The sequence below is a fragment of the Vanellus vanellus genome, assembly GCF_965231255.1.
Source record: "Vanellus vanellus genome assembly, chromosome: 2".
Classification (NCBI taxonomy): domain Eukaryota; kingdom Metazoa; phylum Chordata; class Aves; order Charadriiformes; family Charadriidae; genus Vanellus; species Vanellus vanellus.
In genome coordinates this window covers 132,639,085-132,895,054 of record NC_138906.1, presented here as the reverse complement: position 1 = coordinate 132,895,054, position 255,970 = coordinate 132,639,085, and the positions used below count along the sequence as shown (strand labels likewise).

The following is a 255,970-nucleotide window of genomic DNA, read 5'->3' as shown; positions in this document are numbered from 1 at the left end:
GTGGTATGTAATCATGATCTTGGCCTGCAAAGAGCCATGAGATCCATAAAAAGGTGAAGAGGCCAACTACTTGTGGTAAGGTTAAAATCAAGGCTAGTGCTTTCTTGAGCACACTGATGTCATCCACACCGTCGAGTAGCTGCAGTGCCGCTTGGCATACCACTCACCTTGCCTCTCTTCTCACCTGCACAGAGGCCTCTCGTGTGACACATGGTGAAACATCATGCAGTAGACACGGCCACAGGTATCCACAGCTACCAACTTCAGTTCAGCAGTAATTGCTGCCTGCTGTTGCCTCTCTTGCTCCTCCTGCTCAAGTGTCTATGCCATCTGAAGTGTATCTGGCTTTCCCTAGCCTCCAGCATTGTATAACATGAGCAATTGCTATGCAGATAGTGAACTATCTGCAAGAACTGGTGTTTGAAAACTGGCTGTGCATAGAGAAGACATTTCCATCAGCAGCTCAGGTGTTTGACACCACTCTAGCCAGGCTCCCTGTAACAAAAAGGAAGGTTGAGTCTAGAAGACCAAAACCACTTGTTGAAGACACATGGTTCAAAACTCCTGGCATGACCTGGAAGCCTGTCCAGAATTTTCAGAGGCAGACAGCAATATTTGAGAACGTGGCTCACCACATCTAGCACCTTCAGAAAGCCTGTGGAGCCTACAGGTCTTAGCTTGTACTGATTAGCTGCAACCACTCTGGGGTCAGCGTGTCTGGAGGGAACATGCTGGTGGCTGAGGCCTTCATCTAGTGGTGATTGATTCAGCAGCCAGAGTAATTTAGGTCAGAGGGAACATGAAAGCCGTGCTAACTTCAAAGTTAGATCAGATGATTGCTTAGGGCATTTTCCAGCTAAGTGTTGAAAATCCCCAAGGATGAGGATGGATTTCACAGCCTGTCTGGGGCAAACTGTGCCAGTGCTTAAGGTGATGAATATTCTTTCCCTCAACGTTGGTCATACTGCATTTCTGTTATTTTCTCTTGTGACTATCACAGCTTGTGCTTCAGCTCTGCACTTCTCAAAAGAATCTGGCTTTGTTTCTGCAACCCCCTTTTCTCCTGGCTGAACAAGCCCAGATCCTTCAGCCTCATCTTGTGTGCCATGTGCTCCAGCCCTGTCTTCCCTCTGCTGCAGTCTCTACAGTTTGTAGATGTCTCTTATACTGTGATGGGGGAAGAGTTTGAAACTTGACAGAGTGTTCCAGCTGTGGTCTCCTGAGTACCAAGTAGGTGTGATTACTTGCTTTGCTTGATCTGCTATTTGCACCCTAAGATAGCCCAGTATGTGGTTAGCTTTCATTGCAACTGCCGACTCATTGCCAGCTTCACCACTACAGTCCCCAGGCCCTTGGCTGCAGAGCTGTCACGTATCCAATTGATTAACACAGCCTGTACTGCTGCTCCAGGTAAAGGACTTTGCATTTGCTGCCACTGAACTCTATGAGGTTGCCATGGGCCCATTCATCCAGCTCATCAGGCCTCTCACAATGGCACCCCATCCTCCAGTGTCTCTACCACTCTACCACATTTTGGTGCCACCCACAGCTGTGCTGTGAAGGTACACACCATCCCATTGGTCTGTCCATCGATGACTGTGTCAGACAGCATTGGCCTCAGTGTCAACCCTAAGTAAGCAAGGTGAGGTTGCGAGGATGGTGGTTCTTCCAAAAGGAAGGCCATCGTGATAGTGTGATGGTAGGGTATGAGAGGAAACCTAATAAGTTCCCAAAAGAATTGTTAGACTTGTCCTAATGTCCCTCACCTCTTGCCCTCATGTTCCTTATAGAGATTCTCTGGTAGTCATTGCCTGTGTGGCCATTTGCTGTGCTACGGCAGCCCCATACATTCAGTAATTCTGACTGTGGATTTGCTCCAGGGTGATCTACAGTGCCCACTGGAAAACATGAGTTTCACAATCCTGGGCCTGATGTTTGGTGTGTCTCAAGCTGAAGTCTCGTCCTTTTCTTCACTTGTTCCTGCAAAAGTAAAGATACGAAGAGTGCCCATTCTTTCTTATTTCTGGGATTGCACAATATTCTGTACTACTGCAAGTGGCACTACTGCAAGTACAGTAGTACTGTAGTACTAATGCGAGTACTGCATCCAGCTCTGTAGTCCTCAACATAAGAAGGACATGGACCTGCTGGAGCGTGGCCAGAGGAGAGCCATGAGGATGATCTGAGGGCTGGAGCACCTCTCCTATGAGGAGAGGCTGAAAGAGTTGGGGCTGTTCAGCCTGGAGAAGAGAAGGCTCCGGGGAGATCTTATTGCGGCCTTCCAGTACCTAAAGGGGGCCTACAGGAGAGCTGGGGAAGGACTTTTTACTAGGGCATGTAGTGACAGGACAAGGGAGAATGGCTTTAAACTGGAAGAGGGCAGATTCAGATTGAACATTAGGAAGAAGTTTTTCACTTTGAGGGTGGTGAGGCACTGGAACAAGTTGCCCAGAGAGGTTGTTGAGGCCTTATCCCTGGATGTGTTCAAGGCCAGGCTGGATGTGGCCTTGGGCAACCTGGTCTAGTGAGAGGTGTCCCTGTCTATGGCAGGGGGGCTGGAACTCAATGATCTTCAAGGTCCTTTCCAACCTAAACCATTCTATGATTCTATGAAGTACCAGCTGGTTAAGAAACCAGTATTCTAGTTTTGCAGCTGTTATGAGCATGGCTGGGGTGGGCTTATTCCTTGGAAGATATGATTTGCATCAAAGCCTTAAGGTATGGAACTTAAAGTATAGGTTTTCAAAGCTGCCTTTGAAGACTCCCATCGCCTAACTATCATATAAAGTCAGGCAAAGTCTGAAAATACTGAGGTATTTAAAAACAAAAAACAATATCCAAAACAATGAAAAACACTTTCTAAAAAAGTTTTTCATTGGTTTTAAGTTTGGCAGAGCTAACTTTCATCCTAGTTTTATTCTGTCCCACTTTTGACCTCAAGGATATAAGGCAGCAGTTTTCTTCATGGAAGGTTTGTAGAATGCTTGGAACTAAGGTTGGCAATATATATAAAAAAAAAACATTAGGGCTGATTTTTACATGATACACTATTCTCTATAAAGCTGTCCTTTCTAGAAATCAATGCAGTAACAGCTTGTTGAGGCCTGTTCTAGAAAAATCCTATTTTGGAGGAGAGGATGAGTTTCTCTGATTGCTTGATAGCAGGCTTTTTTATTTGGATTTATTCTTCTATTGCACTTCTTTATTTTTTAAATAGTTTAATTACATCACTTTTTTAAAGCTTTTTCTGTACCAATTGAATTTTGAAGTCTCTCAATGAGCCAATAAGCCTTATTTTTTCATGTTCACCAAGATGGAACTGTCTGCCTCGGTGAATACACCGGGATCTCGGTTAAATCAGTGGAAATTCTGGTTTTCAGTACTGCTGCAAATCTGGTCATAATAAGCACGTGCGGCTGTCATGTAAGACCTCTGCAGTCTATAGAGTTGCTCCAGAAATAATAAAACCCGTAATAAAACTGCATAAGCATTCATTTTTTCTACTGCTATGTATCCTTGTTTTAGAAAAAGAAACTTCCAAGGAGCTTTTGCTTAAGTACAAAATATAAATCTTCTCTGTCTTTTCAGTGTCACGAATCTAAGAAAATACTAACAAAATATCAAAAGAAATTCTACCTCCTGTCTGGCAAAAAAGCCTTTACAGTAAGAGCTTTCAAAATGTTTTCTACATTATACATAGCAGAACACAGAAGCTAGATGTGATACTGACAGTGCCTCATTTTACCAAAAAAATCTTGTAGAAATACTTGTAGTTTGGTTTTATATTCATAGCCATCATGCTACATAAAGCCTTTCCTCAGAAGCTTTTTTGCTACAGGCCTAAACATGAAGGCTTATAGTAAGATATTTGGGCCTCCTTAAAACACAGCACTGCAGAGAGTCACCAACGCAGCTGATACGTCCTGTTTTCAAAAGTAACTTCAGCATTCAGGGGCCTAAATCTTATTATTCTTCACTCAAGGCTTAAGTAGCTTTTGATCCAGTGCTTGCTTTAGATATGCAAAACCATGTGTAGTACTTCTGCGTCCAGTAAGAGGCCGTGGACCACGCTGAAATCCAGATTCAGTTCTGTATCATAACTTCCATCCAAAAGAAACATCTTGACATTCTGTATAAGTTCCATCACCGGCATTTCAAAAAGGTGGAATAAAATTGAAGTTACTTGAGGCATTAGTGAGTCAGCCAGCGCCAAACACACCTAGTTTTAAACTAACTACCCCTTCTCCACTGTTTCAAGGCAGTAAAATAGAAACATCATTGCTAACATCTATACTGCAAACATCACGAGAGGCAGATCTGTATAAGGATGGCGTTTATGCCTCTGGAACCACTGGACCAGCAAATTTCTAGTCTATTGAGGCTCCAAATGCATTCTTTTCTTTTTCCTTTCCAAAGGCAATAACACCAATCTAATTCAGATGTATACAGCAGTCTCTACTGCAAAGAACAAAGCTCTAGTTTTCATTAACCAATGTTCACCTCTAGAAGATGCTCCCAAATGAAGTCTGAAAAAACTGGAACAATTGATGCAGTTTCCATCTTACAGCCTTCTGTAATTGCTTAGCAGGTATTCTCACCTGACAAGTCACGATGATTTTTCAGCCTTTCCACAGCTTATAAAATGCCAGTCCTGAGTTGTTTCTGAGCTAGGCAGCAAGAAATTTAAGCTAGTGCCACTTACTTATATATGGTTCTCTCCAAACTCTTCTAGGGATAAGGAGACCTGAGAACTCAGCTGCTTCCACTGGAATGACTTCTTTTTGCAAGCATTGAAATGGAAAATGGTAAGAAGTAGATTTTTATCCTTGTGTTTGTTTTAGTTTAAGCCCTGAAACATCCTTCAGAGAGTAAAATCTGTAGCAGCAGACTTCTGAGAATTTTCAAAACACTGTGCAACAATGAAAAAGCATTTTTAATGTTTTTCATAGGAGGGGTGACCCTTGATATTTTAAATGCTCCACTAAAAATACAGGAATTAATTCCAAATGATCAATGCTAGTCCTACATAAAACTTTAGAGATTTCAGTCCCAGATACTTAATAATTCAAGTCTTTCCAGTAGTCAATAGTCCTTCTCTCCTAAGGAGATTCTTAGTATCTTCTTTATCACAGAAAAAAAAAAAGCAGACATCACCTCTCCCTGGAATTAAAGTTTCACTCAGTACCTAGAAGCTCCCTGTTCTTCAACTTCCTATGGTGCTTCATTTGCTTTAGCTTACTGTAATCCAACCATACAGAATTTTCTACCTAAGTGTTGGGGAGAGGGCTTGAGGTGTTTTAATGTTTTACAAATATATTGTTTCCTCAGGCATGTGTCCTTCTACCTCACTTTTCTCATTGTAAGTGGTGAAGAACTGTTGAAAATTAATTGCCGAATTGTTCTTTCTTTGCATACCAAACGGATATATCAAGGAAATTTCAGGAAGAATTAAGTTAAACAGTCCTAAGAACATCATATTTACAGTCTCTGGATTTTTTTAAAATTCATTTTGGAAATTATGAGGTAACAAATGCATTAATGCATTGTTTTCCCAGTAAGTATTCTGCAGTGACATAAAAGCAAATGCATATTGGCAATATAGACCTTTTACGCATTCTAAATAATCTTTCTTTGGGATTCAGTATGAAACTTTTTTTCCTGTTTCACAACTTTTATACACACGCACAGTGTGTGCGTTTAAAGACCCATAAATAACTAAAAAGTACAAAGAATGTTTTGTTCCAGGTACAAGTCCTAGAGACATTTTTTCAAAAAAGAAAAAAAAATTAAAACAATCATGCACTTTAGGGCTCAGTCAAATCTAAATTTAAACTACTGTCAGTTTGGCCATCTGAGCCTGGAAGATACTTCTGCACATTAAGCATCTTTAAGGGCTCTTCAAAATACTTGCCACCAACAAAAAATGGCAGAAATTCTGAAACACATTTTCTTCTCTTATGCATGTAAGCATTAACAACACTATGGCAATCAACTACGTATGTTTAATATAGCTTCAGAGCAATATCAATGGCTAAAGCTTCCATATCCTTCTTTGTAGAATTACAAAATTACAATTTATCCAACTTAGTCCAAGTCATAACAAGATTACAAAGTTATGTCATCATCTGAGCAAATTTTGTGACCAAATCACAATCACCCTGAATGCAATCCCAAACCTATTCAAATCTACAGATATATGAAAGATGAATCTGTTGCTCTGATTCTCCAATATTTTTTTCCTCCATGTAGCAGTAATGTACATCATATATTAGAGTCTATTTTTCATGAATATACAATGCTCTGTCTACTTGCCCAGCTTCCAGCCCCCATGTAATGTGAGAACTCAACTTTGAAATGTTGCATAGTGACATGCTGATCATTCTTTTAGTTTCACCTGTAGGAGTGAGAGAGCGTTCTTTCGTCTTCTCATCCAAATGAAGGCTCCTTCAAAGCTACCTGAGGCCAAAAGAGGTTTTGCCATTAAAGTTATTGAGTTTTGAGCACGGCCTCTATCTAATGAGCTTACTCATCTTACCGGCTTACTTATCTCCCCTTCCTCCTCAGCTGCTCTTTTCTTCCTCACTGAGTTAGGTCATTTGGAGGCACTTGAGAAAAAAAAGATTCGGTATGCTTAGAGAATGAGAACCTGCTAATAATTAATATGCTGGTGTAAAACATGACTTGTCTTGCACACTATGTAGACAGAATACAGAAATATTGCTGAACATATTTTGTTGCAAACGACCCATTTGTTAGAACACGTAGGGCAAAGCAGAGCTCGTTATCACCAGCAGAATTATAGTCTTGGCAAATTGCATATCTTCTCTTCTGATAGCTTCAGAATAAATACCATCCTAATAGTTAGCCTGAAGAGTATTGACAAGGGCCTGACTTGGCATGTCTGGCCTATGTAAGCCCTTATTATGGGAATCATCTATAGTTATGTGGTGAAATAATTAGGGTTCAGCTGTTCCTGGAAGACTCTGCCAGAGGAACTGAATGATTCAGCCGTGCACCCCCTCCCTCAGTTGGTGCTTCTGAAAAGTTATCAATTCTCCAGAAATTCCAGAGGACATGGATCTTCCTCTCCCGCTTTCATGTAACTGTACATAGTGCTTCACTGCTAGTAAAATCAATAGACACAGGTGGGCTGGACTCTCCATCTGCTGAAGGATGACCTGGCCACACCGCCTCACTGTCAAGACTGTGTGTAAGCTTTGATCTTGACATTTGTGCTCTAAGAAAACTCCTGCTAGAGAAATATGCAGGGCAATATCTACTTTGTGTTTCCAAAGGGGTTAAATCATTTACTACATAATGATAGAGACTTGCATAGTTTTGGGGATGCCCCAAAGCAGGCAGGCAGGTAGGCAGGCAGCTGACTATGGGATTTTACTGGTGAAATATCATGACTTTAAAGGTTGGTTGGCATTAAGAGCACCAAAACTTGGCTACAGATGCTTGTATGTCAGCGTTTGCATGTTCTCATACAGAGAAAGAGAGGACAGAAACTGAAAGACCGTAAAGGTTGAAGGAATAGTATTATTCACGTTTTACAGATGTTGAAGCAGAAAAGATTCCAAGCATTAAGTGTTTACGTTATGTAAATACTTAAGTACATGTTAGTGATTGGACTCCAAGACTTATTAATTCCTTGCCATGGTCATGAACCATCCTAACTATTCCCTAACTTAGTTACAATCCTGCAATAGGACAGGGAAACTATATATAACATTTCTACACGTATCCAAGAAAGATGTGGTATCTAGAGGACTGAACAACAGCATGAATACGATGACTGTATAACAATCCTTTAAGATTATTATGGTGCCTTTCATTACCCTCAGGGAATACCTGTTGGGGATTAGTTCTATCCCTGCTGTTTCAACAGAAACACTGACTTACTTGAGTTCTGATCTTCCAGATCATGCAAAATTTTTAAAAATCTTTGGATAGTTGAGATATCTGAGAAGCTGTGGTGGTACAAATACAACATGAGTAATAAGGTTCGCAGTGGGTGGGAGCCAGCCAGTGAGCCTGTCATTAGGTGGTTAGCCGAGACATTTATATATTCAAGGACATTTGGAAAGGAGGTTAGAGAAGAGAAAGCTCTGAATATGAGCCAGAATCTCTGAGTAACTGATCATTTTGCCAGTAAAGATTTAAATATAACTTGCCATACACTGGGATTGGCAGTTACGGCGAAAGGTCTCTACAGCAATGACTCAAGACAAATTAGACAAATATGGTGAATTGATCTACAAGTGAAAGGCTGTTGCTTTGACAATATTAAATACTGGAACTTCATGTGAACATGAAAAAATGTGCACTGCTCTTATGACTGGAAAATCGTAAATGAAAGATCAAGTTTGTTTATAAGAATTGGTATTTCACTTCTGTTCTGAAGGAAGTTTATGACACCATGAATATTACCTCCTTAATCTTACATTTTATATGCATCTAGATGAGACTCAGAGCTATCTCTTTGCAGATGGTGCAGATAGCTTGGTGGGATTTTCAAAAGGGTTTTGATGTCTAACTGCCATGGAAATAATATGGGCTATGCTGTAGAAAACTTAACAAGTGGTTGTCTTCATGGTTAGGTATCCAAATACAAATCTCTCATAAAAGGGATTTAAGACTTTTGCCATAAATCAGAAGAACTTAGTTGTTCACTGTAAAATTATCAGAGCCAGCTAACAGAACAGGAGCATTAGTTCTGTTCTCAGAAGTGATTCATATACCTGGACACCTAGCGTTTGTTGACACCAGTAACTAAATGCATAGAAGCCAGGTTGCACATCAGGATCCAAGTCCAAAGCTGGATTGATTCCTTGGATCCGTATCTTAAAACCAGTTGAATATATATATTCTGATAACCCAGCCCTGAGTCACTTTTGAAAAATATGACATAATTTCTGATTTTACTTTTAGAAAACCACAACTTTGGTACCTAAGTTAAGTCCAAAGATGTTACTCAAAACGGCTTCTGAGTCTGCCTAAGCTCTCCAGATGCCTCCCTTCTGGATGAAAAATCCCTTGAGCAACTGTAGCTCTGCTCAGGGTACACCTAGGGCTGACAGGCAAATGGGTTGGAACCTAGCTCTCATCTAAGTCTCTCCAGGATCTGGAAACAAAGTAGGCCTGATCCAAAGCGCATACGTTTATAACATCTAACACACACAAGACTGGGCCACATGCTGAAAGGGTATAAAAATCTTAGAGTTTTTGGTCTGGCAATCGAAAATTTTTGGTCCAAACCATGCTCTCCTCTGCCTGAAAACAGTTGAACGTGCTTATCCCATGGCTGCACACCAGCTGCCTGGCTGACATCTAGAAGAGAAGCAATTCTTTATCTGTCCTGCTGAAGCTACACAAGATGCACTGGACTAACAAGCATACAAGGCAGACAAACTTCATCTCTGGTCCGTCCTCCCACATCTTCACACGCCCATCCAGCAGCTGAAACACTGCACAACTGTCACTTCGAGATGCAGATAGCAGATTATTTTTCAGTAGACTGACTGTTTAGATCCAGGTTGACAAAAAGTCTTAGTTCCCAGAGCATCATATTTGAATAGTCCTATATGTGATCCAAACGGCAAATTTCACAAGAAGGGGAATCACATTCCTTCCATTTCACTCACCTTATTCAAAGCAGACCTACTTCTCCGTATCACAACTTTGGAATAATCATCTGGCAGAGCTTGTATTTCTGCACTGCACCGACAGCCCTGCTCAGTGAAATACATCAAACCAATGCTGAACGAAACAGCAAATGGTTGTGGCTCAGCATATTTGAAAAGCCTTCAGCACTTGTGATTTTCTTTCCCTTGAACATGAGCAGAGTCCATTTTCCATGCCGGTTTATCCTTTGGCCTTCCCATTGGGTCTGCTCTGAGGAACATTTACAGGGATTATTGGTGTTTGGGAACAGGGCAATAGGACTCTCAGGGTGGAAGAACAGTAGAATGAGTTCCTCAGTTTGTATCAGATTTTCTACTTCTTCGGAAAAAATTTTAACACGCTTAGAATTTTATTGAAATCCCGATTATAACGAGGGATACATCCTCATTCTTTTGATCTAATGTGGCCTAAAGCAAATTCAAATATTAAGAATACCTGGGGACAAACTAAGGATTTCCACTGTTTTTTCTCTCCTTCCCATTCAAACTTTATTACTACTCTAAAACGTGATATAAGCAGTTGTCCCACTTTTATTCTAAGTGGTACAGAATATCTATTTCCTATTTTTCTAGCAATCGGATATATGAAAGACTGCCAGTAAGGCTCATCTTCTACTTTCACTATACTGAACTGTATTTTTTGTTATAAGCTCATTTAGATCACAGCTAAACTCCAGTGACAACAGAGTGCGTTTTCACCACAATCTTGACAGAAAGCACTTTGGTCACTCCTCCATCTTCAGTCCTCTCTTTGCCCAACTGCTCACCACTGGGACAAGTGCACCTGCAGGAAGCTCCAAACAGACTGTGGTCCTCAAGAGAGGTTTTGAAAGCACAACAGGCCCATAACTTCTGTGTGACCAGAATCTTAACTTCTGCTGTTCCTCTGGAAGGCATCTCACCTGGCTTGAACAAATCACTTTATTAAATAAAAGAGGGGGGGAAAAAAGAAAATATAAATACTTAAAATCCCATTTAACACATTGTTTTGTTACTGAGGACAGTAGAGAGACAGAGAGACACTGATTATTTCTCACATTAGAAATAGAAATAGAAGCTAGGATCAGCTAGGGAATTTGTGTTTCTTTAAAGATAAGGATTAAGGCTAAAAGAGATTCTCTTTCTTCTTATGACTGTTGTGTGATGAGTATCCAGATAACATAGTTTAGTCCTACACTACAGTTTCAAATATTAATGCTTTCTCTTAAAGTCATGGGAACTAGTCCAGAAATGAAAGCCTACTGTCTGTTCTGTCTGTGTCAGGCCCACAAATGTCCTTTAAAATTGCCACATGGTTATACTTATTTCCCTGTGTTTTCCAAGCTACCAATTTTCCAGGGTGTGTTGACAAAATTCCAAACACTTACCCTACTTCTTAATATATGAAAGCTTTATGTATTTTCCTATTTCGGAACAGCACCGAATTATTGCTAAACATTCAATCAAGCTTTATCTTGAATTTGAATCCAGCTGTCACTCAACTTATTTTGTAATGTATTACAATACGAGAAGTAGCACTGTTCAGGATCAGACATTATTTCTCTCTTAATCTGGGTGATACTTTGTCATTAACTTTTGCGATGATGCACTGACTTTAGTTAATGCAGTACTGATATTCATTTGCTTGCAATCATGCTCTGTATTGGTTTGATTAGACCTACTGTATGGCTGGCTGATGACAAAACCTCATTGATTACATGTGGTCTGCTTCTCATTTCCAGTCAAGCTTTCTGTCTTGAGACATGAATAGTTTCATTAATTAGGTGACCTAAACACATTGACAAGTGTTCAAGCTAGTCCGGTTCTGGATAATAGTCCCAGTATTATGTATTCATCCCCTGTGGTCGATGAATATTTGGTTATTCATTTAACTGAAAGAAGAATCAAAACCTATTGGTGTTCCTTATATTTGATTATGCTCCCAGAATATATCCAGTACAATTTCCTCCTACTGTTACAGGCTGTTATGCTTCACAGGGAAAGACACCAATTATTTATTCCCGCTGTTAAAATCCCTCCTGCCCCGATAAAGAAACCAAAATAACAAGAACAAAACATGACTAGCTGAAACCTAGAGCTTAAAAAAAGTTCTGGATGGAAGTCAAAATAGTAAGAATTTACACCGAGTCTTCTAGAAAGGATGCAGTTGTTTAATAACATATCAACTTGGAAAAATCGAAGTCAAATCTTCAAGACATTTCATTGTTCTGTTGACACTGCTCAGCACTTGTCTTATCTTACACTCCTCAGTAACCAGCATCTCCCCCCCATCTCCCCCCCATCCTGTCAGGTTCTGGCAATGCATTTTCAAACCTTTTCACCAAATCAGGGATATTAAGCATATTTGGATGCTACCCTTAGTCCTAAGATTAAAATTAATGGAAGAAGTCTCCCATCTGTCTTGTGACTGGAAATGGGCATCTTTCCCCCCAAAAGCACTCTAATCCATTAATCTGCTTTAATGCAACACAAGCTGGTAGTATGATAGATGTGGCAGAACTTGTACCAGCACTGGATGTTCCTCTCAGGAAGCAACAAGAATGGGTCCACTCCTCAAGGGAGGACATGCTGGGACCTGCAGGTGAGCACAGCCCAGTGGCCTCCCTCTGGCAGGACCAGCATGACAACAGGCTCTCCTGACATCCCAGGATCATCAGACAAGATGAAATACTGAATCAGCTGCAGGGTTCATCCAGAAATCCCAGTTAAAAACAGCAGAAAACGGGACTAAAGACAAGGCTACCTGTAACACAGGTTCCAAGATCCACCCAGGACATGAGGCTGGAGACAGGAGCCACCCACGCCTGAGCTGAAATGCTACCCCAGGCCCATGGCCAGCAGGTGCATGGGTGAGGCTGGCTGGGGCAATTAGGGCTTGTTAGTGCCCTCAGGACCCTGGCAGCTCCACAGAGGAAAATGTACAGAGAAATGAGCGGGGGAAAAAAATATCAAGTACTATCTGGGAAAGCAGTTTCAGAGAATTAAGATTTCTACAAGCAAGAATATTAGCAATTCCACTTCATTAGTATAAGCAAAGTACGAACATCATCTATCCTGTTCCTGCAAGACATAATGAGCCATAAAAAAAAAAAAAAAGGCAATCAAATACATAGTAAAAGTAAGTTTATGAGTAACATTTAAAAGGAAGTGTCTTAACTTTCAGAGATTAGCTGACACATACTTTGATGTGAGGCAAAGATACATTATCTTTTTTGAATCACGGACTCACACGGTGCCTCATTTGACCTCTGACATGTAAGTGTAGCAAGTCCCTCGGCAGACATTTTGACTTCCAAATCATGATGATAAGCAGTACTTTCTCATGAAAATGAGAAATTACTGGACAACACCCAAGTGCTACCATGGTATAATTGATCTTTCCCAGAAGTTGTTTCAAAGCACTATTTATTCCCACTGTGTACACTGATCAAGAAAGCAATTCATGATTCTTTGGACTTTATTTCTGATGTATACGTGGCAGCAGGTCAAGACCACAGAAATGAGGAGCACTGAAAAAAGAAGCCTAATATGATGGTAGAAAAGCAGGCCACATTTGAAATCAACTGGTCACTTCTGCTTCTTAATACTAATCCAAAATTCCATAGTGCCTTCCTTCACAAAGTTATGGAGAGAGGAGTACTTATGATAGAAAAATAATAATAATAAAAAAAACTGTTGAAGTCTAGCTATCCAGAAATACTTTCATCCTTACCCTCCTCCCTGCTAGAAGAACATGGAAAACAAAACCATTGCTGTTGGTCCTGCTCCTGCTGTTCCTTTTGATCTTGATCACAACCATGTAGAAATCAAAACTTCTTTCAAATAGAGACAACTGCTCAGCAAGGTCTAATATTTCATCAGCTTTCAGTCCTATTAAAGAAACATTCAGTGCAACTCCTTAAATCCCGGGCATCTCAGCAGTAGCTCCGAGCAAGTTCCCAATCCCTCTAAAGGATCAGTCATTTTAGGTGTTTCTTTAGCACGGGGGGTACAACGCTCCATGTTACGCTCATCAGATTGTCCTTGTGCACAGCAGTAAACAGATGACAGCTTCACACTTCAGTCTTCAGACAAGGCAATGCCAGAAACTGTGCATGTTTTGGACCTTTGTGGGGCAGTGATGGCACCATGGAGCCAGAAAGGGATTTTCATGCCTGTCTCCCTTCTTCCAGCCCTCACAAAGTACAGCTGCCCACATCCAGGGTCTACCGCTTGTGCAGGCTTCAGTTTTCCACTTGGTTATAAAGACACAGTTTAATTGTCAGCAATGAACCTAGACTGGGGCTGGATTCTCAAAGAAACATTCCTATTACAATCATATGTTTCTAGAAGTTTAATTTCGACTCTCCTGCAGCAGAATGCCTAGACCAGCCATGCTGAAAAGGTTAAAGACCACCCCCCAAACTCCCCCAAACTTATGTCTTGCTTACAAATAAAGAGATTTGCAGTGACCATATTATGAATGGTTTTATTGCTGTCTGACATTTTGTAATACATTGTTACCATTCCAGTCTTTAATACCTGGACTAAAAAAATAAACCCTAGATCTAAAAGTACACAGTATTAGTTTAACCCATAATCCATATAGCAACTGCTATATATGCTACACAGGCACTTTACAAAAAAGGAAAAAGTCATTTAAATCTATGTTTCAAGGATATTTAACATGAAATTCCTAAGGTTACTTCTAACAAACTCAACTACCCACAGAGCTGCTACTTTGACTGTTTTCACACAAAAGCTCACTGAGAGATTCTGTGTATGGCTGTACTTATACATAATATTTCAAAGCAGTAATGCTCTCTTGTGCTTAATGAGACAATATATTCTTCATTTGAAAAATGTGTGCAATACTCGATGCAGAAATTAAGTTCATTTTTAAAGTGTAACACAAGTATAACCAAATACGTACACTATATACAGGGTGTTAAAAAGTTAATAAGGCTGCTTAGTCTTTTAAATCTGGCACACACAAACACATACAAAAGATGTTGCGGATATTCCCATGAAAGTCCAAAGTACTTGCAGAAAGTACTTGCAGAAATGTCACAGCCACTTTGAACACTCCATTGGACTTTCAAACTGAAGCAGAAATTATTTCTAAAGTAGTTCCATTCTAGCCATACAAGATTTCTAGTATGGAGATGTTATTTCTGGAGAACATAAGAAATGACTACTTGATTGGCCTCTGGACAATCTGAAATTTCTTGATGGTGTTAGTATCTGCATGACTGTGCATGCTGCATATGCATTTATACATACATAACAAGAAAACATAAACCCACATCTTCTAGCAGGAAAAGGGAAATGTTCCTAATAATACATTTTCTTTAGGAAAACTTGATTGATATATACAGTATATATAAAAAACCTACACAATTGTCAGCATACAAAAATATGAGTTCAGTATCTTTTTATACTAATAACCTAATGATGAAAAATCCAGGTATCCTGAGACAGGTGCATCTAATTTACCAATGCCAGTGTACTGCTGGAGTACAATTAGAAAAGCACTACCTCCATTTATCAACAAGTACAGAGATAAAATACATAAGGCAATGCATTAGCTGGAGAAACTCTCCTCTTTTCATAATGTTAAAGAAAAATGGTGCAAAATATGCGCAAAATGCTGGCAGACATATCCATGAAGTAGCTGTAAAGAGTATGGAACAATATGTATATATACTACAGTTACTGATTTCACAATTTAAATGAAAATAAATGAAATACTTTTTTGAGTATTATGCTTAACCATGATGTGTATACTCACATTCAGGCAATTGTCTTTTATTTATATATATACATGCTACATCCAACAATGAATTAATAAAACAAAAAAAATCATTGTTGTTTGCTTGTGAATTTCTCTGGGTAAAAACAGATCAATAAAACTGGTTCATTTTTTTCCATTAGGGGATTCTAACAAATGAAATGAAGGATGATTACTATAAATCCTCGTCAACTTAAGTTTAATTGTTTTGGCTTTAAAACAGTAGAAGAGCAGTTCTGACCACTATTGACTGCATTAAAACAAACAACTAAAAAAAACCACCCAAACAAAAAACTGATGCACTTGCCAAAACCCAGTGGAAGCTATCTAAAGTGCTACTGAAGATTGCAACTATATCAGTGAATATAAAATTGGTTGGTTGGTTCAGCTGATAGCAGGAATATTTACTTTAAAATGGATCCCTAAACATAAAAACGTTAGACATTTAGAAACTGGAATATATATGCTTTTGTATTCATTTACATTTACAATTTACAAGGAAAATAAATGTTATGAAATACTTCATTTGGGGAACTAGACTGAATCAATGATTATTTCATAGATTAGACAGTTTAGCATCCTTTTATTCATAGATGATGGTTACAAAGATAGGCCAAACATCAGCTCTACCTTAAAATCAAAATGTAAGTTTTCTCCAAGCGTGAATCCTATGGCAACTTATCTGTTCCTTGGCACTTAACCCTCCCTTCCCAGCTGTTAAATGTCCTATACATCCCCCACAGACTATCACTGAATCATGGTAGTCGGTATTGGTAATGTATGTCTATAGATCCTTGAATTTATTCCCAGAAGAATTACACTTGTCTTGGATGAAAAAGTAAAGTTACATACAGAATGCTTTCCCTAAACCGGTACAACACATTGTTGTAAAAATAGGCTGCATAATCTGTTGCTGTAGAGCAAAGACTTAACAAGCTATGGGTGTTACAGTTCTTGTAAATCATCACTCTTGGTCATCTCTTCTTGTCATCTGTAAGTCTAAAAATTTATGTGAGGATAAACCTACTGCGATGAGAATGGATTTTTTTTTTTTTTATTCTGCAAGTGCACCTTGCATAAGGAACAAATACACCCTCTACGTATACCAAAGAAGATAAAGAGCTTTAATAATGAACATATGTAAATTTATAACTTAAAAACAGGCTTCTTAAATGTCCATCTAATGTTATTAGAAGCCAGATGCATTAGAATGTGCTGTGTGCTCAGAAAACACGGGGACAAGAAAAGCAGTTTGAAAAGCTGCACAATGTTTCAAGCAAACACTGGCTTTTGAAGGAAATTGAGAAGTTAGGCACCCACTTTCCATAGACAGTCAGTGGGTCGTTTATGCCTTATTTCTTCTGGAAATCCCATCTTTATGTGCTACCTGTAATCCCAGAAAACCAGGTCTTAAGTTTCTCAGACCCTTTGATGCCAGGCTAAATAGACACATTCCAACCTAGATGATTCTATGCTTCTATGATTCTTGTGCAAGTATGGGTCACCAACGAAGCTCACAGCGCTGCATAAGTTTTTGAAAACTGCCTCTGGAGAGGAAAAAAAGAATAAATAACCAAAAACTAGATGCAAAAACAAGAGGCCAAGCCATGAAACTATAGCTAAAGAATTTGGTCCAGAGACTGGCTCATAACTATTTGTCCCTCGGTGTTTACAAATGTCTATTACCCCATGCTCTCAAGAACAAAATGAATTAGACAGCTACCATATTATACAGGGACACTATTTTGGCATATTTGCACTCCTACCATTTTCAATGCAATAAAAGAAAAGTGACGACTAGTTACAATAATGTGTATGCATGCAACAGATTTTGTCCTCTAGGTTATTTTATATTCTAGAGGATTAGTAGCTCCACACAGCTGAGAGCTGACTTGCCTCGTAGTAGAAAACCAAAATTCACGTGGGCAAATCTCCCAGGAAGATGTAAGCTCACAGCCGGGGCTGACACCGGCACCATCCTTGGCATGAGGAGGTTACGGCTTCTCTGTACTCCTGATGTCTGAACAAGCAGAAATTGAAACATTTTTGGCACTTTTGCCTGGAGTGGGAATTACCCTAGCCAATACTGCCTCTCTGAATAAAACACAACCAAAAGTATGAAATTATGACTAGAATAGCAACTATAGAAATCATGACTCATTCTTAGGTACAAGCGTTATGTCATCCTAGACAAAAAGAGTGAGTTTCTAAAGAGTAAAACTTTGTTTTCTGGTTTTGTTTTGTTTGTTTGTTTTTTTTTAATCAAAAAGATTATAGTCCCACAGCTTTCAGTAACTGTGAAAGAATGTAAACTCCAAAGCACAAAGGAGAAATGGTTACTGAAGTGTTCATTATTGCATGTCTTTGTCACAGTTTAAGGCAAACATTCTATATTTAAAGTTGGAGCAGTAACTGATATGAGTACATAAATATATACATGTTGAAACTCACATATATGCGCAGACATATATATCTGTGGATATATAAAAATATTTATTTTCTTAGCAAAGTTAAAGTCTGTGTAAAAACATCAAGAATACTGGAAAAGGCAGGAGCTCTAATTCCTCCTTTGGAGAAAAGTAACAAGTTCCCTAGATATCCGATATAAAAAACACTCTCTGCAAGAGTGCAGCTCATTTTGAATTCTCACTTATTTCATTGTGGATTAATATATTTGCTGAAGATTTCATAAATAATTAGATAACGTGCAACAACTACGTTGCGAGTGTTGATTGCTACAGCACAACTATAGGCCACTGTTGTACAAAAAATAAATTTTATTCAGACAGTATATGTCCTGCTCTAATAGAATGTGTAGCTATTGCTATAAGTAGAACTATTTCCAAATATAGTTTTTGTTTTAATGTGTTCACATATGAAATCTCATTTGGGGACATTTTCTATGAAAATTCTTGGGCCGAAAAACCAGCCAAACGCAGATAAATTTTCCGCGGGCCCTCTAAATACTCAGTACAACTTCAAAATAAATCTGTAACAATTACCACTCCAAAGAACTGAAACGCTATACAAAAAAATTCTGAAAAAATATGGGGAATGGTAGCATAAAACATCAAACCTCCAAACTATGCTTCAACTTAAACCACAGACATTTCCAGTTAAACATAGCAAAATTGTTTCATCCTCGCCTGACGTAGATTTGCTACTATGGTACTATACAAGAATATACACAACTCTGGAAAACTCTGAAATGCAGAGGCGCAATAATGTAAAACATCCACTAGACAGAGTCTGAAATTCAGTCTAACTATGGATGAAGATCAGACTTACCCTTCTTCTCCTTCATATAAATGGCATTATAATTCATTCAATTATAATTAAAGGGCAAAACTTCACCTCATATGGCATATAGGTATTCCCTCTAAAGGAGTATGACAACAGACTGCTTAAGACATGGCTGAGTTTACTGATTACAAGCACACGTTCATAGCAGCCGCCTGCCTGCAGCCATTAAACACAATGCTGAGACGAGTTTTCCATCTTTAAACCTCACTTACATTATATCCTTGAAACAGTAATGTCCTGGCGAAAAGAAAAAAGAGATTATCAGTGCAAAGGGCCCCATATGAAGTTCACGCTCCTTATCAAGCCTAGTTTATCCAGGCGTTTATTCCTTCCGCAAGAACGCATTCTGTATAGTGTACAAGTGAAGTCATTCTCTCTGAACAAGACATTTGTTTTCAAGCTGCTGGCAATACCTATCGTGTGGCCGAACAAGACACATCAAATGAATCCGATTCCAGTGTAAAATTCCCAAGGAAGATTCCTGTTCTACTAGTGTAAGGCCGGAGCACAGATTCCAGAAATGCTTTTTGGAAGCCATTTTTCAATGCCAATAGAGAATATTTAGGGTATTTTTTTTTTTCTTTATCCTGAGTAAAGGGTTGGTTTTTTTTTTATCAAAGCCCCAGGCACATACTGCTATAGTGCAGTTAGATTTTGTCATACAGTCCCAGCATCCTAAAGGCCATTACTGGATTATTTTCTGAAGTAGTTCTCCTCATTCTTCTCCAACAGGTGGCGGTGGCTGGCATAGCTTGTATAATCTGACAATGACAAAAAATTAAGCACTTGTTATTCTGAGAGCTTGGTTATTATTAAAACGGGTAAATTTAAGGAATAACAACTGAATTTAAGTCTTCCTGCACTGCAAAACAAGAGGTACTGAATTTAGTTTAATAACATAGGTATAAAACCAGTACAATCTTATTCATGAGCATGAATGTTTACCCTGAGAGCAGTATTATTAAAATACACATCTATAAGAAATCTTATAAATGCATTCCAGTTTAGTCAAGTTTTCATATTTCTGCACTGAAGACCCTGTTCTGGAGGTCTCCACTATGTCTCCACTCATCCAATTAACAGTTGTTGCTCTGAATTTCTAAATTGGAAAAGCTGCTTGGTGAATGCAATTGCCTCCATTTTTATTTTGTTTTGGCACAGAGTCAGACCTCACTCTAACACAGTTCCCTACAAAACTGATGCTGTTTGAAGAACCAAAGACAGATGTCAGACATGTGACACGCCAGCATGAAGACTTTAAACTCTCTCCCCACCATTGTTACACGTATGAAGTAAAGACCAGTAAGATATGGTTCAAATAACTACCACAGTACAGGTTGAAATAGCCACTCCTTCATTTATAAAGGCTTCTGAATTTCTCTTAACCCCTTTCGCATGGACTTAGTTATTAGTAAGTGTTTTAAACTTTTCCCTAATGTTAGGAATACTGAAGAAAAAAAAAAAAAAAAAAAAAAGGGGGCAATCATTCTGACCTCAGGCTCTCTGTTCTGTAAGTATGTCCAGCATACAGTATATACCCTGCGACCGCAGCAGTTAGAACCAGCAATAGACATGATCTCATTTAGAGATTACATATTTTCCTTAGGGAAAGCGTATCATTGAAGGAATAGTAAAGAGAAGAGACCGAGTATAGCATGGCAAGGAGAAAAAGCATCAGAAGCCAAAAATGAAGCAACAATAACATAGCATGGACGTTAATACCTAACATGAAGAATCTTTAATATTAAAACACCAAAGCAACAGAAATAGCAGGTTTGGTAGGTCTGGGTACGGGCAGGTGGTGAATCGTCCAGTGGCTTGGGGGCTAGGGATATTTAAGATGCTCAGACTATCTGAGTATTCCAAGTATGATTTGCAACTTTGCCTGCTAAACGTCGTATTAATTTATATGACTCCATTTTAACTAATCATAAATTTCAAAATCACACTACAAATCAACACAGAAAACAAAAATCTGTACATGTGGCTGGGCTCCCCTAACAATTCAAGATCAATGGGCTGGTGCCCTCTTGGCATGATACTCTGCTACTGAAATTATGTGAGGCACGGTATGCACGGCTGCCCCTGTGAGTATTGAAAGCCTCTGCAACATCTAGGTACAGCCTGTCAGGAAAAGCATCCTGTGGCTACGCGAGAGCAGAACAGGACAGCTGCTGTTCTCTCATTTCAGTTCCCTTCGGAATTAAAACCTGTGGGGCACTGACAACACACAATGGCCATGGGCTAAATAACTTTTCTCTGAATCTCACTGGCAGTGATTATCAAGCAGAGTATTGTTTCTGGACGGTAAGAACAAGCAGCATCAGCCAAACAGCAATTGCAAACCTGTTTTCAAACCTCCCGCATAATGTGTTTTGAAGATCATTGGGCTCTTCCACATTGTCATCTGGCAGATTCAGAAACGTGATCATTTAAGGTCACATTGTGCAGACATCAATGTATTCGTTAGGAGCCATATATAAGCCAATACAATCTATTTCATATTTGTATACCAATGAGAGAATAAGATGGCCTGATCTTTATATAGAACGTGTGCAGAGAAAAATAAGCTGGGGTTATTTGAGTTATTTGATTCTGCTGGTGTCATAAGGCAGTAATATTCAAAGCTGGCAAAAGACAGATAAAATTACTCTCAGGATCTCATCCAAGTGCCCTGGTTTCAGCTGAGAAAGAGTTCATTTTCTTTGCTGTGTTTTCAGATTTGTTAGGAAAGGAATGTCAATAGCCCATATTGTTTTAGTTGTTGCTAAGTGATGTTTATACTAGTCAAGGACTTTTTTCAGCTTCCCATAGAAGCTGAGAAGGAGCATAGAACGACAGAATGGCCAGTGGAATATCCGTACTATAGACACCGTGTTCGGTATATAAATAGGGGTTGGTGAGGGGGAGAGGGCAGAGAATCTGCAATCTCTGCTCAGGTCAAGCAACCAATTCACCAGGCAGTGAGACTGACTTGTGTCTTGTATATTCTTTTACCATTATTATTATTATCGTTATTTTCCTTTTCCATTATTGTTCTATTAAACTGTCTTTATCTCAGCCAATGAGGGCTTTTTTTTTTTTCCCCTTTCCCCTCCTTTTCTCCCTCTTCTCCCTACCCTTCTTGGGGAAAAAAAAAAGGGGTGAGCGAGAGGCTGTGTGGTCCTAGTTGCTGGCTGGGATTAAACCATGATTAAACCATCTTGATGATTTTTTAGCAAAATCTAATTTCTATGGAACAATGTGCAGAAAAACTCAGCCCCAAGTACCAAGGTCTGTGTACTCTTCAGGTTAAAATGGTAATCATTAAGGTTACTTGTCTTCAGAGCAAGTGATGTAGGAGAATTCTGAAGCAAACGAACAAGGCTGCATAAATCCCTAAGGAACTATAGTTGCTGAAGACGGTATGGAGAAGAAACAGCCCTTTCTGGGTCAATATATATGGAACAACTATTTGAGATGGTACAAACAGATCAGCTGAGAAAAGACAGAAAACAGTGCAATGGCAGAGAACTGAGAACACTGTCAAGTGATGTTAAATGGAGCCAAATGTAAAGCTAAAATTCTTTTCAAAGGCAAAGCGCTGAGAACCCACAGTATCATCTACTTATACATCAAAAGTATCACTCCTGCTGATGCCTATTCTGACTTATGTGACTTATCTCTCTAACAGTACACCAAATGCCCCAAACACGGAGGTCAATGAGACATTACTGTTGCTGCTGACTGGCAAACGTGTTGGATATATCTGTCTATCCTACGTTGTAGGAGCCATCTCATAATTTTCCTTCAGCTTTTCATTGCTATGTTGTGGGAGTGTCAGCTGGAAAGAGGGAATCTTTTCTCAACTGATGCAAAGCCAAAAAATATCTCTCGGCTCAGTTTTTCTTTTTAAGAACTTAGATTTTTCCCTTACCACAAAAGCTCTGAATCTAGATATGTGCTCCATCATTTAGAGGTGGAGAAGTTTGGTTTGCAACAATTATTTGGCTGTCTCCAGAATTATGTCATGAAGGAGGAGTTCATTTTAGGCCAAAACCATACCGTTCAAAATATGAAAAGGCTTCTCACAGCTTTTACTGTATAAAATGGTGATTTACTGCCTTATTTATGTTCCCACAGTGCAAGAGAGTTGGTCAGACAATTTTGATCTCACCTGCTGGTAAGGGCAATGATTTCATTGCTGATGGGCTTCCTCTAGAATCAGTACTTTTGCTGGATCTTACTTAATCTCCTTTACGGGGCATGCAAGATGCATATGTGCTCCAACAAATGCTGCTCCTCAGCAACTGAACAGCAGCTGCTACTCAGATTTACTCATACCTTGTACACTTAAGGTACGCTCCTTTTCTAGAATCAGATCAAGTACGTGCACAGAACAATGTGCAGTGATTTGCTACAAACAAATTATGACCAGTAGCCCGATTATTCCCTACTGGGAGAAACTGGGACACCTGAGAAAAGGGAAGCAAACTGTGTAAGAAGAAAAAGGTCCTGAATTCTGGTCAGAATCCAGAAGACAGTCTTTCTGTGAGTCTATGGATAGCGTATGTGTTCATTCACATGGTTACCTCTATCGGGTATTACTAATTCATTGTTTCCTTACTAAAATTTAAACACAACAGTGAGTCTGTTATGTATTTCCCGTACCTGTTTAGCTCATTCAATGTGTTATCATTAGTCTACAAAAAACATTATGTTTTAAATTGGTAAAAAAAAAAGTTTAAACTTGAGCTGGATTAATAAAATCGCTTTAAGATAAAATTAAGAACATTGTTGTGTGCTTGTTAAGAAACATTTCAGGTACCTGCAATCCATCACAGCATTAAAAAGCTGGATAAATATAGAACAGTTGCATTTTTCATTCTAATGGATGTTTCAGAAAGAGACAAAGAAAGACTACATCATCTCTAAAAGCAACTAGAACATGATTTTCTGAGATACTGCAGTACAATATTTCATTAAAATGGGGTTATGGATTTAGTTACGAGTATTTCCCCAAAACCACAAAACATCACAAGTGATGAAGGACTTACTCCAGTGTTTTCATAATTAACATGAACTAGGTTTCATTTTTCAAAAACGGGCATATTTTGAAGTGCTACATAGCCTGAATTTCTGCGAGTAATTACTTTGAGTGAAATTGTATGGCTGAGAACGTAACAGAATTTATGTACATTAAAAGCCAAATCTTACCAATTAGTTCACAATACAGTCAATATTTATTGTTAGCTCTTGAGCAGCTAGGACAGAATTTGGCACAAACTAGATAAAATCATGGTCTAGAACACGAACCATCGGTTACCTTGGAACAGACTGTGGCGTTCGATCCCTCACCCCTAAGTTCTTGGCTGTGTTTTGTACTCTTGCACCCTGTGAAAGAAAAACAACGATTTTGTTTCATTTATTCCAACACAAGTTAGAAAGTTTTCTGAGCTTTCTAGATGAACATAACTATTGGGTTATAATTAATTAATAAGTATGCTCCATGTCCCGAAACAACTCCCCTCTTCTAAGGTGGGGAACAAGTTGAAGCAGTATATTAATTCTCAACTTAGAGAAATATGCGAAAAGAGACAAAATCTTTCCACTTGTTATGAAATAAATGCATACATATATATCTTAGTAACATAAAAGACTTAATAAAAAAATAACATTTAAGGTTTAAAACAATCCAAACACATCGTTTCAATTTGTTTGATTTTTGTCACCATTCTTTGTAGAAGGCATGGATAACAAAGTTCTTTTCTGAAATGTCACTTATTTCCTATGAATTTCTGAACACACAAATATTACAGATTATTTCCTGTTAATAGCTTCCTAGTTAAATTTAGAAAAATGACGTAAACTGAGGTACTAAATTAGGATTAGAAAAAATGCAGGTCCTGTATAATCACAGAATCGCCAAAAAAAATCAGGTTAGAAGGGACCTCCTGAGACTGTTTAGTCCAACATCCCCGCTTAAAGCAGGACCAACTAGAAAAGCTGGTCTCTCTGTACTTCAACTGATCCTTTGAAAAACAATAATGAAAGTACTTTTCTCTCACTAACTCATCCATTAAGGAGGAAGTTGATAAAAGATGCACAATGCAAACAAACTAGCTTAGACATATGAAAAAACTTAGCAAAATTTGTTTTTAAATGATGAGGTCTAGCTTTTAAAGTACAGTTTCATGAATCTAAAGTAGTCATCATAAAGAAACATATCTGTTAGAATTACAGGTTTTTTTATGTTTTTTAATATTTTAAAGGAGATGGAAACTACTTGTTCTGTCTAGAACACAAACACTGACTCTCCCTTTATTTGTCCTTCCGTACTACCTAAATTCAGGACAAAATAACAGAGAACAAAAATGTATAATCTCAGAGTTCTTACAGCGAGATCTTACATTGGTATGAACCATCAACAATAATTTACATTCCAAACAGAGCTGCAATGGCAGCTGCACATGATGGAAAAATGAGGTATAATCATTGATTCAATACGTAGAGTAAGATTAGACCTTGCGTTTGACTGAAATCTGGTACCCAGGTAATTAAGAAGGTGTTAGTTCACGGTCACGGGCTCAAACAAAAGATGAAAAAGGCTGGCTGGTTACACACAGGGAGGTTCTCAGGGTTTATGTAAATCAACATGTGCCACAAAAAAATATTGCGTCCTTACACAGTAAAAAAAGAATAATAAAAAAAATAGTGGTAAAGATAGAGAAAATAACTGGAGTACCTACACAACTGAAGGCAGAATATAAAAGTGATTTTACTAGTTTTACATCTAGCTCAGTCAGCTTGTCTCCAACAGCTGCAAAAGATACATGACTACAGACCATGAAAAAATGTCTTTCCCCAGAAAGACATTTCCAAAAATGTCTTTCCCCAGAAACTCCTTCAGAATTTAGTCATTAGTCACTCAATACTTCCTCTGTTCAGCAACAAGAATGTATTTAATTGATTTCAGTGATTCTATTCTTTCCCATCTCATCTTGAACCCAAGAATAACTTGCATCGCTATCCTCCTTGTGGAAAGAGATCCACATCTTGGGTACAATCTTAGCTTGTTGTGTCAAGAACCACTATTTTAATTTGGTATGAATCTGCTACTTTCATTTGATACCTTTAGTTCTGCACTGGTGAGGACAATGGTCAGTCCCTAACATGCCACATTCTTTAGACCTTTGTCATATCCTCCTTCACTCATGAAGCTGAACAATCCTAGATTATTTTGTCTCTCTGTCTGTCCTGTCTATAAACCATTCCCAACCATTGATCAATTTTTATGATCTTCTCTGAACATTTTCCGTTACGCTATATCCTTAGGGAAGGGATCAGAACATCAGATAGTTCAAAATGAAGAGTCATTACAGCATGATTTCTACTTTGTCATCTATCCTTGCCTAAACCATTAAAACTTCCGATCCACTTTATTAGTAGCTACTGAGAATTGATTTATCAGGGAAATGATAATCAAATTGGGAACAGACTTTTGAGTAGGGCCTGCAGCAATAGGATAAAGGGTAATGGGTTTAGACTAAAAGAAGGTAAATTCAGACTAGATAGAAGGAAGACATTTTTTACCATGAGGGTGGTGAAACACTGGAACAGGTTGCCCAAAGAGGTTGTAGATGCCCCATCTCTGGAAACATCCAAAATACTAAAAGTCTACTGCTAAAAAGGGAGTAAAATCTGGTCTCTAAATCTGGACAGACAACAGGAGATTTAAATTGATGGGAAAAAAAAAAGATTCCAATGAGGCACTAAGTAAAATATCCTAATGAAAAGGTTAAGAAAACTCTGGAAGAGACCACTTGGGAAGCACTGTGCAGGAGTCTCCACTACTGGAGGTTTAGTAACACAAATGACAAGTGTCTGTCATGAATTACATAAGGATAGCTGATCCAGTGCTAGTTACAAAGTTAAACATGTTAAGTCCAGACCTTCATCACCTTCAGTGTCCTTTCCTCAGTGCCGTTTTCTAAAATTTTATCATAACAAAGAAACCCCACCACGACAGACTGCTGAGATTGGCACATGATTAACATAACTGAGAGCCAGAATATACATACACTTGGGAAAATGATCTAAATTAATCACATGTAGATCCTGAACGTCAGTGCTGTGACTACCTCTGAGAACAAAACTAGCCTATTTTTACTTGCATCACTCACTAGACAAATTAATTTTAGTATCTTGCTCACATAATAAATCAAATGCGTTGATTTAAAAAGGAGTCTAGCTTTATACAACCGTGTAATTTATTCTTTAGCAGAACAAATTAGACCAACCTTACAACCACCAGATTCTTATTTTGTTAGAGGAAAAGCCCCCAAGAATTACTAGCCACTTGCCACAGGACATCTCTTTGTCTCCACTGAGCACAATTATACCATTTCTATTTCAATATACTGTTAATTTATACTTCTCCCATATTATTCTTAAAGCTATAGCACTATAAATATTGACACTGTTCGTCTCACGTAGGCATCAGGGATAGTTGTGCTACATGGCTCCAAAATGCTTCCCTCTGCATAGCAGTACTGCCAGAGCACTGGTGAAAGATGTCAGCAGCTCTGAGGAGACACCACCATCGATCTGGACTCTTATACACGAGCTAGTGTTCTCATTGCCATGAGAAAAAATGATAGGTTTATTTTCAAGCTACACGCTAATTTAAGGATAGCAAGAACCAGTCACATAAAGAAAACAGATTCTCTTTATGCCCTGCTCGAAGAGCTCTAAATCAGTACAATTCTTATGAGAATTATTCAAAGTGCAGTGCTGTTGTTATACTCATGAAAAGGCATGGAAAAATGATTACTCACTTAAAAGACAACACAAATTCTCAACTAGTCTTTTCTGTTTATCAGCATTTTAGTCACCTTTCTTCCTCAGAGCCCTGTGCCCTTCTGCAGCTCCTTTCTCAGGCCTCTGTCCTCTCCACACTTTGCTTCATCCCAAAGACAGACTCCTGTCAGGATGCTTTACATAGTATTTTGTGCATACAGATGTTTATGTGAATAAACATACATGAGTAAACAAAGTTACTAAAAGATAGTTGGGACGTTTTGCCAAAATTTTTATTTTAGGAATCGGTCTAGACTAGATTAGTGGGTGAAAAAACAGAAACCGCTTAACTAAAGGCATCTCACAGACCCAAGTTCATACCAGCTCTCACAAGTTGGTCTCTTTCCTTTAGTTCTCGCAGAACAGGTGCTTGCAAATACCTAATTATAACTGACCAGTCAATTACTTTGTAAATTGTTCCAACAATACAGTGGGGGCTATTATAAGTCTTGTTAAACATGATCATGACCTCACTCAATTGAAAAGAACCCCTTCCTGAGGTCACCCATTCAGTGTCCCAGTGTCCAGACACCCAGTCAGGTGTCTCCAGTTACTCAGTACTGGTGGCCCAAGCTGGAATAGGTATCAGCTTCTAGTAGAGACAACTTCCCCTTCTGGAAAGCTGAGACTGCTAGGAGCCAACATTGCTGACTTCTCCTGAATAACAGATGGAAGAGATGTCCTTTCATTTGCACCTCCCTGTGCCTAATCTCTTAATTCCACAAAAGATTCAGGGTGTAAATGGGCAAACAAAGTTTCTGTTTAGTTGTTTATTTTTATATTAAACCAGGTAAAATACATATGTATTGCCCTTAACTAAATATTCTGCATCAAACCCCAAGAAGCCTTCCCCCCCAGCTCCAAGTTTTATGGCCTGCGTTATGCCCCCCACAGTTAAATCCTACAGATAATTTAAAGATTAAATCCGGAACAGGTTTCTAGAAAATACCAGAGTGCGTTGTTGAAATTAAAACATTTAGAATTTAATGGAGGGTTATATTTCTACTGCAGAACTCCAAGACTGATTTAAAATTACAACAAAAGATTATTACTCTATTAAATGCTGTAGTGGTTTCCTGCAAGAGGAAAATGTGTGAAAAAAGTCTGGCTTGATATACTAGCAGACCTTTTTGCAGTGTCTGTGGGTGGTATTGAGATATCGATATCTTTAACAGCCATTGATCACCAGCTGTTTTACTTCAGAGAATGTAGCCCCACTGCAGACTTCTTTCTATAGCTCTGTTTCAGCAAGTACAGTTACAGCTGCTCAAACTCATGCGAGTTACTTTCATTTTGTCTTTCATTTAATAAACTGCAGAAATGAATCAGCATTTTTGAAAAAGGTCTAGAACGGTACGTTGAAAACGCACCCTTTGACAGAATACATCCTTCAAGCAGACATAAGCAAAACTCTGCATCCACGTTTTTTGATTGCAAAATACCCAGATCTGCCTACTGTCTAGAACTTCAGGAGCAGACATATCAACGTATACATGCAAGTTTATCCTTATACAGCAGTAGTTTTTCTTTTCAAGTCAAGTTAAAGCTGTAACTCCTGAGCAGACCTACATGATCTGATTATAGAACCTTGAGGGTATTTATTCACCACAGAAACTTAATTTATGCACCGAATAAATTCAAAGTCCAATGTGAAAAGGAATGAGACTAATTACTCTGATGTATGCATGTTAGGCAGCAGCACTTACATATAATCCATCAGGATCTATGGCTTGAGAATATCTCCACAATTGCTTTAACAGACAAAAGGTTTGATCTAGCATATGCATTTTTTGTCTACTGCAAGTTAGAAGTACAGCTGTTTAATCATTTTCATAACTGTGAATGCTGCACAGAATATGTAGCAGAATTAATGAAAATAATAAAATTAGATGCAAATTAAAAACCAGAAATTATGAATCTTGTCTTATCTGTGATTAATGGTTCCAATATTTAATTACCTTTTTTTCACTTCAAGATTGAGTGCATCCTGTATCTTGTTTATGCCTTTGTCATAAGGCTTAAAGCTACCACAAGCTAGGATGTGTGTTCCATCTGTACACAGAGTGATTAAGCCCCTGCTCAACCTCTCTTTGATCAACTGAATAATTTGAACTCTTTAATCTTCACTTCATAAGCCTTGCCTAACAACCTCTGGATCATTCGTGCTCCTCCTTTGAACTCCTTCCAAGATTCCAAACGTCCTTTTGAAAGCATTTATCTGATAACAAGATATTGTAGGAAAAGTTGCGCCAATATGGTAGAGCATATCCCCCATTTTCAGTTGATATTGCCTTTTAATCCAGCGTTTTTTGTCATACCTTAGCACTAGGAGTTCATATTGAGGTGGTTATCTATCCACAACAGCCTCTAAATCCTAATATTCTATTATGACCAAAGAGTGAAAAACCACTACTTCAAAATAAGCACACTGTCCTCAGGAATCTTGCCTGGAAAGTTAAGAACCACAGTATATATTTCTCCCCTTCCTTCCTACACTTCCCCTTCATTCAGTATGAGTCACTTTTTATTAACAATAGTTAAAAATCTTAAGTTATTTTTATGGATAATATATATTAAAATAAAGATTGTCTTACTCAACAGACTATTCTGATGTAAGGTGATACCACAGCAGTCACTATACAAAAAATCACTAAGTAAAATCATAATCCTGTAGAAATTATGATCCATTTACACATACGGAGAAAGCAAGCATCTGGTTCAAAAAGCCCGTTCCATTATTTTAAACAAAACAAACCTTTTCAGTCAACAATAAAGGAAGATAATTAAAAAAACCCAACTAAACACCCAGACTAAGAAAACACACACACGTTACACATCATTAAGATGGAGGTTAAAAAATGCTTGGTCAAGTCATTCTTGTTTGATGATAACATGCCTTGTTAGGAAACATCAAGATCTTACCCATAGTGAGCACCATACCTGTTTGCGCATGACGTCTGTAGCTTGCATGATATAGCGAGGAGGTAGCCCGTGGCTGCGAGCCAGAATGATCGCCTGCTCCAGGGTAACACTCAGAGTGCAGCTGCAATGGAAGACAGAAGTCAGCTATCTGCTAGCAGTGATTTCCTTAAAATAATCGCTTTTAGATCAACTATCTTTTTTTTTTTAAAAAATGTTATAAATAAAAAAGTAGACCTGCCCCCTCTCCCCCCCTCACCCATGCAGGCATTAGCCTGAACACTACAATATTTCTTAATTAGAAAGATTTTGAGTGTAAGAAGAGTTCCTGCTGACTTACAACCAAAGCTGTTTAAAAAAAAAAAAAAAATCCACAAAACAATAAAAACCGCAACCCAATTATGGATTGGCAAGTGCATGAGAGAGTGACAACCCAGAGAGAAGGATTTTTCGTAATTGTATAAATTCAGGTGGTTTCTGCACACTTTATCTCTCACCCTCTACTGTTAATGCAGACCCTAGCTTTGGTACCAGGATCCTGACCTCTTGCCATTAATTTAGCTTGGTTATCCTCATGGCACATCAATGCAGAGATGTTTACTCCTTTCAAAAAAGAAAAGAAATAAATAGGGCATTCCTTCAAATAAACTGTCCTCTCCTACTCTGCCATCTTTTTCAAGTAAAAGCTTGAGGACAAAAACTGATCACGGTACCACATCCTAATGAAAAGGCTGTAATGGCTTTGTCAAAGCAACCAGGAAAGTTTCAGAGCTAACGATCTTTCTGTAGGACAACCTGTCATTGCACCAGACAAGAAGTAGTAGGAAAAGTCATTTTGGACATGCCATCAGATTTCAGTTGTCATGGCGAGGATGAGGATAGATAGATGGTTACTCATACAATCAAGACCAAAGCTGTAGAAGGCTCACACATAAAGGCAAGAAAACTGAGTAGAAACAAGCACTTTTTGAAAAGCACAACATGTCTGAGGGCTGCTATCATCCAAGAGGTGAGAGTGGCTGCATTCTGCACCAGTAAGCTGCTAGATGATTTTTCTGTTCACAACTGACATACTGCAATAATCAAACCTCTTCAGCCAGAAAGATGAGGTGCACAGAGAATGATCCTACCTCAGCGGAACCTGACAAAAGTTGCATATTTCAAATTCAAATAATAGAAGTAAGGCACATGGTTAAAACATACTTTTGAGTAGACTTTTGGCAAAATCCTGACCAAAAGATTCTGCATAGCTTATATTATGCACACAGAACAGACAATATGTTTCAATCAAACACTCATCTTGCTGAGCAGAAGATCTGTAGGAGGAAAAATGTGTCTGCACTGATTTTCTTACTGAAAAAAAAAAACCCTACCCTGACATGTTTTAAATACTGCTTAAGTAAATTTATGGACTGTAAAAAGTTTCACAGTGGTGAGCATAGAAGATATTAAATCTGATCTGTAGCTTTATTAATGGCCTTTCATTAAAAATTTATAAGCTAAGTGATTTTCCTTGGTAATGAAATAACTTGTATTCCCTGGTTTCTTGTATACACTGACCTCAGAGTTAAATTGAAGGAAAAATCTATTGATCTTTTGTGTTACATGTTTGATTAAGGTGGACAGTAGTTAAATATTAGACTAGAAATTCTAAACATTGTGTTTTCATCTTGTCTTTGAAAGGTGAAATATTGCATAAATACAGTACATGCTCATAACATTTACCAGCACCAAAATCTAAACGTCTGACCTTCAGGACCGGACTGCAAAGGAAGCTTTGTCCCACTGACAAGGGGTAAAAGCAAAAGTATCTGAAATCTAATTTGACAAGTGTAATCTAAGCCAGAGAAAAAGGGTAAAACCTCTTTCTGTAGGTATAATAGAGGTTAATGGGCTCCAAGCACAGCTTTCAACCAACCAGTTACTGAGCCAACTTTCCCATAAATCCCATCTTCCTGGAACTCACAATTCTGAAAGAACAGAACAATCATATTCTGCATGTGTGAATCAAAACGAACAAGAACCTCCTAAATGAAGGTCAGTTTCAAGAATTAGGTGCAAACACTAATCTTGTGATCACGAAAGACTGCCAAACTGCTCACGATCCAAAACCTGATGAAATGGCTGGTGATCACGGACATTAAGTGCCGTCTACATTTCGACAATGCCAACTGTGATTCAGAAATAACGTTGCCAAATGTGTCAATAAAGACATAACCAGAGAGGGAAAAGCAGGGACAAAGAGTAAAACAGCATAAGGAAGATTTCTTTGATAGGCTACTATGAAGGTAGGCAACAACTATAGTAGAATCCTGAAACATATAGGCTAAAATTGAAGATCTCACCTCAAAACATAAAAGAAAAGTAGTTCTAAGGATAGTAATTTTAATGTATCCTAGGAAAATAGTAGTGAAGACACTCAAGATGACAGCAGTGGTGATGTTAACTATTATCACACCTCTTTAATAAAACATTTTACGTTCAAGGTGAAGTCCTACAGTAATGCTGGTTAGACACATCCACTGTTTCTTTTAAAAAAACCTTCTTACTTATTAATGTATGTTAAAAAATGTTAAAATAGCATCAGTGGCATGATTGCATTTCAATATACTATACCATTAGTGATGCACTTTAATATTGCTAGATTTTGTGTTTTTCTTAACGCATGTAAAAGGTCTGATCAATGGTGGAATTAAATATAAATTATTGTTTATGGCTTTTGTCATGTACTCATGAAATAAGGTTACTACTTTCTAAATTAAAAACCAACAACACTCAAGTAGCTTTATTTTGGTTGAATACTGAATCAATGAGATGGCATCCTCTAATAAAACTGATCACATAAACCTTCCATGGCACTACACTGAAGTGACTCACTAGTGAACACGTATTTACATGCTGGTGCTTTCTCTCAGCTCCTCAAATATAGTTTTTGAATTGCTACATTTTCTTTATCACAAATCAAACTGCCCTGGAAACCAGCTGTGAACGAAACAAATGCACACACAAAAGATCAGATGGTAACATGGAAAAGTCTTAACTGGAGGTACCTCAGCAATAGGACTGCCAAGCACAGAGCGATCAACCAAATACAAATTTAAGCCAATACAACTTGTACAATTTCATGAAACAATACGAAAGCTGGGAACTCCTCATATGGTAAGACTGTTCTGGTGGTCTGAGCAAGGTTTAATATCACGGAAATGTCAGCAAATATGTGCAATATGTAACAATCCACCCTTCTCCCCCATTTTAAGCGCTGCTGAGCAGATGGTAATAAAGTTTACAAAGAAATTTGGAAGCAGTTCTGACCCCTGAAAGTATCTGCTCATTTGGATGCAATTAGCCCAGACAAACCAAACAAGGAAAATATTAGGGAAAAAACTCCTTCAGTGCTCTCATAACATTCTGTTATGGGAAGCATAAATCCCAAATCCATGTATTTTACAGTGTAAACAAATCAAAATCTGTTCTCACTCCCTCTCTTTTCCTCTCATCCCTTCTTTTATGCCAGAAAAACAAAAGACCCAAATTCATCATCTCAGAATTTATGTCAGTTAGAATCACAAATTCCCTGCCTTGACAGATTACAGCAGCAAGGCAGCACAGACATTTGGCTTTTCCAGCACAACTGGGCTGAGAATTCCTCATTTCACCCATTTGGTTTCCAAGAAACAGAAGGGGCTGCAGCTGCTCCCAGCCTCTGTCTCTTATCCCCAGACTCTCATCAGTCATGACAGTATTGATGTGAAGATTAAACACAAACTTTCAAACATCTTCCGGATCAGACCATCCTGAACAAGAGAGGTTAAATCATTTTCTGCCACCAATAGTCCATTTGTTTCTGACTGGATGTGATTTCTACTAAAGGGCAGTAAAATCTGCTGGACAGACATACATCTGCAATGAAAAATGGAGTTGTAAAAGAGGAAAACAGATTGAAATTCTCTAAGAAATGGATTATTTCATGACAGCTTGTTTAATGTCACCTGAAAGGAAAAATAATTTGAGTTCATGTACACTACCTAGAGAGCTGCCACTCAGCAAACTGTATATCTATGTTACCAGAGTAAAAAGAATCTAAATCATTCAGTTCATTCTCAGGTTCCAATTAGGATTCCAGCCATCCTACATCCAAAGATGCATCAAAACATCCCTTAGAAAAATGCCCTGAATAGAAAAGATGAGGTGAAACAAATTGGTTTAGTAGTTACCACAGTCAGAGACGTCAAAATGAATTATGTCCTGGCTACGTGAAGAGGAAAAAAATATGAAACGGATGCATGTATGCTTAGTCTAATTAAAATCTAAAGCTTCTACTTAACATGTAATTTAATGCCATTGTTATTATTTTAATTACTTTTCTTTCCATACATCGTAAGCTAATCATACCTACATTCGACCACCCGTTAAACCAATTACACCATTAAGTATTCATTTGTTTCTGCTCTCATTTGAATTAATGCTTATAGAGCTGCTATTTTTTATGTCAGTGTATGCAGCAATTAAAAACTTTAGTACTAAAGGAACTCACTTTGGAGTAAAAATTTGGGGGGGTATTTCTCTCTAATTACTAGTGATTGCTTGGTAATATGTATTGATTTGGGTGAGAAACCCAAATAAGAAAATAGGCCATGATAAACCTAAAAAGGAGGGAAAACGTTCTTCAGGACTAAAAGGAATACGCATAAAAAGTGTAGACAGATCTAATGGAAGATTCTCCCACAATTTCAAAGCTGTTCTCATTGTGGGAGTATGTCTCCATGCAAATAAAACTGAAGTTTGCATTCTCTCTGTGCATATACTAAAGCTTTGCTGAACAGAATTTCGTCTCATGGAGGGAGGGAAGTTGGGCCAGACAATACGTATTAGAGAGAAAATGAGCAAGAAGTTCATACATTAAACTACGATATTGTGTTTTACAATTATAGTAAAACTCTACTGGAGTTCAGGACTTAGGTTCAGTCCCTTTATGAACCTTTGTGAAGCTGAGACGTTCCCAGTGTGGAAGGACCACTACTTTAAAATTTGCCTTGGACTGAACTCATCCACTGAAGGTTAGTCCAAGACTTCTGTTACTTTTGCCAACATACAGCAAGCCATTACTTTGCACATGAAATATATGTATCCCATTATGGTGGTTCGCTAATCATAAGCAATGCTTCAAAAAGTGACTATCTGTGGAAGATATTACGCCACCACACAGAAGTGGATAGACGATGGTTAAGGGGACCTCTGCCTTTTATCCATTAAGCATCTGCATGCACAAGTTTCCTTCACGGGAGGCACCACTGTGATTACATAGTTGTGCAAACCTCAAATTAAATATATCCCAACTCCTGTATCAGGCATGCATCCACCATCCTGCGACAGGATATTCAAAGCTCTACCAGGTATTTCCAAGCACAAGCTACCAACAAAGTTCTGACTTGCTGAAGTAGATGGTATGAACTAATCAAGCTAGAGAATCAGTCTTGGGAGGTAAGTATACATTAGCCATATTTCAGACCCGACCTTGGTTAATGACCTTTTGTAGTTAACAAATATAGTTTTAATCAGGTTTATCAGATGTAATATTAGTAATTTTCAATCCTGAAGCATGAAACATACAGTAAGTAATGATGACTTTATCTGTAGCTTATTTGGAAGACTACTATCATCCAATCTACTTACAGAAATAAAATGTGACCATTCTACCTTTTTTAAAAACAGAGAGCTTTTCAAAGAATTATGAAAAACCCCAACAAAACCAGCGCTTCTTTTCACTGTACATCTGTCAGTGTTAAAAAAACTGCACAGAGCATCTTTTCAGAAACATTCTTCCTGTAAGATCTTGCCGCCTTTAATCAGCTGGAAATGTTGCAAGGAGGAACTTCCACCATTAAATATTCTTTGTTTGATGAAAGAGCAGCATTTTCAAAAGATTCAAAGTATCCCATGCCTTTTGTTTGCTCATTCTCAGTCATACATGCGAAAACAAACAAAAAAATCTAAAGTCAACTGGAACCTCAGCTTCAGCCATTATCTCTTGTTCTGTGCAGAAAGTCTTTCACATTAAAGGCTTCTTCCCATGTAAGCAGGCAAGTAAATCTGCTGGAAAATTACAATTTACTTCCTATCTTATAACAGTTCAGGTTATTCACTTAAATCTCTTCCACCTCAGAATTTAAAGAAGATTTGGATAAGTTCTTAATGTTAGATTGTTTGAGAGGATGTATTCTATTTTTTTTTGGTAAGGTAGCAGTTTTTCTAAGGAAGAATCAGATTCTCCCAAAGACCTGGACTGCAGATGAAGTGATGCTGCAGGAATTGAAGCGTAAGAGGATAACTCTGTAGAGCAAGGTGATCGAGTTGTGTGTCAACCCTGCTACTAAATGTCTATCCTGGTCCATTATATTAAAAGGAATCCAAATAGAAAAAAAGAACACCTTGAAATCCGTACGAGTAATAAGTTAGATCCATCTTTTCTGTCTCAGTGCACTTTATGCACTTCTCTGCATTTTCAACAAAACAATGTCTCAGAATTTAAAACATGCAAGAGAAATCTAGGAATATAGTCTTTCACATACATATTAGAGACGAACAAAGCAAAAATGGACCAAGTTGCCCATGAAAGGCAAATACAGAACAAAATACAACTATCATCACTGTAGAAACAACCTATTTGTGCTAAATGTCTTGTTTACATAATCTTAAGACAAGTTTTTGCATATTTAACAATTACATAACTGTTTTCAAATAGTAACCAGCACAGAATGGAATACATTGCTATCCTAAATTATTTTAGGATAACAAAAGTTTTTCTGTGCCTCAGCAGGTAACATATCACAAAAATACACTAACTGTTGCCAGACATAGCAAAACTGCCATTTAAAAAAAGAAGGGAATCTTGACTAAATGGGAAGGTAGCAGGCATAAAAGCACAGTTTAGACCAGAAGGATGGAGAGGAGCAAGGATTAGTTTTTCAGCCTATGCTGACCTGCCTCCTCAAAGTAGTCCTATCGATCCCAGAAAGCCTTCTTATTGTGGAGCTAATAGCCTAAGTACAGCTGCAAAACTTCAGGGCGACGTTTTTTTTTTTTTTGGTATCACACAGTCATTGAGGTCAGAACTCAATTCCTACAGAAAATTTCTAAAATAATCTAAACCGAAGAATTCTTACAATAGAACGTCTAAAATCTAAATTCAGAATACTTTTTTTTCACCTTGTTTCATTTGATTCACAGAAAGGCAGTTGGCCATGATGGACAGCTTATGGTGTTACTCTGCTTGGCTATGTGGAAGATGGAGCAGGTTTAGCTGGATTGCAGGAGCTGTGCCAGCTACAGGAGACAGCATAATCAACCCTTGGCAAAACCTGCCTCATCATTCAGCCGAGTGTCTGCCAGCCAGAACCCCACTGCTTGAAGGATGGCAACACTAAGGAGAGACTTTCTGGAGGGGAAATTAAAATTCAGAAAAGAAAATAAGACAGTGATTTTTCTGGGGTTCATCAAGATTACAAAAGAATTCTTTTCTCTCAGTCCTCCAGGAAATGCAAAATTTTAAATAAACTTGGGATTTGTTTCATTTGGATGCTTTAAATGATTCCTTTGAGCCTGTAAGGCCTGTGGTCCCTGAATAGACTTCTGCAGCTGCTGCACCTAATTTCATTTTGGCATGGAAAGAGGCTGGGACATGTCTGTGCAGCGCAGCCTCGCTCTTCTCCCTCAAGCAGGAGCTAGCATCCTGATTCAATAAAATTTAAAAGTGCCTTTCATCACCTATATTTGTACAGAGTGATTGCAACTTCAAACAGAACGAATACAAGTAAAGCAAGCAGAGTATTGTTTACAGGGTGACAGCTGATTGGCAGGCAGAAATATAATTATGGATGATAAAAAAGAGAAAATAGAAATGCAAACTATTGATTTCTTGGACTAATTTAGAGCTCTGTTCCTGATGTTGATCAACAAGGCGTGTTCGCTTATGATAATCCAAGGGGAGTTTGTAGTATTCGCATGTCACTTAGGACAGTGAAGGTTAAAGAGATTTATTTTTCCCCATCCTTGTTTTTCTAGTGATCGAAATATATTTGAAAAGAACTGCTGTCTGAAATAGATATAGGATTTCAGGGTCTAATTTAAATTGGTAAACATATTGTCATAATAAAAATCAAAGCAAAGCAATCACCAGCAATTCAAAATCCCCAGCATTATCTTGGATGTAGGGATGAAAATATGAACTCTGTCAAGCTGTTTTAGCCTAGTGCAGTGTAAAAAGCAATTTAATATGGATCACAGAGAAGTCAGAAACCAAGACACTGCTGATCCAGAGATCAGCAATCACTGTCAAAGCAGACAAAGCTGCTGTTTCATAGTTCTTGCCCTCTTCTGCATTGGACTGCCACCCATCACCTCCCTCCCAAGATACTTGGATTTGCTTCTCATTAGAAGGAGGGTTGGCAGACACCCCACCACCACCACCCCCTGCCAACCCATGATGCTTAAGTTGAGAAAACACAGAAAGGTCTCTCCAGTCAGTTCATTAAGAGACAGATAAATTGAGTGAGGGAAGGTTCATATATATTTTGTTGAAAGTCTATTAAATATATCTAAATTCTGACAGATTAATGGTTTGCTGAGTTCCCACTCCCCATGAACAAAAGAAAGCTGCTGACCAGCAGAGCACTCTGTACTCTTCCACAACCTCTCAGAAATTCCGTCCCATTAGACATCAATCATAGAAATTAGGCTAAAATGAGGGTTTTTTTAAAAAAAGAAAGTACACAGGAACCTTCCACTGGGTTGATTATTTTTCATTTTTAAGCTGGCAAGACTAATAAGTGAAGAATATACTTTCAAAGTTTAGCCTGCAAGGACAATTGACATCTTTCCCCCATCCGCTTGCCTAGTAGCATCTGTAGATAATCCCAGTTTTCAACTCATTTAATATCTGTAGCAAAGTGTTAAAAAACAGTTTTAAGTCCTTGGTCTGGGCCTACAAAATGTGGATTTCTGCAACTGATCACAATCAAGCACTTCACAGCACTTCGTTTCTGAGAACACAGAAGGTGAGATACACAGCTCAATACAGCCAGAGATAAATATCCTCTCTTACTGAAAATCAGTAGTTTGAACTCCAAAGAACTAACTTACAATTTAAAGAGCATTATTTTGCAAGATTATCTGCCATGATTAAATATTATTCCAACAGACAGAAGAATTAAGCCTTCAAGACTGCAGGCAACTTGCTAAATCATCTATGTCTACAGGACTTGATCACATCCAGCATCTTATTCTTCCCTCTTCTGTTCTCCTCACAGGATTTCCTGGTGCTCCAAGACAGTTTCACTCTACAGAGCAGCAAGAGGAGCAGGTTCACAAAAACACAGTGGAATTTAGCAGTAGAAATGTCAGGAAAAAAATTCACCCAGCAAGCCTACTAGCTGGAGACAAAACAAGCTTTCTATCTGGGCAAAGGCAATTTCAGAATGCCAAAAAGCAGAGCCCACTTAGTGCTGGACTGTAGAGATGTGGCCCAAGGAGGCCATGAAGTGACTTTACATGACTTTGAATTCTAACGAAAAACTTCTTCATCCATCCAGTTTGTATGCACAACAGTAACTTCAGGAAACCATTATGAAAAAAAACTTCCTCAACTTTTACCACTTCAAAACATAATAGCACAAGAATCCCTTCTAGTCTCTAAATACATGAGTTTTGCTCTGAACTTTTGGAAATTCAGGGCAAAACGTCTTTGAGTACCTATAAAATATCAAGTAATGCATTCCTTTTTCCTGGAGGGCCTATCTTAAAGCGTCTCTGATAATGCCAAGAGTTGATGTTTCTTTCTCTGAACAGATGGTAGCCACAAAGGCAGTATTAATGCACAAGTGAAGTAACAGCGTCTTGTACAAAAGCTCAAATGGACTCCCTGTAAGGGAGAACTAGTCACGCTTTAGAGAAAAGTGTTTTGCATCTTTATATAAGTGATCTCGAATCCTTTACCATCTAGATGGAAACCCACACAACACATTCAAACCCCATTCCCTTTGTTCGTAATATAGTCTTGAAATCCAATATATGTTTTCTAATATTTTGTGGGTTTAAAGTATACTTAAATAGACATTTAATAGTTTATACCTTTGACTTAGCCCTTTTGAGCAAAATTTGATGAATAGTTTATTTTCATCTGAGATCAGCTCACGTTCACAATCAAGCATACAACCTCTTACTCAGTCACCGAATTATTCTGAAAAATTTGTGACCTGCACACTGTGGGGTAATAGTTTATTTCGGCTATTAAAGTTAGTCTGACTTTATTCTTAAACTATAAGAATTTTTGGCACAAATATACTGGCAAATTCAGAACTTGAATCTATGAAATCATAATGAAACCCAGAGGTAGTCTTTTTCAGCTTTATAAAAAACTGGCAGAATTAAGCCCAAAGTCTTTTCTGAGCGCATAAGACATGAAAATGAAACCAAGATAAAGAGCCAGAGAAAAGCTTTATAGCTTCATGGTCTTCTGAAATGACAACTGCATGTCAGTCCATGCTATATAGTATTTCCATCTTCATTTAATATAGTTGTTAGTGTTAAATAACACAACCTTTTTCTGGTTTTGCCTAAAATCAAGTGCAGTATACAGCATGCTATATATCAGTGATAGAGAACAAGACAAATAGTCTGTTGCAAACTCTTAAAAGAAGTGGCAAGCATTGTTTTTATACAACTTAACTGTGCTGGCTATACATGGAGCTTTTTCTGTTTTTCATGCCTGATAGCTGCAATGCAGATTATGATGCTCCTTTTTTTTTCTTCCTCCTCAAAGCTCTTTTAAAGAAAGGACATTACTTAAAATAAGGAGGAAGTAATGTTTATTCTAACACAATTTACTGGTAACCAAGTCTGCTAAAATACAGATTTTCACAGATAAGAAGATAAGGAACAACATATTTTTAACATTGCTACCTGTGATCCACAGTTTGGAATTATTATAAAAAGAGCCAATATTTAGCATCAGATTCTTGGCTGTTAGGATTTTTTTGTTTGTTTGTTGGGAATTTTTCTCCCCTCCACAGTTGTACTTTTTGCTTTTTTGCTATAATGTACAAAAAACTTTGTAATCTGGCCGGCTGGAACATAAACATATCGCTGCCTTTGATGAATATCAAGTACTAGAGAGTTCTACAATGATGCTATTTTCATATATACCTATGTCTATTAAAATCTCTAAGTGTTGACGACAAAGATCTGTTGATTATACCTCACTTCATTTATTAATATTAATGACACCAACTGTTCGACGGGCCAAACTTCTAGTTATGATAAGGCACACCTGCAAAAATGTGTACCTCTTCTGTTTCCTTTTTTCCCCTTGAAACAAGCTCTATTACAATTACCCCTAGCTTACAAAGCAAATACAAATTTCAGCATTTCTTGCCTGTATTAAGAGTTTAATACAGTATGTGTTATTCACCTAGGAAACCTTCCTTTTTCTGCTTTAGCGGTTAAGATTCCTCCCCTTTTCTGACTTGAATAAGGAACAAACCATTACAAGTGCACAAAACAAAATCATACTGCTCATTTCTGTCAATCACTGCAAATGCCATTCTAGAATTTCACCACAAATCCTTCAAGCGTGTTAGATATTTCATCTAAGTGGTTAGATATTTATTGTAAGACCTCTATAAATAAAAAAGCCGCAGTCTCCAACCTCCAATGACTGAATGACTGACTGAAACAAAGGGAGGCAAAGAAACTGTCATACCGGTGAACTCCACTGTTGCACATAATAATGTGACAAGCTCCCAGCCTGCTACAGAGTTCGGAAGACACTGAAAGCAATCCAACTCCGGAAGCACTGCACGCAGTGTATGCGCAGGCAGCCGTGCGCTTGGATCGGATAAAGGACCCTATCAGTCGGTAAAGTTCATCCAAGCAGTTGAGAGGCCTCATCAGCTGCAAGAGAGGAAGAGAGAGACATATTTAAATATTTGCTAGTGAGAGCACATGAAATGCTCTTTTAGAGCAGGTCATCACAGATGCAGATGGAACAGCAGGGCTGGCTGAGAAAGCCGAAGCCAAATTCCACAACATAAATAGAGTCTTTTGTTACATGACCTGTAACAACTTTTTCAAACTTTTAATTCTTACTGTCACTGACTGTTTCATTCCCAGTCCTGTCTACAGAAGTGTTTTTCACTTCAACAGACTGAATAGACCCATCAGTGCCATTTCCATTAATGGTATTGACAAAGGGAAGCCATGAAGAGGCAACCTACAACTGTACACCTATACAGGAGGGATGCCAAAACTGGTTAATTGACTTGCTGAGAAAATCAACTTATAATTAAAACGTTGTCCTTCATTTATGCAAACGTCTATTTCCTAATCCTGGCTAACAACAGGGAAAAATAAAAGTGAACGCAAGTGATAAAAACATACTACAAAACAAGAACAGTTAACTTTGTAGTGGGACTTACAATAACCTCAGCAATACCGTACAGAAAATAAAATGATACACCTAGTAAAGAAGGTAGCTTCAAGTGGAAGGCTGCTCTCAGAAGAGGAACCTTCAAGAGTGGTCTAGCAATGAAAGACATCATCTCATGGCGCTTTGTGCAAAGGAGATGTTCACAAGACAGTTTTGCAGATCTCATAATTCCAAATTCCCTATTCTTTTTATTCCAGAACCACTTAAAGATTCCAACAACCCCACCCCACCCCCCCGCTACTCAATGAACAAACCCTTTGAAAAACAGGTTCATTTCCTAAAGACAGTTTTAACTAATTAGGGAAATGGCAGCTTCACTTGCTCCTATATGAAGGTTACTTCATTGGAAAGCATAGAGATCAAGTAAATCAATTATAGCATCCAGCATATTTAAACCTGGGCACAAATAGATTTAACTTTGTTTAGATCCTATTGGTTTAACTTGCATCCATTTAAACTGATTTTAGCTGGTGCCATTTCTTAATGCAGAGCTATGGAGAATAGAGCAAAAGGCACAGCCATGCACTCTTGCACATCATGCACTCTTGGCTTGTCCCAGTTGCAAAATAAATGCATTAGCTTAACCGAGCATCCCTTGGTCAGATCTGGATTAAGAGGCACTTTTATCTTGCCCTTGAACTTTTCACTGAAATAGACAGGGAACAGGTTTAAGGGTAACAGGCACTCCACCTAAAGCTAGATGTCTCCTGCTGCACCTGTGGCTGCTTAGAAAGTTACTTTGCTGACTCAACAGGGAAGGCAAGGCACATGTCCTCCTCCCCTCCCATGCGGTCCAGTCTGTCAACTGAACTACCAGTCTGTTAACACCCATGCTGGGTGATACTGACATAAAATTTTAGTCTGTCATAGGGCTCCGCTGATGATCACAGTATTTCTCAAGCCACAGCAGCTCAATCGCTTCTGAAGTCAGTGTAGGCAAGGCCGAAGGCATTCTTGTTTCCCCGTTATTGGGCTGCATTATGGGCATTAACTCTCCAACAATGGCAGAGAGCATTAAATGAATTTTCATAGCCCCTGGGATCTCTCAGTCACAAAGGTTTAAAGAGAGATGAAGGCATTTGACAAAAGCCTAAATGAGGAGGTTCAGAAGAAAGCCACTCGAGCAGGATGCTGAAGGAGTATTCAATTTGGAACAGCGCTTCCAGTTTTCAGAACAAAGAATTTCTGCCGGCACCTGCTCTCCCCCCACATGCTCCTGGAAGAATTGCATTGCTCTGAAAGCACAGTGAAAAGGGAAAGCTATGGTTCCTCTTCTCAAATACATTGATGCCCTCCAGCCACAGCTTTAGATACCAAACCAGATGGCACCACATACCCCTAAAACACAGGTGGGACAAAATGCTGCAAGAGAGTTCCTCCTCTCCCTGCCCCAGCTTTAAATAATTCAATTTTTTTGATGGAATTAGGAAAGCCTCAGGAAAGGATTACAATAACACAGTGTGTAACATGCAAAGTTTAATTAGGTACTTAACATTTTTATTTACCTTATCTATATAAGCCGCTTTAGATGTTGAATTTGGAGGCAAGTTTGACTTGTCCAGGTAGAATGCCCTGAAAGAATAAACAGAATAAGGCAAAAATTGTTAATTGTTTAAACTCCTGAACGAAATGTATCTAAGTGACTATTCTTAGACACCATCCTAAAGTTGGATTTTGTTTTTTTTTTTTTAATTTTATGCTAAAGAGGATCAAGGAATAATACATGGGTAAATAGGCACTATCACTCTTTCTTTTAAAGTAATAAGGAACATTTTTTGTTCTGGAGACAAAAACTGACCCTCTGCCTTTTGACAGTACAGTGCAAAATTTTAATATCTAGCTAGTAGAAGAACTGGATATGAAAGTGATTTTCACCAAAGCTATCCATGAAAAGGTTTGTGGCAACTGCCTAGATTTTAATAGTAACTTCAGAAAACTTGGCATATAAACAGTGCCTGAGCCTCATGCACTACAAGCTTTTTTATATTAGCTTTATATAACTGCAATAATATAAAACCAAGAATACCAAACATGAAATGCAGTACTGACAAAGGAAACACACATACACATAAAAAGAAACGGAAAAGCAAAAACCCCTATAAGGGGCAAATATGCATCATACGAGCAAAATAGCATTTACAATGTGTGCCCTCACGCGTGCATACACAAATAAAAAACAAACTGCTTTTCTTTACTATTTCTGCACACTTCTTTGAAAATGAGTTATTGCACGGAAGGAAAAGCCAAAGAAAACTGTCATTCACCTGCAGAACATAAATGTGATAGAGAAAGCATACTTACTGTACCAGATTTATCTACTGTGTACTAAAGCTCATCAACCCACATTCTCCCAGCTCCTTCTACATTTCACTTATCAATGAACACTACCAGAAAAAGGGTCTATAAAACGGATCAATGCAACTTGCGTGTGGTTTCAAAAGACAAAGGTTGGCTAATTTCTGCATGGCACTAAGGAAGGCTTCCATGCTATCCTTCTCTTTTAAACCAGGAAAACTTCTCTTATTCAACACCAGAAAGGAAGAGCGTCAGCAAAGAGCACACAGGAAGCACAGAGCTCTTCTCCTGTTTCCTTCAACTCAGCAACCCTAGAGGAATTATTTTCTTTCCTTTCTACCTTATAAGCAAATTAATTGCTCACCACAGATGAGCTATCATTAAACGCAGGCAGAGGAAATATCTTATGTATCTCTGTGATAAGATCACAGTTTCTTTGCCTCTGCAGCATCACTTAAGAAAAAAAAATTGTCCCTGCCTATGGTAGGGGATTGAACTAGATGATATTTAAACGTCCCTTCCAACCCAAACCATTCTGTGATTCTCTGATCACAAAAATCATTCTGCTGGTTGAAAAGCTCCTAAAAATCTGCTGGGGCAGCTGAAAATAGAAACACCTGGTAGGCTTCTCTGCCTGGATGAGAACCAGGCAACAGCTACCACTGCAGCAATTCTGGACAAGGTTAAAATAAGACAAACCAAGAAAAACCCCACTGAACTACAGAAAATGTAGGGCAAAAGAAAACCCAACCAGATTTTCCAGAGGAAACCTCAGGGTATCAGTATGATCCAGCTCCACTGCCTGTGCACAAGGAGCAGATCTGACAAAGTCACAGCTGAGCCACGACCCAGGCTGGAACTACGGAGTGTGGTGACCAAATTTCAGTTGCAATAAAATACCAGAATAATCACTGAAAAGAATGCATCTTTGCATCCTACCTCTCAAATGACAGGATCACCTGGATCCTCCAGTCATGAAAACATTGATTCATATAACATACATGGATAAAAATTGCTCTCCCCTTTTTCTTATGGTTTTATTTCTGAGAGAAGTTATTCACATTGTTACATCTTTGCAGGGGTGCAGACCGCAGATTTGAATAGCCTTTTATTCTTCAATAATCTGGAATAAATGAGTTGATAAAAAAAATCCAGCCACCTTTAATTCTCATAGATTTTGCTTCCCATAACTCTGCAGTTTTGAAAAGCATCTTCCCCCACATTTAAGGTTTGAATTAATCCCCTCAGAAAGCACAGCAAAGCCAATCTAGTTCTGTTAGTCCATTAAGCTCATTGCATGATCCAGAATGTACCCTGTGTCAAAGGAAGCTGGAGACTATTGGAAGGAAAAGAGGTTTGCAGAGAAAATTACTCATAAATCACTTTGAGCAGCCATCGCACATAAAAGCTACCTCAGCAGCAACAGACCAACCTTTTTCTTTGTTAGCAAAGCTAAAAAACAAAGCATCACTCTGCCATCCACTGAACATTATCAGACTGAAAGCCTATATGTTTTTTCCTGCCATGCCACAGGAAAATCTGCTTCATTCTGTTCAGCACACCCATTCTCTTTGGACTGTTATTTCAGCAAATTCAGCTGCATTAAATGAATCCAGAAAGCAAATATAGAACAGCACACACATTAACAGAGTACATAGAAAATAATCAACTCGGGGTACAAAATGAAGCAACATGGACACTAGGATGGGATATACAATTATAGGAATTACTCCATTAATTCAGTCAATTATTCATTAACCTAAAGAACAAACAAAAATCAGCTATACACAACACTAATTTTAAATAGCAAAATATCCTGTTACAAATGAAACTATTCCCCCCCAATCAGATAACAGTCCCAGATGTTTCTCAAGTGCTTTATTTTTATTGCTTTTCATAAAAACCGTCTTCAGTATTTTACAGAACATGACAAACTGTGGACAGCATATAAATTTCCAAAGCACTTCACTTAATTACAAAATGCTTGTTAAGGTCCTTAATCATATTTTATGGGAAAAGTTAATGGCAATCTTGGCACGATGCCCAAATTGGACAATATTTTCTAATCCATTTGAAATGAACAAGAATGAAATCACTGCTTTGTCTGCAAATGTGATGCTGGTTTTGCTTCTAAAAGCCTTACAATTTCTCTAAACTGTAGCAGAAAAGTCTTTCTATAAAAAAAAAAAAAAGGTAGAGAATCCAATAGGCATTAAAACTACAGGGGGTTATTGCTGTGGTCCTCTATTGTAAGACATCCCCTATGTAACAATGTCAAATAATGAGACAAGTATCTCAGGGAAAACTTACAATGGAATGAGGTACCAGACATCTTAGGGTTCAAAAAGAAAAATCTATCACAAGATGAATACTTTCCCAAGATGTTTTCCCATAACTTGAGTACAAAGGAGATGCTGAAGTACCGATGTTTTCTTAGTAAAGCATTTTACAGGGTACCCCCCAAAATTGACCTGGACATGTAAAATCTTGAAAATTTGAAATATTGAAAATTGAACCCTAAGGAGGCTCCAAACCTGTAGAGACATGCATTCCTGAGGAACTTCGTACATGCAAATAATTCAAGCAAAGCCAAGTTTCTAGTCGTACTCTCAGTTTGTTGTTCCAGGAAGCCCACAGGGTTATCCTCGATGCTGATCATCTTTTCTTTGAAATACAAGGATAGTAAAGAAGTGACTGGACTGGGGAAGATGAAGGAGGGCAAGTAATTGGGCTATGTCATTAAATAAAGGCAAGTTGAGGGTTCTGCTCTGGAAAGCTTTTGTTTTGATGTTATAGCAGAGAAAAATTTAGTCTTTTAAATTTTCTTTATGACTCGGGCATACCTATAAATAAATTCATACTATCTTCAATAGAAGGATGGAAATATTTTAATTCTACTTGATTTTCAGCTCCTTGGTCACAAGATATTCAAGATCATGTAGATAAGCATGGTCAACAACATGGCAAAGCATACATCAGTACAGAGGTGCAGAGTCAGGCTGTGTTAAAATTAGTGTCCCTAATTCTTTTCTTCAGCTCAAACTATAAAGCATGTATTTATGACATAGATAAATAATATTTCTGTGTATTTGCAAATATACGTCCACATACTTTTTTATTTCTTTAATAACAATTCTGTGTTCTGCTATCTGGTTGTTAATTATATAGGTAAGCATGTGCATAGCACGCATATTATATATATGTATACACGTATATTTGGAAATGCATTTTTAAAATCTATAATATATATATATATAAATTCAATTGTTTCTGTAGTACAAAGTATCAATTGCAGAAAACTACTTGCTGCCACAGCAAAAAAATCTGGTTTACATGTTCTTTCCACTAAATGGTAAATCTCAATAAATGATAAATTAACAAGTGTAATTACCCTCTCTCAGCCTATACTCAGACCTAGTGATTTTAAATGTGTCCTAACATCTGTCAGTAATATAATTCTATGCAGTAGTTAGAGAAAGGTTTAATTGTAACAAGAGAAAACCTTTATGACAGTATTACAATTTTAAATTCTCAAATCATTTATAGTAAAGTATATAGTAGTAAAGTAGTAATATTCTGACCTTTCACAACTATCATGCAAACTGAAGTGCAGAACAGAAAATTTTAACACCACGTGGCTCTGAACTTACCATGGGTAATTCATATTTCATATGTAAGCAACTCAGTAAGCCCTTCCTTTGTATTCGGCACTGGTGAGGCCCCACCTCAAATACTGTGTTCAGTTTTGAGCCCCTCACTACAAGAAGGACATTGAGGTGCTGAAGTGTGTCCAGAGATGGGCAACAAAGCTGGTGAGGGGTCTAGAGCACAAGTCTTATGGGGAGCAGCTGAGGGAACTGGGGTTGTTTAGCCTGGAGAAAAGGAGGCTCAAGGGGAAACCTTATCACTCTCTACAACTACCTGAAAGGAGGTTGTAGAGAGGTGGGGTTCGGTCTCTTCTCCCAAGTAACAGGCAATAGGACAAGAAGAAATGGCCTCAAATTGTGCCAGGGGAGGTTTAGATTGGATATTAGGAAAAATTTCTTCACCAGAAGGGTTGTCAAGCATCGGAACAGGCTGCCCAGGGAAGTGATTGAGTCCCCATCCCTGGATGTATTTAAAAGTCATGTAGAAGTAGCACTTAGGGGCATGGTTTAATGGTGAACTTGGCAGTGCTAGGTTAATGGTTGGACTCAATGACATTAAGGGTCTTTTCCAACCTAAATGAATGTATGATCCTATAAGGAGAGGCTGAAAGAGTTGGGGCTGTTCAGCCTGGAGAAAAGAAGGCTCCGAGGAGATCTTATTGCGGCCTTCCAGTACCTAAAGGGGGCCTACAGGAGAGCTGGGGAAGGACTTTTTACTAGGGCAGGTAGTGATAGGACAAGGGGGAATGGCTTTAAACTGGAAGAGGGCAGGTTTAGATTAAACATTAGGAAGAAGTTTTTCACTTTGAGGGTGGTAAGGCACTGGAACAGGTTGCCCAGAGAGGTTGTTGAGGCCCCATCCCTGCTGGAGGTGTTCAAGGCCAGGCTGGATGTGGCCTTGGGCAACCTGGTCTAATGGGAGGTGTCCCTGACTATGGCAGGGGGTTGGAACTCAATGATCTTCAAGGTCCTTTCCAACCTGAACCATTCTATGATTCTATGGTTCCTCGCTCACTTCAGGCACAAAGTGACAAACCAGCTTTGTCAGTCTCTACTGTAAGTGTAAGCAAACAGAACTTTGGGAAACAGTGCAGTCTATGGGTAGGGGGATGTGACTGTAAGGTAAGACAAGCAAAATACACAGAGAAAATAGGAGAATAATTAGATTCAGTTACGCACAGAAATGCCTACAAGTGAGTAGGGGTTGCAAGAAAATTTCAAGAAATGAAACCTGAGGGCTTTCTTGGAAACTGTCTGCTTTAGTGGAATAGGCTGGGAGCATAGCTAGGATACAGACTTTCAATCCCGTAAAACTGAATTCCTAAGAAACTGGACTCTTAAACAGAGGGGATGATTCTTCATAGTGCTCCTAATTTTCTTGCAAGCCTGCAGCACCTGGCTAAACTATTAGTCTCCCACCAATTTAAACTCTCTGCAGTTTGTGAAGAGGGCATGTTGAGAAATCGGTGCTAGGTTGAGAACAAGTATCTGAGGTGCAAACTGAGGAGGATGCTTGCAAAGGAACAGCCCTACTAACTCAGCAGGCACATCACAGCCCTACTCGTGTCATAAACACACAAGCAGGGGATCATAGAAATGTGAAGACAGAAAGTCTTGGATGACAAAAAAACGCAAAAAAGTACCATTTGCTCCATGTAACACTGCCCGCGTTTCACGTGCTACGTTTTAACCCCTATTTTTCCAGTAACCTAGTCTCCAACATCTCTACCTGCTTCCAAGACCACTTGAAACCATCCTATTTGTGATGTGAAAGGGAAGTTCTGCGGCCACAGACCAGTTACAGCTGCCTTCCTGCTTCTCCCATCATTGTCCAAGCAGCCAAGTTCACGCTGAACCCATTAGTACTAACTAATTGCTCCCACATTTGCTTTTCAGACAGTAGATGTCTCCTTTTAGGCTCCTGATAGTCCAGATATAGAATACACTGTTAAAAAAGACAACATGTCAATTAGTCATTGGGTGGTCAGGGTTTCTACAACAGCGAGGACCTGTACAAGCTGCAGGCTTGGGCTATCCAGCTATCAGTGAGCAAGAGTGAACGAAAAGGCTTCACCTCTGATCACTGCTGATACACATTCTCTGAGTTTGCAGAGGATAAAGAAAGCAGAATGAAGCAGATGTCCACCTCAGCGAGCAAAGACTCATATATATATATATAATCTATCAAGACACATAATTTTCAATTTCAGAACCATACTTATAATAAATACTGATCATACTTTGTCAAAAGTCTAAAGAAACAATGAATTTAAACTCACAGAAAGAAGAGGGAAAAAATTAAGCTAAATTCGAGCCAGTTGGCAATATCTTTTAGACCAGCTAGACAAATTTAATTTACTTTGTCCAGGATCTCTCTATTCTCTCTCCAGTCTTGCTTCACTTAGATGCAATGAATCTTAATTTCTGTTCTACCTAAAATGCTTCTCATTAAGTTCATCAGGAGACAAATTTAGCTATTATTTCCTTGTTATGTCCTTCAGAGTGAATGCCTAATTTTCAATCTCTCCTTCGTAAAGATTTTGCATTTAAACAGAGTTCAGCCACGAGCATCTAGTTCATTTGGAACCAAATTTTAAAAATCTAAAAAGGCATTAGTTTTCCAATTTTTATAGTCATATAAACTACATGATAAATTTGTGTATGTAGCATTGCAGTCCAGTTTTACTGTTGCTTTTTTAAACCCAAAGCAATGTATCAAATACCTAGTATTGAAAATAGGAAAACAGTTTTTCACCTGCTTTATAAATATCCCGCTGCACTGAAAAGAAAATGTTTTCCCAGAATCACTCTCTGAAACCTGTAACTCTCCTTGGGTTACTCTTTTCTGAATTTGATGGCAATGACAAAAACTGTTAATGTTGCTCATTAACACTTCGCTCTCTGAAGTGGATAGACATGAGGGAAAGGAGAGCAAGACTTAAATCGCAGGACAACAGCGGTACAAGAACAAACAGCATAAGCTTCTTAACCACATGAGCAATTTGGTTTCAAAAAACTTTCCACTGGAAACTGGGGGAAGGAGTCTGCCAGTTTGAAGGTGGATTTTAATGCATTTATTTCAGGAATTGATATATGATCTGGTCTTTGTGATAATGCAGGTATTACCTTGAGGACCCATAAGTTTGTTCCAGAGACAGACAAGCTCTTTCTTCATAGTAATTAACTATCTCTAAGTGGATATGTCCTTTATGTCATTGTACCTCATTTATACCAAAGCAACTATTAGAGAATTTTAGTTCAGCCTGAAGCCATGAGTGCCATCACATCTATTTTCTGCTTTGACTAAATTATACAGGATACGGGAAACATCAGCCTGCCAAGAAGCCTGCAGCTTGAGAGGCTGCTGTGCGTGTATACATGTGCGTATAAATAAAAAAGATGTTCCTCAGACAGATTGTGTTCCACGCTTGCATAAATTCTAGGGGCAGAAATAGTTTCCTCTTCTTGTCTTTTTAAAAATTAAAAGAAACAAGAAAACCCAACAACATGGAAACCTCATGGATTATAACATCCCTGAATAAAGAATGAAATTAAATTTGCATCATTCTGTGGACTGCTACTTATACCATAAAATAAATACAGCAAGCTTCAGACAGAGAAACAGTTTGAAGTTACATTGTAAATGAAACACTTTAAAATGACAAATATTACATTCAGCATAATCAAATGTTCACTGTAATGAGGGTAGTTAGCTAAATCATTTGTCATTAGATTCACTGATTATAATTGCTTCCTTAGTGTAACAGACTTGCATTTACCTCCTAAAATGATATCCAAGAAAGCAGCAACACAGGGAAAAAACCCTACAAAAAATGGCCTTTTCCCTTTACTGCTTGCTTTAATTTTTCTTCTATTATGGCTGTACAACAGGCTACAAAAGTAGCTGCCAATAACCCTGGACACAGCTGACTTCAAAGAATAGTTCCAAATCACACAGAATGGTAGGCAGGAAGGAAGGAGCATTTTATTTCCAGACCTTCTTTGTCTATTGATGCACAGGCAAGTTAATTACTACACAGTGGTAATTAGCACCCACACCAGTGGTGGGGATGGATAGCAATCCTCAGCTGTCTTTCCCACAGCATGCTCCTATCTTTGGAGTGAAGAACTGGGTCATTATATAGTCAGGGGCGTCACGAGAAAGTGCCGTGCTGGGGATAGAAGAAAAGTTATGGGAAAGTAGAGCTCTCCTAACCTCACCTTCATCTATTATTTTGCTTATTTCCCCTCTGAATATTCCCAGTCCAAGTCTCCGTAACATCAGGAACCAAATTTTAAAGGTGTTCAGATATCTAAATGCAAGCGTAGGTGCTGAAGAGGCATTAAAAATGCTTACGAATCTAAAAGCCAGTGATTTCACTAATTTCTCATCAGCTAAAAATTATCTGCATAGACAGTTTTGGAATCCAAACAGGTGTATTGATGTGCAGTTTTAGGCACCTGCATTCCACCATAGTTTGCTCTTGCAGTCAACAATGTGCAGCGAAGCTGTCCTGGTTTGAGGTAAAACAGAACCTATTTTCTTTTCAGTAATTTTACTTTTAAGCTAAGCTTCTTCTAACCAATGGAACTCTCTGAAATTAACAGCATATCTTTCCGACAGTGTCCGCTTTCAGAGAGATAAGACCTGATTGTTTATAATCTATGCCAAGGAATCTTATGTAAAGAGGCTCTTGCTTATACTTATAGCTATAACACCCAAGGGCAGCTAGCTTCGTTATTTGCCCCATTGGAGGGTCGGAAGTGGGAAAGCATAGAGGGGTCCCTCCTGTGGGGAGGAGAGGACAGGACAGGTGACCCAAACCTGACCAACAGGGTATTCCATCCCATCTGCCTCATGCTTACTATAAAAGCTGAGGGATCAAAGGGTCAGGTCTCTCTTTTCTTCAGTGGCCAGTGTCAGGGGAGGACTCTGTTCGTCTGCCTTTGATCATGATCCATGTGTTCCTGAATCCAGATCCAGAATCCAGTTGCTGTCTGTCACTGAGTCCAGTCTGGGACCTTCCCAGTGCCAGCTGGTGACGTGATTGTCATCCGGGCAGCTCGATAAGGTTTTGTATATATTGTATATATTTCATTATTTTCTTTTTATTATTTTATTAAGATTTTCATTAAATTAGTTTAGCTTCTTTTTAAACTCATAAGTCTCTTCTCTCTCTCATCCTTCGCTGAAGGGGAGAAGTAAAAGACAACAGCTGTCGTTCATTTAATGGCCAGCCCAGCCCAAACCATGACAGAAGCATCCTGCAGAGACCCAGAAGCTGGAAGTATACTCGGTACAGCCACAGCCCTGCACCCCAATGGATAACCTGTGCCCTGAACAACCTCTCTGCCTTTGAGATACATCCCTCATGTCCACACACAGGTCCAGGGATAAAGCTCTTAAGGAGCAGATGTGCCTGGACTTTTCTGATTACGAAGCAAACCAGGAGCACCTGTAGAAAATTCCATTTTAATAGAATGTCATAGGAGGGACCCAATTTTTTCCCAGAAAGACAATTCACAGACAAAAAAAAAAAAAAAAAAGACGTCAAATACTCACAGAGAAAGAAAGACTGAAAGAGCAACCTTCCTTACTACTGTAGACTGAAAGTCCCATCCTGGGCCATCAAGTTCAAACCTCCGGTAACTTGGACAAACATTACAGAATTTGTCATCCCTAAACTCATCAAGGTCCATTTTTAAAAAGGGCTTGCTTCTTGCAGGAAGCTGATCCAAAAGCGGATTTCTCTAAGGATTAAAAATGTTCCAATATCCAACTAAATGCTGGGTATTATAAACTGGCTGAGTTATGGCCATTCAGCTAACCTGCCTGTCAGGGTCTGCCCCAGCTTCCAACAGGCCAGAGTTGCAACTAATCTTTTGGTCACAGTAATGACCATAAAATTTATTGCTATGCAACATAATAATAATAACTACCATACTGAATCTCACTTTGCAGGAAGGAGATCTTTACCAAATATAAAAACTGTATTCAAAGGATAGAATGTATTTTAACTAACTAATTCTTAAAGCAGTAATGCTTCAAAAATTAAAATTGAAGTTTACCCTCATGCTTTTACGATTACATGACTGAAGATTTGCAAGAGAATACTTCCAAAATACCAAGGAGTCTAAGTCTCAACTTGCAAACAGAGTTTGAGCATAACTTTATTTTCCTTATTGGTGTCAGAAAAACAGAATTAGTGAACTACAAAAGTAAGTGCAATCTGGATGACTGTGAAAAAGAAATCCAGTAAAACTAAGAATAATTGTGGGCCAGATACTGAAGACCTCCCAGCAGTTTCAGAAATTTCATAAACTAGGTATTGGTTGGGTTTTGGTTTTTTTACAATAACATCTTTATTCTCATAAAGGACCTCCTACATATTGCTGGGGTAGGGAATGTTGCCTCAGGAATTGCAGAAAAACTCAACTTTAGCTGGCCTTAGAATAAAAGTTCCCTTATATTATTAATTAGATTCAAATAGCTAGGGTTAAGTCTTTTAAAGAAGATGGAGGGACATTCTCTCCATTCCACACAAGCATGAAATTCTATAACCTATTTTCAACTGCATTCTCATAAAAATGATAATCTTATCATTACTATTTCATAGTTGAGGTAGTATTTGCAAAAGCCCCAAAGCAAGAACTGTGAAAGACAGAAGCTCTTACGATGATCACATCAGTGTCAAGGAGGACAATTTTGCACCTGGATTTATTGTATCACTTCTGATACTGTGGAAAAGCTGGTCACAGTTCCATAGTTATGAATGAATTTTACAATAAAAGCAGGGATTCAGCTTCATGACTTTATAAGATGGATAAAGGTATCTTTCCTGAAATCCACTAAAAATTTACTAATATATCTTTTTATTCATTCAAATAAATAATTTGTAAATCAATTCTTTTAAGGCACACATCAGTATCAGATTTGTCACCCCAAAGACACCACATTTACTGAAAAGTGTTCTATGTACTCAAACTTTACCAAGACTTTACCACAAGAAATTAAGAGGTAGCTGGGCAAAGGTGCTACTCGTCGTTAATTTTACTGTCCTGCCTGGGTACATCCCAAGTTAGGCCAACACCTCTGTTTGTAAGTGGGACCATACCCAACAAGGCCGTCTCAGCTGTTTCACATTACTAGAGCATTATTGTCTAAATGCATCAAGAATAAGAGAAGCTGAACTTGTATCAAGAGTTCTCATCAACAGATGGCTCAGCTGCAGTGTCACTGCCAACCAGCGAGTGGTTTTATTCCCACTAGTCCCCATCCTCTTCTCCCACTACTTTTGCCTTTGCTGTTGCTCCCATTTGCTTTCCACTCCTGTAGTGATGGAGAGATTATAAGATGGTCATCAGATGGTCACTGCACTTGCAAGCAATGCATTCCTTTTCTATGCAGAAAGAATGGTTTATGGATTGAGTCTTGGACAACTTATTTTATTACTGATTAGGTGGTTCTGCACAGAGGATTTCTTCCATGCGAAGAGTTTAAGACAGTATCATTGCACGTGAGTTTGTTTCCAGGGAATGTTCAATTTCACTTTTTTGTTCTTCTTTAGAGCAATTATCCAAATGTTAATATCTTTTGCTGCTGTAGTTACTTTATTAGATTCTCCTGGCCAAACACCTACACAGGCTAGCAAATGGCAGAACAAGAACGAAGCATCTGCTTTTCTGTTTTTCCTCTTCGCATTATGTCAGTGAATTCCTGAAGCTGTTTGTGCATCATTTAAGAAATGGGTAGAGATCACCAGAAAGCAAACAAAAAAAATCAATTACCGAATGTTCTCATCAGACATTAGACGGCTGGAAAAAAATCCAAAATTTTCCTATTCTTGTGACTGGACAGAGATACCCATGGTAATTTTTGTTGAAGGCTAACTTTTTCACAGTAACTTCTTGCAAAACTAGGCCTTGGAGGGTAGCAACTGATCAGAGCTGTGAGTCACAACACTAAGAGGAACATACCTCATTAGAGCCACAGCACGAATGGAGGTCCTACTACACGAGGTAAGCAAGGTCAGGGAACACTAGAGCATAAAGTCAGGAAGAATTTCTTTTAAAGATTTTCAGGGGGGCTAAATTGGGCCTATTCATAGAAAAACAGCACAGAAAGTCTTGCCTTGTCCAACTGATAGAAATCTCCTTCCAACACTAGCTGACTTCATCTAGGCCAAATACTGGCATGACCGAAGCTTTCTGTGAAACTGATTTATAACATAAGCCTTGTCAAATAAATACTCAGGAGGAACTTTTTTTTCCAAATAGGAAGTACTAATACAAGAAGGTGGAAAACAGACTAAATAAACAGTATGGTTGTCATAAACATAGAAGTGCACTGACACAGATGTCCCAAAAAAATGAAGCACACAGTACTCACTGAATACAACTGGCTTTAAAATCACTTTTGCTGTAGTACTGCTTAGATTAAAACAGAATCTAGAAAGTCCATTGCTTTGATAACATATTAGAGAAATATTTTTTGCAGGATCCATGAAGAAAACCTTCCAAAGACAGGAGTGGGCCAAAAGGTGAAGGAACTGGAAAAAGAGACCTTCATTTATCCTCTTTCCCCTTCTCCACTACCCCTTAACCTCTTTTTTTAACTCCTGTTCTCTGCTGCTTTTAAAAGGTGCCTAACAGTTCTAGTGAAATAATAGTGTTTCCATCCAATTCAAGATTTGAAAAAGTGAATAGATGTGATTTTCCTGCAGTCCTTTGCACCTTTTTTCTTCAACTCATATGTAAATAAGTGTACTCAAACTGGTTTTTTTCACAGATACAGTGAGATGAAAGAGTGGTCTATGTACACATCTTTGTGATTTTACTTCACAACTAATAGATTGTTGCACATAAGGACAGAATTTCTGGTATACGAAATAATGAATATTCACTGAAATACAGAGCTGTATAATCTTTACATATACAGGCAAGTATGCACTCTGTAACCCATACCCAAAGCTGATGCAAGTATCCAAATATGTTTATATTCCCAGCAGTATGGTGGGGGGCAGGGGGGAGGATGCTCAGCTTTGTGGAAAACAATGCTATTTTTGAAGTCCTATTCTGTAGAAATTAGGTAAATATGGTATGCAAAATCAGATCATTGTTCAGCAATTCTGATCCAGTGATCAGCAATTCTGATCTGTGATCAAGTAGACATTTCCTTTTCTATATGCGTTAGTACAACATGGAGGAAATTACAGGTATAGTTTTCATGGGAAAACTTTTTAAAAAGTAGCTTAACAGTGCAGAAGTCAAAAAAGTCAGAACCATGAATCTTGGATCTTATTCCATCATGCACCAAAAAACAACCACCATACAACGCACTTCAGTTTAAAGATGTGTCATAGAAACAGAGCTGAAAAGCAGAACTTGGTAAACTGATCTCAGGAATGTTGGTTTATTACCCACCGTAGTTTCTGGTTATACTGCTTGACTTTTTCTAGTGAGGCTGCATTAATCTGAGCTTGAAATTCTTCTACTGAGACACTGTCTCTGTAATAATATCCCTCCATGCTCTCCAATGCTGTGAAAAGAGAAAGGAGAACGGAGAAGAAAAAAATCAGTATTAAATATTCAGTATTCGCCTTCTTTGTAGCTTTGTTCACGCACTAGTGAATTACTTTTTAACCTTGAGGCTGTGACCCCACTGTGGATTGCTGCGCTGTTTCCGTATGTCATCAAATTCATACAGATCTCTCTTTAAGATTTCATTTACAAGAAAAATTATATTTCTTGCCCTGTGGAAAATAGAAAGGAGAGCGCTAGTTTGAGTTCTGTTGCTCTAATTAAAGTACTTCTGCCCTGTGAATGTAAATGTGGGCTTTAGTTCTGATATATTGTGGAAAAAAAAAACCCACAAACCAAACAGTAGAATGAGTAGAATGAGGTAGAGGAAATAAAGGATTAATGTACCAGCTGCTTTCATAGAGGGAGACATAACAACTTCTTATGAAGCCAAATTTTGGGAGACGTGGAGCACTTTAACCTCTAGTTATTCCCACTGATAATGTGAATGTCTTCTTCTGGATCAAGTAAAGCAGACTTCTATGGAGCTCTGAAAGTGCCCTATAAGCTCCTTTCCAGGGATCAGGTAAGTTTCTAAAGTCAAATACTTGATTATATTCACCCTTGTTGTATTCACTTTGCCAAAGCAAGAATAAGCATTGCTACAAGAACTCGGGAACTAAACCAACTAAAGAAAGACTTCCATTACAGGAAGGATCATATGTCCTTCTCATACAATCGTCGCACAGAAATTAAAAGGAGAAAACAATGAATGAACTAAGATTCCATTTTGGGATGCTCTTCAGAGCAATAGCTTTCAAAAAAAAGAAAGAAAAAAAAAAAGAACATTCCCCAGACCCTTTAATTTAGATACTCAGGGAAGTTTAGCCATGTAAAATCAAGTGTTTGAAAGGCTCTCAATAAAATTTGGACTGGAAAAATCAAGATCTTCACATTAAGCGGTTAACCTTTTTATAATGTAAAACATAGGTTCTTGGTGAAATAGTTTTTTTTGGGAGAAGCATTAAAGATTTTACAATTAGGAATATTGCCACTTTAATAATCCATACACATTTTAAGAATTCATCACACTATCAGAAAACGCAAGCAATAAGCAGAGTTCTGATGGAAACATGCTGCTGTCTTACAGCTTCAGCTGCACACGGAATATTAATTCTGCTTGTACTGCTTAATATGACCAGTTAATAAATAATTCATTCATTGTGAAAGAATATGCAGATTGAACTCCTCTTCTGTGCTTTCAGAGTTTGTAATTCTACTTCTGTATGAAAAATATTAAATTTCAACAGTCAGACTTGCTTCCTAACTTCCTTCGTGCTAAGTCACACCAGAAAGCCCACGCAAAAATATCCACTGAACTCCATTTATAAAAGCATGTCAGTGCAAACAGAGTTGATAATCCGTACTGCTTATTTTGTTGGCATAAAGTTGGTTTTATCCAATTAGATTACCCAACCGGGAAACTCAGTCATGTGTCAGGACTGACTGGAGTACACAGTTCTGCCTCTACAGGCACTGCGGGGCCTACTCTCACGGGTGCTGGCAGGGAATCCCACAGCGCGTGCTTTGGTTCTCACCTTTTTGAAGGGTTTAACATTTTTCTATCTAATATATTTGAAAGCTCTTTTGTAAGGACGGTTTCCTTACAAACGTGTCCTCTGTGGTGTCCTGGTTTGAGGTAAAACAGAACCAATTTTGTTTAGTAACTTTGCTTCTTAGCTGGGCCTCTTCTAACTACTGAAATTAACTGCATATTGTGCAGACAGTGTTCACTCTCTCAGAGTGATCAGACCAATTGTTTATAGCTGATGCCCAGGCACGGTATGCAGAGAGGCTCCTGCTTATACTTATTGCCATAACAGCCAAGGCCAACCAACTTTGTTGTTTGCCACGCTGGTGAGTCGGAAGCGGAAAAGCATAGTGGGGTCCCACCTGCAGGGAGGAGCGGACAGGACAGGTGACCCAAAACTGACCAACAGGGTATTCCATCCCATCTGCCTCATGCTCAGTATAAAAGCTGAGGGATCAAAGCGTCACTCTCTTCTTCCTTCAATGGCCGACGTCTGAGGAGGACTCTGTTCGTCTGCCTGTGATCCCGATCCTGAATCCAGTTCCCGTCCGTCACTGAGTCCAGTCTGGGACTGCCCCAGTGCCAGCCAGTGATGTGATTGTCATCTCGGGAGCTTGATACAGTTTCATATATATTTAATTATTTCTTTTTCTTTTATTATTAATATTTCATTAAAGTAGTTTAGTTCCTTCTAAACTCATAAGTCTCTTTTTCCTCCTCTGCCTCTCTCTTTGAAGAGGGGTAGAGGGGAGCATCAGTCAGTCCCGTCTGGGATCCCTTGGGTCCCCAGTGATGGATTTGGCCTAAACCACAACATGTGGTATTCTTGAATCCAAGTTAGGATATTATGGTCTGAATGGACAGACAACTGAATGGGAAAAAAACCTGGAAGGATGGGTAGGCTCCAAGGGCAGTAGCTAATGGGACATGGTCTCCCGAGGGGCCCATTACAAGCAGAATACCACAGGGTTCTACATTGTTCAACATCTTTATCACCGACCTGGAGGAGGTAAGTCAAGTTTGCACCTAATACCAAACTGGTAGAAGCAGTGGATATACTAAAGTGCAGGGCCACCTAGAAAGGGACCTAGACAGGCTGGAGGAATGGAACAGCAGGAACCTGGTGAAACTGAACAAGGACAAATGTCAAGTCCTGCACCTGGGAAGGTACAGCCTAAAAAGCAGCTCTGCTGAGGACCTCAGGGTCATGTTAGACAGCAAGCTGAACATGAGCCTCCAGCCTTCTCTAGCAACCGAGAAGGCCAAGAGCATCCTAAACTGTATTAATATAAGCATGGCTAGTAGACTGAAAGAAGTGCTTGCCCTCACTTTACTCAACACTCATTAGATAGCATCTTGAATACTGTGTCTAGTTTTGGGCCCCACAGTACACGAAAGCTGTTGATCAACTGTGAAGAGTTGAGTAGGGGGCCACCAAGATGGTCATGGGGTGGAGCACACTCTGTGAGTAGAGGGTGAGGGACCTGAGCTTGTTCAGCTTGTAAAAGTGATGGCTTTGGGAGGGGACTGACTAGACAGGTGCCAGCAGGTCAACAAGAAGACAGAGCCAGGATCTTCACAATAGTGCATGCTGGTAGGACAAGAGACAACGGACAAATTGAAAGAAAAGATGCTTCAACTCAATAGAAAGAAAACACTTTTTCACCATTAGGGCAGTCAAGTAGAGGAACAAGTTACCCAAGACGTTGTGCAGTTTCTGTCCTTGGGTGTTTTCAAGATCCTACTTGAGAAACACCCAAACAACCTGGTCTGATGGCACAGCTGACACTGCTATGAGCATGAGGTTGAAATAGAGACATCTCGAGGTCCCTTCCAATCTGAATTATTGTAGGATTCTATGAAAAACTAAAAAAATAAACAACCCTACATAATTAAGAAACTAAGTAGCAATTTATTTAAAACTGAATTTTAATTTTAAAGAAAGTGGTTTTTAATTAAGCTTATTTGTTGCCAAGATCTCAATTCTACCATAGCAAATAGAGAAATCTGAATGCCAAGAGCAATGTCTTAACATTCTCACACCACAGTCCTGCAAATCAGGACCCTTTTGAATGTATACACTTAAGTATGTGGTTGCACAAAACTGTTTTTAGAAGTGGAGGGATACATAATATAGCCTGTGTAAACATTTTAAAAGTTTTAAAAATTTCTACAGTCCAAATCCTGCAAATATAGAGACTTGTAATTTTAGGCATGGAGCTATGCAACACAGAATAGAGGAACAAAAGAGATAACTAGACTGATGTGCACTGACTTGTGCCTTTGATAAAGTATTATAAAAACATGATTTTCTAAATGTTACATTTGAAAACGTCATTGTATTTTAGGCAGGAAACAGCTTAGCTCTATTAAGCTTGAGAAGCAAGAATTGACTTCACAGAGGACCTTACAGAAGATTTCTACATTTGTAGCTAATAAATTTCAGTTAAAGATGGGGATCTACTGAGTTTGATGGCAGCTCAGCCAAACTTCATAGGAAAGAAGTAAAAAACAGAACCCCAATTCACTCATTAATGAGGAAAAAAACTCAAAATAATGGTTTAAACACTAGGATTTCACTTTTTATCCAGAACTTCTTATTCTTGCAATCTAATGGACTATTTTGGAGAGGGATCCTTGAAAATTAAAGAAATTTGATATGATATAGAAAGAAGAAATCTTCTATATTAATGAAAATTATTAAGCGGATTTAACACTTGAATGAATCTTTGCCCTTTTTCTTTAGCTAACTACAGAGATGCTTATCCTAAGACTGAAATATTGTGGGCTCCTGGAAACAGAAAGGGAAAAAAATCTGCAAAATAAATTCTGTAGCACACGGATTCCCCCCTCACCCCCCCCCCAAAAAAAAAAATAAAAATTAGCATTTCCAGGATTTGATCTGAGCCAAGATATTTTCTGTTCTCTTTCATGTGCCTTTTTGTCTGCTCTACCGCAATGTGTGTCCTGCTCAGTGTTCTCGTTTTCCTCTAGGACTGAAATCAATATGTTCAAAAGAAATCCACTGAAGCCTGTCTTTATTAGTTTAAAAATCACACTCCAGGGACCTTTTTTTTTTTTTTTTTTAAAAAAAAAAAAAGAAGTGTGTTTTAAGTTTACAGTAACTTTGGCTATTTCTTTTTACATCCTCCTTATCTATCAGGGATGAAACCCTCCTCGAAACCTTCATTTGTATGCCTGACTTCTGCCTGCTCCACAAAGACCCTGGAAGCCTTTCACAAGATACAGAGTACTTTCAGCTCCCTCCAAAATCAAAGGCAGCTCAAGGCAATCAGCACCTCACATTCACCATTTCACTGAATCAAATTCCACACTCCTGATGGCTGTAACGACGCTGCAGCTAATGCAGGCTGCCTGCAATTTATGAACAGTCTGAGCATCAGCACCACCATTCATCACTTCGGTAACGTTTACAGTGTCATAACTACAAAAGCCTGCAAATGTTATTTAAGTCTTCATAACATTTTAAAGAGACAGAATTCGCAGGGGATAACAATTTAGTCCTTAAATCTGAAGTAACAGGAAAATATTAAAACAGCATTTGGAATGCAAAACACTTTAAAAAGCAAGTTTCGTGGTCTGACAATTGTCCACTAATGTCTACATAGAAAAAAACAATATTGATGAAAGAAGATGCATTCTTTGGTGTTGGAATCACACAACAGGTATAAAAATGTATACCCACGCCCCTATTTTTTTAATCACAAATCTCAGCATTTCTTAAATTCACACACCTTAAACACCCACATTAAACAACACATTTAAACATAAGCCCTTATAGTTACAAAGGATTTAAAGCAGAGTGAATAAGCAGGGTTTTAAATAGAGTTAAATATTACATGAAAAAATTGGCGAGGAAAAAAAAATTAAAACTCAAGTTACCTTGTGAAAAAAGTACTGGGTGGATTTTAAATCCCCCTCCATTCTTCAGCCTTTGAGGAAGCTGTTCAAAATGGTAGCTATCAAGGTAGAAGTAAACCTTCAGGGTTTGCCGGCTTCCTTCTGCTTGGTATGTGATTGGTACATCTAAGGATACAGTCGGTGTTACTATTTCATTAAAAGCAATGACACATCCTTTTCCAGAAACTGTTGCACCCAAAATTCACACAGGTAAAAATCACTGCAGACACAAAACTAACAGTTGCAGTAATTTACATTATACTCGGGGTTGCTGTGGTCACTTTTGGCCTACCCATGATCAGGAATTAGATAAACAGAAAAGCACTGTCATCTTTGCCAGCCTGTCAATGACGGCAAAAATACTATGCAAATAATGTATTTGGCAACATCCTACTTGTATTCCCTGTAAATGTGAAGAAACATCTACGTACAGCACATAGTTCGAAATCACTGGAAGGATACCGTTAGCCATATTTCACATGCCTTTCTCAAGTGCACGATATAGAAGGTCACTGTGATATATAGAGTCAGATCCTCCTTAGATTTGTGTGGCATAGAACACAAGTAAATATAAAGTAGCTACCAGCATATTCATTAAATTGCTATTAAAAATCAGGACTCAACTGAGAAAACAAATGCACTATGGTAGAATATATAAAACTGTAAGAGCACATTTCATTACACTTTGGCAAGATAAATGTCTTAATACATCAATTGGTGTAGAGTTCAGGGGAAGTAGCAGTATCATTTTGCAGTTACAGTGATTCCCCAACGTACGTTGTGTGTATTATGCCAGATGATTAACATGTAATGACCATTAGCAAAAGTCGAAGAAAATTTTCCATTTAGCTAAATCTCTCAGAGGAAGTCAGTTTAACCAAATTTAAGCTTTGTATGTATTTCCTGTTTAAGTATCATTTCCATACATAAGTCTCCAAGTTGAAAACAATAACAATAAAATTTAGTGATTTGCATTAATAACATTATTATTTGGTTTTCACACTGCATGTATAAATTATTTTGTATGTAAACGGAAAAGATTCCAAAGGAACATTTTTCACTATTTTTGGTAATAAGACTTTTTTTTCTTTTATCGATTATTCAGAATCAAATGGAAAAATCAAATTTGCCAGTTCCTTGTCTTCTGTAACCACAGTCAGGATGACTGTCAGGATGACTGTGGTGGCAGCACTTAAATCAAAAGGAAATATGGAGTTTATTATAATCCTAGAACACACGGACTTTCCATTTATCTCTGTTTTAGCACAGACCCCTCAGCTGGAAGACACAGCAACAGGAACAGTCCATGACACAGGCATAGGGTTAATTCCCCATCAGGAGGCCCTCCTGTAACTCCAGTTCCACGTTGCTACCTGGCTTGGCAGGGCTTCCTTTTAAAACAAACACTCTGAACAGGATCGTTACTTGAATTATATAGAAATGGTCTTATATAGGCTAATTCCTACCTGACTACCAACCCTGGGCTACTTAATTCTTCGGAGCACGGGCAGCTTTGTGGAAGAGCTTCGTCTTCTGGTTTTGGTTACTGCAGAAGCTCTCTCACGTGTGGTCTCGATCCGGCAAGGGAATTGTTTTAGAAAAGCTTGATGTGAGGCAGACGTGCCTTCCTCCCTTCCCAGGGGAGTTATGAGACTTAGGAAAAAATGAGGGCTTTTTGCTCACTAAACAAACTTCACTGCAGGAAAATCTCTATTGGCTGAAAACATATTAATAAAGGAGTGGCTGAAAATAAGCAAAGGCTCTAAACAGCAGACTGCGAAGAAAGTCCCTCCCTGTGACTTGGGCAAGTATTGGGAGGAAGGGTTCAGGACCCTGATCGTCTGCACCAGCAGGTCTCAGAGGCAGTTTCTTGCACAATTTAAAGCTATTCTAATAGTGTTTACCATCTCCTTTCAACGAACTCTTCCAAGATCTACTTTGTCTTTCAGATGACAGAATGAAATTGGTTTTGTACTTCTCCATCTCATCTCAGTTGCATTTCTCTATTAAGACCTTCAAGGTTATTTTACATTCGACTCTTCAACAACAACTAGATCTTCCAGGGACTTTCCTGATGCAGTCACATACTCCCAATGGAAAATTCAGATAAGCAAACAGCTTTGCCCCCAAGGTTACTAACATTGCCAGATAATGATTCTGCATTGTCACTGATGCTAGCTGTATTTCAGGAAAACTAGGAATATTAGGAGAGCTACGGATCTACTCATTCTCCATAATCCCAAGTTATATAATATTCCCTGTGGGAGGTAATGTTCTAGGAGAGAAAAATGTTACAGAGAAAATGTTCCTGAACATTAAAGCCCGAATATTAATAATAATTACTCACTCGCAACTAGTGGTTCTGGCTCTGATTGTCTGAAGTAAAAAGTAACTTTTTCCAAGTCAAACAGTGCAACCAATGTATCTTCTAGCATAGCTTGCTCATCAGCCTAAAAAAGGCAAAAGAAAAAGTGAAACGGTCATTGCAGCCAGATGTTTTCCCCATCAGAAATAATATGAGAGCAGGACATAAAAGTAACTACAGAATGTTGCACAACATTTCACTGATGCCGTGTATAACCTAATTAACCCCTAGATAATGTAAATATCTTTGTTTCTATTGGCACTTTCCCTTTTATTACTAGTCCAAGATTATTAAAATGAATGTTATTGTTTCACATAGTAAATTAAAAGGTAAACTTATAGCTACCATTAATTCTCATGGCTTTTAAGCAAACAATACTGTAATTATTCTTCATGTAAGACACCAGACTTCAAGAGCTTCTCTTGACACCGGGTCTAGCTTGTAAATCAACAGAGGGGAAACATGAAAAACAAATTCTTCATTTTAAAAATTTTCTTTAAAAAATGCTATAACTGCAGCATTTCATTTATAAACAACATTTATAAACAACAGATGACAGTTCATCGTGTCCACTCTAAGTACCAATTATTGAACCAGGAGCTCAGAACAAGTACAGTTCACAGTGATCTGCACCTTCATCTACAAAACTCAAGATGCAAATCAAGTATGTAGTATGCTAATATTCTGATTTGCACCCAGGGTTCGCTCTGTATACTCCTGAGCTAGAGAGATAGCCTAAGAGATACAGACTAATTTACCAAAAAAGCTTCAAGAGGTAAATTACTAACTTCTCAGGACACTTTACTGAACCTTTAAAAAGGAAAACAGTCGTCTACAAGTGTGGTTATCTTGAGTTAAATATGCAGAGCAATTACAGCAGAAATCAATAATCACTTAAAGTAATTCTATTCTTTATACAACCCTCCCTTAGCACCTTAAGTTAGCAAGACCCAAATGGAAATCTGAGGCATGCATTTTTCCCCTTCTAAGAACTGAAACAGTAGGAGGGCAAAGAATAATAAATGAGCTGCCTATAAAATGAGAATAAAATATAGCTTACTGAATTATAGAAAGGATCCCCTCCCCCCATGAATTTCCCTGATCTATATAGTGAAATGGCATTGCCCCTTGTATTTATGAAAAACCAAAGCTGCTAGAAATATTTTGTCTCCTGGCTCATTTTATGAAGTCTCTATGGACAGAGCAGTTTTATCTGTAGAATAGTCTGAAAACCATTCAGTGACATGGGAAATCTTTGCACAACTGCTCATTCTTTACTGAACTCTAGCCATAATGAGTATAATTTCCTTCAAATACCCTTGTTTAAAATAACATGGATCATTTGTAAGCAAAATAGTGCTGAGAAGGTATTGAAAAGGTTGCCTTTAAATACTTTTCCCTTGGTTAACAACAGTTAGACAGAAGAGACTAAATTTAATTTTATTTTCAATTTGAGAATGCATACTGCTGGTATCTGATTACGTGATAATTGCTACGAAGTATGCATTTCCACTGCAAAGGAAATCTCTACAATCTTGAAAGAAAAAACAGAAGTATTCAGTGCTGTAAAGACAACAGTTATTTTGTGATAACGTGACAACTAAGTACATGGAAAAACATAAGACAGGCACCAATTGAATGTACTCTTGAACTCCAAGGACTCCGGCACCAAGACATGTTGGTGCTGCATGGTGCTAAAAAGCATCCAAGGCTCAAGACATGAGCCCAAGCTCCCCTGACGATGCTTTCTTCACATTCTCCTCAAGTGGATAAAGAGCCCTCCTGTTTCTCTCAAGCACTGACTTTACCTCTTTTTAAGCTGCTCACCTCATCCTGACATACCCTGTCCCACACAAGCCCATGTAGGTAACTCAACTACCTGTAAGGTAGTTGCTCACACTGGCTCGTCAATGCTCTCCAACAATACCACAGAGTAATATTTTATGACTGTGATTTAGAAATACTTTTATTTTTATTGATCTCTTCCGCTTCTAAAGTTTATCAGGCTAACTTGTCAGCAATTTGCTGCCGAGATAGACAAGGCAAGGAAAGAAGAGCTTGGATACTAGGAACACGATCTGTTACTTGTGTGGACTTTTACACAAGTAGGATGTACCAAATCAGTTACTTTCAGTGAGCAACTCCACAGTTCTTCAGGTTAGCAAGAACCAGACTAGTGCGAGAAGCAGCTTAAATAGTTGAAGAAGCACTTTGGATAACTGGGGATCAGAGGGCTACAGAGCCATGTCCCTTTTTTAATTATATCTTAAGCCATGGCTCTTTACCAGGCCTTGTGAAGAAATAGCAGATTTCCAATTACCCTGAGAGACTACAAGGATTTGCCTTATGACAGGAACAAACCAAACTAGCATGTCTAGTCCTTCAGCTACTACAGATCTATTACTTTTGGGGGGAGGGGTGACAAAATTATCCAAACCAGGTATTTTATTTATCTTGCATTGCTGCCTATCGCAAACTAAAGTTCTGGTTATCACCTAATACTACATTCACTCCTAGGGAGCAGCTACGATAGCGGTGGGGAGTCAAGGGTAAACTCGCTATCTGCTAACTCAAAACAAACATAATACTGTCTTTGTGGAAAACATATTTCCCAGATCACAAACAAACATTTCCCATATCTGTAATTATCTACATCACAAACTTTCCAAATAGCAGCTAATTAAGTAACAAGCTAAGTACAAAGGACACAGAAAATCACATTTATAACTAAGGCTGCAGAACCATGCCGCCGGTTCAGGAAACAAACACGGGCTGTGAGCAAGTGTGCCACATGAGGAGTCTTACCAGATTAGGCGAGAGCAGGGACTGGAAATGAAGGAGAAGACCCGCACTGGCTATCTGTTCCAACCACCTTCTGCTGGCCTCCAGAGTCTCCATTTCATATTCTTTGTTGTTGTCAAACATCTGATTTAAGGCCACCATTAGCTGCTCTGAAAAAGCGCAAACTGTGGCCACTAGGCTCTGACAGAAGACCATGTCTCGCCTCAGTTGTATCTCGCTATCTGTGATAGGCAAAAGCCAAAAGAGGAAAAGCAAAAATGGAGCAGGAGATTAATTAACAGCAAAGGCACTGGGCTGGATTTTTTTTTTTTTTTGTCTAAAAAACAAGTCATTTTAATGTAAGGTAAATTACAAGTTTACAGCCTAATGTTATACCCAGTAAATAGCACTCTACGACCAAAATGCCATTTTCCTCTTTAAAAGATTATTTCGTAATTTGAAAATTATATAGAAATATTTTTAAAATCTGGAATTTACATTAGTTCTTCAAAAGCAATGTATGTTTATCTTGTAGATTTTAATGTACGTGCCATCAATTCTATGTACTTTTGATGTTACAAGGTGAAGGATGTGAGTCAGATCTCTTTGCCACAATGTGAGAACCAGCTGGGCACAAAACCATTTACTTTCCACAGGGAAGCAAGGATAGTCAGAAGCTCTCTGCATCATCTCGTCAGCTCCACAGCCACCAACTGGGTAGGGCAGATGAAGACTGCCTGCTGTAATGTGCACACAGGGCATATAGGAGTGTTGCTCCCAGAACACAATCTATCCAAATACTATATATATGCGTGTGTGTGTGTGTATATATCAATATGACATCTATGAAATAAGCACAGAGCAGTATCACGTATCCAGGAAGCAGCAGAGATGTATGGTGTCAGGAAAGTGCAGGACAGGTCCCTAGGTGTAAGTCTGTGGAACCATTAGCAGCTGATTCGAATTAGGGACTAGCTAACCTATCAATTTATTCTGGAGGGCACAGGCATTAGATTAGCTAAAGGTCAAAAGAGTTAGAAGAGGAAATATGTTCTCAATAAAGCACAAAATTGTGGTGATAAATATTCAGTGCTTCCTTCTTCTTCTTCTCTTTTCTGAAGGTCTTCAACTATTTTTATCACTATGAGCTGTTAGGCAAACATCAATCACAAATGGTACAGGTACTTAATCTTTCTCAGAGCAACAGAAGTAGTTTAGGTGATACGGAGGTCCTTCCAAAGCCTAAAATCTTTGTCCTCACTTTTAGATTCCTCTGCTTCTAAGAGGCTTAGCTCCTTTCCTACCTTCTCTGTGGAGCTGGCAAGACTTTAGATGATTGGATAAGTCAGCAGAAATAATTCTGTACTCATAAAATTAATACCGACTTTAAAAATATGCTTTTCTTGGACTCCATTCTATCAGTTTTCCTCCTGAGATCTTCTTCAATCTATTCCTTGACTATCGATAATAGTGACCACTCTCTTGCTATCATTTTGATTCCATTTGCCAGCCTCAGGATCTCAGGAGTGTTTTCCATAAATGGTCTAATCACTACTGCTTCTGCACTGTGACTCATTGCTTTTTGTTTTTATTATTAAAATTAGCCTCTCTCTCTCTCTCTCTTTCCAATCTCTCAACTTGTGTGGAATCCAGTACAGACACAATTTTCACCTTTAAAAACTCTACCCATCTCCAGCTTCAAAAGTCCCACTGGTTTCTCCAGGGTCAAAAACTTTCCAATGTCACAGCAGTGCTCAGGGATTTTGAGCCCAACACACATTCTCTCTCCTCGCTTTGCTCAATTTTATCTCTGTTTGTCTAACAGCAGCTGACTTTCAGTGTCTTCCTCTGTATTGCCTGCTTCTGAAGCAGCCCACTTGTGTCTCCAACACCTAATTTCCAAATCTCATTTAATACTACTTCAACATCAGCTGCTGTATACAAGAGCACTTTGGGCTCTTTGTACAAAAAGATTTTTATGCAAAATAAACTATAGACTTCAGGAACTTAAAAAACCACGTAAACAGAGAAAACTGCTTTAAAAAAATCAAATCTGGGGTATTTCCTCAGGTTGGTTCTTATTTTAAAACACCTGAGGAATTACTAAAAACTTTTATAATATTTGGAAGAAATCTGACAACAAAGAAATGTTATATTCCCCTTTATAAAACTGCTGTTATGTGTCATAACAAAATCATGAAATAATAATGCATTCATATAGTACTGCAAGATGGTTAAAATAATCGGCTTTTACAATCAAATGTAACTGCTTTATTGAACACTCACACACCTACAAACAGTAGAGAATCTCCTGCCATAAGTATTATTTTCTAAATACTGTTTTACTGACATTTATTTTGCAGACACTTATTTTGCAGACATTTATTTTGTATGCTGTATGGGGTGATTGTAGTATAATACACAGAATAATCAGACCCCTTCCAAAAAAAGGTATTCTCTAAAAAAAGATAAAAGGAAAGGTATGGGTTAAAATAGTAAGGTAAGTATGGAAATAGATGGGAATGAAGAGAAAAGATAAAAAAATAGCAAACAGGAAAAAGCCCAAAAGAAGAAAGACAGCAGAGGCACTGTGCACAAGCTCAGTGATTTAGTAGTTACTTCATCAACCAAGATCCAAAGTAAATGACCAGAGAAGGTATTTTGCATTAAAAAAATGAATGGGCAATGTTTGTTAGAAATGTCTTTGGAAGTGTCATGTTCTTCAGGAATCCTCACCGTAAACCCAGGGGTAAAGTTGTTGATTATCAGGTTATCATCTCTGAGATTTCCCCCCTTTCTCTAAACAAAGTATTTTGTTCAAAAGCAAAAAAAAAAAAAACCTGAAACCACCCACGTTCACTTCCCCCACTCCCAAAATGAGCAAAATTACCTGTGTACTCAAGAAGCGCCAAGAGTATTCGTGCCTTCACCTCTTAAAGAAAAAAGAAAATATATTGAGGTCATGATTAAAAGTGTTTTCACCAAAATAATAATGCATTTGCAGCTTCTCATTTTACACCATCTTAACTCCAACTTCTGTAGGCAAATCCTGATTTATACCTACAAAATAGTAAGGAGGCTCAACTTCACTTAATTTTACATACAACTTGGTAAAATGGACAATAATCAAAAGCACCGAAGCTGAGAACGACACATGAAGAGGCAGCTGCGATCTCAGAGTACATGTGCACCAGGTGGCCAGTGCAAGACCGCAGTCTTAACACTTTGAAAAACAAGACCAGTTTTCACTGATTCCCACACTACCCCAACTCTTTCTTTTTTCTTTTCCCTCTCTTGTGCCATACTTAAAAAAATCTCAAATTTTCCTCATTTTAATGTATACCAAAGCATCTAGGAAAAATACAACAGCATTTTCACTTTATTCTCAGCCTTCAGGATTTTATTTTTGCTTCAAACATTTATTTTCATTTAACAATCCATGAAGTAAAAAAGTACAGATTTAAAAAAAAGTCTTAATTTACAGGCCAAAATTTTGTTTTATATCTCTTTACACTGTTTTTTTCTCCCCTTTGTTTTTTCTCCCCTTTGTTTTTATTTCGGGGGGTTGGGGGAGGGGGTGTTCCCAAAGTTTGCAAGCTGAAGGAAGTGATTATTCCCCTCTACCACATACCAGAGCACAAATTTAAATGCATCAATCACCACTGCAAGGAATAGGCAGATTAAAAAGATGACATAATCTCAGAGAGTGTCAAACATCCAGCACATCAGCTGTCCTACAGTAACTGCCTGTATGAACACACGGCTACTTCACATGCTTTTGCATCTTTCCAAACTTTCCGTCGTACACCCAATTTTCTGTGTAGTCCTATTCCAAGCCCTGCTCAATCGACCAGCAGAGCTGCCATGGGATATTTGAACAATAGGACAATTTGGGAATATGTTGCCCCCTACTAAAACTAACGTAATAGGTTTGAAATTTGAATCGTTTGATTTTTGTATACAACTCAGATGACGGAACTGACATTGGAGTTGACTGTATCAACAGTACAGTCTGGATTCTCTGTGTACTTGAATATATCTATGAAAAGCTAGAATCTTCCCCAAGGGTGACTATGCTTAAAAAAGGAGAAAACCTTTCAAGCCTGATCTTTATCTGTGCTGTACACATATTGCAAAAAGAACTGGCAGTGCCTACGCTTCTGAAATGCATGCCCACAGTATCTCAAATGGAAGCATCAAAATACTCAAAATTACTGATTATTCCTGAAAACTGCCCCGTGATAGGTCTTTGCCTTAGCCTTCTGTCTTTCGGGGAAAAAAAAAAAAAAAAAAACACAAAAAAAACACAAAAAAACCCCAAACCACAAATCTGTAGACATTAATAACTTGGCTTCTTGGAGTCTGAGCATAGCTTAGTAACTGAAAATACAATATATGGAAATACAGCTTTTATCTGAAGAATTCAGATACACTGAAGCTATTACTTGCAGCTTGTTTTATATGAGATTTGTTGAATCTCTGAATTCCAAAGCATTTGAGGTATCTATAAATAATGATTTCCTGCTTATGGGAAAATTACAGGACACTGCAACTCTCCTTTATTATCGCTATAAGTCTTCTGTGTTTCAAAATACACCCACAAGCAAGACAGCATTTTTAGGCTTTTTGTATAAGTAGAGACTTGCCTGGGGTTAGGAGAGAACATTGGATGTCAACCACTTGCTTCTCAACAAATTCCAAATGCTCTGGAAGTTTTCACCTCTTCTTGCTAGGTAGCGTACAGAAAGGAGTAACTCCCTAGCAATTTCTCTCTAGATCATATGATTTGTAATGTAAGAAGACTTGAACTTCTTTTATTCTTTAATTCTTTTGTATTATTTTTTCCTGTTATGTTATTCTGATCTTTGCCAGTAAAGGACAGATTTTCTTTTTTATTTTGTTTCTCACATCTGAAAATATTTTTGAAATAAGACTTGCAATGCATATATTATGATTTAAGTTGAAATACACTTTTATGCCTTTAATGACTGAAAGGCTCCTTCACTCCTCATCCTAATTTAAATTAAAACACATGTGGAATTTCTCAAGTGCATAGTATTTCCTGTTTAAACTTAAAATTATTGTGTTAGCAATACAACTGCGCTTCCTCATGCAGTTATGTGGCTAGCTGACTAGAAATTTGACTTGTCCTGAAACAACTCTTCTTTTGACCAAAAAATCTTTGGGAAAAAGCAACTACAGAAATTTCTACTCGTCTGTGTTCTCTTTACACCTCTGTACTGTTATGCTGGTCAGTTTTGGTTTTGCTTTCCTTCTGAAGCGCCCCTTTCTTTCCATAAATCTTGTTGATTTTCCCAGTTCTCATGTTAATATCTCATGTACATCCAAAATTCTGTACCTACATTAATTTTTCTCTTTACAGCGACCACTGAATTCCTGCTTTGACTAGTGCTGTCTCCTGCACCAAACTCAAGCACTCCATCTTCAAAGATCTGCCTCTGCTAATAACTTATCTTTATTGGTGTAACAATTTAGTAGGCCCGGTCACTCCAAGAAATAACTTTCATCTTTGCTTTAGTTACATAGCTCCAGATAAATCCTCCTAGAATCTGTACACTATTTCAGAGAACTCTTTAATTCTATCAACTTGATTAGCCTTCTAGGGCTGCCTTTTACTGTAACCATAGAAAATTTTTCTTTCTCTAATGATGTGGTAGGACAAATTAAATGAGACAAAGCAATCTCCACATATGTTTTAAATTTACTGTCAAGAAAGGTTTGGTTGTTTTTTTCTGATTTTTTTTTTTAAATCTGTGCAAACCTTCATAGTTTTTTGTTTGTTTGTTTGTTTTTAAATTGTTCTCCCAGTTCCAATAATTATAAACAGAAAACTGACAGACCAGAACGATCATCCTCAAGGCATTCTCAGTTTTCCTATTTCTTCATCCATATTAAACAAAGTAAATAAAAAGAATCCTAAGATCTAGGACTTAATACGTCTCATTTTTGTGGGGCTCCCATGTCTCCTTCTGCTTTAAAGCACTAATCAGTCTAATCTAATACATCTTCTACAATACAACAGAACAATAAGTAACAAATTGTGATATTTTTATGAAAATAAAAATGAATCAGTTTTCAATAAGGAGATGCATTTACTGAAAGCATTCATCCTTACTTTATCATTCATCAACAATGGTTAAGTATGTTTATAACAGCTGGAGGTTTTTAATTACAATTTTTTTTTTTTTTCTGCATGGTGAACAAAGCTGTGTCTGTGGTCTCCTTTGACTACTTCCTCTAGAACCTGCTAGAAGAGACAAATACATCTGCTTTCCTCAATTATTAAAACACTGCCTTTTACTTATAACCAAACGAAGATTTTTCTAGAACCCCAAGACTTGGTTCAACTTGTTCTCATGATCCCAACTGAAGCAGTCAAATTAGGGACATCTTTTGTTTTTTCAGAATCAGGCAAGGAAGAGGGAAAACAGGGGGGTAAATCACCGTACTACATGTTAAGTTTTCAACTAGAAATAGCTAAGAGCAGTACTAATGGTTCTTCTAGTCACCCTGACCGCTTGTGAACACAACGCGTAATGGCAAGACTGGAAACGAGAAAACAAGAAATGAAGATATGAAGGGAAAATTTAGCTGCTAAAGCACTATTAACCCTGTGTCATGCTCACCTGATTTCAGTTAGATCCAGCTGCTGGTTGTGTCTCGAGTTTAATTTATACAGGCCTTAGCCTGTCTAAATCACAGCAGTCTCCCAAAACTGCCTCAGAGGCACATTTCTGCCATGAATCTTTTCAACACTGAATTACATATAGCTGTCTTGGAAACTAAGTCTTGAGAAGCACTTATTCCCTTCTGTTGTCTTATTTCTCCTCCATGCTATTTGTACCGGCGAAGCCACAAGAACCTAGGCTTCCGGGCATCCTTCACATCACACCAACTCCTTGGTCCCACAGGCAAATCAAAATTATGATGAAGATGTGGGTCATGATTCTGCAGAGTACTTCTCAGGAACAAGTATTAGTGATGCCATTTTGGGGGGCAGAGGGGTGGAATAGGAATCAAATTAAAGAAAAAAAAAATGACAAGAGAATAGAAGGATGTAAAGACTGATGGTGAATAATTAACCTAAGATGATAATTTTACATGTAAACCCATGTATTTGGTTAAGAAGATGGTATAGAAGCCAGTTGGAAAACTCTGACAAAAGCCCAGATGCTGTGGATGGAAAGAGAGAGCCAAGAATATTTAAAATGAGCGGACAACTTCTGAGACACAGTGGTGAGAGAAGGTAAAGCAGACTGTGTGCCCTTCTTGAACAGCACAAGAATAATGCCTTTTATATTTAGCTCTCTAACCATGCACCATTCACAAGCATGACAGTTGCAATGTAGTTAGTTACTTTATTACCAGAGAAAACCTTATTTAACCTTGACTTCTAAAACACTAGAAAATGCCAACAGTTTTATTGTTCTTTAAACATCAGGATACCTTCTGATAAATATCACCATTACATTATAGTAGCATTGTCAAAAGAGAAGTTTTGTATTATAGAGAAGCAGCAAGTTGTTTGGACCTTGCTGAACTGAAATTTTGTGGTAGATTTAAACCCAAATTTATCTGTATAACCTCAGCTCAATATTGAAAGTATATGACCAATGTTGAAATGGGTTAAGTCTATTAATTCTATTTATGGGCAAACAAGTTACATGAAAATGGTCTGTTAGGCTTGGCTTCAGAAGGGGAGGCAACGAAGGACCATTAAAGACACATTTCCATTCCTCCTGAAAGAGTAATGTGAAAGAAACCATGACTAATACTTGAATATAATTTGGTTTAGGCTGAAGATAGACCTGTAGAAAAAATAACCCCAAAAAATGTATTCATTTTTCACTCAGGGACAGCCACCATTAAAATAAAAGAAGTACTCTTAGTATTGGAGAGTCAACCCACTGTGACTGACTCCAAAAGCAGGAGATATTTGTGTGGTTGTTTTTATAATTTTCTAACCCAGGGTCTGAAAATATGATTGTACGTGAAATGAAAAATAACAAAAGTCAGAGGAGGAAGAACAGTTTGTTTGGTTTGGCCGGTTGGCTTTTGGAGGTTTATCTTAATAAAACTTATCAGAAAGTTCTTTTCCAGTGATCTGAAATTTAGCAGTTTCTTTATAGGACACTAAAGAAAACAGCCAACAAAACAAAAAAAAAAAAAGCTAAACACACACAAATCATTTAAAGCTAGACCCGACACACACTTTTGTTCCCATGTAGACTCCTAGTGCAAGTAGTTTTATAAAAATAGTTTTCCTAATTATTTCTGTTTCTTTATCAAACAGCACAGGAAATAAAGCAGAAGCTACAAGCAAGATTATCTGGACAGGAAATCAGTTACTTTCTTATGAAGCCAGGGGAGAGAGCAGAAGACCCAGCTCACATTGTCACTTGGTGGTGAAGAAGAGCAGAGTATTAGGTAGCTTTTAGACAGAGGTGGAGGAGGTAGAGCAATGGGATCAGTTGTGATGGAGTAAGTGAAAACCAATGGCTGAGATTTGGCTTCATGGCAGAAGAGGGAGCATGATTTTAGAGGGATAAAGATTTCAGATCAATGACAGACACGAGCAAGACACGGGACAAAAGTTGTCCTGCAGAGTCTTCATCTTTCCATTTAAGATGGTAGAAAAAAGGGAGTTTAATTTCAAGGAAAGCCCCATTTTGGTGCGTTAGTCCCATGAAGTTCTGTGACAAATCAGTCAAGCCCAGGGGACTTCAGCAGCAACTGAAATAACATAGCACATGCAACAAATAGCTCATTTGCTTTCGCTTGTCAGAAGAGACACTTTTCAGTATCTGAAGCCAATAGGGTGAGCTTGCGACAGCTGAGATACTCCACTAGCCTTCTAAGAACACAAAAAAATCCTGAAATTCAGGCATTTCCCATAGACTACACTACATACAGCAAACATTGCCTAGCAGCAACATGAAGCAGTTGTACCTTTCCCCTTCCCTTCCCCAGGATCTCTATCATTAACAAAGTGTTTATTTATGGTCATGTTGTTCTTACTAACCTTCAACAAATTTTCTGATATTCTGGGCAAGACTCCGGACGCTGCTGGGGAGGTTCCAAGGGTCTTGCTTGATGTGGAGTCGTAGCCTCTTTGGACAGTTAAGCTTCGGTTCCATTTCCTGCTGAAATTCTAAGTGAGGACAAAAATAATATTTTTCTCCTTAAACCTCCTGAGAAAGCCACATTAAGACATTATTTCTTCCTAAATGTTTTCAAAGCTCAAGGAAGCGTGAACTTATTTAACTCTAGTTAACGCTAGGGTGACAGGTCTAACAGTCATCTAAGCTCCCTACTTTACTCAAAGGAGAGAGAGAGCCGCATTCCCAAACACGACTCTTTCTGAACCAGGTACATAAGATAGAAGGTGCCTGTCTCCATGGAGGAAACAGGACCCTGGAACTTTTAGAGGCAAAATTAATTAAATCAGAAAATTAAACTTAAAACCAAAATTACTTATTGCTTAACCTAGTCTATCTTTCAAATCACTGAAGTGCTTCTTGTATGGTTCATGAAGATGGTGCAGATCAAGAATAAAATATCTGACTTGTCCACATCTTGTGTCCAACTGAACATTTCTTATACCACTGAAAGGATAACAGTTTGCTGTGTGAGCCTGCCAGGTACTCAGTCTGAAACACTGAGAAACACAAGAGAACAGAAATGCTCTAGGTTCATCCCCATTATCTTGGTCTCAAAATAGGAAATAAATTTTTAAAAAACAAAACCAAAAGAGGTTATGCAGTCTTCCATGCAAATTCAGTGAGGGGGAAGTACTTCAGGTTTTGTAAAACCAGATAATTAGTGTACAGTAATTATGCTCGGTTGACTTCAGGAGGATTTGGTGATTTATAAAAGCCAAAAATCTACCCTCTGTCCATCTAAAATCAGTTTTCTTTGCAAAAAAAAATATGCAGAATCAATAAAATCATAATCAAACATATTATAGATATTAATACAACATTCAGTCTCCAATTGAACTTTTTTTCTCTATTTTTTTTTAAACTCAGTTCACTGAAAGAAGTCCTTTTCATTTTTCATCACAGTCTTATGGCTACCACCAGATACCTATTTATACACTTAGACTTAAGCAACTATGTGAGTGTTAGCAGAGTATCTGATTTTACATACAGGATTTTTTTAAAACAATTGATAATACTTATATAAGCATATATTTGCCATAAATATTACTGTGACTATGTATTTGCAAATTACTTATAAATCAACTTCACAAATAATACATCTACAAAAAAATAACAAAAATCTGGCATTAGTAACAAAATAGATCAGAAATGGCTTCAGTAGTTGAGACAAAAATGTAATAAATAATAAATGTAAATAAAACCACCTGCAATATACAAAACCTGTTTCTTGCTTCAAAAACTTCAGCAATTCTATAGTCAGTTCAGAGTCTACAATTTAAAGCTGACTTCCCAAAAATTCTCTCATACATCGTGCAACAAAAGTTTAAGAAACAGGTTTTCAACTAAGAATAAGACCTACTTAACAAGTACTTCAACACTCAGTTATTGCCGAACACGCCAAGAATAGACAAAATCAGTTCTTTAATACCCAGCTCAAGGAGCAGATAGCCATATCCATGTACCCTTTAAGCTGCCTTTTGATTCTCACAGATAGAATTAAATGTTACCTTGGAGGCCTCGACCTGGTGTAAAGTATTTTGTCTGCTCAAAGGCCCTCATCACAGCTGGTCCTTTCAGAAGATTGACAATTGAATCAACCTGTTGGGATCAAAGTTCTGTGAGAAAGATGTTTTTTACAGCAACAATTAGAAAGCCTTTCTTTAAGAAATTTGGATTGCAGAAAAGCAGCTTTTGATTCTTTCTTAACTAATGGCACTAGCGAATGTCAGACTAAGTCTACGGATCTGTTTAACTTGCAGCTTTGAACTATTTACAGAAAACTGAAGGAGAATGAGTAAATACATACCATCCCAGTAAACAGTGGAAAGCAAAAGTAAAAAGAAAAAGAAGTATTTGCTAAAGCCATCTTTGCTTAAGCATGGACATTAGTATCAAAGCCAAGAAAAATAATGTCATACTTGACCAAAAAGATGCTCCAAACAGCTATGGAGCTTGTCCTGTTTATCATGGGAGATTCGAACACTTATGGGAAGCTCATCACCTGAAAAATATTTTTAAACAAATTGTTTAGAAGTTTCAGCATATTTTCCAAAGTCTTTGTATCTTAGATCATCTGCTTTGCACATAGACTGATGCTTAGGCTTTCAGGATTATAGTAACTGTTGTCCCTATGCATTTTGCGTTTAGTAATCACTTGGTAACACAGAAATAGTTCTTAGAGAAAGGACCAGATTCAAAACCCAACTGGACATGGTCCTGGACAACCTACTCAAGCAGGCGATGGGACTGGACTGGATGATCTCAAGACGTCCCTTCAAACCTCAGTCGTTCTATGACCAGAACAAATGATTCTTCTATGCTGGAGAACATCCTAAACACCAGACTAAATGGCTAAGTAGTGTGAACCTAGCATAGCAGACCAAAAAGTCACTGGAATGCATTCACCATGAAATTTTTGTAGGGACTCTACAGACAAATCACAATCTTAATGTACTTACTAATTAAATGGCTTTGAGATTTTAGTAATTCAACAAAAATACAGCATCCAAATCTTGTACTTAATATGAAGCTTTTAGTAGTACACACCACATCATTTCCTAAGAGAGTAAAAAGGAGAAGGACCCTCCTAGGTCACTGCCCTCAAGTCACTCGCTCTCTCAGACAACGGGTGATGCAACCTGAACTCTTTCAAAAGCTGTGAAAAATTGAGCTTAAAACTGGTTTTCCTCCTTGATGTTGCAGTGCCAGATAAGAAGTCGCTACTTGATAATTTATAACCCAAATTTATTCATGGTCAATCTAGACTAATTTTTCTTATGTCAGTGAAACACTTAAATAGCACTTTTCTCTCCTTGATTTTTTTTTTAGCTCCTTTAGATGTCCTTACAGCCAGTAGTTATATCCCTTCACAGGATTTTAATTGCAACAGGTGCAGCACAGTGCCAAAGACCCCTGATCTGGAGTTAACCAGGTTAGCTTTGGAACTAGGAGGAAATTAAGTTGTCAGGAGACGAGCAGCACTGAGCAGCAGTATTTATCAATTTGAACACCGCTTGGCTAGACATATTCTTTTAAGCACCTCAGTTGGTACTTCAGCTTGATACTGAGCAAGCACGTATCAGCCCATTTATATCTTAAGTTGAAGATACAGACCCTGGGTCCCCTCTTTTCTGAACAGTTCTTTACGTCCTTCATCCTTTCCTCTGCATCTGCTCGGCTCTAATTATGTATCGCTTCTAGAAAGCGGCTGCCTAGAATTGCATTATTCACAAGGTATCTCAGATACCTTGCGTAATATCATTCCTACTTTCCTGTCCCAACTGAAAATACAACCAGCAATAAAATTTGCCTTCTCTATGGCCAAGTCTCACTGGTTGCTCATATTCAACTAATATGCCCAGTTCTTTCTTTTCCTAAATCATTCCCAAATGATGAACTCCCAGCTTAGAGCAAATATTTTTTATTATTAGTCCCTGAGCATATAACCTTGTACTCCATGCAGTTAAATCCCATCTCACTCCTATTAGCAGCTGCATTTATTTAAATTCAATTTGTCATGGCATAAACAAGAATGTGCTTCTATGTGGTCTCACATTCCTTCCCACAAACACACAAAGCCGTATCCTGCCGTCCGGATACTGACGCAGGCTGGGAGAGCATTCCACACTCACCTAAAACGTTCCTTACTCTGTGCAACGTAACGCACTGTCAAGGTCAAGGCATCAAAGTGGTTAAAAGCAGTGAGGCTAAGAGCTCTTAACTAATTCAGTCTATTCACAGAGATGCTGGGATGTTGGCTCTCTTTCACAGAAGGACTCTTTAAGTGCATCACTAGGTAGGCAGAAGCTAAATGATAACGCTTCTCTTACCAAGGAGGACGTATTTTTTAAAACAAAACCAACAAACCTGCCAGGTAAATGAAAAGAATAAAAACTGAATAAAAGGAACAGAAGACAGATTAATAGCTGAATTTTCTAAACATACCTGAATCCATTTCATCACTGTGAAAATAAGAACTGCACTGACTGCTACAAATGCTGGTGAATGAGGCAATGGAGTTCCTATTGCTGTTGCAATCGCTTGAAAAAAAAAAACACAAAGCAAAAAAAAAAAAAGAAGAAAGAAAGTCACATCCTTTAACACAGGCTCTGTATCACATTTATGGAGATTCTTTCCCTTTTCCCCTTTTAAATTTAACAATGAGCTAGACTGTACGATTCTTTATCAACACTAAAATCCCTATACTTAGGCTATCATATAGTTTGCAATCCTGGTAGGACTTAGAGGACCAGATTTTCAAAACAGATGATTCAATTGTCTCCCTTCACCTTGCATGTGAACAAGTACTTACAGAATGATAATATACACTTTCAATGCAAAACAACCAACATTTCTTACATGAGTGACACTTTTTGAAACTGGGGCCTCAAATGTTTGAGTAACTCCACATTTATATTCTGTACTCCTAGTCCATAGCTAGCACAAATGGTTTATGACTTGCAAACTAGAGTCCATAATGGGTTTAGAAGAGATTTGATCCATTTGAGTAGCACCAAAACTCAAATTACAAACTATTTTTCGCTGCCAGCCAAAATCTAGCTTATGATCCCATCTCTTCCAGCTGTTCATTTTGTTAGAGATGTATAGACATTTACATCTGTGACTTCAGTGAAAACTTCCGCGCATGCAAAATGTCACCCACACTGGTCTAGTAAGGAGATCTGGGGATTAAAATGTGTTGGGGTTTTATTTTTCTGCTCTTTTCTCTCAAAAATAAATTCTTCCGTACAGAAAATAGATGGAGAACATACCTACTTATACAGCATAAACAGAGTAAAACATAGCCTTTTGTACTAAAAATCCTATGAATACAACTTTGAATTCAAAGTCTTCAGAGTCGCTTAGCCACACGAAGATCATGTAGTTTCAGTGCACGATATGCTTAAGTAATTATCCAGCAGAGGGAGTCTTAAAAACCCAAGTGAATATAAGATAATGTAGAAGTGTACCTAAAGGATATTTATATATAAGGATCTGGGTTTGGTTTTATGAATTGGGTGTACCCATTCACAAAGATATACATATCTATATTTTATATATAACACTGCAATTATACACCTAACCATGTGGTCCCTACTTGTTTTCTTTGGTTTTGTAAATACAGAAGTGATCTTTTACTATTTTTAGCGTGCTGACTTACATTTCCTGGCCAAGCAGTATGTTTTGGACCCGTAGCCAACCAGGTAAGTGAATGGGGAAAACTTTTAAATGAAGCAATATGATATAATTACAATCATATGCATTAAGTAGATGAAAAGACATCAGTAACAACATGTTCCTAACAGAGGGTGAACAGTCCCAAGGAGTATTAAGAATTTCTGGCTGGATATTAAGAAATGTTTTCTAGCTAACTCTATTCACTTATTAAAGTCTCCAAAGGGAAGACGAAGGTTATTTAAAACTGGATTGTGCAAAGCATGAGAAAATAAAACACAGGAAAATTGAGAACAGATTAGGTATATCATTCTGCATTTTTATTATGTTGTATTGCAAGGTTAGAATGAGAGCCTACAACACAAAATGAGAGCATTCTAACAGCTGAAATTAGCCTACTAGTTCTAATAATAACCACAGTGGCATTAAGGGATATGGAGATTTTAAGAATTGCCTAATGTAATTACTTAAGCAAAGAAACAAAAAATTCCCATCTCGCTCCTACAATTGTTCTAAACTCACAGATTTTACGATTATTCTGCATATGGAACCCTAGATTTTATCATTCCTAAACAGCCAGAATGGATTATAAATAACTGGAATGGGAATAAAGAAAATATTTTAAACAAAGAGACCCTCACATCATAAGTCACACTTTTCTTTCTACACATACAAATCTTGTGCCAACTGGGGAGCCTCCCAACTGGAGCAAGCACAGGCCACCGGAGCAGCTCCTGCACAGTTAGTTTGACACATCGTGGACATGCAGAAACCCCTCAACACGCTTCAGCTGGAACGGCACTTTGCTTGTGTGTTCGCCACGGTTAGAACCAGATGGACTTAATCTGTGCAAATTATCTCTACGTTTATTTCTGTTCAAGCTTATACGTATATTTCTGTTTCTACTCTAACAAAGAGTTCCCATTTACCATGCTGCAATAATCAAATATTAGCTTTTGAAAGAGATCTCAGCAACACAGGGTTCTGTAGAAAAATGATGACCCTACTGAGACTCTACTTTCTGAGCATAATAATGAACCAAGATAATGAACAAATAATGAACCCTTATTTTACTTGCAGCTAAAATTTTAATTTAGATTTTATATCATGTAGTTGACCAATTCTCGCTAAGTAACAGAGGATGATCTTTGTAAAACCTATGCTTGCTATAATTACTCCTTCCTTTTCAAAATTCTTCGTGTTTTAATTCACAGTAAATGTGACGCATTATGAATTCTAGAGATGAGATGATGCTACTGGAAGAAGGTGAAAAATACATACTGAGAAACAGGTAATATTTTTCTTTAGATCAGCAAGAGTCATGGCTCTGGCACCTTCCTTTCCATGGCAGATATTGGTTTGTTGTTTGGGAACATAACAGCAGAACTTATTTCTGGTGGGTTTTTGGGTTTTGTTTTTTTTTTTTTTTTAATCTAAAGTAAAACTTTACCGCTCTGGCTGTGATATCCTATAAATGTTAGGGATACCAAAATCTAATAACTGATCTGTACTCATAAAAGTTTATTGTACACATTTTGTAACACATCTTGGTGCTAGTTATTCCTCTGCTAGAAATGTCTGAATCATTATATTTTGATATTCCTCATAGCCACTTGACAGTCTACAAACCCACAGGTTCGATTGAGAAATGAAAATGTTATTAGTAAAGTTACCTGTAAGAATCCCTGTTGCTGATGGTATCATGACCAGAATCTTCTTGTTCATCACCCGTCACACTGAAACAGACTTTCTTCCCGTTCCTTTCCCCCTTTTCATTATCACTGTCTGCCGGTATTAAAGGCTCAGGCGTTTTACGTTCTGATTTGGGAGAATATGTTATTGAAGAAAGAAGGCTGTGAGACAAAAAAAAAAAAAAAAAAAAAATCAAGATAAATTCATGTTTTTCCAAAAGTGAGCTAACAAAAGGATAACATTTCTTGTCAACGTCTTCCAACTATTATTCTATAATATGTGGAGGGAACATCTTAATTTGGTTCATACCTATTTGAAACAAGGGAAGAAAGTGACACATTCTGCTGTTAAAAAGTGTAACAGTGAAACCCATTAGCATTACAAAATACTCAATTTTGTATGAAAGCAATGATTCTGGCTGGGGAAGAAATACAGCACATTCTTGAACACTTGGGGTCAAATTTTATATTAACATAACTATTTTTAAACACGAACCCTGTACTTCTCAGCAACAATCAAGAAAACAAACCAAAGAAACTGTATCTCTGTGAAAAGCATACATTTTCTCCATTACTACTATAGCAGACATGCCAACCCGCATCACAAGCTATACTAAGGCATTTTAAGAATCTTTATTAACATATCTGTGTATTTCCTGACATTCAAAGCGCCTGAGCTACTATCACTAGTAAAACTGATGATTAATCTACAAGCTTCTGTGACAAGCACGAAAGTGACATCCAGTCAAGAAGAGAGAACAGTGCAGACTGCTACATTTAGAACATGAACAAATACTGGAAGCAAAAGATTCATATTCTTGAGTGATTAACTCATATTGAGATGTTCTAATTTAGTTTCAAGATCAGAACAGCTATAATGGGCAATTGTCCTTTAATTCCTATTACTCAACAGCTCCATTAGAATGACGCTGTCAAATATTTGGATTTGAAAGGCAGCATTTTTCTTGCAAAACGTATCTTCTTACTACTTGAAATCAGAAGACACTGAATTAAGCCTTTTTTCCTGTAAAATACTTAGACACAGTAGCACAGGTTTACTGTAGGAGCTGCCTGAATGGTCAACTGGCAAACTTTCCACCAAATACATGGCAGGATTCTAACACGTTAGATCTTTTTGTTAGACAAAGCTCTGAAGGGAAACTCTGGGAGATGCATATCTTATGTGGAAAAAAAAAAAAAAAAAGCTTCCCTCATTGTTATTAAGGGGTAGCATTCAGAGTTTCTTCATTTACTCTTATTTCATATATGAGCACCGTTACATGACGCAAGGGAGGAATTCTGATTTTAAGTGGTTTAGAGCTCCATCTTAATTTTGGGGGGCTCTGCCAGTGGAAGTAATTCATTCTTAATCTTAATTCTTCAGCTATGGTTACATCAGTACTGAGCTACCAATTTCTCTGTTCTTTTGACAAACGTATTCTACCAGAAAACAACCTGATCCTACACTATTCTTGAAAGTTGAAGTTTCTGGACTCAGAGCGGTGATTTTTTGCATACAAAACACAGACAATGTGTTCAACTATAACATTTTTGAGTATACAAAAATAATATCCTGATTCTCAGGAATGCACAGAGTTTTAAGAAATAAATTAAGAAACCATTTACTTTGGAAATGCAATGGAGTAGATTATCCCTACAACGCTGTCTGTTGACTGTATGGCAATGAATACACACCTCAAATGGTATATCAAGCTTGGTCTCATTGAAATCATGACCCGACAGATGCTAATGTAGGGTTTGACATTATCTTTAGGGAAGCAAAGGTGATAATTAAAGCTTTTTAGCAAATCTTTTCATCATTTCTGCGTAATTTTCTCTGGCTAAAGAGCTAACGAGAGATAGACAGGCACATATTTATCCTACATATAGGAAAAGCTACTGACCTGAACTGTAACTGAAATATAGAAAAGCTAAACAAAAGGTATAATTTTACTGGACTTCAAACCCATCCATCCACTAGACAGACATCTTTTGGTCTACATAATGCCTTAACACTTCATATCAGTGTGAAACCACAAATCAGTTCTTCCCTATGACATAAGTCATTGGTTAGCAGGATTCCACAAGGACAGGAAGAAAGATGGGGCCCATATTTTACAGTGGTGTTCAGTTTCTGCTAGAGCATACACGGTCTTGAACATGCCCTATGATAAATACGCTATGAAAATGTAGACCTTAGAAAATCATTTCTTCATACTGGTAAATGGAATACAAAAATACAAAAGTTCAAAAAGGGATGAGACAAATCCAGGGCAGATCATTCTAACGGTGCTCTTGAAACAAAAGGTCCCTTCCAAGAATACCTTGCAGCACTGCCTGCTGGAAGATGAGATGAGAACAAGGATTAATCTATACTTTTGCTTTTTCTTGTTTTCCCATTATCATCCACTTCTAGGAAAACAAAAACGGGCTTTGGGCAGATTCATTCTGGTAACTTCTTGTGGATTTTGTTGTTGCAAGAAAATAATCAAGAGTACAAAACAAGCATAATGAACTGCAATTTCAGCTCCTGAAAATATCTTCCCCTGAGTAATTATTTGTCAAGACACAGACAGACTATTATATCCTCTTCTTTTATGTGACTGTTTAGTCACTGCTGCCAAGATCTCAGTAAAAGACTGATGAAGGTAGCTGGAGCTTTTCCTAAGGGAGCTTTTCACTTTCTCTCAGCAGGCAGGCTCTGTTTCTAAGGAATTTTTTTTTTGCTGAACTACCATGAACGAAAACTTGAACTCTGGATAACAGAGTTCTGGAGCTGGTAGTTCCTGAGGACGCTGAAGGGCTCTTAGAAACTCAATTCAGGGAGTCTAAAACACACAAACCCAAACCTGGATGCAAAAAAATCGCAATAACCATGCTTGAACAGATTTTTTTTCAGTTCTCTTTTTTAATTCTTAAACACAGCACCCGCACATTCTATTTTCTTTGGAGATGCGTCTACCCCAAACAAATTTATCTTAGACGTCTATCTCATAGGAGAAATACGCGAGCAGTAACTAACAACTAGAAAGTCTGTAACTATGAAGAAAATTTCCATGAAACAGAGACATTTAAATCTTGACCAAAAAAAATCCCCACACGTGGAATTAATCCTATATGCAACCCAAATCAACACAATCCTAAAAGTATGTCAGAAACAAACAAAATCTGCTGTGGTCAATCAAAGCCTTAAAAATGGATAGCCACAGGCAGTTACAAGAAACCTATGCAACCCATGAGCTGTTTTGCCTTTTCCTCACTCCCTGCAGCTCGGAAAACGTTCAAGCCTCTCATACACTCCCAGCAGATATCTTTCCAAAGAACAACTGGTATCATGGGAACACACTGAGTGCGTGTGAACCAAGAACACAGCAGAGTCACCATATAGAAAACAAACTTGAAGGACTTATTTTTGTATAACACCTAGCATCAATGGTGGGTATGCAGCAACGGTACTAAAGACGTACTGGGATACTATTAAACTGTTTGAACGAGGAGTCAAGGAACTTTGAGAGGCTGTCGAAAGGGGATATATATCTTTTTGTGTCTATCTCTGTTTCTCTCTCCATCAGTACCATACTTGTTCAACCCAATCTCATCAAGAAGCCATGATGAAAGTTGTTATGAAGATAATGCTAGTACAACATTGCCTTCCCATAACCCACAAGCTCTCATGAACCTGCTCTTCAGGTGAAACACACTTGCTCTTCAGGTAAAACACACTTGTTCTTCACGGAATCACAGAATTTTCAGAGTTGGAAGGGACCTCTAGAGATCATCTAGTCCAACTCCCCTGCTAAAGCAGGATTGCCCAGAGCACATTACTCAGGACTGCATCCAGGCGCGTCTTGAAACTCTCCAGAGAAGGGGACTCCACAACCTCCCTGGGCAGCCTGTGCCAGTGCTCTGTCACCCTCACCGTAAAGAAGTGTTTCCGCCTATTTGAATGGAACTTCCTATGTTCTAACTTGTGCCCATTACCCCTCGTCCTGTCACTTGGAACCATTGAAAAGAGCCTGGCTCCATCCTCCTTCAACCCACCCTTTAGATACTTGTACGCCATAATAAGGTCTCCCCTCAGCCTTCTCTTCTCCAGGCTAAAGAGTCCCAGCTCTCTCAGCCTTTCCTCATAAGGCAGATGCTCCAAGCCCTTAATCATCTTAGTTGCCCTTCGCTGGACTCGCTCCAGCAGTTCCCTGTCCCTCTTGAACTGGGGAGACCAGAACTGGACACAGTATTCCAGTTGTGGCCTCACCAATGCAGAGTAGAGGTGGAGAATGACCTCCTTCGACCTACTGGCCACACTCTTCCCTATGCAGCCCAGGATTCCATTGGCCTTTTTGGCAACAAGGGCACATTGCTGGACCATGGATAATTTACTGTCTACTAGGACCCCCAGATCCTTCTCCTCAGAGCTACTTCCCAGCAGGTCCGCCCCTAACCTATACTGGTGCCTAGCATTCTTCCTCCCCAGGTGCCGGACCTTGCACTTGCTTTTGTTGAACCTCATTAGGTTCTTCTCTGCCCAGCTCTCCAGCCTGTCCAGGTCACGCTGGATGGCAGCATGGCCCTCTGGGGTGTCAGCCACCCCACCCAGTTTGGTATCATCATACTCTTTGGTATCATCAAACTTCAGGTCTCTTTCATTCACTAACAGATAGTAGAGGTTGGGCAGATAACACTGCCACAAGATTTTGGGGGCTGAGAGAGAGACCATTGCTGACCTCAGCAGAAAGCAGAGACGTCTAGTAACATGAACGAGCTACAGCTTTTTCAACAGTACCGTTATAAAGGGTACCAAAAAGTGATTTACTAGCCCAATATTTTTATCAATCGATATTATATAAATTTAGAATTGTGACACTGTATCCATATTTTTGTCCTGATAAATTATAATAATGAGGATTGCTTATATAATAATAAGCAATTCAATAAATGAAGACATTGATTTTGTTGTTGCCCATGTCACAACAGAAAACAGAAGTCCTCCAGTCTTTGTAAAAAGTTCAAGGATCAGTATGTTTAAGCATATACTCCTAGAGGCTGAAGCACAAATATTTCTAATTAAAGCACAGCTTTGTTGATTATCCTATCTTATATACTTTGTTTCTTAGTAGTCCTAACTTTCTCTCAAGAGTTAATTAGTAGCTGTAACTGTGTTCTAATAGAATACACTGTGTACTGCTGAACTGCTCACACCCAGGTAGTCCCAGCTTCCCTCTTTCCTGTTCAGCACTTTTAAGTAGGTCCCTTGGCTATCCCTGGCTATCCTGTTTCCTGTATAGAACCACTTTCATCTACAGTAGTTATACATACACTGGCGGTCTACTCAGAGACCATGAGGAACAAAGCATGAAAAGTCTCAGTCTTACAAACAGCAAAAGGGAAAATTCGCGAAATAAATCTGTGCACCTTATACAAAAACTACTACAAGTTCAGTCTACAGGAAATTTATGAAAAAGTGAACTCTTGTGCTTACTGTCACAACCATGTGACTCACAAAATGAATATATGCGTATATATATATGTATATACCTGTACACACTATATATATATGTGTGTGTGTGTGTGTGTGTGTGTGTGCATTTATACATACATGTGTACGAAAAAAGGCTCAGAAGTCCCTGTGCGTTTGCATCACCAGCTCAAGGGATTGGAAAGGAAAGGTGTGGCAGATTGATATCCGAAATATTGACTGAACTTCTATATATAATTTCCTGACTTCCTTGAGGAAGAGTGACAACACAGGCTTTTTACAGACAGTCTTTTTTTTTTTTTTTTTTTAAGTGCACCCAAGCACTGAAATTATCTTAAATTTAATTAACCGACTACATCTTCAGGATGATAATTAGCAGAACTACTTAAAGGAACAGATAATAACAATTTCTTAAAAAAATTCAGGCCATTCTTACTTTCATTCCTATTACAGTATGTAATGCTTTACAATTACTTATTACTGTTTAACTATTACATTACATTACTATTAGAATAGTACAAAAAATCCTACTCAGAAATAACTACGAAAGGACAAACCATTGTACAGTCTTCAAAATAACAGCAGAAGCAATGATACACCACTTTTCCAAACTGGAGATCACTAAAGATTGGCTTTTAAACTCAAAAAAAAAAAAAGTATTATTTATATTTTCAAAAGAAATAATCTCTGACATTTGCATTACATATGGGATCTTTCAAAACTGAAAGACCTATCATCCTTCTTCATCCTATCCCAAGACAGCAAATAGCCTAGCAGTTGACCCACTTACCTCACAACTGGAAATGCAAGATTTAAATCCTTGTCCTGAATTAGGACAAACTGTGATGAGACTCCGGGTCTCCCACATTCAAGTCCCCTGTCCTAATCACTCAAGAGTGGCTCTCCCTAGATCCAGAGTTCTTCATTAAGGCCAATTTGTTTTTGCAAAATGTGCAATAAATTAATAATCTCTCTATGGGTGAAAAATGCTTTGCCTACAAATTAATCTTTGGGACTATTCAGCAATACCTGAAGAGTTAAATAAAAGCTATTTTTTATAGCGCTGCCATTTGTTTCAATTCCTAGTGAAATTTTAGATGACTTGTGGGTCTCATATTTCTCTCACCTCAAAATAATTAGCATTTCCACATTCTAGAGAAAAGTGGGGAAAAATCAGGGATGCTGGGAAAAAGAACACAATATAATATTACCTACGCTTAAATTCTGTGGCTTATTTCAATTCTATCTGAAGTCAACATTGATTCCACACGACCCAAAAAGGATACCCAGATTTATCAGTATCTTCAATGGAAAAACTAAAGGCAAGTACAGATGGTAACATTTACTTACTCATCTATTTGACAGACGCATGTTTCCACCTCTTTCAGTGCAGCTTGTAATTTGAACAGCAATTTTTGATAGACATCTTGTGTTTCTAAATCTTCTTCTTTTAAGAGGTACCTCAGACCATGGCCTTCTTGCTGGCCAAGAGACTGTCCTGAAGGGGCAGCCATAGTAGTAATGGTATGTTGGACATAAATCATGGGATTCAGTTTACCTGGGAATAATCCAAAGAGGTTATGTCGTTACCTTTTTTCAACATAAATTTAGACGTTAGTAAAATACCTAAGAGACATTGAAATATTTTCCTGCTTAAAACTTCGTGTAATTATTTAATCTTGCATTTTATTTTGCATATCAAAGTCAAGCTATTTAAGGAAAAAGTTATTGTGAAGTTATGACTAGCCTTTATTATGCTTTAAAATAAACCTAAATATTGAATTAGGGGCATTTCGTAATGGCTTGTCCTTAAATTTTAATATTTAGGATGTAAACCTAAACTGGTTATCTTTTAAGACTCTGTATCAGAAGCCCTGGAAGTAATTCTTTCAAGCTCAACTGACTTACCTTGATCAGTGGTTTTATTTTCTTTTTCATGCGAAGAATGTTTTCTGCTGTCTAACTGTACACCAAAGGCACTACCAAGGGAAGTTGAGGTTTTAGGGTAAGACACTTCCATCACATTGATATGGCAATTGGTTGGACAGAAATCACTGCTGTGAAGTGGTGAAATCTTTGACTTAGCTTGTTTGAAGGTAGGCCAAGCTCTGTTTTTTAATACTCTTGAAAACTAGAAGTGAGAAAGAAAACGAAATTTTGATTAACAGCTTTTGATGTGTCAGCACTTGGCTGACAAAACTTGTGTACCTGACTAGAAAACAAAATTTTAAAATATTTCAGGCATCCTGGACTTCAGATGCCTTGACTTCAAAATTTCCATCTTCCTCTACAAGGGAAAGAAAAAATATTTCTCATTTTGTATTATTGAGGGGTTGGTTTTTGAAGTAAATGATACATTTTACGAATGTAAATAGCCTTGTAGAATTTCTTTTCCTTGCAACATAATAAAATATTAAGTGCATCTTCCTGGGGAGAAAGTCTGGAAATGCTCTATGATCCAGTGCTGTACTGCATATGACATTTATAAACACCTGCTGACATAGATGTTTTCAACTCAATGTCTTGCAAAAATTCCTGAAGTTTTTGCCTGAAGCTATAATAAAGACAGAATTGAAAGCTATGAATTATGAATTTCATGTTCAGGAAGGATGAAGTCCTCCCTAATGGTTTCCTGGGCTGCCTTAGGAGTGTTGCCAGCAGACATAGGGAGGTGATCCTGCTCCTCTATGCAGCACTGGTGAGGCCACAACTGAACCACCGGGCATACTGGAGAGAGTCCAACTAAGGGCCACCATAGACTGTTAAGAGATTGGAGCATCTCTCCTGTGAGGAAAGGTTGAGAGAGCTGGGGCTGTCCAGCCTGCAAAAGAGAAGACTCGGGGAGGATCTCATCAATGTATTCAAACACCTGAAGGAAGGTGCAAACAGGACAGAGCCAGGCTCTTTTCTGTGGTGCCCAGTGACAGGACAAGAGGCACTGGGCACAAACCAAAACACAGGAGGTTCCCTCTGAACATCAGGAAACACTTTTTGACTGTGCGTTTGACTAAGCACTTGCACAGGTTGCCCGGAGAGATTGTCAGATCTCCCTCCTTGGAGATACTCAAAAGCCATCTGGACAGTCCTGGACAACTGGCTCTGGGTGACCCAGCTTGAGCAGAGGGGTTGGACAAGATCTCCAGAGGTCCCTTTTCAACCATTCTGTGATTTTGAGTAATTCTTTGAAGCTGATAAACATTAGAGCACAAAAATTGCAAACAACATATTTTAAAGACTTTTTGTTAGTCCACCACCTCTTCTCTCCCCCATATATCAGCTCAGCAATGATGAATATATTTTTTTTTTCCCTCCGTTTTATGGTCTGGTTCTAATAGAGTGCTTACCCACATCTCCTTCACTATAACACCTGAAATTTGTGCACACACTTGAACAGGCTTATTTGGTTTTTAAGATGAGATGATGTCAACCCAAAATGGCTAAGACTGAACTGTATTAAATTTGGACACTTAGAAAATACACCTACTTCAGAATCATAAAAGTCATGAGATCGAGCTCTCCCATTGGAAAAAAGACTTGTCAGCCACAAGGAGGATTTTTGTCAAAATGTGTCCTTTCCAGTGCAGTTTGTTATTAGTGAAGAATTTTTTTTCTGGAAAAGATGTAACTGGTTCCAAGTCCCTAGTGTTTTAATCACAGTATCTCCCCAGTCCAAATACTGCACAGACCTACCTCAGCTACGGAGCATGGCTCACGCTTAGGAGTATTTTCAAAGTTACCTTGCAAAGTTCCCTCCCTAATAAATGTCAGTACAAATTCAATCAGTCAAAGTTTTGACTAACACTGCAGTTGAACAAAGGTATGTCCCCTCTGAGTAATAACAGGGTTTTGTGCTGGGATTTAAATTTCTGTTTATTTTGGTGTCATATTACTTCAGCCTGATGAACATTTGACTGATTAATTGCATTTAAATCTTTGTATCAGAACAGGATCTGGAAGGTTACAAGAAATCCAATTATGGAATTGTTCGAAGGCTGAAGAATGTACAAATAGTTAAGAAGGGCACTAAGGACATTCAAGGATGAAAATGTTCCTGCAAGCAGTACATATTTCACATCTCAATCTCCCACACATCCTGCTCCAGAGAGACCAAATGCCTGGCTACGATTTAATCAGGTCATAAGTCAGGCCCAAAATTCTTTTCATATATGTGTTGAGAAATATCTGGGACTCATGGCGCTGGACTTGAGGTCTATTATGAGCAAAATGTTCTGATAATAATAATAGTAGGAACTGCAGAAATCTACAGGGTTTCTATTTATAGAATTCGAACTTTCACAGTGAAATCAGGAGCCAAGCCAGGCTCAGGCGCTCCAAAAGTCTGCTGTAACTATGGTTACCTTTACCTTGCCAAGAAAATGACATATCTATTCCTGAAATTCATTGCATTACTAATTGTCATTAAAAGCTGAAACTACTGATTTTTGAGCAGATGATCTTAAAAGTGCAGTTTGTATCAGCAGTATCTGATTCTAGACAATATAAGCACTATGAAAACTTCTCCGAGGATGTTCGCTTCATGTCCAGCATAACACAATAAGATTTCATTTATTGTCTTGACCTCCTGTAAAGAGAATGTATGGCATGCTCAAATTTTTTAGCTACAGGAAAGGTATAAACCACCTACATGTTACTCAAAGTCTAAACACGCTATTATTAATGTTAAAACTAATGAATTTGTTTTTTAAAAAAAGAGATTTTGAATCAATTTTGAAAACGCAGAGGTATGTAATTCAGGCAAACAACAGAGAGATTGGATGTTTGGTAATGCAGTATCAGAATGCTTTTGATGCTTTCTTCTGTGACTCAACTCCTCAGTTTATTCCATTTTTTTGCCCGAAAGCACCCTGAAGTCTTTGGAAAGCCGCTTTTTGGCCTGCATCCTACTGAAGCTACAGTTTTTCCTTACAGTTTTTCCTCGAAAAACAAGAAAACATTATGTGCTCTTTTCCATGCAACGTTTAAAACTGTGTGAAGCTTCTACACTGAACCCCTTTTTCTTTTTCTTCTTTTTTTTTTCTTTTCAATTTTTTGCATATTAACTCTTAGAACAGACCAGTTTGTAAATGTCACAACTCAGATCCCCAACTGACATGAGAGAGGGCAGAGCCAGTTCCATGTAGCCGTTTTGGACCTACTTCAAACTAGCTCTGAACTTCCAAGAATGAGGTTGTATGGGAGAGGAATCGGAAGCCAGGATGAGAAAATAAGTTTGCATTAACAAATTGGCAAAGACTTGATTCATTTATGCCCTGCTTAGCTGAACAACTACAGAGAAATACACTGACAGCAACTAGAGGTCATACTCCGGGTTATTTATTCATTCACATCTCATTAGTTTAGATCTCAAGTGTATGAAAGTCAGCACCTTCTCCTTTTTCCATGCTATAATGTTTTATTAACCCAAGTTAAACTAAAAATTTACAGAGCTATTACTATTAATAGTCATGCTAGAAAAAGTCATACCAATTTGAAGGACATGAGAGATGAATAAAAGGCTAACAATTTGGTATTTAAAATTAAGATGCATTAGAAGGAAAAAAACAATTCTGCTGTTATTGCTTCACTTTTGGTTAACATCTGCAAATTCACTAGGGTATTGATTTAAGGCATTTACAAGAACGCTGGGCCTTTTGTGGGAAATATGCAGTTAACTGTATCTACAACTAAACACAGCGAACAAGAAAGGATACAATCCACCCAGTGTCTAAAACAGGGATAATAAAGAGCACAGTTTGAAAACAATTTATGCAATTACTCAGTTTAGGCATTCACGCCTCAAAATAGCTACTCTTTCAGCCATATTTTTGCCAGTGCAATAGACATTTTGAAGAGTGATTCAAACTGTACCACATTCCTTTGTTTTTCCCTTAAAAGACAAATATCACCGAGCTTAGGACATGCCGGTCATACCTTTTTATAACTAGAGATTCTTCTGTAGATGTGCTCAATTTTCTCACTGCAAATGACACTGAATTTACTTTGAAGCTCAGTGGGGATCACTTCATTTAAGGAATTGAGGCTGTTGCAATTCTGCACAAAGTGTTCATCGCTTTTTGCCAGCGCTTCAAGAATCTAAGATAATAAAAATAAGAACAGTACGTTATGAAATAAGATGACTAAGATAACCCCTTACTTATCATCCCTTATAATTAAAGCTGAAAAGCCTGATAATCAGTTGCCTTTTAACATTACAAGCAATGCTGCACAACGACAATTAGTGAAACTCGGGAAACAGAGAGGTTTCTTAAAATCTACCCCCTGCATAAATTATACCCATAGTAAGTACTTTTATTTGTCTTCTCATGACATTGTCTGAAAACAGATTTACTACTAATTTCCTACTAATGTAACCACTATGGCTCCTCTGAAATACGTTATCTGCTGTATTTACCCAAACAGCACATATTACGCAAAGCTGATGAATTAACTCATTACTTGTAGCAAAACTTTGGTCTGGCAGTATAAGCAATCCTATCACAATCACAGAATCGCAGAATTATCAGAGTTGGAAGGGACCTCTAGAGATCATCTAGTCCAACTCCCCTGCTAGAGCAGGATTGCCCAGAGCACATTACTCAGGACTGCATCCAGGTGGGTCTTGAAAATCTCCAGAGAAGGGGACTCCACAACCTCCCTGGGCAGCCTGTGCCAGTGCTCCGTCTCCCTCACCGTAAAGAAGTTTTTCCGTGTATTTGAACGGAACTTCCTATGTTCTAACTTGTGCCCACAATGAAAAAGCATACAAGAAAACTGAGTGCTATCCTCTTGTATATTATGCATATATAAGCAGGAATTAGGGAACAGAATAATCTGTACCGCCTAGCAAAGACTGAAGTCTTGCTATGATGGGAATAGCACCAGCAAATGATGGTGATACAAAACTGAAAGAAAAAGGCATGGTAAAGAGAGGAGGGTAGTATACAGCCCTTTTTTGGAGTTAGAGTTAGGCCTTCAGGCATTGAAATTCACTGTGTTATGGAACTTAGGAGGTGCCTATTGCTGGGTGGGTCCAACTCTGCAGATGTGTTTGAAAAACACACCCAAAATAACTTTCTAACAAAGGCACCTAAAACACCAGATTAAAGGGCACCTAAATAAGAAAAGGCCGGCATTTTAGAGATACTCAAAGAAGTCTGGACAAACAACACATACAGAATTAATCCACCATGGGACTTAAATCTGTAATTCACTTCTGCTACAGTTCATTACTATATTATCCACCATCACAGATGCAATATATGATTTATAAGCTTGACCAAGGAGTTTAGAAAAAAATGACAATGTAGAGAAATTTTGGAGTGCAAAATCTGCAGTTTTTAAGAAGTTACAGACTACAAATGACTAAATCCTGAGAGAATTTTTTCTCAGGTCCCCAGAAAGATGAATCAAGGAAAGCATTTAACTCTTTTGCTACAGTGTTTAATTACTGCATTGAAACATGCCAGTCACTTTGGTTACGCTTTTAAGTTTCCTTTATGCCAGGTTTAATTAATAATAAAAATTTTAATAAATCCAGATTTTTTTTCAGCTGTACATTAAAATAAGTGCATTCAAAACCATTAACTTTTGCAGCAAAACTTTGGATATTTTCTTATCATAATAATTAACACAGTAAAGATTTGCACAATATAGGAAAGCAGTCCAGGACTACTTCACTCCCCTACTACATATGACACAGAATAGAGATGCAAAGCAACAAAATGCAAAAATTCAAAACAACAATAAATACACAGCAAAGAGAGAAAGAAGCATATGGAGAGACGCATAAGACCCTACTGAAAGCACAGATAATTTTATGTTTAGAGTATTTAAAACCATTTGCATACAGTTACATTTGATGAAGTGCCTCTACAACTTTTATTCTTGCCTTTGAGTTAAGGGACCTGATCTGAATAGAACAGGAACAGGAACAGGAACAGGAACAGGAACAGGAACAGGAACAGGAACAGGAACAGGAACAGGAACAGGAACAGGAACAGGAACAGGAACAGGAACAGGAACAGGAACAGGAACAGGAACAGGAACAGAACAACTGCCTCACCACTTCAGGGCTGATCAAAAATTAAAGCATGTTGTTAAGGGCATTGTCCAAATGCCTCTTAAACACTGACAGGCTTAAGACATCAACCACCTCTCTAGGAAGCCCGTTCCAGTGTTTGACCATGCTCTCAATAAATAAATGCTTCCTAACATCCAGTCGAATCGTCCCCTGGCGCAGCTTTGTACCATTCCCACTCATCCTATCACGGGATCCCAGGGAGAAGAGCTCAGCACCTCCCTCTCCACTTCCCCTCAGGAAGCTGTAGAGAGCCATAATGTCACCCCTCAGCCTCCTTTTCTCCAAACTAGGCAAACACAAAGTTCTCAGATGCTCCTCACAGGACATTCCTTCCAGCCCTTTCACCAGTTTTGTTGCCCTCCTCAGGACGCATTCAACGACCTTCGCATCCTTCTTAAATTGTGGGGCCCAGAACTGCACACAGTATTCAAGGAGAGGCTGCACCAATGCTGAACAAAGTGGGATAATCACCTCTTTTTAGACCACTATCACTTGAAATAAACTTTATATTATTCTAACATAGCTATATTACATCTCCTTATTGGTTTTTAGTAATCTCTAAATATTTAATTAGCCAGCCTAAACACTAAGGGTGATGACACTGCATTATCTAAGGCCAGAATCAGTGTGCTGGAAGTACACTTTTTTACTTAACTACTCCATATACAACAATGGAAAAATATTTCTCAAGCAGTTAGGAAATAATACCTTAAATATTTTATATGAAATTGTAATTACAGCAAGAACTAACATCTTCCAAGCCAGTGACTTGAAGCATTGACTAGACCAGCTCTATCAAATCTCCTGATGTCGGTGCAAGAAGTTACTCCTCTGTCTGTCAACCTGACCTGCTCCAAAGTGAAGTCAGGGAAAGGAAACACACACCCATGTCCCAGCAACTTCAATAAAAGATCAGTATGTTGGCTTACACTTCTGATGGAAAGATCAACAGAAAAAGAAATTTGCAAATATCAATACACTCCCCAAAAGTTGTCTTTCATATTTTTATTAAGTGTACTTTGTTAGTATGTGAAAAGATAAAAACAAACTCAGTAAAAGAGCTGTATTACTACATTATTTGTCAAAGTGACCCAGACAACACTTGCTATAAATAAAAAAATTTCACATCCCGTTCATAGCAATCACAGGTTTTACCATTTGGAAATATTCACAAAGAAAATAACCAAAGCAAACTCAAAAGCTGCTCTTGGTTTTTTTTTTTCTTCCTCTGTGATTTTGCCAATGTGTGCGCCTGTGTGATTTTACATTAAGCCACAGAAAAGACAGACGCTGTGCTACTAGTACTCTTACTGAAACAAAATTTAGAAGTTACATATGCAATTCTGATGAGATTAAACAACATTAGGAAACTACAGCCTACCTTCACAAAGTTTTGACATTTCAGCGAGCCTTCAAGTTTCTTTGCAGCTTTATTTGATAATTAAGAAAAAAAGGGAGAGGGGCAGGAGGAATGGAAGACTTTGAAGTTCTTTAACATTTTTTCAGTTTAGACGCTCGATTTCTAACCACACCATAACTGATTTTGCTTCCTGAGTACAGTCATCCTCCAAAATATCAGAGGGACAAAGGTGACCAATTACAAGATATTAAATGAAATACATACAATCATAAGAATCAGCAGAAGATTCCTCCATTGGTATCAAGCATAGTAAGAATTAATACAAACAAAAATTGCTTCATACCTTTGCAGTCAAGCTGAAAAACCCCTTTGGTTCAATCATTTTTTCTAACACGTGGCACTTTATTCCAGCTGTGCTGTCATATTCGTAAACCACTCCATACTCCAAATGAACATTGTCTACAGTCAGACTCACATGATCTTTCTTCCCATCAATTATTGCCATAGTGTTAAACTTGTCAATTACCTCTAGAATAAAGAAAAATGACACAAATCAGTTGAGGAGGGTTGATTATTAAACAAAATGAAAAGGACATAGGCAAACATTCTAAAAACAGGTATGATCTGATCATTCTACTTGAAAATGTTCATCAAAAACCCAGCAACCAGCTGAATGATTCAAAAATCAGAACATCAGTAGGTTTATGAATGCTAAAATACTAGATTGCTAAAAAGGCGTGAACAGACAAGTCACAATAGTCTCCCTTTACAAACAGTTATTGAAGGGGACTAATTCAATTTCATTTATAATCCAGAGACATAAAAAAGCAAGAAAAAAAGTGGAAAAATGAGAACTTCTAAATAAACTAGAAGAAAGTGACCATGAAAAGTGTCAACATTCAGAAATGAAACCACAATATCAGCATTTACCCAGAGAATATAAATACAGTTCACGTTAACCATCTTTTTAATTACCACGATGCATATGAATCCAGCTTTATCTAAATGTTAATTGCCTGAAAATAATCTGAAGGATAGCTGATTTGTTATTTCTCACGCAGTAGTGACTAATGCATCTAATCTAGCCTTAAATGATTATGAGTGGTGAAAATCGGCTAATTCGTAAGATTATGTATCCTATGAAAGAAAACTGAACAGATTTTCCTTAAAGTGTTTGCAGAAGCTTTTTCTCAAAATGTGGAATACAATAATTTTCAGAGAACAGCATGTTAAATTTACATCTTTAGAATCCATAAAAAAGCAAGTCCTAATGTAAAACATATCTTACAGTCTGCTTGTAGTTTCCTCTCTGAAAACGAAACCACTGCCTATATTTTCCTTGCTACTACAGCAACGTTCTGAGCAACAACAGTATCACATACCTTCCACTTTGCAGTCAAAGGCATCCCCTCCATCATCTCCAGAGGGCTTGGTGTTTGTTTTCTGAAGATCTTCCTGTGCACTTTCAATGCTGTTGTAAACCCACTGTATAGAATCTTGCTAAAAAACAACAAAAAAGGACAGCTAGGAAAAGCTTTGCAAGTGCAATTGATAGCAACTTATTTCACTGCTCTCAAACATGAAACAGTTGCTTTAATTCCTTGATTATTATCAGCTTTACTGCCTTCTGAGTTCCAAGTTAAATATAGCATTTTGAAAATTAAGGAGAATTTTGGCTTTGTCTAAAACCATCTGAAGCATTTTGTCAACTTATTTTTTATTTCAGAGTATACTGTCATGAGACAGTATGAAATCTGTGACAGCATGACATCCGTCAGTTTCATGCCTCTGCCAAAAATAATTTAAGACATTTGAAATCAAACCACAGATTGAAAAATATTTGAGACAAGAAAATGTGAAAAAATAAAGAGAACTGATTTTTGCCTTGCTAAATCTGCTGTGTGTCCACAAATCTGCTGGCAAATATGGAATGACAACCAAAGATATAGTACATCCAGTTCATCTATCACCCATGTGTCACTGGCAAGACAAATATACACTACAGCCTTCATTACTTATATTTGCTTTTACCACAGTTATTTTGCTAGACGTTCTATATTTTTCCCCCAGATTAGCAAAACCCCCAAAAAGCACAGACTCACAAGCCCCAGAAGTCCAGCATCTTATGTGACTGAGTGACAGGCGAGAACAGAATGGTGGCTTGGTCATACAACCTATGAAGAAGCCACGTGTATGCCTTACATCTTGTTCTCCCCCTCACTTACTCAGCCACATGCCCATCACACTCTTGTGGAAGGGCCTATCAAGTATGGCATCTCCAGTCTACTCTTCTCTTCCCCTTACACTTCAAAAGAAGCTCACAGTCAATTCATCATTCCCTCTCCAACAGCTACAGCGAATAAACGACACAATTACGACTAATCTGAACTCACAGACTTTAAAAAGAAGCTTGTGGAAAGAACTCAAAGTTAAGCAAGGATAGCAAAAGTTTAAGATGAATGTTATGATTTTCACACAAAATGCCAAACACATCAGATTATGCTTTGCTACTATACAATATTCAGTCGCTATCTTTAACTCATTAGTCATAGATAACTAAGCTTTTATATGATTAAGGTACTATTTTTCTCTCTAGGTTTCCTAGATTCATCCATGCCTTACTTCTCATTCAATGGCACTTAAATATTTTAACAAGGAAGCTTACATTTCAGAGCTTTCTGTTGACTGTTGGAAGACACCCATGCCCAAGCTGACCAACAGAAACACTTCTGAAACCCATGCTTCTTTGCAGGTCCACCTGAAAGCTTGCTGCTTAGTTATGAAGTCTTACAGGTTTGCTTGACAGCATTAATACTGCCATGCCCTTCTCTAATAGGAAATTTACATTATGTCCAAAGGTTCCTTCATTATTTGAACTTAATATGGCCTAATAGAAGAACTCCTTAAACTGGAAGTCTGTCTCTCAAAAGTTAACACAAGATATAATGCTACATGATTTGGAGCAATGTTCTCCAAAAGCATTACTGAAGCACAAGCTAAGCATAAATCTGTCACATCATGATTAGTATCACTGCAAAGTAATTATAATTCCTAGTAAGTAAAATCTGCTTTCAATTTTCTTCATCCAGACAAGACAGAAAGAATAGAAACATTGTCCAACAGAAGTTACAGCTATTCACACTGCAAGAATCTGAAATGAAACTTCACGCTCCGGGCAAGCAGAAGACTCCTCGCCCTGAGAAGTGGAATATACAGGAGACAGAAAAGATCCCCTTGCAATTAGGCAATTGCCAACCACAAGAGAGACTGCAATATTCATGTTAATTAAATGACAGGCCTATACACTGTACTTACAAAACAGGAGAAATCCAGTTATCTTCCAAATAATTAAAAACCCAAATTTCTGAATAGGAAATGAAATTTTAGCTGTCTTGACACCAGTGGGAATACTGCCATTTATTTCAGTCTAGACAGTTCTCCCATAGCATTTGAAAGAACTACATCCTAAATGAAGTTTTTCTCGTCAGTCTGGGGGATTTTAGTTATTTGTGATTTGCTGAATTATGATCAGCTACTTTTAAAGACTGAAATAAATACTCTGTATAGGAAAAAGTTATATACTACAACATATTACTCAAGTGGATTAAAAAAATAGAGTAATTTTGCATGTCAAGGCATCCATGCCAGCCAATATTAATCAATCCTCTTTGGATGTCACTCATCTCTATAGGAACTCCACACTTACACACAGAGAGAATACACCTGCTATGAAGAATTTAATTTATCTTTTATTCTTGCCAGTTTTGCTACTAGTGCGCAAAGTACCCTCTCTTTACTAGACCACACCTTCCTTAAAGAATAGGTGAGCTTGAGCTTGATACGCCATGTAGCAACTTCAGTTCTGTATTAGAGTTTAAATATAAACATCCAGACAAACATTTTCATAAAGACTGTATTTGCATGACACAGTTCTAACTCTTACTTATAATTCTTATTCCAAATCTATGCAGTAGGTGTAGGAGAAGGACTTCACTCTTGATGTTAATTGGGTTTTTCTTTTCAATTAAGATTCACTGGAAGAGTCTGTGAAGTTTGATTACATTGGTTCACAGTTTACGAAAAATTTGCAGGGTCTTGGAAAAATTACATCATAGAAGCCAGCTGGTTTTGGTTTTCTTCCTTAAATTTGTGTCTTAGAAGCCTTAGACTTTCTCCTAAACTAATGTGGAAAAGATAACAAAAATTGCATGCTTATATTTAAAAAAGTGAAATTTTGAGTCCTTGAATGTCCAAGATTGAAATGCAATGGGAACACGGAGACTTTTATAGATGGAATATGTGCAGTCTGCTCTCTATGTGCTGAAGTGTACAAAATTCTGGAAGATCAGCTTTTTGCATTGCATTCTCCTGCTGCTGAACAGGCAGTGAGCTGTATAAATCCCTCTCCATCATGATGAGAATATACCTTGTAATGCTTTCTGCATAGAACTGCAGAAACACTTGAAATAATACTTTAAAAATACCATATAAAAAAAAAATAGCTATAAGCTTAGATTTATTTCAACGCAGAAATTAAACAGACCTTGAACATCAGCAATATACTGAGCAATCTTCAGCTTTTATAATTCAGCTGGCTTCCCTTCACTTTTACTCACTACTCCTTTCCCCTCATCACGCTCAAACACAACAGATATGTTGACAAAGACACACACCACAAAAAAAAATGACCAAAACTATTTAGAAGAAAATCTGCAAGGGTAACAAGTGAGCCGTACCTGCATTGGCCGCCTGTACTTCCTGCACGCCGTGACATGAGCAATAACACTTGCATGAGTCTCTTTGCTGACATTAATTCCATTCACTTTGATTATGCATTGGCCAGGGTGGAGACCTGCCGCAGCCGCCACCGTTCCTATAAAAAACCCAACGTAGTTAACGGACTTCTTTTCCTAAACATCTCCTTTAAAGCTTCCAGTCCAAAACCCTCATTTTTTAATCATAATCTGCTCTCACCAATTCTTACATACTTCCCCTGACCACAGGGTGCTTCTGCAGTCAGCTGGACTCCAAGAAAATGGAGTTCCCCAGAAGAGGATTCCATAGAGAAGACCAGACTATTTTCTAAAGGCTATTTTATAAAACAAGTGTTGATTAGTAATATGAGTATATGGAAAATTTATCTCAAAGAAGAGTATTTTAAAAGCATAAAAAGGCTCTAGCTTGAAACTCACTAATTATTACTTAGACCACTTTTATTCTGAATTCCTTTACGTGCCCCAAGCTTATGAGCTTCTTGACTACTTCAGGTGTCTATTTTACATACAAACAGAAGTTTTCTGACAATGCATAAAGAAGTATCAGACCATACCAGAGTTTCTTGTTAAACATTAGGTGAAATATCCAAATCCAAAGACATTTCCAAGGACCTCGTTCTTATTTATCTTTTTACCAACTCAATCATACAGACTGTCTTACAGCTTTAATCAAAATACCCAAAGATAACCAACTACGAGATCTCAAATTTAATTAACTGGGGGAGGGGGGGGCAGACAGGACAGGACACGACACAAAACATTCTCTTTGAGCAACAGAAAATATATGGTTTGAGGCTTTATTTTCATAATGGAATAACCACCTTGTGAAAAACCTCTCTCCATTGTACAGGTGCTACAAAAATAGCAGCTGTCTCCAGGTCTTTTCAGTGTGACTCAAGCCCGCTCCTGAAAGACAGCCTGCTGGAGTATGACCTTAGTTTCAGCTACCTGAACGTTTGCCTCCTTGTGTCTCTCTTGATACTGCCACAAAGGTGCCAGGGGAGTCAAAATCTATTGCCTAGAGACTGCAAGGCTGAGGTGCAGAAGCTACCTGCTACGAAAGAAAAGGCTAAGACTGAATCTGCAGGGCTGACAAATAGAAAAGCTATGTCATGACTTGTCAGCTGAGCATATTTGACAAGGAAATAACATAAAGAATATACTTGGATTTCCCTCATTTTAGGTATTATCAGGTTAGATGATAGCTGCATTTTAAATCTAATATCAAGGGAAGTCTTTGGAAATGACACTGTTACCAGGTACTGCTATTAAAAAAAAATAGGAAAAAGAAAAGGGATTTAAAAATAATCATTTCAATAGGCCTTATTAAATACCTCTCTCGAAAAAAAAAAAAAACAAAAAAAAAACAAAACCCTCTCTTCAAAAAACCCAAAGTCCTAATTCAGGGAAGTATTTAAGCATATGCTTAAAATCTTCCAGGTTTAGCAAACCACACAAGGAAGCACTTACACATTGTTGAGGCTAATTGGAATAAAGTATGTGCTTAATGAATAAAGATAGGCAGTTGAATTGAGATCCAGGTGCAGAGATAATTATCACATCAGCTCAACAGTCTGTAGTTTATTAGACTTTCTCTTGAAAATCTAATTTCTGGCACCATAGCCTAGGAAAAAGTCATCGAGCTCTGTTCAAATCTGGCTGCTTTGCAGATCGGTTCACTTTAAATTCTTCAGTTACAAAGGGACAAAGGAGGGGGAAAGGACACGACTTCCCCACAATAGCTAAAAATACAGTGTTAGTTGGCTCTACCATTACCAACATGTGACAGCAACAAAGAATGCTTCAACTTCTTTTATTACCAGTGCACCAGTCAGTAACATACCGAGTTAGGGATGGCACGCGTTTGACAATCACGTCACAAAAAGGACAAAACAGTATTTAGAGGAAACATCTGCAATTACTAAGACAGACTAGGTCACTAGCACCCTTGAAAATGTTTGTGAAAAGTGCATTTTCTGCAAAATGTTTTCAGAGCATTGCAGAACCACCTGGCCACCTAACAAATTAACACTCAGGAAGTCAGTGGTTCCCAACACCCATTCACTGGAGAAGGTGATTTTGCATCCATCAGCTATTCCTTAGTCTGTAAAGAATGCACAGCCTTAAGTTAACTTTCCTACATTTGTGTAAATACATATTCTCCTCCCTCACTCCCCCGCAAAAAAAAAAAAAAAAAAGCCAGGAAATCTATCCAAAGCTTATAAAGTATAATAACACAATCTTATTTGGTTTTATTTAATAATGTCTGTTACTCTGGGGAAAAACGAAAATCTAAGCTGAACCACTGGGCCTAATTTCGATTTATCTCAGTCACGCCATGATATTAAATTTGTATTTCCCACTACTGTTGACAGCTTTTATGGCTTACCTCTCCCAACAGCATGGACAACTGATGGGCCAAAGCCTCGGATTTGGAATCCAAGTCCATCTGCAGAGTCAGGAATCTTCACTGTCCTGATACAAGCAAAAGTTCAATATGAATGCAGCAAAAGGTAGCATTTTGTTATTCAAGATAAAAGTGGACACCAATAAGTAGGTTACAAGGGTGTAAGACTCTACACTTTCATTCAATTCCCAGTTTCAGATTCAGCACCATTCATATTCCAGATATTTCTGATGGCAGTGGTGCAAAGTAAGAGCAAGCTGAGACACCGAAACCAACCAGAGGAAGGCAATCCTATTTTGCAGGGAAATTCAATACGCTAGTTACGACCAAAGCACCACCGTAGCTTTAAAATTCCTCCCAAAGGGACTGCAATTTGGCTAAGCTGCCACAGCACAGCAAGACTGAAAGCCCTGGGAAGGCAGGCAGCCTCCCAGCCAAAAGGACAGAGCCTGAGGACCACAGATCATGGCAGGCTCCGTCAGATGAGCTGCAGAAGACTGCAGCGACTAGATCAGCATTACAATTCATTAACATGTAAGTGTCTGCTTGGTGAGTTTTACTGAAAAACTATTTGGTTGCAGTTTTTCTGAGCAGCTAGGCAAAGTACTGAGTTTGTAAAGAGCCACCTACTACTCCTATAACTTGTAAGCGCACTGTGCTATGCTCTCGCGTGGTCTAAGTGCAACAGTAATAAATCTACTGACAAACATAACCAACAAAAGCACAGTTCTGAGAAGCAAAATTCACATCTACTCCTTGAAATGAAGCCCTGAGCTCGCCCAAAGTAAGCTAGCGTATCCACATGGTATCAGCTCAGGTTGCAGAAAAAGCAACACAGCTGCATTAGCCCTTATCAGAGCTAGTTAGGTCATGCATAACAGTCCACTGATTTAACTTTGCAGCATTCACTTACAGTGCCAGCTCCGTTATTATTCAAGGGATCTTTGCCCTGAGCTCCATTTGCCCGTGCAAAAGCAGACAAATTCAAATTGGCGCTGAAAAGTGATTTTAAAATATGTTTGGACCGTAATAAACTTGATTTACAGGTAGCTTTGAATAATATAATTGCATCATTTTTTGTACTTTCTTTTTCTTCTGGCATACATAATGTTTAGCATTTGGAGATGATTATCAGCAGAGGTGAGAACCAAAACCCACTGAAGTCTACATTTTTCTAAAAAATATTAGAATATTCTTGACATTAATAACTTTTCATTTGAAATATTTTCATAAGTATAGCATCCTTTAGCATACTTATATATTAACTAAGGTTGATACACTATATGGTTTCATTCTGAAGCTGCTTTCTGAACATACTAATGAGCTATGAAAAACCATCACTGGTTGTTTAGGCTAAGAATTTAGGAGAGAAACATCTCTTCTGCCAACATAATTCTGTTAGTAGCAGCTCCTGACAAAAAGCAGGCACCACTGAGAAACAAATTCTTCAACTCCTCTGAACTCCTCATTCACTACATCATCTCTGTCAACCTTGAAATTCACCCACATTTTCACGGGCAAGTTGCGTCAGAAATTAAACCAAAATCTACATTAAAGAAAGGCCAAGATATGCCTTTTACGCTTGCTATGCTATCATCTACTGGTTTGGGGAATTTTTTTTCCTGTTGTTTTTGTTTGGCTTTTTTTTTTTTTTTTTTTTTTTTTTTTTTGAGTATCAGTCCAGATGATCACCTTTATGCCATATTTCTTTCTTTTCTTTTTTCCCCTTTCTGGGTGCCATCATATTTCTCAAGACACCTTTGCTTATTAACAGGAGAAATACGTCTCTGTTCTACTGCTGAACCAGAGCCATTTCCAAGGCACTCTGTGCGCGCTGTCTGCTAACAGAGAACGAACAGTTCCTCCTTACCCTGCAAAATTCGACCAAAATCACTCCTGACCACTGTTTCTTAATCTCCTCTTTCTCTAGTATGTATAAACCAGTAACAACTGCATTAACTTTATTAATAAACCTATGCTGATTTACGTACTTTCTGAAGCCAGCCACCAGGCCTCACTTGGCTTTTGTTTACGTAACAAAAATTGCATTCAGGTAGGAATGGTCAAAACTGGGTACAGAAATGCGTGTCTCATATAAAGACGGGGAGCTGTTTACTTGCTCCTGCTGTTTACACAACCAGCACACACGCTGAAGAGTCCCATTAGATCACGGAGTCCGACTTCTGCCAAACCAGCAACGAACCCCCAGACAGAGGAACTTGTTTAATAAACGCAGTGAGAGATAAGTGATCAAAACTATCCATACAGGCAAGGAAACTTCATTTACACTTGCGGTTCCCCCCTGTATTTGAAGTGGCAGAGCTGATGATCTAAAGCACTTGCGTTCTGCTTTCGCTGACTGACAAGTGTAATAAAACAAAATCAAAGCAGATCAAATTGCTTGGCTTTACAAAGTCAGATTAGATACAGCATTTAAAATAACTTTACAGTAGTGCTGTCTGAAGTTCCGCTGGTCTTATAAAATTCACTTCGATTGCAGTTTGTAAAAATTCCCCCAAAGGAATGACAACTTACTCCCGTGGTTTAGTGCTCACAAGAACCCGCAGGGGCTTTCTGCTGTTTAAACACGCTTTCAGGAAGCAATCCACTTCACTGAAGGGTCGCAGAAAAACCAGGTCACCGTTAATGGCAAAGATTTTTTTCCCAAATTCCAAGCCTGCCATCTAGAAAACAATAACAGTTGTGTATATGTTTGCCTTTTATAACCATTAACACGATGTTTTCTTTGGTTGGCACGCAACCCCAACAGGAATAATGACATGCACATTTCCTTTACATTCTTTATGGCTTCTTCACATACCACGCACAAAAGACTTACACCACAAAGCATTTCTAGAATAAATTGACACGAAGGGTAAACACTCATTCTGAAGAGACCTAAATTCAAGGCCTAGCCTTAATCAAGATTTTATGACAGTATTACAATATCAGTTAATATTTGTAATAATTAACACAACAGCTTTCATTGAGCCAGTTTATTTTTTTTATGATGTTACCTAATTTGTCCATCCACCATTCTCCAAAGGAACTGGAGCTTCTCTTCATCAGAAAAGACCTGATTAATATTTTAGTAAGTGAATATTTATTAAGTTCCAAAACAAAACAATATCCTTGAACGTTCCATGGCTTTTGAGCCAAAGGTAGGGCAAGCCAAATTGCATGCAGTTTTTAAACTCTGGTCTAACAGGAAAGGAACCATAACCAGTGGGATGGCAGCAGTACACAGCGCAGCTCTGGGCACAGGTGAAGCTTTAGCGCCATCTGACATCGGGGCAGACCCTGACTGCTAGAAATCACCCTGGATATAGCTCTGTGTGGCTGTATTATATTGTTGATCTATTTTTATCTTAAATTTCTATTCCACCATGAGATTCAGAAAGGCTTGAAATCTAGGCCTGAATTTTTTCTCTCATGAAAGAGACACGTTCTTTATCATTACGTGTACAGAGACTCCCACGCAGTTCAGTAGAATATGAATTTACTGAAAGAGTGTCTAAAGCAATACTAACAAACAGAAAGGCTGCAATTTATTCATTCAGATCTTCAAATTCTAGACTTTATCCAAAGCTTGTTATATTCTTTATTATGAAATATATCATGTGCAACTGTCAAACTAGCTTTATACTCATTTCATATACCACCAAAAATGTTTATTCCACTCATGATTAATGTCATCACTGGAATATTATAAAATGTATAAAACTAAAATGATCATTTTTATATCATCACTCAATATGACAATTTACCTGAGCAGAAAACGATTGTTCATAATGGTCAGAGCAATATTTTAAACAAAAAAACAAAGCCAAAGAAAAATAAAGATTCATAACCACAGCTTTCTTGGAAAGTTGTCATTGTTACCTTCTACTACAATAGATTTTCCTAACTGATGTACAAAACATACACCTGCGATCAAGTGAATAAAACAGAGAAGATGAGTTATAATACTTGATACCTCAGCATTTGATCCTTTCTCCACCACTTTAATAATTGGCACCTTATTTTTATCTTCTAAACCAAAACCATAGGTGCCTTCATTAGATTTAATCTGAAAAAGAAAATTGTTCAAAATATTGTTCAGAAAGGCATGAAGAAAAGCTAAATTACATCCCTGTTAAATAACAAAACACAGTGCTAATACATTGTTGCTACAACCAGTTTTTTCACTCACTAAAGCATACAATTATTGGGTTTCACTCACCAGCAATGACTTGGCTATGACATTTTCCACTACTTTCAGATCATGTTTCATGAGTCGGTGCTTCATATTTGACCCTTCCATTTCTTCATCCGCATAAAAACGGAACAGTAGTGGTTCATCTTTAAATTCACTTTTCTCTAACACTGTACGATAGAAAGCCAGACATATCAATCCTTTTTTTCTTTTTTTCTTTTGAATATCTTGTCTTCCATAAACTATAAAATACTGAACGTGCACGCACATATTAAATGCTAGAAAACTATTTTTGTGTGTAAATCTAGGGAAATCTTCATTTTTAACATAAACACAATTTTTATTTGGATGCACTACAGATAGGTATCACTAAGCTCATTTTCAATTACATCTGGATTCCACCAAACTGAGGAAGATGCATTAGGCTGAAACGGTTTTAGTGAAAATGCCAAGCACAAGTTTTTTACCTAAAAAGGATTGAAAAACATGATTTTGAAAAGTTCTGCTGGACAGCTGCTGGAGATGCTCACCACCATGTTCTGGCACTCTCCTGGTGGAGAAGCATGCTGGGTTCTGTATTAGAAATAGGTTTGGTGGGAATGTGGAAGCAACTAGAGGAGCAGATGGATGCAGTTTGTAAGTTTAAAAGTTAAAGGGAGAAGAATGAATGGTGCCAGAGAGGAAGTTAATTCTCCCTCTTTCTCTAAACAAGCTGATGAGAAAATCCTTTCTTCCTCTTTTCATTTCAGTAAATGACCTACTGCTTCAATCCTTTCACTGAAATCTTCCCTCTGATGCTATTAAATGAGACCTTGTTCACCTCATTTTTGGTACTGCACATATCTCTGCTCTCCTCTCCCTTCTTTGTTCACTGCTGTCGTTACGATTTTCTCAGTTTTCTACAGTCCACTTTCTCTTATTGTCACCGCTTCACTTTTTTAAAGAGATGCTCCTCCATACTTTTTTCATTCCTCCAAAAATGTCTCCTTTCTTGCTACACATTTCCTAAATTTTCACCATCTCATCTATGCAAACATGTATTACCTGCTTAAGAAATTTCTTTCAAAGCAGCTAATAAAACTGCTCCCCCAAATCTTTCAGAAAATTAATTTCTCAGTACATGCTATAAAATAATTTTCAGAGTATACAATAGGTACTTTTTTATCTTGAAGATTGTAGCATAGGTCTCTACAGCGATTCAATGAAACAACTTCCTATCCCTTCTGTAATATCTTTACCAGTCCCTGCATTTCCTTCCAGCTGCATAGATAGCATTAAACAAAAGGTAAGCATAGCTTGTACAGAATGTATTTACTCACCATGGTGCATAAACCCATTATCACAAAGAGCTACACCGAATATCATAGCTTCCTCCCTCGTCCGGCAATCCCCCTGTTAAACCATAGCAATTTTTTTTTTTTTTTAATATATTTTAATATAGCAGCAAAATGAATTCTATGCACAATGGCGTAACCTCGCAGGGCTGGCAATGGTTGTGGATTATATTTACCACCGCCACCTTTATATGTACATTTATAACATACATATAAAGCAGTATATACACGTTTATCATAGAATCATAGAACAGATTGGGTTGGAAGGGACCTTTATATGGCATACCTCTTTATAATTACAAATAAATATGTAAACATTCAGTAACACAGCAGCCCCCATAAAAATTGAACATAATAGAATCTAAAAGCGTCAAAACTTTTAACTTTCATTTTACGAAACTGGTGCATGTTGACTGAGTGAACAGGATACCCTGTTCTTGTTCCCAGTTCGCTTAAAATAAAACAGAACTGATGACAGCAAATTGGTACTGACTTTTATCCATCTAGTTAGTAATTTGTTTTTTCAGAGCCTATCCATTTCATTTTAAGCCATGAACAATGTTACGTGCTGAATCACAAAGCTAAGTCTCATTAAAGCACTTAAAGTTCAATTGCAAATAAGGAAGATAAGCACAAAAGGGATGAACAGCATGGCTGCTGACAGCTGATTTCTGTTACATGACTTGTTTAAGAGGATTACACTTACACACACTGTTCTAATAACCCTCACACAAAGTGTTTGCATGTTATTCTGTTTAATACATCACTACCTTTCAAATTAGAATTTAAATGCAAAACATACACAAATCCAAAGGTGTATACTTGCCTGTGCAATCAACCAGTCTATGAGTTTGTTAGCCATGACCACAGATTTGTAGGTTCTCAAGTGATAATCTTTATCCCTGTTCAAAACAAAACAAAACAAAACAATTTAAAAAAAAAAATCAAACAAAAATTCAAAAGAGCCTAACAAAAATAACCCTTGTATTTTATAAACCAGTTAGCGTAAGCATGAACTGAGCGTTTTATAATGATTCAGAAGTTGCCTCTGGGGTAAAGGAGCAAATCAAATGTTTCAGTGTAGAAAGAAAGGAGGACGCTGACCATATCTTACTGGGGTGATAATGTCACTGGAGTATAAAGGCAGTTGTTTTGTTACAGCTGGGACTCTCCAAAGGAGGTAATGGAGTGTTAGTAAAGGAGTATATTAATATATACAGTAAGCATATAAGCATATCCATCAGGACCTAGAAGGCTCTAAAATGCTGTAAAAAAAGGTCATATTGAACGGTGTTCGCAGTCATTTAACGATTCAGTCATGCTTTTTGTCTTGATAGCCCTTCAATCTTGTTTGATTACTGCCAAGAGACCGATCTTGAAAGGATGGGTTAGGTTCCCACATGCAAGCACAGTATCTTCAGATTATATACTTCTTCTGAATGACTCTAAGAATTTCCCAATTGGACTCACCTAATTACTGGGGTAAACAGACTGTGAAGGCGACAGTACAGTCGTACACCCTGTTAAAGATACATATGAGGTTAACCACACGTTTACACCACAGAGAACATAAGAGGAACGGATGCAGTAAGGAAGCCTATATGTTCGAAATGCACTTTATTTACATAGTAAAAAAAAAAAAGTCTGTTCAAATTCCTATATATTTTCATGTGCCCAAACTTAATATTCCCAGATAACAATATTGGTTAATAAATTATGAGAAAGAAAACATTTCCAATCTAATCTAAGCTTCACTGAGACACATGCAAAAAGGATTAGCTTTATGGTAGCATTAAAAAATTAAGATATAGGACTTTGAAAGAAAAGTACACAAAACCTGAAAGGTAAAGCAACATTTCCATGCATTAAGGTTTTCCCAATCACTGCTTGCTACTCCATACATAAAGTGAGTAATTATAGTAAAAAACAGTGCATTTGATTATATGCATCAACACTTCACTTACAAATTGAAATTATAACCAATAAACTTCTTTAAAACATGCAGAAAAATTTAAAGATTGGAAATGCTTTCAATTAAAAACAAAAAAATAAAACATTTGAAGGAGTTTAAGAAACTAACATAAGAAAATGTTACTTAAAAAAAGAAATCACATTAGTATTCCTTAGCAGACTATCAAAAAACAATTATGTTTATAACATGCAAGAAGAACCATGTATAACAATTGAAAGCTGTGTAAAATTAGATTTCATCCTACTTTGCTGTGCCTAATAGTTCAGTAGTGAAGATTTTTCTAGATATACCTTACATTAACAAATGCCAGCAGAAAAGTGAATTACACTGTAATATAATACCCAAATGCTGACAACTTCTACCGCCTCAAAATCATGAAAAGTTTGAATATTAATTATTTTAAAGGCAACTTCATTCAATCATTTTTTTATGCTCAGTAGTGTAGACGGATAGCATCACCTATGTTTAAACGTCTGTGACTGCAGATTTATTGCCTTGTTAATGCACTAATAAAAGACACTCAGATTTAACAGAAAATTTAAAGCCATTTTCTACGTATAGCTTCGTATCTATTAAAATGGACTAAAAAATACAATAGACTGCAACACCAGCTTCAGAATTCCCCAGAAACACAGGCAATGCATATGCATATGAAACCATTAAATAACAAAAATAACTGAAAAATAAAAAACTTTAATTTGTATTTAAAATGTGTAAAAGCAGGCCAAAATCTTCCCTTACAAATGGAAAACTGAATTTTATTCACATAGAGGCAGGCAAGTGTGAGGGGATGTTATTTATCCTAGCATAATATTTTACATTATATTTCAAGCAGAACCTCCATTTCTCATGTGTTCTTCCTAATAATAGCAACTGTTCAATGCTGTACCTTAGAGATCACATCCTGCATCTCATTTCTGGGGTAGTATGTTCCATCATCATATCGGAATCTGTACAGCATGTGTTCAGGTTTGAATTGGTGCTTATCTGTAACTACATTTAAAATAAAAAAAGTCATGTATTGTTAGGTGACTTTCGGAAGAAAACAAGAGAGAAGACAGCCAGCACCCTTTCTTCTAATAACAGCCCATTACAAAGCAACAGGTAGATTTCAGACAGGGAGGGCAGGAAGCCCAATTAGATCATCTGCCCTAAGTACCTTTATGTCACCAGTGACGGTATTTCTCACTACATTTAAGCAGTCCAGAAGAAATCAAAGAACTTAAAGTCACAGGGCAAAGAATAAGAAAGACAAACAGGCAGGGAACAGCCTGAAAAATTAGGCACTCAAATCTGCTCTAGTCTTCAGTGCTTTTTGCAGAGCTTATTGACCAAATAGCCAAATAAAGCTTCTTTTGCAACTATTCATGCTGTTGTTCCATGTTATTCTCTGTTCTAATTCTTGCAGAGGTCAACATCAGATGAGTTAAAGATACGAACCCTCTAAAACATAACTGACCAGTCTTGCACTGGGGAGGAAATGGAGAGGGAGCATCTTCCTCTGTCCACAGCCGGCTGCAGGTCTTCAGTGCAAGAGACTTGCAATCATTATGAAGGCATTGATAATTCATTTCCCCAAAGACCCATGAAAAAGGATCTGAACATGGATTTCCAGAGTTTCACAAGACTCCTACAACAACCTCACAACTTCAAGTGTTTTGTCAAAACAGAGACATCATATGATACCAAAGTTTTCCTGGAAATGGTATTACAGCAAGACTTTCTGAAAAAAAGCGGATTCATTTGATGGCTGAGGACAGCGCTAGGCACTAGCACCATCCTAGGATAACCGTCTTGTATTAATTACTGTTTTGCTTGCAGATGTAAGCTTTAATTTTGAAACTAAAATTGCACGTCATCAACTGATAAAGGAGGCTACTGTAATGTCCTCATTAATCAGAGTAACAGACCTGACAGTGTTAAGTGATTCTTCGGTGCATGCCTTCCTACACCAACTGATTAAACCATCATCCCTTATTCTCTTCAAAAAATTTAGTTAGGCACCATAAACTTTGTAAAGTACGGTGCCTTCTGTCTGCATCCTTTTTCATGACCCTTCAAGCTCTTCAGTACCTCCACACATGATTTGATACATGGACAGAAAAACTGGACTTCATATATTAAGTGGTTTCACCGGTGTCATGTGCAAGAGCAAAATAACTTCTATACCTGTATTTGATGTATCTACTAACAGCAAAGCCCAGGACACTATTCCAATTGCCTTGGACTGATGGTTCACACTAAAGTGATTATCCAAAGTAACCCCTAAGCTCTTTTACATATCATTGCTTCTCAATACATCAAATATAGACTACAAGATTTTCACATACAATGCCTAGTATAACTATCTAAACGAATTTTAATCAATTATGACCATTTAACTCAGAAAAAAAAGATAGCTTCTAGTTCTGCAATTAAAAATAATTTCCTACTGTCAGAGAAAAAATTTATTACACTAGATTAGCATACATTAAGAGGTTTTAAAACCATCAACTACAGAAAACAGAAAAACCCAGCACCAGGACAGTATTGCCTAAGGCCAAATTGTTCCTCCCAGTTACAGAGATGCGCAAGGAGGGAACCAGGACTCCAAAACACCTTTCCATCCTTGCATGCCCGCGACGAACAGAGCAGGCTCTGCCCTCTGAGGAACACAAGCACCACTCGGTCTTTGCAGCCCCTACTTACACACGGGGCACCAGAAACTAGGGGAGCAGGTCCTCAGAGCCGGCACAGCCTGAGCTCTGGAAAGCAAGAAAACCAAGGAAACCAGACAAGGATGCTTCCAACTACAGTATTGTGTAAACCACCACAGATATCCAGGGAATGCTGTGAGGGACGCTGTAAATCACTATTTGTTTTTTGGGGGGGGTTGTTTTCTATTATATAGATGTGATTTGGCTTGTTCTACTCAAGAGGAAGGTTAGATGATCTAGCAGCTACTGCACTAACATGGAAACCTTAAAAAATATGAAGACATTTAGCTTACTGTATAGCGTTCCTTTTAACTAGAATCAGCTATACATTTGCAAGGCTATAGTTTCAAACACTTACAGCTGCTATAATGCTGCACTACCACTAAAATAAGCAACCCTAAGTTGTTTTGTATGTCACTCCCAATAATGTACTTATACTTTGTGTAGGGATAGATATTTATATGGCACACGCTAAGAAAAGGGAACTGATCCAGGTTTAAACTGGTCTTTATTTTTTTTTGCCAGGGTAATTTTGACTCAGATCAGTATATCATTCTACAAAACAGCACAGCCACATAAATACCTATTAATTTTAAAACTATCTGATATTCAGATTATTTTTGTAACTACAAAGCTCCTTGCTGCCTTGAGAGGAACCTTCCATCTCTAATCAGCAGCAGCAAGTGACTGGACAAAGTATCTCAGCCCACAGGCTGACAAAAGTCATTTCCGATATTGGACAACGTCACCAGGTGGATTAAAAACAGCGACATACAGATTTTTCCCTTTTGCAAAATCGGAGGGGGGAAAAAAAAACAAACGCAACAAACAAGGGAAAACCGTAACTTTTCTACTTGCAAGAGTTCACGCATCAGGAAGTAAGACAATGCCCATCACAACATGGGTCTGCAATCGCCAGAATGAAGCCCAGCATAGCGCAAATAACGGCCAACACAGTGAATATGCAAAGTCTAACAAAGCCCTCCACAACATTTGCAATGCGAGTAACAGCCAAACTTTCTTTCTCCCTTGCTCCCTCTGTGAAAACAGATGGTTCATTCAACTTTATTTTAAGAATTCTATTTTCACTGAACCACAGCTGGATCCACTATTCAAAGTAGCATGTCTGGCTCACATTTCTATGCTTTAATATAATTACCCTTTTATCTCATGAAATTGCACAATATTCATTTAACTCTGTATTGACAAAGTCTATGAGTGTATTTGGGATATAAATTACGAGATCAGGAGATGAATCTTTGGCAACAGAATTATTCCATTGTAAACAATTCTCTGTGTGTAGTAAACATAATAGCATCTGACATTTGAATGATGGTGGAGGAAAATCATGTAGACTGACATTAAAGAATTAAAGACTACATAACCACTGATGAATAACCTTAATGTTTTTTCTCCTCCTCTGCATATGTTTAAAATGCATACAGCTAAGTGGCACTCTGTTACTGCCGCTTTCTTTCCAGACAAGGACATTGAAAACATCGTGGCAAAGAACTTAAAAAGTATGTGTTAAATTCATTGCTAGATAAAACAAAGAAGTATTAAAATGTGTATCATCAATGATTCCATCTAAACTTGCACCCAGGATCTATGCTGGAACAGTAGCTAACTTCCCAACTGTTTCATTATTTGGGGTTTTTTGTTTCATTATTTGGGATGTTTTTAAGTGACTGTACGTATTGTAAGCCAAACATGACTTCAAAACCAGAAGTTTCTTCAGTTCGCTTATATGGCCTTGTTGGACTGTACCTTGTAAAAGGACCAGAGATGAGGACCTGCTCTGGTACGATAAAAAAGTTGCCAATGCAAATTACCTCCAGAAATCAAACCTTATCGGCTCAAAAACTGAACCATTTCAATAATACTTCTCTCCAGAATGAGCTAAACACAGACAGTTGACTGAAAGTTTCAAAATAAAAATATGAATTTTAGTAACTCTGCAACTAGTGAAAATAAGGCCTTAAAATTCAAAAGATCAAACTGTTGGGTTCTAGGTTGGATTCCACCAGCTCCACTTGTAATACCTAACAGATGAGCAGGTACATTTATCAACAGCCAACTGTGACTCGTTGTCTTCTACAATTCTTAGTTGAGCGTGTATCCCTAAGAAGTCTGGCCTTAAAAGAAGGCTTAAATCCTTAAAAGCGGTCTACCATTCTCTGTTCCCCCAGAATTTGTTTTTGATTACAAGAGAATAGCACTGTTTCTCCAGGTCCCTGTTTGCAATGTTGCGATCCCAACAGCATAGATGTAATCAGATTAAATCAATGGAGCCTATCCCAGTAAATCTGCTAGGCATGGACAATGGCCCCATGAGGTCCCTGCAAGGATATAATGCAGATTCAACAAGCTGTCTTGCGTTAACAAGACCATCTTTTTGTCAAACAAAATTAAGTCCACTCTAATTACAACAATTACCTTGAAAACAAGTAAGTTAAAACTAATTATATTTACCATGATGGATAATGCCATTCTCTAATAAAGCCTGCCCAAGATGAACACCTTCTTCAGATTTGTGTATCTCTCCAATTTCCAACAACCAGGATACAAATTCACTGAAATAAAAACAGATACGTAAAACAAACTTTAAATGTCATACCACCAGATCTGCTACATTTTCCTCTCAGTTACTAGTGTTTCTTACTAACCTAGTAAGTGATTCTTAAGCCTAATGATCTCCAGAATGTCATACCACCTTTAAAAACCCCACTCATTTCAACCTTTTTATTATTTCAACATAAATACATGTGGTTTCCCTTGAGATGTCTTTTCTCTTCTGCTCAGAAGTTTTACCTCCGTGAAGTTTACCTTGCACGTGCTGAAGACTTTCCATGTTTTCTGGGATCTCCTAAACTAGTACAGCCACATTTGACCAGACAGCCAAATATAAGGCAATCCCAGGCATACTACTGCACCTACCCAGGGCAGCTATGCCATGAAGGCAGAACATAATGGCACTATGATCCAACAGTAGCCCTGTTACTTCCAAGGTGGGTCAGGCGCATTGACATCCTGAGCATATTCACAAAGTATATACTGCATACGCAGGAAATACCTGGCTTGTATCACAATAAACCTGATGCAGTTCAGAGACGACGAATTTATAGCACGTAAGATATTTGCATGTATGTTCACAGTATCACAGTATGCTAGGGATTGGAAGGGACCTCAAAAGATCATCTAGTCCAATCCCCCTGTCGGAGCAGGAACACCTAGATGAGGTTGCACAGGAAGGCGTCCAGGCGAGTTTTGAATGTCTCCAGAGAAGGAGACTCCACAACCTCCCTGGGCAGCCTGTTCCAGTGCTCTGTCACCCTCACTGAGAAGAAGTTTCTTCTCAAATTTAAGTGGAACCTCTTGTGTTCCAGCTTGAATCCATTACCCCTTGTCCTATCATTGGTTGCTACTGAGAAGAGCCTGGCTCCATCCTCATGGCATTCCCCCTTTATATATTTATAAACGCTAATAAGATCACCCCTCAGTCTCCTCTTCTCCAAACTAAAGAGACCCAGCTCCCTCAGTCTTTCCTCATAAGGGAGATGCTCCACTCCCTTAATCATCTTAGTTGCCCTACGCTGGACTCTCTCCAGCAGCTCTCTGTCCTTCTTGAACTGAGTTGAACTTCTTGAACTTGTTACTTGTTACAAATAAAGAGAACCGTGTAGTGAGACAGTGCAACATGCACATTCATGGGTTTCAACTGGTGACCCAGGGACCAGCAAAAGTGTACTCCAAAAGGGTCCACTTCAAAGATAGCATAGAAAAGCAGCCATTCGATGGCAGGTTTCAGTGTTTCACACGTGGCTCCTCACCATCAGTGTATTCTTTACCTGCTTCCAACAACCTCACTAAGGGAACATGACTCAGCCATAACTCAATCACTAATCCTGGTTTCAATTCTCATCAGCTGTGTGACTTCTGACAGCACATGAGTCTCCCAAGTTTCATTTCCACTTTTGAACCCAGTGGTGAGTATCTTCACTACAACATTCTTGTGTAAAATAGTCACTGTACTTTATAAAAATACTTTCCATACTTAACTGTCTTATGGACAAATGAATTAAGTGGTAACCCCTCTGCCCCCTAAACTAATTTTTCTGTCATATACACAGTTTTAGGGTACCTATTTTCTCTTTCTCTCATTAAGTCTTCTTAAACCATAGGTATAATATGGCATTATAAAGACCTTCCTGATAACTTCTGTAAATTTTTAACATGTAATATTTATTTAGTAACTCTCTCCCTGACATTCAGGCAAGACGAAGACAAAAACAGTTTTATAGACAGAGATTTCTTTTAAGCAGAATAAAGCAAATTTGATACTCTAAACCAGGATTTTCAGAGATAAAATGCATTAAACAAGTTTGGAATTATTTCTTTAAAGAAACTATTTTATTCAATGTATTTTCATATTTTCAATATGTCCCTTTAATAAAGCTACTTTGGAATACAAGTACTCATCCATAAATTTCAGGCAGACCAATTTACATTTTGGCTAAATTCTGGGAGGCAAATAGGCGTAACAGACGTTACAAATAAAGCGTGGTTTCCACAAAATCCCAAAGAAGATTTAAAATGTGGTTTTAGCTGGTTAAAATTCATGCTATAAAACGCATATAATACCTTCCAAGAAAGCATTTGGGGAAAGTCGTTAATTTCCTCTTCCTGTCTTTGATGAGATTCCCTTGTTTGCACATCATTTTGTACAGTCTTTCTCCTTGCTCAGAGATCATCACCCAAGTGTCCTGTTCCATGCCCAATTTTAAACCTGCCAAAAATGCATTAAAATTTTATGAAGTGATATTGCTGTTATATTCAGTATTTTTCCCAAAATGGAGAAGCAATACCAATATTTTACATACAAAACAAAAGTAAAGGAACTGTTTTCCATTATTTTTCTCACAGTCAACTTAAACCATGAACATCTGACCTTCATAAAGCATAATCAAATGAAATCTTTAAGGCCCTCATAGTGAAATTAAACTTTTACTATATCGACATCACCATTGATATTGTAGTAACAAATACTAACACTGATTTTCAGACTTCAGTATATGAACATTTGCAAGGGAATAGCTATGTCTTCACAAGTTTAAAAGAAAAGACCTTTGGTTTCGCTCTTACCATGTGATAATAAAAATGTTTTCACTTAAAGGGAGCTTTTTCAAATTTCCAGTAAATAGTAATTAGTTATCTGTTACACATAAGATTAATTTACCCCTTTTCCACAAAAGCCTATACACAACTTGTCTTACTGGTTTATTTTTTCCTGTTTCTCTTTTTGAGAAAATCGTTATGTTTTCTGAGTAACAGATGATCAAAACCAGTTTTTGTTGAATTACACATCCTACTGGCCACTCACAGAAGCTTGGCTTCCAAGCATTACTACAGACCTTCAGATCCCATGTGCTTTCTCAATAAAGAGTTCTTAATTCTAGACAAACCCACATATTTCTGGAATGTCTTGTGTACACGTTCTCAGTTTCTGTTCAGATTTTCACATTTTTAAAACTGTAACTGTAACTGTACACATGCAATCTGACTAAGCACCTCCCACCAATTCCGAAAATATAGCCAGAAAAAATGTACCTGTGATGAGAAAACGCTAACAATGGTACTGGACGCAGATATAGGAGTGTCCCTCATTATCCATGAGCCAGATAGTGGTGATGCCACACAGAGAAAAACTGAGGTATTCCCAGGAAAAGAAAACTTAACCAATATACTACTTTGGGAGTTTATAGGATGTTGATGCCTTTATTTGTATTGACTGTTTGAATACAGTCATCACAGCATCATCAGCCTCAAAGACTTTTAAATAAATTTCTAACTTGCTGAATGCCTCAGGTGGTTACATGAAATCCCCAGAAGTGACAGAAAGATGTCTTAGCAAGCAGTTCCCAATCCAGCTTGATTTCTCCTAGCAAGAAAATACAATCTGTAAAGTGGTTCTGGTCGATAATTCAATTACAACCACTGAAATCTCTGCTAAAACATTTCACTCGTGGCGTTCTCTCCCTTTTGCTCAGCTTCTGCTGTATGTATTCCAAATAACAGTATAGCTTGAGTTTCCCTAAGTACATTGAATCTCTGAGTCTCCCAACACGAACAGTGCAGCAAGCCCCAGTTACGCGTCATGCTCAAGATGTGTTTCTGTGCCTCACTCCCGCTCCACGTGCTGTATTTATGTAGGCTGGAGATCACTGCAATCTGCCATTCTGCGTGAGATGTGGGGTCTACAGCACCGCTACAAAGAAATGCACGGGCATACAAAGCACGACGAGGACAGAGTCACTCACGTGAGCCTCGCTCCCAGCCCAAGAGATCCGAGAAGTGTGTTCACTTGATTTAGTCAGTCTCAGACTTGCAAAGGAGATAAGACACCGCTCTCACATGTGCAGTCACTTAGACTTCGCTGTAATTGGCTATATATATACATAAGAACAGGCTCCATGTCTTGCTAAGTAAACATACAATTAAAGCCTCTTTATGTTCAGAGGGAACGGGAAAGTGTTTACAGCTACATTTAGATACAGTATTCGAATTCTAAAAAGATAGCTGTTTGGTTCCCCGGTCATTTGGCAACCTGCCTGCAATTAAGTTGATGCATCCTGCTTTGTAAGAGGTGCTTATACAAATATTTTGAAAAAAAAAAAAAACAACAAATCACTGTGCTGGAGAAGGTGGATAAATTTATAAGTTGATAGACTAACAGAAAGATTCAAGAAATATTTTTGAAGATTCCGTGTTGCAAACTGAGTCTAAGCGCATACCAAATCCTCTCCTGCTCTGTCCTTTTCCTCTTTCTTTCGTGGTTGTCTCCTCAGTAACGAAATCCACTGCAAACACCAGGAGCTGATAAATTCCCCAAATCACAGGATGCTAAAATCCTAGGGCATGGCTTGACTTCGGGAAGGCTGCCTCAGACCACAACCTTACAAGCTTTAGCTCAAACTCAACTCTACTACCAGCTGCTCAATAGCATAGTGTGAAATAGGAAGAATACCAATAGCACAGTGTGAAATAGGAAGAATACATCAACATAAAATATTCCTACTTAATCTTTCTATTTCTTAGCTAAAGGTATCAAAAGTCTAAGGGATCCAAGAAACTTAACAACAGCAAAGCGGGATTTGTTAAAATCTTTTTAGCGAGTTTCAGATAAGGCCCTATACAGAAGCAAATAACACTGGTTTATGTTGTATTTGACACTATCTCCACCACTTTGATTTTTTCATTTGTTATGTTAAAATGTTGAGATTTTAGACTTCTCAGGCACCTTCTTAGCTTTTCTATGGCACTAATTATTAGCCAGTGCTCAGACACCCTAGTTGAAACTATGCCCTACAGCAGATGTTCTACAAACATCCAATACCCAACTTTAAAAGACCAAAGAAAGTATTGTTAGTCTCCATTTACAATGGAGGCAAAAAACAGCACCTGCTGCAACAGGTGACAGAAAATCTAAGCAGACCAGGAAAAGAATCCCAGATCTAAGTACAAGGTCATATTTTCTTTCAATACCAAGGCTCCAAACATCGTTACTGATTAGGATGTTTTAGCTTGTAAATGAAATTAGCTCCAGAAGATGAGGATGCATCATCTTTCCCTGGTTCTACTGTGTCCTGGGTTCATCTTGAATACATGAGGTTATTCATGGTCACATGTGAGACCAGGATTATATTTCATCCAAGTATTCTTCCACCTTAACACAGTTATTCAAAAAAATAGTGGTTTGCCAATGGTGATTTTTTACTTTCTTGGGTAGGGGAGAATACATCAAAGATGGGGTTGTGGTATGTTCTCTACCATTTCATGTTGGATCATCTGCATGAAGTTCCAACACAAAACCTGCTCGTTTCCGTGATTCAAATGGCCAGTCACACGAGGAAACCAATGCACACAAATCCCACAAGGCATTTAGGATAGAACCTCATACACCACAAACCATAACAGTACGCAGGCCTCAATGAAATTATGGCAATTTATACTGGTTGGGAATGAGCTGTAAAATCAGAGATTAAATCATCTCCCCATTTCCAAAACAGCATTCACTGCCAGCATACATGATTCAAGCCATTATGCCCTTCCCAGTACGAGTTTGATTTATTTTTTCCAAGCTGGTATTCATAAACCTTCAGCTGAACCTGACACCCTAAGTTTGCCCAGCAGCTGGTTTTGCTTTATATCTTGACATAAAAATACAGTATGGCTTTCTGGCAAAGCAACACAAGGAAGTTTATTAACCTACCTTTTCTTCTCTCGCGCTCTTTCAAAATAGCTTCCAGCCATTCTTGCTTCTCTTCAGGGGTTTTTGCCATGCATACAAACCATTTGTTCTTTGCTGTGTTGTGAATCTTCCAGCCATTAATAACAGTGTGGCCGCTGCTGTGATAGTCAGCTGGGAACAGATAAAATGGCTTAAAGAGCACCAATTCTTAAACAGCAATAGTTGCTGCAATTATTAAAAACTCTTAGCATTACACATAAAGCTCAGGAAATACAGAAGAATAAAAAAGAATTTAAAGCTATCTGTGCCACTTGTGAACTACGTTATAACTTAATAAGCTTTATTTTTAACTTTTAGTAAATAATGTCCTTTTAAAATGTAACAGAGAGTTGCCTAGCATATGGAAGAAGATATAAACTGGACACTGAAACAGGCAGAGTCCTATTAAAATAACAGATCGCAGTACTTGGAGTACTTTTGTTCATGTTAAATGGTAATAATTAATTCCTTAAAAAAAGCAGCATTGTGGGTTTGCCCCTTAAATTATTCAGAGCTGCTGTGCTGATTGAATGATTTACTGTTAAGTTTTAGAAAGGACTAAATATACAGGGGGAAAAATACAATTTCTATTTAACAAGTGAGCAAATAATATATATCTGATATATCTTTACTGGTTACCTGAATAAAGAAATACCCACACTTACCTGTTTAAACAAACTGAAATATAATACAAGATTTACTCTGATTAAAAAAAAAAAAAAAAGGCATTAACCAAATGCATAATTTTTGAAACACGTTCCTAACAACCCTATGTTCAGCGTGGACATTACAGGAGAGAGGTAACAATTGCTGATGTTCTTAGGTATCTTGAACTTCTGACTCTTGAAGTGTAAACCACTATGCCACAAAAATCAGACAATTTACTACTTATTACTCTTTCTTTACTTCTATACCATTTAATTTTAACATGCTAGTTAAATCTTATTCAAAAATTAGCTAAACAGACTTCCTCTCCAAAACTAACAGCCTTGAATATCCTTCACCAGGATTACATGCATTTCCTGGGGGAAAATTTGTGAGGCGTAAGTGCCTCATGACAACAAATATATTTTTTTGCATAAAATACAGATTAAAACTAGAACTAGCAACTACTGCACAAAATATTAAGAATATCAAAGGTCAATATTTTCTCACCACAAACTTCCATTAAGAGGCAAGAAAGTCCTAGGGCCAGCCCTGAACTACTGTAATAACTACAGAGCTTTTTAATTTGTAAATACTTTTTCATAATTCAGCCCTGTTTTGTATAATGAGATGGGATTTTCCGAAATGGAAACCCTTGCTGAAATGCTTGCTAAGATTTATCATAAATCTCAGTAGACATGCTAGTATCCTTTCAATAACTCTGCATTTTAATTAGATGGAAAGCAGCCAAGCTTTGTATACTGGGCTGGGAAATGTCAGGAACTACTAGAAAATCATGAGACCAATGGCTAATTTCTAAACCAACAAAACTTTCTAGTACTCAAAATGTATAAGAAAGTGCAAGCAAATCTACGACTGGTAAACAAATGTTATTTTTGCAACACCATGTTTATACCACTTACCTACTTATCATCTTTTTATTCACATAACCTATGCATAATATCCTTTGTCCCTTTAAAAACACTGTCACTTGAAAACATATCATTCATGCACGGTCAGAAAAACAGTTAAAAGTCAGGGAAAAGAAAGAAGTCTCAGACAGAAGCTCTCAGCTGACAGACTGCAGCCCTTTGGAGATCAAAGGCAGGAGGGAGGTTAAGGTCCCTTTGTATTATTTAAGCATATACTTATAAAACTTGCAGTATGGCACTAGCTTCACCTTTTTCTTTATTTATTAAGTTAGAGGTTAATACATATAAAACTACAGGGTGATATTTTTCTTGTGGTCTTTGTTACCGTGTATCTATCATCAGAACACCCACGTTATGTAGGGAAGTATTATGATCCCTAATGTAGTGAACCATAGCAGCTAAAATTGTGGCCAAAAAATTACAAAATGATGGATTTAGATCCTCCCATTTCACTCTGGACAGAAATTTGGTGTCAGCTTCGTAGTTCAGAAAAAAAATGGCTTATCCAACCGCTTGAATATCTTAATGTAGAGGCGACATTTTAAACACGCAGCTTCCTTGGCATCTGAAGTTCTGCAACTGCAGGGCCAACAGCACTGGTGGTTTGACCATGTATATCGCATGCAACTACAAACTCACTGAATCCTGGTGAAAAGCCCAATCACCTAGCGAGGTACTAAGACTGCCTAATGTACACAGATGGCAGTGGGTTCGGGTGGAGGAAAATGGGTAGCTATCACCCAATTTTGCAATAGTAACCCACTCCTGTGATGTCCAGCTTGATTCCGACCTCTGCCTTTAACTGCAACACCCCTGCTTTCTCTTCTGCTCCCCGCGTTCCCAAGGACTACAATCCCCCAAGGCTCCCGTGAGCACTTTGTTCTCCCCAATACACCCACGCCCGCAGTCTCCTGAAGAGCATTTCAGCATTACGCTATAAACTCCTACCCTTTTTGGACCGGCTATTGGACAAAATCTGGTCAAGAGCTGCAGATGTGCTGGCCAGCCGGCCAGGAGGTATGTATGTTGTGACTGGCCAGCTGCACGGGATATGCGCGCGCTCTTCATATCACGGCAAATCACAGCTGCCAGTCAGGCTAAACAAAGGATTTGCAAACCTGACATAGTGGTTACAGAAAGAACAGCACGAGACTTCAGATCGCTCCATGCAATCTGAACAAGTGCGCGTTAAGCCTCCAACCTCCCCCAAAAAGGTGATGAAAGATGACATCAGCTTCCAATGACACTTGGTAATACAGTAAAGCTTGTAATTTGAACTGTAATATACAGCTTGACCCTTTTAATTCCCATTTCCAGAATGTTCCCCAGTCAGGGAATTATTGACATGTGTCTTGGATGCTAGTGGCAACTTGGCAGTGCCAGGTTAATGGTTGGACTTGATGATCTGAAAGGTCTCTTCCGACCAAAACAATTCTATGATTCTATATTGTTCAGAATTCAAGACGTGAAACTTTGAGAGATGCATAACAAGCAATTTGTTACAGCCACATACAAGAGAATTTGTTTCTCCCCTTAAGAAAACAAACAGAAATCTCTGTATTGAAGTATTTCTAAGTTTCTCAGACTTTAGGTTCTTAGGAGTACCAATGCTCAGAAATATCAAGGAAATAATTACCGCATAATCTCAATTCCCTTCCTCTTCTGTATATTTTTTGATGCAGCCTCTGGTTACTATTATCGTGTAGTGTTTTTTCTATTTCATGCCTCATTTCATGACAACAGGGGACAGAACTAAGATAGTATAAGCAACCATAAATCTGGTATTTCATAAGTTTCAAGTGCTTGTCTTCATAAACTAAGTAACATTCATTTAATGGCTGGTGAATGCCTTTAGAAATACACTTTTCTCTCAAACTGAATTTTAAAAACTGAATAGAGAAAAACAATACCATCACAATATGTTAATATACTAATACTTGCACGTGGTTGTGTAGCCACATTGTTTTAAGAACACAAATAGTCTGCCGTGATAAGTAATATGCATTCCACTTTAATCAGAGCAATCAGAAAAAGGCAGAGTGCTTCAGGATGCTGAAACAAAAAAGAAAGCTTCCACCAACTGTACTACTCAGCCAAGGCCTAATTTAATCAAAGAAAAATTGCTTTTCAGAAAAAGCTTTGTTAATTTCTGTAGGCATGTCATTAGCATGACAATAAACCACACTGGGAATGTTTTCCTATTTCTATGCTTCTACTTACAAACAAGGAAGACTACATTCCGACATCTATCAATGCCGAGAGCAAACACCCTCGGTTACCCTGTTCCCTGGAGCACTACAGTTTCTTACACCAAGTGAGCAGAGGATCCCAAAATCTACAGTAAAGAACTGTGGAAGTACCATCTAGACTCAAAAGTCTTTAATGTCTTACAAAGACACCCATGAAGAGTCCATGAGAAAGAGTTATGCCTAGATATGAAAGTATAAGCACTCTGCATTCTAAATTAAAAAGTATCAGAAGTGATAGAATAAATGATTAAGAAGAAGAAAATAATACAATACCAAAAAAAAAAAAAGCACATGCAAAGCTAATGTGAACAAGGCTCAGACAACCAGATTGGGAATGAGATGAGACAAAAAGAACACAGCAGAATAGTACCAGGTTACAGTTCAAATGCGGATGACTACAGGGGATGAGACACAAGACAGCTGCGTGCGACAAATGAGAACAGTACAGAAACCAAGACAGCGGAAGGTTAAAGAAGGGCATCACGATCTGAGTGAAAGAAAAAGTATCAGTGTGAGGAGAGGGAATATACTTCTGACTATAAGGAAATAAAACAGGTTTTTTAGGGGAAAAAAAAGCGGAGGGGAGGCGGAGAAGAAAGAAGAAGTGGCAAGAAAAGGGCAGAAAGGTGCCACAGGCCAAGGAAATAACACAGACATTTCCATATTTCAAAGAGAACCGTAGAAAGAAGGGGTGAAATATTAGCAATTACAAGAAAAAACTATTTTAGGATATTGGACAAACTGAAATGGAGAAGGTGGAAAATGTGGGGATATGGGGAAAAAAAAAAAAAAAGCAGGTAAGAACAACCTAGAAATCAAATTTACCAAACCATTAACTCATGTCTCAGAAGTGTGGAAAGGAGGATGGATTTTAGAAAGGTTGCATATATAAAAGTGACAGGACTTGATGCGGCTCAGGAAAGCAAGTGGGAAGGAAGCATGACAGCCTCCAGTACTGTGCGCAAGGCTATGGGAAATGGGGACAGTAGCAAAATTTCCTGTGGCTGGAGGAAATTAGGCTACCAGTGTCTGGAGTGGAGAGGAAGACAATTTGTGCTTAGCCATATTATACTTGAAGATTCACTGAGGAAGAAAACAAATGGGCAGGAAGGAAAATGGAGAGCATGAAAGAGATCAAGGACCGGATAGCTGGAAATGAAGAAAGGTACAACAGATTTGAGAAATACAGGATAGTTGTGGACGAAGGAAGGAAGAAATATTTGTTAAAGCCAATACTAGAAGTGTGGCAATATGTGGGATCAGAACCAGTGAAAGAAAAAAGTTACTGCAAAGTTACAGAATTCTTGGAATATTCATCAGGAAGAAGATGGTGGGTACATGGGGCCACATTAATGACAAGAGTTGTAAGTAAAGAGGTGCTATCTTAGAAAGCGACATAATGGAAACAGGAAAACCATCTTTTATTTCTAAAGCATATATAAGGAAGATGACGGGAAATAAATGAAAGGTTGTCAAATAATACATGACATAAAAGACTGAAACACTCCACTGTCTTTTTTGCATAAACAAAGTTCTAACTGAGATTTCATACAAATAAAGCTAACAACTGGGCAGGAATACAGACCAGAAACGGGAGATAGCAGGATATAGAATATTGAATAAATTATATTCAAGTCAATGAGGCTTTATAGCATTATAGCGTATCCGTAGATAAACCACTAACTAAATTGGTGGGCCTGGTGAAGGACATAGCCCGAAACAGATGTCAAGGAGTTCTTACAAAAATGTCTAGTAAACAAAGACAATGAATCAAGTGTGATGCCACAGTGCTCTACCTTATGTTCAGCATTTTCCAAGAGTTTTATCAAGAGCTTAAATGGCTCAGTAATAACATTGTTTGTTCATGGAACCAAGGCAGGAAGCATTTCAAGAGCTTTGGGAACAAGACATGAATTCTGAATGCTTAATGAATTGTGGAAATGGTAAGATAAAATTCAGTACAGAAAATAAAGTAATTATTAGGACCTACTCTCAGACATTTAACACAGTATAAGATATAATGGGACAGGCATCAATACTGCACAAAAGTATCTGGTGTGATATTTCGGAACACAAACTAAAAGATTGAAAAATAATGCTCTCAGAAAAGCCAAACAATCCTGGGATTAGTAATAGAAATCCCACGTGAAGCACTACAGTAACTATTCTGTTCTACTTGGCACCAGCGAAATTTCAGCTCTGGACATCTCATAATACAAAAGATGCAAACAAACTGAAAAAAAAAAAAAAACTGAAACTCCAAAGAACACAAAAAGGAATAAAAACTTAGAAAACATGACCCATGACAAAAGGCTGAAAAACTTAAAAAGCAGACATGGAAGAGAGACACGACAGCCTTCCAATAAACTAGTTTCTTGCAATAATAATAGTCAAACTGTTCTCTAAATCTACCTAGTAGAAAAAGAAGTGAGCGAACTATTTTGAAAACAAGGAACTCAAGATTAAAAAAAAAATAATCTTGATTTTTAAAAAATATTTAACTTCTATGAAAGACTTCTACGAAGATTACTTAAGCTGTACAATCCTCTTCAACTATGCTCAATCACTGTCAAATTAATGCTCAATTTTAGAAAGACATTAGATTAAGAAATGCTTGGAATCCATAGTAGATGTAGGGCAAACCTAATGCTATTTTAAAATCAGGAGAATTTCCTCCAGACTTACATATTTGTAATGCCACTGCAAGTTTCCAGTATTTTTTTTTTTTAGTTTTACATTAAAAAGCCCCAAATGTTTCAGGTTTTCCTTATTAATTGTAAGGAAACAAAAATTGTTAAGCTCAAAGGTTAAACTCAAGCTCCTAAAACAAAAATTTGTCGGAATACTTTGGGGGTTCACTTTTCTAATGTATGTTGGGAAAATTTCAAGCAATCATATGGTATTAAAAAAACCCTTCCTTTTTTCTTAAACACATTACAATTTCAGTATTTATAGTGTTTGAGGTTTGTCGTGGTTCAGGCTAAATCCACTACTGGGGACCCGGGGGACCCCAGATGGGACCGACAGATGCTCCCCTCTACCCCTCTTCAAAGAGAGAGGCAGAGGAGTGAAAAAGAGACGTATGAGTTTAGAAGGAACTAAGGACAGGTGACCCAAAACCGACCAACAGGGTATTCCATCCCATCTGCCTCATGCTCAGTATAAAAGCTGAGGGATCAAAGGGTCACGGGCTCTTCCTTCAATGGCCGACGTCTGAGGAGGACTGTTCGTCTGCCTGTGATCCCGATCCTGAATCCAGATCCGGAATCCAGTTCCCGTCCGTCACTGAGTCCAGTCTGGGACTGCCCCAGTGCCAGCCGGTGATGCGATTGTCATCTCAGGAGCTTGATACGGTTTTGTATATATTTCATTATTTCTTTTTATTTTATTACTAATATTTTATTAAAGTAGTTTAGTTCCTTCTAAACTCATAAGTCTCTTTTTCCTCCTCTGCCTCTCTCTTTGAAGAGGGGTAGAGGGGAGCATCTGTCGGTCCCATCTGGGGTCCCCCGGGTCCCCAGTGGTGGATTTAGCCTAAACCACGACAAGGTTTCATTCCAACAGAGGTAAGTTTTCCATTTGCTTTTACAAATGTATCACATACCTAGGGATAATCTATTTAGGAGTGCTGGAATGCTGTAAAATGAAGTTAAGTACGCTATTTCAGCTGAGCAATAAATTTCACCTTATTTTATTTCTCTGTTCACGTTAGCATAAAACAGTCATCTATGACCGCCCAGCTAATAATGTATGAAAGTAATGATGTGGCACAGAAGCAGAGTTTTGATATGAGCAGATAGTGCTTTTAAAGTGGCATGTTACTTTCTTTCCAAACACAAGGAGCATCCTCCACTCTCAAAGAAATCATGAAGCTGCATTTGATTTCAGCACCTCGAAAGACTGTTCTGTAAATGAGCAACGCAAATATACTCACCTGTTCCGTCATCAACATTCTCTACTTCCATCACTTCTGTGTTTATTCTGCCCCGAAAAAGGTAACGGTGGCCATCTGTAGATGCTTTGCTGTTCTTCAATCGCCTGATAGAAGAAAGAGCAGATGAGCATGTCATCCACCACCTTTTTCTATGTGTCTGCACTGCTACCTGTACATGTAGCATTTAGAGGCCACTTTAAGAATGACAATACATTTATACGTGTGCAATTGAACCGTGGGAACCATTGCTGAACGGGACACTGCTGATGCTAATGCAAATATGCTATCTATGGCAAGAGTAAGTTGCAAATTGCTGTCTGACATGAGAGTTTATCAGGAAAGCCTCATGCTGTAAAAGCTCTCTTCCAGCGCTTTGGTACCTATACGCCACTGTCTGCCATCAAAGACAAAATACTGCATTAGGAGGATCTTTCCTCCTAACTGATGTAGCCTCCTTATGCTAGACAAGAAACTCAACAAAAGGGTAGCATGACTGAAAAAATGAAATAAGAACACCTTTGGATATAAATCCTTACCTACACCCATTAGCCTCATAAATGGTATTTATGCATGGAAGAACAAAGTCGACATTTTTCCTTCCTCACATAAGGGTTAACCAAGAATTATAATTAAGCATTACTGAAATTTTATGGCAGTTTCACAGTGATAGATTCCAAAGCTATAATTCTTCCATTGATATAAGTCTGTTCCCAGCGAAGTCAAGGGCTTTTGAGAAGCCCAGTTCTAGGCAGTTTTTCCCACCTCAGACAAGCCAGGGATGATTTTCTGTCCATTTTTGCCTATAATGATAATTAATACTGTATAGAAAACAAAGGTCTGTTCCTGAGAGTTAATGATCATCTGAATTCTGACATTCGCTCATTCCAGAGAGGTACTAATCTTCAGAAAATGATCTGCATCTCAATCATTACTGTCTAATGAGTAATTCTACTATGCTATAAGCTTCTTATTCAAAAACTGAATATATTAAATATATTAAAAAAAAACAACACACACACAAAAACCACAGCAGCAAGCATAAAGGTTCAGTATCATGTATTTTTTCTTTCCAAAGTGAGGTAAATCCAATAATTCCAGTGACCTTTATACCTACGAACCCAAACTTAGCAAACCATGTTTCTACAATTCCGCAGCAAAAGGATGCTTAAAAATTACATAAAATAAAAGAAACTGGCTGCTCATGGCTTGGACAGGTGTGATCTTCACTGGGTAAAAATCTAGCTGGAAGGCCAAGCCCGAAGAGTGGTGGTGAATGGAGTTAAATCCAGTTGGTGGCTGATCACAAGTGGTACTCCCTAGGGCTCAGTATTGGGGCCCGTTCTGTTTAATGTCTTTATCAACGACTTGGATGAGGAGATTGAGTGCATCCTCAGTAAATTTTCAGATGACACCAAGTTGGTGGGAGTGTTGACCTGCTTGAGGCTCTACAGAGGGATCTGGACAGGCTGAATCCATGGACTGAGGCCAATAGTATGAGGTTCAACAAGGCCAAGTACCGGGTCCTGCACTGGGGTCACAACAACCCCACGCAGTGCTACAGGCTTGGAGAAGAGTGGCTGGAAAGCTGCCTGGAGGAAAAGGACGTGAGGGTGTTGGTTGACTGCTGGCTGAATATGAGCCAGCAGTGTGCCCAGGTGGCCAAGAAGGCCAATAGCATCCTGGTTTGTATCAGGAATTGTGTGGCCAGCAGGACTAGGGAGGTGATCGTCCCCCTATACTCAGCACTGGTGAGGCCCCACCTCGAGTACTGTGTTCAGTTTTGGGCCCCTCACTACAAGAAGGACATTGAGGTGCTAGAACATGTCCAGAGAAAGGCAACAAAATTGTGAGGAGTCTAGAGCGCAAGTCTTATGAGGCACAGCTGAGGGAACCAGGGTTGTTTAGTCTAGAGAAAAGGAGGCTGAGGGGGACACCTTATCGCCCTCTACAACTACCTGAAAGGAGGTTGTAGAGAGGTGGGGGTTGGTCTCTTCTCCCAAGTAACAGGTAATAGAACAAGAGGAAATGGTGTCATTACACCAGGGGAGGTTTAGATTGTATATCAGGAAAAATTTCTTCACCGAAAAGGTTATCAACCATTGGAACAGGCTGCCCAGGGAAGTGGTGGAATCATCATCCCTGGAGGTATTTAAAAGACGGGTAGACATGGTGCTGAGGGACATGGTTTAGACGTGTTTTGGCAGTGTTAGGTTGACTCAATGATCTCAAAGGTCCCTTCCAACCTAGACAATTCTATGATTCTATCTCATACCAATAAAATAGGACAATTTTTGTAAAATTTCCAAAATACAAACCTCCTGTAAGCAACACTATCCTTACCTACTTGCCAATCACTACCCAAAGTATCTTGCTGGCATATAATCAATTCATTTCCCACCATAAACTCTGCAACTATGTTATAAATTGGGTTATTCCCATGTCTGCAGAGATGTCACCATGGTACCAGCCAATGACATGTAGGACATGATTGCTCAAAAGTAAGAAAATCATAGACCTTTCATGTGCTTTGAGATTTTCATCCAATAGTGCATTTTAGCTAAAATATGGCTACAAAAATACATAATTTAGTGGTAGACAGGCAAAAAGATACTATGTAATCAGCAATTTAATGACAAAATATAGCAAAAATTAGAAATTTTGAAAAGAGCATGAGTTTATAACTAACCAGTCTACATAAAAATGAAACAGAGTTTCAGTTTCAGAAGATTGTTGCAGAAGGATATCCTTGAAATAAATTCAGTATTCAACACTAGATATAATCATGAGGTTCTTAAGTGGTTCACGCTCAACTGTTCCAAAAGTTCTGCAACCTAAGCAAGAGTTGAAACTTAAAAACAAAGGACTGATTCACTAGAGCTAGTGAAGTATAAATTACCTATCTTCTCACGTTAAATGCTTCCCTGCTACCAGTGTAATCTATAGGAGGAAACAATATTCACTGGGGAAGAATATTTTTAAACCTCACTCGGGGTTAGTCAGCAGCTTCTTCAGTAGTAACTCACTGGAAAAACACAGCATTTCCAGTCCAGTCTAAATCAGGTTCTTGCAGAGCAAGCTCAGCAGCTTTACAACACAGAGAGGTTCTTATAAGACATTCTTGACTAACAGGGTCCGTGGCTACTTTCCACTACTACTACTACTATCTACACCACATACTGATGAGTCTGATCTTCCCCACATATTGATTCAGCATGAAGCTCTACAGGTGCTACAGTGAATCTAATCACAACTCTATCGTAGAATCATAGAACCATTTAGGTTGGAAAAGACCCTTAGGATCATCAAGTCCAACCGTTAACCTAGCACTGCCAAGTTACCACTAAACCACGTCCCTCAGCACTACATCTACGCATCTTTTAAATACCTCCAAGGATGGCAGCCCAACCACTTCCCTGGGCAGCCTGTTCCAAAGCTTGATAACCCTTTCACTGAAGAAATTTTTCCTAATAGCCAATCTAAACCTCCTCTGGTGCAACTTGAGGCCATTTCCCCTTGTCCTATCACTTCTTGTTGCCCTTCATTGTCCTCGACTGGACGCTGAAGTAGATGGTGGATTTTCCTCTGACACCATCCACAAGTGTGCAGAGGCAGAGATAATGGTATTCAGCAGTGCTGTTAGAGAGCATACTCAAGGTCTATCATGTATCTAGGTATCTAACAAGGATCTGTCCAGTATTCGGTGTATTCAATATGTATTCAGTGGCTATTCAAAAACAATTTCTGGATCAAAGAGACAAACTTAAGCAATTTCAAGAGGGGTGCCTGTACGTAGGGGAACCCTTATTTCTCAGAAGCATAAAAGCACCGAACATTAACAGCAGAAAGTTGTTGCTGAACTAAGGAATTGGTCCTGCCAATGCAGCAAGGAGCGGCTTTCTGGCTATTTTCCCTGATGAGAAATACACACTTGAAACTCTCTAATCTGTAGATACTTATTTTATAGCATAAGCTACAATACTAATTTGTTTGAACTAAAAATACAGTCTGTTTACCATTCCTAGAAGAGAGTGAGGCCATCGCATATAACCTGTTGTGGAAGACTGACAAAACAGATTCTTTCTCCCTGTACTTCACCATTTGGATTATGCATTCATATAAATTTTTTCCAGTGTTTGAATTAAATACGGTTCTCTGGATGACAGGTCTCCTCTAAAAATGGTTACTTTCATATTGCAATTAACTGCAGTAAACACTTTGGTGTTGTTCAAATATTCTTACAACAGCATACAGAGGATTAGCTCTACTGTGAGAAAAAGACATTATTTTTGAAAGTATAGATTAATCATTTACCTGTGCTTTTTTTTGCAGTACACCAAAAGGTTATCAAAAAGAAAAAATATCCTCTCTTGAATATTTCCAGCTGAAATTTTCAGTAGTAGCCCACTTCGTAGCATTTCCGTGCATGTGTCTGTGATGTTGGACCCCTAAAATCAATTGGAAAGAGATTATTTTTTATTCCATGAGAACTGAAGGACTCAGCACCAATCAAGGAAAAGTTTCTTATACATACTCACAACCGTAATGATTCTCTGGAAACACCAAACTCATGGTAATTTATTACACTGTAATTAAATAATAATTTCTAATGATGCTTAACACCAGCTTTGTATTCATTTAGTATTGACAGTAATTGGGGCGGAGGGTTTGTGGGCTTTTTGAATGGATGAAGTTTAATCACTGAAGTTTCCAAATTATCTTACATCTGTGCATAAGACTTCTCCTGAAAAATCGGCCCAACTTTATACAATAACTCTTACCCTCAGTAACTGTACTATTTAGTCAGAAATGTCTGAAAATGGGGCTTTACAAGACATAATCTATGCCAACATGAACTCGGAAGCTGAAACTTGAACATTGTTAAGGGTATATACTTCTACACTAAATCAAGCTAAACACAAAACCAAAACCAAAAACCAGGACGATTTAAAACTCAGGTAAAGCTAAATAGTGGCACAAGCAACTAAGACTGTCTAGTATACTTCCTTCTTCCTCTGAAGAAATCAGAATTTTGCTAAGCTTTAGATGTTTGGGATGAAATTTTCCAAGCCTCTTTTTTGCTTCAGGCAGATTGTTCTTTCATGTGAAAAGGCAGCAGGCATTTTCATAAAGGTTAATGGAAAAGAAGCAACGTTAACAAAGAATAACATTTCCCCAAAAATATTTCTGTGAAAAAGTCCTGGCATTTCTACACCTTGTAAAGAGAAATTTACCTCTCAAGGACGCCTGCCTTGAATTCAGAGGTGTATTTGGCTGTTCTGAAAATCCATGCTCCTGTGGGACAGAGCTCCTGTCCCTGTGCTATTACGCATCCAGCCGTGCCATCCTATTGATAATTATGCGTGTTGACTGCACCAAGCATACACCCGTGGCTCGAGGAGTCTCCTAACTCGGGGCAGTCAACAGTCAGCTTGGAAAACCCGCAAAGGCCAGGACTTTCCTTTCATCTACACATGTTCTGAATGACTTACGCCTGCAATAGCTGTAGTTACTTCCCCTTCTTGATCTAACCACAGTAGCCCAAAGAGAAATGCATCCAATTAAGAGCCAAGAAGCAGCCATGGCTTCTGCTCTCTGCTCTTCATCTTACCGTTCATCCTCTGGGCGTCACAGCACTGGATATTGAGCAATAGCTCAGACACTGTTCTAAGAATGCAGTCTGTTTACAGAGATGATAAGAGAGATTGCGCAACCATCACACTGGAAGACAGTCCAGGTCTCTAAATAAAGCAGCTTAAGTATCAGTATTAACTAACCACTTTTTGTTTCCATTTAGGATCGAATGAGCCAAAAATGAATGTCATCTATAGCTACTAGACCATACGTCCCCTCGTAAGACAGAAAAAGCACCAGAAGCTGGCATACTAATTTTACAGTTTTATTTGAAACCAAACACTGAAACACCTTAAAAGCATATTCAATAATATAAATTAAGCATAAATTAGGGCTGCACTTACTGTTTGCTGAAAACAACTACAGAAATGCATGTTGTTTCTTTCCCTTCTATTTCATAGCTTTTATGTATTAAAAAGAGTAACCAATACCTTATGCGGCTTTTAAAATTGGCTGGAATAGTACTTACTAATAATTTACATTTTAAAAAGCCGGATTTTTTTAAAACGTTTTTGGTTTGTTTTCATGGAAAACTTGAGCTTTGCCGGAAAATTGTAATTTTTTGTAGGCAAGCCAATAAAATTTCAGCTTAAGGCTTCAAAACGGTTTCAGCAGTTTCTGTTTTCTACAAATGGGTTTATTTTTTCATAGAAAGGGTTTTATGAAAACTTTTTGTCTCTTTTTATTGAAAAATTTCGTTTTCCCCGTAGAAAAATACAACCTTTTCCCAACAGCCCTAGTATGATCTGCTCCTGTGACAGCATCATGCCATAAAATACCGTATTTTATACATACTTTAAATGTATATAATTCAGGCAACCTGAATTATCAGGATTTGCCTCATCCATGATTCAAGTTCAGCATTGCATTATGACAGTAAGTATTATTTGTATCACATTACTACCCTTTGCTAGTGTTTTCCTCTTCATTTTCTTCCTTTTCTAATATAAACTGCTAGATGATGAAAAAAAAAAAAAACATTCTAGAGACTTTTTTTTCCCTTGGAGACCTCCCGTCCAAATACTGAACTGTGTTAACTCCACTTATCGGATACCTTTTGACAAGATCACAACCCGTGCTGGTGTGGCTGCAGGTCAGTGAATTCTGTTATCGCTGCTTTATTTGCTGAAGTCCAAGGGAACAAGCTAAGAGGATCAGAAGTCGCATCTGGCTGTCCTACATAACACTGCCAGTGCAGAAAAATCCCCCGCCACCCCCTTGCCTATGTCACACTGTTAGGGGTCAGCCTGTTCCTAGACTCGGGGTGGGCATGGAGCTGAAAGGGACGAAAGAGGAAGGGCGTATTATGGAAAGCACTGCTGTCTCTACACCTGGGATGAGCGCTCCCCTCCATCGCATCCCTTAGGGATGAAAAACACGCCTGGAGAAGGATAAAGCAGAGAGCGTGCAAGCGCTGCCATATCCAGCGTGCAATTCAAAGGAGGACTGACAACTATAAGAATGTTTTCATGAAGGATGTAGCTACACCTTGAACCTCCACGTGGGTTTACAGCAGGAACACCAAGCTAAAGTTGATATCCAACACAGCAGGATAATTCATCTACCCAACTCCGAGCTGTCCCTCTCATGGGGCAAGGCTCAAGGCTGCAGTACCAGATGAGAAGTCACCCTTGTCCCAGAAGCAGGAGAGGCTATCTACTGCACAGCTAAAACTGAACTATGCTACCATACCACAAAATACATACATTCAAAATGCACTGAAAAGAGAGAGACTATACGCAAGAATTGTAAGACAATATCCCCCTCATCCTTAAGTCATTAAACACCCATCTTTGACATTAAAAAAAATGTCCTTCATTACCTTGAGATCAAAAGCACCATTTGTTGGTTTTATTTGTTACAAAAGCTACTTATCCACATATTCTGGGCAAATGTCAATCAAACATGGAGGACATGGAGGTCTGACCATACCGATCCAGTGGCCATCACGCTAGCAGTGATAAAGATCAGAAATAGTAGATATTAACTTACTCTTCAATGCTTGCACGTGGGCATAGGAAACAGAAATAAAATAGGTGAAAGGGCTAAAAATTCTGGAGTTTAAAACAGAAATCTCTATTAAAATACTACTTAATGACATGGCGGAATGGAAAGGAACAGAATACCCCATGCTATTGTCACTCAGTTGGCCTGTGACTCAGACTGGGTTGTTTGGCTTCCAGCTTACAATAAATGCAACAATTTTATTTTTTCGTCTCTCATTGTAACATCCACGCAAATTTTACTGACAGACTCCTTCAGCTGCTGAGCCATTCTCCAGCTGAGACAGCCACCTACACAAGTTCTGAATTCAGTCCAATAGATTTAACCACTTAGGAAATTAAGTGAGAAAGCCATTATACTCAAAATTTTCTTTCTTGAAACAGATGTTCCATTTTTCCATGAATCTGTATTTTTATCATAATAAACACAAGCTTCATTTTATGACACTTATGTATAGGAATTCAAGTCATGCTTTGATCAGATTCTAAAAATAGTCTTCATTTTTTTCCCTTTCCTTCTAGTTGGGGCCAAGCAATGTGCTAAGCATTTCCTTCTGGAAGGAAATCTCCAACAAGTTTGCCCCTTTATTTTTAGGCGATGCAGAAAACCAGATGTTTGTTTAATTAAATCCACTCTCATACATTGCATTCAGAGATTTTTTGCAGTTGTTGTTGGGAATCATTCAAAATACTATTAGCTCTTATACATGCTCTGGAATTCTTACCATTTCAAGGACTAACCGTATGTTATGTTTGAAAAGGATGCGCGTATTAAGATCAGGGCAATTTTGCCAGATTGGGCACCTTGTGGTTGCCACATGATAACATCAAACCTCATCAGCTAAACTACAATAAATACCACCTAACTCTACTGAAACATACTATTTTAAGACGATGGCACTATTTCAGTGTTCAAGCACAAGTAAAATCCTAAAATTAAATCGGGGGGGGGGGGGGGGGGGGAACAACAACAACAACAACAAAAAAATCCAAGGTTGGAAGAAAATTACTATGTTATGGTTCAGATAATACATTCTGAGCACAGAGAGTAAGTCTATGTTTCGCATGCTTCTGTCCATATTGTCACCTTTCCTTATTGTTACCTTTGCTCATTAATATATTTCCAAGAGCAAACATATTTACTACTGTATGTCTTACTAAGGATTCAGAAGAAACTTAATGCAGGAAAGTGGATTCCCTTTTCAGGGTTAGAGGTTTGAGAACAGTCAGTTCTTAACCAACTTACATGACTAATAATGCATTCAGTTAATAATACTGTAACTTTATACTTGAGTGTGTTCATTAAAATGGATTTGACAAATATCTGTAAGACTCAGGCACTGAAAGCAAGTAGAATTTTAATCACTCTAATGCAGTAGAAAACTTAATTGAAAAGTTGAACATAATAGAAGGAGTAAAGACAGTGATAGGCAATAAGGATTATTTAACAAATCTCCATGCCATAAAATATTCAGCAACATAGGCACTTGATATTGCTTCTATCATGAAGTTATTGCACAAGCATGTCTAATGTATTTTAATATTCATATGCAGTAATATTTCCAAGTTATTGCTGATGACAGAAAGTTCAAGGTAATTACAAAAGAAACTTATTTTCACCAAGTCTAAACCACGTTGCTTCTTTTGGAAAGTGTGAGGTCAAGTAGACTTCCTCTCGATGACAACACTTAGAGGTTTACTTTATCTAAGAAGTCCTTTCTTTTTAAAAATCCTACAATCAACATAATGGCATGAGTACATACTCTCTGTCATTTGTCTTTAAATGGCTTTTTTTTTTTTTTATTATTTGAGATTGAGGATTACAATTAAATGCAGAAAGGGTCTGTCTGACTACAGACCAGCAATTATACAGCTTTTATACTTGCTAAAATTCCTTCTCTTTAGGCACTGTGAATTTTTGTGGAATGCATTATAGTGACAGTCCCGTATCAAAAGACCACAGAGCCTTGAACTCTTGCATAAGAGGATCTCTCTGCTCTAAACTATACCTACGCCAATTACAGAAATGGAAGAGCAGTTCTTGTAAATACTGCTACACAGGAAAAAGAAAAATACCTTAAGTGATACATTTCAAATCCCACAATGCGCTGAAGAAACATGAAGAATTTTGATTAAAGCAAAATTAATTGCTTAATCCAAGTTCAGAATGAATCAAATCTTCCCACACTACTCAATTAACAACAAATCAAGGGTTTGCGTAAGTCCACAGATCAGGAGATTTCACGTGGAGCAGACAGGAAATAATTTTGCGGTGTCATGGGCAGTATTTAGGGGGTTCCTTGTTCAGTGTAATTTTTATGCTCCTTTCAGACAGTGGCTTGTTCTGCTGAACGCTTCTGGAAGGCAGAGGGAGACCGAATCCACTGCTGCAGAAGCGGAGCGCATCCTTACGCACAGCAAGCTCAAGGAACAACAGGTGTAGTGACAGCAGGAGGTTTAGGGAGGGAACATAGCTGTAGAGAAACTACTTTTTTTGTTTCTGCTGATTTATCTATGACCATGAATATCTCCTTAAAAATTGAGTATTCTGGTCAACATTCTAATTTTCAGTTGTCAGACTTTTTAGGGAACTCTGTCAGTTCAAGTTCAGGCAGGTCTATCTCAAAGCTTCCTCTGATTCAGTGTCCCCTTGTTGTCCCTAACCTTTTCTTTTCTCTGCACTGTAAAAAGGCCATTTCCTACTATATAGGTGAAAGATCAGGTTCTCAGTCTATCAGACTAACATGCAAAAAATACAGTTTTCTAGCTACCTTTTCCAGCCAGCAAGCCTTCCACAAAGCTTAAAAGGATAAAATCTCGTCCTCTAGCTCTTAAGCAGCTTTCTCAGGAAGAGAAGTAGCACATCTGAGTAAAGTATTCAAAAAAGCAAAGAACTACTTCCATGTTGAAATTTGTGTCTTAAAAAACCTCTGTATTATATTCAAAACTCAGGTTTTTAAAAAATGTTTATATTACTTGCTTTACATTTCTTTTACTGGGACTTCACTTGTGTTTCCCTCCCACTTCAGTGCAGGCAGCTCAGACATTTCCATACAAAACACCCAAGGCAACTTAAAGATACATCTGTCTTTCTGTACAAAATAATTACAGTGCTCAAAATAATAAAAAAGAAAGATTTTGGTGCTACAGCTACTTGATCTTGTAGGGGGAAAGGGCGGCTCTTCTGGTTACTACTGACAAGTCTAACTCAGGAACAGACCTATGGTTTCTTCACAAAACTAAAGCATTAAAGCTCTTCCATTTGCAAACTATAAAAAAAAAAACCCAAGTCTCATACAGATTATATTGAACCCATTTGTGTTAGTTTAGCTCAGCCAATAGTAAGGGACAACCAACAAGTTGACAAAAACTAATGCTTTTAGTGCTTAATAATAAATAATCAGATTTTTTTTTTCAACCAGACAAAATGCTGCTAGGCAGGCATTGACAGCAGTAAAATCAGAGCAGCAGTTACACTACGATTTATAGATCTGTAGGTGTGCACACATACATATTGATGTAAATGTTCAATATTCTAAGTCAAACACTAAGCATTTGTCCTCTTTCCTGGAAGTCTGCTATTTTATAGCTGTCACGGACAGCGCTTAATTTACAAAATAGATTCCAAATAAAAGTTGTGATTTCACAGAACTGAGGAGCTGACGGTACCTCAGGATCACAAAACCAGTGCAATACATGCTTGTTGAAAACTGTTACTCCCTCCTCAATATAGAAAGCAACAAATCTTATGACAGTACCTCCCATCCTTCAACATGAGACTGCCATTCTTCCAAAAACTCTAGTTTTTCCATTTGTCTCTTGGCCTCATTTATGTTGGAACAGACAGCTTTCATGGCCTGGAGGGCTTCCATTAGTGCTGCATAGTCACTGTGCTTCCTCGGAGTCCGCTTCAGTAACTCCTATTTAAATGTTTAAAGAAAAAGAAAAAAAGAAACTTGTCTTTGATCTCTAAATGTACATTACAGGAGGCTTAAATTGACTAAGATACAAAGTCAAAGAGTAACCAGACTTCTCTTTTACTAGGTGAAAAAGTAATAAACCCTCCAGCATTGTGTACTAGTAGGATCCTAAAACTCAGAGAAAAAAATTACTAACAATAAAAATAATCACTACGCAGGAAAAAGTTTGCATTCCAGCTCCAAAAATGTTTCTTCATATTGAGCTTTGGGGTTTGGGTTTGTTTTTTTTTTTTTGTTTGTTTTTTATATTCCACAGGATGGAACTGTTCAATAGCAAGGATAACAATTCCTCTTAAAAATGTTAGTTTACTGACGTCAAAATTAACACCTGCCCTTCCTTCAACTCAGGGCAAAACCCATGTTCCTTTAGCTCCACAGTATTGTTTAATCTAGTGCAATACACCAGAGCACTGAACAATAGTTTAGGTGACTCACTGATTTCAGATGGTTACGGCTAATGGCAGCCGTACTAAAAAACAAAAGTTGAGTTGCCAGCATTCATTTGAGATTTCCCATCTCAAACTACCAACTACCCATTTACAGCTGGACCAACTACGGACAGCCTTCAGCGCATACCCTGACTGAGGCGTGAGTACACTCCTCCCGGAGCCCCAGCTCTGCTGTCACCACACCCTGTATTTAAATTTAACATAAATATATTAATTTCAGTGTTTCCCTGAAGTAATTAATTAGTCATTTTCCCTTGTTTTGTCTGTAGATCCTTCACTCAAAAAATAGAAGACAAAAATAATTCTAAAATAGGCCAAGGGAACTGTTAAACCACAGATATCTGGGATGACTCAAACCTCATTGCAATTATTACATTATTTAACTTGTTATAAAAACCTTTATTTTATCATGTTTATTTTTAAGTTTTTATGTCTAATGTTGATCAGCACATTTAACATTTTTCATTAAGTGGTAACAGTAAGATAAGAACAAACATATCAATGGTCATAGAACGACCTACAGTATCTTACTGTTACTCTGCAGTTTTTCTTACAAATCATTTTCATAAATATTTTTCATTTATAGTCTGGTGATGGAAATCAGAAACATCAAAGCACGTCAGTAAGAAACCCTGCTATCCCAAGCATTTTAAGCGAGGACATGGTCAAACCCAGCTGAAATCAGTCCCATTAAACTCCCTTCAATGGCTCACTTCCGTTCAACAATGGAGAGGCAGCGTTATGACTAGGTGCAGAGGGGAGCTAATCATCTCGACCCAGCCAAACTCCTCAGTCCTTTTAATACTGATGTCAGAGGACTTGCCACTGGCTTTAATGAGAGCAAGTCTGTGTCCAATATCTAATAAAGAGATTATTCACTGGGTAGAGATTGTTACTGCTGTTTGCAAGTACCCTTAGCAACCAGTTTTATATAGAAGTATAAAGTCCTAAATAAAAATCTTGTAAGTACCTTCAAAAGAAGGGGATACTTGCATATTCTCTGTATCGGCGTTACCAGATATCCCTCCAATGGTACATCTGTGTTCTTGCGTCCTCCAAGAAGCATGCAATTCTAGAGTGTGAACAGTTTCAGGAATTATTAAAATATCCCGAGAAAATTATCAGAAATAAAGACAAGGGCATACACATACTGCAATATTGGCTAAGCTACATATAAATTATATTTGTATATGTTAAATATGTGATGAGGGAGGTTTGCAAAAGTGTCAAAAGAACAGGCTTGAACACATGTATAGGCAGGTACATTGATTACTGTACACGACAAGGAAGCTGCAATGGTGTTCTGCAGGCATCTCCCCTACGTATCCTCTTCATCCAGTCTGACTAAGAGTGGCCCTTTTTTAAAGTTTAAAAATAAAGTACAGTAAATAAAATGTTAAAAATATGCTTTCACACTTCAATGAACAAAAATAAAATTAATTCAGGGTGACCACTAAAGGTGTGTTTGCGACAGTAAGTAGCATCAAAGATTCTTTGAAAAGTTTGAATATGGCCATCCTAACACACACAAACAAAAAAGTCATCTGTTTAAATGCTTCTATATTTAAATGTGAAGTGTAATGAATAAAATAACCTTAGTCATGGATAAAGAATATGTGAGTTTTAAGAAGACATCCAACTATGGAAGCAAAGAATACATGAGATATTGGGTGGAAGCATCCATGAAAAAGCAGCTGAGAGAGAGAGAAAAGAATAAGGGCTATTTGAGATAACAAAGTATGCAAGGGACATCACAGCAAATATTTGAAATTGCTGGATTTAAAGTGTAAGTACATAAAGACCTAAAGTAATGACGGAAATTATTTTATGGAGAGATCAGAAGGAATTGTGATGCAATGGTATGAGATAATCTACAGCTTCAAAGAGCAAGATGTCTTAACCGAGAACACTAAACAAAAGCAGTTTAACACAGCCAGATGGTATGTTGACATAGGCCACAAATCTGGACGCAGACACATTGTTGATGGAACAGAGGCTACACAACTGGGTGGCCGCTCTGCTCAGCACGTAAGTCACAACACACACACCCCATAACCAGTACTGCTAGGGGAATCTCTACACCCACTCTTAAGTCTCTGCTTTGTATTCATGGTTAAACAGCTTCTGCCTTATCCTAAAGGATCTTTTCTCCTGAAGGATCTCACCTAGCTTGCCAACAAAAAAGCTTTACTGATAAAGACCAAGCAAGATAATGGCAATGAAGACTATAGGTTTATATAATGACTGTCTCTATACTTAGTGGCTCAAAAGTTCGGCTTCAGGTCCCGATTACTTATAGATAATCACATCTCTAATGACCTGAACTGTTCTGTCTGGCTAGAAGGCTTCAAGCGTGCTTTTAAACCAAACAGTCAGCCCGCCTGTTCTCTACATTAGACTGCTGCCACTTACTCTACAGAAACGTCCTGAATCTATGAGGAACCCAAAGCAGATGTGGAAGCCCTGTGCATGCACCCAGGAATACATAACACTGACACATCATGAACTGCCACAACTGCCCGCTTGGCCTTCTTTCCCACAAAACGAGCTCTTTGCAACCTTTCACTCAAACATTTTGCTTTTTGTCTCTAGTCAGCATTCTTCTTGAGTCTGGCCATGCTGCTCCCAGTCTGGCTGTTCGCAGCTCCTCAAGCCTGGGGCAAGGTGAGGGATACTGTGTCAAACACTGAGGAAAAACAGGGCAACTTTGAAGCTGTTTTTAACTATGAACGGACTGCTGATGAAGAGTAAGAGACTCTTGGCCAAAAGGCCTCATGTCACCCAGTACACTCTACAATAAGGAAATTCCCATATTGCTCGTTACCTTCGCTATAAGTAAACGCAGCTAGGAAGGGAGTCAGGCCCAGATTCTTTCAAAAATTTAGTTATCTGCAATAGGACAACTAAGAACTCTGCCAACAGCAGTAGTGAAAGCCTATTGCATGCTAAAAAATATTAATAAAATTAAATAAAACTTTTGATACTGCCAGCATTGGCATCATCTCTTTTTGTTAACCATATCTGTGATGCTTTGCTCATAGTGTCATTTGCTCTCCAGTCCTAAAATGCAATAATCAGATCTGATCACTCTGCAATTTGATATCATATCTGAGGGCACCCTCTCAGGCATTTAAGCTCCAATATAGTAGGCCCCACATTTCAAAGGTGACCTTTTTATCACAGGACACCATGAATGAAAGCACAAAACTCATTCTATACTGAATTCTTCTTTTAACAACTAATATCAACTATTAGGAAGCTCAGTAGTTACATGGAAACTGGTTTTGGTGTTGGAAAATCATGAGGGCTGTCATACTCAACATTTTAAAACCATTCCTTATTTGTCTTGTAAAGTGAAAGACTAATTGTGTAGCTGTTTCTTTTGACCTCAGACTAAGTCAGCATCTAAGATCAGGATGGCTACTCCATGATCCATAACAAAACATTCTTCTGTCTGGCACAGTCATGGCTACAGTTCCAGAAAGTGAACCTTCTTTTCAGAAGTTCTGACGAGTCCTTCAGCTTCCTCCTCTAAATTCTTTCCCTACCCCTCCTCACATATCTTATCCTCTTCTTTCTTCTTTCTACAGGCACGGCTGGATTTACGCTCTTGTCTCTTGGCCAGCAAGTTCAAGGCACACTGCCTAATGCTGTATTACGCACAGATCCAAATGTGGCAGTGAAAACACGGTGTACACAACCCCTTCTCTGGAAACAGCACGCCCAGCTAAAACTGCCTGCTAACCGCTTACAGGTGTGCTTGTAGTTGTTACATGGTGGAGGTGACATTGCTAACAATTCACTGCCCAGTCAAAAAACAATTAGTTAGAACATCAGTTCAAAGTTTATTTACCAAAAGAAATGTCCGCACTGTTCTTATTTTGTTAAGGTCAAGCAGAACTTTCTGTGCCTTCTCGTGGTTACTGCAGTATTCATCATAGATACGGAATTTCTCTTTCTGCAGAAACAAAGAAATACATTGTTCTTCGCTTGCCATTTTGATTTTTTGTTAATTAATAAAACATGGAATGAACACTTTTCAAAGCTGAATAGCTAACGTAGTCTTAATTTTAGAAGGTCATCTCTTCCTCCTACGTTTATTATTTGAGGTCTTGCCTCAAATTAAGAGTTATGAACAGTCTGGAAGCATCACTTGGGAATTTCAATCATAGAATCAGGGTTGGAAGGGACCTCAAGGATCATCTGGTCCAACCCTTCTTGGCAAAAGCACAGTCTAGACAAAACAGTCCAGCACCCTGTCCAGTTGAAATTTAAGTGTCCAGTGATGGGGAACCCACTGCTTCCCTGGGAAGATTATTCCAATGGATGATTGTTCTCACTGTGAAATTTTGTCCTCTTGTGTCCAACCAGAATCTCCCCAGGAGTAACTTGTACTCGTTACCCTTCATCTTTTCCATGTGACTCCTTGCAAAAAGGGAGCCTCCATCTTCTTTGTAGCCACTCTTTAAATACAGGAACGCGGTAATAAGGTCTCCCCTAAGCCTTCTTTTCTCAAGGCTGAACAAACCCAGTTCTCCTAGCCTTTCCTCATGTGGCAGACTTCCCAATCATCTGTGAGACCCTTCTCTGGACACTCTCTAGCCTGCTCACAGCTTTTTGTATATCAGGGACCAAAACCCTTGTTGGTGCAACCCAGCATCTCGTTGACTTCCTTTGCCGCTGCAGCACACTGTTCACTCATATTGAGCTGCTTGTCCACCAGGACTCCCAGGTCCCTTTCCACAGAGCTGCTCCCCAGACGGGTAGATCCCAGCCTGGACTATGTTTTCCCAGATGCAAGACCTTACATTTGTCTTTGTTGAACTTCATAAGGTTTTGCTGAAAAATTTCAGGGGCTGGACTATCACAAAAACCAGGATGAAAAAAAAACAGGAAGAAAATGCACAATGAATGGCTTATTTGCTGACATCTTTACCTAATTTGTCTGCAAATATTTGTTTGCAAATATGATCCATACTTCTTCAGAGTCAAAAACTGATGTTACTCAACTTCTGTAAAATGTTTCCGTGAACCATTAATAATTTTCTCCTCCCACAATGAATAAAAGACTTAGCAAACAAATGGGACTCTAACCAGAGATAACAATGAAACTTAGACTTTTTTTAGGCCTACAGCTGTAAGTAAACTAACTTGTCCTGATTTTTCAGAGCTCTGTAACACTGACATCCTTGTTTTGCTCCAACAGGAAAAATAACACCCCTAGAAAACAATTACTACCGGTCATACAAACATACTTGTGGAGGTACTGCAGTTGTGAGAAGTAAAACATCTTCATAGTCCAGAACCATGGAGATATTTTACCCAGCATATGCAATTCTTTGTTAAATATTCACATTTTTGCCTAGCATCAAATAGAATAAAGCATATTATTACTTTTGCTGTTTCATGCAACCCTGATCCTTCTACCTCCATCCCACGTATAGGCACCAGCCTTGCTCATACTGCAGGGCTCAGTTGGTCAGCCTGGGCTAATTTGGTGAATGCAAAAATGATGAAACAACAAAGGTTTGCCCATTTGTTATGTTCTTCCTTCATTCTCCTCCCCTCTGTTTTTTTTTTTGGAAATGAGAGTAACCAAGAGATGACCTCAAAGTACTCTACATTATGCAATCAAGTCATATTTTGTCCTCATGACTACGTACATTCATCATCCTGACAGTAATTAATAAATAAAACTAATAAAGGAAAAAATTGAAATAAGGCTGTAATAAAAGATAGCATACATAATGAAGAAAGCAGGTTCCAACTTCATGCTGCGCGTTAGGTTCTGGCTGTAAGCACTCCTCCACCAGGGACAGGAAGTTTTTGTGCACTGCAAGAATATCTTCAATATTTGAAAACAACATCTGTGAAAGAATAAAACATTCATAAATAAAACATCAGATACAAAACAGCTGAAATATGCAATTAGGAGACTAACCTTAACTGTCTCTTCTGTGACATTTTTATCCACTTTGGCTGTAGCACATTGGATCATTCGGTGAAGGAAAGCCTGCATGAAACAAGACAAATGAGGAAAAGATATTTCAGGAAGACTTGAACAATTTTTGGCATTTTATGCTTATAATTTGTTTCCCAAATGTCTTATGCTTTGGATACAGAGTCACATCAAAATATTATTCGGAATGTAAAACAAGCATTTTACTTATAAAGCATTTAGTAGTCCTGTTATCCTAACATGATATGAAATCCTACCTACACAGTGTTAAAAAGAGTTAAACAGCGAAATATTAATGAAGCTGAGAAACTGAATGTTCTCTGAAGTACCACTTCCACCCTGCACTCATATTACACTCAAGCAAGATGAATAAATTTTCAAAATCTTGCTCTAGCACTTTACAAATTGACGACAAGAAAAAGCTGAAATAAGCCACTAATTTCTAAATTAAAACTAGTCACAAGATACCATTATGAAATGTAACTTTTACCATAGCAACCACAAGTAAGATTTCTAATATATTAATCAAACCTATTGTAAAGTAAATTTGCTTAAATAAATCAGCTGCACCTGGTTTTGCTTAATGAAAATGTTCACAATTCCTTCTATAAGACCTCATCCTCAGGGATCAAATGAGAAGTTAGTAATACCACTAATAAAATACCAAAAGAATAAGTTTTCTTATATTTCATATTCGAGAATTGGAAACGACGAGAAAAGATGTACAGTTAAGTCACTTCAAAATAAATAAATCACATTTCAGGTACAAAGGATATAATTAATTTTTATGAATTCATTCCATTACAAAGACTTGGTTACATTCTGAAAATATCTACACACTGTAGACTAAAAATCTTACATTGACAATTCTTCACACAGACACGCATATTCTTTAGTCATTAAAAACTTGCACCCCAAGTACACAAATGTCATGTCTTTCATAACCATTTAGCTCCAAGTCACTGTGCATTGTACACTGTACATGAACTCATTTAAATTCTGGTGTGGTGCAAATTCCATAAAAGAGGCAATAAATAACCCCTGTGTGGAAGGATAGCAGTCACAGCATCCCTTTTTTTCTCTCTGTTGGGACTTAGACATTTTCATTCCCAAGCCGTGATCCTTTCTCTGCTGAAGAGGACTACGTAACTGGCATTACATATTTTTATTACTGAAGAGACAAATCTAGTTATCCAGGACATAAACAGAATTAAGTCTGGAATATTGCCAGCACACTGCATGTTTCATATCACCCTCTACAGTGGTGTAGATTTTCTACTTCGTTAAACCCCTCTTTTTCCTGACTATTTATGCTTTCTTTCTAATGTTTTATTGATGGTAAAAAAATGCCTTTAATTCATTTGCAGCAGTTAACTGTTGGTGGACGACAGCCCTTTATATCCCTCCTTGCTATGAACAGCCACAGGGGTTACGGCAAATTCACTGTGCGCATCGCCTGTGCGGTGCACAACCCATCCCACACGGAGTGAGAAAGCCTGTTTAACTGTATGACTCTAAACCCATTTATTGAAAGTTTTTGCTAAACCAGCCAACAGTATTAAATATACTTTAGAATTGAGAGGGAAAAAAATAAATTCACCAGAGCTGCCTCCGAAACTCACATCGATTTTTACTGTCCATAATCTCCCTCTGTTCACATTATTTCCCCATAGACCAAACATACTGCTCACTCACACTTATGCAGTCTCAGAAGATCTTCATTTCCTGGAACTGTGAAGGAAGGTGAACACTCAGTTGGCTGAAGGCGAAACAGAAAACGATCTGGGAGCTGGGGCAATAAGTTATTCTCGAGTGATTCAAGACACAAACTGAGAGTCATGAGGTCAAGAAAAGTATCCATCAGCTGCAATAAACAGAGCTGTCCGAGCATTGCTGTCCCAGACCCCACATCTGCAGAGGTTATCAGAAACAGAATACAGGAAAATGCAAACTCTGGCAGAACCCAGACATGTCACTAATGAAGGTAGGGGGGCCTAGGATGACTTCACCCACTTCCAGCAACTCGGCACAAGCCCTTATGTTATGTTGCTGTACTCATACCATGGTGGTAGCATAGTCATGATGCCAGGTTTTCCCTAAAGATTTGCCACCTGTTGTTCCATCAATGCAGATTTGCTTCCGGAAACATAACACTGTGTCCCACAGATCTATGGATGTTACCATTTGAACCTTTCAGGACACTTAGATGAGAGCACTACGAAGCCACACATATCTCAAAGTAACTGGAAAAATCACATGTTTTCTAGAAGAGTGGGGTAAGAGAATTCAGGGAAGTGCAGGTATGGATGGAGGTGTCTACCTCCATCCACCTGCCACCAAGACCCGTCCTTGGCGGTCTTGACCCACTGTGGAGTGAGCAATGCAGATCAATGATGAAACCCAGGTTTCCATGATGACAAATGCCCCTATCAACTCCCTTCCTGGAACACAGAGACACTGCTGACACCATACATACAACACCTCTGCCCTGGGATTTTGCTAGGGAGAACAGGCAGCTGTCATCAGGCAGGAGGATGGAGAAGTAATTGCTTTGGTTACACTGTAAAATAACCTTAATCCAGCACTGTGACTATGGAAAGATAGATATCTCTGAACTTGTATTAACACACAGTAGGTCTCAGGGAGACATAACTATTCAAAAGACTCGAGAATTATTTGAACATCAACCGAGGACAAGCAAGAACAGTTCTTCAAAAATTAGTAAACAAAGAAAAATTAGGTCATTTGTAGACACAGCCTTAAGGAGGACCCCAATGTAGAAATTACAGCCCTTAAAAGGAAAATATATAAAGATGCCCAGAAACTACTCAGGCATTGACAGCCACTGAGCTAAGAGAAAGAAGTTTATAGGAGCTTTTGAAGGTAAACTACATAAACTATTACTAACCATAGAAAAAACACACCTGTGGGAAAAAAAAAAAGAAAGAAAAGCAAACTGGATATCTCAGCCGATTTATGATTCACTAAAGAACCAAACACGCACAAAAAAAGGTCAGAAACTCTTCTGAAATAGCACTGAGTGGTTTCTAAAAGTTCTACCATAACTTCAAGTCTGCTGCCCAAAGTCCAGACTCATTACTGAGCACATTACATGAAGGAGCAAAGCATTACAAATTGCAAGGACACAGCTAAATAGCCCCTGCTACTGGACTAAGCAAACAACTGTAGCAATCAATTGGCATACATGATTCCCAGGCTCATTAAAAGAAAAAAAAGAAAAGAAAAAAAGAAAAAACCCACCCAAAGCAAAAAATCAGCTCAAACTTAATGCAATTTCATTTATCACGCACACATGTCAGTAAATCATGACTTACTGTAATTTCTTGGAGTATACTGTACATCTTAAATCTTAAAGATTCATATTAGTGTAAATGTGCCTTAGCACAACATCAAGCACAGAGAATAACACGTACCTCTGTGCACACCAGGATTCCAGAACTTTGTCACCTAGACTGTGATCCTCAGCTTTCCTAAAGCTCTTCAAGTGGATTCCAGTGTTTCCATTAACTTACCTTTAATTCCTAGTTTTCTCAAGGAATGGTAAAGCCATATGGTTTAAACAGAACATGATTTTCCATTTGCATCTTGTGCTACCAGCATTCCAGCCGCATTGCTATAGTGCAGGGATTCACCCCTCTCGCAGCACTGCAAATGGAGATCCGCTGGCCCTGCCACTCTCCGCCAGCCAGACTCTGGCCGATTTCCTGAATTCAGAGTTAAGAGACCTTCATGAAATGTTCCAGAGGAGCAAGTTGGCTGGGTACCATAAAAAGCAGTCTAAATTTAAAAGATCAGATGAAGAGGAAAGATAAAAGAGAGGATGTTTGTTATTTACATTTAAAAAAAAAAAAAAAAGTAATCTTAATCCAGTTCTGTTTGACATCTTTTAGAACTGTCTATGGAAAACCTTGTTCTAGGAATATCCTTGAGTCACTCGGATTACTACAACCCTTGCCCCAGCAAAGTTTGAAATTCACATTACAAACCTGAACTTCCTCAAGCATCCTTCCGGAAACTTCATTAGGACAAAATGGCATCTAAATGATCAGTGTATAGCTGCTTTGGAGAAGGAGAAGAAACGCCCCAAAACGCTGAGAAAATTCTAAACACGAAGAGGCACATCTTTAGAAGTTTGATGAACTTGCAGACCAAAATGTGGGGTACCAACTCAGCCTTTTGGAGTAGACAAGCAGCTACACAGAAAATATATAAGATAACAGTTTAGGGCTAAGGTTCCCTAACTCCACTGGGGACATAAAAACTCTGGCTATGACTCAGGGTCTCCGAGCCACATTGGTAAGGAGGAGGGTAATTCTCCTCTACCTAAGAGAAACGTGGCAAAGAATTACACGGAACATTTGGAGACGATTCCATACTAATAATATCAATGAAGATAACGAAATCCTCTTTTGGCAGTTGCATATTTATTACTTCCAAAATATTTTTACATACTTTCTGGACTAGCCCCTGTTCTAACTCTTTTACCCGTTGCCTGACACAGCTGTAATGCTACAGGAAACACCAGGACTGAAAATTCAAACATAAAGACTGAAAATCCAAATTCAAAGAATTATAAAAGAATCTGTTCACTATGCCAAATAAACACTAATGTGTTTGGCTGTTTGTTGATCTGCTGCCATTTTGCGAGGCAGCGCGTTTCACAGAGAACGCACACTGAGTTCCTGTTATGGGGATTTTTACTTCTGGTCTTATGAAAATAAGAGTAGTGTTGTTGGGTTGTTTGGTGGGGTTTTTTTCTCTATAGTTGCTCTGTGTGTTGTTGAAAAAAAAAAAAAAAGAAAAAGAAAAAGAAAAAACACCATCGCTACAGACAGCACAAGAAGCTGCCAACAGCACAAATGACTCCTCTGACATCTGGAATGAAATCAGGGAAGACAAAGAAGTCTGCCTGCAGAAGATTCCCAGGGCACGAAGAGATTTCGCTTTCTTGACAGATAAGAAATTTAGTCCTGAAATTATGTCAGAGGACCTGGATTACAAAATATGTAACTATTTTTCCTGAAAACAATCATCCTACTTTTGCAAGCCTAGAAAGAAATACTCTTTTTTGTTTGAAAAAATAATTAAAGTTGCTTATTTTTTCCCACCAGATTTCTTTTATCATTGTTTCTACCCTTAAATCTATACTGTCATAAACAAAAATAACGTGGTCTGCACAAACATAGATATTTTTAATAAGGTCATTTCCCATATATTTTCACTTTAGGAAAACCAGTTCAACTGAAGCACGCAATATATTATATTGAAGCCTACTGAATAAAGCTACCAAGATGTTTGATACCTTAAAACTTAATGAAATTTTATTTTGCACACTGTCAAAAGACAAAATCCTAAAAGAAACCCACAATAAGGAAAATGTTCATGTATTAGAATTTTTATGGGTGTCTATGGTAGTAGGCTTATCTTCACAAATTTAGAAACATAAAGAAGAAATACTTGTGGGTTTTATGTTTTCTCTTTACGTTCTTAGTGTATCTGTAGGCATCTGGATGATGGAAAATATTTTGCTCTTTTTGCAATATTCAAAACGATCCTAGAGAGAACACAGAGAACTACACTTGGGAAGAACACTGCTCAAGATTACAGCGGACAAGCCAAATGTATTTTCTTATCATGGCTAATTCAGCTCACAAACATCAAGGTAGTATTTTGCACATCAGCCTGAGTTTCTGCGCGCTCTAATTAATGCACGTCAGATTCCAGGTCCCAGAAGAACGCCATGCCGGTTTTGTTGATGCGCTTTCACTTGATTTTGCCACCAAAAAAAAAAAAAAAAAAAAAAAAAAAAAAGCCCAATTTCAATAGAGAAGACTCCAGCAGCAATAGCAGCTGTGGTAAGCACTGTGCGCTTACCCTCCCCTTCCCCTTCCCCTGTGCCAGAAGCAGTGGCAGTAGCTGCTCAGGCTGGCTTCTGCTACTGAACAAAAGACGACTCTTCTCTCCCCGGCAATTCACCAGCTGAGGCACCACCTGTTTCTCCCGTCTTGCCTGCAGGACTGGACGAATCAAAAGCAGCAGAGAGAGCATCAGCCAAGGTCAGATATATTCTTTCTCCCTACTGTACCTAGAGCCACTTTCAAAGCTGGCGCCAGATCCTGCTGCGTGTAAGGACAGGGGAATAGATGGACCACATCTGCAATACTTCCCATTCTAGCGCTGATCTCCTTTCCCCAACTGACCAAACTATTTCCTTCTCCATTCATCCGACCCAAAGGGGCATCAGTCTGCCTGAAAGCACAGCCCAGGCTTCTTTCTTTAAAGTAAACATGAACTCAGAAGTAAACACACGCACAAAAAAATGATTGCGTTGAAGAAAAACGGATCTTCGTAACCAGCTCATACATGATGAATATACTACTGCCACATTTTGAGACGATCATAGCCCTTTCTCCATCATGTATATTTTTTTATTGTCTGCTAAAGTTGTTCTCTAACATATCAGAAAACCTTTTCTCCAAAAGAAGAGCAAGAAAATAATTTCTCACCTTGTCCTGTTATCTCGATCACCTTTTCTGCATTCCACTAGTCACTGACAATATTTTTCAACTTTTTACTGCACGTCTTGTTCATCCTTTCATACCCACTGAGACTCCTAACTCAGTTTCCTCCTTATCTCCCCCACCTCTAGAATCACCTCTCTGAGCTATAACTGTGCTTTCACTTTTGATCCCCTCCTTCCTTTCAGCTCCATCACAGATGAAACCTAGAGATTTATAGCCGAAGTCCAGTTCCCCTCAGCCAGGCGGGAAGTCAAATGTCTCCACCCTCTTCCTTGTACTGAAGCCATTCTCCAAAAGATTTAGTACAACCTTTTCCCGGCACATATCAAAAGATATCTGTTCCCTTTTCTTCCCAGATGTCAAGAATCCTGTCACCTACATCTAATATCTTCGTTTTAGGAAATTGCTTTTGTGAGGACTAGCTATGCTCTTGCTGGTCAATACAAGTTTGGTTGATGAATATCGGTGGAGTTACTCACACGCTCATAGTTAAGATCCCACCTGAGTGAATTGCCAACTCAGAGGCTGGATGTCAGGCTGGCTCACCCATGCTGCAACCTGCAGCCACATGCTAGAAGAAGCTGCTGCTAGAAGATCATCGAAATTTTTTCTTGATTAAGATACAGCTTAACTAGAGCTTTGGAGAAAGACCATACATCGGCCTAAGGGATGAACACCCATCTGCAAGCGGAGCAGAAGGCAGAGTCTGTCTAATATTTTTGGCAAATACTTCATGCAACATGAGTTGCTGCTAACTGGGCCTTTAGCCCATTAAAAACACGAACAGGTTAGATTCCGGTCTCAGCATCACCAACAGAGGGGTTTTGGAAGGGTAAGGGGAAAGGAGGGATGTCCACTGTCCCATGTGAATTTCTGAACAGACTGCTGGGATTGCAACAGATAAACCAACCAAACAAGAGGTGTCCATATCAATAAATAAAATGTTTCCAGCATGTTTGTGAAGAGGTACAAGATTAATCTTTATTGTATTTTGAAGATTCCCTGATAAAGAAAAAGATACTCTGGATTGAACAATGTTCACATGTATGTGGAATTCCCTCTGGTAATGCATCACATGGTCCCACTGGTGCATTTTACAAAGTGAATAATATACTGCTAATCATACAACTGATCTTTTATCACTCAAGTGGGAATGGAAAAGAAATGACGTCCACAATCAAAGTTTACCTCTCATAAAAGTCAGCAGTTTCCTGAATTTACAGAACACTAGGTTCTTACTGGGAAATCTCAGTGAATTCAGCTGTATTCACTACCAGCAAATCAAAACAAAAACCTGGGAAACCTCAGAGCAATTGTGGATCTGGAAGTAACAGTATGTTCCTATTAAATTGCAATCATAATTAGAAAAGAATTCATGTGTTTGAAAGCTTTATACTTCATTGTATAGTTTCTGTACCTTTTATGCAAACATGTCTGCTTATACTAATAAATAAAACCAATTTTTTCTTGAATTTTCATTTAGTTTTTACTTGAAAAATCATTATTTTTCTATTTATTTCCAAAATATTTTTGAGACAACTTTAAAATTTTACACATCAAATATTATTTCTTTTTAGCTTAAAGCATCTCATGAGCTTCAGAGTCATAGAACGGTTTAGGTTGGAAAGGACCTTGAAGATCTTTGAGTTCCAACCCCCCTGCCATGGACAGGGACACCTCCCACTAGACTAGGTTGCCCACGGCCACATCTAGCTTGGCCTTGAACACCTCCAGGGATGGGGCCTCAACAACCTCTTTGGGCAACCCGTTCCAGTGCTTCACCACCCTTAAAGTGAAATTACCACTCTTAAAGTGAAAAATGTAAGAAAGTGTAAAATGGTCATGATGAGAAACACAAATTATCCCTTCGCAAAAATCTTTTAGATTTTCTGATTCAAGTCGAGATATAATAGTTAGAATCTTGAAAATATTACAAGAAAGTCATTTTCTGCTAATCTTCCTTCTTTATCTTTCCAAAGTTTATTAACATGTTTGAAAATAAGTTCGAGTCTTTTCGGATTCAGAAATATCCATCAGAATTAGGAGAGCCATAATCTTTATCCCCAGTTCTGAAAAACACATCACATCTTCGCTTTCAGAATTACAATTTAAAGCTTAATTCTGACTGCATCTGAATAAGGGAAGAAAACTGACTCAGCACTAATGGAAAGGAATTATTAAGTCCTTAATGATTAAGACAAGCAGCTAATTAGTAAAACCAACTGGTTTACCTATAAACTGAGAAAACTTGAAACTACTGACAGGCAATCATAATGGAATCCCACCAAAACCTTTTTACATGCTCAGTTTTCAACACATAACACATTTTTCTTTCTAATATTGGATTGCACAGTCCTTAATTGTGAGTTTATTTAATGTTTAATGTGGTTAGATGCTAATTAGGAATTAGAGTGTTTTAGAATTCTACATTTTTTATTGCCAGCGTTGTATAAAGTGTACTTCTTAAAAACAATTCAGTGCCAATTCTGGCTGCCAGTTATATTTGCACACTTATGCCAAGAAAAACACGAAGCAGGGGGAAGAGCATGAAACAGCAGTTTTCTATCCCAATCTCAATTCTTCACAAAGCCTACAGGGAAGCTGTAATGAGTATAGTACTTCTTAAAAGTGCCCTCCTGATCACAGGAAAAAAACAGAAACATCCCATTTAAGTTATTTTCCAATCAGCAGAAACCAGAACACTTCCCTACATAAAGAAACCTCTCTTATGTCTAGGATACATATCCCTAATTCCTACCACTTGTCATTTAGATAGGTCCTGGCATGATCAAATGGTACAAAGTTAACAGGCTCGTATGCAACGATGCCTCATTTTATGCAACAATCGTGTCATATTTCCGAGTCTTATTAAGACAATAGTCTTATTTTGGGAAAAATCCCAGACAATGATATATACTCTGGCTTCTCCTACAACTACAACAAACCGAGAATCTGCACTATCAAAAGACATCCAGGTCTGTACCATGATGATGTTGCTATTTAAATGCATTGTGAAACAACTTTAATCTTCAAGGCAAAATAAGGCTTTAAGAAAACCGTATTACTTTAAATTGCTTATTTCACAGAAAATTAAAATGCTCTTGGCTTCTGAACTCATTTCAGCCACGAGTTTAGCAACACAGACAGTACCGCAGAAGTATTAAATAAATACAAACTGTTAGGCATAGAAAGGCCTTGAAAACATAGCAAATAATCCCAGACCGAAAGCAAGGCTTTACTATTGTCAACAAAAGCTAGGGTAAACAAAAACCAGCATCATGGAGGGTGAGCTCCCAAGAAATACAACAAAAATTAAAGTAAATCCACACTTCTACAGTTATCCCAAGCATGCTTACTTCTGCCCAGTAATGACAATATATGCATGTAACGATGTCACTGTTTAAGAATACTAACATTTGCATTTCCAGATTAATTTGAAATAATTTTACTACAGCATTTTTTGTGTGTTCGAGTATCTTGGCTGCACTCACGTGTTTTCATATTCCGCAAATCACGAGGAACAAAAACCTTACAATTTCATGTACAATAAACCAGTTTATTCGAAGTCCAAGAGAATACTAACCCACAAGCTTTCCACTGGCCTTAGATGTGTAGCATTAACTATAAATCAATTCAATCACAACTTCCAAGAAACTATGTACCAGAGCAGCCAAAGGAGCCAGAAAGTGGGCTTTAACTATAGGCCCCATGAACAAATTGGCTGAAGCATCTCCATGAAATTATCCTTTTTATCAGGAGAACCATTCTGACAGCAGATTGTCTTAACAGCAATTTTCCTTCTATGCAGACATGTAGAGCAGTTAATTTTTGATGCAAGTGTTCAAGGGCATATTTGAATACAGGTAGACAAACCAAGCAGAAGTCCTATATGCCAGCCTGGGAAAAATTACATGGGTTTGCAGTTTTAAATTTCTTCTTCTCCGCCCACCCCACCCTTTTCTAAGGCTGTGAAGTTTGCAAAATTTCATTGGAAAACTGGATCTTCTTCACAAGAGAATTCAAACACAGAGAGCAGATCTCTTTGGAAATAAGAAAGTAAGAAAGCAGTTTAAGCTGTAATATATTTCTCTACCCAATAAATTTAGTGACAGACTACTTTTGCAGATAGTATTAGTGATAGCAGTGGGTATTTAAGAAAACATAGTCACACACTTCATTACTTACATGTAAAAGAACAATTTACACAGCGAATTATACTTATTCTTGCTGTACCGTCATGTAGTACAAAATATCATCAGACAAATACAGTCCTATTGCACTTGTATAAAACAACTTTAAATTGTTCATATTTGTTTAAACCCAAAGCTCCTACTATCACTCTTAGTCTTCACACCTGAAAATTGTAAATGAAAAATTGTGTGAAGGCCCCCCTGCCCTCCCAAACCACAAAATAGCCAGTCTACAAAACCCAGGCTGCTACCAACAGCAGCTTATCTAGCACTTGCACCTTATACTGTATTTTTCAGACGTTGGAAATGAAACCAAATTAAAGGGTTTCTCAACAGTAACGGGATCTTCTTGTCAACTAGTCAATGAACTCTTCCCAGGGCAGCACAAAACACTGAATTCAGCCATACCTGCTTAGCGAGGCTGACCAAAGCAATTCTTTCCAGCAAAGCTGACCAAAGCTATGGTAACTACTTAAGGCATGAAGGTCTGAAAAAAAAAAATCATTTCAAAGGAGAAACACACAACTTCATTATAAGAAGCTGACAAACTCTGCTTCTCTTCTTGGAATATTTTGCCTAAATTTTACCTTCTTTTTCTTGGGAAATGATCAAGAGTAGGTAGGTTGAACAAACCAAACAACTAACCTACTCTGAGAAATGCTAACTGGCTGCAGCAGTAAACTGAGGTTTACAATTTCTGCGTACTGGCAGAAACCCAGCTCTCAGATTTGCAGGGCCAGACCCCCACCACTTCTGATTCGAGATCCCACAGGAACCGGTGACATTCAGTGAAAGAACAGGACCCCATTCAACTGGACCTTGGTGCTGCATTAAAGGATTAAACTACAGCCAGGATTGACTCTCCATCAAAGATATTCTGATGACAAGAAATGGACTTAAAATTCACCTTGAAAAACTAGAAGTATTTTAGTTCAAATACATTTATTTTTTTAAAAGTGCTTAATAAACATTGCAGCGGCACATCTCTACCTAAATGATTTGTGACTTTAAACTTCCATTTCCGAACAAATATTTTCAAGTGTTGGGGAAAAAAAATAAATTTCTTTTATCATCCATGGAAAAAAGTATGATTATAGCCATGGAAGTCTTGCAACCTGGCTTGAAAAAACTAATTTTTTATGTTGAACCAGAATTTAAATATAAAGAAAAAACTCACTAAATGAGGAAGCTACTGGCTGCTGAAGATTAGATGCCAATGTTAGTTGTCTTAAGTCCATTCCAACAAGAATAAAACCATACCAAAATTTAAATTATTTTATTTTACACACAGCTTCATACAAACAAAAGATTGTTACATGCCCCTATTGCCTGCCATGAATTTGTCTCATGAATTTTCATCTGCCTATATGGTTTTGAGCCAATTTCCATGGAAATGCAACCATTAATAATATTTTTTCTGCCTTACATTTGATTCATGAGATGCTTCAACTGTGCAAATGCAAAGAATAGTTCATCTTTTATTTCTTTATTGGCTTGATAACTATCAGAAAGACTATATGATAAAAAATTTTAGCTCTGACTTTTTTCTTTATGCTACCATCTAAACATCTGCTGAACACTAATTATATCACAAGATATTTACATGCTAATCTCAGTTTACATCCATCAAAGAGGTTTCATTTCTTGAAGGATACAATGATTACCAAGGACATGATTTTAGAAAAATAAATGGAGCATATTCACATCCAGAATAGAGCTGCAGGAATAAAGCTACACCATTTGAATTCATCCACATTAGCTGGCCTTACTATTTGGCCTTACTGCCAAATAAATTCATAATTTCAAGAAATATGCACCTGGATTCTGCGTGCATGCTGGGGAGAAATAACCCCCCACACACACTCACAGGCTTTCCTTCTCCTACCAGTCCTTTCTTTTCTCCTTTCCATATTCAAGCACAAACCCTTTTGTGTAGGTCTTATGTAGGTCTATGGCCTGTCTTCGGCTTTGATGAGATCCCAGCGTAATTGCACAATTTCACTGAACCATCTGTGAAGCACGTGTTCCTCAGCAACACAGAGATTGCATGGCTGCTCTTGCTCCTTTCATACATTTTTATAAGGGAACAGAAGACAAAACCTGATTACAGTAGAATTTTTGTTGCCTTCTTAATGAAATTTTTTGTTTGAATGCTGAGACCTTAAGACGAGAGAGCTTATTATTACCTTTTCCTGAAATAAGAGCCTCATTCTTTTAGGTTATTATCAAAAGCTTGAAACCGTCCTCCAGTCGAAGCAGAGAGGATTGGGGATTTTTTTAGATATTAAATCTGTAAAAAATAGTACAAGAAAAACTGCCACTCCCAATCAGTCTGCAGGGACAGTTTGTAAGAGCAGTACTTAAATTAAAAAAGGACAATATTCGGCTGTCACAGCATCACACAAATCACCCTCCTTACCAAACAACCTGCACCGTAACTGCAGACAAGTACCATCAGAGCACATTGGTGGCAACTGCCATCTGCTAATACTCAACCGGATTTTGACAGAGCTAAATACTGCTCATACCAGGACATACTGCTGCTTACCAAAACACCCACATTGATTACACAAACTGAAGTCTCACAGAGTCTTTCCACATAAGGTTACACAAGGATATGGAACTTTTTTTTTTTTTTTATTTCATTCATTAATTCGCTGTGAGGAATGTACTTTCAGTTCCTTTTCTTCAAAGAAAAAAATAATTGTCTAAACCATTCAAAACCCCAGATACCAGACTTCTAAGAACAACACAAGGGAACAATGGTGTTAGTGGGACCAGGAAATCAAGAAACCATAAATAAATATCAAGTATTGTTTTCCAGCATCTTCAATAGTTTTGGATCCTGCAGTCCTTCCTCTGGGTGAGGAAATGACGCCTCCGCAAGTTTTCCTCCTGTCCATAATAGACCACAATAGTTTGCCTTACCTGGGCAAACTGAAGGCATTGAACTTGCAGTCGGTGAGGCATGCGCAGGCCCCGCTGCTGGGCAATAAAAGCCACTGTGACCCCAGATTCATTTCTTGACTACAAGGTGCTCCACTACAAAGCCTGATTTCCCCCTTTCAAGGAACAGGGTACGGCCATCTCAGAGATGACCCATCCATCTGTGACATGGCACTGCATGAATGTACTGGTAAAGACAGTTTAAAAAGACAGGGAAAATAGCTTCAGGAGCAACACCATGGCTAGGAAGCAACTTTAGAAGGACAGCTGACACCAAGATCAAGTCCGACAGTCTCCAGGTCTATCCACGATCTTGGTAGAAACCTCTTCATCTTCCTTCTTCCCTTAGATCCTGCCCGTAGGAAGGACCAGTGACAGGGAAGCAAGCGAGACAGCGAGGCCAGGGCAAACCTTCTCTACTTATGCCATTCTAGATGTGCAGCATTCACAATTATACGCAAAATGAAGGGGGAAAACAAAGCAAAACTTGTGGGAAGACGGGTTCACTTTAAATTAGGAAGCACGAGCTCGGAGGAAGAATCAACACTTCACACACAAATGAAGCGGACACTGCACTAACAAGCTGAAACCCTGTCAGAAGAAAGCAAAAAGAAAAATAGATTGCTTGGTCTTTCAGGCTTAATCTTACTTTCCCCGATCTGCCTGTTAAAAAGTTACTAATTGCTAGGCTTTGATTTTCCAGTGGCATGTGAAAGAAACTGGGATAAGTACAGAGGAAAAGCTGCCAAATCCACAGTTAGAAACTTTCCACAAGCATTTTTTTTTTTCAGAAGAGACGGAGTTTCATTTCAAAATATTTTTCTAGCCTCTTCTACTGTGAAGACGGCAGTGCAATGATTTACAGAATGGATGCTATCTCTACAGACAAACAAAACCATCATTCCCAAGAGATTTGACCTTCACCTTCCATCCTAAAATAGCATGGCCAATTACATAGCAGCAGCAGCCCACATCCTTAAAATATGTTTGACTGAATTATGGAGCTAAGTGCTAGTCTTGACTTCTCAAGTTTGCGCGGGACTGAAACTAAATAGAAGAATAAAATATACAACTAAAACGATCAGTTATGTTAGAAAATAAATGCCAGCAACTAAATGGTGATGTCGTAGGATGTACTGTTGAATTTGGTTTTCTAGTTAAAAAGAGCAGCTAAAAAAAAAAAGCACGAACGAACTTATCATCGTTACATCAACTTCAACAGTAAACTACAAGCTTGCAGGAAGTTTATCATCCTGTTTGCCGACTATAATTTGGCTTGTTGTGTTTTGATACCATGTTCCTGTTCCTTCAACTCACATCCTCCAAACAGGGCAAGCATTGGAGTCTCACTGCCTGTACTCCAAATGCTTACCCAGCCCACACACTTTCTCATCCCAGAGATGCCGTAAAGAGTATTGTAGGGCAGAAAGCTTCACATCTTCCCTCCAGTCTGAGGGAAAAAACAGAGCCGTGGCTCATTTGGCTAGAGAAGGGTAACAGAAAGATACCTATGTGAAAAGCATCCTACATATACTGGATATTTACTGTTTACTGGATATTTTACACCGCAAATATTTAGGTAACAGGATGTTAATCTGATTCATTGTCACTTAAAGAGAGAACCACTGCAGGTCCAACAAGTGAAAACATTCAAAGTTTACAATTAGGCCTCTAGTTGTTGGATGGTAAGTTACATTTTAATCCTATTTTTAACACTATTTTTAACACTATTTTTATGGAATTTCCCTTCCATTAATACAGTACTTAACCAGAACTGCCATCAACAAACGTGCAGAAGAAAATCACAAACCCACAAAACAAACTCAGACCTAATATTGCCACTATCATTTCTGCCACAAGAGCAAGGATAACTCTTTGATGACCAACACGGGATACTGCTCACTACACAATTGACATTCCTGTATCATTTAAATAGTTTTCTGCAAATTCTGTTCTAAATCTGGGATAATGGGATTAACTCTACCACACAGGAACTAAGGGAAAAAATTAAATCCTTATCAGTGATTCCGTAAGCCCTTTCTCGATGACCAACTCAAAAGCAGCAACTTTTGAAATACAATAGTTATCACAGAAAACTGAGCTCTGTTATTAGTAAGAGAAATCAGCTGAACAACATGAGTTCAAACATCAGCATGAGAGAAAAACTAATTTGACATTAGGAAATATTTCCTTCTCTCCTTTGTAGTCTCTGTCATTTTCTACAAAGCACAATAAGCAGACATCACATTTTACTCTCTGTGTGAAGAATCTTGCATCCAGGAGTAAGAACACTGAACAGAAATAATATTTCAAGGATAACATGGCAAATACTGCACACTTTCCTTCCGACCCCAGAGTGGACAGGCATCCTGGTCATATATAATGGAGAAATACAACATTCACTGTAACAGAAAAGCCTTCTAGAGATGCCTCCATTTACTCTTAAGGACAATCTGGCAAGACTTTAGTGCACAGAGCTGTCAGACATGAGGGTGGAACTTTCCAGATCCAGAGAGCTGCAGGGAACTCAGACACAGGATCCCCTCTGGAAGCACCAGACGGCTTGTCTCATTTTCCGAAGGGATGGGTGACATCCAGATATTGTTTTTCAACTATCCTTTTAGACAGCAAGGACACTTCTTTCTTATTGTGATCCAAAGAAATGGACCAAAGGAAAAGAGCACAATTTCCTGCCTATTTTGAAAAATCAAGAGTTCACCTAAGGAACAGAGGGTGGAGGCCCCAACACTACAGAGTCCTCCTGAACCAGACTAAGTGCTCGGAAATAGGCAACACTCGTAACACATTCACTTAGAGCAACCAGACCATACTCAAATAAACAAGCCTGGCAAATATAAAAAGAAGAGGTCTCCCTGTGCAGAAAAGGTGGGCCAAACCAAAGCCAAATCCCCAGTGAAGACAGAGCTGCTCTTGGCTGAGCTACCCCCAAGCAGCTCAACACATCATCAAGCTTTGAAAGGCAAACACACGTAGGATTTCATGGCCAATGTTGCCTTCCTGGTCATGTGATATTATCTAGCACTGGACTATGCATTTTCAGAAAGAAAGAGGCATTGGCCGTGGGCTTTTTTTCAGGGGCTAAGGCAGGAAAAGGATCAGATCAGCAGCTAGATCAGAATGAGAAGTCAACCAAAAGTACATACCCCATCTGTCACACAGCTGGTTTGTAAACAGGTAACAGTAATTAGTATGGCTTTACACAAGTATCTACCTATGCGACTAATTATGTTCAAGAAAGCAGGACTACGTCATTCTGTAAACACTCCAGAATTTTTATTTTCTCTTCCAAAACTGGACATTGATTTGAAACGATTTCATAACATATTCCCATTCAGCAAATGGACAACAATACATCTGCACAGCCAGTTTCTCCCATCATACCTATTTTTGTCAAATTTCTTCTGCACATGAAAAATTCCAGAAGCAAAGTTCTGGATTAAAGCACACTGTGAAACCAGAAGGTTTTCTGAATGCACCTTTGTCCTGCTTTAGCCTCAGCCAGCAACAAAGAACCACACAGCCGCTCACTCAACCCCCACAGCCGTGGGAAAAATCAGAAGAAAAAGGCAAAACTCGTGGGTTGAGATAGAGCAATTTAACAGAACAGCAAAAGGGAAGAGAAAAACAGTAACATCGATAAAGGGATATAAAGACGTGATTACAGCACCACCATGCACTGGCCGGACCCACCACCACCGCAGCCCACCCTCAAGTGGAGACTGCCCCCCCCTCCCCGGCTTGCTCCTCTATATAGCCCGGGCATAGGTCCCGTGGGATGGAATACCTGCCTCCCCTGCCAGCTCCTTGGGGAAATTAACTTCATCCCTGCCAGAACCAGGACAACCTTGCACAAGTCTCTGTGCAATGCTGTCAGTCTGGCATCCATCCCAATAACAGCTACTTGACTTTCTTCACTTGAGCAGCATGCAAAGGTCTGGAAATTTCCCAAACCACAGAACAAGCAAAGGCAATCAATAGACGTGAGCCTACCGCTCCTACATAATCAGGTTCTTACATGGTCCTCCCAGACTACCGTTTCACGGAATCCTCTGAGAAAACACAAAACAAAACAAATCGCTCTTCTTCCCTGAACTGGTCAGGATTTACTGGAACTAAACACGTTTCCCCTCCCCTCACCACAAGGGAGATAGAAGGACCTGCTTGCTTATCGTATTTGCCTGGTTTTGTTCATGTCCTAGATAATGGAGGAACTGAGGTGAAGTTCTGCTCTTTCTTCTGAAAGAGCACTTATTTCAGTCTTCTCCATGAAGTCCATGATCTAGATCAAACTGTTAAAGTTCACACCTTGTGCCCTGAAGCCTTCTTTGTAGCAACCAACTGGACCACCCATTTTCCACAGGACCACATAACATAATGTAGGACAGGCAGACGGAGGCTTCTTGAAGTCCAAAACCTCCTCTGTATCCAGTGGGAAGTCAGTGCATAGTGCCGTTATTGAGAGAAGTGCTCCTGGTAATTTGTAGATAGCCAGGCTGCTGAGCTATGGGCTATTTAAAACTTTTTTAGATTAGGTAGTAGAATTTGTACAATTCAGATAAAGTAATGGAGTCTGAATGAGCTTGGCCCACAGTACTGGACCAGTGGGTGCAATGTTCATGTGAAAGCTCCCATGATCACCAGTAGAAAACTATCAGCAGATCCTTCAGACTCTTCGGTCTCACGATTTCCAGTGCTGTGAAAATCTGTGCAAAGGTCTGATGTGTCTAGTTTCCGAGATTCCTGGTCATTAGAGACAAGCCAAGTAGACACAATCCTCTCAGCTCCTATGTTTAGACTATGTATGTGCTTTGCAATCCCCATGAATGCCAATGGATTAATTTTTGACCACAGGAAAACATCCCCGGCTTTACTGTTTGTCTCTGGTTGGACCGAGTGCAAAACTGCAACAACTTTCATAGGAAGAAGGACCTACACTCATCTGCTTTTACATTACTTCCATGAACCAAGTCTTGCTCTCAGAAAAGTACCATGTGCCTCGTCACTGATTTCGGTGAAAAAATGACTTTAAAAAGATTAACATTTTGTCTTAAGTTTGCAATGTTTATCCTGAGTTGACAAATTCTTTTTATTGACCACTTTATGAATAACTTGAACCAGATTTTGCGAAAAGCTGAGTTTTCACTGTGCCTCAGATTATGCATACAGGACTATCACTCCAAAGTGCTTTGCTAGCAGTCTTCACAATCACAGAACATGATACAAAGCCAAATACATCAATTGTTATCAGATTCACTACCATGGTAATAAAATCAAAACATTCTAAGTACAAAATAACAATTGGTTTTCTAGCAGTTTAAAAGTGACCTGGGACACGTCAGAAAGAAATATCTGGGTAACAATTACTAAGGCTTCAGAAACCCACAGCAGATCTCCTGCCTAGTCAGTTATTTAAATCCAAGAAATAAAAATCATTAAGCACTTTCTTTAAAATTCCTTTATCTCTATATAACATATAGTCTTCCTCATCAATCAGTTTGAATGAGCTTTCCAAAGAAGTAAATAGTACAGAGGGGGCAGAGCAGAGGTTGACAGATGGGACATTAGGATCCTAGTACAATAGCCTCTGTTACGTAGCCCAAAATACCAAATTTGTTAGAAAGTGGAGTAACTTCTCACTGGCTAAAGCCACCCTACATGGAGGCTCAACTGTCGGACGGTACAGATTTACAAGTGCACTGTCTCACATGAGGAAGCCCTACAGGTGGAACCAGTCAGGATACGATTAAAATGATGCACCACTGAAAGGGTAATATGTTCTGGGGTCTTGGTTTTTGGTACTGTTGCCATTGTAGACAGCAGGTTTGTTCCCTTGTTTGGCCTTGCTAGTGAACAACATAGTCTACCTGTATGGTCTAGTCCTACTCCTGTAGTTCTCATGCTATGAGATGAACCTCAGGGGAAAATAACTGAATTCAGCCACATATTTTCAATAAATACATCACGTTACCCATTTAAAGTATGCTATCTGTGTGATGTTAAACTAGGTTATTCTACGCAAAAAAAATAAAATGTCAGTGCTGGATTTTGTGAAGATATTGTCACTTGTAGTACTCCATCACGTGTGGATGGAATGGTTATGCTTTTTTAGAATTTGCTTTAGATGGCTGCAGTACTTTTCTAACATGTTTTAAAAGTCCTCTTACATAAGTCCAAGTATCTGGCTGGGTTTATACTGGGTTAGAACTTCAGGATCAAGTTATATTGTTAATTAGGTATACTGTAATTAATTTTTAGAAAGGATAGACACTGTTTCTAAATTACATGGATGTCATCTCCAAACACATTGAGGAACAGGAAGTTATTGGAAGTGGTCAACATGGATTTACCAAGGGTAAATCGTGCTTGACCAATCTGATAGCTTTCTGTGATGTTATAACTGGTTGGCTGGATGAGGGGAGAGCCGTAGATGTCATCTACCTTGACTTTAGCAAGGCTTTTGACACTGTCTCCCATGACATCCTCATTAGGAAGCTGAGGAAGTATGGGCTAGATGAGGCGACAGTGAGGTGGATTGAGAGTTGGCTGCGGGACAGAACTCAGAGGGTTGTGATCAGCGGCACAGAGTCTAGTTGGAGGCCTGTAACCAGTGGTGTCCCCAAGGGGTCAATATTTGGTCCAATTTTGTTTAACATATTCATTAATGACCTGGATGAGGGGACAGAGTGTATCCTCAGCAAGTTTGCTGATGACACCAAACTGGGTGGGGTGGCTGACACACCAGAGGGCCGCGCTGCCATCCAGCGTGACCTGGACAGGCTGGAGAGCTGGGCAGAGAAGACCCTAATGAGGTTCAAGAAAAGCAAGTGCAAGGTCCTGCACCTGGGGAGGAAGAATGCTAGGCACCAGCACAGGTTAGGGGCGGACTTGCTGGAAAGTAGCTCGGAGGAGAAGGATGTGGGGGTGGTGGTAGACAGTAAATTATCCATGGCCCAGCAATGTGCCCTTGTCGCCAAAAAGGCCAATGGAATCCTGGGCTGCATAGGGAAGAGTGTGGCCAGTAGGTTGAGGGAGGTCATTCTCCCCCTCTACTCTGCGCTGGTGAGGCCACAACTGGAATACTGTGTCCAGTTTTGGGCTCCCCAGTTCAAGAGGGACAGGGAACTGCTGGAGAGAGTCCAGCATGGGGCAACTAAGATGATTAAGGACTTGGAGCATCTGCCTTATGAGGAAAGGCTGAGAGAGCTGGGACTCTTTAGCCTGGAGAAGAGAAGGCTGAGGGGAGACCTTATTATGGCGTACAAGTATCTAAAGGGTGGGTTGAAGGAGGATGGAGCCAGGCTCTTTTCAATGCTTCCAAGTGACAGGACAAGGGGCAATGGGCACAAGTTAGAACATAGGAAGTTCCGTTCAAATACACAGAAAACCTTCTTTACGGTGAGGGTGACGGAGCACGGGAACAGGCTGCCCAAGGAGGTTGTGGAGTCCCCTTCTCTGGAGATTTTCAAGACCTGCCTGGATGCAGTCCTGAGTAACGTGCTCTGGGCAATCCTGCTTTGGCAGGGGAGTTGGACTAGATGATCTCTAGAGGTCCCTTCCAACTCTGAAAATTCTGCGATTCTGTGATATTTTTCAAATTTAAACTTTCAGTCAGAGACTATGCAAGGCAAAATCCAGCATCGACATGTTTATCTTTTTACTTATCCATAGACTGTACGCTAAACATATCTGATTTGAGTCTCAAAAGCTCATAAAAGAGCTGGTTAATTAGATATTTGGGATGCAAAAAGAACTGCTTTCCAAAAATTTAATGTAGTATTTTGGAAAAAAAGAAGTTATCCTTGATAATTTAATTTAATTTAACTTAACTTGCAACCACTGCATGCTCCTGCCTCTTTTTTTCCCCCACCACAACACAGTCAGACTGTAGGAACTTTCAAGGCTCATCATTTCACTCAACTTCACTCACAGAAAAAAACTCTGGAGAAAGCAGCCAGAACAATAAGGATGTGCTGATGCAAGCAGGAATTCAGCTCTTTTTTTTCCATGTTCGAGGAACACCCCTCTCAAAGAGGCATTAGGTCAGAGACCTCAGAGGTGGCTAACTCCAGGCTGAAACAATGTCAAGGGCAGTCTCTCCTTACTGTGCCACACTAGAGCACACCCAATGCTAGTGATGCAACAGCAGAGAATTAGTACTTATATCTTCTTTCAGAGATTAGTAATTATCTTTGCACTTTGAAGAAATGTAGAGTTCTGGATTAAGTCCTATAAAATATTCTGGTTACATCTTAAAAGGAAAATATCAACAACTGTGAAAAAAAGAATCCTTAAACCATTTAAGACTTACAAGCCATGCTTTCACAGTATCACAGTATGCTAGGGATTGGAAGGGACCTCAAAAGATCATCTAGTCCAATCCCCCTGTCGGAGCAGGAACACCTAGATGAGGTTGCACAGGAAGGCGTCCAGGCGAGTTTTGAATGTCTCCAGAGAAGGAGACTCCACAACCTCCCTGGGCAGCCTGTTCCAGTGCTCTGTCACCCTCACTGAGAAGAAGTTTCTTCTCAAATTTAAGTGGAACCTCTTGTGTTCCAGCTTGAATCCATTACCCCTTGTCCTATCATTGGTTGCTACTGAGAAGAGCCTGGCTCCATCCTCATGACATTCCCCCTTTATATATTTATAAACGCTAATAAGATCACCCCTCAGTCTCCTCTTCTCCAGGCTAAAGAGACCCAGCTCCCTCAGTCTTTCCTCATAAGGGAGATGCTCCACTCCCTTAATCATCTTAGTTGCCCTACGCTGGACTCTCTCCAGCAGCTCTCTGTCCTTCTTGAACTGAGGGGCCCAGAACTGGACACAATATTCCAGATGCGGTCTCACCAGGGCAGAGTAGAAGGGAAGGAGGACCTCTCTCGATCTGCTAACCACCCCCCTTCTAATACAGCCCAGGATGCCATTGGCCTTCTTGGCCACAAGGGCACAGTGCTGGCTCATGGTCATCCTGCTGTCCACCAGGACCCCCAGGTCCCTTTCCTCTACACTGCTCTCTAACAGGTAGCTCCCCATCCTATACTGGAACCTGGGGTTGTTTCTGCCCAGATGTAGGACCCTACACTGGGGTTGGAACTCGATGATCTTTAAGGTCCCTTCCAACTCTACCCATTCTATGATTCTATAAACATACTTGCAACATTAAATAACTTTGTCTGCACATCATAGCTGTAGAAGCTGAAAGTGAAGAAGGGACGCTATCACCTATTCACAACAAAGCACAATTTATATATAAGCAACTGGCATTCTTTGCAAAGAACAGCGAGTTCTGAAAAGATGCTATTAAAAGGCTTAATTTCCATGAAGGACAATCAAAACTGAGAGGAGTAAAGCCACGTAATTCATTAAACCCACTTATGTTCAGCTGCGATACTTATTAAGGCCCGTATTCCCCTAACAGATCTACGTAACTGTAAATGTACCCCGGCAGGAAGCCTTCAGTGCCTAATAAGTCCAACCAGTGCAGAACACAGACACAGCTCTGCAGCAAAATAAACTGGAAACATCACGCCTATTCACCTTCTCTACAGAATTTTAATATGGCTTCAAGAAACGCACAGGCAGGGCCTTGACGATGTAACAGACAGTCAAACTTCAGCATGATGGTTATGACGGACTTTTCTGCTCCCTAGGATTCATGCAGCTCTCGCAAGTAACGGTCTTACTAATTGATGTTAAAAGAAGAAACTTAGAGCATAGTCAGCAGTTGTACAAGAAACATTTCCTGATGTTCTTACAGGAAATAAGGCACATCACTGTCTCGGTCACCTTCCGCTTTAAGTGCGGAACACATTCCTTCGATTTTGTCTTCCCTTAAAAAAAACATAGCAACAAGAGTATTTAAACAACAAAACCCATAACCCTCCGGAAACAAAATACTCAACTGCACATGCTTTCCCCCCTGCAGAAAAGATGTAAAAGCAACGATCATATGACAACTGTTAGTCACATCACTTAGTATATTAATGGAAGACAACATAATGTCCATGCTACAAGAATTTACATAGGGCTAAAAGCTTGAGAGCACCCTTACTATCCTAGATGGCTGTTTTTTCGCAAATAGTTTTACAACTGATGCTCACATTCAATTTCCATCAGTGTCCAAGTTTTTCAGAGGCAAACAGCTTTGAAACCTTCTTTTAAAACTTGCGTTTATGTGTGCACACAGCACTTAAGTGCTGGAAGAAGGCTACTTTGAAATCCCTTAATTCTTGCATCAGAATGAAGTTGTTTGTATCTGTTTTCTACGTATGCGTCTTTTACAAAATTTGCAGCAAGTCTGAAATGCAAAACTTGCCAGTCCACTTTTTACTAATTGCTTACTTTTTCCATTAAACTGCTGTCCTGGTTTGATGTAAAACAAGACCAATTTTGTTTAGTAACTTTGCTTCTTAGCTAGGCCTCTCTTAAATACTGAAATTAACAGCATATTGTGCAGAAACTTGTTCGCTCTCAGAGTGATCAGATCTATGTTTATAGCTGATGCCAAGGAACTGTATGAAGAGAGGCTCTTGCTTATTCTTATTGCTATACCACCCAAGGGCAGCTCACTTTGTTATTTGCCCCGTTGGAGGGTCGGAAGAGGAAAAGCGTAGAGGGGTCCCACCTGCGGGGAGGAGCGGACAGGACAGGTGACCCAAACCTGACCAACAGGGTATTCCATCCCATCTGCCTCATGCTCAGGTTAAAAGCTGAGGGATCAAAGGGTCACAGCTCTTTTTTCGATGGCCGGTGTCCGAGGAGGACTCTGTTCATCTGCCTTTGATCTTGATCCTAAATGCAGATCTGGAATCCAGTTCCCGTCTGTCATTGAGTCCAGTCTGGGACTTCCCCAGTGCCAGCCAGTGATGTGACTGTCATCCTGGGAGCTCGATACAGTTTTGTATATATTTCATTATTTTCTTTTTATTTTATTAATAATATTTCATTAAAGTAGTTTAGTTCCTTCTAAACTCGTAAGTCTCTCTCTCTCTCTCCTGATTTTCTCTTTTTTTTTTTTTTTTTTACTTTGAAGAGAGTTCGGGGGGAGCATTTGTTGCTCTCCCCGTGGCTGGTTTGGCCCAAACCACAACAACTGTGTAAAAGACACAAAAATTAAATATCCCAGATTTCAAATCTATACTTCCAGGAGGTTTTAAAGTGAATTTTTATATGATTTTTTTTTTTTTGCTTTAGAAATTAAGAGATTTTTAAGCGAGGTTTTGAGCTACAGTAATTCTTATGTCATTAGCTTGGAGAGATCATTGTCTTCCCCCCCCCCCCCCCCCCCCTTTTTTTTTTTTAAATAATTACTAAGAAGTTACCATAAAAAGCCACAGTTTAAAAAAACAGGTCACAGAGTCATGAACCTTAACCACACTATCAGTTAACAGCTTCCATGGAACTGGGGGAGCACTGGGCAGAATGGCGGGTGGGCCCTTCCTGAATTTACAGATCACAGCCCGACAGACACCAGACCACCGTGGATTACATTTAGCGCATGGATATAGTGGAGAGAGACATTTTGTAAATCCAAAAAGAAAATAACCATGGTAAAAATTTTCTCCCATGTATAATGTATTTGATGTAACAAGATACATCACTTTCCTTCCTTTCATTTTTCTCCATCCATTCCTGATCCCGATTCCTAATCTTACAATGGCCTTCTTAACCTGCGCAAAGCCGTACTTCTAAGAGAAATGTCAAATGATGACTAGTATCATCATCTGCCCTATAAAGGGTCAGTATTTGAGAATTCTGTCAATCTGCTTCACAAAAGTAGTATTTCTGACCCGCATAAATCGATCCCTTCAACAGGGATTAAAGAACTGGCTAAAATGGTCGTTAGTTTACCACAGATGATCTTTAAGGTCTGAAGCTAAAAGCAGCTGCTTTGGGTTTTCTCAAGAGCAGCACAGCCAGCACCCACCTTTGACTTTTTATACCTTTTATTAACAAATTCCCAAGTAGTAATAGTTCCATCTTCCTTCTGATAATAACGTGATCTTTTGCTATATGGTGTTCTCTCACTTGTACTCCTCTACAGGAGAGCCCACTGGCCGACACAGGAAGACAGTGCTGCCAAGACACCTCCATGAAGGGGCTATGACCCCTGCCTGTCACATCTTTCAGTAGCAAGTGGGGAGATTGGTATGATACAAGAAGGAGCTGAAGGTATATTACCGTTGCTTGCTTATAATTACAGTAAGAGAAGTTTTAATTACTTCTGTTCTTATCAAAGTATCATTTTCATACTGCCCTGTAAGCTAAAGAAAAAAAAAAAATTATCAATTATTACCACCTCAGAACTGAGGAAATTTACAACAGCAGATTTGTTTAAAGAGCATTTTTAATCATCATCTACTACATAAACATCTTGTTGCCTAAAATCACCATCATCTGCAGTATCCACAGTTAACTGTTAATTAGTAAGCACATAGAAGCCAGAAATTTCAGAGTTAGAAAAGCACCGCACGTGCCTGGAACAGGCTACAACAGTAAGCGAATCACTCAATTTAAGGAACTATGTGGTGGAATTTACCCACTGAGCAATGTATTTAAGAGCACTTTTAGTCAAAAAAATGTTAAGAGAAGTTACAGAAAGATTAGGACAGGAAATAAATACTTATGAATGTTAATATTCTGCCTACGGACCAAATTCCAAAGATTATTAAGTTTAAGCATAAATTTGGACTTCCTTCATTTACCGTAGCATGAACTGACCCTTGAAATAAAACTATAAATTCCTTTCTTTGTGTTCTTTTTCAATTAACTGAATTAATTGGAGTATTTCATTATGGAAATACTGTTGCCCATGTGCGTTGCTTTAAAACCTCAGAATGCGAAGATTCAAAACTTTCCCGAGTTTTTATCTCTCTGACTAGACTTTCATCTGATGCAAAAAACAGTGATATAGAACAGCAACATAAACCCAATGAATGCACTGCTACTACCGCCAAACTTTGTTTGGTAACAATATTATGAGAAGTATCAGAGATTTTTGCTGTTTAAAACCAACTTAAAGCACAGAGAATTCAAAAATCTGTTGTGATCATCCTGTCCTTGTACTGGACAGTACAGGATAAACTCAAAAGCATCTGCATATTATCACTACATCTTACCCCAGATTTCTGCAATTTAGTTACTTTTTAGTATAACCTAAGTATAATATTTGAAGTATAACTTCCCATTTGATTTTTTTTTCTTTTTATTAATCTGTGTGGAAGCAAAATGAAATTTCAGCACGTTGAAGGATTACGGTATTCTCAGCCTTTCCTCCATTTCCACAGGTACAGTGCTGTGGAGTAGGATAAAATAGAAACAGTTGAGAGTTTTGGTGTTTTGGTTTGTCTGGAAATATCGTTACAAGGAAGCCTGTATGAAAGACCACTGAAGTGCTGTGTTGCAAAGAGCGGGAAGATCAGGAACAGACTACACTCCTAATTATACCAACTGTAGAGCGTGGGACCTCTGTACCTGAGTCATTTGTTAACAACTTTGTTTAGATAAGACACATATGCCTGAAAGTCTTCCTGTTCGAAACGGCAGACACCTAGTTGGATCTTATCTCTCATTCCCATTGAACTTCAATGGGATACAGTCTTCAGACTCTCTTGACCATCTTTGAAAAACCCCAGGCTTCCTTAGAAGCAGTGAATTACAGTGTTCCTTCTATAAAATAAGAAATACAGTGGTATCATCAAGAATAATCAATATACTCTCATTCTCAAATTCTTGGGTGTTCACTGAATAAATATTTCAGGGGTTGAAAATTTTTACAGATATTGAAAATAGACAATTTTTTTCCTTACCTAACAAGTTTGTTAGGTAAGAAGCCAGGTAATCTGTGCAGCACTGGATGAATGAGTTTTATCTTTCCAAAGCAACACTAGCGAAAAAATGTTGCATCAGAATCTCTTTTCTTTTTCTTTACATTTATGCCTGTCAAACTATACAGAAATGAAACAAAGGCAGTAATTCTCCAAGCATAATGAAGCAATGGAAAAAATCCTGAAACAATTCTGGGTTTATGGAGCCTAACTTTTTTTAAATGCAAAAAATGATTAAATACTGCAACTGCCTGTTGGATTTTGTAGGGATAGAGAATTCAAGTAATTTTATTAACATATTGATCTTCCTAAGTCAATGTACGTGGCTACTGAAATCTCTGACCTTCAATTCAAGACTCATGGAATGTGAGGTATAACACATTGCATTTCAAATATATTAACATGTTGGAGACATCTTTAATGCATCACATCTGAAAAAAAACAAAAAAAAAAAAAACAAAAACAAAAACAAAAAAAAACCACAAAAAACTCCTATTCAATTCATATCCTAAACGTCAAGGGAGAGAATGAAGAATCATTACAGCCCAAATTGTATCAGAAAGGAAAATGCCAGAGCATAATTATTTTTAATTGGGTCCCACTAACAATGAGAACACTTCTTACCACTCAAAAAAAAAAAATAAGGCAGAAATATTAGTCTAATCATCATCATCATCTAGGGCATGGTCATAACTACTGTTTTGTTTTCATACACTTTTGGGGGTCTTTTTTCCTGAATGCCTTTTCTATTGGGTGCAAGTAATTTAAACACCACCTCTCAACTGTGCTTTAGTATAGATGAGTATGTTTAAGGACTAAACAAAACAGCTACACAACTATTTCAGTTATGAAGACTTATTTCCATTTTTAACCATCATAAGAAACTGCAGACGGCTTAGTGCAATAGAGGGGAAAAAGAATGTCCTCAGATGGCAATAATAAACAGACACCCTTTTATTCTGGTCAGACCTAGTAATGATTGGGCACGACAGTACTTAGCTCATCCTATGAATTTAGATCACTAAGATCTTTTATTCTGATTCATTACCATCCTTAATTCCTTCAATTTTTTTTTTTTCCTCATGCACTGAACCCATAACTGTATCACTACTCGAATATTTCTGACTTTGTGGTTTGGAAGAAGTTTCAGGACCCTTTACCTACCAGCCAGTAGGATGGTCCAGGCTCCTTCCATACACAAAAATGAGTCCATTGTGGTTTTAACTTCATTTTACAAAAGAACTGAGACCTAAACTAATCCAAAACCTGACTGTATACATCACGTTGATAATGCAAAACAAGCCAAAAAACTAGAAAAAGGCAGCCTTTCGAAAGAGTGCCTGTTATTCAGGCACCTGAGTAACAATAGGGAAAAATTCTGCTTATGTTTCTAGCTCTGCAGGCTTATTCAAACTCAGCAAAGCTATGACAGCACAGTAGAAGATGATTTGTTCCACGTATTTCAAGAGCTGGTAAGCAAATGCATTTTCTAAGTCATACAGACTACTTTCCTCTTTAGAGCATTAATAGGTAATAAGTGGGAATGCTTTCTGCAATTTTTTCAGCTACCCACAGAATTCTTTGTCCTTACTGGAAACAGTTTTGCCTTCCAATTAACAGTTTTCATTCATTAACATAACTTGGGGGGGGGGGGGGGAACAACCAACCCACAAATAAAAATTATACAGTTCTCACTAGAAACCTACACAAAACCCCTACATGTGCAAACAGGTACAGATAGTTTTCAAGGTTAAAGAAAAACCTGATTAGAGTCACAACGATCGTTACAACTTTATTCTAAATTCTCGATAGAGTTTTTTTCTTTACAAAAACAACAGCAGCAGCATCACCGCCCATCCTCCAAACTGAAATCACATTAATTAGCTAGGCAGCAAAATTTCAAAGCATACCAAATGCTTACTAGAGCTCACTCTGCTATTGTGTTTAACTTTGAAAACAAGTCATGATGAGGGAAATCTACATGGTAAGCATACTTCAGCTACAGAAAAAAGGTTTTAATCTGCCTAGAAATTGGCAACCGCTCGCTGTGTTTTCTATATGTTATGTTTCTCTGCTCGCTGGAACGAATTGGCTGCTATGAATGAAAAGAAATTTTGCATCTAATCAGTGGCATGAATTTAGACTGAAAGCTGCTGTGCAGGACTTCTATGAAGAGCCTGGGCCCTCTGCCATCCTTGCGCTTGTGAATGAAACGGCGTGAGCCACATGCCCTCCTCCTCCTCCCCCCAGCTGGAGCCTTCGCCCTTCCCTTTGCTGCGGGGACCAGGGAACCAACCCTTTGCTGGTGAGACGACCGTGACCCAGAAAGGCATTCAGTGCCATCAATGCGCTCGCTTGAGAGATCTCAGCTGCGCTTTCCATCCTGCGGCTTTCACTCCTGGTTTCTAAATCAACTTGCGAACCAATGGTGAGGCAGCCCTCCCGACTCGTTCCCTTGATAAATAGGCCCCTAAACTGATCTCTGACCTCTCCGCATACTTTTCCTAAGTTACTGCTGACCCCAGAGACTCTGCACCCCGCTGCCCGTACAGGTTTGGCTTTGTTTTTGTATCGGGACATACTGATCAAGAAGAAAAAGCAAACAAATCAAAAAAACTTTATTACCATACAATTACTCTAACAGCAAAGTCCCTATTTTTCTATTCACTCGTAAGAACTACCATATGTTTCTGATTACAGTACTACAGCAAGTGAGTTTTCAGGAGGTGCAAAATAATACAATATCTATTTCAGCTAATGGAATTTCACATTTGTTCTGAAATTACTGATAGATGTCCTTCCTAACCAAAGAAGTTCATAATAAACTAAATTTTAAATATAAAATATTGCTGAATCTGGATGAAGAACCAGCTGCTGTCGAGTAATTTAATTAAGAGCCGAGTCAAACTTAGAGAACAGGCTATTAACGATTTCAAAACCAAACATGTCTGTTTCAGATGCGTATTTGTTTAGCTCTTCTCTGTAGTCCCTACCTATGTTCAAAAACTATGTACAACAACTTCAATAATGCACTTCTCAAAACAATTTTAACTATATATACTTAAAACAGTAAAACTGTAAGATACCACCATTTTCCATAGAATACTGCATTAATGGTTTTCTGTCATTTAAAACATGAATTTACTAAACTTCCTAGCATGTGATTCAAGTTTTTCACTTAAGTTTTCAGAAACTTCTTGATACAATACCCAATTTTTCCCACTCCAGAAGAAAAGTTCTTTTTATAGATCTAACCAAAGAATTTATGCAGATATGTTTCCATTCAAATAGGAAATATTATGAAACCCTTGTGCTTTTGCATTTTTCATTAAATAACCGCTAAACTACCGAAAAAAAAAAAAACCATCCCATTTTACTAAAAAAGTATACTCTAGAGCATCTCAAGTAACCTACAGTAATATACAAAGACCACAGCAGATCAACTCCAAACTGCCAAGGATGTTTCTGGCTTCCAGTGCCAGGAAGGTCACCCATCTCCAGCACATGTGAGAAACCTTTCCCAAGCACTGGACCAGTGTGACTCCAGAGGCAGCTTCCCTCATCACCTCTCTCCATCCAACACATGTGGCATCTTTCTCCCATAGCCAAAGACAGATCATACATCAAAATGTCAGATGAAGTGCAAGGTGCTTCATCAAAAGTTGAGAGGCAGGACTCAAAGCTGTCTTCAGAGGAATGTTTCATATCAGAGGATATACTGTAAAAGCAAGGGACTTCTTCTGTGATCACGCCCATTCTGTGTCACATGACAGAACATCAATAAAACATACCCTCTGGCTGTTGCAAAAAAACGGGGTTGGTCAACCAAAGAGATGATCGTGGCAGGAAGCAGAGTCAGGATTAATATTTTGGCTAACTGAAAGAGCAGAAACTGGCCTGGTTGTTTCCAATGTCATAACACTGTTGCACAAATTATGTCTTTATCTACAACACCAAGTAGATCCTATACAAAAATTAAAAAAAAAGTTGTTCGTATGATGCCAGAGAAAACAACCAAGAGGAGGACTAACAGGCTTAGCAGAACTTAAACAGACACCAGGCACCAGCACTGCAATGAAGACTGATCTTTCCCTGCCTCTCTCCGTCCAACTCACTTAACATAAGCAGTGAAGTACGCTAACCTCTAGTAATCGTTTTAGTATTTTTTTTTAAGCTGAAAACCATACATTCTGCCACGTAAACTGATACTCACCTCTGCATAAGTCATTAGCCTTTACATTCAGAGCAGAAATCTCCACTGCTTTGGTAGACTAACTGGTAATAATAATAGATCAAGTAATCCTCAGAGTTTACCAGACCAAGAAGTCGCACTTTCCTAGTGTCTCACAACTATTTCTAAATGGCCAAGGAAAAAACAGAAAGACCTAGGAACCCAGAATTTCAATCTATATTTTTTAATGCAGAGTGCACTCAAATGTTCTTATGTATTGATTTCTGCTTATGATTTATTGGCTTTTCCTACCTGTCCTCCCTTGCTCACCGTTTCCACTCCCATCATCCACTACTGGCTCATAATTCTGTTGATTTCTGCTTTTATGCTCCTTTTCCTTGATCCTGCATTTATCAACGCATTCATCAAGTGGAAGAAGAGGCACAAAGTCTTTCCCAGCCCAGCTTTAAGGTTTGGTACCAAAAAGGTCCAGGCTATCAGTGATGTAACTGCTTGGAAAATCCCACTCAGGCCAGTGGCTCTGGACTGGAACAGGCTCAGCGGCTGTAGAGAGATGGCAGATGAAGAGTGAAATCAGTGCAGCAGTGTGAAGGGTGCCAAGAACACTGAGTGCAAACAGATTCTGTGGGCAGTGACGGTGGAGGCTTCTAATTAGCCTCCACCAAGCACTTCCGAGCTTTTCACTTGGTTGAACTGACTGGATTCACACACAAGAGTAAAAGCCAATTCTCTGACATTAGAAAAATAACCCCACCACATCCTCCACTTTGCTTCCCTCTCCCTCATGTTTCATAAAGTTCTATGAAATATAAAGGTGCCAGTTTCTGGACCAAACACAGACAGAACTCTATTCTTATATCTTATCTGTTTATTAAAAGCAAATGCAGTGTACTTTACTGACTTGGCCATAAATCAATAAAGATATGCTTTTTTTATGTGCAGAGTGCTTAAATACATGCAGAATGAAGTTAACACTCAGTGCATTGTACAAAGTCAACAGCATCATATTTCTCTATACTATAGAATTATTAAAATATAAAAACTTTAAATACCTCTTTTCACCTTAAAAACTTCAAAAACTACATCATGAGATCAAATGAGAGGTTGTTTGGTTTTTTTTAATTAAAATGAGTAACACACTACCTAGCTACCTTTTGCTAATACAGAGCACATACATACCACTGAAAGGCACCAGTTTATATTTAAAGTACTGTTAACACCTGAAGCACTGAGTTTTTTCTTATCCCGTTGCTATGTTTTCCCCGCAGTACCTTCAAATTAATCAGCCCTCTCCTTTACCTGTTTCCAAAACAGTTATCTCAGCCAGGCGCCCAAAGCCTGCTGCTCTTTCCCCCGGCAGTATCGATGGCTACTCTCTCACACCAGTGATCGTGTTCAACAGGACGGCGGATCAGCTTCTCACATCATGTTTTCTTGCACTATGGCAGGCCAATGTACCTTACACAGAAGTAGCTAGAGGTTCAGTATTTCGGACACTTCACTAGGAGACAGCTAAATTTACCCTTCATGCTATTTCCCTAAACAAATGCAGAAGACCCGTAGAGAGCTGCCAGCGTTCATAGGTACTTAAAGTTACCCGTAATTATTAAAATGCTTGAGTTAAGAAAAAATTCCAGACACTCGAGCCTCTTCTGCAATTTGTTACTGGCAGTTGCCATGGCATTCATCCGTCTCTGCCTCTGGTCCTCCCCGTATTTCATTCAGCAGCGGCTCCAGATGCCAGTCCTCAGAATCCCCACCCCCCGCAAGAAGTGGCACCGCTGACAGAAACAGCATGGCTCGAGTTCCAGTTGTTCCAAATAATGAAAGCCTGAATGTACCGTAAATAACATGCAAATCTCAGAATAACTGTGGCATTTTGAGAATGCTTATCCATTCTGTGTTATCCAGCACTATTATCAGAATACATAATCTACAATACACATTAACAGTCCTTTTGGCTAATGTAAATTTGGACTTTCATAGTAAATATTTATTTAAACTAAGACAAAGCACTTCCATTACAAGACTAGAGTTCCAGGATAATGTTAACTTCTTAGTGCTTTTTTGAGCTAGAAGCACATACAGTAGCTCCTCTAAAAGCCTTTAGAAACACAGACACTAAGGACGCTTCTGGAAACTTAAACATTTTATCCACGGTCACTTAATGAATTCATTCTTGCGGTTACCAAAGAGAGGTGATAAAATCTGTCATCTTTTATCCATACTAGGGACAGACAGAAAAAACTGAAAGTAAAAAATGGAATATGAATAAAGGAATTCTTTACAGCCTAAGAACAGTTTTCAAGGGAAATCTAAAGCTAAAAATTTACAGACAAATCTGATGGAAATCTTGGCTGCTGAAGTAACACCAATAAAGAAAAATGTATCATGCAAAGGAAAAATCTATCAGTCACCATTTAGGAAGGGTATTTAACTTCATACGGTAACTGAGTGAAAAAGAGAGCCTCCTAACCAAGGTGCTCTGAATTAGTCCTTGAGGCAATTTCTCTTCCCCCATTAACTACCTAGATAAACAACTCCTAAAATAGGCACGTCTAGCAGATGTCTCAGGTTAGGACAGACCCCCGTTCGTATCATCTGCACAAACACATATTACACAACCACAGTCCCTTTATTATTCTGACACGGCATTGCCTTGTCTGCCTCTATCTAAAAAGAACCTGTAATTAAAAGTGATACTAGACAGATTGGGATCAGCAGCCCATTCCCTACCCCATGCCAGAATCTAAGGTAAATTTGTTTTCCCACAATTTCCAATTAACAGGACACTCATAAGTATGAGCATACCAATTTAGAAGTTTATTGTGCAAAAGTTTGTTTACAGAAAATCAGGGGCAATCTAAACGTGTGTTCATTCTTGCATTATTGAAGTACTTATCACTGAAACCATTCTTTCTCATTAAGAGAAAAACTGGACATAGACTTTTTAATTAAAACATCAGAGCCTCTGTGGGGCAAGAGCAGGAGTGTCTAATTCCCCAAGGCCGGGTGGCAAAGTCCTGAATCGTAGTCATTAAAAGAGCATTAAAAAAAAAAAAAGAGAGAAAATCGTCAAGCGTAAGTACACACAGAGGTTGAGATGAAGTGCCTTGCCCAAGTCCTGTCCTGGTGTGAAGAGCCGGCAGCACCACGAGCACGGGGCAGGAGAACTGCCTTCGCTCGACACCAGCAGCGCTGGAGATCTCCAGAGAATCTGCAATTTAACCAGCAGTCCGGTTCCTCAGGTCTTTGTCTTAGCCTGGGCATAGCATCGGGACACACCATAACTTACGTTAATTATCTGTTATTTACCAGGATATTAATCATCCCCTAGAAACAGCGGGTTTACAGGGACAGCTGACTTCCCCTGCCCTGTACCCCAGACACAGCCCGCGCACATGCGGCGACAGAAAGCCCGAGGTTTAGGAACCAGCAGTGACAGCCTGATGCCCATTTACGGGGAGTATATAGTGGGCATTATTAGGGATTTCACAAGGATTTTGAAATCTCTTTACACCATTTATCAAGGAATATTCTTCCAGGCCTGGCTACAGCCCTTAAAAATTTTGAAGCCCTATCTTTAGCTCACAAGCTCAAATACATTCGTTACCATTGGTCTATAGTGCTTTTTGAACAATTTTATTGTACACTAAAAATCAAAAAGAGAAAAGATATATTATATCACACTTTTACCAGGGATATAAAATATGGGACCTGAATTCAAATATCAATGAGATGTTAAACTGCACAGTGTAACAAAATAAAACAAAAAACCCAAAACAAAATAATAAAAATAAAATAAAATAAAAAAAACAACACACAAAAACCTCCACAAAAACAGAAAGGAAAAAAAAAAAAAAAAAAAAGACAAGCTTCCAGAGAAGAAAATACACATATAATATACAACAGACATAAAATAAATTGAGAAAATGAAAGGTTTCAAATTTGTTCCATAATAATTAAAGTGTGATAAACAACTCATATGTGAGGTCTGGTCATGACTCATCATGGCTTTAAAATCCACATAATATTTTGGGATGCGTGTAAATTCGAATTAGAGATGTACTAGGAACAGTGGGCTAAATATATCTGTATATGACAGTCTACTGAAGTAGAAAACAATTTATAAAGTGATATGAAATGCCTTTACATAGAAGGTCGAGATTTGATAGCACCTACAGTAGCCACTTTTCCGATCTGAAAATTCAGGAAGACAGTAGTCCCCTTAAACCTTGGGTTTTATTGTATTAGTAGAGGCCTTTTACAGGCCAAAAACATTATTCTAAGATCCTCTGTGCAGCAGTTATGCTTCATGGTCTCTCAAAACCTTAGAAGTGAACTGAGTTTAAAATTTGGTTGCATGTGGCAAGTCTGCAGTTCATTTACATTAACAAGAAAAAAAAACCTCAAGTCTTTCACTGTACAAGACTATTATCGCCATAGGAATATTCAATATGCAAATATTGGCTTCCCATCCGTAATGCACAGGAAAGCTATAGCTGCCCTACTGCCTCGGAATGTTGCACCTATCTCTTAAGTCCAGTTATCTATCAAGAACACCGTTTCCTGCAAGACAAAAATAAGTAACTAAAATTCGACTAAACAGGAGAAATATAGGGTCAATAACCAGTATTGCTGTGATAAACCGGTAAATTCCTTTTAGAGTTCCGTGGGATAACTATAATGAATGCTTCTTCTGTTACCACTAGCCAGCATATGAGAAGTGTTTACTCTGTGAAATTAAAAAGTTCAGAAATAAATGGGAAAGTCAGAGTCTGATGCACTGCATTAGCCCAGAGCACTTTGGTGGCTGCAAAACAACAGGAAACGGAATGGAATAGCCATTACAGCCTTTATTGCCATGGCACATTAAGACAGACAACAGCATAGAAAGAACAAACAGTTTAGACACAAAATAACGTTTTGCCAAAATCCTGTTTTACATGTAACAGCTCTTGCAGTCAAAAGCCAAATTATATTTGGCAAGTAAGTAGGGGGAATTTCTCAGTACAAATGCATAATAGTCATAGTGGTGGCCATATTTGAATTTTTTTTAAATTGTAATACCATTTGGTCCAAATCTAGCTATTATTTTTTTGTAGTAAAAGCTACAAGTGCAAAAACTCATTGTTACTTTCTGTGCTGGAAGCTGTTGTAACACAGATGAAAACTAATTAATCCAGTATATTTCCAGCACACATTTCTCACAAGATACCCAAATTAACTTCATTTTTCATGATAAAGCAATCACCAGCAGAAAGCAACACTTGCTCACGTATCCCATACAGTAACCTACATAAAATCAGTTCAAATGTCAGGACAACTGAGTATTTTATGCAATGCTGCCATTGATAGCTGTTATAAAGCAGCATTTCATTGATAGCTGTTATAAAGCGGCATTTGTGTACAAAATAAGTCTGACAAAGAAATAGGAGAAGCTTTGGAAGATAAAAGGCAATTCCTTTTTATTAATTCACCTGAAAATTTTGACTCAGACCCAAGAAAGTGTCTGAAAGGATCCAATTACCAAAAACATTTCTCAGTGAAGAAGTGTCCTGGAAAAGAATTTGGAAAACCTACATTTTACTGCATGGCACACGTTGAAAACTGCATTACAAAGTCTAAGTTAATAATTTAGAGAATTTAGTATGCACTAGTCAACTTACTGATTTAAAAATTTATAGTGTAGCAGATGATAAACAACTATAACTACAGAATTCTACTTATTTTTAAAAAAAATTAACTTGGCAAAATTTCTTCACTTGGTTTATTGAATGAAATGATGAATTAACTGTACCAATACTACAGCTCCTGTTAAACTTTTATTTTCATGTATTCCAACTAGAATAACCTTTAATCATGGCTGAAGGTCATCTCCACCAACTCACAGGAGTGTTCTGTAATATATGTATATGAAATTTAAAGACAAGCATTCTCTTATGAACTCATTAGGCTGAATCTTGACTTAAAAGGTTTTTGCAGTGTTTTTTCGGGGAGAGTCAGATCCTTTGTCTTTCCCTACCTATGGAAAACCTCAGATGATATTGTAGCAGTATCAGTGTAATTAATCTTCAGCTTCACATGAAAATTCCATTACTGTATTTGCTGAGACACTGATTTACCAGCTTTCCCCAATTTTGTCCTGGAAAAGTAGACTAAAAACACAAAAGCATTCTTTTTTGCAGATCTAATACTTATTATTCTGAAAAGCTTCTGAGTTTACTATATTCACGTTCCCCTCTATTTCCCTTTTGAGGATGTGAGAGTCAGACCCATAGTAGGTACACAAATGCGAGGATTATTTAATAAAATTTTATTTAATCGCCTATCCATTCTAACCACAGCACAATATATTTGAGCGTTAATAAAGAGCGAACTTTAAGCTTTCCCTACTTTAATTTACTATTCCTAAATGCAAATACTGAAATGTAAACAAGACAGGTAGAACAGACAGGAAATTGCCTGTAAAACGTTTCAGAGTGAACCATTGCTTTTCAACAGAGATCACGGCAACTCCACACACTAATGAAAACAAGTTCTTTGTGCACTCGCACTCAGGCTGAAGAAAGCTTTACCTTCCTTGGGGCCAAAGACCTCTACGGTATCTGCAGAAAACAGGAAACTTTCCTTCCCATTGTTTCTCTCCAGTCTGACTATTGTAACAGTTCAGTATAACTAAACATGGGAAAAAGTCACTTTATTTCCTGTGAGGACAACCTCATAGCATATGGGAAGAAATTAACACGCTCATACAGAATACAACTGCCAACTTCCAGGCATTATTCTTAATAAACAGGATCTCACGCAGTGTCAAAGAGATAAATGAATGAGGAGAAACCTTAAAGTAAATGAAAATAAAAGCTATTGCTATCAGGTCTTCACTCTCCTGCCCCTGCCCAGATAAAGAATCCTTCCAGGTATGTTACATCGTATTCAAATGTGGTAACCACATCCAATTAATTTTGTATTTCCATTCATTAATTCCAATGTTACTATTAATGGTAGTCATATGTTGGTTTGTGTAACTGAACTACAGAATCAACGTCTTGGTAAAAACCCAAACTTTTCTACTTAGAGAAAACAACAGATACGATTCTTCTGTTTAAGAGTTCTCCTCTCTAATTCTAACCTGCAGAAAGATCTCAGCTCTGCCAAAAATATTTTCAACACTATGACACAATCTACCACTTGGCCCTTTCAAAATGTTAAAAAAGTCACATCATCTTGAAAACCTGGAGGTCTCTTTTACTGGTAAGCTTGAGATCAGCTAACGACAGCTCGCATCTTGCTCTCCTTAATAACAAAATTCTCAATTATCTCTTAATAATTATTGAAACTTCATATTTTATCATAACATAAATGAAACGAGCAGACAATAACCAAATACAAAGGTAGTGGTATTTTCACAACTCAAGATGACTATATTTGAAGATACCTAAGAAACTGCATTTCTACCTTATTGCTAGCTACGCTCACTTCAACCACCCAACAACCTAGTCAACTTCTGGGACCACAAGTAGCTGCTAATTTAACACTGCAAAAGCCAGTGATACCTGTCCTATTAACACAAATACTAAAATATGAGGAAATCTCATCACATACTTGACATGTTTCAAGGGGGGTTTTATGCGCTTTTTCATTTTTAGAAGAACCTGTAACCATTCCCTCTTCCTGTTCTACCTTGTTCATGAATTTTTTATTCATTTCCAGTATTCTCCCCCTCCTATTTCCAGAGCAGTTTGTCGTGTAAGTCTCACACCTCACATTCTTCATATCTGTTAGTGTTGTTGACCACTTTTGTCCTTCACTGAGCCCTCTTTCCATAACTTTCCTCCATACACCATTTCACACTGCAAAACAGAATGGTGAGAAGGACAGCAAACAGCAGCTACAACTCATACTTCAACCATCTTCCCCAACCTCCAAAAATATAATTTTCAATACTTAAAGGTAAATGAAGAAAGCAGGGCCTAAGTAAGGTGCTGGCAACACTTTGCAAAAGAAGGATAAGCAGAATTCTTTAACATCTTTTGGTACAAGAAAAAAATCATCATTCAGTACCTCAAACATCTATTGCACACATTTGGAGGGGTTAAGTTTTACCCTCTGAAAACTGTTGTGCAAAATACTAAGAATGAAACCAGGGTGAAGATCAATGATACTCACACCAGAAGAATTCACCCAAGAAGTTTGAAAGATGATCAGAAGCATGAAAGGGCTTTCATAACAGGAATAATTAGACTTGGACTTCTAACAAGAAAAAGAGTGACGCAAGTACTTAGTGAATTTTTCAGGCAGGACATTTAAAATGAGCAAAAGGAATTATTTTCTGGGAAACACTTTCAGAAGTTACTAGTGTCAAAAAAATACAAACTGTACAAAAATAAAGTAGGCAAACTCAGAGATTACTTAGTTTGCATCCAGACCCTACATCCACAGTCTCCAGTACAGAGATCACCCAAACCACTGGGGCCTGAAGTTCGGAATGATACAGCCTCCTTAAGTAATGCTACTAACCACAACTATAAAAAAAATTACTGCGACAAACCTATTATTAAATCTATCACAGCAATTCACAGGTTCCTTCCAACACCTCTCATTTTAGGTCTTTATCTTACACTGCAAGTTCATTTTTAAGTGGTATTTTGTAATCTTTCAGGAACAAAAATCAGCAGGCACTGGAAGGAAGGAAGCAGCAGCCATCACTATAAATTTAGGGTGGCCATTTTTACAAAGGCATTCTATGAATCAGGACGTATTTACGGTCTTCCTGCTTTATATGCTTCTGCAAAATAACTCTCCCCCACAGACAATAAAAGGATAAATAGGAACTAATCAGCGATGAACATGTTATAAGTGACAAAACATGAATCCCACAGGTATGTGCCACTCTCCCTTCCCTCTACCTTGTAAGGTTTTGGTATCTTTTTAATGAAAGCACTGCTTTCACACTGCAGAGCTTCAGTTGCTTCCATGTCTGTTAAAGTCTCAAATGCCTCTGTGACTCTTAAAGCAAAGTCCTTTTAACACACTCACTCTATAGAATCCGAGGATGTTGTCTCAAAGCATCCTGTCGTCTGCTATTTCTTCTAGGCATCTGGATACACCATATACTTAAATTTCTTGGGTAAGGTAACTCAGCACCTACTAAGCAATAAAATGAAGTGATTTTCCAGTCTTGTTGCACTAATTCATAGCATCTTAAGAGATCAATCGCTGTGTTGTTACACAATACATCGTTTCAACTTTATAGGTTTGGGCTTTTAGTTTCCAATTTTTTTCAAAATGTCACAGTAGGGATTGAGAAGTAAAAACATGGCCAATTAAGTTTACAGAAGAACCTGAGAACATCCTGAAAGCGTATTAAAGACCAGGGAAGAGAAATCTTGCTTACCATTCTTCCATTTTGTATCTAGTGCATTCTAGCTTATTTCCATAACACAAAATGGGAAGTTGATGATTCTTATGGTATCTTTTGTTAAAGAAAACACAAACTAGTTAATTATTTCAGGGGTTGCTCCACTTTCATGCTGTTACATAGTAATCAGTATTTAACCTAATTCCCAATCTGGAATTTTTAGCTGAGTAATAGCATAAAACCAGCTTTGGTTTAGATACACGTTCATCATGTTTTGAACTGTCATGCTTTTGGGGGTGAGGGGCAGTAAGGACACAAATATAGATGATTCAGGGTTTGCCACTGCATGTGTCTCAAAGTGTCTCATCTACTTCACCAGCTTCTGCCTATTACAAGGTAGTCTTTCCAGTACAGATACTTGGCTACCAAACTCACCCTTCACTGCTTGCCAGCAAACTCTTCCTAAACAAACCCCAAGATACAGGTCTCTGAAGGCTTTCTGTGAGCACAACTTCACAAAGTTAGTAAGGCGAAGAAATTGAGCTTTTCAAAAAAATGGACATTGACAACAAGTATAAACACAATTCTAGCCCAAGGGAGAAAACTCTTGTAGTTTAGCCTTTCTGACTCCCACAGCCACACACATATTCCAAGTGCCACCTTCAGATTTGTTTCTCAGACTGCCGAGTACATGAGACTAGTCATTGTCCCTCAGCCAGCCAAACCTGGCCAGCCTTTAAGCTCTGACCAGCCACTATCTAATTATATTTTCTCAATTGCTTTTTGTGATGCAAATAAAAATATCCTTATTATCTACCAAGAGGCTGAAGTCCCAAGTACAGAGAATTTCCCATGGCCCAGCTCATACCTAACCAGCTACAATGAGGATTAACCACATGAATCTCATGGATAACTCTTCCTGGCCTAGATATTCTCCATGTTTGCAGCCTATTTCTCCTTTTCTGCTCAGCCTGCCAGCTGATTGCTTTTGCCTAATCCACGCTATTCAAATTAATTTACACCCCTGATGAGCTCTTAACACTTCATCTTTAAGAATTACAGAAGACACCACGCACACACCCCAAGCAACTCAGCTCTCAATACATTACCACGTTCCTGCTAAGATTGCCGATAACACGTTGCCAGCATGGATACCTGGCAGGGCAACAAGTTATTTCCTGAGCCTTGTCTAAGAGCGCTCTGTCTCCACTGATTCTCCTCTGCCACATCATGTTTGATTTTGGTATAAGGAGTCTGGGACTGTTGAGTCAACATGTAGGAACACATCCACCCATCTCTCTAGGAATGACTCCATTTAAGCAGTCTGAGAAATCAACAGCATATTTCACAGGGCAAAATATAAAAACTTATTTAAAATAAACTCACTTATCAATTGATACTGGTCACTTGCTCTAGCTGTTATAATAGGCAAAACTGTATTTGGAAAGCAAACATATGAATACATATAACGTATTTAAACTTCAGAAGTAAATAACAGCAGCTAGAGCCAAATTTCTTTTTGAAGTGGCCTAGGAAGGTCAAGGAGCAGATTATTTACTCTGCTCCACTCAGCAAGATATTACCAATTTGTCAGGGAGCCTGCATCACACAAATAACATTGAAATAAAGCGAGCCACCCTCCTACATCTTATTACCGTTCTCTCCGCTGCTCTTCAGTTCTAGCTGTTCCTCCTACCCATTCCCCTCCAGTCAACTCATGCTCTTCAGCCTCGAACTTGAAAGCTCATGAGGTATGCCAGGTGACTTGGCAACCAGACTGCCAAAAGCAAAAAAGAGAAGCAGTAGGTCTCACGGGACCTAAAGTAACTGTCAAGCCCTAATATCTCAGTTCTGTCCCTACAACGGGGTAACTTCAGCTGTGAACAGTCTGTGAGGGAATCACAGGAGCAATAAAGCTTGCACAAAATGAAGCTGGCTTTGAAGAATTATCCTTGCAGTTTCTCAGACATTTTAAGTAGACAACCATTCTTCTATCATCAATTATATGTAAAAGGGAAAGGATTGCTTTGCTGTCAGAGTACTGAACTGGGAATCAAGACATCGGATTATATTTCTGGCTCTGCCACAAACTTTCATTGGGACCCAAAAAATCAAGATCTGTCTCTAAGTTTCTCATTTGTAGAACTACTCAGATTTGATTTATTAATGACAGCAATGCACTGAGAGATCTCTGAACAGAAAATATTACAGAAGTGCCAGGTTATCTATTTCCTGAGCAAATATAATACAGTGGAAAAACTATCTGTGTACCTGAGTTTCCTCTTGGAATTTTAATACTTATTTGCTGAACAGTATAGCCTGGCCATTTGCACTGCAGTTTCAGAGGAAACGAAGTAGAGGTGCAACCCTGAAAAATTTGCCCTCCTGAAGAGTTGAAACTTGAAGACAGTCAGCCTTTTACCCCCGTCATATCAATAAATTGCAAAATTGATGAGTCTTGTAGGTTGGAAGGGACCTTCAGAGGTCATCTAGTCCAACCACTTGATCAAAGCAGTGTCAACTAGAACAGGTTGCCCAGTCAAGCTTTGATATTCCATAGCCTCTGAGCAACCCGTTCCAGTTTTCGACCATCCTCACAGTAATTAGTATTTTTTTCTCTCACATGGAGGTGGAATTTCCCATTTTCCATTTCCGCTCCTTCTTTCACTGTGTACCTCTGAGAGGAGTGTGACTTCATCTTCCCTATAACCACCCATCAGGGAGACCCAGGCAACAATAAGAAGAGACGTCTAAGTGGAATTTTTAAGGTCGAAGAAGCCTTGTTCTCTTAGCCTCTTTTTGCAAGTAATATGCTCCAGGCCCCTCATCACCTTGCTGGCCCTCCACTTGACATCTGTTTCTTGAACTAGGGAGCCCAAAGCTTGGGCCACAAAGGTCTCACAACTCTAGAGTAGAGAGTAAAGAATCACTTCCCTTGACCTCCTACTGACGCCATTGCTAAAAGAGCCCAGGATGCTAACTGGTTTTTGTACTGCAAGGGTGCAATGTCGACTCACGTTCCAGTCCTTGACCACAAGCACTGCCAGAGGCCTTTCTGTAAAGCTGCTTCCTGACCCCCAGCCTGTACTGGTCCATAGGTCCATATTCCATCCCAGGTGCAGGACTCTGCGTTTGCCTTCACTGAAATTCATGACGCTTCTGTCAGTACTCTCAGTATTCCACCCTCTTAACATCCCTCTTATCCCACCCTTACTGAAGACGTGATATAGTATTGGTTCTTGAGGGACACTGCTCATAACTGGCCACCACTTGTAGTTTGTGCTGTTGACAACTGTCCCTCGAGTCTAACAGATCCACCAGTTTCCCACCCACCTTATTGTCTATTTATCCAGTCCAAATTTATGAGATCTGGATGTAAGGATACTATGTCAGACTATGGCAAAAACTTTGGTTAAATCAAGGTTAACAATATCCATAGCACTCACCAACTTCCCTGAGCCAGTCATCTCCTCACAGAAGGCAATCAGGTTGATCAAGCATGATCCACCCTTGGTAGATGCCCAGAGGCTGCTTCTAATCACTTTCTTTTCCATCAGCTGCATGGAAATGGTTTTGAAGATGATTCACTGCATCACCTCCCCAAAGACTGAGGTGAGGCTGACGAGCTCGCACTTCCCCAAGACCTCTTCCTTGACCTTCCTGAAGCTAGGTTGGACATTTGTGCTTTCCCAGTCATTAGGAACTACCTCAGCTGTTTCTATGTTCCCTTTTCACAAGGCTCCCTGCCCCACTGAGCTGCAGATGCACATTTTCATTAGCCTTCCTTTTGCTACCACTATACTTACAGAATTCCTTTCTGCTGCCTTTCACGCCCCTAATTTCAACGCCAGCTAAGCTTTGGCTTTGCTATCTCCAGTCTTGCATGTCTTTACACTCCTCCTGAGTAGCCTCTCCCTAAGATCTTGAGTCCCACAGCAACACACACAATCTATTCACCGGACAGGGACAATCCTGCTCAGTCCAAAACAGAAAATTGAACCAATATGCATGCAGTTTAGAATTAAGCCAAAAATAGTTAAACAAAATATACATTAGTATATAGAATATACACTAGTACATAAGTATGCAAAATTATTCAAGATACTTATAGAAAAAGGTAGAGCCTAAATTATTCTAATTATTAATAAAAAATATGATCTTATTCAAATCTATACTTGATTCATGGGTAACCCAATTGCTTTCTGAACAGGGACATATACTTAACATACAGTTACATGGTTATAGCCTTCTACAGACTGGCAAGTTGCCCCCACCAGTATCGTAAGTCAACTATAGCCAGTTTGGATTTGTGTCTTTTGGCCAAAAGACAGTTCCTTTTGGTTTCCAACGTGAAGAACTTCTCAGTTCCTCCTATAGTGTAATACTGTTGCTAACTTTGAATTCTTCTGCTTTGATAAAGTTGTTCTTCATGTTAACTCTACCAAAAAAAAATAAAAATCAATCTCGGAATGAATAGTTTCAAAGCACTTGGTGTTTTAAAATGGTGACAAAAATTACTACTGAAGAGGGCTGAAAAATATGTCTCCATAAACACTAGAAATCACTGCAAACAGTGATTTCAACAGCATTAGGCTGCATAGAGTAACTTAAGTCTGGACATATTGATTGACGGTCCCCTCCAAATAGTCTCTTCTAAATCAGCAGCTCACATTACAAACTTGTGAAATATATGCGGCAGGAGAGTTAGGACTGAGCTATAAGGCAGAGCAAAGGAATAACTGGAACACTGCAAATATAATGATATTTGAAAATACAATAATAAATCAAGAAGTTGTACAACACCCCTAAGCATATCATGGGCTTCAGCATGATACAGCTTAGTCTACAGTAATTCTTATAAACAGAACAGTTTCTTAAATGCTACGAAACAAAGATTTCTCCTTTCAGTATTTTAGGCTTTTCACTGAACAGCTAAACAAAGCACCTTTTTTCCTTAAAGAGCAGATTTTCAAAATAGAGTCTAAGTACATCTGACAGCAAGAAGAGGAAATCCATAGAAAGGTATGAAACACCTCTCTAGAGTATAGTGCAGTAAAATTCCTTACACTACCAAACAAGATATGTTCTTGAAAATTCTTCTGAAAAACGTCTGCTTTTTGCCATTGTCATACCCTGCATGAACTCTGTACTCAGCTAGTGGAGATGCAAATAATCTTTCTTGCTAATCCACTCCATAAAGCAAGCATTCAACCTTGGGGGCATGGGTTACAAAGAAATAAACAGCTTTTAAGCAGTTACCCTCAATCTGATAAAGATCACAGGTGGTGCTATTGATATAGCCAAGCAAAGTCAAATAAGAATAGAATACCAAATTCAGATTTTTTGTAACACTTAAGCAAGTTAAAAACAGCAGAAACTGGAAGTGAATGGAAAAGATATTGACTTTCTATGGTAATTGTGTTTGCACTTCCTTTTGACTTTTTATGATGAAGTAGCCATAGAATGTTGTTTTTCTTTTCCTGAAGAGAAAGGAAATCACATAACCTTATCAAAAAATGCAGCCAGCTAAAACCCTTCCCTTCCATTCATTTAAATCCCTTTTATAAAATATAAATGCAATTATGCAAACCATTATGAAGTCACCCATCATTACTGTAATTGAGATATACATATAACACATTCAGGGAGCCGGACTCGATGATCCTTTTGGGTCCCTTCCAACTTGAGATATTCTGTGATTCCAGGATATATACACATACACATGTTGTTATTGTATCAAACTACAGCCATAGAAGATCATTTAAAAACGGTTCTTTTGTGAAAGGCCCAACACCTAATTTCATCGTCTAGTATAACCATTTCAAGAGTTTCAATCCAGGACAAATCCTCTGTTGCTGGTCAGGGTTAGTAACAGTGAATTTGACTGAAGTTTACCTGGTGTCTCAATTACTGTTAATCACTTGTCCAGCTAATTAGTCTGCTCAGCAATCAGAGAAATACCTATTGAGCCAACAGAAAGGGAAATACAGGTCCTGAGAACTCACACAGGCTGGGCAATAAACCTTATGAACAAAATCTCTTTATGCCTGTTGAAAAGCAGAGATTCAGCTTCCCTTAATAGGGCACACATTTAAAGGAAATGAACCCTTTCACTTTAGCGCAAGCAGAAGAGAGGGGAGAAGACAGTGCAGTAGGATCTAATGGAATTAACCTGAGATTTGAGAGTTAACTGGCAGAAATGTATATATATATTCACAGAAGAGACTCTGTAAACCATGCTATAGCCTCCTTAATAAACTAGCTTTGTTTTTTCCTCCAGCTGCTTCAAGATCTAACTGGTCAACCCAGCTGAGGCCGTAGGGTTTTGGAAGGCTTACACAAGTGCCAACATCTGCTTCTATTCCCATCAACGTCAAATTTGTCAGAACACAAAACTACACCAGAAAAACAATCCCCGTCATAGAAAAATAAACTCTATTTCCACGGATATTCCCTGAAGTACCAAGTGTAGCAGATCTATTACATTTCCAATTTCCATTCCAAAATAAAATTTATTTCCCCCAAATATATATACATTTATATATATATTTAACATATGGATTTACCTATATATACATTTATATATATATTTACCTACTATTGTATCTAGCCTATTTCCCTGCAGTGTACCTGCATCCTGAAGTTCTTCATGGCCTGGTTTGCCTTTACTGGGCAGTCAGTCAGTGTAAAGCACAATCATAAAACCTAAGCCTTACACCAAGTTACAAGGCGACAAATTAAGGCAGCCACTTTTTGGCAACTCTTTACTGTTAAATACTTTTTAATTTCTCAGCAACTTCTACCCACAGTTTTACTGGTCTCTTCACTACTGCTACATTGAGGGTTCAGGTGAGTACCCTGATTCATACAGTAAATGAAACCCTACATGAAAACATTAAGCAAATTAAAAAAAAATAAAAAAAAAACACAACTTATTTTTTAAAACATTCATTAAAAAGTCAAATATATGGCCCAGGATAAAATCGTAGGCCAATAAGAATCTTGGAAAAGTTTATATAGTTTTACTCTAGTAACCTAGTTGTGCTTATAGAGCAAAACAGGAGATTTTCATTATGTTTACACAGAGCACAGTAAATATATACACTTTGTCATTTGCTGCAAAGAATGAAATAGATAAGGTACATATTGATAAAGTCATAAATTTAAAAAAAAAAAAAAATCTTTACCATGAACACTCAAGGTAATATTAATTATTCGGTTACAAAGTTGGATGACATGAATATTTACTCTGTCTAAAATAGTTACCAATTGTTGCTTTCTCTCCCCTCCAGAAACCGCATTTTGGTAAAAAAAAAAAAAATATTCTCCTCTATCCTTGCAAGAACGGCTTCTCTTTCATCAGTAAACAAAGATTTTGCCATAGAAAGATGATATGATCACCAGAGAGATCACCTAGCAGCAGAAAAATCCCAATTGCTAATTTAGCCAGTAAAGTATCAATACTTTGTAACAGAAACCTCATATAAAAAACATAAAAAACTCATAAAAAAACATAAAAAGCTCATAAAAAACTCCATCAGTAGATACGGTTTTCAAAGATGTTTTAGCACCTTCGGTAGATTCTTCCATCACTAGGTTTATTTTTTTTTTTTTTAAGAAATGCTAAATGCAACAAGAACAAAAACTCTGGTATTGCAGTGACACTCCAAATGTTATAATGAAATATGTGAAGGAAAAGTGTAACCCTTTCTTCATAATTTCCTGTGCATGCCTCCTCCCTTCAACATTGCTGGGGCTACTGGTGGACTTAAGTTTATCCACCTCACGTATGTTTACATACCTCATTCAAATGGGCCCAAAATTGTTATTGCTCGGTATTACTGATGTCTCAACATACTGTGCTACTGCAGTTTATTACTGGAAGATTCAGGAGAGCTGAAAGAATAATATTAATACAACCAGACCTTTCCACTCAGATTTGATCTGAGTGCAGATTAAAAACAAAATAGTGTATTTCCACAGTGTAAAGCCAAAAAGAAGAGGTGAACAAACTCACATGGGAATGACTACTCAGCTACTTCTATCTAATAAAATAATTAATACATTAAACCTTCTGCTTTGCACTTAATAGCCTTGTAGACTTTTGACAGAATACACAAACCAAGCTGCTTCTCACTACACTGATGATAACTGGAGGATGAAGAATCACAGAAGGAGTAGCAGAACAAAAATATTTTAAATAACCAACCAGAAATTTGTCCTCACTGAGACACTCTTTAATTCCAATATAAACTGAAGAACCTAAATAAATTTAACATATCATAAACATGCTTCCAGTGTAGGGAAACCAACAAAGCATTTCCCACGTTGACACACACCAGCAAAGTCACTTCCTCCTTACAATCTCTTCATTCTCCAACCAGCCACAAGCTGTACCAGGCAAAGCCCCATTTCCCCAACATGACCGCATCAGCACCAAGGGTCTCCTCCTCCCACCACTCGGATAAATCAGGCTTACGCTTCACTTCCACTCCTGTCTGTATTACATACTGCCCATTGCGACAGTGTAATTTTGCCTCAGCTGAAGGGGTCATGCACATTATCAATTCACTTCACAGGATCTCACAAAACACTCAGGAAAATGAGTTAGGCGTGCTCTGATGTACGTTATGCTTCCACACAAAGCCCACTTATATACCACCCCTTTCAGAATAATCAACTGAAGAAAACTCAATTTTTCTATTTCTTAATTTAACTGCCTCCTCAACAGGGCCTATACATAAAATGGCATTTGCAGTCCATACGGGTGAAAAGTTGGCTCTCTTGCCCACCACTGCTACACAAGTGCTAATGTACTTTTCCATATGAACCATACACATCATAAAAGATTACATTCTGTAACCCTGCAGAAGAAATAGGCTCTAACCCTCAAACCAAAGGTGGTTTTTTTCATTTATCTAAGTAAATACTCTGTTCCTCTTAACTGCAGTGAAAAGTGCAGGTACTCCATGCAAACTGTTAGGAAGACTATAAATGGCTTCAGCTTCTCAGTCGTAAAGCAAACATGGTTTCTACCACAACGAGCTCCACTGACAGTGTTGAGGTGACCTGAAAGCCTAACTCTTAACTTTTATTGGAACTTCAACCCCTTGGGCTGCCTCTACTTTAACAAGATGTCCTGGAAAACAGAACAGGATTTGAACAGAGAAATAGTCAGTGCTGGGATCCCAGTGTTGGCAGGGGAGGTCACTTCAGACTAGCTCTAGTCTGGTCCCAGGAACTGTACACTCATTAGGATGTTCTCCTACAGAAAACCTTCCAGTTCACTTCCAGCCAAAAGGAACCCAGTCTGTGTGCCCCAAGACCACCTCATGATGTGAAGCAAAGTAAGCTGGGACAGTCTTTGTATCTCAGAAGAGCTGATCCTAGTACTGTAATGGTTTTAAGAAAAAGACAGGAAACCATAAGCCTAGGACACCTAAATGAAAGGATCTAGCCTCCAGATCAAGAAGTAACCATAGGAATAAGTGCAATGATGCCTTTGATGGCTTATGTAAAATAAACGTGGTGATCTCCATACTGGCCCTTAGTCCAGTGGCCCTCATAAATCCACCACCACAGCTGGTCTCAACAGCAGTCCTACCAGGTAGGCCAAAGGAAAGCTCAGAAGTTGTTTCCTCAAACCAAGGCTGAGATACAGTTAAAACACATGACGTTTCCCTCTGAAGGATTTACATCTCCAAACTGTCACTTGAACCTTGTTCACAATCTTAAGTGAATACAAAAAACTTGTCATAGATCCAGGTATTTAACTCCAGCCTTCCTCCCTTTCTCCATGTGATTTATTTAGATCACCGTGATCCAAACTGCAAAAAAACTTATTACTGAATTCAATATTTGGATGCAATTTGAAATACAGTCTGCTCTTTAGAAGGAGCTGAGCGCTTACTGCTTGAACAGTAATATCTCTTATGTCTAAAACTGTAGAGCCCAAAATTAAAGATGTTACAAATTCTTTAAATTTGCTGAAATGACCTAAGACTGACATACGCCAAATTTGGAACTTAAGATAAAATATTGAAGAACATTCCCTTAAGACAGATACTTTTTAACAAGTAAAGCAAGTAAAACACAGTCGCACAGCTACTTTCTCAAACATACATGTTAAACTTTTTTAAGGAAAAAAAAAAAAAAACACAACAGAAAACACATTGGACCATTTACCATTTTTCATGGTTCTGCTGAGGATAAACATATGGAGAAAATAAGCTACTCTGTAGATCTTATTTCACTCCCGTGTCTGTGCTTTTATTCGCCCTGTCACAGCCAAGTTGAGAATTTCCTCTTTCATGATAATAAGCAGAAAGTTCACAGATCTCAAGGCAGCAAAGCAGGAAGTTTGCAGTTTGAAGGATTTCCCCTCTTCGGTGGGACAGGGGAGGAGAGAAAAGTATGAGGGGGGCTACTGTGAAGTCTTTTGCAAACTTAAGCAGCTGATTTGGCCATACTTATCCCAACAGGGTCCAAAAGTGATCCTACTGGGACTATGCGCAGATGAAACACTGCCCACATCTGTTCCGTAATAATTTGTCACTTTTTGGCTTTTTGAGAGAGCGAAAACTCCTGCCTTTCTGATTAGGGTATCCCCTGGCACAAATAAACTTATCAAGAGTGATAGTCAGGCGTAGAAGGAAGCCAAAACTGCTGCACCACAGCTCTCGCCAGAAGGCGCTACCTTCCCAGCTGACCCCTGTATCACAAGGCAGGAGTGAATGCCACATGTGGCTTTAATGCCAAGCAGCTGCTGCGCACCAGCACCCCCCCGTCCTCCCCCTTGTCCCCCTCCACCGCTGCGCTTCACGGGCTACCGCAAGCCACGGCCCTGTAGGGCGGAGGGGGCGGCCGTAAGGCACAGGATCCCCCACCACCACCACCCAAGGCAGACCTGAACCCCGACACGTTGCCCCCTTCTCCTCCGTGCCCGGAGGAGTGAGATCACCCGCGCTGAAGGGACATCACCAGTGCCGCCTCTCCCAGCAGGGCGGCGGCAGCGGGCGGGGGGGTTGAAGGAGGGGGTTGAGGGAGGGGGTTGAGGGAGGGGGTAACCACAGGACCCCTCCCCAACCATTTCAAAACCTGTTACCCTCCCGCCCTTCTAAGCAGAGCTCGGGGCGGCGAACCCGCGCCCGGCGGGAGAGGCGATGCACCCCCCCCCGGCGCCGCTCCGCGCCCCTCCGCTCACCGACACCAGGAACTCCAGCGTGCCCACGTAGTCCCGCTCCGTCTTGAGCAGCTCGTTGAGGACGCAGACGCGCAGGCGAAGCTGCTTCTCCAAGTCCTTCCCGCTTTCCCCCTTGCCTTCCCCTTTGCTTTCCTCTGTCATGGTGCAGCGAGGAGGAGCGGTGCTCCCAGCCCGGCGCCTTTCCCGGCCGCAGGCAGCCTCGCCTGAGCGCCCCGGCGCTGCGCTGCGGACAAGGACAACAAAAGACCCCGCTAAGTTACATAGCGGGGCCGGGCTCCGGCCGGGCTCCGGCCGGGCAGCAGCCTCAGCCCCTTCTCACCCAGCTCCAGCAGCGGCCCGAGGTCCGGAGGCGGAGGAGCCAGCCCAGTGCGTGCTCCTTTCCCGTCAGGAAGGGGACACAGCCTGGAGGAAACGAGCGGTCACTGGTTCCCAGCTCGCCCTGTTAGCTGAGAGGTTGGAAAGCCGCAGCAGCAGCAGCACAGACTTGGACATTAATCAAAAGCTTTGTATCCATGTGACTCCAACCCCTTCCCCCCCCCCCCCCCCTTTCGTTAAATCTCAGGAAAAAGGAAAGGAAACAACTTCAGGGAAGATTGCGTGCCAGCAGCTGCCTGCTCCACACACAGGCGGCGAGCTCCAGTTTGAGGCTAATTGGAGATCTCCAACAACACAGCGCAAGAATTGTAAAAATGTCCCAGTGAGCTGGCTGGCCGGGGAATCTGCAGTTGGGTTTGGTTTGGTTTAATCGTCAGCAAAAGAGCCATTTCAGCTTCCCCCTTCCACACCTTCCCACGAGACGTGTATTGCAACCTGTATCGCAACTGACGTGTGTTGCGAATAGTGCTTTGATACTCTTCTGAACAAACATACGCCGCTAAGCATGTGCGTCTGCTAAGCAGGTACAAACAGTATATTCTACGATAGATACAGAAAAGGTCCTCCAGGATAGGGGGTTCTTAGGTTGGTTTTGTTTGTTTGTTTGTTTTTTTTTTATTTTATTGAAAAAAGGTGCTATAAAATCCCCAGGTTATAGAGTTTTCCTGTCCACATTGGAAGTTCAGATTTGCATGATATATTAAAAGAGTAAAAAGGAATTCAGTAACCTTTTCAAACAGTTAGCAAAAAGCACATACCTACTCAGTACAAGAGGAACGGATTTCTCGAAAACTGAAATGTCATGTGAATTTTGAGACCACTGTTGAAAGCTGAAGGTTTCTCTGGCTAGCTCTGCAATCTGTGACTGGAAAGAAAATCTAGGACTTCAAGATTCCATATCAAAGTATCTTTCTCAATCTAAAACATGCTAAAAGGAAGGAATAAAATGGAAACAAGGGAGGTGGTTCTGCCCCTCTACTCCGCTCTCATGAGACCCCACCTGGAATATTGCATCCAGCTCTGGAGCCCCCAACGTAAGCAGGGCATGGACCTGTTGGAGCAGGTCCAGCAGAGGGACACAAAGATGATCAGAGGGCTGGAGCACCTCTCCAATGAAGACAGGCTGAGAGAGTTGGGCTTGTTCAGCCTGGAGAAGAGAAGGCTCCAGGAAGACCTTCAGCAGCCTTCCAGTATCTATCTGAAGGGGCCCTACAGTTAAGATGGGGAGGGACTTTTTGCAAGTGCATGTAGTGATAGGACGAGGGGGAATGGCTTCAAACTGGAAGAGGGTAGGTTTAGATTCGATATTGGAAAGAAATTCTTTCCTGTGAGGGTGGTGAGGCACTGGAACAGGTTGCCCAGGGAAGTTGTGGATGCCCCATCCCTGGAGGTGTTCAAGGCCAGGCTGGATGAGGCTTTGAGCAACCTGGTCTAGTGGGAGGTGTCCCTGCCCATCGCAGGAAGGTTGGAACTAGGTGATCTTTAAGATCCCTTCCAACCTAAACCTTTCTATGTTTCTACGCGTAAAACTCTTCTACAGCTACAGTACAAGCTGAGGCAGCAAGAAGAGTCCTTACTGGGAGAGAATAAGGAAAGAAATTTGTGTTCTGATAACTAGGTATCATCTAGCTGTCTGCCTCAGGCATCTATTGGGACAGGGAGAATACAGTTCCCACAAGATATTTCTCAAAGAGCTGAAATAAAAAAAGCCTGTTTCTCTGAGCGTGTCTTACTTCCCTGCCTCCCCCTCTTCCCAAACATACACAGCTCCTTCACATAAAACCTAGGCAAGAAGCAGCAGTTGTTGGGGCTGGTTCTGCTACACGTATCCTGCTCAGCCATTTATGCACGTGCAGACTAGCCCGCAAGCTTGCCTACGAACCTCAAAGGGTAGCTCTTCCCTCAACGGGATGCTAGTTCAGGCTCCCATTCCAAAACCAGACACTGTTTTTCATTAAAATCGGAACTTCATGTTTTTAAGGACCTTGCTCCCCTGCCAAATCTGGTTTAAATGGACTGATAGGTTCAAAATAAACTGGGGCAGAAAAGCCAATGCTGTCCAATCACTGAAGCTTGTTTCCGTAGGAGACTTGTCTAAAGTAGGCAACCTGTCTGACAATTAGGTAGAAACTTTTTCACCCTCTTGGGCGGGTTTCACCAGTGAGGCACAGAATCAAAGTCCCAAAGCTCTGTAGCATCTCCCCTGATCCTATGGAGGAGATGAAGTGCTTCACACTTGCTTGTGCTAGCACCAAGAAAGCTGATGCTATGGTGGACCAAAAAAAAAAAACAGAGTGATCCACTGAACCCCATGATGGTACAAGTTTTCTCAAGTGCTAGCCATAAAATAGATCTGAAACCACTGGAGCTCTTGCTTTCCCACTCCTAAACACATGCAGGTGCCCTGTCCCAGGCAGCCATAGCCAGATGCCTCAAATTAGTTAACTTTCCTATCAGCAAGCACCCTCTCTTTCCTTTGGGAGTAGAGAAATAAGAGACTGCTACAGTTCCTCATTTTGGACATCCCCCTTTGCTCTTGGCTTCAGCCATGTAACATTAGTTTTCACAGTGCACATGCACCCTCACAGACCAAGGTGAAGGCTAAAAGAGGCAGGAGCAGCAACTTCACAGAATTACAGAATTTTCAGAGTTGGAAGGGACCTCTAGAGAACATCTAGTCCAACTCCCCTGCCAAAGCAGGATTGCCTAGAGCACATTACTCAGGACTGCATCCAGGCGGGTCTTGAAAATCTCCAGAGAAGGGGACTCCACAACCTCCCCGGGCAGCCTCTGCCAGTGCTCTGTCACCCTCACCGTAAAGAAGTTTTTCCGTGTATTTGAACAGAACTTCCTGTGTACTAACTTGTGCCCATTACCCCTCGTCCTGTTACTTGGAACCATTGAAAAGAGGCTGGCTCCATCCTCCTTCAACCCACCCTTTAGATACTTGTACGCCATAATAAGGTCTCCCCTCAGCCTTCTCTTCTCCAGGCTAAAGAGTCCCAGCTCCCTCAGCCTTTCCTCATAAGGGTGATGCTCCAAGCCCTTAATCATCTTAGTTGCCCCAACTTACTGTCTTTTTCTTCTTCATCATCTACAGCAGTAAGCATCCCTTCCCTTCGAAGGTTTGTCATCTCATTGCCAGGAGACCTGAAAGCCAAAGTAATGCTTTTCCCAGTTTACACTCCTGCAGTCCTCACACAACTGATTCTTGCTCCTTCATTCAGGCAGGCAGCTCCAGCTATTTTGGCCAGCAAAAGCATAACTGACAACACAGAAGAGACTTTTATGACTCACTTAAGGCCACTGAACCCAGCAAAGCCTACAGCAGATGTGCAATGATAGGAAAAGTAGTTCTAAGTACCAGACACAATCTATGGAAAACATACGTGCATACAAGCTTAGCCAATTTTCCTGACAACCTGCTTGAAGTATTAAAGACAAGGGCAAATTACTCTTTTTTCCCCTAGCTTCAGGAAAAAAGCTGAATTGCTCCAATCGTCATTTTCACTAGACCAAAACTGGGGAATAAAAAGAACAAACCAAAAGAAAGGTAGAGCATACACACAAGATGAAAAATATCAGCCCAAACAAAAATGTTTTAAGCAATTAAAGAGCAGATTTTACACTGATGTATCAGGGAACCTGGCTAGTAGATAGCACTACCTGTCTTAAATACAAAAACAGGTTATGTAAAACAGTATATTGATTACGCTAGCATGCGAGAGGCAGCAATTCCTGCTGCCTATGGGGAGAGCTACAGGTTTGGAGAAACTGCAAAAATGAGATTATTCCCATGGGATGCTATAACTTTGAAATGCAACAAGAACTACTTTGGTCCGAGGGTACTTGAGGCCCGAGTTTATACTCTATTTAAAGAGTCCTGTTGAAAAAATATGTCACCACACAACTTTTGGTCTTTCACAAAACCACATAATTGAGGATGGTTGGCACCTCTCAAGATCATCTAGTCCACCCCTCCCCGCTCAAGCAAGGTCACCTACAGAAGGCTGCCCAGAGCAATGGGGCAGGTTGTCCAGCCAGGTTTTCAGTATCTCCACAGATGGAGATGCCGCAGCCTCTCTGGGAAACCTGTGCCAGTGTTTGACCAGTGTTCTACAGTTAAAAAAAAAAAAAAAAAAAAAAAGTTTTTTCTTGTGTTCTAACAGAATTTCATGTTTTTTAATGTGTGCCCATTGCCTCTTGTCCTGTCAGCAGGCACTACTCAGAACAGTCAGGCTCCCTCTTCTTCATTCTCTCCCATCAAGCATTAAAAAACTTCGTAAGACTGCCCATGAAACCTCTCCACTACAGGCTGAACTGTCCCAGCACTCTCAGTCTCTTCTCATATGTAGGATCCTCCATTCCCTTAATCATCTTTGTGGTCCTACCTGATGACCTAGAACAAGTTTCCAGATACTAAAACCCCTGTGCATAACAGATGGTAGGAATTAAACTTCAGTGATCTGCCATGACACTTGTGTACTCTGGAAAAACCCACATGGATTTGTTTGTGTTGCTACTGACCAATGGCTATCAGTGCAAGACAGCTCCAGTATCATACGTGAATGAAATCAAATATTCGGCAGGGCATCTTATCTTGTATTACAGCACTGTAAAGGACTCTTCAGTTCAGCTGGGAATTAAAAATTGTCTCCTTTTCAGAGAAAGCTGAAATATGTTTCTGAAGCTGTATCAATAGATGGGATAGCTTACTTCGCAGGCTGCTCATCACCACTGACGATTTTTCTCTCTCCAAGGTTAGTTTTCCCAAAGTACAAAAAACCAGGAACAGACTGACACAAGCCAGTCATTTCTACTCTTTTTGTAGAAAGCACTACTGGGGATCCCTTTTCTCAGGTAATATTGATAATGAAGCAATTTCTCCCACTCTAACCTACCTAAACAGTCCATGCAATGCAGATATAGCTAGCAAAGCTAAAACTACCCATTTTCCTGTAGCAATCTTCACTACCAGAATTTAAAAAAAAAAAAAAAAAAACACATAAGAATTCTTAATACACCCATCCAAGAAACATGATTAACAAACACCAGTTTACCTGAATAAAACCAGTTTGTTTACAGGTGGCTCTAATACCGTACTGGGCAATTAAAAAGTTAATATGTACAGGACTAACTGTAAACTGTTATGAAGTGTCGGAGGGTGAGTAAATCAACGAGTTCACTTTGGACACATTACTGTCTGCTCATTCACCACAGGGTTTACACTAAAGCAGCTTTTCAGACACAGATTGTAAGGAGAAGTCATTATTTGTAGAGAATGGACCAAAATAATCCTTTATGGCATTTTTGAAGGAAGATGGAGGTACTTTAACCACAAAGACATTTCAATGGCCCCAAGCACTGTAAGTTTGTGGAGGCAACATAATATAATCATCAACATAATGCTTACAGTAAGCTCATATAATCAAAAGATTTCTGCAGGCATTCTGAATACCAGCTGGTGCCCCCCCCCCCAAAACCAGACTTTTTTTAACCCCAAACTGCTACAATATTACTTTCCAAGTATAAGTGGACTGGACTTTGCCACACAGTTTTTCCACAAGCCTCAAATAATGGTGCATATCTATCTGTAAAGCTTTCAACCATTTTATTCCCACCAGCACAAGGGACACAGCAAAGATCTGTAGCAAATAAAATCTTAACATTCAGCTTTAATCAGCATGTAAAAAACTACTTCGTGATCCAAATCTGATTTATCCAAAAAACAATATAAGAGAATGTATATAGATTATAACTCTTAAGAAAAGGGGCGATTTGTAATTCACTTAAAGGAGTGTATTTGACTTCCCCTATGAGAATCAATTGTACCTTTAAGAAATCCTGCAGCAAGAACCCACCTAAGTCTTATAACGGCAAGTGATCACTACAGATGGTTTTTCTTCAGAAGGCTCTCCAGCATGAGCCAGCACATCTCCAAAACCTCAAGACAAGAGCACAGTTAGTTCACATACCTTTTGAATTTAAATTGGTATTAAAAGAACACGAACTAACACAAATTCATGGCAAGATCTCCTCAGGAAACTCTAATTAGTTCAGGAAGAAACTGACCTTACATGGATCCAGCATGACAAAGTAAAAATGGTCTCCACTAAGTTCAACACCAGCTTGGTGTACCTTGATGAAAGCTTTTTAAACTAAACCCTCACCTTATGTAGTATCTAAGCAGAAGGACAGAATGGACAGCTGCAGACAATTACTCCACCTCAATTTCAAGAGGACATCTGATTACAGCTTCTTCCTACTAGACATTTAGTGACCTTTTTAAAAGCTGGTAGGAAACAGAAACAAAATTAATTATAAACGACGCAAGCTGAAATAAACTGAATAAAATTTATGCAAGTAATCTCAAAAACCCCTCCCACCTCTTAGTGAGAAATAAAACAAATTAACTTTGTCTTCCATGTTGTTAGCCAGATTTGTACCACTCTGGATTATCCATGGGAAAGAAACCATAACTGAAACACCTTTTTTGATCTGCTCATGCGAGCTCTGCAGAACAACCAAACAGAGATTGAGGAGCAGGGCTTTATGTGAAACAGTGACAGAAAAATAACTCGAGCATTTCTTTGACTGTTTAATAACAGACAGTAAACCAAAACTTGATATGAAGGAAAGCATAATGAATTTCCATTTGTTTTACTTTAGGGTAAAAAGAAAAAAAATCTTCTAATAAAAATAACCTAATTATGAGCTTTCAGGAGAAATGTTAGCTGAGGTACAGCAAGTTCTCCAAAGACAATTGCACTTTTTTTGTTCATAGTTAATCAGAGGACAGTAACTCATCAATAAGTTTCCAGCACTAGTGGCTGAACTATTAAATAAACATGCCCAACTATTCTGCAGTATTTAGCAGGTGGAAAGAACATTAGATTCACCAGCTGGTACAAGCTTTAAGACAGACACGTCTGTATCTGACTTTCACAGGCATCCTTTATACCTTGGCGAGTATAGGACGTAGACCCACTTGAAGGCACTCTTTCACTCAGCTTAAAATACCTGTGATACAAGAGGTAATTTTATCACATCTAAGTAAAGAACTTTCATCCCTCAAAGTGCAAAGACTCACTACTGTTATTCAGAGGCTAATACATTAAATGTTTTATTTAACAAAATCTTTGTTTTGCTGTTCAAAAAGCTGGTTTTTTTTCTCTAGTATTTTAATATTCTTACTCTTGTACAATGTCTTAGAATTTTTTCACCCTTTTTTGAAGTGCAAAATTGATCAGTAATCTCTCTAATCATTGCATGTGCAGCGTAAGGTACTGTCAATATTTGCTGAAAATCTTAAATTAATCTTAAATCAAGCAAGGCTACTAATTAGGTTAAAAAATGTTCTATCTTGCTTTAATTGCTGGATGAAGGGATATAGGAGCCTCAAATAGCAATCAATTGAAAGCCCCCCCCCCCCCCCCCCCCAAAAAAAAAAAAAGAACCCATCTCAGTTCCTACTTTGTCAGAAATTATTTTTTATGCTCGCAAACGTGTGTTTGAGAGAGAGGGTGGGGAGCAGACAATGAGAGGTAACATAAAGCAGATGTCCAGAAGCAAGCTATACATACATGTAAGCAGAACACAAGTCACACTGGTAATACCAGCACAAAACAAACAGCATTTGACTGGTCTCAAGATTTCCATTTCTTTTTAAGTAACCAATACTTGCACTGTATCTCTTTGTCTCTGCCAAGACTGTTCAAGTTATGATGTGTTATAAGGTACATGACAGCTAAGCTTCTTTTTTTTTCTCCTCGTTTCTTTTGCCATGCAACAACTTGCAAAGATAATAAAAAACAGCTGAGATACTGAGTTCACTAGTTAAAGTCGAAAGTACAGAGCAAACTGCCATTATACTCCAGAGATTTAATGTTGATGATACCCAAAGCAGATATTTTGTATTTCCAACCCTTCAGAGAGTACAAGAACGGAGAGAGCAATATTTTGAAACCGTTCTGAATTAGGGGTTCTAGCAAGACCTCTCAATCAAGAAAAGATAAACTTTAAACTAAACTGAAGAATTAATTAGAATTTTATTTTGGTTGACACATTTTTTTTATTAAGGATCTGAAAGAATGATAACTACTACAGAGAAATCTAAATATGTTCTTCCCTAGGTAGGATTGTTACTGTCAGAAGATGAAGCTTCTGCCAAAATGAATCCTTTAAAAATCTTCTTCTATTAGAGGTTATTACCAGAAAAGCAGAGTAAGACTGGACATTCCCAGAAAGCGTGACCAAGTACAGAAGAGTATTACAGTATTCGTGTTCTAGAAGGTTTTTGTATGACGAACTGAAACCATTCCATTTGTAAAAGCAGGATTTAAAAAAAAAATTGAATGGTAAGTTTATCACAGTGGCAACTTACTATTTGATAGCAAGATATTTCACAGACAAACTATGATTTGTATGTTCTGATGTTCTCTGTTCGTTTGTCCAAACAGGGAACAAGCCAAGGCTCTGCAGTCCAAGCCATGTGCTTTAACCACAAAACAACATGACAGAAGGTTAGACTGTCAGCTGACATAAATCACCGTAATTCCATTAATTTCACTGACCATTAAAGACTCACATGAAATATAGACTAGCAGTCTAACCCTACTTGAACTATCAACCATTTATTTTAGCTACGTACATGAAAAAGAACAAACATATTACCATGGAGCTCCAGTAATTATTTGGAGGCAGAAATTTTACTATTTTACCGCATGTTCCTAATATACTTTTCTTCTCTGGGAAGGTGGGAGAAGGACAGGGACAGAAAACATTAAAAACAAAAGAGAAAATCTCTACCAAAAAAATCTATGAACTAAACAACAAAACAAAGATTCCTTCACAAATGGACTTAGTTCTTCAACAATTAAAGGGTTACACTTTAATATTAAATGTTTGTAGAATACTTTAAATAAAACGTGATAATTTGCTCTGACATACTTTCTTTTTAACCTTCCCTTTCACTTCTACCTATCATAATAACATATATGACTTTATCAATATATTCACATCAGGGATGCCATCCAGAGACACCTTGACAGGCCTGAGAGGTGGGCCTGTGCAAACCTCATGAAGTTCCACAAGGTCAAGTGCAAGGTCCTGCATGTGGGCTAGGGCAATCCCATGCACAAATACAGACTGGGCGGAGAATGGATTGAGGAGAAGGACCTGGGGGTGGTGGTTGATGAGAAGCTCGACATGAGCTGGCACTGTGCACTCGCAGCCCAGAAAGCCAACTGTATCTTGGGCTGCATCAAAAGAAGTGTGGCCTGCAGGTCAAAGGAGGTGATTCTGCCGCTCTACTCCGCTCTCATGAGACCCCACTTGGAGGGTCCAGCTCTGGAGCCCCCAACGTAAGCAGGGCATGGACCTGTTGGAGCAGGTCCAGCAGAGGGACACAAAGATGATCAGAGGTCTGGAGCACCTCTCCAATGAAGACAGGCTGAGAGAGTTGGGCTTGTTCAGCCTGGAGAAGAGAAGGCTCCAGGAAGACCTTACAGCAGCCTTCCAGTATCTGAAGGGGGCCTACAGGAGAGCTGGGGAGGGACTTTTTGCAAGTGCATGTAGTGATAGGATGAGGGGGAATGGCTTCAAACTGGAAGAGGGCAGGTTTAGATTAAACATTAGGAAGAAATTCTTTCCTGTGAGGGTGGTGAGGCACTGGAACAGGTTGCCCAGGGAAGTTGTGGATGCCCCATCCCTGGAGGTGTTCAAGGCCAGGCTGGATGAGGCTTTGAGCAACCTGGTCTAGTGGATGGTGTCCCTGTGCATGGCAGGGGGTTTGGAACTAGATCATCTTTAAGGTCCCTTCCAACTCTAACCATTCTGTGATTCTATGATCTGCCCCCAGTGAGCTATGAAATGCCAACTACACCAGTGCAAATTTCTTTCAGGCAAGACTGATTGAACAAGGATGTATAACTTCTTTTAAAGAAAAAGACAAATTTCTTCATTCAGTTCCTCTGGCTTCCAGGTTATTGTTTCCTGAACACAACCATTTTGATATATCGCTTTAAAAACTGACAATTTACTTACAAAAATCAAGATTTAAGCTGGAAATACAAAACTAATTTTATACAGTAGAAAGTGAAAAGATTCCATATTATGCTTACTTCTACTTGATTTTAACCTAAATATCTAGATCTTGCAGTCAAGTCATTATGACTGAACTCCAAAGTTTCTTTAGATTTTTTTCCCATTTTGTTCATATGTGATAGCACAAACCTAGATTACATTGGGGGTAGAAGGATCTCAGCCTATCAATAATCACAGCTTTCCTCCTTGGCTGATATTCCTGCAGAAGCCTCTGATGCACAAAACTCATATTTTTGACCATAAGTTTTTCCAGTTTTCAACAGATTTCTGCACTGACTACCTGTTTCTGAGACTACTATTTTTTAGAAACCTCTTCTATGTAGATTTTCATGGTATGATCCAAGTGACTACTCTTCAAACATTGAGCAACATGACTGGGATCTGGTAGATGTTTATTCTCTTACCCTTACTTTAAGGGAAAAGGCCTATGCTCTTAAGTGTTAAGGTTGGGATTAAAAAAAAAATCACATACCAACACACAAATATTGCTATTTTTAATAGAGGAAGGACGGTCAAAGCAACAGTCCCTGCACTGCAGGCAGAAACTGGTTAAGACAACAACAGTCCCCAGTTTTGAGTCAAGTTAATTGCAGCCCTTTGAGACTATGAGAAAGCTTCTTTTATTCACATGTACAACTAATAATACAAGTGTTTAAGAAATGCTTTGGCTAGGCAAATCTAGACTTTGAGGCTATGTCTCCTTTCCCTGCACCATGGGACCAGATAATAACCAGTTCTGGATCCAGCCAAGTAAATCAGACAGGATTCCATTAATCTGTGTGTTTTTATCTGTAGCTCTAAAATCCCTTTCGCCTGGTCCCTATACCAGGGGTCTGGAAGGAAGTACAAGAACTGTTACAGTAACATATAACCAAAAAATCATATAGGTGGAAAGGACCTCTGGAGCACTTCTAGATCAAACATCCTGCTCCAAGCAGTTAGAGCAGGATACGCAGCTGAGTTTTTAATATCTACTACTCTGGGCAACCTGCTCCGGTGTTTCATCACTCCTGTGGGCTTTTTTCCCCCTTGTAGGCTCAGCATTTCCATGTTCTAACTTGTGTCTGTTGCCCCTCATCCTTCCACTGTACAACTCTGAGAAGATTCTGGCTCCATCTCTCTACCCTTTGCCCTTTATGGAGTTACAGAGAGCAGTACCACCACTGCCTGCTCTTCTTAAGGCTGAACAAACCAAGCTGGTCCTCTCAGCCCCTCCTCATACATCATGTTTTCCAGCCCTATAAGCTTCCTGTTGGGTCTCTGCTGGACTCATTCCAATATGTCAATATCTCTCTGGTACTGGGGAGCCCAAAACCAGGTACAGTACTCCAGCAGCAGTCTCTGAAGTGCCAGACACAGGGGAAGAATCACTTCCCTCAACCTGGTGGCTGCATTCTTGTTCTTATACTCAGCCCAGTATGGCATCCATCACTGAATAACTTCTCCTTCTGAAGGGAATACGGGACTTGCTGACTATGCTGATTTTAAAACACTTTTGTTCTTGCCAAGAAGCAATGCAACCTGAAACAGAGCCAAGTGGCGTCTCAATATTAATCTCCTCTTGGTTATTAGCTAAGTTTAGCGTCATTCTATGGCTAACAGAAGTGTTAAAGGTCAGCAGCAGTATAATGCCGCTTTGAGACAAAAGCTTACTAGATGCAGGATATAAACGTGCCTGCCAGTGACAGCACACTGATTTATGAGTGCTGAAAAATCAGTAATTTGAATAAAAGTTAGGTTTGGAACAACAACCATTTCTGGCTGTCCATAAAGGCTGTGTAGCAATAAGTGCAGTGAGGCAGCCATGGGAATGGATGATTGGGAATTTCCTGTGGAAGTAGCATTTTTATTTTCCACAGTAAGAATTCCCACTCAGCCACTATGACATTGTTTGGAATCTAGAAAGTTTCCTGTACAGGTGCTCCACGAATACTGGAAGGAACTGCAGAAATGTTTGTGCGGCTAAAAAGCACACAAATATGTTGTCAACAACATGAAACCACAATTAAAAAAATGTTTCAATATACTGATGAAGACACATGGCTCACTGGCCAGGAAGCAGTAAACTAAGAACTGAATCTGGAGTTCACCAGTAATTTGTCATGTAAGCACCATTAAGTCATTCCACTACATGCACCTCTGAATTCCTACCCCGGCTATTAGCTCCATTTACACATGACTACCACTGACCCTCAAATCAATATAGGCTTTTTTTTTTTTTTAGCAGCTGTTATGTTTTCGTAGACCTTTGTAACTCACACTTTCTTGCTCACGTAATGTCAAAAATACCTGGTGGTATTTCCACAAAGTACCTCCCACTGAAAAGAGGCACAAATTCACTGCTGTTGTAAACTGGAAGTGTCAGTGAAGGTCTGCTCTCTTACACTAGGCAGGGATTTCGCCATAGGAGACTAAACAGTAACAGCCATGCAAATCAGTGTAAATTGTAATATCCAACAGGCTTTCCCTTCTCAGACAACAGAATTTATTCTGTTAGAGTAATAATGTTGCCTCAATATTTATCTTTTCCATTATTTTTCAAATTACTGCAATACATAAGATTTTATTTTTACTTTACAAATGTGTTTATACACAGCAGTAGCACAGCTGTAAGGTCTGCTGTCCCATTGAGTTATCACAGATTTGCACAGCACTTGCTAGTGCAGTTGGCTTCCCCATGAGACAGGGGCATACAGCTCCGGTACTTGACTCTGTGTATGTTTAGTAACACTAGATGCAGGAGTTGGACTTCCAGCAAGGACTGGTGAACTGAGGTTTATCCAGCAAATGACAAGAATGATTGCAGAGTTTGATTTGAAGAGCTGAGCAGTATTGTTATATTGAAAATTTTTTATAAGATTCAGAGCAGTAAGCCCAGGGTGGTCATGTTGCTTGTAGGACAAAGAAGTTGAGCCACGTCCAAAATGCAGCTTCAAAGCCCAAGGCTTGCACTCCCTTTGGTAGAAAATATACTTTTTGTTGTGTCATTCTTTGATGGACCATGGCACATTTGGTAATACAGGAACTTTATCATCTATCATTACTACTTATGTCTGGGACTGTCTAGCCTAGACTGAGACTCCGTAGCTTGGAGAAGAGAAGGCTTGGGTTAGGGGGAGGGGCAGACCTCATCAATGTATATGCATACCTGAAGGAAGACTGTAAAGAAGAGGGAGCCAGGCTCTTTTTTTAGTGGTACCCAGTGCCAGGACCAGAGGCAATGGGCGCAAAGTGAAACACAGCAGGTTCCCTGTGAATATCAGGAAACATTTTTTCATTCTAAGGGTGACCAAGCACTGGCACAGGTTGCCCAGGGAGGTTTTGGAGTCTCCCTCCTTGGACATATTCATAAGTCAGAAGACATGGTCCTGGGAAACTGGCTCTAGGTGGCCCTGCTTGAGCGGGGGGGGTTGGACTTCCAGATGACCTCCAGAGGTCCCTTCATACCTCAGCCATTCTGTGGTTCTGTGAACTGCCAGGCTCAGAGGGTTTTGATCACTGGCACAAAGCCAGGTGGAGGCAAGTTACTAGAGGTACACTCAGGGGCTGATACTGCGTCTAATACTGTTCAACCACTTCATTAATGATCTGGATGATGGGACAGAGTGCATCCTCAGCACGCTTGCATATGACATAAAACCAGGAGGAGTGGCTGATACTGCAGATCCTTGTGCTGCCATTCAGAGGGACCTCAACAGGCTGGAGAAAAAGGCAGAGAAGAACCCATGAAGGTCAACAAAAGGGAATGTGAAGTCCTGCACCAGAGAAGAATAACTCCATGCATCAGCATGTAGAAAGCAGCTTTGCAGAGAACGACCTGGGGGTTCTGATGGACAAGGTTAACATGAGCCAACAATGTGCTGCAGCCCCATGGATAAGACCAGCACAGAGCAAAGGAAAAATGTAAGAAGAAAGAAGCAGCAGAAGGAAACTTCCACACACAGACCCCAACTGCCTGTGTCCCTGTGTTACTCATCACCTCACAAAAGGACTGGGAGTAACCTGCAGTGATAACAAGAGGAGTGAAGACAAGGAAGATGGAAGCAGAGGTGTCTGGAGAGAAGTTAAGCCTCAGAAAAGGGAAGGAAATGTGTTTTCCCCATGTCTTTCAATGTTTGTCTTCTTTCTCAATACACAAATCAGTAATTAAATGCTTATGTCAATTGGCAATAAATTCTCTGACTGGAGTCTGTCTTGCCTGTGACTGCCCTTTGACTCCTGCCCACCCGTACCCTACCACCCCTCAAGCCCCCCTTCACGCTTCTCCCCACATGCACACACACAGCGCCTACCCCCAGAGTCTTAGGACTCTCAGCCCTACAGACCCTCAACATTTCCCTTGACCTGCACACAAACAGCACCAGCATCCCAACAACTAACAATCCCACCACAAGTCTGTGCCACCAGCGGTGCCCCTGATACCAAACGCTAACCAAGTACACCAGTCTCTCTAGTCAGAAAACATTTTCTGCATGTTAAGTCATTATGTGTGGAATTTAGTCTCAGGTTATTATTCAAGTGTGTGAAAGTTGCTTTCTTATCTCAGTCTTGTTTCACCCCTGCGCTGCCATGTCAGCTGCTGTGGCCTATCCTGCATTTAGCTCTGCAGAGCTGGAGCAGGGCTATTGCTCCAGATTTTACCTGCTTCACTGTCCTGATCCTCCCTGTTTTCTCAATCACCCACAAGAGAAAGCACAATCAACAAGACAATCAGCCAACCACCAAGACCTAAATACACTTGCTCTGATTTTCACCTAGAATTTAACTGGTAACTGCAGCACTTCTGCAACCCAAACCCTACAGCTGCTGCTCAGGTTTTGGCACAGTATCTCAATCACTAAATACAACACAGCTGCTGTGTGATCTACCAGTATGTCACCTAACTGAACCATTCCCCAGTCTAGAGCAACTAGGGGGAAAACTTCTGAAGCGACTTTACTATGAAAGCAATCGTCAGCTTTTAGAATAAAGTACAATGTCTGGTGTCTTCCCCTAAAATTGCACGTGCGTAGTGAGAACAGCTGTGTTGACAATTTAAAGAACAAAAATGTATGTGGGATATAACCTATTCCACAGGGAAAAAAATAACCCAAAACATTATGTATACAACAGGAAATCAACAATCTGATCTATCTCAATTAGAGACTACATAGAAGACAGTGACTGAAATAAGGAAATGTCTGAAATGCAAAGGGCTGTCTCACTGCCTGAAAACAGCCCGGTTAGTTACTTTACTGAACTCAGGATACCCAAGGCAAGACAAAACCCCATCCAATTTTCTTTCTTATTTGGAGGTAGGAAAAGTATAGGACCCTCTGTCAGGGATTAGACATTTGGACATGGTCCTGGGCAGCCAGCTCTGGGTGGCCCTATCCAGGCAGGAGGGCTGGACCCCAGGACTTCCACAGTCCCTTCCCCACCTCAGCTGGTCTGTGATTCTGTTGAGTGCCTCTGTACCAGCTCATAATGGTGGCCCTACTTTGCCATTTAAATCTTCAAAAATTCACAGCCAGCAGCTTCAAGTTAAGCATATTAAAACCAGATACATTTTCTGTCAAGACATACATACTTTGTCAGGGCCCTGAGGGCACTTACCAGCTTTAACAACCTTGCCCTGCCTCCCTGGGGTTTCCCCACCCTGCCCATGGCCCAGGACCCCATGTCAGCTCCCTGGGGCCATCTGCCCCTGCCCCAGCAACATCTGCCCCTCCCCGGCCATGGGCCCCATCAAGCTGGGCCCACCCATGGGCTGATGTCCCAGCCCAGGCTCAGCCCAGCCCCATTCCCACAGCTCTGCCCAGCCATGTCTGACCATGGTTCCCCTCTCTAGGCCTGATCCTGACCCCAGCTGCCAGCCGATGTCCCAGCCTGGCCCCAGCCCATCCCTGTCACCATGGCCCTGTCTGGCAGCCACTGGACCGGACTGCAGACTCTGTCTCCATTATCTTCTGTATTTTTGTTCCTGTACTATCAAAACGTTAGTGATGTTTTGATAGTACAGTAGTGAAAACACTGCAGTGTGGTTTTAATGTGCAGGTCCATACTTTCTTGAAAAGCAATTGCTTCTGTCTTTTTATTCTGCCCTAAGTAATCTGTGTGCAGCACTAGTCCAGATCACAACAATTAGTGTAGAAACAGGAGCTTAAAGTGATGAACAACACGGGAAAGACTGCTTGAGTTGAAAGGTTCATTATATGACTGCTCGTCTCCTAGAACCTCTTTGCTTTGGAAGTGAGAATTCCTTTTTCACTATCACCTTTTCCCCAGCTTAATTTTACCTGAAGACTCTATTTTGCTCTGTACCATGTTTCATCTTCCAGAAAATACTTTTTTTTCTTCATAATTGTTGCTTCCACTGCTACTCATACATCTGCTAAAAATGGAAACCATTTCCCACTCTAAAGATGTAATTGTACCTTGTTTTTATAAACAAAGGAAAATGTGCTACTTGTCAAATGAAGATTTTCCCTTAGACGCAGCACTACATCTATCCTGCATACTACTGTTGTTCCCATGCACAGAAAATGGGAGAATACAGAAGTATCACTTAATACACAGTTCATCCTCTAGATCTCAATTTTTATTTAAAATATGTATTCCAAAAAGAGAAAAATAACTCAAATCATACTAAAGAATGAAGCATACAACTTCTAAATCAATACTTGTGTAATCTACCCAAACATGATTCTTTGAAGTCAGTAGGGACCCAGTCACACTGCCTTCAGGACAGAAGAAATGACAATATATGCCTTGTGAGAGCATAACCATAGAGTATTTATTGAGATCAATAATTGTGGAGTTTTTAAGGCATTATCAAGACAAATTTTTGCAGTCATCTTAAGGTTCCAGAGATTTGGCCATGCATTTTACCCATGTAACTCACATTTACATATCTTGAGGATATTTCTAGGGGAGAAGCAATATTTAACTCCAACACTGAACAGTGTTATGTAATTTAAAACTATGTAACTTCAACTTCCCAGACGTCTGCTGGAAATACTACGCAGCAGAGAGGGAACAGTCATGGAGGTTCCTGGAGTGTGTGGAAGACAACTTCCTAACACAGCTGGTGAAGGAACCAACTAGGGGAAGTGCCCTACTGGACCTACTGTTAGTTAACAGAGAAGGTCTTGTGGGGGATGTAAAGTTTGGAGGTCGCCTTGGGCAGAGTGATCACGAAATGATAGAATTTTCAATTCTTGATCAAGTAAGGCAGGAAGCCAGCAAAACTGCCACCTTGGACTTCCGAAGGGCAGACTTCAACCTGTTTAGGAGCATGGTCAAAAGTGTCCCTTGGGATGCAGTTTTGAAGAGCAAAGGTGCCCAGGAAGGCTGGGCATACTTCAAGCAGGTGCTCTTAAAAGCGCAGGAGAAGGCCATCCCCTTGTCTCAAAAAATGAGCAGACGGGGAAGAAGAACAGCCTGGCTAAATAGAGAACTTTGGCTGGACCTCAGGAAAAAAAGGAAAGTTTACATTCTCTGGAAAAGGGGATTGGCAACTTATGAGGACTATCAAGATATAACAAAGCTATGTAGGGGGAAAATGAGAAGGGCCAAAGCTCAATCAGAACTCAGCTTGGCCACTGCAGTTAAAGACAATAAGAAGAGATTCTTTCAGTATATCAATAGAAAAAGGAAGACTAGGGAAAATGTAGGCCCACTGGTGAATGAGACAGGTGCCCTAGTGGTGGAAGACACAGAGAAGGCAGAGTTACTGAATGCCTTCTTTTCTTCGGTCTTCACTGCTAAAGCTGTCCCTCATGAATCCCATACCCTGAAGGCAAAGGAGAAGGTCTGGAGAGAGGAAGATTTTCCTTCAGTTGAGGAGGACCGGGTCAGAGAACACTTGGCCAAGCTGGACATTCACAAGTCCATGGGCCCTGATGGCATGCATCCGCGAGTGCTGAGAGAGCTGGCGGATGTTATTGCTAGACCACTCTCCATCATCTTTGAACGGTCATGGAGAACAGGAGAGGTGCCTGAGGACTGGAGGAAGGCTGACATCACTCTGATCTTCAAAAAGGGCAAGAAGGAGGACCCAGGGAACTACAGACCAGTTAGTCTCACCTCTGTCCCTGGGAAGGTAATGGAGCGACTCATTCTGGATGTCATCTCCAAACACGTTGAGGAACAGGAAGTTATTGGAAGTGGTCAACATGGATTTACCAAGGGTAAATCGTGCTTGACCAATCTGATAGCTTTCTATGATGTTATAACTGGTTGGCTGGATGAGGGGAAAGTCGTGGATGTCATCTACCTTGACTTTAGCAAGGCTTTTGACACTGTCTCCCATGACATCCTCATTAGGAAGCTGAGGAAGTATGGGCTAGATGAGGTGACAGTGAGATGGATTGAGAGTTGGCTGCGGGACAGAACTCAGAGGGTTGTGATCAGCGGCACAGAGTCTAGTTGGAGGCCTGTAACCAGTGGTGTCCCCCAGGGGTCAATACTTGGTCCAATTTTGTTTAACATATTCATTAATGACCTGGATGAGGGGACAGAGTGTATCCTCAGCAAGTTTGCTGATGACACCAAACTGGGTGGGGTGGCTGACACCCCAGAGGGCTGTGCTGCCATCCAGCGTGACCTGGACAGGCTGGAGAGCTGGGCAGAGAAGAACCTAATGAGGTTCAAGAAAAGCAAGTGCAAGGTCCTGCACCTGGGGAGGAAGAATGCTAGACACCAGTATAGGTTAGGGGTGGACCTGCTGGGAAGTAGATCTGAGGAGAAGGATCTGAAGGATCAGTCACACTCATGGTAAAGAAGTTTTCATATGGCAGACAGCAGAAGAATTATTCTCTCTAACTAAGTACCATTCCATCACTATATGTCCCCTTTTTTTTTTTTCTTTTTTCTCCTGGTCTTTTATCAGCTAACTGGCAAACAGCACTTCTGATAATGCAATTATTTTCATGCTTATTGAAAGATTTAAATATGATTTCCTTGTGTGCAAAAAATGTCTCAAAAAAGCAGCTCAGAGATTCTAATGTCATACCAGAGAGTGACAAAAGAGTAACTCTGAAGCGGAAACAGTTGTCGTGATCACCAGCACAGTTCACAAAACTAAAAATATATGAGAACTATGAAAAATGTTCATGAGGAACATTTGAGTAAATCACAGAACAAGTTGAGTCATTTTGTGGAACACAGCTGAAGGAACAAGAGCTCATTGATATGCCACTGGAAAATATGTCTTAAATGTAGACGATCCACTGCCAATATTGTAATATTGTCGTAGCAACTGTAATTAGGGCAGAATAACATTTAAAAGCATCTTAAGTACTAGAAACAAGTGAGTGGTGATGGTGCCTCTTTCTGGTCATTAGCTATGTATCAGTTGCTGTTTGATCACATTTTTCGTAGCCTCCAGACTGATTTACATGGTGTAGGAACTTAACCCACAACATTTTAGATATCAATCATCACAGCTCTTCAACATGTATTTTAACATTACTTGATTTCCCAGTAGAGGAACAGACATATCCAGTGTATTTATAGATCTTCCAGTGCTGTCTAGTCTGGGAAATAAACCATCTATTCCAAAAATGTATTTGTTTTGGTTATATTTCCAAATGGATGACTAAAACCTTTTAAATACCTAAATAACAAATAAACACTAAAAAAAACAACCTCTCCGAGTTGTGTATGAACACAAATTGATAGCATCAACAGCTGAAGAGCAAGTAGGAATAGACATGCAGATAAGAAATTAAAACTGCCCAAATATCATTTGCCATATTCTTCCATATTCACTAGAGAGTATGGATTTTTATCTGTGATCTTGAATTAAGTCTCTAAGTCCACACTCTTCATTCTAGATAACAGTCAAGTTTTCAATATCAATGCAAAATAAAAGCATGAGCTCACATCTTCTTCTGTCATTTATTTTCTTTTTAAATAGCTAGGCCGTAGAGTCCTTATTAAGCCTGTATGGTGCCATCGGTGACCAAAAAAGTGTTGATAACAATGCAATGCTTTCGCTATCGCTGAACAGCACTTGCACAGCATCAAGGCTTTCTCTGTTTCTCACTCTGCCCCTCAGCAAGCAGTCTGGGGGGGTGGGCAAGAGGCCAGGAGGGGACACAGCCGGGACAGCTGACCCCAGCTAAGCAAAGAGATATTCCTTTAGCAGATTGAATCATAGAATACTTTGGGTTGGAAAGGACCTTTAAAGGTCATCTAGTCCAAACCCCCCTAATGTCAAGATAACGTCATGCTCAGCAACAAAACCGAGTGGGAGTTTTTCCAAAGTACCCATTGCTCAGGGACTGGCTGAGCATCAGTCTGTGTGATGAGTGAATGCTTTTGCATCACTTGCTTCCTTTTCTTCTTTCCCCCCACCTTCGCTTAATAAACTGTCTACATGAGTCTTTCTCTCACCTTTGCCTTTCTGACTTTCTCTCGCCGCGGGGGGGTAAGTAAGTGACTGGCAGGGGGAGGGGGGGTGTGTGTGCTTGCCTGCCAGCCAGGGTCAATCAACCACAAGTTTCACTATATCTCATTTTTTTTTTTATTTTTTATTGTACAGTGTATCCACTGATGGAAAAAAATCCAAATTGTACTCATATAGTTCAAGGGTATTCTTAAGTTTCAAAAACCCCAGAGATTTAGTTGAATATTAAGTTTTCCCCAACACTTCAATTGGCAGAGGCCCTCTTCCTAGCTCTTGACCATTCAGATACTATAGTGTTATGTCATGCAACATTGTCTTTTGAGGTGGGCTTTCAGTCTGAGCTAGAGCAATGAACTCTTTCTATGGTTTTAAATGGCCCTGTGTTGCCTTTGGTTCAGGGAACACCTGGAGACTAAATCTCTGACTTTGGGCATCCGTACAGTTTTATCTCTACCTCACACGGTGGCACTACTGATTTTAGAAAGTACTACTCACATCAATAAAGATAAGCAGATACATAATTAGTAACAGAATAAGCCCTATGTTCAAAACACTTAATATACAGTAAGATATTTTTCTGACTGTATAGCTTAGCCAGCTAATTGTGTTACTATGAAAAGCAAAGACATACTGCTAATTCTGAAAGCATTCAAAAAGATTTTAATATATGTTTTCCAGTACAGCATCTCAAGGACAAAAATCAAGATAATATTTCTCTTCTGGAAAGTCTCAAAAGATTGAGAGTGGGGGGCTGCCAAGTATGTGATTCTCTGTCATTAATGAAAGAGAAAATGATATCATTCTCCAGTAGTTTTGATTACCCTATATCTTATAATCATTTTAGTAGCTAGGTTTGTTTTTTCCGCTTAAAAATGCAAATAAGAGAAAATAGCAGTGTAAGTCTTGTATGTGTATGCTTTCTTAAAGTCATCATTTGGTAAAATAGCTCATGAAGAAAAAGAAAGAGAAAACTCCAAGGAAGGGAAAGAAACCAATGAAAACAGGGAAGGCCAAAGAACCTTTAAGAAAACTAATTTTTAATAATTGTAGGTGTTCGCTATATTCAATATGTTTTAATCATCCTTTTCAACACATATCCTTTAATTATTTCAAAGGTGCCAAGGAAAGAGAAAGAACATAGCAAATTAGTTTATTTCTGCATACTTTCAAGTTAGGCTCTTCACTCTAAAGATTGTTTACAAGAATAATAAAATTAACATTTCTTGGCAAAGGATGGCATTCTACTCTCTGATCCTAAGTTTTTCTTAGTATTCTGAAATGGAGTCCTGGAAAATTATGAAACAACGCAGATTCATATCTGACCAAGTTAGCTATTTTTCCATGTGCTGAATTACTAACTGCTAACATTAAAAGGAGAACTCTGGGGTTGGTGTGCTTTTGGGAAAGGATACTACTCAACTAACCAACTATTGTGCCTATCTATAAACACGGACAATGCAATTTATTCACCAAGTTCTTTGCTAACTACATTAAGAAAGTTTTTTACCTTCGCGTCTTTATTATGAGGCAAGAATTCATTCATCCCACAACTTCCATTCACCCGTTACACCAACAAAATTATCAGAGCTTATCCAATAAGACATAAAGCTCCAGGCTGTGCATCTACCAGCACTAGCAAACTCAGGTACTTATACTGAATAGCCATTACATGCATCTGTAACCATATGATACTGTCTCACCTGAGATCCTTTTAGAGATTTATGACTTCAGTAATTCTTTCAGGCCAACATCTTTTACCTCAAGTGAAAAGGGTTCAAATTTACATCACAAACCACAAAAATAAGTCAGAGCTTGATTTGTCATGCAGTTTTAAAACACTATTCACTTCCAGACCCAGCAACAGAAAGCTACACGCCTGGCACCCAGGAAGGCACACACAGATATCTGTATAGCCGGAAAGACAGCTCCATCCAGGAGATAAAAATCACCCTTTCACACATAGCTGATATAGGAATGATTTGTGTTATAAATCTGAAGGGAAGGGTTTTCCTCCCTGAGAAAACAAAATAAAACAAAACTTATGTGTACCGTTTAGTATAAGGGCCCCTAAGTAAAATTTCTCACTTACATTACTCTGTACCTAGAAGTGAATGGACGTAATACTTCACTGCTGTAATTAAGGTTTTACATTTTTAGCTAGAGGTGCTCTTCCTTTCATCACAGAACGAGACAGCTGAAAAAAGGTCGTTGTGCCTAAGTAAAAAAGATTGTTTACTTTTTTCCAGCCATATCAGCTAGTCTAACCAAATATATTCTCTTCAACCATTGCTTCGTGATAGCCTTGATAGTCATGGATGCAACGGTTATTAAGAGCAGTGCATCATGAGGCTATGGTCTTACTCCTCTCCTGTCCTTGCTCTCGACTTTACAAACATAGGATTTGCCTCGGTTTCCTCTGGTTCCTTTTCTGTTCTTTTGTCTTGCTTAATGTATCTCTTTCGCATACAGAAGCCATGATAAAAACAACACTGCCACCTCAACATATTCACCCCCAGATACTATTTCTTTACTCACTTCAAATAGGAATGACTCAGAAAAAAATGTTTTTCTTCTGGAACATGTTCCATCCGTTCTACTTGTGCTGCCAATAATGACTAGGAGAATTATTTCTATCAACAGTCTGTAGCTTAAACTACATGTATCAAACAATACAATATCCTACTTTCACTTTTATTTTTACCTGATTTTCATCAGGACTTCTTATATTAACTGATTTCTCCTTTAATGATAAAAATGTCACTTAATGTCACTTGCATAGTTATTGAGGAAAAGGAAAAAGAAGTGTGTCGTACATAATTTACTATTTCTTTTGATTAATTATCTTCTGTTGGCAGAACTGCTCATCTTTCATGTAAAAAGCTTGGGTACGTTGGGTAGTTCTACTGGACTGACAGCATATAAAAGCTACTGATCAATTATTCACACACAGATTAAAGTGAATTAAAACTGTAATCTTGGAACATCAGGAAAATATAAAATGACCAAGAATTATTAATGTGAAAGACTTCAAAGAAGTTATAAAGTCAACTTCTCAGCTACAAGACTACTGTTACCTTTTTGGTCAAAAAAAATCAAAGGAAAACTTACTATTATTTTTTTATATGGTCATTCATTCTTTCACAATTTCAATTAATTCTGCCAAAGATTTCAGAGAATCTTGTTCTTTCTAAAGGAGACCATTACAAGAGAAAAATTGCAAAAGTAGTTCACAGGATCAATTCACAGTTTTATGCTGACCTCAAGCCCTATGCAGTCCTCTCGTGACTAAAAAAAGGCAATCTGGAGCTAAACACTTCCTTCTCTGCTCATGATATCTAGGAGCTGTAATATTTATGTCTTCAGGTCTGTCACTAACTGGGAAAAAAAAAAAAAGAAAAAAAATGAACCTAGCACCGTGGAGTGACATCACTCTGCAATAAGAGCACTAAAGGGTTGTCAAAGAGTCCGTTCATGCCTTTCCCAATAAGTTTTGGCACTCATCTCAGTAAGGCTGAGGATATCCAGAAAATCCAGATAATATACAGCCAGTCTCTCCACCTGACACCTTGTTTTGACGGTCTGTTATGATCCCAGTACGAAAGGCACTCAGACTCCCTAAGGTATCATTTAAAATGCTGTTTATTCGAAATAACACTATGAGGAGAGAAAAATAAAGGTAATCTTATGTCCCTTTAGATGCTGGGAACTCCAAGTCGTGTGGCATCAAATGAGCCTCTGATCCATGTGTAGCACTTCATGCAGACCCCATCCATAGAATTTTGGGTCATTTGAGGTATTACAGGATTTTATTGCAAGAAAACAATGGTTTTCATCATTTTTACTGTCAAACAGAAAGCACATTCACATGAGAACGTCTTGCTGCGCTTTTAGATAAAGGCAAGGCCACACAGGTGGCGTAACCGCCTGTAACTAGTGGGAGCTGCCTGCAGGCTCTCCTTTTACAGTGAGCTGGCTGAGTCTGTCCCAAAGCCAAGGGACTTCTGTAGCAGAGCACCAGCCTGAAGGCAAAGCTGCATATGGAGCACAGCACAAACCAGCCCTGGGCCTCCTCAGGTTGACTGTTTTGTGGGTCACTAACTCCTCGACGTACAATGGTCTCCTGGTCAGGATCACTAGGCACATCCTTCACTCTGTTTCCCCTAGAACATTTGTCTGGCTGTTGCTGTATTTTTTACAGAGGAACAATATACTTCTGAAAGGGATTTACACTTCTCTCCGCAAGTTTAACATACCCATCCTGAAGGCTCCAACTCTCACAGCTGTTGCCCTATTGCAGAGAGCGCGCAGGTCTCCTCGTGGACTTCACATACAACTAACAAAAATTCTTCCTCCACCATCCCTTCTCCTTTCCTGTAACTATGTACCATTAAATACATCATGCATGAATTAGCATTACGTAAATCCATTTGTAGAAACACACAGCTAATTTTCCCCCACCTACTTGTTCAGTTGCACTCGGCGGTTACACTTCCATGGCTTTTTACTCATTTCTAGCCTTTCGATTTGCTCCTTTCTCAAACAGAACACACTCCTTATTTCTATCAGTCAATCCTACTTGTATTCACCTCTTTTCATCCCAGTGATGCACAAACATGGGTTTGCATGCTCACACACTTCATGTGCTCACAGCCCCTCCGCCTGAACACCCACCCTTCTTCACTTCTATATGCAGGACAAAATACAGCTCGAGAATACAACATCATATGAACGTGTGTGTATATATGTGTGTGCTTTGGTGTGTATTTATCCACAAGCGCACACACAATATGCACATGGGTTTGGCTGGGTCCTGGGGTAGAAGAGGATGCAAGCAAGCTCAGTGGGACACAAAACCACATCCCTGCAGGGAGGGAAAGAAAGAGAGTTGTTTCTCCATCTGCAAGCTGCGACATGTAGGATCTTTATCACTGCTGCTCTCAGGGCTGAGCAGAGAACGAATCCAAGGATAAATTAAGCCTTCTAACAGAGTAATCGAAGTCTGAAAATAAGGAAGGCTGAAGTCCTGCATGCCGAACTCCCTGTACCTGGCCCCTGGGGAGGACGAATTTGATGTCCTGCCTGTACCAGTCACTGTCTTCTGTACTAATATTCAAATTGTGGTGGACCAGAAGTAGCCATAGAGAATAAACACTGCTCGCCTCTATACAGTGAACATATAAACAACCGGGGCCGCGTTGCAACTTACCCTACACTGGACACTTAATGCAGTCATCGTGCCTGTTGTGGCATTTGCCGACAGGAGACCAGCACCCAGGTTAAACTGCCTGCTGCATAAGGCAGCCACGTCATGGCCAGTGGACAGACAGAAGTAGTCAGAAAGGCTAAGGTTAGGAATCTCTGGTAGGTATCTACAGAAACTTTTCCATACCTGTTCTCACTGAAGGTAAACTTCAAGCCTAATGTGTGACAAATGAAGTATGGCATCTTCTACTGTGGAAAAGTGAGTGAGGCACACAAAAATACCTGTTATGTCTGCAAAATGCTTAAAGAACCACTTGCCATTTTGGCTTAAAACTTTGTTTAGTTTCATTAGCTCGTTAACTAGGTAATATTCAGAAAGTCAACTTCTATTAGGGAAGACAAATTTTACTCCCTTAATACTCAGAATTAAAATAATTCAATCAAAAAGGTATGCTGAATTTTTATTTTACATCAGGTGCATCCTTTTCATCACCACAGCATTGCAAAGCCAATGTACTATTGTCATAAGCAGAGGTGATTTAATCACTGATTAATGAAATGCTACAATCAGCAACACAGCATACTAAGCCTTTGGGTGTAAATGAGAAATTATAATCAGATTTAAATAGTTCAGTTGTTCCAGTTACTGCAACAATATTTGAATTCATGGGTTTTTTAATAGGTTGAGGCAATCTGACTGTGTCAAAAATGCCATTGCGCAAATACAAAACTATATGTACTGTAGGCACTTCTCAGTTGCCTAATTTGATTTCAAGCCTTGAAACAGCTGTTGGGTTTGTTGTGATAATTAATTATCACTAATTTTCACAGGTTTTATTTCACTATATTTGGCGGTTTTTTCCATTATGGCCACAGCACCTTTAATATCATGATTATTTCCTAAATCCATCTTGCTTCCTCTTTTCAATAAATATACAGAAGTTGTGAAATACACAAACCCAAGTATAACAACAGATTCCAATGCCAGAAGACAAATTTCACCAAAAATTACACTAAATATCATAATTCTTGCAGACTTGGCTCAAGGTGGGTTTTTTTAATATCATACTCGACCAGTGCTGGAGACCAACCTCCTTATTGTTTCTGATTGTTTGGGTGGTGTTTGAAGAAACCTGCAGTAAAATGCATCTGCCATTACTCTTGCTATGTACTGCCCTCTCGTGGAATTGCGTCAGAAACGAAATCCAAAGCAAAAAAATGAGAAAATATATATACACCCACCAGGTTGTTTTCCCAAACCCTGTAAAGACTCTGTACATGCTTGAATTCAAAAGCAGAATTGGATCCACGGGAATTCATACTTAGGCATATATATATAAGCATTTATAGAACTGATTTCTAATGAAGCAGGAATAAAAATATTAACAACACTTTGCATTGTGTATACTTTAAATTCAAATTATAGCTCATCATATCATAGGGAATGCCCATTCATGTTTTTTACATCAAAATATCTCAGAGAATAAAAATTCGTAATTTCATCTACAAAACTTACTCTTTGTATCCACTATGATTGAAAAACACTTTAATTAATGAAGGCCTTAAGCTACTTCAGAATGAAGCCAAGTATTTTAAAATGAAAGCAAACTATACAGAGGTTTTTAATAGGCATTTATAAGTAATTTAAATAATTTATAACTCATGTAAATTTATGATATACATTTTTTTAAGCCAAGACTGGTAAAACATCCACATTTTGACTACCGGAAAGAACATTTTATATAAGCTGCAGAAAAGAGAGTCACTTCAATACAGTTGACACATTGAGCAAGACAGACCTACAAACATTCTCCAAAGAAAATCCTTTGAGCGTCAATACTGTTGTTCACTCCATGTCAAAATAAGAGTTTCTCTACAATTCAATCTGCCCCTGAAAATCACAAATTCCTGACTTTTTATATTATTATTATTATTATTATTATTATTATTATTATTATTATTATTATTATTCAAGTTAGGTAACTAATTTATTTAGTTTAGTAGTAGTTGGCTGAATTTTTTTTAAAGGCAAAATCAGGTGTATTCAAAGGGATGCCACAGGAAAGGTGCTTCAGTCTATAAAGTCTGGGACTAATAGCCTGTGTCAATAACCACATTCAGCCCAGTCCAAAAAAACCACATTCCGTTCCACCTCCTTTCCCAATTAATTGATTTGCAACTAATTCTGAGAGTCATTAGAAAAAAGATCAGAAGCTCTTAATTAGCATGGTTTACTACAGGATGAGAAAACAAGCCCTGCCACTGATCAAGGAACACAATACGCACATTGTTTCCATCATATTTTAAATCAGACCTTCAGAACAGGGTAAATTATTCTTTATTTGTCCCCTGTCAAAAAAGCCTGCATCCCACAATCCTCTCACAATGAGCAGATGGACATTCAACAGGAAAATCAAATCCTAATAGTCTAGGATTTTAATCTGTATAGTCAACTGTGTTACCACTGAAATTAAGGGATCTTGGCCAACAACTTTGACAGGAAACAAAATCAAACTTGTATTGGAGATGAACAGTTACATTGCATGACTATCTCTAGATGTGATGAGGGATAATACAGTTTGGAGTTCAATGCTGTAGTAAAACTGAAGATTCAGCCCACAGTGTGAATTCATTGCCAATATCTAAGGGCAGATCAAGGGTATAGATTTCCCCATGCCAGCAGCATATCCTTCCTACTGTGCTGCAAAAGGCTCCACCAGAGCCTTCTGCTACCCAACTGAGTCTGTGTTTCAGTATGACTCCCGTTTCTTCTGACTCCCGGGAACCAGAAAATGCAGGGCTTTTCAATCACTTCATTCAGGATTTAGCTTTTGTGGCATTGCCCATTTTTAAATACACATCAGGGAGCAGATGGATGCATGTCTGTGCAACATAATTCTTTATGGAGCAAGCTGCCAGATTTAGTATTTCTAATTTACAAGAATAGTTTTGTACCTTTTATCAGCATCAGACACTGTAGCTAACTTCCAGAAGCAGTCAGAAGTAAATAGCTATAGATTTTAGAATGGGTAGAAGAGGAATGCACTTCAGGGAATTTCAAATTCAACAGACGTCTATTTGAGCTTTCAGTTCTTTTATCTGGGCATCTTTTGGAGCCAACTAGGAACGCTACAGAATGCGTGCAGAAAAGTTTTCCCTCCCCGGTCATCCAATCAAATTGAGCAGGTCAGCTTTAGAAAGGAAAGCGTTCTTCTTGTTTCCCTTTGAGACTCATACTCGTGCATTGATGCGATATTCTCGTTGGTGCCTATTCTCTACTCTTCTATTAGCACAAGAGGACCCAGGCTCAAACATACTGGTCTTTTTGTTTGATCTCTCTCACAGTAGTAAAATCAGAGCAAAAGCAGGATTCAGCAGAAAAAAGGGTCCATAAAGAGCTTTAGAGACTTGTGGATTCCACTGATTTCCATGGCAGTAGTAGAAAACAAAATCAGCCTTATTCACTTTCCCTCTATCGTGCATTGCTTCCTTCCTATGGTAGGTGGCACTAGCAGCACCTATTACCAAGTTTGCCACTTTTCTACATAAAATGTTGGGTTTAGTTCTTCATAGCCTTGCCAAGTATCAGTAGTTTGCCTTTAGATTTTTTTTTTTCCCAGGCCAAGTATCATGTCAGCTTGAAATCTAGGGAGGAGGGGCAAGAGAAGGAAAGGAACAGATTTCAGTAAAAACAGTTCAGCTGGGTAGTCAGAATTGGCTGAGGCTGGGTTCCCCTGTGTTAAAAAAAAAATAATGTAATCTTGTTTTCTTAAAAGTTCTAGCAATTTGTTCTTTGAAGTAGAGACTTGAATTTCAGGTGGGCAAGGATGGGAAGGGGGGAGTGCCAGCCACAGTACCAAGAATCATCCTTTTGAAAAAGCCACACAAAATTGTGTAGGTTTTCAGTTCACAAAGAACTGCAGTATGAAGATCCTGAGCAGAGGCTGAGATCCTAGCCGTATATTTTCTCATCCATTCCATCTGTACCTAAGCATGCTTTAACCCCACCCGAGCAAATGCATTTTTGGAATGACAGTGGTTGGCTGCTGAGGACTGTGTTTGGTCTCTGTACAGGTGCAGGCAGAGGCAGAGACGCCTATCGCCTGTATGCTTTCAGGAGCACCCATACTGAAATAATTTTCTGCAGAAAAGGAACACACACATGTACACACACAGAGCATGAACAGCATCCAGACATGCTCTCACTGAGGGCTTTGAAGGAGCTGGCTGAGGATGGGGGTGTAACCACAAAGGCAAATGGAAGTGCAAAAGGAATACGAGATTATGGGATGACTTAACTGCCAGCAAGAGAAGAAACCTGAATTTTCAGACCCAGAGGGGTCTGAAAGCTGGATTTAAAACAACCACAAGTGCTAAGTACAGTGGTACCTGCCCAAATCTCAGGATATTTAGGCATCTATCACTCAGCATTAAAGAGAGAAAAAAGACTGTTTAGTCATCAAAATGTTTCCAGCTTAACATGGGTAGAACACTGAAGACAAAAAAATAGCCTTTTAACCCTGTTTTGGTACATGGACAATGTCATCTTCATCCTTTCTCCAGTATTGTCCTGTTAATGAGCAGCTAACACCGAAACCTTTGTACTCGACACACATTTTCTTACAGACTCCATTTTGAGGTACTTGACTTTCCTGTGCATTGGACAGGTGTACTCTTTGCTGGGATAAAAATTGGCTGGATGGCCGTGCCCAGAGAGTGATGATGAATGGAGTTAAATCCAGTTGGTGTCCAGTCACAAGTGGTGTCCCCCAGGGCTCGGTGCTGGGGCCTGTTCTATTTAATTAATCTTTATCAACAATCTGGATGAGGGGATCGAATGCACCCTCAGTAAGTTCGCAGATGACACTAAACTAGGTGGGCATGTTGATCTGCTTGAGGGTAGGTTGGCTCTGCAGAGGGATCTGGACAGACTGGACCTATGGGATGAGGCCAATAGTATGAGGTTCAACAAGGCCAAGTGCCGGGTCCTGCACTTGGGTCACAACACCACCATGCAGCGCTACAGGATTGGGGCGGAGTGGCTCGAAAGCTGCCCGGCAGAGAATGACCTGGGGGTGTTGGTGGAAAGCCGCCTGAATATGAGCCGGCAGTGTGCCCAGGTGGCCAAGAAGGCCAACAGCATCCTAGCCTGTATCAGGAATAGTGTGGTGAGCAGGACTAGGGAAGTGACATTGAAAGGAAGGACATTGAAATGTTGGAGCATGACCAGAGAAGGGCTACAAAGCTGGTGAAGGGTCTGGAGGACAAGTCTTATGAGGAGCGACTGAGGGAACTGGGGTTGTTTAGCCTGGAGAAGAGGAGGCTCAGGAGAGACCTTATTGGTTCTACAGCTACCCGAAAGGAGGTTGCAGTGAGGTGGGGGCTGACCTCTTCTCCCTGGTGACAAGTGATAGGACGAGAGGAAATGGGTTCAAGTTATGTCAGGGGCGGTTTAGACTGGATATTAGGAACGATTTTTTCACTGAAAGGATTATTAAACATTGGAATAGGCTGCCCAGGGAGGTGGTGGATTCACCATCCCTGGAGGTGTTTAAAAAAAGGGTTGATGTGGTACTTAGGGACATGGTTTAGAAGTGGTTTTGTCGGGGTAGGTTAATGGTTGGGCTTGATGATCTTAAAGGTCCTTTCCAACCTCAGCAATTCTATTCTATGATTCTATGAATAAGGAGTCTCAGCAGATAACACAGGAGGTGGCAGCCAGCCAGCAAGAGAGCTATTTCCACACAATGTTGACCTGACCAAGTGTCCTGGCTGGAGGTAAAAATCACCACACCAAGTCTTTTGTGGATGAAGCCTTGGGTCTGGGAGGGAGGAGGCAAACATATTGAGACAATGACTGAGAAGCAGACGATCTCCAGGTGGCAGAAGGAGCAACTGGAACCAACATACAGAGGAAGCTGAGATAGAGCAAAAAGCCAAAACACAGCCAAAGAGTCTGTGGGGCTGGGAACAAATGAGGGGCAAGACTCAAACACTCTGAAAGGCAGAGAAGAACAGACACTGGCAACAAAGATGAATGTGGTTAGGAGGCTGGATACAGGAAAAATAAAAGGCACTGGCTGAGCAAACTGATTAAGGGTAGGAGCAGCAAAGCAGAGAGTTGGAATTGGGTTGGAGACTGGGTAATAAGCCTGAGTGAGAAAATATATTGAGGTAAAGTGGTGGACAGAGCGAAGAAAAATGTGGGTTTTTTTGAGAAGGTATAGGCTTGGCAGAGAACTAGGATATGGTGGAGAAGGTACTAAAATTAGGGGGAGAGTTGAGCTCATGGTCATTGGACTAAAACTTGCACCATCAGGGGATTGTGCCCTGGAGGAGAAACCTGAGGAGGGGTGCATGCAGCTGTTTGAGAAACCAACCTGAACTTGAAACAAAGGACCAACATGAGGGGAGAGGCAAGACTAGGGCCAAGAGAGACTGAGAGGAACAGGACAAGATTCCCACGTGTCCTGGTTCTGGCAGGGATGGGGTTAATTTCTCCAAGGAGCCGGCAGGGGAGGCAGTTATTCCATACCACGTCACTTATGCCCAGCTATAAGAGGAGCTAGCCGGGGAGAGAGAGTCAGTCGCCACTCGGGGGCGGGCTGCGGGGGAGCGGGTACGGTACGGTACGGTACGGTACGGTACGGTACGGTACGGTACGGTACATATTTAAGAAGGGGAAAAAACCTGCTGACCAGCAGCAGCTGGAAAGAGGAGTGAGAATATGTCAGAGAAAAAAAAACTCTACAGACACCAAGGTCAGTGAGGAAGGATGGAGAGGAGGAGGTGCTCCAGGCACCGGAGCAGAGATTACCCTGCAGCTCGTGGTGAAGACTCTGTTGACACAGGTTGTCTCCCTGCAGCCCATGAAGGTCCGCAATGGAGCAGATATCTACTTTGCAGCCCATGGAGGACCCCACACCAGAGCAGGTGGATGCGCCTGAAGGAGGCTGTGACCCAACGGAGAACCCATGTGGGAGCAGGCTCCTGGCAGGACCTGTGGCCCTCTGAAGAGGAGTCCATGCTGGAGCAGGTCTTCTGGCAGAACCTGTGACCCTGCAGGGGACCCACTCTGGAGCAGTTTGTGAAGAACTGCAGCCCATGGGAAGGACCCACACTGGAGAAGTTCATGGAAGACTCTCCTGTGGGTGGGAGCCCACATAGGACAACTTAGTAACTTCTGTTATGTTTAACATGGCATTGAGGTGAGGTGCTATGGTTGGAAGCAGTAGCTCTTTTCATTTCACACACAGCTAAAAAACTTCAATCCCTCTTTCCAAGTAGATGCTACTTATCAGTACTGCTCACACCAATTTTAAGAAAGTTCTCGTGCTTGAAATCTGGTTTTCAAACACTATAGTCACTAGTACTTAATTTGTGACAAGGAAAACCAGGAACATCTTCAGGAGAGGTTATATTGGTCACAGTAATTGTGTAACTCAAACACATAAGATATTTCATTAAAAATATATATGCCATATTATGTGCTGCTGGCATATATAAATTAGTGAAGCTCCCCTTTTTAATGAGCTGTTGTTACTCTGTTGTAAACATAACCAAGCCCTACATATTCATCTGGCAATACTCCTCAGAGCAATGAGATCTGCAGCCTTGCAAGGAAATACTAAATCCCACTGAGGTGAAAATATGGCAGGGTAAAAATAACTGCACCAGTGCCAGTAAATCAGCACCTATAAATGATAATCTGAGAAGTGAAGTGTATTCAAAGGGGATATTTCACAAAAGTGATGGAATGGTGATCAGAATAGTGTGTGATGTTCCCAGGAGTTTTGAGAAAAGCAGACGGTGACAAAAACCTTCAGAGCACTTCGCACAGATGAGAACTCCAAACAATTTGGAAAGTGACAACCAAAATATGGAAAACAGTGACTAAGCTGTTTTCTATGAAGAGAAACAAACAAGTGCATCAGAGAAACGAGGTCTACAGATTTATTGAGACTCTCTGCATTGCTGATCCTCTATTTCACATCATAGACAGCTCTGCTCTGAAAAGCTAACTGGAAAGTTCTTTAGCAGCATTGTTAAATCAGCAAGGAAAAGGGTTCATACTGATGGCTTTTGAAAGTCAGGTAAACCATCTAAGAGAACTGCTGACAGGTTCACAGAATTCCAGAATGGTCAAGGTTAGAAGTGACCTCTGGAAGTTATTGGGTCCAACCCCTCCACTCAAGCAGGGCTACCTAGAGCCGGTTGCCCAGGACCATGTCCAAGGAGCTTTTGAGTATCTCCAAGGATGGAGGACTCCACAGCCTCTCTGGGCATTGTGTGCCAGTGCTTGGTCACCCTCACAGTGAAAAATGTTCAGATGTTCCTGATGTTCAGAGGGAACCTCCTGTGTTCCAGTTTGTGCTCATTGCTTCTGGTCCTGTCATTGGGCAATCACTGAAAAGAGCCTCTTTGCACTCTCCCTTCAGATGTTTATAGACATTGATGAGATTACCCTGAGCCTTCTGTTCTCCAGGCTTGACAGTCCCAGCTGTCTCAGCCTTTCCTCATAGGAGAGATGCTCCAGTCCCTTTATCATCCTAATTGCCCTTTGTTGGACTCTCTCCTAAATGCCCATGTCTCTTGTAATGAGGAGCCCAGAACTGGCACAGCACTCCAGATGTGGCCTCACCAGTGCTGGGCAGAGGGGCAGGATCATCTCCCTCCACCTGCTGGCAACACTCCTCTAATGCAGTCCAGGAGACCGTTAGCCTTCTCTGCTGCAGCACATAGCTGGCTCATGGTCATGGTCAACTTGGTGTTCACCAGGACCCCAAGGGCCTTTTCTGCAGATTACCTTTGGTTTCCCCCACTAAAACTTTTGCTATGCTCCCTCTCTCTCACCAACTGATTCACCTCTTTCTTTTTTTCTTTCCATTAACTGAGAGGCTTCTGGGATTTCCACAAGGTCTTCAGACAGAAGGCAGGAAAATAACCATAGGTTGTCTGAGGAGGCACCAGTTTTCTAAAGATGTATTTTCAAAGAATAGAATATTTAGATGACTTTGGTTAACCTGAAGTTTAAGTGAAAGGGTTATTAAACATTGGAATAGGCTGCCCAGGGAGGTGGTGGAATCGCCATCCCTGGAGGTGTTTAATAAAAGGGTAGATCACAGAATCGCAGAATGGTCAGGGTTGAAACGGACCTCTGGAGATCATCTAGTCCAACCCTCCTGCCAGACCAGGTACACCTAGAGCAGGTTCCACAGGACGGCATCCAGGTGGGTTTTGAATTTCTCCAGAGTGGGAGACTCCACAACCTCTCTGGGCAGCCTGTTCCAGTGCTTTGCCACCCTCAAAGTAAAGAAGTGCCTCCTCATGTTAAGACGGAACTTCCTATGTTCGAGTTTGTGCCCATTACCTCTTGTCCTATCACTGGGCACCACTGAAAAAAAAGACTGTTCCCATCCCCCTGGCACCCTCCCTTTAAGTATTGGTAAGCCTTGCTAAGATTCCCCCTCAATCTTCTTTTCTCTAGACTAAAAAGACGCAAGTCCCTCAGTCTTTCCTCATAAGAGAGATGTTCTAATCCCTTAATCATTTTAGTAGCCCTTTGCTGGACCCTCTCCAGCAGCTCCCTGTCCTTCTTGAACTGGGGAGCCTAGAACTGGACACAATACTCCAGATGTGGCCTCACCAGTGCAGAATAGGGAAGGATGACATCCCTCAACCTGCTGGCCACACTCTTCTGGATGCACCCCAGGATGCCATTCACCTTCTTGGCCACCAGGGCACATTGCTGGCTCATGGTCATCCTGTTGTCCACCAGGACTCCCAGGTCCCTTTCCACAGAGCTGCTCTCCAGCAGGTCAGCCCCCAACCTGTACTGATGCATGGGGTTATTCCTCCCCAGGTGCAGTACCCTACACTTGCTCTTGTTGAATTTCATAAGGTTCCTCTCCACCCAACTCTTCAGCCTGTCCAGGTCACGCTGTATGGCAGCACAGCCTTCTGGCATGTCAGCCACTCGTCCTATTTTTGTGTCATCAGCAAACTTGCTAATGGTACACTCTATCCCTTCATCCAGGTCATTGATGAATATATTGAACAGGAGTGGACTCATTACTGACCCCTGAGGGACACCACTCGTTACTGACCTCCAACTGGACTGCACCACTAACCACAACCCTCTGAGCTCTGTCAGCCAGTTCTCAATCCACCCCACTGTCCATTCATCTAACCCACACTTCCTAAGCTTGCCTATGAGGATGATGTGGGAGACGGTGTCAAAAGCCTTGCCAAATTCAAGGTAGACAACATCCACTGCCCTCCCCTCATCCACCCATCCAGTCACCCTATCACAGAAGGCTATCAGATTAGTCAGACATGACTTCCCTTTGGTGAATCCGTGTTGACTACTTCTGATAACCTTCTTTTCTTCCAGGTGCTTTGAGATGACACCCAGAACAAGCTGTTCCATCATCTTTCCAGGGATGGAGGTGAGGCTGACCGGCCTGTAGTTTCCCGGGTCATCCTTCTTGCCCTTTTTGAAGACTGGAGTGACATTGTCTTTCCTCCAGTCCTCAGGCACCTCACCTGTTCTCCAGGACCTTTCAAAAATGATGGAGAGCGGCCCAGCAATGACTTCCTCCAGCTCCCTCAGCACTCGAGGGTGCATCCCATCGGGCCCTATGGACTTGTGGATATCCAGTTTATCTAACTGATCTCTAACTTGTTCCTCATCAACCAAGGGAAAGTCTTGTTTCCTCCTTGCTTCCTTGTGGTACTTAGGGATATGGTTTAGAAGTGGTTTTGTCAGGGTAGGTTAATGATTGGACTTGATGATCTTAAAGGTCCCTTCCAACCTCAGCAATTTTATGATTCTATGATTCTATGTTAAAGTCACAGGTTTAGCTTTAGGCAGAAGTTCCCGAGGGATGAAAAAGCATAAAAATCAGTAAGACAGGCTGCTGCCTCACTCCCCCTCACTGATGCTGGGGCAGAGAAGTGCAGTGCACTCCCCAGCACAGGGGCTGCCCTGCTGCCCACATATCCCTTCTGTCTTTCGCTCCGCCAGGGCCCAGGCCAAGAGCAGAGTGCGGGGGCAGTGAGACCTGGTGCCAGTCCCAGGCCAACACCTCCATTATCTCTTGGCCCAAAGAGCCCCATATCTCCCTGACTGCTGCTACAGCTTTGCTTGAAGCAGCCTTGATCTCCACTTTTGCCCAGCCATGTTACACGTTACTCCTCCACACATGACTCAACCATGCTGCTCTGCACCCCACAAGGACTGGGGCAATGGCAGCTACCACATATGCATATCACAGTATCGCAGAATGGTTGAGGTTGCTGAGTACAACCAGACAGCTAATCCTGTGTTGACATTTCATCTATAAATCTTGGCAATATTGGGGGGGGGGGGGGAAGCAAAGAAACAATGTAAAATTTTAACTTTATAGTTCAGCTTCAGTTGAGAGAGAAAAAAATGTAATATCTAATATTTATGTTCTTCTAACATTTGGAGCAGGGCGCTCAAGCAGAACCTAGTGAGATAAAGTGATCCAAATTAAAAAACAGCACGATGTAGATTTGCTCATATTCTGTGGGGATTTAGGTCCCATGCAACCAGAGATATCAGTGATTAAGCACACAGTGTGAATTAAAAAGAGAACTTTGCCCAAAACACATAAATAAGTTTTTCTTACAAGGAGCATTGCAGTTTAGTACATACCCAGCTTATATTGCATACTCCACACACTTAAGTTCTACAAGGTCAATGATTCAGCTACACTGCCAGAAGTCTCTCCTGTGACAAGTCACCTTGTTCCCAGATGGTTATGAAACAACAGCATTGATGCTCTGTCAGAAATCTGTTGGGTATTTTTTCTCTCTTTTAATGTTTAGTCAAGTTAGAGCTACAGAAAAGTGTGTGAATGACAGCCCTGGTAACTGTACTGTTTTGTGAATTCACAAAAAGGTTCAGCTTGAGCAGAACTGGCACCAACCTCCCAACACTGTCTTATCAACAACCATCAACCTGCAGTGTCCTCTTCCAGCAGTGAGCTTTATTTTAACCTAATTTAGGCAGCGGTTTCTGTGGTGGCCAAAGCTTGCAACGCTGACAGCTCTGTTGATGTGGCCAACTGAATCAAGATCACCAGCACGTTTCACATAGTTCTCCAAACAGTAGATAGATGGTAATTGTTGGTCATTATCTGTCCAACCTGGAATATGCTGTTACCTGATTTTTATGTCCATAAGGACTATTATTTGCATCTATATTACTATTTTCTTAAATACAGCTCAGGGGGCTATTCCTAACAAGATCTTCAGGCCTTGATATTAGTAGATAAATTATTCCATAAAGCAATTAAAACTCTGCAAACAGCAGGAAGAAATACAAAGGGATTGCCTAAAACCTAAAATTATCCTGTGAAGACTACTGTCTCCAAGCTCCCTTGTTGTTCAGCAGTGAAAGAGAAGTTTTCTTGAGTACAGAATATAAGACCAACTTTAGTTACCCTGCATGTCCCCCTGGAAGAGTCCCAGTGGAAGCCCGGAGTTATAAGTTTCACAAGACTTAAGTTAACAGGATGTAAAAGACAACAAGGACTTCGTGGATATTTTTTTGTATTTTACATTATTTTTGACTGCTTAAAAATATTCCATAATTCTGCAGATCTATAAAATTTTAATTCTCAATGAATAACACTGTAAAATTTCTTGTAGGAGAAATTTGTAGGGAAAGATGTTGCTTTTTATTGGCTGTACCCCAGGGTATGATGCCCCTGTGACTTCCTCTGCAATTTTGTTATTTCCCATTTGTTATTGCCATTTCAGTCTGACAACCCAAAACATCTGCAGGGAAACTCAACAAGAAGAGTTAGAGAACAAGATAACACCCATTTTGACATGATTACCATATTAAAAAAAAAAAAAAAAAAGAAAAGATCTGATGTCTGCTTATGGACATTTGAGGTATATAACTAGGTAAACTTGGGTGGGGAACAAAGAAAAGAAGGAAGGAAAAGCACTGCCTGCCTGCACTCACTAATTCCACAGTTATACTGCAGGCACTGTTGGAATCCCCTATTGCAGAGACCCACACCCAGCTACCTTTGCTTTCTAGCAGCTTACTGGTTGACCCTACTCCATTCTGTCACTTATTCACAATAAAGCTCCTATGAAGCTGCAATAGCTAAGTCATTACAAATAGTATAACAAAATACTACCAATAGGCTAATATTCTTAGACTTATTCATGATTATAGCATGCAAATTCCCATATATTTTGAGGGGAAAAATAATTTAGAAGTTATCAGTTTGAGATGCATGTAAAGAAATTGTATGATCTATAAAATGCCTACTAATAAAATGCTTTGCACTACTGGAGTGAAATGTACTAATTAAACCTCTCAGTGGCCATTATTGATAGTGTTGTGGTTATGGTAAATACCTGAGATACATTCCCCAAGTCTTACAATATTTTTTTTAGTATTACAAAACTGTATTTTTCTAGTGCAAATGCTTATAGGTAAAGAAGTAAAGCAGCTTATAGAAAATAAAACAGGTATACTGATTTTGAAAAACAAGTACTTCTGATACATAGTGACAAAACTGGATGGAAATATTTATAATAATGTGGTTAAACATTGGTTAAAAGATAGTAGACCAGATCCTGATCCCACACATGTTATCCAGAGGAGTTCACCCATACAAGCCTGGATGGCATGCTGGCACATCCTTATGCTCCAAAGCACGCACACAAATTCTAAGGCATCTTAAATGCTTCCCATGGAGAAACTTGACATGATATAGAATCAAAATAGCTCTTACTGCAAAGTAAGCAGATCAAGATATGTATGTACACATCATATATTAGTCCTTCATGGAATGTAAGAATTTTTAGATGTGGTCTGAGTGATTTTATGATAATGGCAGAGGTATTTACGGGAGTGGTTACATTCAGGGGATTGTCTTAAAATATTTCCATGATGCTTAGAATTCTTCCCATATATATCAGAGTTAAGATATACTGTAGTTGTCGAGCAGCTGGAATGATAGCCCATTATACACTACGGTGAGAGAAACAAGTTTAATTTATTCCTCATAAAGAGGCAATATCTTGGCCTTCATATATAATTTGGGTTATAATTCACTGGAAGCGGCCTGAAGGGGATTTTTCTGTTATTTTAATCACCATGACTTCATTCAGAAAAAGTCTCATTTCAGGTCAAATTAATAATCCTATCTGGTAATTTTCCATGCATTTCATCTAAACTTTCTGGACAACTGGCTCGCTACAGGAGAATGGAAATTTGTAATCCTGTTGCAGTGTTTTCCACGGCCATACCAGAATGTAAATCAAATGGCACAACTTTGACAACTTTTCCCCATTGAGTTCCTCCTTATTCTATTCATGTAAACAAGTGGATTCCTAAGATCTCTTATACATTGATTGCTTAATTTTTTCTTTCCAACAAGCACTCAGCATGTGATAACATCTAGCTGTTTGTTAGCTTGTTCTCTTCGTCAGATCTTTTGAACTGATTAAACAGTTTAACAAACTGATTTTTCATCACATTCAAAGCTGAGACCTGCTCTGTCGCTTTTCATCAAAAAAGATAAGATTACAAAGGTGCCAACACATTACTGACCCCTGAAAGATCTCTTCCATTCCTACCTTTCTCTGCTATTGCATTCACATCACCTCTGCAAATCCCTTAACTCTAGTGGGAGTACCATTTTTTCTAAAAAAAAAATTATATACAACCAATTATACAGACTAAACTGCTGCTAAGAAACACGGTGGTGTTTCACTGTGGCAAAACAGTTGTTTCAAACAACTGTTAGGTCCTGTTCCAACATCACTGATATTTTTTAAGTTAGAATTTCAAGATCCACAGTTCCTGTAAAAGTCCTACTCAAGTAACCCAAATATCCTGTTTACAGCCTATATAGTTACATTAAATTATGTTTCCCATAAAAAGATAAATCGGAAGCATAGGGATTTAATCCAACCACTCTTTGGCAAAGCTTTTTGAGAAGCTAGCAAAAATTAATTTGACAGATAGCCATGCAGTATAAAAGCAGCACGACGCTGCTCCCTCCTCAGCGCATCATCTTAGGTTTCTACAGCAGTTGACAATGTGGTCTCCAATGCAATTTTGGCATTTTGTTTCCTTTGGTTTTAAGGATTTTCTTTCCAGTGTCACAGGGCTACTAAATACTGTTCAAGAAAAAATGGTTGCCAGAGCTAGAGGGGATTACTGCAATTCCAGAAAAACTTTTTTTCTACCAACTCCTTTCTCACATGCTAAAATCTGAACGTAGCAAATAAATTGCATGTGTACATATATAGACCCGAAACCAGCCTTCTGCTTAAAGTTAACGAGGGACTCAATTATACATAGGCTAAATTAGGCGCTAAGTATCTAAGTGCTAAGTGATTTGCCATCATTCTAATTTAAGGGAAATAGATTTATCTGCAGATGCTTGGAAATTAACCAAAAGATTTAGTGGGGCCTTGTCAAAAGCTCACTATACCTTTTCCATGGAATTTATCCAAGAGACATGTCCTGCTTCTAAATACCAGGCACTATCTGTGCAACTTATAGGTCACTGTGAATTTTAGTTTATACAAACAAGTTGGGCAGCATGTACAAAAGGTATCAGAGTTCAGTCTGCCTGCTGCTGAGGGAATGTACCAAGGATGAGCTCATCCTGCTTCCATTTTTAGTCAACTTTGTGATTTTGACGTTTAATTTGAATACACATGTTTATCCATGTGCAGCTCAGTTCAAAGAATACCTATGTGGCAAGTACAGAATAAAGAGCGCTTAAAAGAGTCACAGGCTAGAAATATCAGTCAGTTGTGGTCTTATTTTTCCTACAGTGCTGCTCCTAATCTGTCTTTAGACAGTCTTGAGAAAGGAGATAAACATGAAATGAGGGAACTGGGATTGTTTAGTCTGGAGAAAAGGAGGCTGAGGGGACACCTTATCGCTCTCTACAACTACCTGGAAGGAGGTTGTAGCAAGGTGGGGGTTGGTCTCTTCTCCGAAGTAACAAGTGATAGGATGAGAGGAAATGGCCTCAAGTTGCTCCAGGGGAGGTTTAGGATGGATATTAGGAAAAAATTATCCACAGAAAGGGTTGTTGAGCATTGGAACAGGCTGCCCAGGGAAGTGGTTGAATCACCATCCCTAGAGGTATTTAAAAGATGGGTAGACGTGATGCTTAGGGACATGGTTAAGTGGTGAGTTTGGTAGTGTTAGGTTAATGGTTGGACTCGATGATCTTAAAGGTCCCTTCAAACCTAGATGATTCTATGATTCTATGTAATACATTGTCCAACAGCAGCCTGGAAAAGACTCTGTGGCTTAATCTAGACACAAACCTCTTCCAATTTTCCCTTGCTAAAGGGGAAGGAATAATTTGTGTGTGATCTTTGCCTATTATATATCCCTTCTACCACAAGTGTTGGGAAGATCCGTGGCTCTATTAATTCTCTAATTTACTTCCCACACAGCTTCCTTGACACAAAATCACATTGACATCTGCCTACTCATCACAAGAGTCTTACCGACTAGCACAAGCGTTAAAACATAGTCTTAATCTAGATATATATCAGTTAGTGTGTATAAACCTGCAAAGTTCAAAGGGAGATAAATTTGTAAGGCAAGTAAATGATAAGGTGTTTGCCAAATAGCCAGGGTTAGAAGAGCCCATCAGTGCAGTAATACTGTGTTTACGGGAGTCTGTGAAAACTTTGGCCACTACGCCAAGCCACCTTGCACCAAAATTAAAATATATTCTTCAGGTCAATGTTAGATCATGTTTTGACTTCGAACCCTGTGAGCTTAAGTAAGAGTGAAACAGTGGCAGCAAATTTGAAAGAATTGTCTATCCAAAGCCTAGCAAGTACACAAGGAAGGAGAATCCTGGACTGCATTAATAGCAGTGTAGCCAGTAGATCGAGGGCAGTGATTATTTCCTCTGCTTGGTACTTTTTAGATGGCATCTAGAATACTTTGTCGAGATTGGGGGCCCCAATGCAGGAGAGACATCAGTTAAACCAGTGCACATCCAGTGAAGGGCCACCGAGATGCTTGGGGGCTGGAGCACTCCTATGAGGAGACGCTGAGAAATCTGGACCTTCAGCCTGGAGAAGAGACAGCTTTGGGGGAGACTGAACAATCCCCTGCCAGTACCAATGAAGAGATCATTGACATGACAGAGCCAGGCTAATACAGCAGTGTATGGTGGGAGCACAAGAAACAACAGGCACATTGAAGCAATAGAAGTTCAGATGGCATGTGAAGAAAAACTTTTTCACTATGAGGACAGTGACAGTGAAAAAGGTTTCCCAAAGAGGAAGCACACTCTCAGTTCTTAAAGGTTTCCATGGTCTGGACATCTGGACAAAGCCCAGGTCTGATCTCATATACATGCCTCTTTTGAGCAGAAGTTTGGGTTAGAAACTTCCTGAAATCCCTTCCAACCTAAATTTTCCCATGATCCTATGCAATACTCTTAAGAAAAGGAGGATTAATCTAGGCGAGCATCCTCTGTGTACACTTACTCAGGACACTGTTTTTTTGCTGCTAAACTCAATGTCATTTGTCGGTTTCCTTAGTGAGGGATATGAACACATTATCACAGGTACAGCTACAGTGATAATACTATTGCGATTTCAGTGTTGCATAAACATACTACCACTAACTTAAATCAACTGCTTCATGTAATAGTCACATTCTGGCTCAAGTATGTAACTCCCAGAGATAGCAGTTGGAAGAGGGAGTTTTAAAACCGTGAGTTCTGAAAGCATAATTTTTGAAAACAAGATGGTAACAAGACTAACTTTACCTACGGGTATAATGGCAATAGTTCAGATGGCTCCAGAGACAGCTTTTTTCCCAACGAGTTTCTTAATCTAATCTGTAAATCCTTGTACAGTTTGTCATTCTTCCATCTTACCCTCCTCACTAAACTTGCAGGATTATTTGCACAACAGGTCCCAGACAAGATCAATACCCATTGCTCTAGCAAATGTATCAATAAATATTAAAATAAAGAAGTTTGGGAGAGGCAAAGAGTGGAAAACATTATCATTAATACATTGTTTTCTTCAAATAGTTTCCCATTACGAAGTATGTTGAAAAGCCCCCACTTAATAACTTTCTTGTGCAGACATTGATGGACTTGGATAGAGCCTTCAATTGAACAACGAACCCCTCCTCCCCAATAAAAAAAAAAAAAAGATTAAGGCAGTTGAATTGCCAGTCATCACTGAGACATGGGACACTGATACAACATTTCAAAAGCAGTAAGTCCTAACATTTATTTGCTAAGATCAAAGGGTAATTTGAGTAACCGTATTTTTCTGTGTACCTATTTCTTGGATACACTGACAAAAAGATTTTCTTTTAACTCAGATCTTCTCACTGGTTCCATTTATAATGGAAAGCATGGTGTGTGCATACGTGCAAAAATATCTGCATTTAACAATGTGTATAAATGCTATTATATTAAATTATATTAGTATTCATTAATGACAGTATATTACATTATTATAGTAAATGCTAATATACAATGCAGCCAGCTAATGGTTTAAGAAAAGGTGATCTTCACCTCTGCTAACAATGAATCTTTCCTCAGCCTCAGGTAGTGATAAAAAAATCCTCCTGTCCTACTCATTTTGTGTTTAGTTAACCACTCAGATTGCTAGGGGCTACAGTGAAAACATTTTGTTGCTTACTGCCTGCACTAATTAACCCATCCTGCAGAGGAGTTTTGGACCACCACCTAGAATGTGGCAAAGTGACATAAGGAAAATTCAGATTTTTTTTTCTTTTTTTCAAGAGATATTTGTTGGAAAAAAAAAAGATTTTTTTGAGGAACAGGTAAGAACAGGAATATGTCTGAGATGTAATATGAGGAATTAAATAGGAGGGGAGATGAAAGAAAGGGAGGCACTCCTGTGTTGAAGGAGTGTGATCACCCGAAGGTGAGAGTTCGGAGGGAGTTGGAAATGACAGCTAGGATAAAAAGGAATCTGCAAAGGAACCACTGCAAAGGGAAAGGAAGAAGAAAAAGAGGAAGATGCAGTCAAATAGAACTAGAAGACCTGGAAACTAATAGACAAGTAGAATGAATGAATAGACCTAGTAAAGGATGAAAGATTCTAACAGGATTCACCTCAGTCTGAAGGGAGCATTGGCCACACCAGAGTGCCTCAGGAACGTCCTACCCTCCCTTTCTTCATGGCAGCCCAGTCATTCAATGAGGGAGTTGGTCTGTTAGGATGAGATGTGGAAGCCTTTCAAAATCTTTACCCAGGCAGCTGCAACAACAGAGTGTCTCAAGACACATCAAAGTTGGTGAAGAAGTTACCAAAGTACGCTTCACTGACCAATGGTTAGTATATTTCATACTACCCCCCAAATATACACAAAAATATGCATGCTTATTTGATTGATACAGGGTTTTCTTAAACTATGCTATGCTCAATTACAAACCTGCACCTTATTTCAATGCCAAGCACATCCCAAAGGCTGAGAGCAAGTTGGAATCAATAAAGACAGAAAATATCTTTTTTCATATATGCAAATATATATATATACCTACTTTTATTATGCTAAGGTGCTAAACACTGACAAAAAATAACACCACAATATTTTATAGTTTTGCCATGCACAGTTTAAAGTTGCAAGAGCGTGTGTGAGCTGTAGGAGGTGCAAATGTGTTATTTCTGACACTAGATGGCAGGAGATTGAAGTAAATTATTTCCAGTGGGTCAGGGTAGCCTTAATAAATCAGCTTAAAACCCAAATGCCTGCCGGTTTGTAAATCAGGTAACAAAAACAAATTGAAAGATATAGTGAGGATTCTGAAATAAAGCAGAACGATATTTATGATTTTAAAGCTAAGACATCTCTTGGAGAATGACTGTCTGTTCAAATACGCACATATAATCTCAGTAATTAGATGGAGTCCGTCACGGGTTAAAAAAATGGTGTAACTGGCTCTACAAATTTCAAACCCCAGTGAAGTTTTCCCAGATGCCGGTGGTGTATTTAGAAACTAAATTACATGTAAAAAAGTTGTGAAACCTCAAACCTCAGCATCCACATTTGTTAGAAAGAGAGATCAGGAGGAAACCTAATGGGAGGGACAGACTATTCCACACCAAGTAAAGGTTTTTTGTATCTTCTACTGAATTGCTACTTGGCATAGTTAAAGGAAGGAAACTGAACTAGAGGGACAGAGGTTCTGATAGGCACTTTAGATAGGTTCATACCCACCCTTTGCTCCTTTCTAAAAGTTTATTCTTCATAGTGGCTGGCTTAAACCTTCATTAGTTTTGGACAGGAATCTTCAGTGTTGTCAGTGCAAAGGGGCTTAATGCAATTCTTACAAGTATCCCTCGTGATTTCTCACACAGCATCATGTTGTCTGAGAGGGGTAGAGCTACTACAGCAGCCTTCCTACAGAGCTGATTGATAGGTTCTTTGGGCTGCAGGGGGCCGCTCACCCCTTACAGCAGCTCTGGCTTTAGCACTGGCCTTGCAAACAGGCAGTGCCTTCTCCAGCTCTTCAAACACATGAGGCTGATGTGCTGCAGGAAAGCTGGAAAATGAGAAATATCAGGTATGCCTTATAGGTGGGGGGATTTTTGAATGGGTTAATTTTTAAAAAATAGTAATTCTTGACAGGACCGGCTCTGTCAATTTTTATGATTTTCCAGAGCTGTTGCTGTCACTGGCAATTGAATCTCAGGACAACCAGGAGAGGTGCCTATCCACCCATGTTTAGCATGAAAGAGATTGTAAAAAATGGAATGTGCATTTTTACTGAGCAGCTTTGATGGTCAGAGTAAGTAGTTCCTGGTCAGCTGCCAAAAGAAGACCTTGAAGCTTTGTCTGCAATTATCTATCTCATTCCACAAGTGATCTGCACTAGCTGGAAAGACAGAGTATGTCTCCACAGCTATACAGGGCTACTCTGCAAAAACAGCACAGTGAGCTGTGGTGATACATGGTCATACTGATTCCTTGGTTTTAACAATTTTTAATGTCATCGAATGCTTGGAAGGATTCAAGACTCCAAAAGACATGGTCACTTTTGCATTAAGTGTTTGTCAGTCTGTTTCTTTAAAAAAAAATGGTTTAGAGCAGTTACTAGCTACATCCCTCACATAAGGCTGTAGTTAAGATAACACAGAGCCAGTAAGACTAGCTGAAACTGTTCACTTTTCATTAAGTGCTCTCTAACAATGGTGAGTATCACTATACCTCATTTCTAGACAGGGAAACTTAAGCTGAGGAAGACGATGTAAATTGCGCAGGGTCATCAGAAGGCTAGCGCCAAGGTCCAGTCAGAAAGTTAAGTCCCTCAGACTCCTGACCCCAGACGCTCGCCACTGTCTCCCAACAGCACGGTAAATACCCATAAATAGGTTTTGTTTTCTTTTGTCACCTAGAAAATTGTGCTTTAATATTGATATTTTATATGTAGTGGGTGAGTAGGAGGTCAACTACCTCGTGGTAGTGGAAACTGGACTCATCCCGATTTCCTACTAAACCACCTCAGCTGATGGTGCCTTCCACATTTAATGTGGATCCTATGAAATACCAAATACTTGTCTCAGATGATATAAAATATCCATCTACAAACAGGAAAAGCAGGTCATACCGAACTTAAACCACCCAAATGATTCTCTGTAATTCATTGTTCCTCTGCTTATTGCACTGGTTGAATTTGGTTTGTAAGTAAATGCTTTCTAGTAGCAACTTTACATTTACTTCCAAATCACAAATTAAAGTCCTATATCAAACTTAATAGTCATATCTATGGAACCCTGCTTAGATGGTTTCTATTAATTACAATTTTTTAATAACCACCACTTTCTGTGTTTATCTGTCAGCTAGTTCTTAAACTATTTGCACTTTACCGATATTGCATAGAGCTATTTTAGATTTGTGCTGATCAGAACATCAGGCAGTATGAAATCATGTACTGTACTTCCCAAAAGTCTGAATATATTGCACGTATATGGCAATGAACCCACGTCCCAGAGAGGTAGCTTATACTTTGTGACCAAATGTCAAGCATACTTGATTTAAATCTTTTGAGGTAGCTTTTTTCACAAACCATACTGACGTTCACTCCAACCCTTAGATTTTTTTTCCAATTTTTTTCTATTTTTTCTATTTACACCCTGTATAAAGCACTCTTATGTCTTCCCTAGGACTTGTATCGCACCAACTAGTTTATGCTTACCTGAATCAGCCACTTTGCCTTTGTAATATACAATATGGAACAGTACTTGACTTTTCCATAAACTTTTCAGAAATTCAGTATTTATTTAAACTTGTGAAGGGCCAGGATACAGTCTCTGGCCATACCGATAATTTTTTTTTTTAATCCCTTGTTAGATATTGTTTGTGTTCCTCCTTGATTACTGCTGAAATGACTTCCTGATTGTCTTGTGGTATAAGGATATAATGGTGTTTCTTGCTTCTTTTGAAATACAGAACATTCGTGCATTATTATTGACAATTTATCCATCAAGCAGTGGCTCTGCCACTGCTAGGATTTACACTGTACCCAAGGTATTTAAATCCTTTTGTTGTTAGTCTTGCCAGCCATGATTTTTCTCCTCATGGCTTTAGGTCCTCCTATAATTCAAAATTTACGAAGTGTAGAAAATGCATATCCACAGCTATATATTTCTTATTTTTTTCTTATTGCATATTGCTATTTCATTGTTGTTGTTTAATCGCTGCACCTATTTCACTACTGAACCAAGATAGGCTTTTAGACAGTGCTGTCCTATTTCCTGGGAAATAGAAATAGTTGAATTGTGTCTTCAGGCCATAAAAAAACACTTCTTCTCAAAGAACATTCAATTCAACACAGTTTTTATTTCCATATATTGGAGTGGCATTTAGGAAATAACTTGTCTTCTTCACTTAGCTTTTAACAAATCCCAGCCAGTACCTGGGCTTTGTTAACATGTTGATCCATAAGTATTTGAGAGCCCATAATACCTTCTTAATCAACTTTCAAACAGGTAACAGCATATTTAATGTGGAAGACCTTACCATTATATGCTTTTTACTCTCTTCACCCTTGCTACATGAGTTAAAAGCAGTTTCTCTGCAGTAGGCTAACTGGTCTTTTTGAGCTTTTATAGAGGAAAACTATATTACAGCTGTTGTAGAAAGGGATGTCATCAATTATCTGTATTTCTGGCAGGTGACTGAGAATATTGACAGGATGTGCAACTGCATCTAAACCACCTGATGGCATTTTGAACACCAAAGATGTGTAGAATGAAAGGAAACATCATGGCACTTCTCTTGCTCTGGAGGATAAGAATATCTTCCAGTAGTGGGATGGTACAACCTTCAGATAGCTGTGTGGCGACTTCCTCTTAAGTATTAACCTTCCTAGCTGTTACAGAAAGCTCAAGATTATCAGTCTGAATCCTTGGATTTAATCCAGAGAGAACTGTCTCTGAGCTCAGAGATTTTTGCTATGGAAACAGTTTCCATGGTGCGTGGATAGTCTAATTCTATCAGATATATCAACCAATTTGACAAGATTTGACCAAAGTACATATTTTCCATTTTCTTGGAAACAACATTATTCTCAGCTGCAGTCACTTGTTTATCCCCAGTGATAACCACGTCACAGGAAGCAAAATGAGATTCTGCCAAAATACTTCTATATTAATGATGATGTTACTTGGGTAGACTGCCCCTGACAGTTCATACGGGTCTTCACAACTAAGCTTTGCACTAATAGAGGGCAGCAAACTGTAATTCATTCCCAGGGAAAAGGTCCTACAGCCCTTCTTACTTGGTGTCTTAGAATAAGGAGAGTTTTCACTCTATGGAGCCTGGGATCAAAAATGTTCATTGCTTGTCTGGTATGTCAGGTGCATGTTATGGGCAGGAAAGCAGGACACCAGCTGGGCTGGAAAAAAAAAAAAAAAAAAAAAAAAAAAAAAAACCAAACAAAGTTATAAAGTTTAGCAAGATAGTTGAATTGGTAATTGAATAATTGAATTGATAATTGAATCTGAATTGAGTTTTTTCACCTGGAGAACTTATCTACTATACTTACTTAAGCTTCACATATATCTGGGTTAAATGTTATCATAAAGGATTATCCCACTTCTACGGTCACACTGAGATTGGAGGATTATATGTGAAACACTTTTAACAGTGTTGAGAAACAGCAGAGAAAGGCATCTCTTACAGAGGTAACAAGTTGCCATCCACTGACTGACTACTCAGAGATGCGAAAGACGGTTTATCAGGCTCCTAAGGGGTAAAGGTATCTTCTACTTTGCTTGGCTGTTACTGCTCAGTGTTTTCATGTGTTTATGTTTGTGGACAGTAACACAGCAGCTGAAAAACTTTTTTTTTTTTTTTAAGGTATTGCTTTCATGTTTTTTTCTTGTTCCTCCAACAGTGAAACAGCCTAGCAAGACACAAGTACATTTTCACATTTGTGGTGAGGCGAGAGGCGAGTGTCATTTGCTTACGCAGGGAAGTTTAATCAATCCAAGTAAAAACAAAGTGAAAAAAAAATTTGCATTCCTGTGTCCCAGCCACTTGCTGTCATGCCTGAAATCACTATGTCTGAGAGCAATGAGTGATGAAGACTCCCTGCTATCAAACACCAGGTACTTCATCTAATGAAGAAAAAGAGATACCCCATTCAGATCACGTACTATAAGGTCTAGCTTAGATGTCAAACTCAGATATCTCTCCCTATCAACAGCAAAGAGAAAAATCTAAAATGTCATCTAAAATGTTCTTTAACAATATTACATGTCCTTCCTGCACTGTAACACTGTGTGAAACAGCATTACCAACAAGGATATCAGTTGAAAACAACTCTCGGTCTGCCCTGGAGGAAAATATTAATGAGCATCTTCAGCAATTTTTTCTTTCTTTCTACAAACTATTTTCAATCCTTTCTCTTAGTAAAGAGTTAGAAACAGTTTTACAGGTTGTCATTTAAAATTTTTGAAGGTACAGGCCCCCAAAAGCGGATTACTACAGGTAACTTTTTAGGCATATTCTCATCTTCCAGTGCACGTTTCTGGATCCCGCAACTTCCACCAGACAATGAAATGATAAAATTTGCATGATTAAATTCTTTCCTGAACCAAAATTATGTAAAGTCAGCTCTTGTTTAGTCAGTAGAATATTTGTCAAGTTAACTTAATGGCTGTAAATTCAAGTAGAGTGTTAATCAGAAATATGGGAGTTTGAGTTTAGATTATTTTTTTGGCATGCTATTTTCATATTTATGACTAAGCTGCACCTTCTGGTACTGGAAAGCTTCTGCCACCCTGCCCCTTCTGGCTTTGTAACCACTAGCCTCTGATTTGAACTGCAAGACTATACTTCAACTACCAAGATGGAGAAGATAAACATCAAATTAATGTCAGGGAGCAGCAAAAGCCGGCAGCTCCCTTGTGGGCCAGGAGCATCAGGGGCTCCCCAGGGTGGCAGGGCACTGCAGGGCAGCCCGGGCATCAGTCACCTCCCCGGGGAGGAAGACAGGCCCAGGCCAGGACATGGGCCCATAGCTGGGCCCGGCTTGGCAGGTCCCACGGCCGGGGCAGGGCAGGGCTGTGGGGAGCTGGAGGTCGGCCCTGCTGCAGCATTGTCGGGGCAGGGGCTAACATGGGGCCCAGGGCTGTGGGCAGGTCGGGGGAGCCCTGGGTCCTGGGCAGGGGCAGTGGTGCCCTTGCAGCCCTGAAAGTTCCCTATTGCCCAACTGAAACAATTTCCTCCATGGCAGAGCTCCTGTGCATCCAGGGGTATTTGTAAAGTTGGACAGACAGGTGGTATTGACTCACTGTAATGCTGCCTGCTTACAAGACACAAGGATGTTTGCATTAAATAGGCTTTTGGGGGCCCTCTTGTTTTTCCCCCTCTGTTCTCTTTTCTGACATGTTTCACCAGACCTAGACTTTATTCCCTGGCTTTTTAACGTTTCAGCGCTGGAATGACAGAATCCTGTAATACCAGTATTTTTCACCATTCACGTTTTCCAGTCTTTTCAGCATTTTTCAGTATTCAAGTTGCATAAAGCTCTGAAGTACATGCTACC

General features: G+C 39.1%; 1 protein-coding gene across 1 annotated transcript; it reads right to left on the bottom strand.

Moving 5' to 3' along the window:
* Positions 1-18,868: 18,868 nt before the first annotated feature.
* Positions 18,869-203,947, bottom strand: PREX2 (phosphatidylinositol-3,4,5-trisphosphate dependent Rac exchange factor 2; the record flags this gene model as incomplete). Its single annotated transcript, XM_082499510.1, has 40 exons — positions 18,869-19,520; positions 24,065-24,132; positions 30,538-30,640; positions 42,272-42,462; positions 44,503-44,569; positions 58,363-58,477; positions 63,953-64,096; positions 66,318-66,420; positions 69,141-69,358; positions 72,007-72,048; positions 78,160-78,288; positions 79,807-79,897; positions 80,218-80,300; positions 82,244-82,338; positions 85,147-85,326; positions 91,991-92,198; positions 92,549-92,771; positions 96,572-96,733; positions 100,424-100,608; positions 101,463-101,580; positions 104,817-104,953; positions 107,245-107,330; positions 109,798-109,946; positions 111,239-111,331; positions 111,485-111,627; positions 112,777-112,849; positions 113,618-113,693; positions 114,262-114,311; positions 115,653-115,756; positions 119,932-120,032; positions 122,101-122,245; positions 125,729-125,878; positions 133,507-133,610; positions 137,818-137,951; positions 144,899-145,060; positions 146,540-146,641; positions 149,423-149,527; positions 151,314-151,436; positions 151,511-151,582; positions 203,807-203,947. 40 exons carry the CDS (start codon positions 203,945-203,947, stop codon positions 19,475-19,477), a joined length of 4,821 nt encoding a protein of 1,606 aa, XP_082355636.1. The 3' UTR covers positions 18,869-19,474.
* Between the last annotated feature and the right edge of the window lie 52,023 nt (positions 203,948-255,970).